The 288358-nt window shown below is 44.9% G+C and overlaps 8 protein-coding genes, 1 non-coding gene and 1 pseudogene across 20 annotated transcripts; 3 read left to right on the top strand and 7 right to left on the bottom strand.

The window, feature by feature from the left end:
- Window positions 1-18863: 18863 nt before the first annotated feature.
- On the bottom strand, window positions 18864-21140 carry KCNA6 (potassium voltage-gated channel subfamily A member 6). Its single transcript, XM_061124063.1, has one exon. The coding sequence runs from the start codon at window positions 21051-21053 to the stop codon at window positions 19467-19469; it is 1587 nt and encodes a 528-aa protein (XP_060980046.1). The 5' UTR covers window positions 21054-21140; the 3' UTR covers window positions 18864-19466.
- Window positions 21141-52709: 31569 nt separating this feature from the next.
- Window positions 52710-90757, bottom strand: GALNT8 (polypeptide N-acetylgalactosaminyltransferase 8). Its single transcript, XM_061123934.1, has 12 exons — window positions 90710-90757; window positions 89604-90045; window positions 81772-82069; window positions 70474-70640; window positions 67027-67210; window positions 65495-65692; window positions 64691-64805; window positions 61251-61436; window positions 59506-59643; window positions 58299-58394; window positions 57178-57345; window positions 52710-52853 (listed from the first exon to the last, which is right to left on the bottom strand). Exons 1-12 carry the CDS (start codon window positions 90755-90757, stop codon window positions 52710-52712), a joined length of 2184 nt encoding a protein of 727 aa, XP_060979917.1.
- Window positions 90758-117174: 26417 nt separating this feature from the next.
- On the bottom strand, window positions 117175-138249 carry NDUFA9 (NADH:ubiquinone oxidoreductase subunit A9). Of its 2 annotated transcripts, none has more exons than XM_061124738.1 (11): window positions 138096-138249; window positions 132177-132347; window positions 131202-131299; window positions 129505-129596; window positions 128154-128295; window positions 125683-125785; window positions 125119-125186; window positions 123889-123965; window positions 122181-122276; window positions 120177-120243; window positions 117175-117586 (listed from the first exon to the last, which is right to left on the bottom strand). In XM_061124738.1, exons 1-11 carry the CDS (start codon window positions 138142-138144, stop codon window positions 117407-117409), a joined length of 1143 nt encoding a protein of 380 aa, XP_060980721.1. In that variant the 5' UTR covers window positions 138145-138249; the 3' UTR covers window positions 117175-117406. The 2 variants fall into 2 exon arrangements, with proteins under 2 accessions (XP_060980721.1, XP_060980722.1); XM_061124739.1 differs by lacking the exon at window positions 117175-117586 and adding an exon at window positions 117630-118457.
- Window positions 138250-138272: 23 nt separating this feature from the next.
- On the top strand, window positions 138273-162887 carry AKAP3 (A-kinase anchoring protein 3). 4 transcript variants are annotated; one of them, XM_061124736.1, is made up of 5 exons: window positions 138273-139189; window positions 144659-144766; window positions 148172-148267; window positions 152855-155188; window positions 162547-162887. In XM_061124736.1, the coding sequence occupies exons 3-5, from the start codon at window positions 148172-148174 to the stop codon at window positions 162700-162702; spliced, it is 2586 nt and encodes an 861-aa protein (XP_060980719.1). In that variant the 5' UTR covers window positions 138273-139189; window positions 144659-144766; the 3' UTR covers window positions 162703-162887. The 4 variants fall into 4 exon arrangements, with proteins under 4 accessions (XP_060980719.1, XP_060980718.1, XP_060980717.1 ...); XM_061124735.1 differs by having other exon boundaries at window positions 138273-139497; XM_061124734.1 differs by having other exon boundaries at window positions 138273-139928.
- On the bottom strand, window positions 160946-161431 carry LOC133043236 (cytochrome b-c1 complex subunit 7-like). Its single transcript, XM_061124062.1, has one exon. The coding sequence runs from the start codon at window positions 161398-161400 to the stop codon at window positions 161065-161067; it is 336 nt and encodes a 111-aa protein (XP_060980045.1). The 5' UTR covers window positions 161401-161431; the 3' UTR covers window positions 160946-161064.
- A 4341-nt stretch (window positions 162888-167228) lies between the features above and the next one.
- Window positions 167229-216721, bottom strand: DYRK4 (dual specificity tyrosine phosphorylation regulated kinase 4). The gene is made up of 15 exons (XM_061124061.1): window positions 216427-216721; window positions 206533-206626; window positions 195570-195650; window positions 194411-194527; window positions 192975-193116; window positions 191297-191460; window positions 189325-189461; window positions 188466-188606; window positions 185988-186126; window positions 183051-183132; window positions 178556-178728; window positions 176386-176446; window positions 171063-171192; window positions 168653-168828; window positions 167229-167496 (listed from the first exon to the last, which is right to left on the bottom strand). The coding sequence occupies exons 1-15, from the start codon at window positions 216462-216464 to the stop codon at window positions 167252-167254; spliced, it is 1920 nt and encodes a 639-aa protein (XP_060980044.1). The 5' UTR covers window positions 216465-216721; the 3' UTR covers window positions 167229-167251.
- Window positions 216722-218136: 1415 nt separating this feature from the next.
- TRNAC-GCA (transfer RNA cysteine (anticodon GCA)) lies at window positions 218137-218208 on the bottom strand. Its single transcript has one exon. It is a non-coding gene; the product is annotated as a tRNA-Cys (tRNA).
- A 509-nt stretch (window positions 218209-218717) lies between these two features.
- Window positions 218718-236026, bottom strand: RAD51AP1 (RAD51 associated protein 1). Of its 5 annotated transcripts, none has more exons than XM_061124730.1 (9): window positions 235869-236025; window positions 233895-233944; window positions 232053-232194; window positions 229372-229475; window positions 227961-228047; window positions 227091-227240; window positions 224657-224815; window positions 222511-222660; window positions 218718-219918 (listed from the first exon to the last, which is right to left on the bottom strand). In XM_061124730.1, the coding sequence occupies exons 1-9, from the start codon at window positions 235883-235885 to the stop codon at window positions 219782-219784; spliced, it is 996 nt and encodes a 331-aa protein (XP_060980713.1). In that variant the 5' UTR covers window positions 235886-236025; the 3' UTR covers window positions 218718-219781. The 5 variants fall into 5 exon arrangements, with proteins under 5 accessions (XP_060980713.1, XP_060980714.1, XP_060980715.1 ...); XM_061124731.1 differs by having other exon boundaries at window positions 218718-219579; XM_061124732.1 differs by having other exon boundaries at window positions 218718-219558.
- Window positions 236027-236128: 102 nt separating this feature from the next.
- Window positions 236129-273236, top strand: C22H12orf4 (chromosome 22 C12orf4 homolog). Of its 4 annotated transcripts, none has more exons than XM_061124727.1 (14): window positions 236129-236417; window positions 238845-239035; window positions 240969-241114; window positions 245326-245507; window positions 249533-249632; window positions 249729-249850; window positions 257037-257143; window positions 257960-258157; window positions 258986-259114; window positions 263139-263213; window positions 267673-267875; window positions 270667-270724; window positions 271414-271481; window positions 272924-273236. In XM_061124727.1, exons 2-14 carry the CDS (start codon window positions 238858-238860, stop codon window positions 273014-273016), a joined length of 1659 nt encoding a protein of 552 aa, XP_060980710.1. In that variant the 5' UTR covers window positions 236129-236417; window positions 238845-238857; the 3' UTR covers window positions 273017-273236. The 4 variants fall into 4 exon arrangements, with proteins under 4 accessions (XP_060980710.1, XP_060980707.1, XP_060980708.1 ...); XM_061124724.1 differs by having other exon boundaries at window positions 238837-239035; XM_061124725.1 differs by lacking the exon at window positions 236129-236417 and adding an exon at window positions 236424-236570 and having other exon boundaries at window positions 238837-239035.
- A 10535-nt stretch (window positions 273237-283771) lies between these two features.
- Window positions 283772-283997, top strand: LOC133044068 (KANTR integral membrane protein-like; annotated as a pseudogene).
- The last annotated feature ends 4361 nt before the right edge of the window (window positions 283998-288358 follow it).

Here is a 288358-nt window from a genome sequence, read left to right as displayed (position 1 = left end):
GACATGCCCTCTTCAGGGAATACATACAGACATGTGCTTTGGGGACAGGGTCGCATTAGACAGCACTTCCCACCCCATTCCTGCTCCACTGGACTGACAGTCCAATTCTCACATGACCAATTTCCCAGCCATAGAAGCTGAGATGAGTTATCCTCAATAAATAACACAAAATAACCACGTTTCATTGTTTTGTCAACAGATATCCAGGCTTTTCTGCCCCATACTCTCTCTGTTGGCTCTGCTCCATTCCTAAGATTACATAAGTGTGTGTACGTGCACACACACACACACACACACACACACACCAATCCCACTAAATACACAAATGCCAGGGTGAAGAGGATTCAAGGATTTAGGGAGCCAGAACTCACATCACGCAACCAAGTCACTTGGGAACATGGCTAGTATAGAAACAAATTATGTAGATGACCTTGGACCGGATAGAGACCTGGGGACTGTTCCCCATCTCACGGGGAAGTTAAGAGCAAGGATGCTACAGCTAGAATGCCTGGACCATGAGACTTGGACCAGCAGCTCCTCTGGGGTGGAGATTCTCACAGTGCTGCTGGGAAAGCAAACAAATCACTGCAGGCGAAGCTCTTAGAAACGTGGCCACACCCGCCATGCTGGCGAAGGGTCTCCTGCTCTTAATCACTGTTGTTTCTGTTGTTGCTTTATGATCGGTGAGGAAGCTGAGGTATAGAAAATAATTTGCTCAATTTATCTATGCTACTTGACTCTTGGAGGGACACAACCTAAGGAGAGAGTCATAAATGTGAACACTTCTGTGGAGGAAAATGTCCACTGTAGCATCATTTAGAACAAAAAGCTAGAAAACAACCAGAATGACCCTCAGTAAGCGGTAGGTTACCAAAACGATGGTGCATCTATGTGATAATTGCATGAGAAAATTAGAGACAAAATATGGAGCTTTTTTTTTTTTTAATGAAATACAAAATGGGTCTCAACAGAGAGAGATGCAGAGACACAGCTAGTCTGGAAGAAAAACCAGCAAAATACCAACACTGAAAGTCTCCGGTTATGGGACTGTGGGAACTTTTATTTTCTTCCTTGTGCTTTTCTGAATTGCACTAGTTTTCCATAATGAGCAGATATGACTTTTAAAGGCAGTAAATAAAACTGTTTACTTCAAGCCGTTTGCTCAAACCGTGCACTCAGAGTCCACATGGGCTCTCTCTGTCTCTGGCCAGACCTCTGCTGCTTGTCAGGCTGCACCAGCAGTAGGAAGTGAGGCAAAATGGGATAAGGATGATGCACAAACACCAAAAAGCACCAGGACCTGGGAGCCAGCTCAACAGGGACCCTGGTCCCAAAGTGCAGCCCCAGCTCCCGGGACTGAGCTGAAAGGGCAGAGCTGGACAGACCTTCCGATCAGAGAAACTACACAGCTCGGTGGGAACATCCCGGCAAACAGTCCGACACCCGCCCTCGGGGTCACCCAGAAAGAGTCAGCTCCTAATTTGAAGGCACCAAAGAGCTATACCTACTAGGCTTTGTCTTTTCTGCAGGTTCCCTCTGCAAGTGGGGAGCCAGAGACCCTAGAGGATACTAGATCAGCATCTCTGCTGGTCTGCATTCCCTGCTTCTCCCTAACATAGAAGCGTCCGTCCACACCCCATGTCTTTCCAGGCAGAAAGCCAAGGTTCTGACAGAGACAACACCGAGGAACGCTTATTTTGCTACTCTGAGATTTAAAAGATCTGGAAATCACTCAGTGACTGAGAAAGACTTAATCTGAGAAAACAGGAAGGAAGGAAAGGAGGGAGGGAGGAAAAGAAGAAAGGAGGGGAGGAGGGATGGAGAGTAACTGAGAAGCAAGGGGAAGAGATTTATCATACTTGGTATCACATAAAAAACTATGTCCTCTTTCAAAACTTTGCTATAACCTGCTCAGTATATTTTTTAAGTGTTAAGTTCTGATCTTTGTAAAATAAGAGACTGGAGTAGATAACCTCTGAAACAGAATGATTCTATGTAAAGTTGAAATTGTAAGTTAACGCCCACTCTCTCTTTAAACGATCACTCTAGTGGCAAAAGTCAAGCAATAAAGTTGGCCAAGAGATCAAGGGAACCAGCTGTACATTTAATGAATAGGCTTGAGTACCCACAGAATTTTCCAGCAAAAGCTCAAAAATTGTCTAATGCAACCACCTCACTGTACAGATGAAGACACTGGGACAGAATCATACTGCTAGTTAATATCCACCCAGTGCCAAGCAGGAGATTTGCTCAGGATCACAGCAAGCCAGTGACAGACCCAGAATTAAATGTGATTCCCCCTTTCCCCACAGTCCACTTGTTCTGACTTTTGGTGGATTTAAAAATGAAAGCATCAGTCATCAGAAGCTCCTCCTCACGGTCCAGGATGTCCAGAAGAGGAGCCGAGACAAAGGCAACAGCAGGTTAAGAGCAACCACATCCTCTCCTTTTGTCTCTAAGCATAGAAGGGACTTCCCCAGTGGCTCAGCGGTAAAGAATCTGCCTGCAATTCAGGAGACCCAGGAGGTCTGGGTTCGATCCCTGGTTCGGGAAGATTCCCTGGAGAAGGAAATGACAACCCACTCCAGTATTCTTGCCTGGAGAATCCCATGGACAGAGAAGCCTTGCGGGCTACAGTTCATGGGGTCGAACAGAGTCGGGCATGAATGAAGTGACTTAGCACACATGCATGCAATCTCTGATTTGGTTAACAATGTGCATGGAAATCAAACTGCTAGCATCGTAAGGCAACCCTGAAATCAGCCATCCATTGGCGAAGTGTATCTGAAGTGTGGCCACTTGTAAGCAAAGCAGAACATAAACTTCACCTCTAATGAAGAACAACACTTGCAGTTCTTTTCTCAAGGACTTCTGCTTAAGAGAAAGGTCACCAGGGGAGGGAATGTCTCCTTTCACATTATTCAGAGCCTTTATCAACTCACTGATTCTGTAAGCCTCTGCACAGACTTAAGAGGAATGTGGAAAACTTGAAGAGGGTTGCTAAGGAGGTCCACAATGATCCATTTGAGAAGACCTTTACATAAGGGCTGAGGTTTCAAGGACTCAAATCCATCACCGGGAGTTTCAGATCTCTTTGAGCTTCTCAAAATGTATTAATATTCCTTGGATTACAGGGTTTTTTTTTTTTGTGGGACATGAATAGAAGTTCCCTCCAAAAAGAGGTGGAGCTTCTGCGGTTAAAAAAAAATACTTTGAACAGCACTGACTTGAGAAGTGAAATAGCTTGACTTGTTGCAGGACTTCTCAGAGGCTTTAAGTCTTCTGCGCATATGCCTTCTGTATCTCTCAGAGGCAGTGCTTGTTTTCTTTTTGATTTTTTTATTTGGCTGGGTCGGGTCTTAGTTGCAGCATTGGGATCTCCCTTGCTTTGTGCAGGATCTTGCGTTGTGGCGTACAAACTCTCCAGTTGCTGCTCGGGGGTGCTGGAGCACATGGGCTCAGCAGTCTCGGTAGCAGGCTTAGCTGCCCCTCGGTGTGAGGAATCTTAGTTCTCTGACCAGGGATCGAACTTGCATTCCCCGCATCACAAGGCAGATTCTTAACCACTAGGACCATCATTTCTGAAACGGGCATCATGCCCAGAGATTCTGTTCCCATGGGAACGTTGGACTGGTGCTCTGCAGATCACCTTGAGGAACTGACAGAAGGAGCTATTCTAGGTAATATGGTCAGCTGAATATACACTGCAGCAGAAGCAAAAATACGAGGAAGTTAAAGTACCGCAGGTGATATATAACTGACACAGGAGGAAAAAGTCCCGATAACAAAGGCTGTGAAGCCCAAACACAGGTCCTTGAAGGGGTGTAGGATACGGATTCTCATTGGGGAAGTCCCAGAAGAGGCCTGGGGGACTTTCCTGGTGGTCCAGTGGCTAAGACTCTGGGCTCCCAATACAGGGGGCCCGGGTTCGATCCCTGGTCAAGGAACCAGATCCCACGTGCCGCAGCTAAGACCAAGTGCAACCAAATAAATAAATAAATATTAAAAAGAAGAAGAGTAGGCCTGGGATAATTAGGAACTTACTCAAGTGCAAGGCAGAGTACTGGACTCCCTGACTTCTGGAAGTCTCTTCTTGTTCAATTATTCCATTTCATTTTGTCTTATTGTCTATGTATTTACCATTAAGTGAGTTCAACCAACTTCCATGCACATGAAACATGTTCCTGAAATGCTGTGTATAAAGAAATACGTTCTCTGTAAATTGAATCATATTTTTCACCGGTTTGTTGTAATTTCGAAGGAACATTGACCCCAAACACATAACGAAAGGGATGTCAATGAGCTGCTGGGTACCCCAGGTAGCACCTCACCTGGGCCCAGAAGCCAGGCAGGTAACCAGCTGAGCCCCAGGTCTGTCTCCACGCACTTAACTCACATGCTCAGTTAATTCCTAAGTGAGCTGGAAGCTCTCACTGCTCCCAGGGATATGTTGCCTCATTGCTTACGTCCTTTTTAAACGGATTTACTAGACTCCTTGGATACTCTCTTCTGCTGGCATTTTTATCCTGGAAGTAGTTTTCAAGTCAAAAAGGGCCTTAAACCCCTTTCCATGAGTCTCCTCTATGACAGCCAAGAATCTGATGATTGAATAGCTGGATCGTGGTCAGCAAATCTAAATCTGCAAATCGAGAGAAACTATTATGTATACTTATATCTCCCAAAAGACTAATTTATGAGAGCTCCGAGTGGTTTCCACCATTCTGAAAGGTTGGACAGTTTTCAGACACTTGCCAATTGAAGCCTCAACAGCCCACTGAACCAGGGAAAGAAAAGAGAAACCATGGCAATAATACTGGTGTATTCGATGTACTAGATGCTTGCCAGGCTGTGTGACATACCTGGGTCAGCTCTGCCTCATTACATCCCACTGGCCGCCATGAGGGATGTTTTTACAGGGAAGAAAAGGCTCAGAGAGGTTCCCAACACCCCCAAGGCCACACAGCGGCAGAGCCAGAGGGTGGCAGCACTGTGCGCCAACTCCTAGGTTGGCTGGGATCACCTCTCCCAACTCGGCTTACAGAGAAACTAGGGGCTCAGAACTGTGTCCTCAAATCTCCCACCCTGCCTTCTCTGACATGGCCACAGGGACGGAAAATGCAATACTGCCAGGTGGCACAGTGGTAAAGAATCCGCCTGCCAATGCAGGATACCCAAGAGATGTAGGTCGATGCCTGAATCAGGAAGGTTCCCTGGAGGAGGAAACAGCAACCCACCAGGGGCCTGGCGGGCTTCAGTCCATGGGGTCACAAAGAGTCGGACAAGACTGAGTGACCGAACTCACACACGTCGGAATGCTGGCAGATTCGGCACCTAGAGTCAAAATGCAGTAAGAAAGACATGAAAATGCTAAGAGTCACTTCAAGTTCCCATTTTTGAAGATGCATTTTGAAAAATATCCCCTTCTTCTGCCAACAGATAGAGAGGCTCTTTCTTTCTCAAATCTAATATGAGGGTATTCCTTTACCCACCATTGGAGAAAGGAAATTAGGATGGTATTCATAGGAAGTGTGCCACGAACAAGGCAAGGTTCCTTTTTCTATAGACCAGGTATCCTCATGTAAGTTTAGCTATATTGTGATTTTTTAAATGTGAAAAGGTTCCCTACTATTGAAAACACCTCTGACAGAAAGTGAATCTATTATTTTTATACACACGCACGCACACACACCCACACTACAAAAACAGCAACTTTTTAGAAGTGCACCTATTGGAAAAAGTGAGGCAGAGAAGCATTAAGATGGAAGGCCCATGATGGATTTCCTTTAAGTCCAACCTGATTTCATTTTTTCCACACTCCTGGAAAGAGCAGATATTTTAGGGGGAATGGAAGGAAGGGTTATAGAAATCTGTTCAACTTAGGTTTTCTGCAGTGAAAGCTGTCCCTGGTAAGGGATGACCTCACCTCTCTTGGAATCCGGGAGGATTTTGAGCTGATTGCAGCTCAAATTGCTTTTGAGACTTTCCATTTGAATTCTAGCCCTGAAATATCACAATGAAATTACCCGTAAAGCACTGGAAAAAGGGAGACTTTCTTATCTGCCTCCCAAGGCGATATGTTGGACATGGATCCAATTCTACAATGATTTAACTTTCGGCCAGTAAATCTCACAAGCACAAGAGTTCCCCTGGGAGCCGAAAGTCACTGAGAATAATCTCAGAAGGACAAGAAGGGGTCTGGGGCTGACAGCGGGGTCATGATGTCCCAGACAGCCGACAAATACAGAGCCCAGGCTGAGAGTCAGTGATGACCCAGGAAAGCCATACGGTCCCACTTTAGGAATGCCCTCTCTCAATTCTCTCCCACTCCCAGCCAGCAGGCATGGGGGACACCTAGTTATCTGACATCAGAGATGCAAGAGGTCATCCTCAAATGGGAAATATCCCAACACGACAGTTTGCCTTTTTCTCCTTCTAGTCATTTTAGATGGAAATCCTTTATTGCCTCACACCCGCCTGTCTCCCTGCCCACGTAACTGAACAGAGCATGTAACTTAGGGTGTTCATTTTTCCCCAAATTGAATGGTCTAACATTCAGTTTGGGACCAATTTCCCCAAATTGAAATAATTCTAGGCTTCCCTGATGGCTCAGATGGTAAAGAATCTGCCTGCAACACAGGAGACCTGGGTTTGATCCCTAAGTAGGGAAGATTCCCTGGGGAAGGAAATAGCTACCCACTCCAGTATTCTGGCCTAGAGAATTCCATGGACAGAGGAGCCTGGTGGGCTTCAGTCCCTGGAGTCACAAAGCATCAGACATGACTGAGCAACTCACAATGCAATAATTCTAACACTGGGTGCCGAGAACCTCCACAAGGGTGATGGCAGAGAGCCCCGGGTGTTACATTTGTACAGTGCGTGCCGGGAGGTCCCTGCTCCTCTGCAACCACACCACTCGTCTGGAGTTGTGACTGTCTCCTCCCCAGCTGCCAGCCCTCACCTCCGCTCCCTCCCACTGCCTGTGTCTGATAACCACCCTCCTCCCACCCCCATCCAACAGTCCCTGTGACTCAGTCCAACACGATCCCACAGGAAGGCTTCCAAGAGCGCCCACACAAGCTAGCGTCCACAGGTCACCAGATGGAGGAGGCCGGGGCACCCTGGTTCAGTCTCTGATGTCCGAGCGCGGGATGCGTTAAACACGTAGGGAGGGGCCTCCTCCCATGAGAAGCCCACACTACAGGCACAGGGCCTCCATGGACAGCAGGGGCCTCCATGGTGGTCCAGGGACTGAGACTCCACACTCCCAACGCAGGGGGCCTGGGTTCAACCCCTGGTCAGGGAACCAGATCTCACGTGCCTCAACTCAAGACCCTGCATGCTGCAACTGAGGATCCCATTCACCATAACTAAGACTCAGTGCCACCAAGTAAATAATAAATAATTTTTTTTAAAGGATCACTCTGCCCTTCTGAAGCATCAGCTGTGTTCAGTGCTTCTGACCAATGTTAGAAAACTGAAACACAAGTCCAAGAGACCAGACCTATTGTTTTTCAGAAGAAAACAAAAATCCAAGTCTGCATGCGAACGCTTCCAACATTTCTTCTGTTTTATTTTTTCTATTCTTTCCACCTTTACTGAGACGTAACTGTCATGTCCAGTATTTCTTAGTGTCCCATCATCTCTGATTTAGGACATGTGGTCAGAAGTAGCTGTGAAATCTCAGGTGAGGCACTTTGTGATAGATGTTTGGAATTCTGCACATATGTAAAACCATGTACCAGGGCAGTGCAGACGCAGAAAGAAAAAATAAAGAGTAAAGTAAAATACAAAAAAGATCTTCATGACCCAGATAACCACGATGGTGTGATCACTCACCTAGAGCCAGACATCCTGGAATGCAAAGTCAAGTGGGCCTTAGGAAGCATCAGTAAGAACAAAGCTAGTGGAGGTAATGGAATTCCAGTTGAGCTATTTCAAATCCTGAAAGATGATGCTGTGACAGTGCTGCACTCAATATGCCAGAAATTTTGGAAAACTCAGCAGTGGCCACAGGACTGGAAAAGGTCAGTTTTCCTTCCAATCCCTAAGAAAGGCAGTGCCAAAGAATACTCAAACTACTGCACAATTGCACTCATCTCACATGCTAATAAAGTAATGCTTAAAATTCTCCAAGTCAGGCTTCAACAGTACATAAACCATGAACTTCCAGATGTTCAAGCTGGATTTAGAAAAGGCAGAACCAGAGATCAAATTACCAACATTCACTGGATCATCAAAAAAGCAAGAGAGTTCCAAAAAAACATGTACTTCTGCTTTATTGACTACGCCAAAGCCTTTGACTGTGTGGATCACAACTGTGGAAAATTCTTAGAGATGGGAACATCAGACCATCTTACCTGCCTCCTGAGAAATCCGTATGCAGGTTAAGAAGCAACAGAACTGGACATGGAACAATAGACTGGTTCCAAATTGGGAAAGGAGTACATCAAGGCTGTATATTGTCACCCTGCTTATTTAACTTCTATGCAGAGTACATCATGTGAAATCCCAGGCTGGAAGAGGCACAAGCTGGAATCAAGATTGCTGGGAGAAATATCAACAACCTCAGATATGCAGATGACACCATCCTTATGGCAGAAGGCAAAGAACTAAAGAGCTTCATGATGAAAGTGAAAGAGGAGAGTAAAATAGCTGGCTTAAAACTCAACATTCAAAAAACAAAGATCGTGGCATCTGGTCCCATCACTTCATGGCACAACAGATGGGGAAACAATGGAAACAGTGAGAGACTTTATTTTGAGGGGCTCCAAAATCACTGCAGATGGTGACTGAAGCCATGAAATTAAAAGACACTTGCTCTTTGGACGAAAAGCTATGACCAACCTAGACAGCATAGCAGAGACATTACTTTGCCGACAAAGGTCCGTCTAGTTAAAGCTATGGTTTTTCCAGTAGTCACGTATGGATGTGAGTGTTGGACTATAAACAAAGGTGAGTGCCAAAGAATTGATGCTTTTGAACTGTGGTGTTGGAGAAGACTCTTGAGAGTCCCTTGGACTGCAAGGAGATCAAACCAGTCCATCCTAAAGGAAATCAGTCCTGAATATTCATTGCAAGGATTGATGCTGAAGCTGAAACTCCAATCCTTTGGCCACCTGATGCAAAGGATTGACTCATTGGAAAAGACCTTGATGCTGGGAAAGACTGAGGGCAGGAGGAGAATGGAGTGACAGAGGATGAGATAGTTGGATGGCACCACCAACTCGATGGACATGAATTAGAGCAAGCTCCAGGAATTGGTGATGGACAGGGAAGCCTGGCGTACTGCAGTCCATGAGGTTGCAAAGAGTCAGACACACAGCGACTGAACTGAACTGGAAGTAAAATAAAAAGTGTGTACGTGGGGAGCCCAGGTTCTCATTCACTCCCAGACTTCAGACCGGGACTTCCTGGTAGTTCAGTGGTTAAGATTTCACCTTCCAGTGCAGCAGGGTGTGTGTTCAATCCCTGGTCGGGGAACTAAGATCTCATATGCCATGAAGGCAAAATACCAAAACATAGAACAGAAGCAATATTATAACAAATTCAGCAAAGACTTTAAAAATGGTCTACATCCAAAAAAAAAATCTTTTAAAAAGCAAAATAAAACAGAAAACAAACACCCTTCCAGATGAGTAGAGGGCAACTGCCTGAGGTCTGGGGGTGAACGAGAACCTGGGCTCACCACACAAAAATGTATGTAGCTCCTGAAAAGCCTGACACATCCCCTACAGCAGACAGCAAACCTCACAGGCAACACGATTTTTCCCAAGCACACCAGACTTTTCTCTCTTCCCAGGGATGCCAAATTGCCTTAAAGCAGCCGATGAGTGTCTGTCTGATTTATGACTCAGCTACCACGGCCTCTGGAAACTTCACTCTGTCTGACTCTGGTCCTGTGATTCTTGTTGTTTGCTCAGTCACTAAGCCATGTCTGACCCTTTGTGACCCCATGGACTGCAGCACACCAGGCTTCTCTGTCCTTCACTATCTGAGTTTGCTCAAACTCATGTCTGTTGAATGGGTGACGCCATTCAATCATCTCATCCTCTGTCACTCCCTTCTCCTCCTGCCCTCAGTCTTTCCCAGCATCAGGGTCTTTTCCACCGAGTTGGCTCTTCCCATCAGGTGGCCAAAGTATTGGAGCTTCAGCTTCAGCATCAGTCCTTCCATTGAATATTCAGGGTTGATCTCCATTAGGATTGGCTGCTTTGATCACCTTCCTGTCCAAAGGACTCTCAAGAGTCTTCTCCAGCACTACAGTTCAAAAGCAACAATTCTTTGGTGCTCAGCCTTCTTTATGGTCCGATTCTCACATCCGTACATGACTACTGGAAAAACCATGGCTTTGACTATGAGGACCTTTGTTGGCAAGGTGATATCTCTGCTCTTTAATACACTGTCTAGGTTTGTCACAGGTTTTCTTCCAAGGAGCAAGCATCTTTTAATTTCTATACATTAAATCATGTCTTACACACAATTTATTTAAAGAGATTCTGCAATGAATCCTTTAGGAAAAGAGCCTTCTAGCTTAAAAGTTGCTATCCTGAGTCTATTTTTTATGCCGTATTTCGTTTCAATGTTGGTTTCAGAGAACGAAACTGCAGTCAACTGGGACGCCCTTTCTTTGAGGTGCAGGTGGCTGGTCACTGAGGGTGGCTGATCAGTGTCACTGAAGCCCCCTCGGCTGCCTGGCAGAGCGGGGAGCCAGGCTCTCCTGAGAGTGTGTGGCCTGGGAAATGCTTTCGCTTGCAACCTTGCAACCACCAGGTGGGGTGAGTGGAATTCGCTTATTTTGCAGATGGTAAATGGAAGCATGGAGAGATTTAAACAAGGTGCAGCCGACAGATGATTCAGACCTACGTTCTCTGACTGAAAGCAAGCAAGCCAGGAAGTTCTGAATGCAGGATGGGGAGGGCAGTCCCATTTCCTGCCTGCGGCCAAGTCCCCCACGGGACACTGCGGGGGCCTCAGGAATGAGCTACGGATGTGTACAGCTGTCGGCCCCGAACGGAGACCCCCGAGCCAGCAGCTGTCCTCAGTCACAGTGGAAGCAGCCCAAAAACCAAAGCAGTTGAGGGAGCAGCTTCTTTTGACGCCAGGGTCTCCTGTACCCGCTGAAAGGAGGAGGTTGCTCAGACACTCCATAGTGTCCGACTCTTTGTGACCCGCATGGACTGTGACCCGCCAGGCTCCTCTGTCCATGGGATTCTCCAGACAAGAATACTGGCGTGGGAAGCCCTGCCCTTCTCCAGGGGATCTCCCCAACCCAGGGATCAAACCCATGTCTCCTGCATCTCCAGCACTGGCAGGCAGATTCTTTACCACTAGCACCACCTGGGAAGCCTCTGAAAGGAGGAAAAAAGAGTGGGGAAACAACCAGGGAATGTCAGCAGGTACCCCGCTGCAAAGGGGAAAGGACACGGTGGGACAAAAAAGGACGCTGAGGGTGAGGACCAGGGAAGTGGGATTTTGAAAGCCAGTAGAACCGTAGACGAAAACTCTGAGCCAGGGTCCAGCTTATGGGTTCTGTCCCGAGGGTCACCTGTGAGACCCTGCATTTGTCCCAAAGAAGAGGATTCAAAGGAAGTGTGCAAGGAAGGCTCTAGAAGAGAGCCACCCAGGCTGCTAATGCACGAGGGGAGGAGAACAGTGATGGGGTGAGGAAAGACCCTCTAGAAGGATGCATGAGCAGTTCTGTTCCTTCGGAGCCCCAGAAGGAAAAGAGCAGAGGAAGCCTGTGGATTTTCAGGCAAAAAGACAAACTGGCAAGTAACTAAAAGCCTATCGGGGACTTCCCTGGTGGTCCAGTGGTTAAGAATCTGCCTTGCAATGCAGGGGACTCAGTTTCAATCCCTGGTCAGAGAACTGGGATCCTGCAAACTGCACAGTGAGGCCAAAAATTTTTTTAAAAAAAACAAAACTTAGGACTTCCCTGGTGATCCAGTGGTTAAGACTTCGTGCTTGCAATGCAGGAGGAGCAGGTTTGATCCCTGGTTGGGGAACTAGGGATGCTTGGAGACATGGCCAAACAAAAAGCTATGTGCACATTCAGGAACCACAATTCATTCTCTCTTCTTGCTGAATATCCATTGGACTTTTCCTGGGTTCTGCTCATCACGTCTCCCCTGAGGGCAGTGGACCACTCGGTAGCCAGGTGCCCTTGAACTTGCCCACTGAACCTCAACTGTCTTCTCTGCCAAAGAGAAAAACAATGCCTAGCATTCCCATTGCATTTGGTTGTTGAGGGATAACAGCATTGATGATATCAACCTCTGTGTTGTGCTTGCTTACACCACACTGTGTACATGGTATTACTTGGTGTTATATAAACAAGGTGCTCACATTAACTCATCTAATCCTTGAAACAGCCCTGTGAGATTGGCCCCATTATGCCCCCATTTCATAGAGAAGGAAACTGAGGCACAGAAGGTTCCAGAACTTGGTTTACATCACCCAGCCGGTGAGCAGCAGAGGTGGGATCTGAACCCAGACAACTGGCTCCAGAGTCCAGGCTCCTAACCTCTGTTATAAGACATGATGTCTGAAGGCACTGAACTGAGATGCTTTCTTAAATGAAAGATTCCATTCTCACTCCTGTTAGGACCACTCCCATGGGGCAGGATGGATTCCCAGATGGGGGTGCCACCCCAGCTTCAGACCCACCACCCCACTGGCCGGGTGCCAGCCTCCTGGAGGAGCAGGAAGGCACGGCCCTGGTCCCTCCCAGCTGCAGGACTGTCTTCCTATATTTTTTTTCCAAAGCAAAATGTCTGCTGCCAAGAGCGGGGTTTGTCTGTCTCCTGGAGACAGCGGTTGTCAAGTCCTGGGAGCAAGCAAGCATGTCAAAAATAGCAGTGCCGTAGACAGCTCGGCTGCAGGCTCCTTGGAGATGTTGGTTTCGCTCTCGCCAAAGAGACAGAGTCTGTCTGCATTCCCTGCACCTGTGATGAAGGCCACTTAAGGCTCCAAGACGTTTTCTAGGGCTGGGCAAAGAGTGTTTGCCGGGCGCGTGACAGAGGAAAGGAAAACCCTCTCCATAGCAACAAGGATGAGGTCAGAGCTATGCTCAAAAAAAAAAAAAAAAAAAAGGTCATAGATAAACCATGATGAAAAAGAATATGAAAAAGGATGTCTATATATGTATAACCGAATCACTTTGCTGTACAGTAGAAATTAACACATTGTAAATCAACTATACTTCAATAAAATATTTTTTTTTTAATTGTCATAAATTCCACCAGGGCTAGGCCCCCGACGGCTAATGCTGATGGCCAAGGTGAGATCAGTATGGATAGCCAAGGTGAGGTACCAGTGTTGAAGTGTCTGCCTCTTTTTCTTTCTTGTTCTGAAAGCAGTCACTCATTCTGGAAAACCTTTCCAAGGTGCTCACTGATAGGTTTTCATCTCCTTCTTAGGGACGAGCACCAGAATAACTCACAAGGACCTACTTATAGCACAGGGAACTCTGCTCAATACTCCATAATGACCTATATGGGAAAAGAATCTTAAAAAATGAATAGATATGCATAGAGGCATAGCTGAATCACTTTGCTATACACCTGAAATTAACGCAACATTGTAAATCAAGTAGTCTCCAATAAAAAGGTTTTTTTTTTTAATATATGGAACAAAGAGGTGGCGAGAACTCTCTAGGAGTTGAGAGCAAAGGGAGGGTAAAGAAATGACCGTCTCCAGCCCCACAGGGACCTCAGGCCCAGATCAGGAAAGCAGTTCATCACGAGACATGATAACACAGGAACTAGGGGCCCATCTGTCTTCATTCCCAATAGCTTGCATCTAGAGGCTCTCTCTCGGGAGAAGCCCCAAGCTCCAGCCCGATTCTGCCCCAAGAGAGCCTCGCACCCCAGGGCAGCCCGGCGTCAAGTGGGAGTGAGAGAGGAAATCCTTCAGTTTAAAGAATGGGTTTCTTTTCCTTCCCTAAGTGACCCTGACAAGCTAGAATTAAACCAAACTTTGCTTCCCCGGGCAATAACTCACAGTCAGAACCAATCAGAGCTGGCCCGGCAGGTTCCAGCCAGATTGTCCCGGGAGGACTGCGTTCCTTGGAAATCTATCTTGGCATTTATGGAAAGACGCCGGGGGACAAAACATTGCCAAAAGCATGGGCTCAGCCAGCCTAGAGAAGGCATGACAAATAGCAGGACTGGAAGGTCTCACGTAAGGAAAAGCCCCGAGGGCGGGGAGGGGAAGGAAGGGATCAGTGAGGGGAAGGCAAGTGAGAGCAGAGAGCAAGGCCATCTGGTGAGCACTCCCAGAGGAGGACCAGCTAAGGGGAGACCCTCACCCCTGCTTCTCCTGTTTTCTGAATGCGCCATAACCTGCGACACCCAATCAGCGGCTGGAGGGTGGGGAGCGGACCAGGAGAATAACACCTTGGCTCCATTGTAATTTCTCAAGGAACTCTGAGTTTCCAGGGAAACAGAGATGAGGTGGGATTTTCTGCATTTGTTTGTGAGGTTTCGCCAGCAAAGTATAAACCCCTTAGCTTTGGGCGGGCGGGGGGCGGGGGGCGGGGGTGGTGGGCAAGCTCATTGTCTTTGTGGTGTCACGAGTCATCTCCAACATGCTTATCCTAGTTCAGGACAAGCTGACCAGGCTCCGCCTGGACCAGAAATGGCCTAGCCTGTCTTCAGAGCCAAAAGATAGGGGCATGTCAATCCCACAATGGTCTCATTGTCAAAATTCAAAACAAAACAAATGGTTCCTAGCACTGGACGGGAGCAGCATGAAAGCTCTAAAGTGTCCCCATGTGGCAGAGAAAAAAACTGTCATTCCTTCTTGAATATGCAATCTGGTCCATCTTTAGAGAGGCTTAACTTCTAGATTTATAAAACCAAACCATCTCCCAGACAAGACATGAAACTCTGAGGTTATTAGCCTCATGTCACTTAAAAAAAAAAAAAAAAAAACAATTCAGTGACTTTTGTGAGTTAACTTATCAAGTACAACTGTCACTGTAATCCTCTTTTAGAAAATGTCCACTACCCTCATTGGAAAAGACCCTGATGCTGGGAAAGACTGAAGGCAGAAGGAGAAGGGGGCAGCAGAGGATGAGATGGTTGGATGGCATCACTGACTCCATGGGCATGAGTTTGAGCAAATTCCGGGAGACAGTGAAGGACAGGGAGGCCTGGCGTGCTGCAGTTCATGGGGCTGCAAAGGGTCAGACACAACTGAGCAACTGAACAACAACCCTCCAAAAACCTAATATCCTGATACATGTGGGACTCAGTCTACATTACCTCCAGCAAAGAGGTGCACAAAGAAAAAGCCTCCCTACAGAACGGTTGGTGAATCTTAAGCCATCTTTCTAAAGAGAGTCGTCCCCTGCACTTCACACCACTGGGATTTATGAACTCTGCTTTTGTTCTGCTTTCAGGATATGAGAGAGACAGCTCTGAGAACCTTCAAGTGAATTCAGGGCATTCAGAAGGCCAGCCTCTTGAATTAAGGCTTTTTCTAGGTTAATACCACTCTATGGCTTCCTTCTACATCCTCTTTTCTGTGTTTATTTCACTCTATCTATAGTGCATTGTCTGGAACTCTTCTGCAAGCTTCTCAAGGTTGGGGACCCGAAGTGAGCAGAGTCCAGTGCTACACAAGCAAAATATTTATCTGAAATATATGAGGTTCTCTTTCTTCTCTCCAACCCGCCTTCTCTATTTTCTCCTTGCAGATTCAGGAAATAACATCAGAGATGTTTTCTAAACCCACAGCAATCTCATGTTGCTCCAGAAACTCAGGACTCCGCCCCCAGAGGTGAGCACGCTAGGACAGGATGCTGTACTGGCAGGAAAAAGGAGAGTCCTCCAGCTGGAGGACAACCTTCTGAGCACACACCCTAGGTCACAGCCATCTTCAAATCCAAAGAGTGAGCCCAACTGAAATGCCCCAAGGTGCTCCCAGCCCCCGAGAAAGAGAGAGAAAGATGCACAAAGAAGGAAGAAGAGGTTCAAATGGCAGATGAGGGAAAACCAGGAAGGTGAGAAGAAAGAAAGGCAGAGCAAGTGAGACTGCAGGGAAGAAAGAAGGAGGCAAATGCAGAGGGGAAAGGGGGGTGATTTAGAAGGGGGAGTGAAGGGAGATAGTGTGCAAGCAGAAACAGGAGAGTAATATAGATGGAGACAGAAACACACGGAAAGAGAGCGAGGGAGGAAGCTGCTGAGCAGACAGTCAAAGGCTTCATTCTCCCCAAATGCATGCTCTCCCGCCCCCTCTCTGCCCCTCCCCACTCCTGTTCTCATTTGACCTGAAAGACTGAGCCAGAACGAAATTCCCCAGCAGCAGAACCTACCTCGGGTGCAAAGACGGCCAGCTGTCCCCTTCTCTCCTGGGGCTTCTCAGGCAGGAGGAATCCCCCCACATCTCAGTCGAGCCTGACAGATCCAGGAAGACCTCTGGGAGCTCCTGCCGGCCCAAGTCAGGTGTAACAACAACCTGAACTCCTCTGCTGACAGCTGTGAAATCGCCACCCCAGCTGTCATGGCGACACGGGGCACAGATTCCCTCGGTGCTCAGGGAACGAAATCCACATCAAGAGGCTCAGGGTCAAAGGGGGTCACTTGGCGAAATCCATCAGAGGAAGTAGGTCAGGTCACAGCCTCCCAGTTTGTCTTGGATGTCTTTAAGAAGAACCATGTATGAGGTCCCTCCCAGGAGCTAGACATTTCCTTGGGAAGAAGTAGCATCATCTCTCTGTCTTAGAGCTGGGAGGGGCCGACGTGAATGCTCCGTGGTGCTATTATGGACTAAAACTAGTAGCAGCTGCCTCTTGAGAAGCTAGTCCCCTCCAAGGCCATTTCAAAAGAGAGAATATGGTCTAACTGGCAGTTGCCTAGCATTCAAGTTTCTGAAGACTCGGGAGTGAGATGAGATGGCTCCAGTAATGGGGTGGGGAAACCAGGAAGAAAGGCCCAGATAGGAAGCTTTGGGAACCTGCTTCCCCCTCGTTTTCCAAAGGCCACACATCCCTGTCCCAGCCCTGCCAGCCCCTAAACAACATTATGTGAGAGGCGTCCGCATTTCAGAAGCTGGGAATACGTCGTCTCTCATTCTCCCTGGCTGCCCAAATCAGAAGATAGAACAGTCTGGAAGGTTGCTAAGGCAACCAGAATCCCCAGAGAGCCCAGCTCTTCATAAACCCTTTCCACTCGGGCATGCTCTGACTTGAAATGGTGAGGATGATGAAAACACACACACACCCATTCTGAGAAGGATACATCCGTGTTTCAACATTCACTCTCGACGTGAGCATCCCTTTTGCCTCTGGGTGGGCCTTCTCTTCCCCCCCCTCTCCCCCTGGACTGTCAGGAGTAATATTCCAGAACAGATGTAGAAACCTGGCACTTCATAGCCTCAGAGCAGGTATCTGAATCATGAGCACTTTATATTGCATTTCAGATTTGGAGAAGTCAAGCTCCCAATCAAGATGGTGGTGCCTGGCCCTAAAAGGACGCCACTGAATCGCTCCAAAGAGCATCTTCCCTGCTAAAGGGGAAGAAGTAAAGAATGAGGCCCAGTTCAAGAGGCGAGGGAGGGATTTAAAAAGCTAAGGACCCAGAATGGCCTGGACGTGGGCTTTGGACCCAAAGCGGGAACCCTGGGAGGAGGCTTTGCCTATGGGAGAGGGGGAAGCAGGGTAATGAACTAGAAATCATTATGGAAGTTCACGCATTTGCATAGCATCACCCACAGGATCCCAGCTGAGTTCCTGGGCCATTCCCCACAAAGTGGGGGGTGGGGGGACAGACCTCAATGTTCCCATCAAACAGGTGGGGACACTGAGGCACAAAGAGGAACTGCGGCCTCCAAGTTACCCTGTAAAGTGCGGCAACATCCAGACACAGTGTCTCTCAAGAAAACCCTCAAGAGGCTGTACCTTGTAAGTTGGCTCTTAGAGAAAAGCTTTAAAAAAAAAAAAAAAATCTCATCAAGGAGTCTTAAAGCCTAGATTATAAAACTAAAAACATGTTAACAGTCCTTTCGGTTTCTGAACTGCACCCAGGAGAGCTCAGAACAGGTCATCACAGTTTATCAAGGCAGCAAATGAATGGCAGTGCAAAGAGGAGGAAGAGGGGACGTGGGCAGGTGGCACAGGAAAAGCAGCTCAGTTCACGATGGAAGAAGATGGCTCAGACCAGGTAGGGGCACCTCCGGGCATCTCCCTGGTGACAGCCAGCGGCTGTGGCTCCAGGGCTAGAGCAGGAGGATGTTTACCTGACTCAGCAAAAAAAAAAAAAAAAACCACCCTCTACCAGTGAGGCTGTCGGCAAAAGAACAATGCTTCTTCCTTACTCGAAACCGCCTATCTCATTGCCCGCAAAATGCAAACAGAAACCCACGCTAGCATCCAATGTGTGCTTTTACCTGGCGGCAGATTTAAGCTGGAGTCTGCGTTAGCAAGCCTTCAGCTGCAAACCTAAGTCAGATTCCCAGAAAGAAGGATGGAGGGCTAGAGAGGGCTGGGGGAAGTGAGGGAGAGGAATTTGCTGTCAGCAACAAGACTCCTCCACCGCTCCGAGATGGCACTAAGGGACACCGCTTCCCTAAGAAGCGGTCAGGCCAGGTGCTTGGTTCCGTTCGGCCACTTCTCGCAGCTCCGTGGTTCCCCTTTGTCAGTTCCTCCGCACAGGAAGGCACCTGAACAGACAGAGTATTTGGCTCTGAGAAGGAGGAGCCTTCCTGGAAACCAGAGAGAGTCAGGGGAATCAGAGTTGAGAGAGCTAAGTGGAGACCAGAGACTAGCATCTACCGTGCCAGGTCACGCTAGAAGAATCCATTGGCCCTTTAGGTCCAGGACTGACCTCTCACGTCCTCCAAATGGCCAAGTGGCATCGTAGTTTCTCTAATTGCATCCAAGGTTAGAGACAGATAACATATGTCCAGGCTGTGCAACTGAAGACTCTCCTAAGGCTTCTCTGCAGAATGACCAGCCGACCTTACAGGGCACTGGAGGAAAACATCAGGATGAGTACTGTTTCTGCCCACCAGCTTCGGCTAGTTAGCACGTGGCCAGAAGCTACGACGGGAGGGTGCATGCCCCAAAGCCAAGGATGCTAAGGAGAAACAAGACCCTGGTATGCCTGGTTTCCAGCCTGTTGACGTCACTCTTCCTAGAGACATCACAAGTCCCAAACGTGAAAAATCAGAGTCTCGAGGGAAGGTCAGATGGAAATCTCGTCCACGTGACATAAGATGGGCACGAATGGGTGGCACCATTAGAATTTCAAAAATGTCACTTAGATGGAGAAACCTGGGATGTTGCAGGGGTCAAGTAACAAGGCTGACAGTCCAGGTGTGTGGTCCTGGCGCCAACCACTGGGTGTGAGGAAGACAGTCAGGAGGTCACCTGGAGCTGGGATGCAAGTAGTGGAGGATGAGAAGGGTCCCTAAGGAAGGGTGTGTTCGGTGTCTTCCTTCCATGCAGGTGCTGCCTGCATCTGTCAAACCTCAGTGAGCATCCTTTTCTCTGCATACCCTCGATGTGGAGTGGGAAGGTAGCTGGGTCTCCGCTCCCGAGCGGCCTCCGAGAATTCAGGCTTGCCAAGTCCACTGTCGGCTGCCTTCAGGTCCGGGGCAGGCTGCCCACAAGTGACGTGGGTATACTGGCCTTGCTCCTCCTGCTCCGTCTCTCGGTGGTAGAAGTAGTTGAAGTTGGAGACGATGACGGGCACGGGCAGGGCGATGGTGAGAACCCCGGCGATGGCACACAGCGAGCCCACAATCTTGCCCCCCACCGTCATGGGGTACATGTCCCCATAACCTACGGTGGTCATGGTGACCACCGCCCACCAGAAGGCATCCGGGATACTGGGAAAGAGCGAATCATCATCATCGGCCTCCGCGAAGTAGACGGCGCTGGAGAAGAGGATGACCCCGATGAAGAGGAAGAAGATGAGCAGGCCCAGCTCCCGCATGGAGGCCTGCAGCGTCTTGCCCAGGATCTGCAGCCCCTTGGAGTGGCGGGACAGCTTGAAGATGCGGAACACGCGGACCAGGCGGATCACTCTGAGGATGGCCAGGGACATGGCCTGCTGCCCGTTCTGGCCGCCCCCGCCACTGGCCGGCTGCTGCTCCTGCTGCTGCACCAACTCGGTGCCCAGGGTGATGAAGTAGGGGAAGATGGCCACCAGGTCGATGATGTTCATGATGTTCCGGAAGAAGGCTGCCTTGCTGGGGCAGGCAGAGAAACGTACCAGTAGCTCGAAGGTGAACCAGACGATGCACAGCGTCTCCACCAGAAAGAAGGGGTCCGTGAAGAAGGAGCCCCCGAGAGTACTTAATGAGGATGAGCCCCCTGCCACCATTCCCCCGGGGGCGATGCCAGGATGGAAGGTATAGGAGTCACCTTCATCCTCCTCTTCCTCCTGACTGCCCCTGGACACTGGGGAGACACCGCCACCGTTGCTTCCGCCTCGACCGTCTGCACGGAACTGGGGCAGCGTTTCCAGGCAGAAGATGACGATGGAGATGAGGATGACCAGGACTGAGACGATGGCGATGCCCCGGGCGGGCCCCGAGCTCTCCGGGTACTCGAAGAGCAGCCACACCTGGCGCTGGAAGGGCTGGGAGGGCAGCGGCTTCTCGTCCACGCCACCCTCGGGCAGGCAGCCCTCGTCCTCGCGGAAGGCAGCCAGGGCCTCGTCCCCCAGCTGGTAGAAGCGGATCTCCTCCAGGAAGATGTCCAGCGGCACGTTGACCGGCCGGCGCAGCCGGCCCCCCGACTGGTAGTAGTAGAGGATGGCGTCGAAGCTGGGCCGGTTGCGGTCAAAGAAGTACTCGTTCCTCAGCGGGTCGAAGAAGCGGACGCGGCGGCCGGGGTCCCCCAGGAGCGTGTCCGGGAACAGCGACAGGGTGCGCAGCTGCGTCTCGAAGCGCAGCCCCGAGATGTTGATGACCAGCCGCTCGCTACTACAGCAGCCGCCGCCACCGCCGCCGGCCTCCGGGAAGTCTCCCGCATCCTGTTGCTCGCCCTCCGGCCCGCGGACCTCCCCCGGCGCCGCCAGCGTCAGGGATTTCTCCGATCGCATGTCCCCTCAGCGCTGCGCTCCCCGCCGCTAGGACGGCGCCCACGACACGACCACCACCCGGGCGCCGCGGCGCCTCCCAGCTCTCGGCGGCGCCCTCTTTGCAGGGTGGGGCTCGCGGTCCGAGCCGGCGGCGGGTCCCTGAGTCCCGAAGCCCTGGTCTCTGCCGGGCTAGGTCTGAGGAGGTGACCGGGGCGCGAAGGGTTCGGCCCCGCGCCTCCAGCTATCCGCGCCGGATGCCAGATGGAGCTTGGAATACCTGGAACCGCAGCCTGGCGCGTGTGCAGCTGGACGCCCGAAAAAGACGCGTGGCTTGGCCCCTCTCGCCCCGCCCCAGACTGGGCTCCGAGACGCGGGGGTCCGCCCTGGGTGTCAGCACGTCCCAGCTCCCGCGGCTCCAGACCCCCGGCCGCCGTCGGCACCCGTGCCCCAGATGCGCCTCCCTCCGACTCGGCCAAGACGCCCGGCGGGGCTCGGCCTCCGCCCAACGGCCACCGCGCGTTCCTCTGGCCAAGGTCGCCGTTCCCGCCGCCACGGCCGCCACCGCCTCCCTCCGAGCCGCGCCGCCGGCCTGCGAGAGGGGCCCTGGGGCCGCCCCGGGGGCCGGGGCGCGCGGACCCACCTCCCCAGCGCTCAAGCCTTCGCTGCAGCCGCCGCAGCTGCAGCGGCTCGGCTCTCCGCTCTGCCCTTCCTTCCCAACACACTCTCTCCAAGTGACGTGGCAGGCCCCGCCTGCTGCCCCCTCCCACCCCACTCCCGCATGACACCCCTCGCCCGGCCAGGGGCTGCGCGAGCCCGGGCGCGGCGCGCAGAAGCACCCTAGCCTCTGCGGCAGTCTTTCCCGCGCTCTCCTGGCACGCCTCTCCCTTAAGCGCGTCCGCATCCGCCGCCCTCTGAACAGGCGCTTACCCCCCTGCCACACCCCCCCCGCAACCGCTTCTCCCCTTTCGGTTTGCGGAGTTGACCTGCGCAGTGCATTTCATCAATAAGAAAACACCCCGCCCCGCCACCCGGCACAGAGGTCCGTGCCTCCACTCACCCCGAAACTGAATGACAAAAAAAAAAAAAAAAATCAAATCATCTTTTCTCCTTCTGAATTTACAAAGATCCATTTGCCAGTTTCTCCAATCTCCACTTACAAAATAAAGGAAGCACGTTTTGATGTCCAGAGAGCTCCTATTTAAACTGTACTTGAGTGTCACTCCCCAGAGAATCCCATGGGTCTTTTTGCAGACCTAGGAGGGCGGGTGAGGCTGCCCTTCTTCTAGGATTGCAAAGTGAGAGCCCAGAGAAGGGTGGGAGGTCGCCTGTTGCCTTTCCCAGCAGAGGTTTTCCAAGGGAGCTTGGGCAGCAGTCCCAGGGAAAAAAGAACCAGAAGATGGTGGCATCTCACAGGTAGCATAATCTAAGGAAGTATTATACACCTTGGAATTCATAAGCTCCCAGCCTCCCTGGGAACAAATCTGGAGTGTCTGAGAAGGGCATGATTAAACTAATGGCTGTGCTTCCTCGCCACCTAATATGTGCCAACCACCTTCTGGGTGCCGCACATGCACCATCTCATTCACTCCCCCACGATCTTCTGAGAAAGATGGCCTCTGCTCCTAGGCAATATTACAAGGAAGACCCACCTGGCAGTATTTGGGGAGGGACCAGATTTGGTTGTAGGGAGTCTCCAGGAGGGAGGAGGTAAGAATGGTTTTCCACCCATTTCGGCCAGAGACCATCACTAGATCAGATAGGTTAGGGTCCGATCGTTTCACACTGCCTACCTACCCAGTACAGTTGATGCTGGCTTCTCATTGCCTCAGTTTCCCCTTTTGGGGGTGGCTATGGACAAACATAAGTTGGCTGACAACCAGAACAAGAAGGTGTTCTTAGAGCACTGGTACGAGTTCATGGACGATCATGATGGGAAGGATACAGAGAGCTACTCCCAAACCACAAGACCTCGTGTGAGAGTTCTTTGCATAAAGCGCGGTGTTGTAAAACCACAGTGGTCCGTTCCCAGCAGGGTTCTGGGAAGGAAGGTGAGTTGGGAACCAAGTGGGCTGGATGTGTAGGGCAGAGGTCAAGTGCTGAGACAGTAGGAGACAGATGGCCGCACCACCGCGTTTTCATTCTCTAGTCTGGTCCCTCACCATGTCTTCTAGGTGGTCGTTTCCATTTCATTCCTGGTCGTTGCTGCTCCCTTCTCCCAACTTGCCTGTTTCAGTGAACGTCAAAAGTGCAAGTGTATCATCCAGTCAGTATCTTTCTTTTTCACAAGCTATTGTCATCAATCAATTTAAACTTTGCACTAGTAGGTTGCTCCATTCAATTTTTTTTTTCTTTCAAGAAAGAAGAGGAAGCCTACAAGTATAACCCAGAAAGTATTGGAGTTTCTTGGTTTGTCTTTACCCCTGTCCAATTATCTGTAATTCTTTACTGAGTGGTAAACTGACTTACTCATGATTCCTTTTATTTTTGGTGAGCGGTTTTTTACCATGAAATAGTCATGGGCATGCTTGTTTTCATCACTGCTGTTTTTATGTACGAGGTTGTCCACTAGGTCAGTCACTCTTCCAAGCAAACCTTGGAGAAACGTGGGGAGGAGCCTGAATTCTGTCTAAGATGGTGATGGGAACAGCCCTTTGAGTGTCGCCTGGGTTAAGGCTGCCAAGCTACAGTCAGAGAGAAGCTCCATAGTTGCCTTGACATGGGGCATAAGGCTCTGCCCCAAGAGAGGTCTCATTGGGCACAGAAGGGTTCCCCCCAAGGGAAAACCCATTAGCAAGTTCGTGAATCAGAGTTCTGTTTTTAGTTCTTGTGTGAAAGAGACTCATTTCTTAGCCACAGAAAAGCCCTTTTCTCTAGATCATTCCTCTCAAGCAGATATTAAGGGGTGAGTAAAATCACACCTTTAGACGTGCCAGTTCCCACGTGAAGGAAGACAAGAGGAATAACCCCATCCTCAGACTGCAATGCCACCTCCAGTGACAAGTGAACATTTCTCCAGAATTCACGGAGCCCCAGTTTCATGACAGCATAGGCTTTCCTAATTCTATCTAAAGCCAGACGCTTTCACTGATGGTCACTATCATTCATTTATTTAATAAGCTTGCACTGAGAAGTTATTGGATGCCCATCATGTGCCAGGTGCTGGGGTTTTAGGAGTAACCTGGACAGACCATCTGCTTTTATTTCTTGCAATAAATATATGACATTCTAGATAGAAAATTTTCACAGTAAACAATAAAGAAGATATTTACTTATTGTACTGAAGGCTCTGAAGAAAATAAACTGGATGCTGAGTTAGGCACGAACCTGGGAATTCTGCTTTGAAGCATCAGGTGGTTGGGAAAGTTCCTTCTGAAGAGGTACTAATTTAACTGAGAATTCAAAGAGAATGAGCCAGACTTGCTACAAGCAGGGAAGATCATTCTGGGCAGACAAGTTCCAAAGCCGTGAGCTAGACAGGTCATGGGTATGGGTGTGTGTGTGTGTGTGTGTGTGTGTGTGTGTGCGCACGCGCGTGCACTTGTGTGTGCGTGTGTGTACAAGCATGTGCACTTGTCATTACCCCAGCAGTGGGATCTTCATGGTTTTCCTCTGGGGAGACTTAGCCTTGCTTCTCTGAGTAATCTCTGTGAATGGTCCTTTCCACTGCCCTTTCAGCCACAGACCTCCATGGAAAGAAAGAGTTGTAAGGGGTCAGCTTCCTCAGTTCCTACCTGTCTACAGGTGTGTATACACATACCCTCCCTAAGAAGAATCACCTCTCTCTCTAGCTTTTCACCGTAGATTGTTGAGGGCAGGAATAATAAGTCTAACACCGTGTCCCATGACCATTTCCCTCCCTCTGGGCTTTCCCTGGGACCAAAGTGACAAGTAGAAGGACAAACGCAAATACATCTTTTAGATAAGGATCGTTTATAATTAGCTGCTTAGCTGGAGTTTTTGACGATGATGGTGATGATATCAGCTACAGACTGGTGAAGTAGATAATGATGCTCCAGAATCCACCAGAGAAAAATCTAACAGTTTTCAGTTGAGTGAAGCTATATATTGGAAAAGGAATGCATTAGACATCTGAGTCGTGCAAATCAACAGCCCTAGGAGATGACTAACCCTGCCAAGAAATAAATCTATAAAGAGCATTTTATCATTCAGGGAGGATCCCAAGAGCACTTGTTAGTTCTGCAAGTTTGCAGCCTGCTTCTTCATCCCATTTTCCTACTGTGGCATCATCAGTGATATTTTCCAAATGTCTCCAACTTTCTCCATTTCAGGAAGGTGGGGAATTGTACACTCTACCTCACTTATGGTTCGACCAGGCCAGTAGTTCTAACCAATGAGCTGTAAGCAGAAGTGATGTGTGTCATTTCTGAACCAAAATATTTAATTAAAGCCTCCAGAACTTTCTCTATCATAGCCACAATGGTCAGCATCATCCATGATGGTGACTGCTCTGGCAGAGTGAGATGAGTCCCAGAGTGAAGTGACCTGGGACAGGGCCCCCAGACAAAGCAACAAGGGATGAGGCATAAGTAAGAAAAAATCTTTTGTTCTAATTTTCTGATATCTGGGGATGGACTTGTTTCCATGGCCTAATTTAGTCTACCCACACTGACTCACTGTAATACCCAGAATTGAGAAGCTACTATAACCAAAACCTAAAATTTATTACCTGGTACATTACCTGGAAAATCCCATGGACAGAGGAGCCTGGTAGGTTGCAGTCCATGGGGTCTTGAAGGGTCAGACACAACTGAGCAACTTCACTTTCACTTTTCACTTTCATGCATTGGAGAAGGAAATGGCAACCCACTCCAGTGTTCTTGCCTGGAGAATCCCAGGTACAGGGGAGCCTGGTGGGCGGCCATCTATGGGGTCGCACAGAGTTGGACACGACTGAAGTGACTTAGCAGCAGCAGCAGCATGTGGTTCAGACAGTAAAGAAATTGTCTGCAATCCAGGAGACCCAGGTTTGATCCCTGGGTCAGGAAGATCCCCTGGAGAACAGAATGACTATCCACTCCAGTATTCTTGCATGGAGGATCCCATGGACATAGGAGTCCAGTGGGCTATAATCCATGGTATCACAAAGAACTGGACACAACTGAACAACTACGACAATAACAATCAGGGGCCAAGTTATGGGTAATAAAGACATTTTATTGGAGGCTGTTATGGGCCATTCATGTTATGAGTGGCAAAATATTTGAAAAATTGTTTCTGGTGATAACTTAGAAGGCAGATAATGTACCTAAAAACTCGTACATCTGTGAAGAAGTTGGAAACCAGATGGTTAGTATCACATGGTGGCAACTATTGGCAGCAGAGAGGAGATGGACAAGAGAGAATCCAGAAACATGGGGATTTTCAGGGTTGGCAGAGGCAACTGCTTGTCAATCAGAAATAAATAAAAGTTAAAAGACTTCTGTGCCAGAAGGGCTGACTAGGATTCAGGCTTGCTTCATGGAACAAGTCAAGCATAGGACAATTATGCCCCTTGCTAATACCTCTGAAGAAAATAAGGTATTTTACAGAAGCCTAATTAAAGTTGTAGCTTTCAAAAAATAAGTATTTGCATTAGACAAATTGACTTGTGGGGGTAGAGGGGAGAAGTTAGAGGGTATAAGCTCCCACTGAAAATGAATAGTCTTGGGACTTCCCTGCTGGTCCAATGGTTAACACTTTGCCTTCCAATGCAGAGGATGCAGGTTCGATCCCTGATCGGGGAGCAAAGATCTCATATGCCCCATGGCCAAGAAACCAGGACATAAACAACATAAGCAATATTGTAACAAACTCAATAAAGACTTAAGTTTTTTTAATTGTTAAAAAAAAAAAAGAAAACTAATAGGCTCAAATTATCCACTGTTAGGTTGATCTCAAGAAGAACTGTGGATATGGTTATTGGCTGCAGGATGTATGGCTATATTTCCAGAGAGCTGCCTGGACAGATAGGAGAAAATCTAAGATGATTTACACCAGTCGCGCCACCAAGGGAAGTGACATCTGGACTAACCCATGCAGGACTATTCAAGACTTGCAACAACCTTTTTTTTAAATTATATGCATTTATTTTTATTGCTTGATGTGCAACAATCTTTAGGGTCCTAAATCTTTATGGTCAAGAAGCAGGCAGAGAAAGCTGCTCTGTCTCCAAGGAGCATATCACTTGCAACACCCATCTCAGGTAGGACCAAGGAAGATGACAGAGAAGAGGCGGGGAGAAGCCGGGGGACAAAGAACAGTAACCTGGGAATCCCTCCCAAGCAGCCACACGAGGACCTCATTCTGCGAAGAGGTGTTCAGAACCGTCACGACCACAGTCCAGGGAAGGCTGCGTTGATTCCATCTCTCCCCTTTCTGAATGGGAATATTTATTAAGGTTGTGTGTGTGTGTGTGTGTGTGTGTTAGTCACTCAGTCATGTCCGACTCCTTGTAACCCCCTTGACTATAGCTCGCCAGGCTCCTCTGACCGTAGGATTCCCCTGATAAAATACTGGAGTGGGTTGCCATTTCCTTCTCCAGGGGATCTTCCCGACCCAGGGAATCGAACCCAAGTCTCCTGCACTACAGGCAGATTCTTTACCATCTGAGCCACCAGGGAAGCCCCAAATCAACCTTTGTCTGTTGTGCCATAGACAAGGGAAAGATAATCTATCTTTTTGTTTCCCTGAGGTTTTGAACTAGGAGGAGCCACATCTATAACTGATTTCAAGACCAGAACATGTCCCTTTTCTAAATGCACTTATTTTTAATTGGAGGATAATTGCTTTACAATATTGTGTTGGTCTCTGCCACACATCAACATGAATCAGACATAGGTAAACATATGTCCCCTCCCTATTGAGCCTCCCTCCCACCTCCCACCCCATCTACCACCCCTCTAGGTTGTCACAGGGCACCCACTTCCAGCACCCTGCATCAGGCAGCAAATTCCCACTGGCTATCTATTTTACATATGGTAATGTATATAGTTTATGCTTCTCTCTCAATTTGTCCCTCTTTCTCCTTCCCCCGCTGTGTTCACACATCTGTTCTCTATGTCTGCATCTCCATTGCTGCCCTGAAAATAGGTTCAGCAGTATCATCTTTCTAGATTTCATATATATGTGCTAATATCAAACATGTCCCTTTGAACACAAAGACTACTGCCCATCACTGGAGGTCCTATACTTTGAGCTTGATATCTGGACTGGATAGGACTTTTGGGTTGTCTCTCTTAGAGAGTACGTGTATTTTGCCTGTGATGGTCAAACATTTTCGATCAGAAGTGCAGACAGTGGTAGCCATTGCTGCTGTTTACCAAATATTTCCATCTTCCTACCTTCTGGGTACGTGGTAGGATTGTGTCCTTCCTGGTCCATGTTCGGCGGAGTGGGGTCACGTGGCTAGTCCCAACCGATTTGCTGTGACTTGTGTCCCATCTATGGCATCACTGACTCAATGATCTCCGGGAGTAAACTCCGGGAGTTGGTGATGGACAGGGAGGCCTGGCATGCTGCAGTCCATGGGGTCGCAGAGTCGGACACGACTGAGCAACTGAACTGAGTGTGTCCTATCTGGCCTGCAGCACTGTAATACCCTGAGTCTTCTCCTCTGCCATAACAATCCTGAGTGCTTGAGAAGGTGGCCGTTTCATCAACCTGGGCCCCAAGAATGCCAATGAAGTATGCATAGTCTGAGAAATAAATAATCCTTCAATGGAACCCACTGAGAGGTATGGGATGTTTATTACTACAGCTTAACCTAGCCTCTCCTGACTAATTCAGCTACTTGTTTTCCTGCTTGGAAATACATACAACAGACATCATTTTTATTTTTTGACTGTGCTGGGTCTTCATTGCTATGCAGGCTTTTCTCTAGCCATGGTTCACCGGCTTCTCACCATGGTGGTGTCTCTTGTTGCAAAGCAGGGGATCTAGGGCAAGCAGACTTCAGTAGTTGTGGCTCATGGGCTTAGTAGTTCTGTTTCCTGAGCTCCAGAGCACAGGCTTAATAGTTGGAGCATCTGGGCTCAGTTGTTCCATGGAATGTGAAATTTTCTTGGACCAGGGACCAAACCTATGTCCCCTGCACTGGCAGGTGGATTCTTCACCACTGAGCCACCAGGGAAGCTCAACAGAGATCATTAATGTTCTATTTTCTATGGCCACAGGGAAAAAAAATTGAACATCAATCATGAAATTCATTTCAAAAGCTTAATTTTGGCCAACTCTTTTGTTCTTGGTGTTCTTGTTGTTAGTTATTTCTTCCTCCACCATATCGTCCTGCAGAGGGGATGCTCAGAAAAGACGGAGAAAACGTTTCCCTGTTTCTTCCTCTACTGGAGTGAAGTGCAAGTTCATGAAAAGATGGATCTGGAAGCTTTGACACAGTTAAAGGAGTTGTTTCTCTAGTTGATTTTGCTAACTGGTGTAAAAAGTTCTTTTCATTCTGATGACAAATGAAAGGATTTTTATAATTCAGGGTGGTGAAACAGCAGGTTTGTGATGGGAGCTTAAGGCAAAGGAAGTTCTACTGCTTTGCATCAAAACAGAAGTAAAATGCGTTTTGATTGTCTTCCCAGGGTCAGGAACTTGCAGGAAACTAAAAAAGAACAATTGGGACTTCTCTGTCAGTCTAGTGGTTAGAATTTGGCACTTTCATTGCCCAGGGCGTGGGTTTGTTCCTTGGTTGAGGAACTAAGATCCCACAAGCTATGCAACACCACCACCAAAAAAAAAAATTAAAGGAAGAAGGAAAGAAAGAGAATAAAATAAAGAAAATAAAAAGAAAGAAATTAGAGAAGGCTGCCTATCAAGGAGGACAGGTCCCCAGAACAGAGTGGGGAGGCAAGATCACAAAGACCTTGAGAGGTAGCCTGTCAGATGCAGAAACTGAAACAGAGATGTCTGGTGTGCACTTTTAGCTTCTGGACTTGGTTTCCCCTTGGATAATGACAGAGCTGCTTTGGAGAAAGAGATGGAGGAAGTTAGGGAGGACTCCACAGAAAGAGGAGACCCCACCTGAATCCACCACTCCCCTCTCTCTCTTTCAGATACAAATAGACACATGGGAGCTGTAAGGGCAGGCCAGACAGCTGGTGCCCGGTTCCTTCCAAAGCATATATGCTTCCTACCCCCAAGTGTAAGGAGGTATGGGTGTGAGAGCTGGACCATAAAGAAGGCTGAGCACCAAAGAGCGCCAAAGCACTGATGCTTTCAGATTGTGCTGGAAAAGACTCTTGAGCATCCCTTGGACTGCAAGGAGATCAAACCAGTCAATCCTAAAGGAAATCAACTCTAAATATTCACTGGAAGGACTGATGCTGAAGCTGCAGCTCCAGTACTTTGGCCACCTGATGCAAAGAGCTGACTCATTGGAAAAGACCTTGATGCCGGGAAAGATTGAGGGCAGGAGGAGAAGGGAGTGGCAGAGGATGAGATGGTTGGATGGCACCTCCGATGCAATGGACATGAATTTGAGCAAACTCTGGGAGATGGTAAAGGACAGGGAAGCCTGGCGTGCTGCAGTCCATGGGGTCACAAAAAGTTGGATGAGGCTTAGTGACTGAACAACAACAAAGCCCCCAAGCACCCTGCAGGCAGAGAGCCACGGTCCCTTGCCCAGTGAGTCTAAGTTGGATGTGGTTGGGCCTCCAAGGTGCTGCTTCCTTTCCTGAGGAGCTAAGAGTTTGATTTTCATGTTCTGGCTAGTCCGCTTTCCCAAGGGAATGAAATAGCTGGGGCTGAATAATGCAACACTCCCGGTCCACCGATGGTAGCCTCTCTCTTTTTTTAACTACAGCCTCTAATTCACTCCCAGGAACAAATTATATTTGATGGCCTTTTACTAAATTATTCATCCCTCCTCCCACTGCTCTCGGTGGTTCAGGAAGCCTGGAGATGGCCTGGGATAGGGAGGACCTCATTTCCACCCAGATACAGTTCCCAGAGGCAGCCAGGCTCTGACCACAGTGGGGGCAGGATGCTGGCTGCCAGGCTGGGAGCAGGGAATCCAGAATCCCGCTCCATAGAGCTGGTCTTCCAGGAATACCTGAAGGTTGGGGGCCTTGGGGGCCTCGGAGGCCGTACAGGAGAAGAGTGAAGGGGAGTCATGCTGCTCTCCTGGTTTCCCCACATTTCGTGAATTTCTTCTGAAGACCTGGAAGCCTCGCCAAGCAGCCTTCACACACGTCCCTCTTCCTCCACACCCTCTTTTCTAAAATGTACGTGTTGTTCCCACCCAGGCCCGAGGCCAGGACACCAGCAAGGGGGTCAGAGTCCAGAGAAGGGGCGGCGGTGGAGGGGTGTCGGAGGGAATTTAGGGGAGAAAAGTGTGATGGCTGCTTTCTCTCCATGTACGTTTCCCATCCAATGATCAGGGGACACTTGTTCATAATATCATGAATAAGGCCCTCACTTGCTCACAGTTCTTTACAGTTGGCAAAGAACAGTCATGTTCAGAGGCTTGAGCCCTGAAGTCGAAGTTGGGGAGCTTGACTTCCAGATCTGGGGTGTCCATGTTCAGCCCACATCATTGCACTTTCCCGGGCCTGTTTCCTCGCTTGCACAGTGAGGGGTTTATACGACAGGTCTTTGGGGTCTAAGGTAAATTCTAATCCTGGTTCTACAACCCTCACTCTCTGTCTTGTGAGCTCCTAATCATAGGCTGTTACCATTTCAGAGGGTCTCTGGACATGTGTTCACTGTAGGTAGAAAGAACTCCATTTTCTTCTAAAACAACAGCATCGGTAGAGAGCAGTTTCCCAATGCAGGTCACATCGTGATCCCTGGCAACACCCAACAGGTCCTTCCCTTAGTTTGGGGAGAGGTGGACTCTAGGCACCCCTCCCGGCTGGTCCAGGACCTGTTTCTTGGAGGTGGTGCCCAGGAGGATGTGTATCACCAGCTGCAGTGCACAGAGGCAGCGAGAGAGAAGGCAGACACCCCCAACACCCGGAGGCCACTTCCCCCCATCTTCCCAAGCAAGCCTGGACCCCTCCACATGGGGACATGCTCATGGGGACAAGATGAAGGATCTGACACTAGCGGCAAATTACAGTAGAGGACATTTCCTAACTGACTTGTCATCTCGAGATCTCAAAGTACCCTGTGTCTCTCAGTTATTTCCAGAACCTGTTCATGTGAAAAGACTAGATTAGTTAGTGTGCACATTTTCAATTATATGAGACAGAGTATGGTAAGAATGTGTGAGTCCTGGACTCCTCAAGCTGGATTAGCTGTCAAACAGAACTCTCCACCTAGTCCAGGGTGACCTGAGCAGTGTTTCTGTGTGTGGAGGGGACAAGTGGCTCCTTGAGAAGGCTGTCACCATGCTCACTTGTCTTGTCATCACTCGGAGTCTTGGTCACACACACCGGTAACCCAAGAGGCAGTCATCCATCTATTCAACAAATAATCATTGAGCGTCTCCTGTATACCAGTACTGTGTTAGATGCTGGGTTGAGAGTGTTGTATGAAATAGCCATAAGCGTGACCCTAACCCTCAGGACAATCTACCCACCTGGGGAGGGGGAAGTATATACATACAGGTGTACAGAGGGGCTTCCCAGGTGGCTCAGTGGGTAAATGAGGAGCAATGCAGCAGGCGCAGGAGTCATCAGTTTGATTCCTGGATCAGGAAGATCCCCTGGAGGAGGGCATGGCAACGCACTCCAGTATTCTTGCCTGGAGAATCCCATGGACAAAGGAGCCTGGCATGCTATAGTCCTGGAATGCAAAGAGTTGGGCATGACTTAGCAACTGAGCACGCATGCATGTACCGACATAGGCATACAGACACAGGTGCACACACACACATTTACAGGGACCGAGAGGCTCCTCAAGCAGCCCTAGCTGTTTCGGGACTCGGTAAGTCACATCATCCCAGCTGAGACCCCAGACACCACAGGAGATACAGAACATCCCCACTCTGACTTGTCTGTATTCCTGAGCCCCAGAATCATGAGCTCTAATGACAGCAAATCAATATTTGAAGACACGAGGTGTCAGCTGCCTGGTCATGCAGACAGAGATAACTGAACCCCTCAGAGAAGCCACGTAACCTGCAGAGAGTTGTTCAGCTATTAGGTTTTACAGCGGAGGTTCCAACCCAGCTGAGTTGTGACAATTGACTGTCTCCTGGGGAGTGAGGGTGGGGGTAGAGTCCAGGGGAGCCCAGAACTTTCCTCAAAGTGGGACTAGCCCTCTGCACTTTCTCTTCACACACACACTCACACACACGCATGCACACAAACACATACACATGCACACAAAAACATGTGCGCGCACACACTTGCGCACACATGCACGTGCGTGCATATGCATGCACACACACATTCACACACACATGGACTCACTCACCCCTAGGCATCACATTTCACCATCTCATCATCAGAAGGGAGTCCATGCAGGAAAAGCACCGGCAGAAAGCCCCTCCTTTAGAGAGAAAGCTGCAGCTCAGCTAAGCCTAGTCAGCAGACCTGTGAAATCCGAGTCTGGCTGGTGCAGGCCACACTCTAGCCCTGCTCTGCAACACATAAGGTTCCAATTTGAATTCCATTTCCATGAAAAACACGTCCAGCCGAATCCTCTGGTCCTTCCCGAAGCCAGGAAGGGGCCCCGTGCTAGGAAAGAGCCCTGCATCCTTACACAACAGGTTCCTACTCTCTTGTCAAAAACAAGGAGGTTGAGAATGGGGGATGCAGGGGGGCAGGGGAGGTGGAGGGTGGGCCCCCGCTGGCTGGAAATTCTGCTCTCTGTGCCATCAGCTCAGGAATTGGCGGAGGAAAGGGCAAACCGACCTTATGGAAACAGGAAAGGGAAGTTGCAACTTTTGATACCTATCACATGTTTTGTTGTTAGTTGCTAAGTCCTTTCTGACTCTACGACCCCATGGACTGAAGCCTGCGGGCTCCTCTGCCCTTGGGGTTTCCCAGGTAAGAATACTGGGGTGGATTTCCATTTCCTTCTCCAGGGGATCTTCCCAACCCAGGGATCAAACCTGCATCTCCTGCTTGGTAGGTGGATTCTTTACCACTGAGCCGCCAGGGAAGCCCACCTTTCCTATGTCCAGATTCTATTTCCACTTGGGGAAATATCAAACCACACAGGCATCCCTGAGTTCCCTTAGAGCCCTGGGTGGGTGGGGACTGAGCATATGGCGCCCGCGCCCTGAATTGTAAACGGGAACCAGGCAGGGTGTGGACTAACTTACAAGGCCAGAGAGAAGCCCTCTGATCTGACTGCAGCCCCCATACATCACTGTCTAAATAACAGACATTCATACCTTATTGAGTGAGTGGAAAAAAGAAATGATCTCCACACAACTGCCCTGATGTCAAGTCCCTAAAATATTAGGAAGTGTGTGGCCCACTCCCCATTCAGATGCCCTCTGATCATCTGAGAAACGGGGGAAGTTCCTTTGCCCACTGGTAGGACCCAAGCTCAAGGGAGATGACGAGGAAGGAGCACAGGCCAGATGCCACTCTCCAACTGTGTGAGCCTGGATGCATTTCCCAACCTCTCTGAGCCTCCGTGTTCCCATCTATATGTGGTACTTATACACAGTGGAATATTACTCGGCCATAAAAAGGAACAAGTGTGAGTCAGTTGAACTGAGATGGACGAACCTAGAGCCTGTTTTACAGAGTGAAGTCAGTCAGAAAGAGAAAAATATCATGCTAACGCATATATATGGAAGGGAGATTAGCATTGACATATAAACTCTACCATGTTGAAAGTAGATAACTAGTGGAAAGCTGCTGCATAGCTCGGGGAGCTCAGCTCGGTACTGAGCTAGAGGGGAGAGATGGGTAGGGTGGGAGGGAGGGAATGTATGTGTACATCCAGCTGATTCACTTTGCTGTACACCAGAAAGTAGCAAGACATTGTAAAGCAATTGTCCTCCAACTAAAGATAAAAAATATTTTTAAAAAAAACATTGACCAAAGGAAAAAAAATGAAGCCAAAATCTCTTTTCCCCCCAAATTAATGTGAAGACATGGGATAGTTTTCATCAAGTAGAAGCTTAATAACCGTAGTTCCTTTCACCTTAGCTGCTGTTGGCACAAGGAATGAACTTTTGCCATAGAAGTCTGTAGCCCTAGTTTCTTCCTCTTCCTTCCACCTCCTTGCCCTTGCAGTCTGGGTTCCTTACAGTCCAAGTATGAAGATTCTGTCTGGGGTGTGAGGTTGTACATTGGGTTTAAATCTCGTCTCCCCCACTCCAGGGAAGTTACTCAACTAATACGGACTGAATATTTCTCATCTATGAACTGGGAGTCCTGACGGTACCTCTGTCAGTGGAGCTAAAAGGACAGCATCATGAACTGGCAGGCTGCACCCTATGGGGCACCCCGCACCCCTGTCTACTCCATTCACCCTGGCCTGGCTGCTCACTTCCAGAGAAAGGGGCATCTTTCTCTAATTTGCATGATGTTCTCTATGGGCTAAAGCTGACTCTGAGCTGGTGTGAGGATGAAATGAGATAGAGCAAGAATGTCACTCACCCTAGTTCATCACAGGAAGAAGCTTTAAAAATATGCCCCAAATCTGATGACTTCTTCTCACCCTTTTAGAGCTCTAGGAGTTTCTCCATTGGCCTCCTGCCAGCAATGTGCTGGTACCCATACTGATTCACAAATGTCAACTGCTAGCAACTCAAGAGTCCATCCACAGATGAATGGAGAAAGATGAGGGACATATATACAACGGAATACTACTCAGCCATAAAAAATATGAAACAATGCCATTTCCAGCAACATGGATGGACCTAGAGATTATCACACTAAGTGAAATAAGTCAAACAGAGGAAGACAAATATATGATATCGCTTATATGTGGAGTCTCAAAAATAGGAAAAAATAAACTTATTTAGAAAATAGAAACACAGACATAGAAAACAATCCTTTTTTTTATTTGCCTTTTTAAAAAAAATTTACAATGTTGTGTTGGTTTCTGCCATACAAAAAAAGGGTGTTAGTCACTCAGTCGTGTCCGACTCTTTGCAACTCTATGGACTGTAGCCCACCAGGTTCCTCTGTCCATGGGATTCTCCAGTCAAGAATCCCGGAGTGGGTTGCCACTTCCTTCTCCAATACAAAAAAGGGAATCAGCCATAATTATACATACATGCCTTCCCTCTGGAATCCCTCTCCCCTCCCTGCATCCTATCCCCCAGGTCATCGCAGAATGCCAGACTGGGCTCCCTGTGCTCACAGCAACTTCTCACCAGCTATCCATCTTAAACCTGATAGTGTATTTTTGTTGATGCTGTTTTCTCCATTCATCCCACTCTCTCCCTCCCCTACTGTGTCCAGAAGTCTCTTCTCCACATCTGTGCCTCCATTCCTTCCCTGTAAATAAGTTTGTCAATACCATTTTTCTAGATTCTGTATATATGTGTGTGTTAATATACCATATTTGATTTTCTCTTTCTGACTTACTTCACTCTGTATAACAGGCTCCAGGTTCCTCCCCCTCACTAGGACTGACTCAAAACAATCTTATGGTTACCAGAGCTTCTAGGACATTCTCTCTCTCCTCCTCCATCTCTCACTCCCTAGTCATCTTGTCTCTGCTCCCAGCTCACCCACCTGGGACCCCTCATGTTTGCCTAGACTCTTGCCTTTCATGAGCTGTCTCCAGTTTTTCTGATGACCCCCCAGGGAACCCCACGCAGCCAAGCAAGCGCTCAGTGTCTTCCTGATTTCTAACAAAGGGGCCTGCTCTTGAAAGGTTCCAGGTCGCAGAGCTTGTCCATGGTGGCACCATAACTAGAACCCAGGTCTCTGAACTCCAAATGGGGGCAAACCTCATGAAAAAGACTTTCAGATTTCTATTTGCATGAGGACAGCTCTATCACACTGTCTGGGATGTCTTCCCCATATTCCTATTAATCTCCTTGATCAAACTAAGAATTTTTCACAGCATTGGTTAACTTTGACAGGTGATTGCTATGAACCATACACTGTCGGGGTTTTACATATATTATTCTTTTAATCCTTACTGTTCTTTGAAGCTCAGAGAGTTTAACACACTTCTGCAAGTTCACCAAGTTGACAAATGGTTGAGCTGGAATTCAAACTTAGGTTTTTTTTTTTTAAGAAAAATGTTTTAATATTTATTTTATTTATTTGGCTGCACTGGGCCTTTGTTGCAGGATTTTTTTTAAGTCAGAGCATGAGGGATCCTTTAGCTGCAGCATGTAGGATCTAGTTCCCTGACTAGGCATCAAACCCTGACCCCCTGCATTGGGTGTGTGGAGTCTTGGCCATTGGACCACCAGTGTGTCATACATGTGTGCATGCTCAGTCATGCCTGACTCTTTGCAACCCCATGAACTGTAGCCCATCAGGCCCCTCTGGTCCATGGGATTCTCCGACCAAGAATTCTGAAATGGGTTGCCATTTCCTCCTCCAGGGGATCTTCCCCACCCAGGGATCGAACCCCGTGTCTCCTGTGTCTCCTGCCTTGCAGGTGGATTCTTTATCACTGAGCTGCCATCAAAACCCTAGTGGACCACCAAAGAAGTCCCCGAATCCAGGTTTTTAACAACACACATGGGGACCCCCTTTTCAGAGGAGATCCACCACCAGGAAAAGAGTCAAAGGGAAGGGCAGACAGAGATCTTTCACCCAGTGTCTTCATCCACCAACTCTCTTTGGTCCTCACCCCTAGAACAGGGACCCTGGGGGCTCTAGGACAGGGATCCTGAGTCCTGGGTTCTCTACTCACCACCAGGCTCCTTCTTCAGCTCCTCCTTCTCCTCTGCTCTCCTCTGGCTCCCAGGCGGAGCGAGCCTTAACCTCCAGTCTGCCCCCTGAGCCCCAGCCCAGCACCCTCTCTTCTCTTTCACATCCTCCCTCTAAAGCAGAAGCAGCCTCCAGCCCTCCCCCCACCCTCAGCAGAGCAAGAATAGCTCGTGGCTGGATAAAAGCTCTGAGTCCTGGGCCACAAGCATCATTTCACTGCAACTCATTTTGTCCTTCTTTCAAACGACCTGCGTTCATCACTCTCTACAGCCTGCCCCGCAGCCCTCACACATACAGCTCAGCAGTGCTCTTTGGATGGCATCTTCTTGGGCATCTTCAGAGATGGACTTGCCTCCCAAGCCATCCTTAGAAGGCCCCTCCCAGCCAGCCCCCAGGCTTCGGATCACAGAGTTCATTACCCAGCTCGCTGCAGCTCTCAACAACCAGACACTTGGTGGAGACACATCTGTCCCCTGGGATGGCTGCAAAAGCAGCACGCTCATTTGGTAGTTGCTTCCTGCTGCTTTTTCCAAGGTAGGGCTTGAACTGGCAAAAGGGAGAAGAAATAATCTCCGCATTATGTCTTAAGAAAATAAATCCTTGCCCTAATAAAATCAGCAGTTCTGAAATATGCAGGAAGGGAGATGGAAGGTCCTCCATTCCTAATTAAGTTTGCATCCTAACATGGGAGCTGAGCGGGATGGGGGATTGGAAAGGCATTAGGGCCCTAACACTTGGAAGAAACAGTCTTACTTCGTTATAAGACGTTAGCATGAGCGGTCCCTCTGCTTTCTGTTCAAGTGATGTGCATATTCCCTTGCACAAGCGTCTGAATTAGTCTGGATCTTTCTCTTAGGCCAAATGCCACTTCATTCTCCTTTTGATGACTGTGTGCTTAGTCGCTCAGTCATATCCAGCTCTTTGTGACCCCATGGACTGTAGCCCGCCAGGCTCCTCTGTCCATGAGGTTTTTCAGGCAAGAATACTGGAGTGCGTTGCCCTTTCCTTCTCCAGGATATCTTCCGGACCCAGGGACTGAACCCATGTCTCCTGTGTTTCCTGCATTGCAGGCAGATTCCTTACCTTCTAAGCCTGACTCTGAGGTTGCCTTATTTATTTCTCTAAATTATTTGGTCCAGTGTAACCCACCCATCTCCTGTGTATCACTCCTGAGTCAGCCCCTATTAATCCTCCATGAGGGAAAGTAGTGTGGGTGTTGGGGGAGGGGCAGTCTGAGGATGGGGAAGGGGGCAAGTCATTGAAGAAGAAGCAGCAAAGGAAGCTGAAGAAGCCTAGAGACCCTGACCCCATCAGAGCAGACAGGAAGAAGCATCTCCTGGCAGACAGCATCTCTGTCCTAAGGGTGCCAAGGCTAATGTAGTTTTCCTTTGAAGGATGTTTTACTGCTGCTAATGGACTGTTTCTTACTGAATCTTGTTTCCTGGTACATTTAAAGAAACCATGAAGGAGGAGAGCTCTCACAACCCACAATTTACATTTCCTTCCTGGGGTGTTTGTTTTCTTCAGAGACACACTTTCCCGGGCACAAAAACCACATTCAGAGAAACAAATAGCATACATTAATGCATATGTGTGGAATCTAGAAAAATGGTACAGATGATCTTATTTGCAAAGCAGAAATAGAGACACAAATGTAGAGAGCAAATGTATGGACAGCCAGGAGGTAACAGTGTGGAGGAGTAGGATGACTTGGGAGGTTGGGATTGACGTATATACGCTACTTATGCATGCATGCATGCTAAGCCGCTTCAGTTGTGTCCGACTCTGTGCAACCCTGTGGATTGTAGCCCACCAGGCTCCTCTGTCCATGGGTTTCCCAGGCAAGAATACTGGAGTGGGTTGCCGTTTCCTTCTCCAGGGGAACTTCCCCACCCAGGAATTGAACCTGGGTCTTCTGCATTGGCAGGTGGATTCTTTACTACTGAGCCACCAAGGAAGCCCCAGTGTCTGTGTATATAGAGCTAATTCACTATACAGTAGTGTATACTATAGCACAAACTAACACAACATTGTAAAGCAACTATACTCCAATAAAAGTTCATTAAAAAAAAAAAAAAACCCACATTCAACCCTTACCTGTCCAAGGCACTGCTAGAGGCACTGATCTATCAGCAATTTAACTCTGGAAAACATTTGCCCATACATTCAAATAGTGGGAAAGACCGACCCAGTGTGCAGTGAACCATTTCCTTCTCATCCTGGACACACAACTGGACTACATTTCCCAGCTTCCCTTGCAATTATGTGGATACAGTCATGTGACTGGGTTCTGCCCAGTGGAATGTAGACAAAAAGGATGTGGGTCACTTCCCAGACTGGCCCTGAAACCACACAAACCTGAACACTCTCTCTCCTTCCCCCATCTGTTGACCAGATGAGGAGGCACCGAGGACTGTGGGGTGGAGGGGCTGAGGGAGCCATAAGGTGGAGGCTGGCTGAGTCCCTGAGTCACAGGGTGGAGGAGAGCTAAGCAGAACACCTGCGCGGCTGTTGTATGAGTAATTCATAAACTTTTATCAAGTTAAACTACTAGGTAAACGTTGGTTACAGCAGTTAGCCTACCCTGGCTAATACAGGGCTTCCCTGGTGGCTCAGACAATAAAGAGTCTGCCTGCAACGCAGGAGATGTGGGTTCGATCCCTGGGTCGGGAAGATCCCCTGGAGAAGGAAATGGCTACCCACTCCAGTATTCTTGCCTGGAGAATTCCATTGACAGAGGGGCCTGACGGGTTAATACCTTCCCCCATTCTAAGGATTATGGAACTGAATTGCAGCTGAATTTCTGTGACTTGCTCACTGTCAGATGCTGTTCAGTGGCAGGGCTGGGATTCACAGGCAGATTTTCTGCCTAACACCGGTGCTTTCACCCCCATCCCACAGCTGCTCCATCATCGCTTCTGCTCCTGCTCTCAGAGAAACAACAAATCTGCTGAGACAAGCGATCATCTCCTACAGCTGCATTTACAGCTCATTGCTGCTGTCCTAATTAGGACCTTAATGAAGATGGCCCCTGGGGGGGTGGTGGGAGGTGGGAGAAGACACTGGAAGCAGGGAGGTAATCAGAGCCTCGTCCTGGACATAACATGGGAAGAGATTCTGCAGAGTCGCCTTTGAGGACCTTGCGGCAGCCTTAGCAACAGCAGGCACCAGGGTTAACCCAGAGGATGGGCTGCGCTCAGTCCCCATTCGTGTCCAACTCTTTGTGACCCCATGGACCGTAGCTTGCCAGGCTCTTCTGTCCATGTGATGTTCCAGGCAAGGTTACTGGAGTGGGTTGCCATTTCCTTCTCCAGGCAATCTTCCCACTTTAGGGATCGAACCCACATCTCTTATGTCTCCTGCACTGGCAGGCAAGCTCTTTACCACTAGCACCACCTGGGATGCCCCAGAAGGTGGGTTAAGATGGTCTGAAAGGGCTGCACTGTGTTCATTTTAGAAACAGGTAGAGTGTGTGTGGTCCCCAGGAGGAACCCAAGGAAGCCCCAAGCACGCACGGAAGAATCCCCGGAATGTAATGATACCTGGCCAGCACATCAGCACCTCTGCTCCTCTGTTCAGAAATCTTTCAGTGGCTTACTCGTGGCTACAGCATGAAGTCCAGCACCTTAACTGCACCCAAGTTCCCCCGAGACCTGCCCGTTCTTACCTGTCCATCTCAGGCCCCCTCCTCAAGGACAACACAGGCAGAGCGTGGAGAAGTACCTTATGCTCCAGCAACGTAGACGATCTTAACTGCCATCCCACCCAGGTCTTTGCAAACTCTGTTTGCTCTGCATGGACCCCCAGCCCCGTCCCACCACCTTAAATCTCAGGCCAGCTGCCTTCTCTTTCTCCAGTCTGGGGGGATCCTTCTGTTTGGTGCTTCACAACAGCCTTTGCACACCCACACGTCAGATTGCAGTAGATGGCAGAATAAGCAGAATCCTGACAAAAATCCACTTGGCACAGTAGTAGGTAGAATAATGGCCCCTCCAATGGTCTCCAATCCTGATGCCTGTAACAGTCACTAAGATATGTTACTCAGCACAGTAGAATTAAGGTGATCAACTGACCTTAAGACAGATAATCCTGGGGACTTTCCTGGTGTTTCAGTGGTTAAAAATCCACCCTCCAATGCAGGGGACACAAGTTTGACCCCTGGCCAGGGCACTAAGATCCAACATACTTCATGGCCAGAAAAACAAAATCTTAATCAGAAGCAATATTGTAACAAATTCAATAGAGACTTTAAAAATGGTACACATTAAAAAAAAAAAAAATCTTCAAAAAAAAAAAAAAATCCCGGAAAGGAAAATCAGATAAGCAGAGACTTTCCAAACTGAGGGACCAAAGAAAAGTAAGAGATTGGTAGCAATATTTCTTCAATAAATACGTATCATTTATAGAGTCTGGAGGAAAGGTGTGTTTTAACAAAAGTGATTCGAAGTCATGTTTTTTGTTTATTTCGAAGGCTATATTTTTTGATCCTGCTACACACTGGAAATCCAGTTATAGTCCTCATCTGACCATTCACCAGTTGTGTGACCGTGAACTGGTATATAATCTCTGAGAGACTTACTTTCTGCCTTTGTAGAATGTGGACATAATGCTTACGTGGTCAGGTTGTTTGGAGGATGACGAGCGGCATTTGCACAGCCCCCAGAGCCCCGAACCTAGTAGATGCTCAATAAACATCATCTCGGTTGAGGAACATTTTCCAAGGTGGGAGGCTCCTTTTGCTCTCAGCTGGGAGGTGCTGACTCCATCATTACAGACCAGACTGAGTCCTATGGGTCTATAGTCACTGGAGAACAGAACTAGGGGAACACACACCTAGGAGAACAGAACTCTTTCTTTCTAACACACCTGCCTCTGCCTTCTTCCTCTTGGAGCAGCAGCCCCGGTGCTGGCCTGGTTGACAGAGCAAGTGCTCTGTTGCACCTAAAATTTGTGCCTGAAAGATTCACCCACACCTTCATTCCACAGAGTCATCTTCTAAAGCCTGTACTAGAAATTTCTGTCTTTCAGCAGATGACTCCTCTATATTCAGAAATAATGAGCTAGTGAAAAAGGCTGGATTTCTTTAAAGTATTAAATTTAAAAATTCAAGCTACACCTGTGTATAAAGTATGGTCCTAATTTTATAAAATGTTTATATTCAGACACATAGACTCAAAGAAAAAAAGACAAGAAGGAAATAAGGAGAAATTTATCATTATTGCCTGAAAGTGGTCAGATGATGTAGGCTTTTTTATTTGTTTGTTTTTGCCTTTATATGTTTTGGAAATATTTACAATGAAAAATAAGATCTGAGTATTATTTATCCTTTTGTTTCTCTGTGCGTTCCTGAAGAAGGCAGGGTGGAGGATGTTTCTTTTCTTTTTCTTTTTTATATACATTCTTTTTTTTTTTTTAAATATTCTTTTCCACTATGGCTTACCCCAGGAGGTTGGAATATATTTCCCTGTGCTATACAGGAGGACCCTGTTGTTCATTCATCCTAAATGTGATAGTTTGCATCTGCTAATTACAAACTCCCAGTCCATCCCTCTTCCTGCTCCCCTCCCCCATGGCAACACAAGTCTGTTCTCTATGTCTGTGAGTCTGTTTCTGTTTCATAGATAGGTTTATTTTTGTCATAATTTAGATTTCACATATAAGTGTTATCATATGGTATTTGTCTCTCCCTTTCTGACTTACTGGAGTGGGTTGCCATTTCCTCCTCCAGGGGATCTTCCCGATCCAGGGATCAAACCTGCATCTCCTGCATTGGCAGGCAGGTTGTTTACTACTGAGCCACTGGGGAAGCCTCATAAAAGGACTTTTAGTACGCTGTTTTCTTTTATTCCAGCTGTGGCTTAAGACCTGATTTGCATTCCTAATCTAGAAGTCATTCTTGATCACAAATATCAGGAGTGATGACAGAGTTGAAAGTCTTACTTATCAGAATAAGAGTCCAAGAGAACCTCTGATTGACTCCAAAGTTTCCCCTTTTTAAACTTGGGATGTTTGTCTCTCTTCATGCTGCTATGTCAGGGGAAAGCACTGCCAAATGGAGTTTTTCCATATTTGACTCAAAGCGGGTGGAGGGTTGAAGTTGATCCTTGTTATAACGTTGGTGCCAACAGTTGGCCAGGAATAAGCATTCACAGCCAGATTTTTGAATTCCAGTAACCAGGAGCCCATAATAAAAAGACTCCTACAAACCCCCACCTCTCTCTCTCTCTCTCTCTCTCTCTCTCTCTAAGGCCTTCGGCCAAGAAAAGCAGGAACCTCTGGAGCCAAAAGGATCCAAGGATGGAGTGGAGAGAGACAAGAGTCCTGGCAAAGAACTCGACTGGGTGCACTCATTCCAAGCATGTCTGAGATGAAGTCTCTCCATTGCTGGACCAGCCAGGCCACTCCCACCTCAGGCCAGGGCAAGCTGGACTTCAGAACAGTTGCTGTTTCGACCACATCGCACTCAGTTGGTGACCAGCCAGCTGGTCTATTTGCCCAAAGAGGCCCAACCCAACCACAGCCACCACCCCACGGAGAACTTGGCTGCTTCTTAAGAACCTCCCTTCCTTGCCTTCTGGATAGAACAGATCCTGGACTGTTTTTATTTTTTCAGCACCCCTGCCCTCCCTCCAGACATAAGCAGGATGTTTAGAAAAGCTCAAGATGGCCAGGGGTCTGCTGTGTTGGCCATTGGTCCTCACTTGGAAAGTAGTTCTGATCAATATCAGTGGATCTACTTCTGTGAAGACTTTGGATAGAGCCCAGGACTCCTGAACCTCTCTCTCTCTGTCTCTCTGTCTGTCTGTCTGTCTGTCTCTCTCTCTCTCTCCCTGAGAGAACTTGGCTACAGGGAGTCCTACATGGTAAGGTAGAAAACATGCCTTCCCTTTTTAAGGATTTTTCTTATTAGACTTTTAAGAAATCTTCCCCAATCCCAAAAAGTTCAAGAGAGAAAGTAAATCTCATTTTGTTGTTGTTTACCCACTAAGTCCTGTCCAACTCATTGCATCTTCATGGACTGCAGCACACAGGTCCTCTGTCCTCCATTATCTCCCAGAGTTTGCTCAGATTCATGTCCATTGAGTTGATGATGCCATCCAACCATCCCATCCTCTGTTGCCACTTTCTCAATCTTTCCCAGCATCAGGGTCTTTTCTAATGAGTCAGTTCCTCACATCAGATGGCCAAAGTATTAGAGCTTCAACTTCAGCATCAGTCCTTCCACTGAATATTCCGGCTTGATTTCCTTTAGGATTTCCTTTAGGACTTTGCTCTCCTTGCAGTTCAGGGGACTTTCAAAAGTCTTCTCTAGCACCATAATTTGAAAGCATCAATTTTTCAGTGCTCAGCCTTCTCTATGGACCAGCTCTCACATCCACATGTGACTACTGGAAAAACCATAGTTTTGACTCTAGGGACTTTTGTCAGCAAAGTGATACCTCTGCTTTTTACCATGCTATCTAGGTATGTCATAGCTTTCCTTCCAAGAAACAGGCATCTTTTAATTTCATGGCTACAGTCACCGTCTGCAGTGATTTTGGAGCCCAAGAAAATAAAATCTGTCACTGCTTCCATTTTTTCCCCATCTATTTGCCATAAAGTCATGAGTCTCATAGCTGGGGGTCTCGCCCCTTTGCAGCAAGCTCTTCTCAGTCTCCTAAGGACTGGGGTAGGATCCGAAAAACAAACAAACAAAAAAAAACTCCTCTATGGAAAACAACCTGTCTGATTAAAGGTCTGTTGGGCAAAGTGTCTATGAGTAGAGACCCCCTCTTGCTCCCTCCAGACTGAACAGAAACCTGCACAAGAGCAAGTTCACCACTGATGAATTGAGCCAGTGCCTGCTCCTCCAGAACTGAGTTCATTCAAGAAGCAAAAGTCCTAAAGTTTGAGGATGGAGGTTGGGAAGCCTCAGGCACAGTGAGAAAGCCAGAGCTGTCCTGCAGGGAATGGATCAGGAATCGCGGCAGCCACACAGAGGCCCCTTCTCCTGGCTGTTTCACACGTGCCTGCCTGGTCAATCCCCAGGCTCAGCTATCAGCATTTCACTACCCGCCACTGCCAGAGCTCCCTGGGGGCTGTTCAGTACCACGGGGGCTCCTGTAGCAGCTACTAGAGGCAAAACTAGCCTTTGCCCACCCTGCTCCTTCCATCACCCTGCAGGATCCGCTGCCCTAGGATATGCAGGTGCTGTTGGTACCCACATAGCCACACCCATCCCACAGGTTCTCCATCACCCAAACTGACTTTGCAGTGGCCACACCTTTTGCCCCCAAGTCAATTCTTTTCTGCTCCCTCAGTCCATTCCCCCTGTTCCCTAAGCCAAGCTGGACAATTCCCAGTGATGCAGCGTTCCAGTCCAGCAGAGCAAGGCAGGCTCAGCAGGTAGCCAGTCGCCAGAGCAGCAGCCCTCCCAGGACCCAGCAGCTGGTTACAGTTGTGGAAGATAAGCCATCATCAGGATGGCAGGACCCATGCTTACAGTGGGCTTCCTTGGTGGCTAAGATGGTAAAGAATCCACCTGCAATACAGGAAACTTGGGTTCGATCTCTGGGTTGGGAAGATCCCCTGGAGAAGGGGATGGCTACCTCTTGAATGGAGAATGCCATGGACAGAGGAGCCTGGCGGGCTACAGTCCATGGGATCTCAAAGAATTGGACGTGACTGAGTGACTAACACTTATGGCTTAGAGTGCAGAGCATCCATCCTGAGGCATCTTCACAGAATCCGTAACACCTTCCCTGCACCTTCTACCAGTCAGTAACAAAAGACTCCAGCAGGCATTGAAGGCATCCCTCCATAAGCCTGGGGCTGGCACTTTTGGAGGAAAGGGGTTCCCCAAATTATGATACTAGAGCTTTATGCAGAGTCCCCTTTTTTGCCACTGTCCTTGTAACCCATATTTCTAGATTTTCCCCTTTCCCGCATGGATCAGAGGAAACTGGGGAAGTATAAATACATTTGACTTTATTCAGTCTCCAGCAAAACTCTCCTGCCCTGGAGAGAAGTCTTGGAAGATTAAAAAGTCACAGGGAACCAATAGCTGAAGATGGTTACAATCGTGAGAACCACTGTGAACCCGTGGGAAGCCACCAAACACCATATCCAGGCTGCTCCCCATGGGGCCACAGCCCCCCTGGCCACCCACAGCAAGGGACACATGGACATGAGAATAAAAGGCTTCTGGGAAAGTAGCTTTGTCAAAGGCATTTTGAAAAGTTTGGCAAATGTGTGGCAACATGGCTAGACCTAGAGGACATGATGCTAACTGAGATAGGCCAGACACAGAAAGACAAATACTGTATCATCTCATTTATATGTAGAATCTGCTGCTGCTGTTAGGTCATCAGTTGTGTCCGACTCTCTGTGACCCCATGGATGGCAGCATGCCAGGCTTCCCTGTCCATCACCAACTCCCGGAGCTTGTTCAAACTCGTGTCCATCAAGTCAGTGATGCCATCCAACCACTTCATCCTCTGTCATAGAAGGTTAGTTAGTTTTAGATGTCATAGGTTAGTTTTCTAAAACTAACTAAATTTATAGAGGTAGAGAGTAGAATGGTGGATGCCATGGATCAGGGAAGGGGGACATAGGGAGAGGATGGTCAATGGGTATAAAGATGCAAGATGAGTGAGCTCTTGGATCTCCTCTATAGTCTAGTGTTTATGGCTAATCATTCTGCATTTTTAAAAATTTTGGGGGGCATGTGGGATCTTAGTTCCTCCACGAGGGATTAAACTGAGTCCTAACTGCTGAACCACCAGTGAAGTACCAATAATTCTATACTTTAAACTTAAAATTTTCCTAAGAGGATAACACTTATGGTGCATGTGCTAATAATGATAATAATGGCCAAAAGAAACTTTAGGAGGTGATGGGTATCTGTGTTCTTGATAAGAGGGATGGGTTCCCAGGTGACACTTGTCCCCAGACTCATTAAACTGTGTGCATTAAATGTGTACATATCAGTCACTCCTCAATGAAGTGGATTTTAAAAAATATGGCCAAAAAAATTTGGTGAAAAAGAACAGTTTTTTAAGAGGAAATCCTGAGAAACCCAGTTTGACTGACTATTTAATGGAAACCCTGAGCGGTAAATTAGGGGAAACCACCTGGCAGGTTCCAGCACTGTTAAGGTATTATCCCCAACAGTTTATCAACAGGTACTATCTTTAGGGCTCAGGAACAAAAATTAGAATTTGGGGGAATTTTCAGTAACACCCCAAATCATAAGTTATTGTGTGTTAGTGTCTCGGTCACGTTAGTTGCTCTTTGCGACCCCATGGACTGCAGCCCACCAGGCTCCTCTGTCCATGGAATTCTCCAGGCAAGAATACTGGAGTGGGTTGCCATGCCTTTCTCTGGGGGGTCTTCCTGACCCAGGGATAGAACCTGGGTCTCCTGTACTACAGGCAGATTCTTTACCATCTGAGCCACCAGGGAAGCCCAAGTTATTCTTTATTTCTAAAATTAATGATTTTCTTTACTCATGGATATCTAAAAAATTATATACAAAGAAATATTAATTGTAGTTGCATTAATGAACACTAGAGTCTATAGCAAATATTCAAACACTAGAAAACACCAGCAGGATGCCCTGGTGGGTGGAACTTCTCCTTCCAATGCAGGGGATTCAGGTTTGATCCCTGATTGGGGAGCTAAGAGCCCACATGCCTCTGGCCAAAATGCATAAAACAGAGGCAATATTGTAACAAATTCAATGAAGACTTTAAAAATGGTCCAATAAAAAAAAATCTTTAAAATAAATACGAGCAAACATCATAGTGCATTATAATGTAACATTCAGATCTCCCAGTGAGACATTAATGGTTAACAGCACTAGTCAGAATCATACATTGAAATCGCTCTTTTTAAAACATGTTTTGCTTCCAAAATTTATTATTTCTTGGAATACCATTCATAAGATTCGTGGAAAGCATACAATGCACAAAATGTATTAATAAATTAATAAAATGTATTAGTTATTATTTTATTTGCAACAGTCACTCACCATTAGAGACAGGCAGGTCACAGACACACACTTATAACATGGCTGTAGCTACAGCTTGGAAGATCAACTGGTTAATCATCACTGCTTTTCTTCCGGGTGTTCCTGTCCTGGTTTCCAAAACTATCACCCTTAACCTTGGACTCTGTGTCAGCATCTCCTGCACTCATGTTCCATCACACTTCAGTGGATTCCTTCAGAGCAGTAACATCTCTGTGTTACTTGCAAAGTTGTCATTCTCAAAGGAGAATAATAATTTTTTCTTGTTTTCCTAACTTCTCCACTGGTTTTCCTCGAAATTTGAAATTTGGAAAAACACAGAAATTTCCCAAGCAATTCTTCCAAGTTTGAGCTGCAGATCTGGTGGGGATGGGCCATCAGCAGGGCCCCTGGAAGGGAAGTAGGTAGCTTGATGGGGTGGGGGAGGAACTGGGACTTGGGGCTGCAGTCCAGCCTCAGGACAAATCACCTGTGAAAACAGGAACCCATAAGCCTGTCTTCTTCAATTTAGCCTTGGCTAGAAAACATATTGGCTTTCCTGGTGGCTCAGTGGTAAAGACTCTGCCTGCCAGGGCAGGAAACCCAGGTTCAATCCCTGGGTCAGGAAGATCCCCTGAGAAGCAAATGGCAACCCACTCCAGTATTTTTGCCTGGAGAATCCCATGGACAGAGGGGCCTGGTGGGCTATAGTCCATGGGGTCACATAGAGTCGGACATGACTTAGCAACTAAACAACAATGGAAAACATAGAAACAGCAGCCCCCAGCTTCATTTAGTAGCTAGTGAAGAAAATTCAAAGAATGAAGAAGACTGACAAGGTACTTGGAAAAGATAAGTCCTGACTTAACTGTGATGACTTGTCAAAGAAAGAAGGAAAATATTAGGGAAATGCTGACACAACGGTTTATATCAAATAAAATTAAAACTACACCTATTTCTTCTTTGTCATAAAGCTGAGTTTCTGCCTAAAACTTCCTAACTTTGTCAGGAAGGCCAAACAACTTTCTGGTAATATTGAGAGATTTGATTTTTATAGTTTCAAGGACAGTAGACTTGAAATCCTGACACAGGTCTGCTCTTTGAACTATACTTGTCAAAATGTTTGTGGCAGGGGAACAAGCCATGTTTTTTAAAATTATAACAACTTAAAGTCATGAGAAGCTGATTTATTCACCAGTTCTAGTGATAATTTTTCACCAGGACATTACTCAGTTCAGTTTAGTCACTCAGTCGTGTCCGACTCTTTGCAACCCCATGGACAATGCAGCACGCCAGGCCTCCCTGTCCATCACCAACTCCCGGAGCTTACTCGAACTCATGTCCATTGAGTTGGTGATGCCATCCAGCCATCTCATCCTCTGTCGTCCCCTTCTCCTCCTGCCTTCAATCTTTGCCAGGACGTTACTGGCCTAACTCTATTCCACCTAATCTTTATAAAAGGACTTTATGGGGCTTCCCTGGTGGTCCAGTGGTTAAGAATCTGCCTTGCAATGCAGAGAACACTGGTTCAATCCCTGAGTCTGGGAAGATCCCACATGTCACAGGGCAACGAAGCCTGTATGCCACAACTACTGAGCCTGCCCTCTGGAGACCATGAACCGCAATGAGAGAAGCCACTGCAATGAGAAGCCTACACACAGCAATTAGAGAGTATCCCCTGCTTCCACAACGAGAGAAAGACCACAGGCCACAGGAGGACCCAGCACACCGAAGATAAATTTATTTTTTTTAAGAAAAGGACTTTACAAATTTCCTTAAAATTAGGAAATTAGCTAAAAGCACACTTCCTATTGTAAAAATGGATTGCAAGGAAAATAAAGCGACTGTTGAGAAGATTAACTTTGGAGCTGGTAGAATCTCAGTTTGTTATGACCCAGACCTTGGCCCTTTATCTCAGGTTTTGCACAGATGAGGAAGATGCTTGTCCTAAAGAGCACTGGGATGCTCAAGGCTGCTGTGGATGACAGCTGGGGCCTGGAGAAAAGGCCCGGACACCTGACCACAGTCTCAGGCCCATCTTTCTTTGGAAAAGTGCCAGACTCCAGGAGCAGCAGGAGGTGCAAACAAGAGAGGCCTGTCCTGTCGCTTTAATCTCCTTTACTCTGGGGCAGTTCCTCAGTTGGTCTTTGTTCTTTATGACTGACGTCACGAAATATAAAGACCATTTATTTTGAAGAATGTCCCTCGGCTTGGGTTTAAGTGATATTCCCTGAAGATTATAGAATCAGGCTCTGTATTTTGGGAAAAAGACCAAGCCCCTGATGCTGCAAAAGACTAGGGCAGAAGGAGAAGGGGGCAACAGAGAATGAGATGTTTGGATGGCACCATTGACTCGATGGGCATGAGTTGTGCAAACTCCAGGAGTTAGTGAAGGAAAGGGAAGCCTGGCCTAAAAGGCACATAACTTTAGAGGCTGCTTTTCCTCTTTCACACTGGAAATCACTCCATATCCATTCAAAAAATGGCCCTCATTCTTTCTTATAGCTGCACCCCACTAGGTGGACCACTCTCTGATGTTTGAGTATATGGTTTGTTTCCAACATTTTACGACTGCAATCAACACTGCAAGGAATTATTTTGTACATAACTATTTTCTTGTTTTTGGAGTCATGAATTTCTAGAGGTGCAATTAATGGCACAAATAGAAAATACACATATAATATTTTTAGATAATGCCAAACATCCCCCCAAAAGCATTGTACCAGTTTTCATCCCTCCCATCGAAACATGAGATTGCCTACTTCCCCAGTCCTGCTGACCAGAATGTGCCATTATGCTTTAAAATTTTCACCATTAAGTGAAAAATGATTTCAGTACAACTTTAACTTGCATTGCTCTATGAGTGAGGTTAAACATTTTTTCTTTTAAGAATATTGTGACTTTTGCCCATTTTTCTATTAGGCACATGCTTTAAAAAAAAAAAACAAACAAACTTGGCTATGAATTGAATTTTCCTTTCAAAGTACTGGGCAGAAGCTAGAAGTTATATATTTGCTTCACATTTATCCTCTTCATTTTTTTCATCATAAAGTCTCTGATGGCGGTAACATTTTAGTCCTTGATATTGATATGGTCACTGCAAACATTTTATCAGGCTGTACATGTATGACTTGTACATTTATAAAAAGTTACTTGAAAAAATCTGGGCTGATTTAATTCTGTGCTAAATTATCAGTGTCTTGTCTGCCTAATGCTTAAAGGAAGCCCGATGATTCCCAGAAGCACACCCAGGTAACCCTGACATGAAAAGATAAAAGGATGCCCTTGAAAGGCAAACCCAGCAACATAGCACTCACAGCGCATTCTACTTCTCCCACCCCGACGCCCACTCCCACCAGCCTCTAAGACCTCATGGAAGCTGATACCCCTTACGGATCCGCCTAACTCACCACCTATCGGAAAGGATTTATCCAATGGGCAGCAGTAAGGATCCCCTGGTCTTAGTTATTTGCCTACAATCCCTTCTTTGTGTCCCAATAAGTGATGCCCCTCTGTTTCAAGCCTCATTTTCTCCATAATTTTCAAGTATAGTAGCAGGAAACAAGTAGTCAAGACTATTAAATGTGATAAGCTCCTTAGAGAAAGACCCTTAAGGGCTTGGATTTTTTTCTACCGTCTTCATGCACTGGGCAGAGTGGGCCTGGCTAGTTAGGTGTGTCCCCCCTACCGTGTGGGAGAGATGGGGATGTCCAAAGAAACCTGCTGTGGGGTGCGGGGCTGGCTGGATGGAGGGCCTTTTTTTTTTTTTAAAGATTACTGGTTGATTTGCACCTTTCAGGATAGTACTAGCTGAAGTTACAGTAAACATACACACACACACACACACACATGCACACGCACTTTCTCTCCCCCTTTCTCTGTTTTGAGCAGCATTGGGAGCTGTGGCAAGAACCCAGGCTCTCCGAGCATCCCTGGACCTTAGTCTGACCCCCAGTTTCGGACAGTGTACTGGATTGTCCACACTTGCGCGGTGCAGGCCTGGAGAACAAGCGTGTAGCCACCCCAAACGTTCTTCTGCATCTCCAGACATCGTTTGGTGGCTCTGTTGATAACGGCTCTGCCCTGGATGGAAGGAGAAAGAGCGAAATTACTAACACGCCCGGGGAGAACATCCCTTCGCCTGCTCCCACTCTGCCTGCCATGCTCTGATACAAGTCCGAGGGCTCCCTCAGTCCCCAGCAAGTCATCCAGAGGAGACAGGAAGCCAAGCGCAGAGTTAGATCACCCAGAACCTTCTCTCCTCCCCCCACGGCAAGCTAACCCCAGACCCGGGAGTGAGCAGTGCTGGGCCGGCTCCTCTGTTCTCCTCCGCCCCTCCTGAGCTGGAAGCATCAGGTCAGCCCGGCTGGCAAGTCAGCCTGCATCCTGGAGAACCGTGGTCTTCTACTTGGTCTCCTTTCTACATCTCCACCACTGAGCTCGTGAAACCCATCCAGACCCTCCCTCCTACTAGTAAGGCTCCCTGGTGAGACAGGAGCAAAAGCTCCATTCAAGAATCTCAGCCTGTTTTCTCCACCTGCTTTCTCTGAGGGGCAGTTCCTGCCCCCCTGTTGTGGGGGCGTCACCAAGGTTTACTGCAGGAAACACTGAGGGCTTTAAAGCCAAAGAGTCTGAGCTGAATGCTTGCGCGGTTAATGGAGAGTGTGGGCAGATGACCATATCAGGGTTAATATTGACCAAGCTCTGTGCCTGACATGCAAGACATGCCACAGATCTTAGCTCATTTCTGCCTTTCCGCATCCTCACGGGGCTGAGGGAGGGAGGGCGTCCTACTCTGTGCCCCCTTGTACCACCTCCATCACCCCCGACATCACCGCTTTGCTCCTTACCTGCTCACCTTGACACCGAGGGCCATGCCATCTGTCCTGGCCCTGTCCCCTTCTCCTAGTTTTTCCACTCCCCATCCCGCTCTCCACCACTTTGCAAGAATCTGCCTCAGTGCTCGGGTGAAGCAGTTCCCTATATCCTCAGAGTTCACAGCCTCCAGGCAGATGTCTGGTGAGAAGCCTAGAGGTCACTGCTCCCCGTCCATGACCTACCCCTCCCCACGTGTTTCCTTGACACCAAGCAGAGCTGCTTCTGTTTAGTGGCTCAGTCATGTCTGACTCTTTGCAACCCTATGGACGATAGCCCGCTAGGCTCCTCTGTCCGTAGGATCCTCCAGGCAAGAATACTAGAGTGGGTTGCTGCTCTCTATGATGCGAAGACCTGACTCATTGGAAAAGACCCTGATGCTGGGAAAGATTGATGGCAGGAGCAGAAGGGGACAACAGAGGATAAGATGGTTGGATGGCATCACTGACTCAATGGACACGGGTTTGGGTGGACTCCAGGAGTTGGTGATGGACAGGGAGGCCTGGCGTGCTGTGGTTCATGGGGTCGCAAAGAGTCGGACACGACTGAGTGACTGAACTGAACTGAACTGAACATCCAAATCTCTGCTCCCTCTCTGACCCCCGCATCCCTGCCTCTCATCTCTTCCAACCACAGACTGCCTGCAATGACCCTGCTCCTCAGTCTCACCTGATTCCTCCCTTGCCACCTGGGTCTCCCTCTGCCAGCCACCTCCACACCTCCCTGGGTGCATCCCTCCAGCATCAGTCATTCAGGGCTGCCCTCCCGTTCTTCAACTGCCGCCATCAGTCCCACTGCCCCATTCTCTGGGCCCCATTCCTGGACTGCAGAGTGCTCCTGGAGAGGGTCCGTTAACCGAGCAGCCTGGCCCCAGAAGTGCCTAGAGCAGTCTGGCCTCAGAACTTGGCTGACTCCTGCGGGCTCCTCGTCCAGGCCCCCGGAGCACGCTTTTACCCCTCGACCACCTTCACTAAATGCCTTCATTTGTTCCTTTGTCAAAAGACCTTGCTTCCAGCCAATCTAGCCCCCTCCCAAGTGTCATGAGCAATCTCAGGGATGGTCTCAGGGGAGCTGCCCTGTCTCTGCCTCTGCAGTCAGCGATCCCATGCTCCGAGCCCAGCCATCCCTGACGCTGAAGAAACACCCTTCCTGTCTAACATCCTTCTCTTATTTCTCCCTCTTGGCAGATTCCTTTCCTACTGACTTTAAAAATATCCAAATGTTCTATTATTCGAGAAGGGGAAAAAAAGCTCCTAACTCAACCATCTTTTTCAACCAACATTCAGTATTTTGTTCCCTTTAATAATCAAACTTACAAAAAAAAAAGAATCAAACTTACCAAGCAGTGAGGCAAAAACAATGGATATGATTCTGTCTTTGAATCCTGGATATGCTGTGTGACCTGGGGGATGTTGTTTGACTTCTTTGTGCTTTAGTAACTTCACAGAAAAGTTGAGCTAATGGTAGTACATCTCTTATAAGATTTGGGTAAGGATTAAATTAGGTAGTGTTTATTCCAATGCTTGGTACTTAAACATATACACATTAAATCTTGGTTATTACAATTTACAGGCTTCCCTGGAGGCTCAGTGTGTAAGAAACCATCTGCCAATGCAAGAGGTGTGGATCTGAACCCTGGATTGGGAAGATCCCTTAGAGAAGGAAATGGCAACCCACTCCGGTGTTATTACCTGGGAAATCCCAAGGACAGAGGAGCCTGGCGGGCTACAGTCCATGGGGTCTCAAAAGAGTTAGACATGACTTGGTGACCAAACAACAACAAAAATCACCCTGATACAGACCATTATCCCTAATGAGTTCAGACAAAAAAAGTCTTCAACAAAATACTCAAAAAACTGTGCACCTTCAGTTCAGTTCAGTTGCTCAGCCGTGTTTGACTCTTTGTGACCTCATGGACTGCAGCATGCATGCTTCCCTGTCCATCACCAACTTCCAGAGCTTGCTCAAACTCGTGTCCATCAAATCGATGATGCCATCCATCCATCTCATCCTCTGTCATCCCCTTCTCCTCCCGCCTTCAATCTTGCCCAGCATTAGGATCTTTTCCAGTGAGTCAGCTCTTCACATCAGTTGGCCAAAGTATTGGAGCTTCAGCTTCAGCATCAGTCCTTCCAATAAATATCCAGAATTGATTTCCTTTAGGATTGACTGGTTTGATCTCCTTGCAGTCCAAGGGACTCTCAAGAGTCTTCCCCAACACCACAATCCAAAAGCATCAATTCTTTGGTGCACATCCATACATGACTACTGGAAAAACTGTAGCTTTGACTAGATGGACCTTTGTCAGGAAAGTAATGTCTGCTTTAGGTACATAAGTATGTTTTCCTGGAGACAGTCCATAGCATTCCTCAAGGGGTTATTAACTTTAAGATTTATTGTTAGATAAGTCCATGTCTCTTAAAATATGAACCCAACCTAACACAGCACCAAGATGCTCAAAGATATTCTCACAGACAAAGCATCACCTACCCTTCTCCCTCAGGACATCTCATTCCTGCCAATGTGGCTTAAGAACATAGCCTTATCACATAGTAAATTCACATGTGGACTGTGGTCAGCCACATTCCTCATGCCAGTGTCACGGGACTTCTGCTAGATTCCCTCTACCCTGTTCTTAGTCAACTGACGATGTTAAATCAATGCTTTTACATCAGCTCCTGTGATTTGCAGCTCAATGTGCCAGACTCTCTGATAATCACAAAAGCTAATATTGTTGAACACTTTCTATGAGCCATGCACCATGATAATTGCTTTACACACGTTAACTCATTAAGTCATCTCCACAGGTTTCATCAAGATGAAAAAACTGAGTCTCAAAAAAAGGATAAGAGAATAGCTAAAGAAGACCGAACTGGGATTAGAAGGCAAACTCTGAATTAAGTTACAGCAGATTCCAATATTTTTTACCTTGGCCACCCAACTTGGGTCAACACACTCACTATTCTATGCCTTGGGTTTCATGCTCAGACTAGAAAAATTTCTAGGCTTTTCCCTACACACTGCCACAAAATTAATTTTTCAAAAACACTATCAAATCAAATCTGAACTCCTCAGACTATTTTGTTGTTCGTCCTTGTTTTTGTTGCGACTCTACGGACTGAAACACATCAGGTTCCTCTGTCCTCCACTATCTCCCAGAGTTTGCTCAGATTTATGTCCATTGAGTCAGTGATGCCACCTAAGCATCTCATCCTCTGCTGCCCTCTTCTCCTCTTAACCTCAATCTTTCCCAGCATCAGGGTCTTTTCAAATGAGTCAGCTCTTTGCATCAGATGGCCAAAGTATTGGAGTTTCAGCTTCAGCATCAGTCCTTCCAATGAGTATTCAGGGTTGATTTCCTTTAGGGTTGACTGGTTTGATCTCCTTGCAGTCCAAGGGACTCTCAGGAGTCTTCTCCAGCACCACAATTCGAAAGTATATATTCTTCAGCACTCAATCTTCTTTATGGTCCAACTCTCAGGCTATACGTTAATATATCTATCTTAAAAAGAAACAGAAGCATGTGACTCACCGGTTTAAAATCCCAGTGTATGTTCAGTCTATCTTTGACCGCCTTGGAACATGGCTCTAGAGTGGGCTTCTCCCCTTTGCCGGGGTCTCTCAGGCAGCGATCATCAGCGTCTCTCTGTGCAATCAGTGGTCCCACATAGAGTTCCCCAGTTAGGTGATAGTAGACGTTCTGGAAGAGAACAAAGGGATCGGCCATGGACCCTCAGTCAGGGATGCCCTTGACCTCACAGAGGACATAAAGACTGCTCTTGGGTCCCTTAGACACCCAGTCACCATGGAGGAATCCTTGAGCATTCCTGGGTAACAAAGAGTCTCCTCTGTTCCCTTCCCCATCCCCAGCTGATTTGAGAAAGAAGAACAGGCATGACAAAAAGACACTAGCCTGCTTCCTTCCACATGAGGGCTCCAATAGAATCATTTCCTACTGGGCAAGGGAGCTTATCTTGGAAAAGAGAAACAATACAACTCAACTTCAGAAGCTGTCATTATAAACCCCAGTTAAGGACTTGTCAGAAAACCTTTCAAACGCTCAATCACTCCCTGCCTTGCTCTGTGAACTTGGACAAATTGGTTGTTTTCGTGTCTCCATTTTTTTCCCCAATGCTGTCTACCCTGCAGACCTCAAAAGGTTCCTGTGAGGGCAACATGCAAAGTCACATAACAGCTGGAAAAGTCCCCTGGGGGCACCCTCCACATGGTCCCCGATTGCTCCTACCCCGTGGAGGGGCTTCCATTCAGCTTCTCTCTTCCCTAGCCCCCTGTTTCCTTCTCTGTGGAAGAAGCCACAGGGAGCATCACCTGTCCACCTTCCAAAGCATACAAGGTGGCAGTGCGAGGATGGAAGGGGCGTGGGGGGAGGAGGAAAGGAAGGGATTGGGGGTCGTTTTCAATGAAGGTATTACCATAGAGAGTGCAGCCTTTCTACCCACCCTTCCTGTACCTGAGATGGAATGACCTCTCAGGTGAGCTCAGAAGGGCTGAGTTACAAGCACAAGTTTGGGCTTCTCCTTGACCCATTACCCAGGCTGCTCAACTCCTGTCTCCGCATCACCTAACACCAAGTCCAAACCCGCCAGGGGCTGAGCCACAACAGACTGACCGGGGGCCGGAGCAGGACGATACCTGGGAACTGTATTGATGGCAGTGATGCATGATGGGAGTGTTGCCTGGAACAGCTCCCTGGTCCAGGCAGACGCGTTCATCCAACGTGTTTTTCATCTGAGGGAGCAAAACACATGGCAACACAGTTGGAAAGAGGCAGAGAAGGAGGTTCCCCGACCCTCCCAGGCCCTTGCACCTTTGCCAGTACTCCAAGGGTACCCAAAGGGGCAAGGGTGTGAGATCCTGGCAGCCACTTTCTAAGCACTAGACAAATGCCGAAGCGAAACTCTGCTATGATGCGCTTCCTGGAAATGAAGGAGGAAAGAGACAGAACAGGCTCCGTCTTGAAAGCAGGACTCCATCTTGGGCCGGACTGTGGACTTTGAGCTATATGCCCAGTATATACATGAGCTATGTGCCCAGTATTTCCAGTATCTATGGAAACAACATACCAACTGGAAAACCAGACCCCCCCGCAGATGGAGGAGCCCCAGGGCTTGTACCTAGACTCCCCATTGCCTAAAAGAATACCCTAATTATCTGTTAACCGAATAGAATCATAAATTCTATTATGCTTATTGGGATATGACCACAGCCTATTGATAATTGTCCACTGTTAACTACCTAGGCTTAAGGCATACGAATCATGGGTTAACTTTGATTGTATCTTTCTTTTCCTTTGTTCAGACTAGTTTCAGGGAATTTGGGGAGGGGGGTTTGAGCACGTACTTAGGGTATATAAGGTTTTCACAAAAACTGGTCGGGGTCCTTGGCTAAGAGGAGACTCTGCCTTGGGCCTGCCAGTGTAATAAACTGCACTCCACTATCTGCACTGTCCTTCTGGGTGAGTTTGTTTCCCAGAACGCATGGCTACAACGGGAACACCCGCTCCTCAGACCATTATAGCACAGGTAAAGGAAGGACTCCTACACCCGCATTCAGCGGGGTGAGGCCAGACACCCCGGTGGGCCGAGGAACCGTGAGGGTCTGAGCAAGGGCTGATGTTTGCAAAGTAAGGAACCAGAGGCAGAGAGAAGGAAAAGATGGAGACTGGGGACAGAGAGGAAAGAAAATCAAGAGGCTGGAGGAGAGAGTTGGGGGAAGGAAGAGAATGGGGGCGGGAGGAGTGGGTTTTGAAAACCCTTGTCTGGAAAGTCATGAGACTGAGATCTCTTCATCTTTTACAGGCAAATGTTTAAAACCTGCAATGAAGTTTCTTAAAACATACTCTTCCATAGGCCACAACGCTGCGGACTGGTTTCAGAAGAGGATAAACATTTTTCAGATACCAGTCGAAAGTTTTGCATTTCAGTTTCTTCCGGAGTGCCATTCTGGAAGAAATGTCTCCAAAATCGATTCCAGAGTTCTGCAAAGAAAACACGGAACATGGCTGTACCCTGTAACACCCTGGACTCCACCACAGGAGTGTGCTCCGATGTGTCTGACTCTGTGTAACCCCATGGACTGTGGCCCGCCAGGCTCCTCTGTCCATGGGATTCTCCAGGCAAGAATACTGGAGTGGGTTGCCATTTCCTCCTCCAGGGAATCTTCCTGACCCAGGAATCGAACCTGTGTCTCCTGCATTGGCCGGCAAGTTCTTTACAACTGAGGCATCAGGGAAACAGACAGTGCAGAATGGAAGCAAGTATTTTCCTGATTCCCTGTAAGATAACCTTTATCACGTATAGTTTTCCAGGGAAATTGGAAGAAGCTTGACCCCTAGGAATTTCTGCTGGTCTCAGAGGCACTTTTGAGGCCTGCATATCCAGGTTTATGTCTCATCAGTAGCAAGCTGATGCAGACTGCTCCTGTTTGAGACGATATTCACATCAACCAGGCACAAAATGGTTCTCATGATGGCCACGAAAGGCTTCCAAAAGGAGCATTCTGGCAGCAAGCCTGGGAGGTTAAAGGAGACGTCCTAGAAGTGGTATCTGTGGGGAATCAAAGTGGAAGGATGCTTGAACCCAGAGCCGCAGCTCAGGGACAGAGACAGCATGTCCTATCAGCCTCAGGAACTAAGGTCATCGATGTGACCTTAACCAAGGAGGTTATCCTTGCTCACATGCGTCCAGTAGAAATACAGTGCCTGCTACCACCATCCCTCACCCCACTGCCATATTCAAGTCCTCTTAAGACAGTGAATCCTTGCCCACTCCTGCCCCACAAGGAATCCCCCGGTATAGATGACGGATGAAGGGCACAGAATCTAGAAGTTTCCTTGGTTTGAGTCCTATCTCTGTTCTTAGGACATTATTACCTTAAACAGCTTTTCCCCTTCCATTCTGTGTTTCCGTTTCTTCTAAATTGGTAAACTTAGAATAATAAAAATAAACCTTACACCAGAGCTACATGGTGATGAGCCGTGGGTGCCGGAAACTTAGTCCTGGGACGCAAATGCTAATGCCATTGTCCTCACGCTGTGAGGACGTGAATTCAGGTCTTTAGGTCTGGAGTGGCCCTGTTGCAGAGAGAAGCCAGTTCTGACTCCAGGCCGAAACTGCTTCTTTGACTTGCTTTCTGTTGCTTTCGTTATAATCATACCTACTGCCTCAGAGAATCCTGCCCCTCTGCCTGACTCTTAAAGTGCCTTTGTTCAAAACCCTGTCCACCTGTGGATGGCAGGAAGGAAGAAATTAACACACCCCCTTGCCTAAGGCTTGCCTCCTAGGAGATGTTTGCAAGATTGATGGCCTTTTTACTTTGTTTCTTCACCGTCCTCCCCTCCATCTCTGATCTATAAAAGAACAGGACATCCAGACCCCATAAGATGGCTATTTTGAGACATTCCTTTGCCATCTTCTGGCGAACAAAGTCATATTCTTTGCCTCAACACCTCATCTCTTGGATTCATTGGCTCGTGGTGCAGCAAGCAGACCAAGCTTGGACTCTTGTCCCTTCCCATTCCCGCCAGGACCACCACCCCTTCCTCCTCCTCCATCCTTCTCAGCTTCTGTCCCATCCAGGACGAACCTGCAGAGGTATGTTCCAGGCCATGTAGACCATGTCTTTGTACTCGTCCATCCAGATTTCAGCCACTCTCAGGGCATTCCGCTTCAAAGGAATTCTCAGATCTAAGGAGTAGGGCTTGTGGTGTCTCTCCAGGTGGGCAACTCGGGAGCAGGGCAAGACCTCAATGCTACCTCCACATTGCCACACCTGCCAGGGAAGAAAAAACAAAATCACCCGGGCAAGCTGGACACCACCGTGAGGAGCACAGCCTGTTGACGGGGACACCACTCTTCGGAATCACTTTTTAAAGAATGTAGGGACCTCCCCGGCAGTCCAGTGGTTAAGCCTCTGCGCTTCCACTGCAGGGGGTGAGGGTTTGATCCCTGGTCAGGGAACTAAGATCCCACATGCCTGGTGACCAAAAAAACAGACCATAAACCAGAAGCAATATTGTAAAAAGTTCAATAAAGACTTTAAAAATAGTCCACGTTAAAAAAAATTTTTTTAATAGAGTGTGATTCAGTTTTTCTACCTGTCTCTATGAGCCTCCCAACCTATTCATTGAAAACAAACTGCTTCTCCTGTCGCACAGGAACTCCAGAAATCCCACCAGGCATAGGCTCCGACCCACAGGAACTGTGAGATAATCACTGGATTTTGCTTTGAGCCACTAAGTTTGTGATAATTTTGTTACACTGCAATTGATAGCTACTACTTGGCTCAGAGGTTAAAGCGTCTACCTGCAATGCGGGAGACCTGGGTTCAATCCCTGGGTCGGGAAGATCCCCTGGAGAAGGCAATGGCAACCCACTCCAGTATTCTTGCCTGGAGAATCCCATGGACAGAGGAGCCTGGTGGGCTACAGTCCATGGGGTCGCAAAGAGTCGGACACGACTGAGCAACTTCACTTACTTACTTACTTACAGGTAATTTTTGACCAAGAGACACCCCGACTTGATCATGGTCTAGTCGTAAACATTCTTCCTTGCTATCCTGATGGATACACGCATACTTGTCATTCTAACATGTGGCTTAAAATATTTAAAAATTTGGTCTTTGTCCCAGTAGATGATAGAAGTAGTAGCAAGTAGATCTACCACTTCGTCCCTGTAGATGCAACATCTAGTGATGTTAAGTTGATAGAATGGCTCCAGTGTGTTCTCTTCCAAGCAAGTTGCATTTTCTGGGAAATACTAGCCTGTCCAGCTGTTATGCTCAGTCATGTCCAACTCTTTGCAATGCCATGGACTGCAGACTGCCAGGCACCTCTGTCCATGGGGATTCAGGCAAGAATACTGGAGTGGGTTGCCATGCCCTCCTCTAGGGGATCTTCCCGAGCCAAGGATTGTACACAGGTCTCCCGCATTGCAGGAGGATTCTTTACTGTCTGAGCCAGCAGGGAAGCCCTTCCAACAGTGGTTAGCAACTTACCACACTCATGTCTGCAAATCCCTGAACATCTCAGGTCCAGTGGCTCAGTTAAATACCTTGGGATGGGTTATCTTAGACCAACAGCTTTCAGATTTTTCTCTCTCAATTTATTCCCACTTGCCAGATGTCCCCCCACCCACCCATCCTCCATTCCCTCCCTCTTTCTCTGAAACACACGAAAAGAAACAGGAAGTTTCTGATTATAGTAGCAATGGCTTACTTTGCATCACAAACCATCCTGACATTTTTCAGGAAGTTAGCCTTCACCATGTAGGTATCATGATTATTCCCATTAAGGTAACGGGCCCACCCTTACCAGCTAAGAAATGACAAAGCCAGAAGGATTCTGTGATGCTCTGGCACAGCCCCAGGGATACACACGGTGCTGAACCAGGGTGGGAGTACTTTCTCTCCCATCAGACCAGAACTCCATCTGTATTTATACACACCCAGGGGCACCATCAGTGCCGTGGCCTCTAGGTGTCAGAATAAAACATCACATGCACCTCTGATGTTCTCCAAGGCCTGTTCCTAGAGAAATGTACATCCTAGCAAATGCTTAGAGGTTTGAAAGGACAAATGGCCACATGTGCAAACCACGGAAGCTGGATACAGGTAAACTGTTATCAAGAAAAGGGAAGAATGACTCTTCAGAGGGTACGGCAACTCACTCTAGTATTTTTTGCCTGGAGAATTCCATGGACAAAGGAGCCTGGAATGAGTGGAGTGGGTTACCATGCCCTCCTCCAGGGAATCTTCCTGACCCAGGGATTAAATCCGCATCTCTTACATCTCCTGCTTCGGCAGGCGGGTTCTTTATCACTGAGCCGCCTGAAAAGCTGTTCTCTTCATACCGATGAGAATACAGATGTGGTGTTGAGTGTATCAGAACAATGAGATGGAAGAGGCTTGGTTCCCAACACCCTGCTGGTGGTAATTTAGTCACTAAGTCATGTCCAACTCATGTGACCCCATGGACTGTAGCCAGCCAGGCTCCTCTGTCCATAGGATTTTCCAGGCAAGAATACTGGAGCGGGTTGCCACTTCCTACTCCAGGGGATCTTCCCAACCCAGGGATCAAACCCACGTCTCCTGCGTTGCAGGCGGTCTCCTGGGTTGTAGGTAGATTCTTTACCGCTGAGCCACCAGGGAAGACTGGAACTGTCGTCTGAATCCTGAACTGCTCATGTTCAAACTATTACAGGAATTAATTTCTATCTCATTTAAACCTCTGTTATTTTGGCCTCTGTCACAGAAATCAAACAAGGGTTCTAATTCTCAAACGTTTATAAATCATTTCAAGTTATTTATCACGTTTGAACTGCACTGTCATTCTTAGGAGGGAAATAAACTGGGGCTTCTCTGGTGACTCACGGGTAAAGAATTGCCTGCAGTGGAGGAGATGAGGGTTCGATCCCTGGGTCAGGAAGATCTCCTGAAGAAGAAAATGGCAACACATCCCAGGATTCTTGCCTGGGAAAATTCCATGGACAGAAGATCCAGAAGGGCTACAGTCCACTCGAGTGTTCAGTTGCTACAGTCCATGGAATCGCAAAAGAGTTGGACACGACTTAGGAACTAAACAACAACAAAACTGGGCAACAGATCATGGAAGAAAATGGACATGAACTCATGTCATCCTGTCAGCTGCTTTGGCTGTCCACAGGGGGACAGATTGGCTGCCCACACATCTTAATCAGCTGGTCCCTCTGCCCATTCCAGTTTCTGTCTGACTGGTCTTGCAGAGAACCACCCGCCCCAAAGTTGGTGTATCTCAGGAGATGCTTCGAAAATGCCTGAATTCCTCAGGGAAATAGGGACACCATCTTCCCAGCAATATCTCCCAGACTATACAGACCTATACCAAGAAGCTCCACTCTAGAAGTTCCACAGCCTCTCCCTATCGACCTGGAAACATGAGAATTTGTTCACCTCTTGAGCCAATGGCATCCATCCTTCTTCCAAGGTTCCAGAGATCCTCTACCTTACCCTTCTGCTCTGTCCCATAATAAGAATGGAAACATACCTACCCTCAGGCTAAGTTCCACATTCTCTCCTCCATAGGTCAGCATCCCACCATCCAGAGAGCCAATTTCTTCCAAGAAGAGCCTATTGGCAGCCAGGATGCCCATGATGGAAGGACTTCTGTGGAGCACATGGCAAGAGAGTCACTAACCCTGGATGCGGAATGTCAGGATGAAGGTGATGGGTAGGAAGCTCAGTGATGATGTAGCCTTTGAAACTCTCTCTACCCAAGCTTCTTCTTATCCTGAAGGCTTGCCCTAAACCCTCAGGCTGAACTAAGAGCATGGAGCCTTCCCGTCTCAGGTTATATTGAAATCCATCTTAGTATCCCTACTTCATAGCCTGATAAATGCTTTAAGGGGCTGAAGTGTTTTCTAAGACGTTACACACTTTGCTTTATTTTGCTTAAAATTCCTTAAATAGCCAAAGTATCTGTGATTTCCTCTCTGGGATCAGTTCTTTTTTTAACTTTTAATTTTGTATTGGGGTGTAGTCAAGTAACAACGTTGTGTTAGCTTCCCTTGAACAGTGAAGGGACTCAGCCATACATAGACATGTATCCATTGTCCCCCAGACTCCCCTCCCATCCAGGCTGCCACATAACATCAAGCAGAGTTCCATGTGCTCTACACGAGGTCCTTGTCGGTTATGAGATCTGCTTTTTTCTCTCTATCCCCTGTCCTTCACTGCAACTCCTCTAGTCCTCTCACCCCACTCCTAAGACTACCACCAAAGACAAACAAAGCCCAGACTGTCCATCCCTGACTTCCCCCGGACTAATCAAGTTTCCCGAGCTCATGCAGACTGACCTCACAGGAGCAGTGACATCACGGAGATCAACCCAGGCTTTCGGCAGTGCATCATAGCGGCACCAGAGTTCCCAATCAAACCCGTCAACCGCCAGTGCATACCGAATCAGTTCAAAGGTGTCAAAAAGAATGTTGTCAAACACGGGAGACACGATCACAGTGCGGTCTTCCTGAATCCGAGCCAAGATAGGCTCTGCCCTGCAAGAAGGGTGTGCAACAGACCCAGGTGGGATTTGAGGATAACAGCCAAAGCGAGCAGACAAACCTGCTCCATCCCATCCCCTTGTCCTGACCCTGAGCACCTTCTTCACTCAGGCCACGCTGGCTAGTGGGCAGAACTCTCCAGAGTCCCGAGAATCTGCAGGTTTGAGGAATAGCTGGGGCTGCTGGCAGCTGACTCCAGACAAGAGCACATTTGAAACTGGGGTACCCAAGTATCAACCCCAAGCCACTGTAAGCAGTGCTATTAGTATCTGCCTGAATTTGCTTTATTTCTTGGGTCTCCCTGCTTCCAAAATAACATCTCTTTACTATCTGATTCCCCACATTCTTTGAGTAACACAGCTCTTCATATCATGTAACTTCATGGGAAAACCTTAAGAATTACCAAAAGGTAGTCTCTTCATGTACGGTTGTGAGAGTTGGACCATAAAGAAAGCTGAGTGCTGAAGAATTGGTGCTTTTGAACTGTGGTGCTGGAGAAGACTCTTGAGAGTCCCTTGGACTGCAAGGAGATCAAACCAGTCAATCCTAAAGGAAATCAATTCTGAATGCTCATTGGAAAGACTGATGCTGAAGCTCCAATACTTTGGCCACCTGATGTGAAGAACTGACTCATTGGAAAAGACCCTGTTGCTGGGAAAGATTGAAGGCAGGAGGAGAAGGGGACAACAGAGGATGAGATGGTTGGATGGCTTCACCGACTCAATGGACATGAGTTTGAGCAAGCTCTGGGAGTTGGTGATGGACAGGAAAGCCTGGCATGCTGCAGTCCATGGGGTCACAAAGAGTTGGACATGACTGAATGACTGAACTGAACTGAGTCTCTTCGTTTCACAGATAAAGTAATCTGTTTGTTTAGTTGCTAAGTCATGTCTGACTTTTTTTCAACCCCATGGACTGTAACCCTCCAGGCTCCTCCGTCCTTGGGGACTCAGGGAAGAATACTAGAGCATGTTGCCATTTCCTACTCCAACCCAGGGATTGAACCTGCATCTCCAACATTAGCAGGTGGATTCTTTACTGCTGAGCCACCAGGGAAGCCCTAAGTTGTGACTCATTCAAAGTCATAAAAGAACTGTCATAGTCAGGGTTGGTATCCAGTTGTCAACACTCCAAGCCTATCGTTTTTTCTCTAGACTACTTCCTGTAGCCAACCAAAGTCCTTGAATAAAAATGTACAGTTTTTGGAGCTTCCCTTTTCTTAAGTTCTGGTATTGATTTTCCCTACTTCCACAATATCCCGTCTCTACTCATTGTACATACAATTTCTCCTCTCTCCCCTTCCCTACAGCGAGCCTCTGGAGCCTTACCACCCAACATTCACTTCAATGTGAGCATCCAAGATGGCAACCACATCGGCCGTGGCCACCTCCCTGCCGGTGTTGCGAGCTGCAGCCAGACCTCTTCTCTCGGTATGCCGTGTTATCTTCAGGAGTCCTGGAGACTTCTGGTTGTAAAGCTTAATCTTCTCATCCAAGTCTGCCTTTAATTCTCCTGCCAACCAAAGGCACACCTATAGAAATTCTGAGTGCAATAATCAACACAGTGCAGAAATTTTATACTGGGATATCGTAATGGTTGGACTATCTCTTGCATAGGGTGGGCAATTCTACAGCCTTGACTGAGAAAATAGTCTTTCCCCTATACTGGCTCCTCCTCTGCCTTCCATCCTCAGAATTTATGTTCCCATTCCCAATCTTTCTCTTGAGGTTAAACTATCTTAGCATAATAAAACTGCTGTGTCAGACACTGTTACAGGTACTTTAAGTGTATTGAGAAATTATTATAAGGATGAATGGGACCAGAGAAAACCATAATTTCAAAAGACACATGCACTGCAATGTTCATTGCAGCACTATTTACAATAGCCAGGACTTGGAAGAGACCTAAACGTCCATCAACAAGAATGGATAAAGAAATGTGGTACATATATACAATGGAATATTACTCAGTCATAAAAAAAGAATGAAGTTGTGTCATTTGCAGAGACATGGATGGATCTAAAGAATGTTACACAGAGTGAAGTAAGTCAGAAATAGAAAAATAAATATCATATTAACACATAATGCAGAATCTAGAAAAATTATATAGATGATCTTATTTACAAAATAGAAATAGAGACACAGATGTAGAGAAGAAACATGGACACCAAGGAAAGAAAGTGCGGGTGAGATGAACTGGGAGATTGGGATTGACATATATACACTATGACACTATGTATAAAATAGATAATTAATGAGAACCTTGGGTTTCCCTGGTGGCTCAGACAGTAAAGAATTTGCCTACAATGCAGGAGATATGAGTTCAACCCCTGGGTTAGGGAATTCAGTGCTCTGCGGTGATCTAAATGGGAAAAAAATCCAAAAAGGAGGGGATATAGCTCATTCACTTTCCTGTACAGTAGGAACCAATAAAACATTGTATACACCAATAAAAGTTTTTAAAAAATGAATGGGACATGCCTGACCTAACTAAGGTAGGGTTGCTGATGGACAGACATTGCAGATACAGCCTGGAACATCATCTCCACAGCTAACCTCTCAAGATTTTCTGGAGAGCACATAAACAACTGAAATTGTTTCATTTTCTTTTAGATATTCCTACTTGACTTTCTCAGGCTCAACTGGGATGGAGTGCCCAGATGAATCTGTTTTTTCAGCTTCTATCTAATAAGTTTATCCCCAAAATAAAGAAGGCTGGGTGCCAAAGAATTAATGCTTTTGAACTGTGATGATGGAGAAGACTCTTGAGAGTCCCTTGGACTGCAAGGATGTCAAACCAGTCAACCCTAAAGGAAATCAGTCCCAAATATTCACTGGAGGGACTGTTGCTGAGGCTGAAGCTCCAATATTTTGGCCACCTGATGCGAAGAACTAACTCATTGGAAAAGACTCTGATGCTGAGAAAGATTGCACACAGGAAGAGAAGGGGATGACAAATGATGAGATGGTTGGATGGCATCACCAACCCAATGGACTTGAATTTGAGCAAGCTCCAGGAGATGGTGATGGACAGGGAAGCCTGGTGTGCTGCAATCCATGGTGTCACAAAGAGTCAAACACAACTGAATGATTGAACAACAATCTCCAAAATAATGCAAACAAGATTTGCTATTCCACATTGTTCACAGTTTCTTCTTCTCTCTCTCCTCTGTTTTAAAAAATATGTCTATGCATTCCTATCATTTTTGAAAAACTTGGATTAAATCTGTTGACCCTTGAAATATTTGACTTGATGCAAATGAAGCTTCATATCTAGGTGCGGGGACAAAGGAAGTGGGTACACCTATCATGTCAATGTGTAGTATTTCAATCTTACTACTATTGATGGTGAAGACAAGGAGAGTTACTCTAGCTAACATTTACTATGGACAAGCCCTTGCCTGAGGACTCTAAATGTGTTAATTCCCAAACAGCCCTGTGAGGAAGCACTATTATTTTACAGATGGCGACACTGGAGACATGAAGTAACTGAGGGACTCACCACCACCTAAAGTCACATGAGTAGTAAGCTTCTCCTGTGGCTGACATGGTAGAGACTTCTGATTATTTTCCTGAATTTAACACACACAAAAAAGGTTTTAATACAATACACAATTCAGTGCAGGCTCAAACTGGCTGCTGTTTCCATGGTTACTAAGAGAGAAGGTGATTGCTGCCCCAATGACAAGAGTCAAAGAATGACCAACAGTTCCCTCTGCCATTCCCTCCCAAGCAAATTATCTCCGTGGAAGACACAAACGGGTTCCTGACCCAAGTGAGCAGGATGTGTTATACATAGGGTCTGGAACAGCCTAGAACTTTCTTTGCCTTCAAATAGTTAACGAACATAAGGTATTTAGAATAAATGGTGTTTACTGCTATCACTACCTCTTTAATTCTCACTCTACTCCAGGAGATCATGATTATTCTCAACATCCGTGCTTTGCAGATGAAGAAACTAGTGGAGAAGTAAGTCACTCAAGGGTTAGAGCTTGTAAGGGTGGAACTGAGATTCCGTAAAGTGAAGACTCAAGTGCACTGCCTTCTACTTCTCCCTGTATCATCTCAGTGGGGACTGAACCAGGTTGGGGGAGAGGGCAGGGCCTGAGCAAGAGACCCAGCCACTATGGAGAGTCTCAGCACCCAGAGCTCCCTTCTCTCCAGGCTTAAATACCCAGGAAGATTGGGGTTTCCTCTTAGGGGATGATTCTGAATCTCTCCCTGGTATCTGGGGTTTTCCTTTGGACCCGCCTCTCTCCCTGCCGTCTCCCTCATGGTGCATGGGCCCGACTGACTGCATATTGACCACGTGATTGGAGCACACTGTGTGACCTCTCTGTCTTTGTTTCTTCTTCTGTGTGACCAAGAGGATCATCCCCTATCTCAACTATGGGAAGATTAATGTGCCCCACACAGTCAATAAACAGTCCTTCTCTTTTCCCTCCATGAGAAACCCAACTTCCTGTCTTCATGCGTGTGTGTGTGTGTGTGTGTGCATGCTCAGTAGTGTCTGACTCTTTGCAACCCTCTGGACTGTTGTCCCCCAGGCTCCTCTGTCCATGGGATTCTCCAGGCAAGAATACTGGAGTGGGTTGCCATGCCCTCCTCCAGGGGAACTTCCTGACTCAGGGATCGAACCTGCATCTCCTGTGTCTCCTGCATTGGCAGGCAGATTCTTTAGCACAGTGCCACCTGGGAAGCTAAGCTAAAACCCCTTTATCCTAGCACAATCCATACACAGTCATTTTTATACTATTCCTTGATCAAGTTGCTCACCATATGAGCTAAAATCATCCACTAAGATGATCTCTTTCAACAATTGAGGGGGGGTCCGCTGGATGATGCTGGTGATGGCTCGCTGGATGACAGACAGAGCTTCATCCATGAATATGAGGATGACGCTGAGAGATGGGAGCTGTGAAGGATACTGCTTCCAATGACACCTGTAAGAGACCTTTTATAATAACCATATCACTCTTTTAATTACTTAAACATTGTTCTCTAAGTCCCCCTTCACTACACAGGATGTTATAATAATTCAATCAGTTCACCAACTCTCAAACTCATTAGGAAGGGAAACTGTCTGTTGCTTATCACAGTAGAAAGATTTTCATTTGTTTGTCCAAAGTTCTCCTGTTGTGAGAACTTCACACAACTTCATTTCTTTTTGATTAATCATCAGTAGACATTTCCCCTTGAACAGTCAACCTGCCCCACAAAGAATTCCCATTCCTTCCCCTGCCCCAAAGTAGCTTCTTTGCCAGAAGTCCTCTTTCTGCCTCCCTTTCCCCATGTTCTCAGACCTTCCATCATTTGGACACATCCCTCAACTTCATGACTATAGAGAGGTGGCAAACTGTCCAAAGAAGTGTGCTTGACACATGTTTTAAATGTCACAGCTTACATTTAGTAAATGCTTACCATATGCGAGGCACTTGCTTACTCTTTTTTTTTTTTTTAACATCCTCATCAAGATATATTTTACACATAAGAAAAGTCACCCATTTAAAACTGCACATTTCATTGTTTTTAATAATATTCACAGAGTTAGGCAACCATCACCACCATCTAATTTTAGGACAGTTTCATCACACTAGAAAGAAACCCCATACCCATTAGCAGTATTTCTTCATTTCTCCCCAATCCCATTCCCCCTCAGCCATAGGCAATTATTAACCTACTTTTTATCTCTATAGAATTGCCCATTCTGGACTTTCTTTATAAATGGAAACATACAATATGTGGTCTTATGTGTTCGCACAGCATAATGTTTTCAAAGTTCATCAATGTTGTGCCATATGTCAGCACTTCATTTCTTTCTATTGCCAAATAATATTGCATTGCATGGATATGTCACATATTTATCTGTTCATCCAATATTGGACATTTAGGATGCTTCTACTTTTTGGCTGTTATAAACACCACTATGAAAATTCTTGAATGAGTATGTTGGCATGTTTTCATTTTACTTATACACACATCTCATCCTAGGTGAAGATTCTTGGAGAAGGATCCTCTTGAGAGTCCCTTGGACTGCAAAGGGATCAAATAAGTCAATTCTAAAGGAAGTCAACCCTTAATATTCATTGGAAGGACTGATGCTGAAGCTGAAGCTCCCAATACTTTGGCCACCTGATATGAAGAGCTGACTCATTAGAGAAGACCCTGATGATGTTGGGAAAGACTGAAGGCAGGAGGAGAAGGGGACAACAGAGGATGAGATGGTTTGATGGCATCACTGACTCAATGGACAAGTTTGAGCAAGCTCCAGGAGTCGGTGAAGGACAGGGAAGCCTGGCAAGCTGCAGTCTATGCGGTCGCAAAGAGTCGGACAAGACTGAGTGACTGAACTGAACTGAACTGAAGACTGAAATTGTTAAGTCATGTGGTAACTCTATATTTAACAATGTGATGAACTGCTATACTGTTTTCTAAAGTGGCTGCATCATTTTACATTCCCACCAATAATAAATGATGGCTTTAATTTTTCTCCATGTTCTGGACAATATTTGCATTATCTGTCACTGGGATGATAGCCTTCCAGGAGTATGAAGTATTGTCTTACCCTTGCTTTGATTTCCATTTCCCTAATAACCAACGGTGTGAACATAACTAATGGGGTGAACTCAGACGTGACTCATTGACTAGCACTTTCAGTTTTCACTTCATGGCTGATTCACTTTGCCTAGAGCAGAAGCTAACACAACATCGTAAAGCAACTATTCCAATAAAATAAGTTTTTTTTAAAAGAATCAGAACACATTTCCTCTGATTACAGAACTGTCAAAAAAAAAAATTCTCAGAAGGCAAAAAGGAACATTATAAGGCTTTGAGAAATCAGAAAACAGAACATAAAAGTAAAACATAAATAAACACAAGTTGGAAAAAAATTAAAATGGGGAATTGCACAGCTAAGCTTTTCTCCCCAAATCAGTTCCTCCTTTTTCTTGCCACTCCAACATTGATGAAATGCAGAGTAATCGAGATTGACTCTGGAGACACATCAAGGGACTCCAAAAGGCCATGCAGGGAATTTCAAGTAACACTGAAAAGCCATACAGAAGTCTGCAAGAAGGATCTCTCCTTTCTCCTTGTTTCCCAGCACCTGACTGGCATGCATGGACCAGTTCTGTCCAGTAGAATTTCCTACAGTGATACAGATGTTCTGTACATGCTGTCCATTGTGATCTACACTAGCCACGTATGGCTAGTAAGCATTATAACAAGGCTATGTAAACTAAAAAAAAAAAAAAAAACTGCTTTTTAATTTAATCCAATTTTAATTAATTTAAATAGCCATATGTGACTGATGCTACCATATTGGATAGTGCAGTAAAATATACTAAAAAATATTTATTGGTTGGTTAATAGCTGGAGGAATTAATCTTTAGCAAATACTTCCAGTATAGAATTACAATTGCTCCCTCACCATTAGTGGGCTTCCCAGGGGGCTCAGTGGTAAAGAATCCACCAGCCAAGCAGGAGAGGCAGCAGATGTGGGTTTAATCCCTCGGTCAGAAAGATCCCCTGGAGGAGGAAATGATAACCCACTCCAGTATTCTTGCCTGGAGAATCCCATGGACAGAGGGGCCTGGCAGGCTGCAGTCCACGGGGTCACAGAGAGGCAGACACAACTGCACACCCACATGCACTCACTCACCCTTAGCAACAGGAGGGTACAAAGGGAGAAATATATAAGGTGAGTAATTTCTAGATGTTAGAGCTATAAGTGTGTGTGAAGTCGCTTAAGTCATGTCTGACTCTTTGCAACCCTATGGACTGTAGCCTGCCAGGCTCCTCTGTCTATGAGATTCTCCAGGAAAGAATACCAGAGTGGGTTGCCATGCCCTTTTCCAGGGGATCTTCCTGACCGAGGTATCGAACCCATGTCTCTTATGTCTCCTGCACTGGCAGGCAGGTTCTTTACCGCTAGCACCACAGCCAGATCCCAGATGTTAGAGCTAGAAAGATAAGTTGTATGCAAATGACAACTTTGCCAGAGTTGTGAAAAGCAAAAAAACTGATATGCACACATGCAACAACTGCCAAACATCTTCTTATTGATACATTGGGGTTTCCTGAGGCAAGTTAGGAGGGCAGCAAGACCAGCTTCCTGGGTGTCTGGCTTGTGCAATCACATAGGTTCCGACACTTGTGAATTAACTCGATTTAATAATTTGCTATCACCATCTTGAAATATTTTTTAGTAATTTTTAAATAACAAGCCCCACGTTTTCATTTTTCACTGGGCCCTGCAAGTTTTGTAACTAACCTGGCCATGGCATTTTTCTGAACTCCCTATTAAAGATTAACTATTGAAGCCCTGCCTTTCCATGTGTTTAACTGTTTGTTGGAACATAATATCTCCTTAGGGCTTCCCAGGTGGCTCAGGGGTATAGAATCTGCCTGCCAATGCATGAGACACAGGAGATATGGGTTTGATCGTAGGTCAGGAAGATCCCCTGGAAGAGGAAATGGCAACCCACTCCAGTATTCTTTCCTGGAGAATGCTATGGACAGAGGAGCTTGGTGGGCTACAGTCCATGGACTTGAAAAGAGTTGGACACAAAAGAAGCACCTGAGCAGGCAGGATCTACTTAAAACTCAATAAAGTTTATTGATTCCCCCAAATGGCCTTTCTCTGGTCTCTGAAAATTAAAGGGAGGATGTGACCACTTGGAGACTGCCAGGGCTGGCATGTTTCTGGTATCAGACAACCATCCAGAAAACTGGGGAAACCAGTAGTGACGGCCACCACTTTGTGCCTTGCTGGTAGGCTGCCTTCTATGGGGTCACACAGAGTCAGACACGACTGAAGTGACTTAGCAGCAACAGCAGTAGCAGACATAGAAGGTCTATCCTCATATTATCTTATAATTTATGTGACGGCTCTGAATCACTAAATTATTTCTTTCTCAGAGAAAGTCCAAGGAGGACTTTCCTGGTGGTCCAGTGGATAGAAATCCATCTGCCAATGCAGGGGACACAGGTTTGATCCCTGATGTGGGAATATTCTATATGCCGCAGAGCAACTAAGCCCATGTGCCACAGCTACTGAGCCGGTGCTCTAGAGCCTGTGCTCCGCAACAAGAGAAGCCATCCAACAAGAAGCCCATGCATTGCAACAAAGAGTAGTCCCAGCTTGTCACAACTAGAGAAAGCCCTCACGCAGCAGTGAGCACCCAGCACAGTCAAAAATAAATAATAAATAAAATAAAATTTAAAAAGTCCAGGGAGTGGTCTTCCTATAGTTCTCAAAGCATGGTGGTTTCCAGGATGCCTTAGTTCTGGAATCCATCCACCAGAGCCACATGGATTTTTTTTTTTTTATGGTCAGCAGGATGGAAGATCACTCATTTGATTTGTAAGCAGCAGACATGACTCATGTTATTCAAGTATAGAAGGGTACGTGAATCAGACATAGTTTGCATCCACACTAATACTTTCTAATAAGCCGTTTCATGACTTAGTCTCTATAGAATTCAACCTTAATGATCCAAAATGCGTCAGTTACCCACTGATCTCAGCATATTATCCACACACCTAAAGACTTAAATGATGAAATTGAGGCAGGTTCCAAGGAAAGTAGGAGAAATGCAGAGATGCACACCCAGACACACCTTAGTCCAAATACCAAAAGCCAAAGATAAAATATTGAAAGCAGTCAGAGAAAAATGACTCACGACATACAAGGAGGTCCTCAACAATATTAAGAGTTGACATCTCAACAAATACAATAAAAATAGAAGGTAGTGGGACAACATACTGAAATTGTCCAAAGAAAAAAGACTATCAACAAAGCATCTTATATCTTTCAAATGTGAAGAGGAAATAAAGGCAAGTAAACATTGAGAGAATTTGCTGGTAGCAGACTACCTTAAAAGAAATACGAATTTCTTTTTTTATACTTGCTTTTTATTATTTAACATTTTTTAACTTTTTATTTTATATTGGAGTATAGTTGATTGACAATGTTGTGATAACTTCAGGTATACAGTAAAGTGATTCAGTTATCTCTTATTTTTCAAATTACTTTCCCATTTAGATTGTTACATAATATTGAGCAGAATTCCCTGTGCTATACAGTAGGTCCTTGCTGGTTACCTATGTTAAATATAGTAGCGTATACATGTTTAGCCCAAACTTCCTAACTACCTCTTCCTCTTTCCTTCCCATCTGGTAACCCTAAGTTCATTCTGTAAGTCTGTGAGTCTTTTTAGGCTAAAAGCAAGTGATCTTGGGCCATAATGCAAATACACACACACACAATCGGGCAAAAACAAAGAGCACCAGTAAAGGTAACTGTGTAATTATAAAAGACAGTGTATTCCTTCTCATAACTAATTTTAAAAGCAATTATATTTTTTAAAGTGTATGTAATTGTATTATTGGGACTATAATATATAGCATTTTGATATACTTGACAAGACAGCACAAAAGAGATGGATGGGAGCAAAACTGTATTGAAGTAAGGAAATCACACCAGATGGTAAATTGAATCTACAGGAATAAGTGCAAAGAATCAGACATGGTAAATAAGATAAATATAACACACTGTAAATTTATACTTCCTCTCCTTTTTTCTCATCTTCTTTAATAGATATAAAATTATGTAATGTAATTATAATAGTATATTTTGGAGTTTGTACCATACAATTTGAAATATGTATAAAAATAATAGAAAAAAGGAGGAAGAGGGAATAGAGCTAAAAATATAATCTTCCTATATCTCACTGAAATAAGTCTAAACAGACTGATAAGTTAAGATGCATGTGACAAGCCCTAGAACAACCATTAAGAAAACAACTATAAAAATATACTGAAAAATTAAATTATTATACTGTTACATTTGAAAATAGCCACTTAATGTAAAAGACAAGCAGTAATGGAGGAACAGAGGGAAAAGATGAGAGGCATTAGAAAACAAAAACAGAATGGCAGAGGTAAACCCAACTATATCAATAAAAACAATGACTGTGGGTGAATTAAGCAATCCAATCAAAAGGTAAATATTGTCCAATTACATTTTTTTTAAAAAGGTCCAACTATATGTTGTCTTTAGGAAACATTTTAGATCAAAAGATACAAGTAGGTTGAAAGTAAAGGATATATCGGCAGACAGCAACCATAAAAAGTTAGAGAGGTTATTCTAAAATCAGACAAAATAGATGGTAAAATTAAAATGTTGCTAGTTATAAAGGGAGAGACTTTGTAACCATAAAAGGATCTAACCATCAGGAAGATATACCAGTTTTAAACATTTATTCCTAGCATCAGAGTACCAAAATACATGAAGCAAACCCTGACAGACTGAAGAGAATAACAGACAATTCGACAATAATCACCGGCTATTTCAATACCCCACTTTCAAAGAAAGTGGAAAGTGTTAGTCGCTCAGTCCTGCCCAACTCTTTTCAAGTCCATAAACTGTAGTCTGCCAGGCTCCTCTGTCCGTGAGATTCTCCAGGCAAGAATACTGTAGTGGGTTGCCACTTGCTTCTCCAGGGGATCTTCCCGACCCAGTGATCGAACCCAGGTCTCCCCCATTGCAGGCAGAATCTTTACTGTCTGAGCCACAAGAGAAGCCCTGAACAAACAACTAAACACAAGATAAACAAGGAAGGCTTTCCTGGTAGTCCAGTGGTTACGAATATGCCTTGCAGTGCAAGGGACACCAGTTCAATCCCTGTTCCGGATTGAACAAGCTCACATGCCTCGGGGCAACCAAGTATGCACCACAACTAGGCAAGACTTAAACAACACTGCAGGCTTCCCTTGTGGCTCAGCTGGTAAAGAACTGGCCTGCAATGCCGGAGACCTGTGTTCGATCCCCGGGTTGGGAAAATCCCCTGGAGAAGGGAAAGGCTACCCACTCCAGTATTCTGGCCTGGAGAAGGAGAAAAGGAAAGATATTCCCATTTGAATGCAGTTCCAAAGAATAGCCAGGAGAGATAAGAAAGCCTTCCTCGGCGATCAATGCAAAGAAATAGAGGAAAACAACAGAATGGGAAAAACTAGAAATCTCTTCAAGAATATTAGAGATACCAAGGGAACATTTCAGGCAAAGATGGGCTCAATAAAGGACAGAAATGGTATGGACCTAACAGAAGCAGAAGATATTAAGAAGAGGTGTTAAGAATACACAAAAGAACTGTACAAAAAAAGATCTTCACGACCCAGATAATCACAATGGTGTGATCACTCACCCAGAGCCAGACATCCTAGAATGTGAAGTCAAGTGGGCCTTAGAAAGCATCACTACAAACAAAGCTAGTGGAGGTGCTGGAATCCCAGTTGAGCTATTTCAAATCCTGAAAGACGATGCTGTGAAAGTGCTGCACTCAATATACCAGCAAATTTGGAAAAGTCAACAGTGGCCACAGGACTGGAAAAGGTCAGTTTTCCTTCCAATCCCTAAGAAAGGCAATCCAAAAGAATGCTCAAACTACTGCACAATTGCACTCATCTCACACACTAGTAAAGTAATGCTCAAAATTCTCCAAGCCTGGCTTCAGCAACACATAAACCATGAACTTTCAGATGTTCAAGCTGGTTTTAGAAAAGGCAGAGGAACCAGAGATCAAATTGTCAATATCTGCTGGATCATCAAAAAAGCAAGAGAGTTCCAGAAAAACATCTACTTCTGCTTTATTGACTATGCCAAAGCCTTTGACTGTGTGGATCACAATAAACTGTGGAAAATTCTGAAAGAATTTTCAGGCCAGACCACCTGACCACCCTCTTGAGAAACCTGTATGCAGGTCAGGGAGCAACAGTTAGAACTGGACATGAAACAACAGACTGGTTCCAGATAGGAAAAGGAGTACGTCAAGGCTGTATATTGTCACCCTGCTTATTTAACTTATATGCAGAATACATCATGAGAAACGCTGGGCTGGAAGAAGCACAAGCTGAAATCAAGCTTGCCGGGAGAAATATCAATAGCCTCAGATATGCAGATGACATCACCCTTATGGCAGAGAGTGAAGAGGAAATAAAAAGCTTCTTGATGAAAGTGAAAGAGGAGAATGAAAAAGTTGGCTTAAAGCTTAACATTCAGAAAACTAAGATCATGGCATCTGGTCCCATCACCTCATGGGAAATAGATGGAGAGACAGTGGAAACAGTGTCCGACTTTATTTTTTTGGGCTCCAAAATCACTGCAGATGGTGACTGCAGCCATGAAATTAAAAGACGCTTACTTCTTGGAAGGAAAGTTATGACCAACCTAGACAGCATGTTAAAAAATAGAGACATTACTTTGCCAACAAAGGTCCATCTGGTCAAGGCTATAGTTTTTCCAGTGGTCATGTATGGATGTGAGAGTTGGACTGTGAAGAAAGCTAAGCGCTGAAAAATTGATGCTTTTGAAGTGTGGAGCTGGAGAAGACTCTTGAGAGTCCCTTGGACTGCAAGGAGATCCAACCAATCCATCCTAAAGGAGATCAGTCCTGGGTGTTCATTGGAAGGACTGATGCTGAAGCTGAAACTCCAGTACTTTGGCCACCTCATGAGAAGAATTGCTTATTGGAAAAGACCCTGATGCTGGGAGGGATTGGGGGCAGGAGAAGAAGGGGATGACAGAGGATGAGATGGCTGGATGGCATCACCAACTCGATGGGCATGAGTTTGAGTAAACTCCGGGGGCTGGTGATGGACAGGGAGGCCTGGCGTGCTGAGATTCATGGGGTCGCAAAGAGTTGGACACGACTGGGCGACTGAACTGAACTGAAACAATGCTTCAAATTAATGAGACCTAGTGGCGTCCATAAGAACAGGCTACACAACAAAAGCAGATTGCTTTTAACTGTACATGCAATATTCTTCACGAGAGGCTGTGTGCTAGAGCATATAATAAGCCTCAATAAATTTTAAAAGACTAAATTCATATGAAGTATGATTCTCTAATCACAGTGAAGTGGCATGAGAGATGAAAACAGAAAGATATTAGAAATTCACAAATAGGTGGAAATCAAAAAACACATTCTTAAATTACCATTGGGCCAAAGAAAAAGATTACATGGAAAATTAGAAAATAGGGAATACTGTAAACAACTATCCACCAACAAATTTAAAACAGGTTAAATTCCTATTAAAAAACACTTGCAACTCAATAATGAAAAGACAAATACCTTCTTAAAAGTAGAAAGTGTCTAAATGGACATTTCTCCATAGAAAATAAACAAATGGCCCACAAACACATGAAAAATGTTCAGCATTATTAGACAACAGGGAAATTTAAATCAAAACTACAGTTGTATACCACTTGGCCTTCCCCAGTGGTTCAGCTGGTAAAGAATCTGCCTGTAATGCAGGATACCTGGGTTTGATCCCTGGATTGGGAAAATCCCCTGGAAAAGGGCAAGGCTACCCACTCCAGTATTCTGGCCTGGAGAATTCCATGGACTATAAAGTCCATGGGGTCGCAAAGAGTCGGACATGACTGAGCGACTTGCACTTTGCACTTTCACACTCACTAGGATGGCTATGATCAAAAAACAAACACAAATCTTGATAAGTATGTTAAAAAAAAATCAAAACTCTCATATGCTGCTAGAGGGAATATAAAATGATGCAGCCACTTTGGAAAACAGTCTGGCAGTTCCTTGGAAGTTTAAATATAGAGTCATCATATGGTCCAACAATTCTACTCCTAGGGTATAACCAAGAAAAATGAAGACATATGTCCACACAAGAACTTGTACATAAATGTTCAAACCATTATTCATAGTAGTCAAAAAGCAGAAATAATCCAAATGTCTGTCAACTGGTAAACAGATAACAAAGAGGTGGTATACAACTGGACAACGAAATCTTATTTTACCATAAAAGGAATGATAGTGACAAATGAAGTAGTGATGAATGTTATAAGCTATAACATGAATGACACTTGAAAACATTATGCTACATACAGAAGACTCCATGTTATATGATTCCATTTATACAAAATGTCCAGAAGAGGCAAGTCCATGGGGACAAAAAGCGGATCAGTGGTTGCCTAAGGATGGGGAAGTTGTAGGCAGACAGGGAGAGCCCATGAGGAGGGGTAGGTTTTCTTTTGAAAGAGGTGAAAATGTTTTAAAATTGATAATGGTGATGAATAAACTAAAAAATCATTAAATCATACACTTTAGTAAATTGTATGGTATGTGAATTTATCTCCAAAAACTGTTATTTTTAAAATTTATTAAGGAGACAGAAAAAACTTACTAAGGAGAGGCAGAATGAGAAAAAAAATAGGAAGGGAAAACAGAAGGAGAGAGGAAAGTTTCTTTAAGTTAAAATTAATAAAACCCTGGTGGTCCAGTGGCTAAGACTGTGCATCTAATGCAGGGGCCCTGGGTTCGATCCCTGGTCAGGGAACTAGTTCCCACATGTTGCAACTAAAGATCCTGAATGCCACAAAGAAAACTCACCTGAGCCAAATAAACAAATATTTTTTAAAATAAAGAAGGGTCCAAGCAGAGAATTTGAGAGAAACATCAGGGAGAACAGTAGCACTGTTAACTTCCTTCAACTTGCCCAAGTTGTTTCTCTCTCTCAGCCTCGGTTTCCTCATCTGTAAAATTATGAGTTTGACCCATCCTATCAGAATTCTCAAGGATCTCTGTTTCTCTGATACCTCTGCTCAGCTCTGAGGGGCTGTAAACACTTAAATCTGTCAGTTATCTTTTCAGAGCTGCCATTATAAAATGAACTAAAGTTGAGAATTCTGCTCTGTTAGTCTTCCGGAACTTTCTACCCCCTGACCCACTTCCTCACGAATTTCTCACTTTCCCACACTTCTTTTCAACCCTTGACTTCTGCTACTCTCAAAATGTTAGTCATTCAGTTGTATTCAACTCTTTGCAACCCCATGGACAGTAACCCGCCAGTCTTCTCTGTCCATGGAATTCTCCAGACAAGAATACTGGAGTGGATAGCCATCCCCTTTACCAGGGGATCTTCCCAAGCCATGGATCGAACCTGGGTCTCCTGCATTGCAGGCAGATTCTTTACCATCTAAGCCACCTCCCAAAGCTTGTCTTCAGACGACACTGAGGTCCCTAGAAAGCCTGCCTTGGTCCGTCTTACCTGGAATCTCGAGTGTCTGGGAGGGTACGATCCAGGGGCAACCGGTCACTGAGGTACACGTTATAGCCAAATTTCTGGAAGAGGTCCTCAGCCTCTTTCTGCTGAGCCTCAGAAAGGTCCCTACCCCACTTCCTGAAAAGTTCTGAGTCTGGGAAGAGAACCTTGTGGGGATTTTCCTTGAAGAAGCCACCCTCCTTGGCATGAGCTGTATCTGGAAAAGGATGCTTTTCATCTTTCACCATTGCCAGCCTGCCAACCCCATCTTCTGATTGTTTCGTAGCCAGCTTCATAGTTTGTTCTGCAAACGAAGGGCAGGGGAGAAAACATCTCAGCCAGTTGTTAGCTACCGGGGCGTTACTTTCTCATCCACATTTCCTTGAAATGTTTTTCTCCCCAGACTTTTAGCAGGGTGCAAAAGAACAAGTGTGCAAGGAGTTGCAGATATTGGCAAGAGAAGACCTGGAGAGATGGTATTGTTATGGAGAGGCTGAATGAGCTTGCTCCAGGGTCCTGAGGTTGTGGTCAGGGCTAGATAGTATGTGTTTGTCATTTTCGAGGGGAGCAGTTCGGGAGGATGACAAAGCCCAGAGCACACTGTGAAAGAGTGAGGCAGGAGCCTTTACAGAGGGCTAGCCGAGCGATTGGATCAGTTAATCACAGGACGCTGCAGGGACCCGGGTGACAGCAGGACTCGGGGCAGAGATGAAGACTGTGAATGGATGGCCGTGGTATGGCCTGTGAGGAGGGAGAGAGTGTGTCGAGATTGGCAGGAAAGTGTCGGCTGAGGAAAGAGGACAGTCAGGCTTTCGTGATAAGCAACGGGCTGTTACAATAGTCTTCTGACTCCTTCCTTCAGTGGAACCAAAAGGACGTTTGGGATCACCCGAGATGGTGGAATACAAAGAGCCCGAGATCACCCTCTCTCTCTCAAGCACACCAATATCAATACCATCCACAGAGCAACCATGGGTGACAAAGGCCAGAAAAGATCTTCCACAACGAAAGGCATCAAGAAACTGGAGGGATCTCCCTGGTGGTCCAGGGGGCCTGGACCTGTGGTCAGGAAACTAGATCCCACGTGCTGCAACTAAGACCCAGTGCAGCCAAAGAAAAATTGGAGACTCCCAAACTGGAGAATGATTATAATGCAGAGGTTCTCCTCCAGGAGTGAGAGTTCTGAGCTGCATGTAGGAGTCCCCAGCCTGGGGGTCCCGCACCAGGAAAATGAGCCCTCACAGCATTTGGCTTTGAAGACCAGAAAGGCTTAATTTAGAAGTCCCAAGGAGCTGGGAGAAATAGATTTCACTTTTAAAGGGCACACACACAAAACCTCAGGCACACCAGGACCCAAAGCAAAAGCAGTCATTTCATAGAAGCCTGGGCAGACCTACCTACCTGTTGGTCTTAGAGAGTTTCCTGGGGGTGGGGGTTGGGGTGCTGTCACTCTGGGGACAGAGACACTGGCAGGAGCCATACTTGGGGACTTTCAATTGAATGAAAGCTAGAGTTGACTGATTAGTATTTTCCAAGTCCAACATTGACTATGACACTCCTCAGCATTCAACCCCAAAATGGTAATCATGGTGATAGCAACAGAGTAAAGGGACCAAGTAGGTGATTAAATAGTTATCCCACTAGTGAGGTGTAAGTAGAAAAAAATATGGGAGACCTCTGTAAGTTAACCGTCACTTTAAGAAAGCAGGTTTGCTTAACCACAGAAGCAAGCAGGCTTCCTTAGCCACAAAACCATGCAATAGAAACACGAGACATGCCCCCAAACAATAAAACAATGGTGGCATGAGCCCCACATCCTGCCCAGTGAGTTCAACAAGTTAATGATCCTTAGGGTGCGCTCTCTCTACACATCAAAACAATAGTTATGGAAAGATGACATTTCAAAGTGAAAGGCACTCATTGTACTGAGACCTGGATAATTTTCCCATAGTGCTATGATAGTCCTGGCTTGACCATGTAGGGACGAGAAAACCACCCCCCGACCCAACCTGGAGAAGGGGCTGATGATGGAAGCATGACATCTACCCAAGAATGAGGAAGAAGGTTTTCTCCCCCTCCCCACTTTTCCTTTGATTATAAAACTGTAGCCTGCTAAGTTCTTGTGGAAGCACCCTCTAGCCTACCCACTTTAAGCCTGTCAAGCATCCTATTCTAATCAGTTCAGCTCAGTTCATTTCATTCGCTCTGTCGTGTCCAACTCATTGCGACCCCATGGACTGTAGCATGCCAGGCTTCCCAGAGCTTCCTCAAAGTCGTGTAGATTGAGTCAATGATGCTATCCAACCATCTCATCCTCTGTCACCCTCTTTTCCTCCTGCCCTCAATCTTTCCCAGCATCAGAGTCTTTTCCAATGAGTCAGTTCTTCACATCAGGTGGTCAAAGTATTGGAGCTTCTTCAGCATCAGTCCTTCCAATGAATATTCAGGGTTGATTTCCTTAGGAATGACTGGCTTGATCTCCTTGCAGTGACTTTCAATTCTATTCTATTAAGGGACTCTCAATTCCTATTCTAATAAATTCCATACCTATCACTTTGCCTCTCTCACATGGAATTTTTTCTGCTTTAAGACATAAAGCACCAGAGCTCTTCAAAGGCCCCCAAAATACCCACCTAGTGGTTTCGATTCAAAGGCACTCCACCAGAAGGACTCGCTTAAGGTCCCACCAATGCCCGCTCTGTTGTTTTTCAGTCACTTCAGTTGTGTCTGACTCTTTTCGGCCCCTTGGGCGGTAGCCCACCAGTCTCCTCTGTCCATGAGATTTCCCAGGCAAAAGTACTGGAGTGCGTTGCCATTTCCTCCTCCAGGGGATCTTCTTGGGCCAGGGATTGAACCTGCATCTCATGCACTGGCTGGCAATTCTTTATCACCGAGTTACCAGGGGAGTCCCAGTCCTCCCTTAGAAACACACTAAACTCCAACCAAATTGATGGGATCACCTCTAGCTCATGTAGTACGATCCTGCAAGTTAGAAGAGAGAATCCCTTTTTTGGATGATTGCAGCCCTGGGGTACCAGCTTCAGGAGAGGACGGTCCCACTGTGTAAACCCCTCTGGACAGAGGCAGCTCCACACCACAGCACGCGGTTTGGTGTGCAAAACGTGGGCAGAATTTCAGCTACATGCCTAGCCCCTAAGAGGGATGCAGGGAAACCTGACCAGTGGGAGGAGGGTATTTTTGGAATGTGACCTAAACCTGGCCCGTGAACGAGAAGAGTCAACCACAGAAGGGCCTATGAGACGGAAAGAGGATGGTCAAAGCAAACCTGGAAAGAAAAATAAATGGAGGATCTTTCAGAGAAGGCTCCTGGGAACTAGCTCTCATATTTGCTCAAGCAGAAAATAAAAATGGGAGCGGGATTTTCACACTATTCCAAATCAAATCATATTTTGATTCAAACTCTTCTGTGCTAAGCACGGGGATCACAGAAGGGCCTTGGATTTTCGGGCCTTTAAACTCTCTTATACTCCTCTTTGGAGATTCCCTGGTGGCTCAGATGGTACAGAGTCTGCCTGCAATGCAGGACACCTGGGTTCGGTCCCTGGATCTAGAAGATCTCCTGGAGAGGGAAATGGCAACCCACTCCAGTATTCTTGCCTGGAGGATCTGGTGGACAGAGGAGCTTGGCAAGCTATAGCCCACTGGGTGGCAAAGAGTCACACACGTCTGAGCAACCAACATTTTCACTTTTCACACTCCACTCTGGGGGTTATCTGATCTTCCGCCCTCATTCACTGCTGTCAGTGGGAAATTGTTGACGATGGAAGCGCAGAACCCAGCGGGATGAAGACTGTGTTACTAGACCACCTCCAAGGCCCAAAGGGGACACACCCAAGTGTGTCACTCTGATGGGGCCTTTTAAGAACCCCCAGGGAAGTTCCAGAAAACTGGTTTAGAGTTATCAAGCCCTCCCACAATAGGGATATGATTATCATTATGTGTTTGCTTTGGCTCTTCACAGACTTCATAATTTGCTCAGGTGTCCTTACTGTCATGATTTTCTTCAGTCTTCTCAGGGATAAGGAGCAACCAGAAGGAGGGGTCATTGAACCAGCTTTCCATTTCAGCAAGCCCTTCTGGAAAGAAAAGCATTTGTGATCTGGAAATGGGGTCCAGAAAACACTTTGAAATTCATCTCAGCGGGTAGGGAGTCCCTGACACCACGTCATTTCCGAGTGAATAGAACGTGTAGAGCATAGAGAACAACAAGCAAAGGAGGAACCGGTTGTGCAAAGAAAGAGATGGAAATAAACAGCTCTGGATGGCTTCTCAGGGCACATCGTGTCCCAGCCGGAGGAAAGACTAGCCAGGCTCTTGGCAGAACTCCTGCTATTTTAAGACCTGAGGAGGCTGACACAGGGTGGGTGAGCCAGAGAGCTGGTGTGGTCTGCATGCTCAGCCAAGGAGTGACAGTGATGGCCAAGGTACACAGACATCCTCTGGTGAAATTGCACGGGGAATGTTTGCATAGTCAACGTGCAAACCAGCCAAGGGCTCTCAAAGCCAGGGCCTCGGGAACTGACAATCTTCTCTGTTTTCCCTAACTCTTTCCCCTGGATCACCCTTCTCTTCATCCCTGGCTGCCTGTCCTCTGTTCTCTCCTTCCTACACTCAGTCACTCACTCATCTATTTAATTTCTCTGTGCCAGGCCCAGGGCATAGAGTGGTAAAGCACATCACAAGACACTCATCTACTGAACCGTCCCCTAAGAAACCTTCCCTGGTGGCTCAGACGGTAAAGAATCTGCCTGCAATGCAGGAGACTCAGGTTCGATCCCTGAGTTGGAAAGATCCCTTGAAGAAGGAAATAGCAATCCACTCCAGTATTCTTGCCTGGAGAATCCCATGGACAGAGGAGCCTGGTGGGCTACAGTCTATGGGGTCTGACATGACTGAGTGACTAACACTTTCACTTTGTGAAAACTGCCTTCCAGAAATCTGAACCACAATAACATAAGAGTCTTGTGTTGGGGGATGGAAACCATGCTTCATGCCTCCTTCTCTCTCCCCTCATCTATTTTCCCTTTTTCCCTCCCTATCAATTCTTCCACCCTCCGCCCTGGACATTTTCACTCTGGGCTCCGTTTCTCTGCTCCTCTCTTTTCTCCTCTCTTGTCCCCTCTCCATATCTCCCCTTCTCTGATTTCTTCCCTTCCTTTCCTCTTCCTGTCTGACCTTCCATCTATCCCTCTGCCTCACCCTGAACCCTGACAAGGCTCAGTTCTTGTTTTTTTTGAAAGACACTCCCTAGGCTTCCCTGGTGGTCCAGTGGCTAAGAATCTGCCTGCCAATGCAGGGGGACATAGGTTCGATCCCTGGTCCAGGAAGATTCCACATGCAGTGGAGCAACTAAGCCGATGCATGCATACAACTATTGAGCCTGTGTGCTAGAGCCCAGGAACTGCAGCTACAGAGCCCATGGGCTGAAACTACTGAAACCTGGGTGTCCTAGACCCCGCGCTCTGCAACAAGAGAAGCCACTGCAATGAAAAGCCTGTTCACTGCAACTAGAGAGTAGCCCCTACTCTCCAAAACTAGAGAAAGACTGACTGCAACAACAAAGACCCACCACAGCCAAAATAACTAAAATAAATAAATAAACATAATTATTTTTTTAAAGACACTCCCCAAGGCTATTATGCTAAGTGAAATAAGTCAGGCAGAAAAAGACAAGAACTATATGATATCACTTATATGTGGAATCTAAAAAAAAAATACAATAGACTAGTGAATATAACAAAAGAGAAAAGAGAAATAGACTCAGATATAGAGAACACACTAGTGGTTATCAACGTTTGCGGGCAACACAGGAGTAGGGCAAGGGGAGGCACAGATTGTTACTGGATATAACGTAGGCTCATGCATGTACTGTACAACATGGGGAATATAGCCGATATTTTATAATAAATGTAAGTGAAAAATAACCTTTGAAATTCTATAAAAATTTTAAAAATTAAAAAAAATTAAACAAAAAGAGGAAATTTCCTGGTGGTCCAGTGGCTAAGACTCTGCACTCCCAATACAGGAGGCCTGGGTTTGATCCCTGGTCTGGAAACTAGATTCCACATGCCATGACTAAAAGGTATCACGTGGCATAACTAAAGGTCCTGCATGCTGCGATGTAGATCAGAGATTCTACACACCGCAACTGGGACATAGTGCAGCCAAATAATTAAATAATCATTTTTAAAAAATTAAACAGAAGAAAAAGACACTCCCCACCACCCAGGCTCCACGGGCACACAGCCACACATCTGCGCAGTCGATTCTCTGCTCTCACATTCCAGACCCCTCTCCTCCAGGGCACGAGCATGAGATTCTTATCATGCGGGAAGCCCATGACTCCTGCCTTCACTGGAAGCAGATGCCAAGATACATGAAATTCACAGGAGGTAGAGTTTCATGGTGAGTTTTTAAAAACAAACCCCAGAATTCCTGGGAAGAGGTTAAAATGTTCTGTACCCTGAGGGCATCATCTTAAGTGAAAAAAGCCAAAGACAAATATTATTGGGTCTCATTGATGTGTGGAATCTAAAAAGAATGGGGGGAAATGAGTTCACAGATGCAAAGAACAGGGACTGCCCTGGCAGCGCAGTGGCTAAGACTCCGCACTCACAGCGCACGGGGCCCTGGTTTGATCCTTAGTCAAGGAACTAGATTTCACATGCTGCAACTAAGAGGTCTGCATGCTGCAACTAAAAAAAGATTCTCAAAGATCTTATATGAGGTGCAGTCAAATATATATATATGTATATATATATAGTTTAAAGATACAGGGAACAGATTAGTGGTAGCTAGAGGCAGGGTGGGGGTGAGCAAAGCATGTAAAGAAGGTCAAAAGCTACACACTCCCAGTTATAAAATAAATAAGTCCTGGAGATATAATGTACAGTGCGGTAACTATAGTCAATAATGCTGTATTGTTTGTTTAAAAGCTGGGGACAGAGTCAATCTCAAAAGTCCTCATCCCAAGGAAAAAATGTAGAACCATGTGAGACAGCAAATGTTAATCAGATTTATTTTGACCATTTCATGAAATATACAAATATTGAATCCTTATGTCCTACACATGAAATTAATGTAATCCTATGACTTATTTGAAAAGACCCTGATGTTGGGAAAGATTGAAGGTGGGAGGAGAAGGGGACGACCGAGGATGAGATGGTTGAATGGCATCACTGACTCAATGGACATGAGTTTGAGTAAACTCTGGGAGTTGGTGATGGACAGGGAGGCCTGGTGTGCTGCAGTCCATGGGGTCGCAAAGAGTCGGACACGACTGAGTGACAGGACTGAACTGAACTATATGTCAGTTGGGCTTCCCAGGTGGCACTAGAGGTAAAGAATCTGCCTGCCAATGCAGGAGACTCAGAAGAAACGGGTGCTATCCCTGGGTCAGGAAGATCCCCTGGAGGAGGGCATGGCACCCCACTCCTGGAGAATTCCATGGACAGAGGAGCCTGGAGGGACACAGTCCATGGGGGTGGCAAAGAGTCGGACACAACTGAGCAACTAAGCAGCTGCAGCATATGCCAACTTTAACTCAATTTTAAAAAGAGGTTGACATGTAGGACACATCAGCCAGGGGGCTCTTTCTGCACAGACTTCACCAGGGTGTGTGTGCCCCCCCCTGAGGTGCACACACACACACACACATACACACAGCCTGTTCCCCTCCATCAGCTGCTGGCTCTGAGTCCCACTAATTCTCCCTCCTTTTTCCCTCCACACCCCTTTATTCTGTGCCCCTAAACACACCCTCACAGGCACAGACAGGCACACACACCGTCCCTTTCGAGTCAGTTCTGCTGACTTACTCAGATGCAGCAAATCCGCCTCCAGTCGAGAGAGTCTGTCCATCACTGTCCCATTCTGTTCAGACGGAGCAAAATGCAGCTTCTTCTGATGATCCCCCAGGATCAACTCCTGTACAATCCTCTTGGTGTAAAATATCAGGAGGAGGTTGAGAGCGAAGACCAGCGGCAGCCCAATGCTGAGGACTCTGAGGACATTTCTCCTGAGCATGTTATTCTGTCCCTGGCTCTGCTGCTCCCCGGGGGCCGAGGGGAGTGTCACTGCCCAGGCAGGCTGAGGATCACAATGAGCTGAGCCCGGACTGTGCTGGCTGCATAGAGGATACCCTGCCCGCTGAGCCAGATGCTCTGAGTAGGAAAGCCGCGCTGGGCTGCCTGGTTCTCCCCGGGCAGCGTCAGGCGTGCGGAATGTGTCATGGCAGCCGCCCAAGGATGGGCAAGTCACCTGGGCACACCTTATGCAGAAGTCAGGTTACTGCTTGCTCCCGGAGCCAGCGGAGGCTCTTCTCTCTCGGTTCTGTTTGATTTCCTTTTGGTTCTGAACGTTTCTTCTCTCTGGTAGGAGCCCTTAGGAGTCTCACCGAAAGGGCGTGTGAGGTCTGGACCTGTGAGTGTAGCAGAGAAGAAACAGTAGGAAGGAAGAATCCACTGAGTGAGAAGTTTCTGGACCACGTGCTTTTGGAGAGCAAGGATGGCGTCTGAGATGTCTTTTTCGCCGGTGGCTCAGTGGTAAAGAACCCTCCTGCCAATGCCAGAGACACAGGACATGCAGGTTCGATCCCTGGGTCAGGAAGATCCCCTGGAGGAGGAAATGGCAACCCACTCCAGTATTCTTGCCTGGAGAGTCACATGGACAGAGGAGCCTAGAGGGATACAGTCCGTGGGGTCACAAAGAGTTGGACACGACTGAGCGACTGAGCATGCTTGCATATAGGGTCTTGAAAATTATAGGTCTGCAACAGTTGTCAGTTCAGGAAAACTTCCTGTGGGTTCTACCTAGAAGCAGGTGAGTGAGCTGGAGGGGGCCCACTGGGGTAAGCCCCAGGGTTCAGCCTTGCTTCTCTAGTCACTGCCCAGCTCTGCACACTGGGGTGCTAGCATCCCCTCACCTTCAGCTTCCAGTAACTCTTCTGCCCCACACCTTGCACCCACTGCATGCTTTGGACAAATCACCTGATTATCATCATCACAGATTAACATTTAAAATAGTTCCCCAGGGCTTCCCTGGTGGTCCAGTGGTTAAGAATCCACCTGTCAACGCAGGGGACAAAGGTTCAATCCCCAGTCAGGGGAGATCCCACATGCTTCAGAGCAGCTAAGCGCGTGTGCCACAACTACTATTGAGCCTGCTCTCTGGAGCCCATGAGCCTCAGCTACTGGACTCTGAGTGCCCTAGAGTCTGTGCTCCTCAACAAGAGAAGCCACTGGAATGGGAAGCCCCCGCTCGCCATAACTAGAGAAAGCCCGCATGCAGCAGTGAAGACCCAGCAGAGAAAAAAATAAAATAAATAAATATTTTAAAAATAATAATAGTAAAATAGTTACCCAGAGCCCCAAAGTTTAAAGTTCTTAATTAAGGGTTGAATCGCTTCATAATATCATCCACTCTGTCCCAGGTCCCCAAACACAACACATGCAGATGAGTGTGGATTAAAGCAAAGACACAGGGTTTTAGGAAAAGCAGGTGGAAAGAAAAAGAACCAAATGAAAAGTAATCAGTTCTTTTGTTTTCATCTTGTTTTTCCCTTGCGTTCACATGCAAATTAGAGTCAAAAGAAATTTTAAATGGCTGATTGCTTCCGTTTCTGATGCAAAGTGGAATGGACCCACTTGTCTCTATTCCTCTCCACAAAGAATAACCAAAAGCTCTGGCCACTGTACATCAGACTTTAAAAGGTGGAGAGAATAGAGCAGATCAGCTAGAGATCTTGAGACCTGAGGAAAAATTCAGTAGTGAGTTCCCCGGTTTCACTTTTCAGCTGAGGGGTCCTAGAGTGAACACTGAGAAGTTGCCAACCTGTCCAAGTCAACAGGCAAAGACTATAAAAGCACCGAGAAATGCCTGCTGTTTATACACAAAGGAGCAGTCTAGCAAGACAGAAAGCCTTCAAATAATAACTGCCCTACTCCAGGGATTTCTCTGATGGTCCAGTGGCTAAGACTCTGCACTCCCAGGGCAGGGTGCCCGGGTTCAATTCCTGGTCAGGGAATTAGACCCCACATGATGTGCAACTAAAGATCCCACATGCTGCAACTAAGACCCAGTGCAGCCAAGTAAGCAAAGATTTTTTTAAAAACAAAAACAACAACCAAAAAACTGCCCTTCTCCAGCCAAACAGCCCCGAAAACCCATCACATCAGGACCAGTCATCAACAAAGACCACACGGGAAGCCTTCACTCCTACCCCCCTTCTCCAGCTGTGACAAGGGGCGCCTTCCACCATCTCCCTTTCAGGATGGCGTCAGAGAGCCGTAACTTTTGTCCCTGTTCCCTGTGATGTCAGTATGAACAGCAATGAAGTGTCCCTCTCTCTCTCAGCCAATGTGGTGTCAGCAGAGAGCTCAAGGGGAAACTGAACTTCCTCCCCCTCCACAACAATAATGAGGCCTCCCTCCCCCAGGTGTCAATGGAGGCCAAGTGGGAAGCCTAGACTTTCGCCCCTCCCTGTCATAACGAAGTGGCATCTCCCTTTCCCCACCAGAGCAGTGTCAGAAAGTCCTGCTAAAACAGAAAATTTAAACAAGACACAGAATCTCATGATATAATACCAAAATGTCCAGGATGCAATAAAAAAAAAAAAAAATATGTGCTGTACCAAGAACCAGGAAAATCTCAACTTGAATGAGAAAAGGCAATCAACAGACACTAAAAGCAGTAGGACACAGATGTTGAAACTGTTTTATAAGGGTTTTAAAGCAGCCATTAGAAAAGTACTTTGACAAGCAGTTAACAAACATGCTTGAAAGAAATGAAAAAAATAGTAAGTCTCAGCAAAGAAGTAGAAAATCTCAGGAAAGAAATAGAAGACATAAAGGAGAACCAGATGGAAAATTTTTAACTGGAAAGTAAAATAAATAAAAATTTTAAATGGTTTCTGTCTGTCTGTCTGTTAGTCGCTCAGTCGTGTCCAACTCTTTGCAACCCCATAAACTGTAGCCTGCCAGGCTTCTCTGTCCATAGAATTCTCCAGCCAAGAATACTGGAGTGGATTGTCATTCCCTTTAATTACAATGTCTTAAATCCTCCTGGGGAAAAAAAGTGGTGATTCAATCATTAATAATGTCTGTCTTTTCTTTCCCTTGCATACAACCTCCAGCCAGACAGTAAACATTTCAGAGCGGGTTGCTTTTGTCGATCATAAATGCTGACTTCTTAGAAGGAAATTTCAGCCCCCTTCCATACTTCACCACTAAAATTTCTGCTCGTTCTATGATCACTAAAGGATAGTATGTCCTCAATAGCTTAAACTGTACCCTATCTTAACCAGTTACAAACATCTGCGTAATTTCAGAGGATTCATTCATTTGACAAGGAATAGGGTTGATGACAGTGGCTAAGAAAAAGCTTATTTGTGGATTGTGAGCAAGTGTTGGAAGGAAAGAGAAAATAAATCTCTTGTAAGTGGTAGGACCAGCCCGCGGTAGGCACTGGGTGCTTGTGATCTCATCTGGCCTTCATAACTACCCTGTGATGGGAGGACTATTACTCCACATCACAGATAAGGAAGCAGAATCAGAAGGTAAGCACTCTGGATTAGGTTGTACTTGGTTTCAGCTTTTTAATCATACTTTTTTATGCTATGGGGCTTCCCTGGTGGCTCAGCTGGTATAGAATCCACCTGCAATGTGGGAGACCTGGGTTCGATCCCTGGGTTGGGAAGATCCCCTGGAGAAGGGAAAGGCTACCCACTCCAGGATTCTGGCCTGGAGAATTCCATGGACTGTTACAGCCCATGGGGTTGCAAAGAGTCAGACATGACTGAGCATCTTTCACTTTTTTATGCTGTAGTTTGGGGGATTAGTACAGATAAACTGCAGAGTTTTTCTTTTGCACAGATATCCATGTTCTAATGTCCTTCCTGACCTCCTGGACTGGTTGCCTATATATTTGTCATTATGGTAAAGTGTATGTATGATGCAGAAACAAGAGTTCCAAGGCAACAGTTGTTCACTTCAACTGCTTAGCCAGGAGTGGGACTATAAGATTGTAAGATGCCTTCCCTCACCACCCCCAAAATCATAAGGTGAGCCAAATTGTTGAGTAAGAAATTCACTTTAAAGATGGCCTTTCCCATTGATAATCAAGAGGCTTAGACAAGTTTTTCCACCAGAACAACAGAGGAAAGAGAATCACACTGCAAAATTAGCACTGTAAAATCTAACGCATATGTACATAATTAGGAAGAGCCAATGGTGTAATCAATGCAATTGATAAACATTTAACTTTGAGAAATAGTAGAGCAACAGGATTCCTTGCAATTAGTTCATCAGTTCTGAGTGCTTATCAAAGAATAGAGTTGGGCCAAGGAAAAAAAATAGCCTTAAAAATGGACCAATATAGATGGCAGAACAAAGCAACATAAGAAGAGAGGATCTGGACTCACAACCAAAACATGTCTGGCTTTTCTCTTTGTTTTTTTATCACATCTGGTTCTGAGTTTCATCAGAGACCTAGCCAGAAAGTCTTGGCCATTATTATCAGAACTAGAGTAAATGTAAGTTTTATGTAATTGTCCATGCCCAGACTTGTCCATGTAATTCACTTTCATAAACCTTTAAACTCAGTTCTTCAAATGTTATCTGATGGATGATATTTGAAGCACGATCTTAGTTACCAGCTGCCACCTGCCAGCAACAGCTCAGCTTCTGTTTCATTTAGGCATTCCAGTGAGACTTTAAATAATTCAAGGTGAAACTATCCTTTTGAAAAAAAAATATATGGAAGAAGCACTAAGGAAAAGATATTCAACCAGACAAGTGCTGGTTAGTTTGTTGGGTTTGAGAAAGTGGTATCTCTACCTTACGTTGAATCTACTGAAGATTCAGCTGAAAACAAGGACTTCCCAGGTGGTTCAGTAGTAATGCATCCACCTGCCAATGCAGGAGACAAAGACATGTGGGTTTGACCCCTGGGTCAGGAAGATCCCCTGGAATAGGAAATGACAACCCACTCCAGTATTCTTGCCTGGAAAATTCCATGGATAGAGGTGTTTGACGGGCTGCAGTCCATAAGGTCACAAAGAGTCAGACCCAACTGAGCACACACATGCAGTTGAAAACATATAAGAAAAGACCACAATGCTTTAAAAAAAAAATTCTGGAATCAATGTCTGCTTCCAGCTGTGACAGAGTATTTGGAATCAGATTGTCCCTCTTGACAAGACTATAAAACTGAACAAAATATATGAGACACTGGTTTTCAGGCAGTAGGCAACAATTAGCTGTGATCCCTAAGAGAACGGAAACATGAGATGAACCCTACATTTACCCCCATCTCTCAATCTGGAGACCATTTTGCAACCATGGAGTAAGATAGTAAGCCCCAAGCAGAATCAGAGAGCAGAGTTTGGCAGTTGCTAAAGCATCTGTAAATTTCAGGGCAGGGAACCAAAAAGTTAAAGGAGCTACATAGAAAGAGGAAGATTTCTGAGGAGTCCCTCCAGATTCCCAGACAAGGGAATGAGCCAGGGAGAAACTCCACAAGGTCTAGTTAGCAAACTGCTACAGGCCTGAGGCATAACAAAGATGCTAGAGATCATACAGTCTTGGTAGATAGAGGAATTCTGGCTGAGTCACAAAGAAGACATCTTAGTAAAAACACCCTGAGTATTCTGCTAAGACAGTAGGAAAATCACTGCTTACATGTAAGAACCATGCCCAAGGATAAAGAACACTCTAATCTCATCACTTCATCGCAAATAGAGGGGAAAACAGTGAAAACAGTGGCTGACTTTCTTTTTCTGGGCTCCAAAAGCATTGCAGATGGTGATTGCAGCCATGAAATTAAAAGATGCTTACTCCTTGGAAGGAAAGTTATGACCAACCTAGACAGCATATTAAAAAGCAGAGACATTACTTTGTCAACAAAGGTTTGTCTAGTCAAGGCTATGGCTTTTCCAGTGGTCATGTATGGATGTGAGAGTTGGACTATAAAGAAAGCTGAGTGCCAAAGAATTGATGCTTTTAAACTGTGGCGTTGGAGAAGACTCTTGAGAGTCCCTAGGACTGTAAGGAGATCCAACCAGTCCATCCTAAAGGAGATCAGTCCTGGGTGTTCATTGGAAGGACTGATGTTGAAGCTGAAACTCCAGTACTTTGGCCACCTGATGTGAAGAGCTGACACATTTGAGAAGACCCTGATGCTGGGAAAGATTGAGGGCAGGAGGAGAAGGAGACAACAGAGGATGAAATGGTTGGATGGCATCACCGACTCAATGGACAAAAGTTTGGGTAAACTCCGGGCGTTGGTGATGGACAGGGAGGCCTGACATGCTGCAATTCATGGCGTCGCAAAGAGTCAGACATGACTGAGCGACTGAACTGAACTGAACTGAAAACCCACTCTAACAGAGACCAAAACAAGTCTCAACAGTATCAAGGTAAGTTTCCAGTATATTGACAGTCAGAACAAAACTCAACATTCTTTAAAGGAAAACAACATGAACAAGATGCTTTACAAGGATTCATTCAGTGCTCCCTTCGGCAGCACGTATACAAGGATTCATTCACAAGGTCAAGGATACAATTGCAAATTCCTGAACATATGGAGAAGAAGAAAAATGTGACCCATTAAAACACAAGTCAACAGAAACTGACAGAAGGTGACTCACATGTGGTCATTCAAACACTAGGACTTAAAAATGGCTATTATAAAAATGTCCAAGAACTTAAAGAAAGAGATGGGCATATGAATGAAGAGGTGGTGAACTCTCAATGAAAAAAGTAGAAACTCTAAAAAAGAACCAAATGAGAATTCTAGAATTGAAATTTATAAGTATCTGAAATTAAAAATTTACCAGGTGGACTTAATAGCAGACTGGCAACTTGAGACAAAAAGGTCATAAATTTCCAGATCTATCAATAGAAATTATCCAATGTGAAGGGAAAAAAAAGATAAAAAATGATTTTTAAAATCATTTTCTTGAGCTGCAGTCTCTTCTTCTTTGTTTCATTTCCTTTCATGCATCTCTTTGGCTGTCTCTCTTTCCTTTGAATGTCCAGCTCAGCAGAGAGCTTTCTGGTCTACTGTAGACCACTTATTAGAACATCTTGGCATCTTCCTCCTCCATATTTGTAGGTTTTTCTTTTCTTTAATTGCCCTTTTCAATCTTTCACTGTGTGTTCCAGGTATTATTTTCCTGCCTGAATTATATGCGGGGCCCTTGCCTTATTCTCCTGATCCAGTTGTTGTTGCTTGTTGTCTAGTTGCAAAGTCATGTCCAAACTCTTTGCGACCCCATGGACTGTAACCCACCAGGCTCCTCTGTACATGGGATTCTCCAGGTAAGAATACTGGAATGGGTTGCCAGTTCCTTCTCCAGGGGATCTTCCCCACTCAGGGATCAAACTAGGGCCTCTCACACTGAAGGCTTTTCTCACTTGGATTTGTTCTTCACTTAAGGCTTGGATGGCTTTATCACTATCTAGGAGGACTTGTTTTGTGAAATTAGTCAATTAGTTTTGTGAAATTTACTCTACTTTAATCATAATATCTGTTGTCCCTATCAGTTCAGTTCAGTTCAGTTGCTCAGTCATGTCCAACTTTTTGCGACCCCATGAATCACAGCATGCCAGGCCTCCCTGTCCATCACCAACTCCCAGAGTTTACTCAAACTCATGCCCATTGAGTCCGTGATGCCATCCAGCCATCTCATCCTCCTGCCCCCAATCCCTCCCAGCATCAGGGTCTTCTCAAATGAGTCAGCTCTTCGCATCAGGTGGCCAAAGTACTGGAGTTTCAGCTTCAGCATCAGTCCTTCCAATGAACACCCAGGACTGATCTCCTTTAGGATGGACTGGTTGGATCTCCTTGCAGTCCAAGGGACTCTCAAGAGTCTTCTCCAACTATAAAAGGTACGAATAAGGCAGCAGTATACTCATACCATTGAAACACAGACCTTATCCACCTAGCATGTAAATAAGGTAGATTTACCAGGGCTTGTTGTGGGTTAGGTTTTATGGTGCCATGGGCAAAAGTGAATCCCAGTGTGCCATGGCCTACCCCGCCGATTGGCAACCAAGGCCAAAGGTTAGGCCCACAAAGCCACTAGGTTCCATTGGGCGCTACCCAGCGGATTCCAGGGTTATATTTCCAATCAGAGCCTGGCCAATGGATGGACTGGTTGGGGTGGTATGTGACCTCAAATGTTCATTTACGTTGTTTGGGAGATAGGTACCCCATATATTTTAGTTCTTTTGGGTCTAATGGACAGTCACCAAACCCTACCCTTTGTTCTTTTTGTGCCCAGCATATAGCGGTGGGAGTAATTAATTGACTCTTTTCTGGGGTCATCCAGAACTATTCATCCCAGACTTGGTATAATTGTTCAGCATACCTAGAAACCTATCCTCCCTTGCCAGTCAGGGTGTTCTTTTCCTTTTTGTTCTTTAAATATGAGGTAGGTGCCCAATACGCTACTCATTGGAAAAGACCCTGATGCTGGGAGGAATTGCGAGCAGGCAGTGCAGTTCTGAGATTCTGTCCTGCATAGGGAAGAGAGGCGGGGAACCAAGAAATATTTTCCAATTAGCTCCTCCAGTTTATTGTGGCCTAGGTGGGTCGCTTGGTGTTTTGGCTTACCAGAGTGGGTGCCAACTCCTCCGGTACCAACAATTTGCCACTTGGCAATTCTCACCATCCCTTTTTAGTCTTGACTTTGGCTAGTTGGTTTTGGGCTTCAGTGTATTTTTGAGAGTCTAGTGTTAGCTCAGGCAGCTCCACCAATACGAGAGCTTTAATAGGGGCTTCACTTGTCACCGCCAAACCCTGGGCTGCTTGTTTAGTGGTCTTATCTGCCAGTCTGTTTCCCCGAGCCCGGGGGATATCCTCTTTTTGATGTCCTCGGCAGTGTATGACTGCAACCCTTTCTGGTTCCCAGGCAGCATCTAATAGGGTCTTAATTTCTTCCTTATTTTTCACTAGCTGTCAAAAGCCCTCTCTCCTTACACAGAGCCCCGTGTACATGGAGTGTGGCAAAAGCCTACCTGGAGTCTGTGTAAATGTTTGTCTTCTTACCTTCTGGCAGTTGGAGGGCCTGGATTAGAGCATATAGTTCAGCCTGTTGAACGGATCATTGTGATGACTAAGAGCTAGCCCCAACGATGGTTTCTCCCATGACTACTGCATATCCCCACAGTCCTTGTCCTCGTTTCACCAGGCTGGTGCCATTAGGGTACAGGACCAAATCTGGGTCTGGGATTGGCTGGTCTCTCAAGTCAGGTCTGCTGGCATATTTCCTTGCAATCATGTAAGGGCCCACCTTCTCCCACAGGAAGGAGAGTGCCCGGATTCAGGGCCTGACAAGGCTCAATGGTAACATAGGGGTTTTCACATAATAGTCCCTGGTATTGAGTAATCCGGGATGTTGACAGCCATGTATGGGGGTGCCCTCGCAGGAGACTGTTGACCTCATGTGGGACTTTTACGATCAAATCTTGGCCCAAAGTCAGCTTGGTTGCCTCCCGGACCAGTAAGGCAACTGCAGCAACTACCTGTAAGCATCCCGGACACCCAGTGGCAACATTTGTCCAGCCGTTTCGGGAGATAAGCCATGGATCTGTCCCATGTCCCCACGGTCTGGGACAACACTCCCATAGCCACCTTGTCCTCTTCAGTCACTTTTTAAACAGTCCTTTTCTGTTTAAAGAATAAACAGCTTAGCAAGGTCTGGCAGGCCCAAGGCGAGTGCTGACGTCATTGTACTGGGTTTGAGTTCTATTAGCATTGAGACTTGTTTTGCGTGCCTGGGGACGTTGTCTTTCACCCAGACCTCAGGGAATTGTTGAGTTAACTCTCTCTCTCGACTGTTTGGCCTGTCCAGTTTCCCTTCTGGGAGATCGGGCAACCTCCATTCATCTTGAGGGGTTACCAAGAGGAAGAATAAACAGGTGGTTGAGCCCATTCTAAGAGGTGGTTGAGCCCATTCGAAAAGAGGGTCTTTCGTTGGGGGAAAGGTCACTTGTGCCCCCAATTTAGACAGCAAGTCTCTTCCCAACAAAGGTACTGGGCATTCAGGGATGTATAAAAATTCATGAGTCACTTGGTGTCCCCTCATCTGACATTTTTGGGGTAGGCTTGAGCCACAAAGGCTGCATTTATAACCCAGCAGCCTCTGGCTCTATTGGTGTATAAAGCCTACAGGCCTCACACAGTCTTTCGTGGAACTCAGAGGGTGATTCGCTTTCCCTTTGAATCACTTTGGAGGGTTTTGCCCCACTTACAGGTTTTTCAGGCCCCGCTCTTGAGACCTTGTAAAATAGCCTCCTGATATCTCTTCAGGGGGCCCATCCCTTCCTCTGTGTCACAGTCCCAGTTGGGCCTCTCATCCGGGGTGGCTGGTTCTGCCCATCGCTGCAGGTTTGTGGTACCCTCCGGTGCCATTTCTCTTAACCATTTTCTGGCCTCAGTTAGGATCCTCTGTCTTTCCTCAGGGTTGAAAAGGGAGACTAGTAGTTGGATTATGTCATCCCACGTAGGGCAGTGGGTTCGAAAAACAGTCTCCCTTAGGCTAATCATGGCTTGTGGCTCCCCCGAGTATGGTGGAGTGTGTCTCTGCCTATTTAATACATCTGTAGAGGAAAATGGCTGGTAATAATAGGCTACAGGGGGGCTGATGGTAGTGCCCACATGCGTCCTGAACAGGAGGCTGTTGTAGCTCTCTGAGGGGCATCTGTAGTGGGGTTCTTTGCCCCTGTTCCTTGGCAGAGCATAGCCTCTGTCTAATTCACGTGTTTTCTTCCCTCTTCCCATCAGTACTCACCAGGAGAGGTGGATACAATCTAGGAGGTCCGGCTGAGGTGGAATCCTGGGGGCATTGATCAGAAGTCTCCATCGCTGGGAATCGGAGCCTGCAGAAACGGTGGCTCTACGATCTCCAGGAGAGCTGGTGGAAGAGCAGTGGCTGCTGCAGGAACTTCACCTGGCCCTGGATCGGGCATTAGGGCAGCCTCTGGTCCTAGTGGAGCACTGGGAGGCAGGCGCGTCATTACCCCGTATGGGGGAGGGGTCAGGTCATCCCCATCCAAATCCTGTAGAATTTCCTTTTTTATCATCAGTCAATTTTTGTGCCATTAATATTTTTCCCTTTCCCTTCTGGATATAGAACCTTATCCAAGTAGGAGGGTCTTGAGCTAACCCTAGCCATAAGTCAATACATGGATATTGATCCGGGTGTCCCGGCTCTCCTGTGACTACTGTATAGACTGCTTTCACTATTTTTAAGTTCATGGTGTTCTCTGGTGGCCATCCTACTCCCATAGGGGGCCATTCGACCTCACAGTGTAGGTGGAAGCAGTTAGGCGTCACCTTCACCCCATAGTCTCCTCCAAATTCCATCTTTAAATTTTTAATCATGCACTCCAATACAGTTGCCTTAGATTCACTTCCCCCTATCTTGTTTACCTTCTCAGACCTTCTTCTACTTTTCCTTTTCGTTCTGTCTACAAAGTTCTCAGTACCCTGTGTACTTCTGATATTCCCACTCAATGAGACACTTAAATTGCCATTCCGCCTCCTTCCTAGCCGGGGTGAGAAGAGCCTTACCTGCCAGATCCCAAAGGGAGAAGAGGGATCGGCATGTCTTCACCTGCCGGTCAGCACGGCCAAACCAGAACACCACGTGGTCCAAGACTGTTTGTCCCTTAACTTATAAAGTCCCTTCTGCTTTGGTAGGGTTGATCAGGTACAGATGAAAACACAGATGGGTTAACTATCCCACGCCCCAGGCCGTCTCTGGAAAAGCCAATTTGTACTCACTTACGTATCCCCCCTCCTTCCAGCCTGACAACTCCGAGGGGGTCAAGAATTTCACAGCAGATGGGACACCTCCTTGATGAGGGAAGACTGTGAGCACATAAGGACCAAGTTTTTTCTCCTAAAAACCCCTGGCGATTACTTGGTAATAATTTTCTCCAAGACGGCGTGGACACCATCTCCTGAATGACATTCACAAATTTCCTTCCTAAGCCCTACCAAGCTCGTCGACCTGTGTACCAAGCAGTCGCCGCCACCTGCCTATTCCAGGCTCCTGTGGGCCCGAGCCCCTTCTGGTCCCTCCCAGGGGGGTGATCAGGGCCCCTCTTCCACCCTGCCGGGTGGGTGGGTCCCTCCTCGCCTGAGCGCTCAGTTCCCCTGCTGCCGTCCACTACCTGCTAACGTGAAAGGTCTGGCCGTTGAGAAGCAGAGTCCTTCCAGAAGGGCGGGCAGCCTCCCCACCTCTAGAAGATTCAAGCCGCAAGGCCTCAGAGTCCCAAATGGGACTTGTCTCCTCAAAGTGAGGAGTTTCCTGGCCCAAGCACCAAATGTTGTAGCCAAGCATTCCGGGAAACAAACTCACTCAGAAGGACAATGTAGATAGTGGAGTGCAGTTTATTACACCAGCGGGCCCAAGGCAGAGTCTCCTCTTAGCCAAGGACCCCGACCAGTTTTTGTTAAAACCTTATATACCCTAAGTGTACGTGCTCAAACCCCCCTCCCCAAATTCCCTGAAACTAGTCTGGACAAAGGAAAAGAAAGATACAAAGTTAACCTGTGATTTGTATGCCTTAAGCCTAGATAGTTAATAGTGGACAATTATCAATAGGCCTATGGCCATACCCCAATAAGCATAACAGAATTTATGATTCTATGCAGTTACACAGATAATTAGGGTATTTTTTTAGGTGACGGACAGTCTAGGTACGAGCCCTGGGACTCTTCCATAGTCGGCGGCGGGGGGTCTGGTTTTCCAGTTGGAATGTTGTTTTCATAAATACTGAGCATATAGCTCAAAGTCCACAGTCCGGCCAAAGATGGAGTCCTGCTTTCAAGATTGAACCTGTTCTGTCTGTTTCCTCCTTCAGAAGGACTCCATAGGTTTGTGGTGGTGGTGGTGTGCGTGACCTCCTGTGTGATGGAATGAGTGGACATTGTTATTGAAACCAGGCAGGACCCGCCGGTGCCTTCCGCAGGACCATAGCCCCTCTGGGTCCCGTTTCTTGTTTGTGGGAAGAAGCTTTAGTCTCCTAAGCCTTCTCTGAGTTCCAGAGAGCAGTCTCAAGCAGTTACAGATTAGGGAAGTGAGGCGACACAGAAACAAAGAGAAAGCGACACAGAAACAAAGAGAAAGCAGTTAAGCAAGAAAAGTAATGAGATCCTAAACAATAGTTCAAGGATAAAAGAGAGCCCTATGCCTTCCCAAGGGATGTGCATAGCCACTGGACACCTATCTTTGAGTTGTCTTACTGAACCTGAGACTGCTGCCCCCCACCCAGGTGGAAGATGCTGACGACATGCGGACCACCAGCACGGTGACCCCAGATGGGTTGGGACCAGACGTCTGATGATTAAGATTCTCCAAACATCACTTTGTCAAACTCTCCAGCAACCAATCAGAAGAAAGACCGCAAGCTGCAACGCTCACCCAAAATATTGCCCTTAAAAACCCTTCACTGAGGACTTCCCAGGTGGTCCAGTGGTTAAGACTCTGCGCTCCCAAGGCAGGGGGCACAAGTTTGATCCCTGGTCGGGGAACTAAGATCCCACATGCCTCTTGGTGTGACCAACAAATTAATTGATTAAAAGAAACCCACCTCTGAAAGCCATCAGGGACTTTGGGTCTTTGGAGCATGAGTTGCCCATTCTGCTTGCTTGGTGCCCTACAGTAAACACTGTTTTTTCTTTCACCCCAACCTGGTGTCAGTAGATCGCATTACTGCTTTGCAGGGGAGGAGGCCCCAATCCAGGTTTGGTAACACTGTTTCCAAGACTCGTGGGAGGCAGCCTGGCTGTAGAGTGCTTCTGGGACAGCTATTGCTAATGATTATTAACTATTGCTGTGATTTCTCTAAGCCATCTTTAATGTTGCCACAGTGGGATTATTCTTGGTGGGAGGGGGCGGGAGGGGGGGAAGAAAGGCAATGTTTGAAAAAACTTTATTAGGCATTTTGTCCTATTTCTAGTTCTTTAGGAATAGACTCTCCCTCCATCTCTCAGGAGTTACGAAATAGAAATTTTCTCATACCTGGATTTCTCTGGTGGTCCAGTGGTTAAGAATCAGTCTGCCAATGCAGGGGACACAGGTTCTAGCCCTGGTCTGGGGAGATTCCACATGGTTCGGGGCAACTAAGCCCATGCAGCACATGCAGCCCTGCACTTTTGAGCCCACGAGCCAGGACTACAGCACCCCACAAGCCCTAGAGCCCATACTCTGCAGCAAGCAAAGCCACCGCATTGAGAAGCCGGAGCACCGCAACTAGAGAGTAGCTCCCCACTAGCGACAACTGCAGCAAGGCCGTGGCACTGAAGATCCAACACAGCCAAAAATAAATAAGTAAATAATTTTTTAAAAGGAGCGCCTCTCCTTTAAAAACGTTTTTTTGTTTTTTTCTCACGCCTTTTGAGGAAGGCAGCGTGACCCAAAATAGGAGACAGGGTGCATGCATCTCAGTTGTCTGTGTGCCAATGATTGTCATCTCGGCTGATTTAGTGCAGATTCTAAATCTGGCTGATATCTTCTGCAAGTAATGGCATGAATTTCAAACTGGTCGAGTGGCTCTTTGAGAGGCTCCGAGCTTCAGGGCAGAGGTGGGTCCTGGGAAACCACTTGATTCCCCTCCCCTGTGTGTCTCTTCCCTCTCCCCTCTGCTGTGATGTCCTCCTGGCCTGCTCCGTCTGGTCTGGGCAGTTTGCCATCAGCCCACTCTCCTCCCAGCTACTCAGGCTAGTTCTACCTTTCCGGGAGCATGGATTTTTTAACCCTATAGCTATAAAGGGTTTTTCCCACTATCCTCTGAGAAGACCAAGGACCCCATACAGATGCATTCAGGGCTGATTGTAAGACCAGAAGGGGGACAGCAGGTCAGCAGGGGCCCTGTCCCCTTCAACGCTTCCTGCCTTCAGAAAGTATGTTCTGCTTTTAGTTTGTTCTTTAGTCACTAAGTCGTGTCCCACTCTTTTGTGACCCCAGGTGCTGTAGCCCGCCAGGCTCCTCTGTCCATGGGATTTTTCCCAACAAGAATACTGGAGAGGGTTGCCATTTCTTTCTCCAGGGGATCTTCCTGACCCAGGGATTGAATCCACATCTCCTGCATTGGCAGGCAGTTTCTTTACCGCTGAGCCACCAAGGAAGCATCTTGCTTTTACCTGTTTCATATATTCGCAGCCAAAGAAGGAAGATTTCTATTGAAAAAAGTGTTACAGTTCTCCAAAACGAGATATTGAAACCAATAACATTCTAATGTTGGAAGATGGTCTTCCTAGGATGCTGCTGCTAAGTCACTTCAGTAGTGTCCGACTCTGTGTGACCCCATCCCTAGGATTCTCCAGGCAAGAACACTGGAGTGGGTTGCCATTTCCTTCTCCAATGCATAAAAGTGAAAAGTGAAAGTGAAGTCGCTCAGTCATGTCCGACTCTTCGCGACCCCATGGACTGCAGCCTACCAGGCTCCTCCGTTCATGGGATTTTCCAGGCAAGAGTACTGGAGTGGGGTGCCATTGCCCTCTCTGCTTCCTAGAATAATCGTGATGAAAACCATATTTCCAGAAACTTCTGCTTATTTCTCCAACCATATTGTTTCCCTACTTGTTTAAAGAATATTTACTTATTTATTCTTACTTAGGAAGATCCTCTGGAGGAGAAACTGGCAACCCACTCCAATATTTTTACTTGGGAAATCCCACGGACAGAGGAGCCTGATGAGCTACAGTCCAAGAGTTGCAGAGTCAGACATGACCGAATTGACTTAGCATGCACTTACTCTTGGGCATAAATATTTCATCCTTATCTGAGGAAGAACTTTTGATTAAAACTTTCTTGTAGAAAATACACAAACGTATATATATATATAAAACCAAAAAACTGTTTATCATTTCAATCAAGGGATTTGCCTGGTGGTCCAGTGGTTAGGACTCCTAACCCCAGTTTTCACTCCTGGGTCTTTGACTCAATCCCTGGTAGGGGAACTAAAATCCTGAAAGTCCCACAAAGTGGTCAAAACCAGAGCAAACCAGTCTCAGTCAAATGACAAACCTTGTCCTCGTGCTTCAGGCTGGTCCTTCCATTTCCAGTTTACCCAACCCACACTGGCAACAGTGTTTAAATATCATCATGCCCTGGCAATGCTCTTTAAAAATAACTAAGACTGCTTTTTGTAATTAATTTATTTGCTATTATTTATTAGTTTTGTTATTATAAAAATCAGATATGCTCATTGAAGAAACCTTATAAAATAGAGAGAAGCTAAATCAAAAAGAAAGAATTCAAGACACCTATAATCCCAACACCCGGTGAGAACCAGTGAGGACATTTTGATTATACCCTTGCAGTCATTTAACAATAAAAATGGGATCGTGTGAAGTTTTAACTTACTTTTCTTTTTCAATTTAATGATATATTTGCATATCTTTCAATTTAGCACTCTTCAGAAACCTTATTTTGAATAGCAGAATGCGATTTTACCGTAGCCATTCATTCAAGCCTTGATAGTTGGCAGTTATTTCCAATTTTCTACAACTATGAACAATGCAACAATAAATGTCTTTGAAGCACAATTTAATTTTTTGCCTACATCCAAGATTATTTCCCCAAGGTAAATTCTTTGCAGTGTGATTTTTGTACATATTCCCAAACCGCTCTTCATTTCATTTTGTGTACCATCACCCCACTCTTCCAGCAGTATAGAGAAGTACCCATATCACTGCTCTGTGAAAATTTGTATAATCATAATAATGCTTATTATTATTTACTGATATGATACACAGGAAATATATTATTGTCATTTACACTTGTATTTCTTTGTTTACTAATTATATTGCCCTTTTTCATAGAATAACAAGTCGAATGTGTGTGTGTGCACATGTGTGTGTTAACACCTTCTGCGTGTTGGAGCTGGGGAGGTTTGGTATTAACTACCTGATGACCATCAGCACACAGTCCCAGGCCTCCTAGAGCCTCAGGACCAATAATGCTTACCCCTGTGACACCTGCTGACTTACCCCTGTGACACCTGCTGACTTACCCCTGTGACACCTGCTGACTCACCATTGCCCATTACTTTGCCCACAAAGGTCCGTCTAGTCAAAGCTATGGTTTTTCTAGTAGTCTTATATGGATGTGAGGGTTGAACCATAAAGAAAGCTGAGCGCTGAAGAATGGATGCTTTTGAACTGTGGTGTTGGAGAAGACCCTTGAAAGTCCCTTGGACTGCAAGGAGATCCAACCAGTCCATCCTAAAGGAGATCAGTCCTGAATACTCATTGGAAGCACTGATGCTGAAGCTGAAACTCCAATACTTTGGCCAGCTGATGAGAAGAACTGACTCATTTGAAAAGACCCTGATGCTGGGAAGGATTGAAGGCCGGAGAGAAGGGGACAACAGAGGATGAGATGGTTGGATGGTATCACCAACTCACTGGACGTGAGTTTGAACAGACTTCAGGAGTTGGTGATGGACAAGGAAGCCTGGTGCGCTGCAGTCCATGGGGTTGCAAAGAGTTGGATATGACTGAGCGACTGAACTGAACTCTCAACTTTAGGTTGTGAATATATGTTTTTATGGAGGAGGAAATGGCAACCCACTCCAGTATCCTTGCCTGGAAAATTCCATGGACCGGGAGCCTGGCGGGCTACAGGCCATTGAGTCGCAAAGGGTCGGACGTGACTGAGCACGCATGTGTGTGTTTTTCATCGACAGCATTGCTGTTGGTTATCTACAGCTTACAGAGTTGCAAAGCAGCTGCCTGGAGTTAGAATCAGCTAAACTGGACCTGTGTGTGCTCATCCAGTCTAAAGTCCAGAAAACGCAGCTTTCCACAGAAGCACAGAATTCCCCACACCCTTCTGCTTCCCCTGTCCTGTTTGGCCTGCCTGGTCCCAGAAGTGTTTGTCCACCCAGATCCTCTAGAGCTGTCATTTCTCTTGTTTTTACTCAATTTCTTCAGTGATAGAATGCAAAGATTGGACTAGATAATCTCTAAATTATTTTACAACTCTTTAATTCAAATTTCTTAGTGCAGCTTCCACCCAACACCCTCCAACACACATTACCTGCATAAATTATTCATCCTTATTCACTTCCTTATCAGTGAGCAGGAGCTCTTTCATTAGTGCTAAGGCATTAATGGGTGACGTTTCATTAATATGATACTTATCTTCTGACTTCCCTGGTGGCTCAGATGGTAAAGAATCTGCCTGCCATGCAGGAGACCTGGGTTTGATCCCTGGGTCTGGAAGATCCCCTGGAGAAGGAAATGGCAACCCACTCCAGTATCCTTGCCTGAAGAATCCCATGGACAGAGGAGCCTGGTGTGCTACAGTCCATGCAGTCGCAAAGAGTCAGACACAACTGAGCAACTGAGAACATATGAGCATGCTCAAGTAGGTGCCTTGACCTGTCTTCAACTTTCCCTTCTGTCCCCTCCACCTCCCACTCACCCCACAGCCTTCTAAAATGTAAATCTGGGCCTGTGTTTCTCCCGAGAATCCATAAGATTTTCCTGGAAGGTCAGAACCAGCTCAACTACTTGCTAATTGTATAAGGTACTGTCATTAAGCGGCTCTTTCCATCATTTCAAAAATAGGGACACTCCCTCCCACAAGAAAGGTGGCTGTTTGTTCAGGAAATGAATGTGTGAATTCAGTCACGGCATTGCTACTGAAAGGATTAGAGCTCGCACTCACTTACAGTTTACTGTGGGCCAGGCTCAGCATTTTAGACCTATTATCTCACTTAATTCCTCACCACAATCCTCTGATGTAGTGTCTGTAGCTATTATTATCATTATTTTCACTTTACAGACAAGGATATTGAGGTTGAGAAAGGTTGGGAATTTATCCAAATCTCACAGCTAGGGAGTGGAGTTTTGCACAGAGCTTACTAAATCACTGGGCATCACTCCCAAGGTAAGGGTTAAATTCCTCCCTCCTCCCCTCCCCCCGTCCCTAACCCTGCCCACCACTGTAACCACCTATGCTCCCACACCCCAGGGCATCTCTGAGACCCAGAGCATTGCTCACACAGTTCTCTTCACTCCCAGTGGCTGCTCCCTCCTCACACAAGCTCGTACCTGCCCCCTAGTTATCCTGGAGACAGCTTTACAGATCCACTTCTGGTAGTGTTCCCGAACTCTGTCTGCAAGTCTCTTCTCCACACTCTTTACACCTTTGCCACAGTCCCTTCCACTCTAGGACTTGGTAACTGTCCTTAGGCTAAGTTCGAAGAGCCAAGCAAAGCCAAGGGAGATATGCAGGAGGCCCGGGAAGACAGGACTTTAGAGTGTGGTATAGGAACTTAGAATAAGGTCACAGGGTAAGTAGATTTGTTGCATTAAAGGTACAATGATTCATGCAGGTAAAGTGTAAATGACACAGATAATGATTCATGCAGGTAAATGGTAAATGGGGTGGTTGAAATCAGCTTTGATGATTAAATCACATGCAGCTTGAAACCAGAGAATGTGGGCTACAAGAGCACCCCTCAGAGAGCAGGATTCCAAGTCCCTTTAGGAAGAGCCCCTACGGACGTACACTTAACTCATTCTTCTTTGCCATGGAAAGAATCACCCTGGACTTGAGGGTCGAGATCTTGTACCCAGGGCACATCCCTGGTTGCATGTAATCCCCATGCACTAAGAAGGGAATTCCTGGGTTTCCCTGGTGGCTCAGTGGTAAAGAATCTGTCTGCCAATACCAGAGACTCGTGTTGGATCCCTGATCTGGAAAGATCTCACATGCCGCGGAGCAACTAAGCCCTCTGTAGCTAAGCCCATATGCCACAACTATTCAGCCTGTGCTCTAGAGTCTGGAAACCGCAATTACTGAGGCTGTGCTACGAAATAAGAGAAGCCACTGCAATGAGAAGCCTTCACACCGAAGCTAGTGAATAGCCCCCACTTGCCACAACCAGAGAAAGCCTGAGCGCAACAATGAAGACCCAGCACAGACAAAAAGAAATTTTTTTTTTTTTTAAAAAGAAAGAAACTTCTAAAAAAAGCTTGGGATGGAACAATTGTTTCCTAAGTTGGTAAAAGTCTTCAACCTCCAGACAACTTAAAATTAAACACATGGAATGAATTCAAAGCTCGATTCATATTTATGTTAAATTTGGGGATAAACTGTGTATATTTGGGATTGAAACTGTCTGTAACTTTTAAAAATTTAGCATTTTGGAGTCTAACAAATCCATCTTAAGATTCCAATTTCATTCCTTGTTTTCTAAGTAGTGTCACTTTTGGTCTTTTCAGGTGATTTTGACATCTAGATTACTCAAGTTTAATTTTATCTGGAATATTTACTGTTTTACTATTAATTCTAGTTTAAAAGTTTAGGATTGGGGCTATATTTTTTAATTAAACACTTTCTTTGGGTTTTTATGGAATGCACTTTGTCATTTACAAAGCATCTGTTAATCTGGCAACATAAATTGTAGTGAAGAAAAACAATTTTCTTTATGTCTTAATGTGTGTTCTCACAATAAACTGTGGAAAAGTCTGAAAGAGGTGGGAATACCAGACCACCTGACCTGCATCTTGAGAAACCTGTATGCCGTTCAGGAAGCAACAGTTAGAACTGGACATGGAACAACAGACTGGTTCCAAATAGGAAAAGGAGTATGTCAAGGCTGTATATTGTCACCCTGCTTATTTAACTTATATGCAGAGTACATCATGAGAAACGCTGGACTGGAGGAAGCACAAGCTGTAATCAAGATTGCTGGGAGAAATATCAATAACCTCGGATATGCAGATGACACCACCCTTATGGCAGAAAGTGAAGAGAAACCAAAGAGCCTCTTGATGAAAGTGAAAGAGGAGAGTGAAAAAGTTGGCTTAAAACTCAACTGATTTGTTGAAAAACTAAGATGATGGCATTCAGTCCCATCACTTCATGGCAAATAGATGGGGAAACAGTGGAAACAGTGACAGACTTTATTTTCTTGGGCTCCAAAATCACTGCAGATGGTGACTGCAGCCAGGGAATTACAAGATGCTTGCTCCTTGGAAGAAAAGCTATGACCAACCTAGACAGCATATTAAAAAGCAGAGACATTACTTTGCCAACAAAGGTCCATCTAGTGAAGACTATGGTTTTTCCAGTGGTCACGTATGGATGTGAGAGTTGGACTATAAAGAAAGCTGAGTGCCGAAGAATTGATGCTTTTGAACTGTGGTGTTGGAGAAGACTCTTGACAGTCCCTTGGACTGCAAGGAGATCCAACCAGTCCATCCTAAAGGAGATCAGTCCTGGGTGTTCATTGGAAGGACTTATGTTGAAGCTAAAACTCCAATACTTTGGCCACCTGATGCGAAGAGCTGACTCATTTGAAAAGACCCTGATGCTGGGAAAGATTGAGGGCAAGAGGAGGAGAGGATGACAGAGGATGAGATAGTTGGATGGCATCACTGACTCAATGGACATGGGTTTGGGTGGACTCTGGGAGTTGATGATGGTCAGGGAGGCCTGGCGTGCTGCGGTTCATAGAGTTGCAAAGAGTTGGACACAACTGAATGACTGAACTGAACTGAACTTCATAATTTATCTCTCAAAGACATGACTTTGATTGAAAAAATAAATAAAAGCCATCATTTATGAAAGAAAAAAGATTCCAGTTTCAGATGTGTACTTGATTAATTTAAACTTAGATTTTTTAGTTGAAAGGGATAGAATTTTGCTAAGTTTGTAAGTAGTGTTATGATTACCAGACTTGAAAATTAATATTTATATGATTATTAACTTTACTAGAATTGTTTAAATATATGGGAAGTCTTTGTATTAATATATTATTCAGACAGTTGCAAGACTTAGAAGAAACATTTATTATTTATTATTATTTTATTATTATCTATTATTATTAATTTATTATTTATAAATTTAATAATAACTTTAAAATAGCTAAGAAAGTTCAGAAGTGACATTATATGGATAACAAGGAATATGTGTGTGCTCAGTCACTAAGGCATGTCCAACTCTTTGCAGCTGCATGGATAATACCCCACCAGTCTCCTCTGTCCATGGGATTCTCCAGACAAGAATACTGGAGTGAGTTGCCATTTCCTTCTCCACAACTTGTGATCACCCAAGAGGGTTAAATCAAGGTCAAGCTCACACAGCTGAGGCGTGCTGAAGCCAGGGCTGAATTCAGGCTTGCTGACTCAAGGCTGTATCTTCCCTTAACTTTTAAGTTACTAATTGAGTGGATGAAATTCTTTAGTGGTAGGACTTTTTTTTTAACACCAAAAACATTGTGAATTGGGGTACAGTCGATTAACAATGTTGTGATGGTTTCAGATGAACAGTGAAGGGACGGAGCCATACATACACGGGGATCCATTCTCCCCCAAACGCCTCGCCCATGAAAGCTGCCACGCAGCACTGAGCAGAGTTCCCCGTGCCTTACAATAGGTCTTTGTCGGTTCTCCATTTTAAATACAGCAGTGTGTATACAAAGTCCCCAGCTATGCCTTCTAACGGTGAGACTTCTGACGAACTGTTTTAGCTGAGGAGATAATATGTGTGTGCTGGAGACATGGGTGTGATTGTTCTGGGCAGACAAGTAGCCAAATCAGAGAGAGAGAGGATCTTAGTGGAACTTACTGGGACCAAGTTGAGAAAAATGGAAAAGCTGAGTTTCCTTTCTTTCTTTCTTTCTTTTTTTTTTTTTGAGTTTTCTTTCAAGGACAGAAATAGAGGGGCTACTGGAAGGAAAGAGATAAGCGATGGAGGAAGAAGAAAGAAGCCTCATTGACCTGAAATGAAACCCAAAACAACTAAGTGCTGAAAGTCTGGTTATTGTGCTACTACTATCGTGTGTCTGTGATGAAACGTGAACACTAAGTCCGGGCTTTAACTGACTAGCTAATTTAACACTCAGAGATGGATAGCTACTACAGTGGTCTTTTGCATTTTGAACCTTGATAGTGTCCTCTACAGAAGAGTATACTGTTGGGGAGAGGATCAGAGGTCAAGTGGGAAGGTTGAACCCTGGGGAGCCCTGGGCCTGAGTTAGGAGATAGGTGGGCTTCAGGTTAGACATTTACAACTGGCCTCCTGTTTGCATTTCATGGGGCATGAGAAAGTGGGCTTAAGGCTGGATAGTTCCAACAGTTAGCATTTTTGAGACAAGAAAGACTGTAAATGCCTCCAATTAAGGCATTTACAGTCAGCCTCCTCTTTGCCCTCTGAAATGAAAGTAATAAGGTAAACAGCCAGTGTTTGTCTCTTGTAAACACCTTAAGGTAATAGTCATGGCAGCAGTCGAGGTAATAGTCAGGCAAGGACAAAGAGGGGAAAAAACCCTGTTTGCGTAAAGGATTAAGGGATCCCTACTTCCCTCTTTTGGGGACAAGGGAGATAACCACACATACACAGAAAGGCTCCTTCAGGTCAAAAGTCGGGGGATAACACCAGGCCATAATGAATCTTGCTCCTCCCAGAAGCCTTCACTTCAAGATCCATCTTGGCTGAGGGGTATGTGTGCACCCAGGGGAGCGTCCCAAGGTTTGGAAAAAGAAACCAGATAATGGGCTAAAGGTAAACCAAGACCCGGAAGAACTGACCTATGTAAATGACCTAACTGCCTCTTTACTGCGCTCCTCCTCACTCTGGGGATGCCCACACCCTTTCTCTCTGGGTGTGCATCTCTGCCTTGCTTCTGTCTCAACTAAACAAACTGTTTCTCTATGTGCTCTCCCACTTGTTGTGCTGTCTCTAATAATAAACTTTGTACCTACATTTACAGTTTCTGCCTCTGGGATAAATGTATTTTTCACTGGAGGCAAAGATCCAGGGAAAAATAGCTTCTAGCTTCTAACCCTTGTTGGTCTGGTGGCTAGGATTCCTGGTTTTCATCCAGGCTGCTGCTGCTGCTGCTAAGTCGCTTCAGTCATGTCTGACTCTGTGTGACCCCAAAGACGGCAGCCCACCAGGCTCCCCCATCCCTGGGATTCTCCAGGCAAGAACACTGGAGTGGGTTGCCATTTCCTTCTCCAATGCATGGAGGTGAAAAGTGAAAGCGAAGCTGCTCAGTCGTGTCCGACTCGCAGCGACCCCATGGACTGCAGCCTACCAGGCTCCTCCGTCCATGAGATTTTCCAGGCAGGAGTACCGTAGTGGGTTGCCATTGCCTTCTCCGTTCATCCAGGCTACCTAGGTTCAATTCCTGAGCAGGAAAAGAAGATCTCGCTTCATGCCACTGCTCACTGCTGCCTCACAGAGATGAGGCCCACCTGACAGAAAAGCCAAGGAAACTATGTTGCGTTGCATGATAGATGGGGACGTCAGTGGAATTCTATACTTCTGCTCAAAGGGTGTTTCATACACTTACAGTAAGCCATGGTCACCTAGCCTAAACTCAGCCCCCAAGACAGGATGGCAACACACCTTCAAAGGTGTTCCTGGCAGGGGTCAGAGCGGTCATTCTCAGGAGTGGCACAGCCCCTGGAGGCACCCAGGAAGTCTGTGGGTGCATGTTTGGTTATTGCAGTGATTGAGGGGGACTGTGGGCATTTGGGGCAGGTGGCAGGGGACCGGGAGTGGTCAACATGATGCAGTAAGTCAGAACACACAAATGAAGACATGAAACACATCTTTCGTGACTTAAAAGCCCACTTCACGTCAACTGAAGTGGAAATTTAACTGTTTAAGAGTTAAAAAGGATTTCTGGCATATATAGTTAATATATGCTGAGATTTCTAAGAATGCAATTACTCTGTAAATCTAAAACAAATTCTATTTTGTCTTGTTCTGAACTTTATAAGAAGGGCTTCCCTGATAGCTCAGTTGGTAAAGAACCCGCCTGCAATGCAGGAGACCCCAGTTCAATTCCTAGGTTGGGAAGATCCGCTGGAGAAGGGATAGGCTACCCACTCCAGTATTCTTCCCTTGTGGCTCAGCTGGTAATGTGGGAGACCTGGGCTAGATCCCTGGGTTAGGAAGATGCCCGGGAGAAGCCTAAGGCTGTCCACTCCAGTATTCTGGCCTGGACAGTTCCATGGACCGGACAATTCCATGGACCATGGGGTCCCAAAGAGTTGGACACGACTGAGCGACTTTCACTTTACAAGAAGCTGCTCACTGATTCAGATGCTGACGTCAGGAAGAACAATGAGGCTTCAGTTATTTAAGGGGCCGAGTCAGCCCTACATCTGGCCAGCGTACCAGGGTGCCTATGGTGGCTGCCCACTGGACGAAAGCTGTTGACCACTTCAGTTTGTCCCCAGAGCAACTGTGCTCATTACCGGTGAGTGTGTGTTAGTCACTCAGTTGTTTCCCACTCTATGCTACCCCATGTACTGTAGCTCGCCAGGCTCCTCTGTCCATGAGATTCTCCAGGCAAGAATACTGGACGGGGCTGCTATTCCCTTCTCCAGGGGATCTTCCCTACCTACCGAGGGATCGAACTTGGGTCTCCTGCATTGCAGGCAGACTCTTTACCATTTGAGCTACCAGGGAAGCCTTTTTATTACTGGCAGTGTTATTATATATGTGGTACTTTCCTTTAACTCATATAAGATAAGGCATTGTGTTTTGATTGCATGTTATTAGGTAGGTTATAATAATACAACTTTCACATAAGGCTAATAAAAGATGTATTATAAAATATAAAAGGGGGGCACTGGGTGTGACAGGAAAGCACCCTCCTGGGTAAATTACACTTCTAGAGAAAGCATGTGTGCGGCATCATGAGTTGCAACACAAACTGATGAGCCATAGCGTCACTGGAACATGCAGATACCGTACTTACAGTTACTGTTTTCAAATCAAAACCACCTTTGTGCCTGCTGGCTGGCTTGTGGCCAGCAGAAATACCATCCAAACCAAAAGCTCTCGCAACTGAAGAAAAAAGCAAGGTTGGGCTCCTTTTCCTAGAACACCGGCTCTCATATATGCATGTGCATGAGGATAAATCCACATGTTTAATACCTAGGCCCTTTCTCCAGATTATTTTTCAGATTCATCATATGTATGTTTAGTCTCAGTCGTGTCCAACTCTCTGTGACCCCACAGACTGTAGCCCACAGGCTCCTCGGTCCATTTTATTTTCCGGATTCATCATATATTATTGTTTTCTGTTTATCCTCCAGTTTTATTGAGATTTAGTTGGCATGCAGCACTGTCTCCAGAGATTCTTGACTCAGCAGGTCTGGGGAGGGGCTCAGTCACTTGAATGAGTAACAGGAATCACACTCGAGACCCAGGGTTTCTGCATATCAGTGCTTTTCACACCACTGTGCACACACATCTCCCAGGGACAGTTTTTAAATGCAGATCCTGGGACTTCCCTGCTGGTTCCATTCATAAGACTCCATGCTGCCAGTGCAGAGGGCATGGGTTTGATCCCTGGTCGAGGAACTAAGATCCAACATGCTGTGTGATGTGGTCAAAAAAAATTTTTTTTAAGATTTTTAAAAAGCAGATCCTGATCCAACAGGCCAGGAGAGGGCCTCGGATTCTGCATTTCCAACAAGCTTCCAGGGGATGCTGGTCCAGAAACCACCTTTTGAATAGCACTTTTCTGTCCACTTGGGGATGAAAGATTGTGGAGCCTGCAGAGGGGGCAGGGAAGAGAGCTCACTTCAGCCCTCGTGATCCTCACTCCACGAAGATGCAGGTGTTGCTGTAACTGAACAGGGCTTTGCCCAACCCTCCCGCTCTGCAGATGGAGGGCCGCACTGCAAGGGGCTGGGCTGTGTAGGAAGGTGGTGACCGAGTGACCGAGCCTGGGCCGCCGTGAAGGGCAGTGCATTCGCTTCACCACAAATCCTAGGGGCTTCTGCTCACACTGTCCTGAGGGATCTATGGGCAAGAGACCAACTCTGGGTCTGGGTCTTGGCCGTGATGGTAAAGCTTATGCAGTGATCCTAATTCTGAAGCACTAGCCTCCTTTACATGACAGGTGGGTGGGGGTGGGTCCGGTCCAACCACATGTCTGAAATCGCCTGGGTGCTGTCCTGACCGTGGCGGGGTGGAGGCCCTGACATGTTCAGATCTGAGCAGGGGACTGGGGGATTATTGCAGGCAGTCTGAGGATCCATGGCTACGGACAAAGTTTTTCTGTGTATGTAGGATATTTTAAGTGTGTGCAGAGATCATTAAGATAATTTTTTTTAAATACCCGAAGTGTGGATGAATTCGGATTACTTATGGGACACTGCCTATTTTCTCAACTAATGTGTGTCAACAGGCAGTCACATATCACATGGGGCCTTCACAGTATTCTGACCTTAAAAAGGGGTTCTCATCTTCTAGAACATTCACAAGTGGCCTGACAGAAGGAAATTCAAATCCTCCAGCATTTCAGAGAACAGAAGATGTATGTGTCACTATTATAAATAATAAGGAAATTAAAACCATCCAGCATTTCAGAGAATAAAAGATGTACGTGTATTAAATATATATATTTAAAGAAAATCGTGCTCAAATTCTAAATGGCTGAGTTTCTCCCTTTGTAAATCAAGAAAGAAAACAAGCCCACAGAATTTCGTCTCAGGTTTTTTTTTTTTTTTTTTTTCATCTCAGGTTTTAATAGAGGCTCTCATTCACTATATACAGGATTCTCCACCGAAGGTGGCCTGGTGGGTAGCGACCCGAACGATGCCGAAAGCCACGGCCAGCTCAGGGGCCACTAGCGGGGACCGTCTTGGCCGGCTGCACGTCCTCAATCTCAGAAGACAGCCAGCGGTAGGTGCGGTGACGCCGCAGCACCTCGATGGCCTTGAGCTCCAGGGGCGTGGCCTGAACACCCAGGTCTTCCAAGCCTGGCAGGTGAGGCAGGGTCCTGTCTGTGGTGTGAATCTGCGGATAGACAAGAGGCACTGAGAGCACTCAGGGCCGGCCTCGCAGACACTCCAACCCGCGAGCTGGCCTGCGTCCCGCTGCCGAGACTTCCACTGGCTTCGGTGGATTCGGGGCAGAGACCACCGGAAGCAGAGCACAGAGAAGGGCCTGCGTGCGGAAGGAAAGGCCAGGCCCCACGGGTCAGCTCCAGGTCTGTCCCTAAGCGCAGAGCAGGGCTCGGGTGAGGGGTAAAGAGCAGTCAGTCTGGGATGGAGCGGAGAGACTGTCAGAGCCACAAGCTCAACAGAGAAATGAGACTGGCCGGTTCTCCAGGCATGGCTTTCTGCCTTGGTTTTGCTGAATCAAGATCACTCAACAATAACCTGCTCCAGCTCTCCTTAACCTGGCTGACTAATGCTGACTATGGATCTCAAAACCCGAACCCACATTGTTTGGAGGGAAAGAGGTTAAGCCTGGAGATTCCAAAAACCCCAGCTCATCCGCGAGCAAACCAGAAGGCTGGGTGTACACCCGCAGCAACAACAACCCTCTCTCCAGCCTGGGCACGTCTACTATCCTTCCCCCGAGAGCTGCCCAGTGACCTCCAGACCAAACCCAAAACCCACCGGCCTGCTGCCCCAACACTCTCAGTGACAAATGGACGAGGTGCAGCCGTCACACGCTGGAGCGTCCTGCCCACCAGCTTTCCCACCTGATCCTTCTTGAACATAGAAAGGACACCTGGAAACTGGTTTGGGATTCTAGACCCAGCCCATCATAGCAGGGAGAACAGCTCCTGTTCACATCGTTCTCCAAGGACTGTTTCATCTTCTCTTTCAGGTAACATTCAGAGGAGGCTTCCCAGGTGGCTCAGTGATAAAGAATCCACCTGCCAATGCAGGAGATACAGGAGAAGAGGGTTCGATCCCTGGGTCGGGAAGATTCCCTGGAGAAGGGCACGGCAACCCACTCCAGTATTCTTGCCTGGAGAATCCCACAGATGGAGGAGCCTGGCGGGCTACAGTCCATGGGGTCACACAGAGTCAGACATGACTGAGCGACTAAACAACATTCAGAGGACAACACGGCTGCTGCTTGTCAGTAAGAGCGAACAGGTTTTCAAAGGTAGAGGCAGCAGAGTGTATCTATTTTGTTTCCTCTCTAGAAACACTTCTATGTGCAGTGGGCAAATGACCAGTGAGGGAGACCAGCATGGAGACAGTGAGTCAGGCAGTGACCAGCGCACTGCAGGGGATGAGAGGCACCCAGAGTCAGGCCAGAGGACGGAATGACCTACTGCCTGAACCGGAGTGGGGAGAGGGGAGACAGCCCTCCACCTTTCTGCAAGTGGAAAATTATCAATACTGTGATAAACAGTTCCATAATAAAATGTTGAACAAAAAGGTAGGAAGAGGGAGGTGAGAGCTGGCACACTTGAGTGTCGCCCAGCAGGCTGGTCTGTGCCATCCAGAACAACAGCCACCAGCCAAAGCAGTGACTTTAATTTACAATTTTACAAAATTCAAATTTTATTTCTGCCATCACACAAGCCACGTCTCAAGTGCTCCACAGTCACTGTTGTGGGGGCTGCTTTTCAAGCACAGTCGAGGACAGAACAGTGCCAGCCCAGCAGGAAGGACGCGGCAGTCCTGTTTACATGGAGAGGGGTTAGGACAGGAAGGAATCAAGGGAGAATCCTCGATTTTGGGTTTGAGCATCAGAGAACAGTGATACCATCAACTGAGCTGAGAGGGGCTGGGAGAAAAGCGGGTCTGCGGCTCTCCTTTTGGACGAGCCAGGTTTCAGGTGATGAATACATAGCTAAACAGATGGGAGGCTTGCTGCTGGGTGGGCAGGGGGCAGTTCCGGCGGGGAGCTGAAGCTGCCGCCTTGAGTGTACAGACGGAACGAGGTAAGAGTCTTCCAGAGAAAGAGCCAGGACAGACAAGGGCGGAAGACAGAGCCCTTGGTCCCCAACACCAGAGACCAGGGACAGAGGGTGAGCCAAGGAGATCGAGGGAGCAGGAGAAGCAAGAGAACCGGGGAGAACAGAGGGGAGTCAGGGCTTCAAGAAGAAGGAAGGCCGCCTCTGATCAGCGTGGCTCCCTACAGGTGAGAGGAGGTCAGGGTGCTGACTGCCGGGCCTAGCAGCAGAGACCACAGGTGACCTGGAACAAGCAGCGTTTAGGGAGACAGTGGAGACAAAAGCTGAAAGGAATGGGTTAAAGCAGGGAGGAGGTGAGAAGCTGGCAGCCCCAGGTACAGCCCACTCTTCCAGAAAGTCTGATGTACACAGACACAGCTGATCAGGGCAGCAGCAGATGGTATGGGCCGAGGGCAGGACTCTGGCCTTTAACACAGAGAGCTAGAAGGCATGTCTATATGCAGGTGGAGATGATCCAGGGGAGAGAAAAACTGAAAACCCAGGGCCCTGAGAGGCTGGGTGTGGATGAGGTTCATGCACATGGCCGGGGCTGACCTGAGACACAGGGACTGCAGACAAGCCCGTGGAGTTGACCCAGGAGGTCCCCGAGGAGGTCCCCGGAGCAAACTCAACACTCGCTCATCCATCACCCACCCAGCAGGGGCTGGTCACCCTCATACTCACCCGCTCCACTTTATCCCTCGTGGTCCAGGGTTCAAACGGACTAATTTCAAAGAGCCGACCGACCCACCTGGAATAGGAACAAAGAGGGCACACGTGATGAGCATCTCTGCTCCCTGTTCACGCCAGGCACAGCATGCTGCCAGGGAGCCGGGAAGTCACTGAGTGTGTTTAAAGAAACTAACGAGCACCCGAACTTCCTGGCTCCCAGCCTGGGAGGTCACCTCTCCTTTCAAGCCGACCGCCCGCCTGCCTGCCTCGCAGCCTGCTCTCCTAGGCCCCACCAAAGGGACAGTGAATCAGGAAAACCAAGAAAGAGTGCAGCCGCCCCACCCACAAGACAAACAAAACAGATCCACCATTGAGTGAAACCTGTCAAATTCAATCAGAGTTAAGCCCCAGATATTCATATATGCTTCTGTTAAGGACGCGGGGTGAGGCAGGTGCTGTGCAAGATAGAAATCGTGAGCCTAAAGACAGGGGCTCTGAGGATCCAAGAGATCCAAAAGTGAGGAGATGCCTAAGATCTAGGGTTTGAATCAGGAAGCCAAGAGAAAACCCAGACGAGAGGGCCACCTGCCTCCTCGGTGTCATCTCTTCATCCTACTGAAACTGGGGGATTCCTCATCTGTCACCTGAGCTCCTGTCTTCTGTGTCCTTGGGACAGGAGGCACCCGAGGAATTCCTGGGAGTCCCCACATCCCACAGAGCACTGGAGGCGGAGCGAGGAGCCTGTGCTCCAAGTAGCAACCATGGGGCCAGCTCTCCTTCAATCTGCCTGTCCTAAGGGGCCTTTACGCAAAAAGTCTTTGAGCCCAGGCTTCTGCCACTTTAAAAGCCTGAAAAACATTCCAATGGGAGGTAAGAAAAAAATGAAAAGGAAGTTGAAGACAGGTCAAAATTTCTCTAAGAACTCAGCAAGCCTCAGATTCTGTCCAACCAACTTCACTAGCAAAAAGGACAGTTTTGGCTTAAAACAAAACAAAAAAAACCACAAAAACACAGCTTACAATCCTCCAACTCTGTGCCCTGGTTCTATGTTAACACATCAATGAATCTTACCATCACACAGCCTTCTAATTCTCTATTTTTCTGATACCTGTCAGTGTACGGGCTTTTTGAGGGTTTCCTGTAACATCCTGAGTGCCTAGAATATTGCCTAGGACACAGCTGGCATTCAAGAAATGTCTGCAGAGTGACTGAATGACCAAGCGAATGAAGAAGTCAGCTGCCATGTTGGTTCATCAATCTCTGGCAAACGACATGAAAGTGTCCCTGAGCAGGACCTTAGTGTGTGACGTGATCGTTCCATACAGAGCGCTTCCCTGGTAGCTCAGGGGTAAAGGACCCGCCTGCCAATGCAGGAGATGTGGGTTTGATCCCTGGGTCAGGAAGATGCCCTGGAGAAGGGAAAGGCTACCCACTCCTGTATCTTGCCTGGGAAATCCCATGGACAGAGGAGCCTCGTGGGCTACAGTCCGTGGGGTCACAAAGAGTCAGACCCGACTTAACAACTAAACAACTACAACAAACCTACAGGGGAAAGAGTGAGGCAAGAAGCAGGGAAAACAGACAAGGCAACTGTAGGAAACGGCTACATCAACCAGGTTTCTTTCCCCAGCCATGTAATCAGGCTGCCTTGATGAAGGGGGGTCCCTTTCCCACTCCTGGGCAAGTGGATAAAACAGGGAAACCTAACTGCTCCTTTATACAATCTGCCAAGCATGACTGCCAATTACACCCAGGACTTCTAGTGGGAGAACGTGAAGATCTACAGATTCCATCTTCTATCATGGTGCTTATTCACCCACGAAGCCACACTCCCTTTCTTAAGCTCTTCTGGTTCTTTCCCAGATGGACATCAAGGTGTCAGGAGCCCCTCCTCATTAGAGATTCTAAGGTTTCACCACAAGGGACACACTCTCTATAACCCCTGGGGAGAGCATCACAAAGGGAAGCATCTGGTTAGCTCTTTTCTAGAAGCACAAAAAGCAGCGCTTTACTTACCGATAGGCAAAGTGTGGCAAAGGGTACGGCAGGAAGGGCCTGTGAGCCACGGCAAAGATGTACTGCACAAGGTCGAAGAGCAGGTACTGATTGGGCCTACGAACAAGTTTAACAAGATAACATCGTTCTTGTGAAAATGGAAAACATGTATGTCCTATAGGAAATACAGATTAGCACAAGGAAAAACCACCCACCAAAGATGAAGCTGATAAACTTAATATATCCTTCTTATTCCCTTATTCATTTTTTGCTTTTATAAATGTAAGATTACACAGGTCATCCTATTCCATAATGTCTTCTTCATTTAACATCAAATCCCCATCACTTTGAGTTCCGTTAACTGTGACTCAGAATGGCCCAAGTGTCTCTGCTCACAGAGAAAGGCACACAGGAGGCTGTGTCCTTCCCGGCTTAGACTGCACGGCTCAGCACTGCAGTCACTCCTCTGTACACATCCTGAGCCAAAACCTCGTCCCCCAGCTCCTCTCCCATCCTCGCGCTGCAAAACCGCTCTCTGGTTAATCCAAGTATCTGCCTTCTTTGCACCTGAGCCCTGAGCAAGACAGAGTTGCAGAGAACATACTCCTGGGCCTCCCTTTACATTTCTGATCATGAGCTTCAAGGAGAAGCTCAGCTCTGCTCTGCGGTCCTACTGGGTGCTCCTGGGGTTGGGGGGGAGGGGTGCTCTTTCCCTCTTTTCTCAGGGGGTGCCTATCTTCCTCTCCATCCTCAAATTTTTCACATACCTCTCTCTGCCACCCCATTCTGCCTTTTAGCTGATGATCTTGTTATTTCATCATTTACTTAACGATGTCTTATGAAGCACAAAAGTTTTTAATTTCAATGAAGTCTAATTTATCCACTTGTTTCTATGCTTCTGATGTCATATCTACAACATTTCTGCCTAACCCCAGGTCTAAAAGATTTTTAAATGTTCCTTCCAAAAGCTTTACAGCTTAACCCTTACAGTTAGGTCTCTGGTCTATTTTGAGTTAATTTTTTTATGTATGGTGTGAAATCAGAATCTGTAGCATCTTTCTACATGTGGATAGTACCGTTTGTTGAAAACATGATTGCTTACCCATTGCAGTGCCATGGTGCCTCTTCAAAAATTCATTGTCCATAAACATGAAGTCTGGTTCTAGACTACCAATTCTGTTTAACTGATCTACACATCTATTCTTATGCCAGTGCCACACTGTTCTAATAATTAGAGCTTTTGAGTAAGTTTTGAAATTGGAGAGCTTAAGTGCTCCAAGTTTATCCTTCTTGGTCAAAATGGTTTTTTGGCTATGGTGGGTCTTTTGTATTTCCAAATATATTTAGAATAAATTTGTCAATCTGCTTGAAATTTGGTTGAATAGACAGATCAATTTGGGGAAAATTGCCATTTTAACAATATTGACTCTTCCAACCCAAGAATACGCAATGTCTTTCCATTTATTTTGGTTTTCCTTCATTTTCCTCCTTAATGCTATGTGATTTTCAGTATACAAGACTTGTGTTTCTTTTGTTAAATTTATACATTTTGTTCTTTTTGATGGCATTGTAAATAAACTTATTTTATGTATTTTCAAGTCGTTCATTTCTGAAAAATGCATCAAATAAACCTGTGAGTGGCATGTCTAGAAATTATTGCTAATTGTAAGTCACAATCCTTTTATTTTAATAGGCTGTACAATTTTAAAGTCAAACTCCAGTCACTTACCCAACAAAGGCAAATGTTTTCCCTCTGGCATCTGGGTCTTTAATTGCATTAATAATTCCTTTGGTGACATCCACAATCTATGAGAAATTATAACATATGTTTCAGTAACTGCTGAAAGAGAGAGCAACAGAGAGAGATGCGGGAGAGAATTTAAAAAAGAGAGGGAGGAAGGAGAGCAGGCCACATCAATCACCACAAAATAACGCAATTAAAATGACATCACTGTCTGCTTTCGGAAAACTCCTAAACAAATCCACTTCTCAAGGACTCAAATCAGCTCCGTGTAGAAGGGTCACCGAAATCAATACTTTCACCAGTGGGGGCATGTTTATCTCCAGGCCGTGCCCAGGCCTGTCCCACCGGCTCCAACCTCACCCCGTCCTCCTCCTCCTCCTCACGTCACCATGCTGTCACAAAGCATTAGGCTGAACTACATGGACACCCAATATTCCACCGTTTTGACTTTTAGAATAATCTCATATCACATAATAATAATCCATATGATATCAGACCCCACGGTCTTCACTGGGGGTGATTCTGGCCCCCAGGAGTCTCGGGCAAATGCCTGGAGAGTTTTAACCGGCACAGTTTTGGGGGAGCCACTGCCATCTGACGGCTGGAGGCCGTCCCACACCAGCCCCACAACAAAGCGTAATCCCACCCAGAAAGTGCAGTGTTCCAGCTGAGAAACCCTGGTTCATCACTACACGGAACCCACACGGTTCTCACCTCTGCTCCCTGACATCTGGTCCCCTCTGCCTGGGCCACTCCACCCCACCCAATGCCTCCGTCCAGTTGCGAGTCATCTTCAGGGTCTCCCCTAAGATGTCACTTCCTTGGGGGCCTTCCCTGACCTCCAAATTTGTCCTCTGCCGTATCTACGTGAAACCCCTCCCTGTCAGCACTTATCACACTGCCCGACGAGTGCCATGCTGACCTGCCCCTGACCGGGGCCAGCGTGAGGACAGCACGCACCTGTGTCGTGAGCACTGTGACATTCCCAGTGACACTGTGAATATCCCAGTGATATTCCTCAAAACACTTCTCTTGAACGAATGAACAAGTGAAAACGTACAGGGTACCTGCACCTCTCAGGTACACTGAGAGACAGTCAGTCAGAGCAATCTGACAGAGACAAAAACGTCAGAACTTACAGAATTAGGATAAAACCTGAAAACTGATCACCTGAATCTTGAATTCAGCAAAACCTCCTTTATCCAGGGTACTTACATATACTGGCTGTTTCACAGTCTTCTTGCCCAAGGAAATAAGAGGGACGCCACCAAACCAGCGGATATCTGGCAGAATAAAGGCAACATCTTAGAAGGCCTCACCTGCCTGAAGACCCTCCTGTCTCTGGGTGTCCCGAGCTGGTGTAACTATTTTGCGTAGTAAAAATAAATAAATGTAGCTTAAATAAATACAAATAAATAAATGTAGCATAAGTTACTGATCTTATAAGAGGCGCCACCTTTGTTTGTTCTTCACACAACAAACATAGGAAGTGAAAGGGTCAAATACTTGGGGACAGGAAGAACAAGGAAAGAGGACCAAGGGCTTGGCTACCTGTCTTCTGCTTTGCACTGCTAAGCGCACGGTCACTCCCAAGATGGAGCTCTACCTGCACCCCATTCTAATCAACAGACCAGCAACACAAGAAGCCCAGGAAAAGACGCAGGTGGCAACAGAAAGGTAGTGTATGATGAATGTAGCTCCACAGATACGCAGAAAACCGAAGTATTTAATAGATGACGCCAAGACGGTCACTCTCCTATTGGAAGTAAGAAAACCTACTTGCAAAATAATTGAGGAATCTGTCCTCTCTGCCAAAGATGTCAGACGGCTTTATGATGGTGGCTTCTGGAAACGTCTCTCTCACTTCCTTCTCTCCAACAGCCTAGACAGCCAAACACAACAGAGCTCTGAGGTCAGTGAGCGAAACTTCCATCCTTCCACCATCAGAACACGAGGGTCCTTCCAGGTCACACTTTCCTCCAGGTTAAGGGCATCGTATGATAACACTCAGTTATAGGCACACCCCGCCCCCCCAGCCCTGCCTTATATGCAGTTTTGCTTCCCACTTTCAGTTACCCTCGGTCAACTGTAGCCTAAAAATATTAAATGGAAAATTCCAGAAATACTTGCTAAGTTTTTAAAGTGCACGCTGCTCTGAGTGGTGTGGGGAAATCTCAGGTCCTCCTCTTCGGGCCTGCTGCCACATCAATCTATCTCAACATTAACATGAGAAGAAGGGTGAGTACAGTTAGCAGGCGGAGCGAGAAACAGGGTGGGGGGGTTGCATTCGCACCACTTTTATTACAATCTATTACAACTGCTCTTTTTTATTAGTAGTTACTGTCATCAGTCTCTTTCTATGCCTAATTTATACATGAAACTTGATCACAGGTATGTATGCACAGGATAAGCAAAGCGTATACTATAGAGTTCTATACCATCCTCGGTTTCAGGCATCCACCGGGGGTCTGGGAAAGTAATCCCGGCAGTAAGTGCAGGGATTCATGTACACAGAATTTTAAAAGAAAATAACACACAAAAGAGCCCTGTGTCGTTTAGCTCTTGCTGGGCTTCTTTCCATATTTATCTCCAGGGAATCTTATGCAGAAGAAGGAAGGAGAAAAATCAGAACAGATTTTGTTCTGGCCTCCATGTTTCCTTCCAATCACAGACTCTCTGGTTTGTGTCAATTATGAGCAACAAGCCAGAGAAAGGAGGGTGGGGTGCAGGAGGCTACAGCAATGGAAGTGGCAGCAGCGCACGCCGGCCCAGGGGAGCGGGCACGGTGCCCTCCTGCCTCACCTCCTCTGCTGCGACAGACACCCTCTCGGGATCGTCTGTCCCTTCTGAGACCAGGCCCCTCGGTCGTGTAGCTGTCAGCACCGTGCTTGGCCTTCCCTCCCGCCCGTGCCCGCCAGGGGTGGCATCCGAGCCACCTCGGTTTCTTGAGCTTCTCAACTCCAGAAACCTCGTCTCCACCCCACTCCCCCACTCTCAACTTGGATGACGCAGATCAGAGCATCCCCAAGCGCCCCTCCTCTGAGCTGCTCTTCACTGACAAGCTCCTGGGCTGCCAGCCTGCCTGTTCCGTGCTCTTCTGCTCCTGAGATGCTACCCTTCACCTGCCCAGGACCCCAGTCCACTGTTTCTGCCTTCCTCCATACCAACCCTCGTGACATCTGCCCCAGACTAGAGTCCATGGCCCACCTCTGTCATCACTCTCCTGACTTTGGGTTAAACCATTGCTATTTAAACATTTAATTATTATATTATGAATTCGAGCAACAGTATGAAAACCAGCTTCTCACAGACAGCTTTGAAATCCTGAGTCAGGTATTCTTAACCAATCCCTATTTTTCCTTTCCAGGAATCTTGATACTGAGGATGTTTTTATAAGATTCCCCAAGCTACTCTGCAACACCTGGTGCATGTGGAATTATTCTCGTCAATGGATTAGAAACTAGATGTGAGCTAAAACCATGTCTCCCCAGCACCCACTATACAATGGAGCACACGGAAGGTGCTTAATAAACGATTTGCTCAGTTAAAGATTACAGTGGATCCAACAGCTGGAGCCAGTGTCAAGGAACTCTGATGTCCTTATCAGCCTGACCCCAAGCAGACTCCTAATGGCAGGAAACAAATGCCGAAGGCAGCTCCAGGCACCGCAGCCCCTCCTGAGTCCCTGATGATAAAACATCTCTGGTTACAGCCCGACTCCAAACCAGGCTGGTCCATTTCCAGGCACAACTGGGACCACAGTGGGGTTTCTGGGAGTCCAGGAAGGCTAACTACAATGTCAACAGCCATCGTCCCTGACAAATATTCATCCTGTCACCCCAGCTTTCACATCACTCCTCCAAAGGCATAAGACGTGACTATGCAAGGGTCAGAGAAAGAAAGACGGTCCTTGAGCTTTTCTGGGTGACACGGTATGATTCTGGTATAGGAATCAGACTCTACGTTTTGTGTTTGCCTGTAATTCTGTTACGCGCTAAGAAACTTCACACACTTGAGGGCAGGTAACAGGATGAGCCACCCATCTCTGCAGCCGCTTAGCACAGTTCCCTGTAAACAGAAGACACTCAACCATGCCTCACCCACACAACAATCACACCCTGGACATGAGAACTAGAAATCCCCTAATTCTGGACACGTCGGTGAGGAAACTTTCTCACTTAACTCATGCCCCTAAGGGGCCAAGAAACCCAAGCTCTGTGAACCACTTTCCAAATTGACTTGTTCTGTACCTTGTTTCTCAGATACTTAGAAGGGCTCTTAATATCAGCATTCAGATGGGAAATGTGAATAAATTTCTCAACTCCGGCTTCTTTAGACACTTGAGCGATGGCTTGGGGAATCTTGACAAAAACATCCTCAAAGTCAAAGTTTCTGGAAAGAAAAAACAGGGGGTGGTTAAGAACACTTGACTTGGGACTGCAAAGCTTTCTATGATAAGCTGGTTTCTATATGATTGCTGGGATTCATAATAGTTAAGCTTTTAAATAGCAACGATTTAACCCAAAGTCAAAGGTAATAAATTTTTCTAAAATTTTACAGGCCTGCTCATTGTCACTCCCATACCTAATGTCAGGCTGACTATAAGTGATCAAACAGCACAGGTATTGCCTTTTAACAATGTCTGGCTGCACTGTTTGAGTGGGGAGGGGGGATGTGCTGGGTGCTGGAGGGGAAATCACTTCTTACTCCTGGGCCTTTGTTTCCCTCAGAGAGGAAAAAAGGAAACTATAAAAAAAAAAAAAATCACTCACCAATTTGATGCAATAACATAAACTAAGTGCCTGCTCTGTACAAAGGGCTGTGATAGTCATCTCGGGGGCTAATGAGGCTGAATAAGACCCGCAAGTCATCAGAGAACTTAAAAATATGTGACAAGGCAGACATATCTTAAATACATCAAAGCTAAACTTTCACAAGTGCGGAGAAAGGGGCATGAACAAAGCGCTGTGGAACCACAGGATTAAAATCCCTTTGGCTGTGCACTTGAAACTGTCACAGCATTGTTAATGGGCTATACCTCAATACAAAATAAAAAGTTAAAAAAAACACAACCTTACCTGTTGATAAACAACACACACAAGGGCTAAAAATAACTCAAACAGGCACTCATGCTATCCTTGATTAACAACATGGAGAACAGACTGAGAACACTGCTCACACGAGAAAAACCAGTATGCAGCTTGTCAGTCTGGGGAACAGGAAAACCCTCCTTCCTATCCCCCCAGCTGGAAAGATCCAAACACAGGACCCCCAGTGGTGATGCCGGCAAGGTGGTAACACCCACTGCACTCGCACGATTTATACTGGTTTTTCATGAGCAGCATGTCACAATGTCTGCACACTGGACTTACCACCAACTAAATCCCCAGCTGGGGAGTTGGGGGGTTGGGGGTGTGTGGGAAGAAGGGAGGGGTCAAGTGGGGAGGGTGGCCCCTGGGTGTGAAAAGGTTGTTCAATCAACACTGATGAACTAACTAAAAATGTCACAACTACAATCCCTGGCATGCTACGTGCCACCAAGAAACGTCCACTGAGCCCTCAGCCCGCTTTGCAAAGAGGCAACGGGAGTCTGAGACTCACTTGGTTTCCCACTCGCGCCCGACCAGATTGATGACCACGCTGCTGTGCTCCACGGCTCTTCGGATTGAGTCCTTGTCTCTCCCGTTCCAGTCCTGTAACACAAACATTTTTTAAAAGAGGAAAGTGTGTCAGTGGAAGAGTGCAGGCCCAGGCAGGAAGATGAAAGAGAAGCCAGCTGTGTGAACAGCTGAGCCAGGCACCCAGGCCCCGAGTGTTTCTCCACAGAAACTGCGGGCACTGGGACAGCAGTTCTTCGTGGGAAGGACCGGCCTGTGCACCTGAGGATGCTCAGCATCCCTGGTCCCCACCTAATAAACCATGTGGACGCCAGTCACGTGACAACCAAAAAGGGCCACACACTCCCTGTTTCACCACTCCCTTGAAGGCTCTCTCCACCCCCGCCTTGCCCTACTGGCAACTATTGGCCTAGAGGAAGAACCTGAAGGTTGAAGAGTAACAACATTGAATGCTCAGGAAGAAGTGTTTCAAGTGAAGTCTATGCAAAGCTAGCCAGGTTATAAATCACCTTATTTGTAATCTTCTCTGTCTAGAGAAACACTGCCAGGAGAAATATAACACGAGGAACACAAGTAATGCTGATTTTTCTATTAGCCTCATTTAAAAGAATGAAAAGAAACAGGTGAAATTCATTTTAGTAATTTACCTTATTGGACCCAATATACTCAAAATACTATTTCAATATGTGATAAATGTGAAAAATTACTAACAATATATTGAATAGTATTGCCTTCGAACCAAGTCTTTCATTTATGGCATACCTCAATCCAGACCAAGTGACATTTCAAGGGCTCAAGAGCCAATGTGGCCAAAGGTTACTGTCCGGCATGGGTTAAGAGCAGGGGCTGGCAAACTATGACCCCAGGCAAATCCAGCCTGCAATCTAACTTTGTAAATAGTTTTCTCGGAACACTGCCACTCCCATTTGTTCACATACTGTCTATGGCTGTTTTGGGGGCTTCCTAGGTGGCTCAGTGGTAAAGAACTCTCCTGCCAGTGCAGGAGATGCAGGTCAATCCCTGCGTCAGGAAGATCCTCTGAAGAAGGAAATGACCATGCACTGCAGTATTCTTGCCTGGGAAATTCCATGGACAGAGCAGCCTGGTGGGACACAGTCCAGGGGGTCGCAAAGGGTCGGACATGACTTAGCGACTAAGCACATACATGGCTGCTTTCAAACTACAAGGGCAGAGCTGAGCAATCATGACCTGCAAAGCTTAAAATATTTCCTGTCTGGTTCATTAGGGAAAAAGTCTGCTAAGCGCTGGACTAGGGTTTACAAGAATGGCCTGTGAATGGAGGACGCCCTTGGTCTACTTTGGCAGGAAACTGCTGCTTGGTTATACTGCCTCTCTCTCCCAGAAATGACCTTAGCAGTTTACATTAGTCGGCTCCAATGCCCAACAATAATTATGTTTAATACTTGAGAGATATATATATGTAAATAAAAGCTGCAGGGTAGACACTGGATTTAAATAAAGGTATTAATAGCATTCTTTTCTATTAAAGAAAAAACAAAGTTCAAATGCCCAACAATAATTATGTTTAATACTTGAGAGATATATATATGTAAATAAAAGCTGCAGGGTAGACACTGGATTTAAATAAAGGTATTAATAGCATTCTTTTCTATTAAAGAAAAATAGTCGGCTCCAATGATCAGTAACCCAGGCTCTCACCATAAAGATGATCTGGCCCAGGTCACCCATGGGACGAAGGTGCATGGTGTCATATGGCTCACACCGGTAGGGGACAATCACCTGTGAACCCATGCGACCTAGAAAAGAACGGGTTGAAGCAAGGATCAACGTTAACATAATACATTATACAGCAGTGACTTTGTAAACATTTCAGTTCTAGTATGACTGTTTTTGTTCTTCAGTCGCTCAGTTGTGTCCGACTCTTTGCAACCCCATGGACTGCAGCATGCCAGGCTTCCCTGTCCTTCACCATCTCCCGGAGCTTGCTCAAATTCAGGTCTATTGAGTCGGTGATGCCATCCAACCATCTCATCCTCTGTCATCCCCTTCTCCTGCCTTCAACCTTTCCCAGCATCAGGGTCTTTTCTAATGAGTCGGCTGTTCGCATCAGTCGGCCGAAGTACTGGAGCTTCAGCTTTATCATCCGTCCTTCCAATGAATATTCTAGTATGATACGTGAATCAATTCTATGCTTAATTTTAAAAACATATTTTGCCATTACGCTCGAGATGTCATAGGGCTTCCCAACTGGTGTAGCAGTAAAGAACCCACCTGCCAAAGCAGGAGACACAAGAGACAAGGGTTTGATCCCTGGGTGGGGAAGATCCCCTGGAGAAGGGCATGGCAACCCACTCCAGTATTCTTGCCTGGGAAACCTCATGAACAGAAGGGCCTGAGGGCTACAATCCATGGGGTTGCAGAGTCAGACACAACGGAGCACATAACAGCAACAGAGATGTTGTAATTTTTCAGGGTTCCCTATTTCTGTATTAATGTCCTGTATAAGAAGTCTGCGCCTGCTCTGAATGTACAGGAGTCCAAAACTAACATAAATCCAAGATAGGAGGAATTCAAAACACTGTGACAATGAAAAGAAACAGAGCTCACAGTTTCTCAGTAGGTAAACATAATAAAGAGCTTTGGAGTTTGTTGAACTTGAGGAGCTTGACTTACCAAGGTGGTTGACGACATAGCGGCCCAGGAATCCTGTTGCTCCAAACACAGTGGCCACGATCCCACTGACAGAGGAACGCCCACCTTTGCCATGCGGTATGACTGCATGATGAAGCTGGCGCTGAGGTGGGCCGTGAAACACAGAGGCGGCTAGGGCAGGAACAGAAGAACCTTGAAGAAAACCCAGAACACACATAAAAGTGACCATGAATACAGAGAGCTTCTTTTCCTGGAAATGCAACATTATTTTGCTCTCAGTATTTTCACTTACTTAGGTAACAGTGCAAAGTTAACTTTTGAATTACAAGTTATAACTGATGTGCCAACCGCAATAATAAATACAAATGACTGCAATAAAGAATCCACAGGACATAAGGAAAACTGTATAAAGATCAGAAAGCAAACTCCCTGTCCTATAGGCTATAATTTACCTAGAAAGATAAATCACCTTACGAAAAATAATAAGCAGTTACAAATTAAGAGGGTATAAACCTCCCCATGAAAGGAGCAGAAAGAATGCCAACTAAAGGCACCATAAGGTAGATGACCTTGAGGAAGGATTCCTGGATAAAGCATTCTAAGAAAGGTTTGAGTGAGTAATGACAGAAATGATAGATTTCCACGTGAAACACCTAACACTTCTAACAATGTAGGAGTAGAAATGAATAAGCCCAGTGCAGGGAACAGCAAAAGATGCACCTGGAACAGACTGTGAAACAGTCTGTGATGATGAATGAAAGTAGAGTTGATGATATGGGCTGGAGGCAGAGATAAAAGAAGATTTTTTCTTTTTTAAGAGTGCAATTCAGACTGTATTCTTTAGTACAACACTACTGAAAATCATCCAAAGTTGATGAGTAAGCTACTAAGTAAGTAAGTCTGTGTCTGCTTACTAGCGATGACTGCCCAGAAACCACTGCTTTTCCCTATCTAAAAGTGTGGAATTGGAGAAAGAGCCTAGCTTACCAGACAGTTACTGAAACCACAGAGATTAAAAACAAACACTGCAGATCAGACACATAATGGTAACAAAATAATAACATCTAAATAACACCTAACCTTACAGAGGCATCCGGCATCACTCTTAGGTATTGTTTTATTTCACATTATCTTTACTGCCACTTTGCAGACCAGAAAACCATAGCTCGGAGAGGTTCTGTGACTAAACCAAAGAGCCAGCAAAGGGGATTGAAAAAGAGAGAAAACAAAAGAAAATGGTGATCCAGAAGTCAAATGAAGAGAGTGATGGATGGATAGAAGAGTTAACTCTGTCAAATGCTGCTGAAAAGGGAAATAAGCAGGGAGCAGAGGATGCTAGGATCTAGAAGATGTTGCCTCTAAGTGGCCTGAACAAGAACAATTTTTCTGGAGGAGGAGTGCAGTGGGGAGGTCCTAAGAGGAATATTGAAAATTCTTCTTGGGGGATGCAGTGCAAAGGGACTAAGAAAAACAGAACTAGAGGAACAAGAAGACAAGGAAGGGTTTGTTTAACATGAGCTATTATAACATATTTATATGCTAACGGAAAACACCCAGCAGAGGGGAACTGTTAATGACCCAGGAGAGGGAAGAAGAGGGAAGGGAGGAAGGGACCAAAGGCCAAGGGAGGGAACTGATTGGGCTTCCATCAGACCAGAAGCTCATCCACTGTAAGAGGAGGGAAAGCAGAGAATCACCCCAACTCAGCCCTCAGATTTTTACAGTGCGGAAAAGATGGTTCCCATCTGACTCCTTCGCATTCTCTGTAAAGCTGAGAATAGGACAGGAGCACGTGCTAGAAGTCTTAGGAGACTGGCAACATTAACTAGTCATATGGGGAAAGGGAAAGCAAATTTCCCAGAAAAATATGCTGAAAATTGACTTGAGATTTTTATTCATGAATTTAAAATAGGAAGAGTCAATTCATGTGGAGTGTTCCTTAGCTCAGCTCTCGGGAGCAGGCAGGAAATATGTAGAAACCTTGATTTAATCAGCGTTGACTTTTTTTTTTTTTTTCCCTTTCTTTTATGACAAAGGGATGTAGACTGGGGAGTTGAGAATGTATGAAAGGGAATGATCAGAATAATGAGTAAGGAAGTTAGGGCACAGGATAAAGACCAGAACAAACAGAATCGGGAAAATTACCAGAGTCAAGGTATGAACATCTCCAAGGGTCCTAGAGGATTAGAGTAAATGTGTACAAAGTATGTAGTATGTTACCCCAGCATACATGAAGCATTCCGTGAGGAACAGTTACTTTCATTCATTGATAGTATTACTGTGAAAATTCCCAGAAGGTAATGTTACACTCACCTCACACAGTTGTTTTTTCAACAATTACAGACCAAGCACTATTCAAGAAACTGTGACTAGCACAGTAAAAAAGACAAAGTCCCTGGCCGCATGGAGCTTACATTTTAGAGGGCTGACATGAATATTAATAATAAATGGGTAAGGACCTTGCACATGTATGTACCTTGCACACTGTATGCACGCTCATGGGTGCTCGGTCTGCCTGACTCCTCACGACCCCTGACTTTTCACCACTGTAGCCCGCCAGGCTCCTCTGTTCATGTGACTCTCCAGGCAAGAATACTGGAGTGGATTGCCATTTTCTTCTCCAGGGAATCTTCCTGACTCAGGGATCGAATCGGGGTCGCCTCTGTCTCCTGCATTGGCAGGCAGGTTCTTTACCACTAGCACCACCGGAGGTCCTCCATTTTCTTCCATTTACTGGGAACACCATCAGGGAAATAATATTCTTTATTCATCAAACCTACTTTGGTTTCCTACTTAATATCTAAACCAACAGTCTCCAAACACATTTGCTGGCACACTGCATCAGTGGGTTTTTTTTAAAGTATCATTTGTAAATTACACGCACCTTCTATGTAGTTCCAATATGTTATACACGTTATACAATATATACGAAAGCACTTTGAAAAGTGTCTGGTATGTAGTTTGAACTATGTGTTAGGTATTACTATTACAGAAAACATTTTTTTTTAAGTCCTAATACTGTATTTTTATATATCACTGGTTCTTCTTACAAAACCCATTTGGAAGACAACTGGTCTACGTTCTGCTTGGCTTTCAAAGGTCTCCATTATTTGATTCCATCTAATGGGGATTCCTAGGTAGCACTAGTGGTAAAGAACCTGCTTACAAATGCAGGAGACGTAAGAGACACGGATTCGATCCCTGGGTTGGCAAGTTCCCCTGGAGGAGGGCATGGCAACCCACTCCATTATCTTGCCTGGGAAATCCCATGGACAGAGGAACCCGGCAGGCTACAGTCCATGGGGTCATAAAGAGTCAGACACAACAGAGGCGACTTGGCATATATGCCAAGGAGGTATTCAACCTCCTTTCCTACTGTTTCAGATCTTCAAGAAGTCATTTCATTGCCTCCAAAGAATTCTACTTCCTGCTGCCCTTCTCACCCCCTTGTCCTCGCCAGTACCAGGAAAAAGCCCAACCCCTCTGACTCTCCAGATCATAACAGCTCTAAACAAACAAAAATCAGTGGAAGTACTGCAGTTCTCCATGAGCCTTCCAATTTTCCCTCCCAATTTCAAATGATCTAATCTTTCCCTTTTCTGATTTCCTCTGGTACTTAATAGTCTCTCTGCATTTCACAGTGTTTTACACAGTTCTGTAGTGTTTTGATTACATTACACACTAGACTGAACTCTCCAGAGTTTACTCAAAAGCTTACTTTACCAGAGACAACAAAGCAGAGTGGTAAAGAGTACAAGCTGGCATCAGTTAGAAAAAAAAAAAATGAGTTAAAGGGAAAAAGAAATGTATGTAAATGTCTACAACTGTGGTTAGCCGATAGCAGGTACTCAATAAATTGCAGTTATCTGATTCACAACCTACATTACGTGACACCAATGTAACAGTTTAACAAGAGCCAGCAAATGTCTTTGCAAAGAAGTCAGGCTAAGAAATCATCCACTGTAAATGGTGTGCACCAAGCACCTGCCCAATGGTGTGGAATTGTTCTACCCAAGATGGAAAATAAAAAGGAATCCCCCAAATACTAATGCTCTCACCTCGGCTGAGCATTAGAACTACCTGTGGAGCTTTTTAAAATATAAGGTGGAAGAAGCCAGTCTCAAAAATTCTTATTCAATAGCTCTTCAGTGAGTCCCTATTTCTGTTTAATATTATAAAGCTCTAAGAATGATTCTGACATGCACCTAATTTTGAGAGCAAATGATATTCTGTAATAACTGAAATACACAATGGGAAAATGCAATTTTTGGAGACTGACATAGGGCATGTTTATGAAGGATAGGAGAGTGAAATAATGATGAAGTGTAACTGTACTCCTAATTTCCTTGCTTTTCTAGTCTCAGTGAGTGGAAGAGCAAATGTGTGCTTTCAATTTGAGGACCATAGAGGATCCAATCAGAACAGAAGGGACAATAAACTCTACTTATACAAATCTTAAGGTGTTCCTTTATTCTTCTTCCTTTATTTTCCACCAATCTCCTAATTCTTCTCTCCTGAGCATCCCTCACTCCTCCAGGCCTCAATGCCTCCTCAGAACACACTCCACCTTTGAGAAATGCTTTTGATTTGGAAAAGTACTACTATCAACACTACTTCATCGAATCTTCTCAGAAACTCCCTGATGTGGTGGTATGATCATTTCCACTGTCATATACAGAATCTGAAGTTAAGACGGATTAAGAGTTTTCACAAATTCATAAAGTCAATCTTTTCTCCACTATCCCTTTTTTTCCCATCCATTTCAGATTCCTATCCTGCCCCTCAATATTTCTTTCTTTAAAAAACAAAAGAAATCACTGTATATTGGAGTATAGTTGACTAACAATGCTGTGTTCGTTCCAGGCATACAGCAAAGTGATTCAGTTATACATAGACTTACATCTATTCTTTTCAAACTCTCTTCCCATTTAGGTTGTTATATAATGTGGAGCAGAGTTCTCTGCACTATACAGTAGGTCCTTGTTGGTTGCGCTGTGCTTAGTCGCTCAGTTCTGACTCTTTGCGACCCCAGGGACTGTAGTCCGCCAGGCTCCTCTGTCCATGGGGATTCTCCAGGCAAGAATACTGGAGTGGGTTGCCATGCCCTTCTCCAGGAGATCTTCCCAAACCAGGATCGAACCCAGGTCTCCCACATCGCAGGCGGATTCTCTTGTCATCTGAGTCAATCGGTGTTAAACATAGCAGTGTGTTATGTGTCAGTCCCAAACTCGCTAACTATCCCCCGCACCCACCCTTTCCCCTGGTAAACATAAGCTCCTTGTCTATGTCTGTGAGTCTGTTTCTGTTTTGTAAATAAGTTCATCATTTACATCATTATTTTTTAGATTCTACATATAAACGATATCATACAGGCATGTCTCTTTCTCTGCCCAGTATTTCTTATAACACCAAAGTCAAGGCTTCCCCGGTGGCTCAGTGGTAACGAATACGCCTGCCAATGCAGAAGACACCGGAAAGGCGAGTTCGATCCCTGGGTCGGAAAGATCCCCTGGAGAAGGGAATGGCGACCCACTCCGGTATTCTAGCTGGAGAATCCCATGGACAATGAAGTCTGGTGGACTACAGTTCTTGGGGTCTCAAAAGAGTCGGACACGACTAAGCAACTAAACAACAACCTTACAGCCGTATCAGTACTCTGAGTCTTTGGATCCTTTACATGCCCCCCACTTTCTCCTCTTCTTTCTCCTTTTCCCTTCGCGTTGCCCACATTCTCTCCGCGAAGACCCCTTCCCAAGGGCACAACTTAATGTATGAGCCGGAGGAGAGAGAAAGGAGAAACCGGACAGAGGCAGCTGCGGACCTAGAAAAACCAGGGGGCCCACGACTCAGCTCGACCGCTGCAGCACGGCGCCACTTCCAAAACTTTAGATCCGCATCTCGGACTCCCCATCCGGGGCCGCCGTTCCCGGTGACACTTACGTGACATTGGCAGGACCCGGACAACTCGGGGGTGAACGGCGGCCGCCATCTTCTCCCAGGATCCACCGCGGCCGGCGCTCCAGCCGACTACGGCTACCAGGCTGGGTCAAAAGGCATCCTCCCGGCCATCTGCGCAGGCGCCAACCTGGAATGGACTGGGCGGGTCCGAGGGTGGGGTCGACGGTGGCTCAGAAGAGCGCGTAGGAAACCGCGGGAAGGGGTTGAGAGATTTGAGGGAGACCCGGAGGAAAGGGGAGAAAAGAGAGGAGTCTTGAGATCGGAGTTCCATGTCAGGAGCTGACCGTAAAGATGGCGTCGGAGTTTCTAGGAACCTGAAGTTCAGAATAAACCACAGACCGAATCAAGGGCAGCAGTCCAGCTTCCCCAACTCTCAGTTCATCGCTCCCTGAAAGTGTCCGCTGGGGCGGCCCTTGAGCCCTGGAAGCTTTTCCAGGAGAGAGCCGGGGACTCGGGGACTGGAGGGGGCGGGGACGCGGAGAGAAAAGGTGAGGGAGAGAAATACACCTGAGGAAAGATGCGTTCGTGGAATCCGAAGAGCACGTTCCGTCCCCCGGGGCCTTGGCTCTTGCTGTTCCCTTTTCCTGCGGCCTGAGACGAGCTCAAGTCTCTGCTCGTGGGTGACCTCGGAGACGACTTCTCTGACGTGCTGTATCATTCCACCTGTGTTTTAAGTACTATGATTTACCAAAGCTCTTATCTCACCACCCGACATGAATCCAGGGATTTTTAACTTGGACTCTGACCCAGGAGCGGGCTTCCGGAAGTCTGTGAACCTCCCGAAATGTCCTGTAAAATTTAGTAGGGCTTCCCCGGCGGCTCAGCGGTAGAGAATCCGCCTGCAATGCAGGAGACCTGTAGGAGACACAGGTTTGATCCCTGGGTTGGAGAAGCTCCCCTGAAGGAGGAAATGGCAACCCACTCCAGTATTCTTGCCTGGAGAATCCCCATGGATAGAGGATCCTGGTGGGCTACAGTCCATGGGGTCGCAAAGTCGGACGTGACACATGGTTCGCACACGCCATCTGCACATTTTTCTAGGAAGAAACTCAAGGTGGCTCTCTCTAGAGCAACGGGTGTGTAATAGTCTTTTAATTGTGGATCCTTGGGAGTTTGCATTGTTCTAAAAAGTAGTATCTAGAGCTTGCCGAAATTCCAGAAAGAGAAGATGAAGACTTGGGTTTTTAAATCCTTTTTTCGTGGCAGCCTCTCAAAATTCCGGAATAAGAACAGCGATCAGCAACATGTCCTGAGACATCTACCTAGGGCATATCAGAAAACAAGCTCCTTTGGGGGAATCTTTTCAGACTTGGTCATTTCTTCAGTGCTTTGTGTTTTCAGGAAGAAAGGAGTGTGCCTTGCTAGGATGAACAAAAGACATGAAGTGAGTGGGAGTGGCTTGTTACTAGGTTTGCAAGGTTGGTTGGTCCCATTCTGCCTCACCCCCACCACTTACTGACCTGTCATCTTACCAAGTGAATTGGAAGAGGAAAGTAACTTGATTATATCAAAGATGTTTCCTAATGCTGCACTCAGATTTTGTGACCTCATCCTGTGTTCACTTAGCACTTACATTTTGCTAATATTTGATTTTGGAGTCCATATGAATAGAAACAGTTTCCTGGTTCTGGTAAATTGACAGATCCCACTGTCATCAGTCACAATCCTAACACCTGTGTACTATTGTCAACTATGTTTCATCTCCAAGTCAAACAGTGCCATGTATGCTCAATACTAGTTTCCAAGTGGCATGATACTGTTGAAAGATCATCGACTTAAAAATCAGAATATTAGAGCCCAGTTCTAGCCTACCAGGTATGTGTGGTGACCTGGGTGAGGTTCTACACCCACCTCCCTGAACGGGAGGGCTGTTTGGGGAAGAATGGGTACATGTATGTGTATGGCTGAGTCCCTTCACTATTCACCTGAAACTATCATAGTGTTAATCGGCTATAACCCAATACAAAATGTTCTTGGTGTTAAGAAAATAAAAATTTTAAAAAAAGATTCTGCACCTGGCAAACAGGCGAAAGAACACCTGTCCTGTTTCCTCAAAACGTTACTGTGAGGATCAGATGACATGGATGTGAAGGTGCCTTGTCAGCTACAAAGTGTCATACCCGTGTACATGCTCTCTGTTTACATACCACTCAAGTGTCAAGATCATAGACTGTTAGAGCTGGAAGGGATCTTAGTGCCGTGATAAAGAATCTACCTGCCAATGCAGGAGATACAAGAGACTCAGGTTCGATCCCTGGGTTGGGAAGATCCCCTGGAGGAGGAAAGGGCAACCCACTCCAGTATCCTTGCCTGGAAAATCCTATGGACAGAGGAGCCTGGCGGACTACAGTCCAAGGGGTCCCAAAGAATTGGGACGTGACTGAGCGTCTGAACAAACACATAAGATCACAGAACGTCAGAGCTGGAAGGGTTCTTAAGAGAACAAACCCAATTTCTTTTAAAGGTAAAGAAACTGAAACATAAAAGGTCATCGATACATCACTTTGTTGAAGGAAGCTTGTAATAAACCAGTACGTCATTTTTAAATTCATTAACAATTTTAATCTTTATCATATAGCCTTGCTCAGAGAGTCATTAAGCATACCTAAGTTATTATAACATTCCAAAGAGAATGTACGATTAACAAAGTCTCCTCAAGCCTAGAAATTTGCCAACTACATACTCTTGACCCAATTAATCTCAGTACTGTTTCTCGGGTCAAGAGTTGTAGTGCTACTATATCTCTGACCTCAGATTTATTCTAACCCAGATGTGGTCAGTTTAGCAAACTATCTCAGAATGTTTTTTTAATGAAGGAGGCTCATAATTGAGTCCAAGCTGGATCCCACAGAATGAAGTGATTCCATGGGCTTTGCATAAAAATTTAGTAGACCCTCAATTCTTTTTTCTCTGCACCCATCTGGATGTGATAATACCTAATACTTATTGTTCTTTTTAGTGGAATCCCTTGGCATAAACTATGCATACCCCTCTCCTATGTGTGTGTGCTCAGTCATGTCCAACTCTTTGTGACTCCATGGATTGTAACCTGCCAGAATCCTTTATCCATGGGATTTCCCAGTCAAGACTACTGGAGTGGGTTGCCATTCTCTTCTCTAGGGTATTTTCCCGACACAGGGATGGAGCCTGGGTCTTCTGCATTGGTAGGTGGATTCTTTACCACTGAGCCAAACTGGGAAGCCCCTTCCCCCTCCCATATTCCCTACCAAAAATTAGACACTTAAACAAGAAAATCAGTCTGGAGAAAGCAAGCCCAGTTCTTCCAAACTAAGCATCAGGGACTTGCAGTGTATCTTCACCCCTCCCCTTGTCTGATGATCGCTCAGTTTCTGATAGTGTCACCACTGTTGCTATAGAAGCAGTGATATCACCAGCTGTGATTCTGATGTCACTTTCCAGTCCCAGCAAGGGGGAGGTACATGGAAGTCTGGGGGAGGAAACAAGATCTTGAGCTGAGCACGAACATCCCAGCATCTTTGTTGACTTTAAAAGTATCTTCTGGAGTCTTCTGTGGTTCACTCTTCCAGTGCTGCAGAGGTAGGAGATCCCACTGGACTGATGAGACAGCCTGTTTTCTGATCTTCTGTGGTTAAAACGGAGAATTCAGTGACAAGGAATGGGTAACTTAATATTCAACCTCACCTCCCTCTTGTCCCAGTTAATGTCATGTCAGAATCTTCTGGAAATAAATGAGCCTCTCCTTCAGCACAATGATAGTAGATGGTAGCTACTTACCATCTTTGCTGTTAAAAGTTTTAATTTTGTTTCAGATGGACTAGATCTCCTTGGCCATACTTTTGCAGACATGAGGGCATCTGCTTTTCAATTTCATGATGTGACTGGAAGCTTGACTACCTGCTGACTTTTCCTGTTCATGTGTGGGCTATTCCAAATGTTGGGGGTGGGGTAGATTTTTTTGTCTGTTTTTTTTTGTTTGATTTTTTCCAGTGCTCTGATAGCAAAATCAGATTAGTATTGCTCTGAGTCCCAATTCTCATCCACTTTCATCCTGTCTTATTTCCGACTCCTTGGCTAGACAACAGAGAACTAGAGCGAGGCAGAATTCATATAGCTATGTGGAGAAAACGTCTGTACTAACAGGGCAATGGAGAGAGAAGTTATTAACAAGGGGAAGTGAAAATATAGGAAATCACAGGAAAGCTTTACACTGAATGGTACCACTGAGAAAAAGATATACACACACACACACAGGCTCACAGTCTTCTAATCCTTAATTTAAACAAAATCACATGAGACTGATTTCATCAACAGCCAAATTTATGGAGTGTCTACTGTATGCTTCGCATTTAGAGAAAGAGAATGAGAGAAAAATAAAACAGAATATATTCTTCCTTTTTAAAATCAGTAATAAAAAGTGGTCTAGTAAATTTTAAAACTTGATCAGATACATCTCAACTCTGCAAAGGCTTCACATACACTGCCTGTAATTTGAGTATTTCTGCGAGCTTAGGAATCTTGAGTAAACAGGAGCTCTTGCTTATGATGAACACAGGAAACATGTCCTGAGATGGAACTCCGGGGTCTGGGATACAGCTCCATATCCAAGCCCCTCTATTATTTATGCCTCCCTGGCTGGCATTCATGGTTTGCGCTCCTCAGTTATCACTGAGGTGATAATCACATTGACATTTTAAAGGAACATTTTAGGTCAGTCCTATTGTTCAATTGGGTCCCCCTATTGGCCATAAGAAAAATTCTTAGCTTCCAGAAGGTTAACCTGCAGAGCTGTAACTATTTCAATGAATATATTGATTGCTTTTAATAGTCCCTTTATGGGTGTCAGTTTCCTTATCTTTAAAATGAGAATGTTACAACAAATGATTCCCAAGGTCCATTTATCTTCACATTGTGTATAGTTAGCCTTCTTTCCTCATCAAAGTTAATAGATAACAGCATCGTTTGTCTCATTTATTTTCCATTTAATTCCAGGATATCACTCACCCACTTTGAAGTTAGGAAATGGATGAATCCATTCATTAACTCAAATCTCTAGATTTTCCTTCTCTCTTTTCCATTTCATTATGAGACATGTATACATATTTAGAAGTCTGAATGCCACTACCATCAAATGGCATTTAAGTACCTTGTTATATACACTGTTATCCAGGACAATTTAGGGAATTTAAAGTCTAAAACAAACTTCATGGATGCAAACAAACATGCAGAGGATATAGAAAATAGAATAAAAACCTCTGGACGTATGTAGGTGGAAGTGTTTGCTGAATCTATGTAACGAGTAAGTGTGAAATAAGTATAAGAGCACTTTTGAGATAATTGATTCATTTTTATTATTGGGATAGGAGATCCGTTAATAAATCATTGGACAAATATTTATACCTTCAGTAAGTCTCTGGGGTGAGCATATTCTCAAAAGGATTCAAGCTTTGTGAAAGCCTTACCACCCTATCAGACTTGAGCAAGTCATTTATTTTTTCTCAGATTCTCCAGTTTAAGAAAGAAAAATTGAGCTATCCAGAATTAGCAATAGGCAGTATTCATATATTTATTCACTCAGCAGACAATTATAAGGAAGATAATTGATCTGGAAGCTGGTTTTGACATTAATTGTGAATTCCCTTTGCCACAAAAGGACTCATTTCCCCTGAATCCTCAGAGGAGAACTTAGAAAGTGTTTTGAGATCCATGCGCTCAGGGCACTTACTCTCCATTCTAGCTACTGAACTTCTGACTTCCTATTCAAACGAAGTTTCAGATTAGGCTAAAAATTTCCAGTGTCCTTGTTGTTAAATAAGTCTGTCTGCCAATGACTGGAAAGTGGAGAATAATAATAGTCATTTCAGAAATAATTGGTCAGATAATAAAACCCTTGTTGTTGAAAGGCTGTTGCTGAACCACAAAAAGACGCTGGGATTCTTGGCCTCCGGAGGAGAAGAATTCAATCCAGGGCCAGAGACAAGGCTTGATCGCTCAGAGCTTTTGTGAAATAGAGTTTTATTAAAGTATAAAAGGGATAGAGAAAGCTTCTGACATAGACATCAGAAGGGGCAGAAAGAGTACCGCCTTGCTAGTGTTAGCAATGGAGTTATATACTCTCCAATTAGTTATTACAATGAATCAAAAGAATGTCTGGAGGTTGTAAAGACCTCACTAGACCTACTCCCATAATTTACATTTTAAGATAACAGGATTAGCCAGAAGGTTTTTTCCAGAGACTGTCCTCAAGCAGGATACATTATTGTTATATACTCCTAAGGAATGTAGAGGGAAAAAAAGTTTGTCCTTTCTTCCTCCTTGAGAATTCCAGACCCCTCACTCCTTGGGGACCCCTGGACTTCTTATCAACCTGCCTAGGAAATGACTCTCTTATTGTCATGTAGGAACCACGAGACTGCAAGAATGATATCTGTACTTGGAATGTGAATATCATTTTGTGCTCATCATTTGCATATCATATGTGAAAATAGGTCAAAATCATTTGGTAATGAGAGCAATAAAGTTCATAGGTAATATTAGTCATTTTTATTTTTGTCTTTCCATTGCAGATTCCTTATATTTCATGGAAGGAGAGGTGGGTAAACTTAAGAATAGTGAAGACAACAAGAAATTAATCCAGAGCTTTCCTCATATCTCAGAACCTGTCCTCAGTAAGAGTAAGTGACCACACAACTTCCCTACTTTCTGTTCTTCGTTTTCATCCCTGCTTTTTAATTGTTCAGTGTAGCCTAAATAGGGCTCTCCAAGTGGCACTAGTGGTAAAGAATCTGCCTGCCAATGCAGGAGACAAAAGAGATGCGGGTTCGATCCCTGGGTCAGGAAGATCCCCTGGAGGAGGGCATGGCAACCCACTCCAGTGTTCTTGCCTGGGAAATCCCATGGACAGAGAAGCCTGGTGGGCTGAGGTCCATGGGGTTGCAAAGAGTCAGACACGACTGAGCAACTGAGCCTGTAGCCTAAATAAATCAGTAGATCCTATTGACATCATCATGTTCCATTAGAAGTCATTCATTAAGATGAAATGTAAATCGGAGATTAAGAGATTTGCACTGTCAACAATCTAGGCAACCTGTTTCTAAGTCTTTTGTTTCTTTGGCCAAGGAACAGTGCCTTCCATTTCTTTATTCATGGTGATGATTCAAGCATATGAATATTTACATAAAACAATGAGCTGCTGAGAGGCAAAACAAGGTTTAACTTCATAGACAGTAAAAACTTCATTGTTAGGGGTTTAAAAAAACATTAAAATAAGGTACCAAGAAGCTTGCAAAATCTCAGAAAAAAATGTTTTAAAGAATAAACAATTGTATTTCTGGAGCTGTCAAGTCTGTTGCAGAGAGGATCTCTCCATATAAGCCCAGGGATTTTCAATTCTAGGTGTCTGTTAGAATCACCCAAGGAGCTTTTAAGAAATTCAATGCTGGGACTTCCCTGGTGGTCCAGTGGCCAAGATTCTGGGCTCCTGATGCAGGGGGCCTGGGTTTGATCCCTGGCCAGGGAATTAGATTCCACATGTGGCAACAAGGACCTGGTGTGTGCATGCATACTCAGTCGCTGCAGTTGTGTCTGACTCTTTGTGACCCCATGGACTGTATCCCTCCAGGCTCCTCTGTCCATGGGATTTTCCAGGCAAGAATACTGTAGTGGGTTGCCATTCCCTCCTCCAGATCTTCCCGACCCAAGGATCAAACCCATGTCTCCTGTTGCTTCTGTTTGGCAGGAAGATTCTTTACCACTGAGTTACCTGGGAAGCCCAAGACCTGGTGCAGTCAAATAAATATTAAAAAGGAAAAAAGAAAGTTTTATCCACTTGTTTCCAAACTCTAAAACCAGTGAAATAAGGTTCTCTGAGGATTAGTCTCTCAGATTCGGTATTTTAAAATAGTTGATTCAGTGCTTTTAAGCAAGATCCTTCTAAGGTCTAATCACCATGTAAAACCCATGGCTTGTTCAAGGAATCTATTGTATCATAGTGTTAGGAAGAGTGAAAGAAGCTCTTTCCCCAGATCAGTGACCTAAGTTAGTGATTGGGGTATAAAAACAAGTCCACATCCTTTTGGGAGCGTGAACAGATAGCTCTTGAAAGATCTTATGCTACTGCTGCTAAGTCACTTCAGTTGTATCCGACTCTGTGTGACCCCATAGATGGCAGCCTACCAGGCTCCCCTGTCCCTGGGATTCTCCAGGCAAGAACACTGGAGTGGGTTGCCATTTCCTTCTCCAATGCATGAAAGTGAAAAGTGAAAGTGAAGTCACTCAGTCGTGTCTGACTTATCCTGACCCCATGAACTGCAGCCTACCAGGCTCCTCCATCCATGGGATTTTCCAGGCAAGAGTACTGGAGTGGGGTGCCATTGCCTTCTCCGGAAAGATCTTATATTTTCTTTTTAATAATTACCTATGTTTTGTGCAACAAAAATAATAAACCTACTTAATGTTGTTGTTCAGTCACTCAGCCGTGTTCAACTCTTTGCCACCCCATGGACTGTAGCCCACCAGGTTCCTCCATCCATGGGATTTCTCAGGCAAAAATACCACAGTGGGTTGCTATTTCCTTCCCCAAGGGATCTTCCCAATCCAGGGATTGAACTGGATTTTTTTTTTTTTTTTACTACTGAGCCACCTGGAAACCCACATATAAATAAGTTTAAATTTTGTATAATCTGTGTTTGAGTTGTGTTGGTTTTGCTTGTGGGGAGAGATGTCTACCCTCCACAAATAAAACCTAAATTCCTTTAAAGCAAATATTTCCAATTAACCACACATTGAATCATGTATAATGCTCCATTTATTTCAAGCAATTATTTACATAATTTCACTGTTTAAAATTTAGGATAAGCTTTTAAACTTTATTTTCACAGAATTTTAAGCCAGTGTATCTGTTAAAAACAAGATATAAATATGTGTGTCTATTCACAAAGATGTATAGGGGCACTGAGGAGAAAAAAATGGCCATCTCATTCCACCTTGTTTATTGAGAAATATAGGCCTAAGCAACACTTACAACAAAAGAAAGGAAACTTCAATGAGGAAGCCTGATAATGGAATTCTGACTTGACAAAAGAGGGCAAAGAGAAGCTTCTCATACTTGTAGGTTATCGGTGGACAAGTATGATAATTAGTCACATTTTCAAGAACTATCAGATAAGATGCAGTGTTGCAGAAAGTCGATAAGACTAAGCCCACAGTCTAATCCCCCATGGATTAGGGGTTGGTGCTCACTGGTGAGGTGAAGTAGTGAAAGCAGTAAGCATAAGCAATTATTTCAAGAAAAATGACTACAAATAAGAAAAGAGAGAAACAGTAGCTAGAGGAAGGCTTGGGATGGAAGAATACATGTAAAATAAAGATCAGCTTTCCGGAAGACCAGGTAGATGGTGGTGCCATGACAGAAATTAGGAAATAGAGCAAGGAGTTGGGAGGGTTATGAAAAACATCAGCCAGGACATCACTACCTCCAAGGCCCTTTGGCTGGTGCATAAGACATCTCCCTTCTCTTGCCATTCAGAAGTTTGGTGGAACCATGGAGGCTGAGAATTCCCCCAGGACTTTTGACTAACTGGAAGAGGGATTATTCTTAAGCAAGCCATCCTAGACTTATTGCTAATATAAGTAAGTTAGTCCTCTAGAAATCAATTACAAAGAAGCCTGCATTACTTAGAAAAGTTGGTGGGGCAAGAGCAGAGAGGGAAAAGTCAGTTAATTCTTTTTTGATCAAGTTGAGTTTCGAGCATATACTGAAAATCCAAGATGTGAAAGGGTGGTCAAGCCAGGACACAGAATATGCTCAGGTTCGTTCATGAGCAAATCTGTATTAAGCACCTCTAGAAGACACCAGCCTCTGGCCTTGCACTAGAGATACATGTTCTAAGGAAATCTTTCTGTGGTTTGGAGCTGAGAATGCAGAGGTCCAGAGTTAAGTGGATCTGAAGTAACTCTCAGGACAGTTGTCTATGGAGAGCATCACTCTTGTTTTCCTCATCTCAGTCATTTGTCTTATTACTCCTCACTTCCATGAAACTAGCCCTTTTGATGATCCTTCTCCTTTTTTCTACTTCCAGATGTCGGATAGGGTTGACTGGTTACAAAGCCAAAATGGAGTATGCAAAGTTGACATCTATTCCCCCGGAGACAGCCAACCCCAAGACTGGAAAATGGTAAGGGTCAGCCTCCTTATACATACGGAGTTAGGAATATGTGGAGTGCCATTAAGAGTAGGCTTATTCTCTCCACCGCCACCTCTGTTTTTTCCTTCGTATTTTTGGCCATCCTGCATGCAGCATGGGGTCACAAAGAGTTGGGCACGACTGAGCAACTAAGCAACAACAACAACAAGCAGGTTTATTATTTTTGTTATGTGAAACATTATGGGTAATTACCAAAAAGAATTAGTTCCCTGACCGGGTATCAGACCCATGCCCCCTACAGTGGAAGCGCAGTATCTTAACCACTGGACCGCCAGGGAAGTCCCACCACCTCTTATTTTTGAAGATGAAATTCTTGGGGGGAAGATTAACTCCTTTAGAATAAAAAAAAATCCATCTATAATTTTGGGGGGGTTAAAAATCCTATAATGTGATATTTAGTAGGATAAATATGCCACAGTTAATGAAAAAAAAATGTATAACAGTTGGAAAACTTTGGTCTTCTAATAGAAAGAGACTCAAACAGAAATATTCTAAGTTTATAGATGTGTAGGATGCCTCAAAATTCTTAGAATTATAAACTCATCTAAGTGATATTGTTGTTCTGCCCTCATCATTCAACAAACATTTATTCCACACTTACCAGTATCAGGTACTGTTAAGTCAGAGTCCCATCAGAAAAGGGAAACCAAATCAGGAATTTAATACTAAAAAACTACTCAGTAAGACATATTTAACTAAGTTAACTACTAAAAGCTGTGAAAGAGGACTCCAATAAGAGATCCAGAAGCAGTGAATGCAGAAACAGCTAATACCCTAGGATGAAACAGTGAACAGGGAAGAAAGTTAAGGCTCACAAAGTCCCTTTGTCCTCAACCAAGGCTGCTTCAGATCTCCTTGGAGAGCATGCCCTATAGCAGGACAGCAACCTGCATCCCAGTGGTGCTCAAGACACTTGCCAGACGGCACAGGTGGCCAGAAGGGAAGCCCCTCCCGTGATGACCAGGTGGCACCCCTGCAGCACCCTCTGCCAACAAAGCCAGCCACCCAAGAGGAAATGTTTAAAGGGCCCAGCCCCAGAGTCACAAAGCAAGACTAAAAAGGGTAGACTTGGACTTGAGAGACAGTAATGAATGACTGGCACAGACTCTGTGCTGAGTCTTAGGATCAGAGATAGAAAACTAAACTCACTTGTCCAGAGGTTAAAGAACCCTTCTCCTTCCGACTGGGACATCTGTTGGACATCTTGACAAAGATTTGCAAAACTGTTAAAAGATCATTTTCAGAGAAAGGTGAAATAATGACTCTCCTGCTCAACATTCGGAGAACTAAGATCATGGCATCCAGTTCCATCACTTCATGGCAACTAGATGGGGAAACAGTGGAAACCGTGGCTGACTTTATTTTTCTGGGCTCCAAAATCACTGTAGATGGTGACTGCATCCATGAAATTAAAAGACGCTTGCTCCTTGGAAGGAAAGTTATGACCAACCTAGACAGCATATTAAGAAGCAGAGACATTACTTTGCCAACAAAGGTCCATCTAGTCAAGGCTATGGTTTTTCCAGTGGTCATGTATGGATGTGAGAGTTGGACTATAATGAAAGTTGAGCACCAAAGAATTGATGTTTTGAACTGTGGTGTTACAGAAGACTCTTGAGAGTCCCTTGGACTGCAAGGAGATCCAACCAGTCCATCCTAAAGGAGATTAGTCCTGGGTGTTCATTGGAAGGACTGATGTTGAAGCTGAAACTCTAATACTTTGGTCTCCTGATTCGGAGAGCTGACTCATTTGAAAAGACCCTGATGCTGGGAAAGATTGAGGGCAAGAGGAGAAGGGGACGAAAGAGGATGAGATGGTTGGATGGCATCACCGACACAATGGACATGAGTTTGGGTAAACTCCGGGAGTTGGTGATGGACAGGGAGGCCTGGCGTGCTGCGGTTCATGGGGTTGCAAAGAGTCAGATACGACTGAGTACATGAACTGAACTGAACTGGTGAACATAAAATAGACTCATGTGAAAGATTTTAACTCATTAATGAGATTTTATTTAATTCATTAATGGTGCAGTTCTAAGGAGAGTCCAAAAGAAAAAAAGACATGTATGTAGATCAGGAATATTGGAATGAACTGTGCAAATGGAAACAAAACTGACCTCTTCCAAAGTGGGAGAGAAAGTCAATCATTCCTTCCTGGTCAGAATTAACATGTGTGTAGACAAGAATTATACTGCATTGCTAACAGTTATCTATAGTTTCAAGAGTTATCGGGTATTTCCAAGAGAATCAGAATCAAGAAAACATGGAGGAGTATGCTATAAACTGTGCATAGTTTTCTACTCGAGTACCAATTTCCTTATAGTAGCTATTATTCAAATTAGGAGAACAATCTAGAGGACTTTGAACCAAGTTCTGTGGCCCACAAGCAGCTTAAACCAGGCTGTAGCGATCCAGCTGCTTTTGTCTTCTTCCCAAGTCATCCAGACATTACAGTAGACTGTTGACGGTAGGGGTGGAGAGTGCCAATTTCAGAGTCTGAACTGGATTTGAATCCTGTCCTCCACCACATGTTAGCTGTGAGATGCTGTATATATGTATATGGGGCTTCCCAGGTGGCGCTAGTGGTAAAGAACCTGCCTCCCGATGCAGGAGACATAAGAGACGTGAGTTCAATCCCTGGGTGGGGAAGATCCCCTGGAGGAGGAAATGGCCACCCACTCCAGTATTCTTGCCTGGTGACTCACATGGACAGAGGAGCCTGGAGGGCTACAGTCCTTAGGGTCGCAAAGAGTCAGATGAGACCGAAGTGACTTAGCACTTAGTGCATATATATGTGTGTGTGTATACACACACCCTCTCTCCCTTTTGGATTTTCTCCCCATTCAGGTCACCACAGAGCAGTAAGTAGAGTTCCCTGTGCTGTATAGTATGTTCCTGTCAGTTGTCTATTTTACACATATTATCAACAGTGTATATGCATCAATTTCAATCTCCCAATTCTTCCCACCTCCCCCTTTCCTCTTTTAAAATGCCAAATTATTCTTTAAAGATGAGCAGTACTTGTGGTTATCCTCAGAGAGACGTAACTCCAATCATTACAGTGATCCCTTACATTTGATGGTAAATAGGACACTTTCACATACATTCTTATTTTAGCCTATGTTCAAGTGAAGATTATAAATTAGGTCAACACATAAATGTGTGCCTATGCTTAGCAGAACTAGCATCCACCAAAGACTCTGCATTCACTCAAAACTAATAAATTGTCCCACAGATATTAATTCTTCAGGTACAAATCAGATTCTTGACTTAAGCATCCCCAGTGGTCCACTGGAAGCCACTGAGCATATCAGGATTGTGCTTGTGTAGCCCGGCAAAGTGATTAATTATGCACCAGTGTCCTTGAAGTTTCTGATATTTTGAAAACTATATTTGTAATGAAAGTGAAAGTGTTATTTGCTCAGTCATGTCCAACTGTTTGTGACCCCATGGACTGTACCCTGCCAGGCTCTTCTGTCCATGGGATTCTCCAAGCAAGAATACTGGAGTGGGTTGCCATTCAATTCTCCAGGGGAATCTCCCTGACTCAGGGATTGAACCCGGGTCTCCATCATTGCAGGCAGATTCTTTACTGTCTGAGCCACCAGGGAAGCCCTATACTTGTCATAAGAGACCTAAATAAAACAGCTCAACCATAAAAATAGTAATTAATAGCAATACATGCAAAATCTGATTTAGTGCAAATTCGAACTCTATAGCCGACGAGGGTCAGATCTTAAGGATCTATGTTGTTAGAGGTGACTGAGAGCAGGGGCCCAGGAGTCACTGGTCCAGTTGGAACTCCTCCTCCATCAGTGATTAGCTGTGTAACCTCTGGTAAGTAACTAACTTAATCCGCCAGTTCTTCAATTTCCTCTTCTGTTAAAATGTGGATAATAAGAAAGCTAGCATTTAAGTTTATTGCCAGAATAATAGTGGCTTTCTAGGTGGCTCCCTGGTAGTCTGCCTGCCAATGCAGGAGATGTGAGTTCAATCCCTGGGTTAGGAAGATCCGCTGGAGGAAGAGATGGCAACCCACTCCAATAATCTTGCCTGGGAAATCCAGGCAGAGGAGCCTGGTGGGCTACAGTCCATGGGCTTGTAGAGTCAAGACATGAACTGAGCACACATGTGCACACACAGAATAATATTAAATGAGGTCCTAATTTTAAAGTACTCAGAACAGTGCCTGATATATAGTAGGTGGTGGTGGTGGTTTAGTCAGTCAGTCGTGTCCAACCCTTGTGACCCCATGGACTGTAACCCTCCAAAGCTCCTCTGTCCATGGGATTTCCCAGGCAAGATTACTGCAGTGGGGTGCCATTTTCTTCTCCAGGGGATCTTCCCGACCCCCCAGGGGTTGAACTCCGGTCTCCTGCATTGCAGGCGGATTCTTTACTGACAGCCACTAGGGAAGGCTGATATATAGTAAGCACTCAGTAAATGTTGCTTCCATCTGTTGGATTGATGGAGGAGTTGAGACGTGAGAGGCGCGATCATTTTTGTGACTGCTCTTTGAGGTTGTCCTGAATATCCTGTGTCTTTACTTTGTTATAGTCGGATGAGTCCTTGTCTGCTTTTAAGGAAGCCTCACACGATCCCATCAGAGTGCTCAGCTGGCTCCGCAGAGACCTGGAAAAAAGCACAGCAGGATTCCAAGATGTTAGGTTCAAGCCGGGAGAATCATCGCTCGGCAGGGAAATGGTCAGCCAAGGAGACCCGCGCAAAGGATTCTGCGTGGACTATTACAACACTACCTCCAGGGGCAGTCCAGGGAGGCTGCATTTTGAGATGAGTCACAGAGAGAACCCCTACCAGGGCCCCAGCATGCACACCGGCAATGGGAACTCCATAGATGAAGTCTCCTTCTACGCCAACCGCCTCACAAATCTTGTCATCGCCATGGCCCGCAAGGAGATCAACGAGAGGATTGACGGCTCTGAGAACAGGTGTGTCCACCAGTCAGTGTACATGGGGGATGAGCCCCCACCCACCAAGAGCCTGAGCAAAGTGGCGTCGGAGCTGGTAAATGAGACCGTCACCGCGTGCTCCAAAAACACCCCATCAGATAAGGCTCCGGGCTCTGGTGACAGAGCCTTGGGGACATTACAGAGCCCCCCAAATTTAAAATACAAAAGCACTTTGAAGATCAAGGAGAGCACCAAGGGAGGCAGGGGTCCAGACGACAGGCCTGACTGTAAGAAGTCTTTCTTCTACAAGGAAGTGTTTGAATCTCATAACTCGGGCGATGCCAAAGAGGGAGGAAGGACCTTACCGGCGGAGAGAAAGATGTTCAGAGGGCATGAAAGGCCCAATGACTTCACAGCTTCCGTCAGTCAAGGGATCATGACCTACGCCAACAGCGTGGTGTCCGACATGATGGTATCCATCATGAAGACCCTGAAGATCCAGGTGAAGGACACGACCATTGCCACCATCGTGCTAAAGAGGGTCCTGATCAAGCACGCCAAAGAGGTGGTCTCCGACCTCATCGACTCCTTCATGAAGAACCTCCACAATGTCACGGGGACCCTCATGACGGACACGGACTTTGTCTCGGCCGTGAAAAGAAGCTTCTTCTCTCATGGAAGCCAGAAGGCCACAGACATCATGGACGCCATGTTGGGGAAACTCTACTCGGTGATATTTGCCAAGAAATCCCCTGAGACAGTCAGGAAAACCAAGGATAAGTCTGAAAGTTACTCCCTCATCTCTATGAAAGGGATGGGTGAGCCTAAACACCGAAACGTCAACTTCACCTCCATGAAATCAGAAGGTAAAGTGAGGGAGAAAGTATGCACCCCCACACCTAAACCTGAGAAGTCCTGTATGGAAACTCTGGGGGAACACATTATCAAAGAGGGGCTGACCCTGTGGCACAACAGCCAGCAGAAGGAAGGCCTGTCTGCATGCTTCCAGGGTTTACCCTTCGTAACTCCCAACAGACAGCATAAACCTGTGCCGGACTTTCCCCTGCACTGCCCTTTTGACCCCTGCAACTTCAGCCTCCCTGTGCAGTGCCCAGAAAAACCTGAGAATTTTATGTGCGACTCAGACTCCTGGGCCAAGGACCTGATTGTGTCTGCCTTACTTCTGATCCAGTACCACCTGGCCCAGGGAGGTAACATGGATGCACAGAGCTTCCTCGAAGCTGCTGGCACCTCCAACCTGTATCCCACTAAGTCCTCAGCCGTTTCCCATGAGTCCAGCGTCCGGTCTCCCCAAGTGGGAGCTGACCCAGAAGAAGTGGAAAAGAAGGACCTAATGAGCAGTTGCTTCAACTTTATCCGGAACTTGCTCAGTGAGACCATTTTCAAGAGCGACCATAGCTGTGATCCCAAGGCAACCAAGGAAGACAACAGCCCCCAGTGTGAAAGACCCGTAACCCCTTCTCCCACCAAATCAAATGAATGTGATGAGCCTGGGGGTGCCTTTGCGGGGCTCACCAAGATGGTGGCTAACCAGCTTGATGGCCACATGAATGGGCAGATGGTAGACCATCTGATGGACTCAGTGATGAAGTTGTGTCTCATCATTGCCAAGTCCTGCGACTCTCCGTTGGCAGAACTGGGAGACGACAAGTCCGGGGACGCCAGCAGGCCAACGTCAGCCTTCCCGGAGAGTTTATACGAGTGTTTATCCACCAAGGGCACAGGGACGGCAGAGACGCTCCTGCAGAATGCCTACCAGGCTATCCACAGTGAACTGAGGGGTCTATCCGCACAGCCCCCCGAAGGGTGTGCAGCACCCAAGGTGATCGTCAACAACCACAACCTTACCGACACAGTGCAGAACAAGCAGCTCCAAGCCGTTCTTCAGTGGGTAGCCGCCTCTGAGCTCAACATCCCGATTCTGTACTTGGCCAGTGACGATGAAGAAATCCAGGAGAAGGTAAGGCAGTAGAGTCAGGGGCTTGGGGAAGACTGATTACGGTTAATTAGGGTTTTAAGTGCCTTTTCTTTCCAAATGGGAAGGTAGCCCCAAGAAGGGTAGGATGGGAACAGTAAACATTCGAAGCTCAAAACTCACAGCCAAGCCAATGGGTAAATCAAAACTAGATTTTGCCCAATAAGAGGTGTGTCAAAGGGAAAAGAAGATATACAATTTTTTTTCTCTTTTTCTCTGTGTATCTTGATGGGAATGCACAAATAAGGAGCCTCCAAGTGAGTTGGTGAAAGAATCAGAGTAAGGTCTGGGCTCAGACTGAACTCTGGGTAGGACGGCTTTGCCCAAAGAATGAGAAGGAGATGCTGGAAGGCGTCCCAGGGATGTGTTGGCTGGGGGCGAAGGGTCTAGATTCATGGTATTTTCAAGCCTATTGTACCTCTCCTTGCTGGTGATCTAGGAGCCATTGGGGATTTGAAGGGATTCAGTAAATAGCATCCCTCTTCCCATCACCCTAAGTTCTGAATCAATTGATAAGTAAGACTAAAGAATAAGGTAGACAGAAAGTCAGCTTATTACTGTTCTTACTGATAAAGGTAAGTATGCTTTCTACCTCCTTTCTTCTCCCAGTTTAGCCCTCAGAACTGCTCATGGAAGGGAAATTTTGAGTCTGGGAAGCTTTGGTTTACATAGTTGGTGCTCCGTGCTAATGTGGGGAAATTAAGAGACCATCCCCACAACACACACACACACTCTCTCTTAGGGTTTGTTGTGTTTTGTTTTTTTTTTTTCAATATCACTTCATCTCAATTAAGAGAAGTGGAACAATGGCATTTACCAATTAAGTAATAAGAGGTGGCACCAGAGGCTGGGGTTATTATAAAAAGCATCCATCTTCTTAGAAACCAGAGGATATGGAGGAAGAGGCTTTCTCTGTTTGATGCATGGGGTTAGTAGTGCTTGTAACTGGGTTACTTGGTGTATCTGATGACCAGGAAGACACAGGACTGTACTGCACACAGAATAGGCTACACTCAGCCTAAACGAGAAACTGTCTTCTCTCCTGTAGACTTGCTCCTTTTGCAGTAACAGTACCCTGTAGACTCGTTCCTTGCGTCTCTGTGCACCAACACGTTGGCAAGTGCAGAACCTCAGGATCCACTCCTGACCTACTGAATCAGAACCCTTAGCAAAACCCCCAGTTGATCTGTGTGCCTGTTCCACGTTGGGCCAGAGGACAGAACATGGAGATCCAATCTTAGATTTATATCTAAGAGTACTTGCTTGGCAAGTTCTGTCTGTTCACTGTTTTTCCAGCCTGTAAAACAAATTATTTTGTGTGTGTGCTTAGTCACTCAGTTGTTTCTGACTCTTTGTGACCCCATGGACTCTAGCCTGCCAGGCTCTTCTGTCCATTAGATTCTCCAGGCAAGAATACTGGAGTGAGTTGCCATTCCCTTCTCCAAGGGATCTCCCTAACCCTGGGATCCAACACAGGTCTCCTGCATTGCAGGCAGATTATTTACTGTCTAAGCCATCAAATTATTTTCATAAGTTGCAATTAGCAGAGGAGCCAATATTCAGGAAAGCTTTAGACTGATGAAAAATCTAAAAAGAAGCATAGCTTTCACATGTACAGTGTGTGAAATAGAATTTGTTCTGACACAATCTTTTAAGTCAACTTCATCCTATGTAACAATCACAATACATTCTGGTTTTAGATTATTTTTAATTAGAATGTCTATGATACAATTCTCTAGAATGAGACAATAGACTTGCAGGCTTCCTTTTAAACACACACACACACATTTTCTTAAAGGAAAGGAGTGAGAAACATGGGCAACAGCACATGCAAATGTCACCTGGTGAGTAGATTTGTCCTGAGCGGCAGCATATTTTTAAGAAAAGTTGGATGGCTTATACATCAAAGAAACTATGTAAATATGAGTTGTGGTTTTTTTTTGTTTGTTTTTTTTTTTGGAAAGAGATTTAATTAATATAGGCAACTATTTTCATGCTAATGCTGGTGATTAAATCTGCTAATACCGGCATATCCATGAGCTCAATTCCTTTAAACAAATTTGTATCTATTTTAAAAAACTGTTGGTCACGCCCTGCAGCATGTGGGATCATGGTTCCCTGGCCAGGGATGGAACCCAGGCCGTCTGTATTGACAGTGAGGAGTCTTAACCATTGGACCTCCATGGAAGTCCCTATATCCATTTTTGAATAGGTAATGTGTGCATACTTCAAAATCCAAAGGCACAAAAAAAAAAAAAAAAAAAGATGCATAATTAAAATTAAGGACTTTTTCTCATTTTTATCTCCCCATTCCATTGCCCTCCCTGGAGAAAACCATTCTGATCAATTTCTTGTTTATCTTTCCAAAAATGCTTATGCAGCATACAAGTTAATACATATTTGTTGTTCAGTCGCTAAGTCGTGTCTGAATCTTTGCAACCCCATGGACTGTAGCCCACCAGGCTTCTCTGTCCCTGGGATTTCCCAGGCAGGAATACTGGAACGGATTGCCATTTCCTTCTCCAGGGTGCACCAATTCGCACACCTGTTAAAATAAAATGAGATCACCTCTTTCCCGCATAGTAACTAACCTACGGTCCATGCCAAACTTTTGGTCTTTGCCAAATGTTGCCTTACTTTGCACTTATCTTTTTAGGAATGAGGTGAATATCTTTTAATGTGTTTAAGAGCCATTTTTGTTTGTTAAAAATCTTTATTTGGCTGCACTGAGCCCTTTCTGTGAACTTTTAGTTGTGGCATGTGGAATCTAGTTCCCAGACAAGGAATCGAACCCAGCTTCACTGCCTTGGGAGCTCAGTGTCTTAGCCACTGGGCCACCAGGGAAGTTCCTAAGAGCCGTTTTTGAATTTCCTTTTTCATGAATGAATCATTTGTTTATAAACTCTGCCCATTTTTTTCTGCTAGGTTGTTTGGTCTTTTTCTTATGGATCTGTGAGAGTTTTACATAATACTAGGAAAATAGTCTTTGTGATATTACATATGATTTTTTAATCATCTGACTTTTGATTGGTGTTTCGTTTTGTTGTTTTTGCCATGAAGAAGTATTTTAAATGTTTATATGGTCAAATATGATAGTTTATCTTTTATTTTTCCTAGATTTTGTGTCATATTTTGGAAAACATTCTCCACTACAAGATAGAAACAAAACTTCCTCATGTGTTCTTTCTTCTAGTACAATTATGATTTTTTTAAAAATGTTTAAGGCTTTGATCCATTTCGAATTCATTTTTACACAAGGTGTGACATATGGATTCAGTCTTATTTTTTTCCAGATACCTATATGTCTTTGTTTTTTCCCTAGGCTTTCTGCTTCTATTCCATTGAGTCATTCATCTGTTCTTACTAGTTTAATACTATTTTAGTAGCATATTGCTTTAATTATTGTAATTCTGTCATATGTCTTAATATCTGATAGGACTAGAGACTCCTTATTTCTCTGTCTCAGAATTTTCTAAGCTATGTTTCTCAGTTTCACCCCCAGCCACTGGTAACCATCAACCTGCTTTCTATCATTACAGATGTACCTTTCATTTTAGAAAATGATGGAGTCATAAAGCATGTAGCCATTTACATCTGGCTCTCCACAATTAGCATAAGGTTTTTGAGGTTTATCCATGTTGCAGTATATGTCAGCAGTTCATTCCTTTTATTGCTATATAGAGTTTCTTTGTATATGTTTTCTCTATCGACTCACCAATTAATAGACATTGGGGTTGTTTCCATTATTTTGCTATTATGATTAATGCCTCTATGAACAGTCACATACAAGTCTTTGTATACATTTTCACTTCTCTTGGGTGACAAGGAGTGTAACCGCTGCACTTTATGGTAAGTATAATTTCTTAAGAAACTGTTGGACTGTTTTCCAAAGAGGCTGTACCATTTTATATTCCTACCAGCAATTTTGTTGATTTCAATTTCTCCATATCCTCATCAACATTATTCTGTTCTGTTTTTAATTATAACTGTTACAGTGGGTTTTGACTGTGGATTTAATTTGACATACTGACATTAAAATGACTAAAGATGTTGAGCATCTTTTTATGTGCTGATTAGCCATTCATATATAATCTTTGGTGAGTTGTCTATTTAAATAGTAAATCTTTTGCCCATACTTTGGGTTGTTAGAAAGTTAAAAGAATTCTTGATGTATTCTGGATACAAGTCCTTCACCAGATATATATATATATATATATATATTTTGCAAATACTTTCTCTCAGTCTGGAGCTTATTTTTTTACTTACTGGAGTGTTTCAAAGAGCAGAAGTTCTTAACGATGACATCTAGTTTAGTTTTTACCTTCACTGCTTGTACTTGGGATGTCATATCAAATAAATCTTTGCCTAACTCCACTGTCCTCTATTGGAGGCAGTCTCGCCCCTATGGGACATGTGGCCATGCCTGGAGACGTATTTTGTTGTCACAACTGGGAAAGGAGGGCAGCCCAGCAGGGAGAGGCCGAGTGAAAGAGTTAGTCACTCAGTCGTCGTCCAACTGTTTGCCGCCCCACAGGCAAGAATGCTGGAGTGGGTCGCCGTTTCCTTCTCCAGGGGATCTTCCCCACCCAGTGATTAAACAGTTAGTTCTGTTTAGTCTGCTTTTCCTTTTTGTTTTTCCATTGATTGTATTCTTTTGCATTATTTTTAAACATTTCTCAGTGTTCCATTTTAATCTATCTGTTGTGTTTTGCTATATCTCTTTGCATAGTTTTTTAGTGGTTTCTCTGGGTACCACAATCCACATACTTAACTTGTCAGAGTCTACTTAGAATCAACAGTGACCACTTAGCCTAGAATGTAGAAATCTTCCTGCTCTATGGGGCCCTTCACCCTTCTGCCTGAGGCTGCTGTTATTTTATGTAATTAGCTGCCTAAAATCTATTTAATTTTATTGCCTAAAATCCTTAGGCAATATTATTTTTGCTTTCAACCCTAAAACATATTTTAAAGAATGGAGGCAAATCGTTCATCATTTATCCTGAGATTTTTACCATTTCTGTCGTTGCTGGTTTGCTCCTCATGTTCCCAGTTTCCTTCTGATACCATTTTCCTTTTGTGCAAGGAAACAGAATGCATTTTTCTGGTGATGAATTCTCTGAATTTAATCTGAAGTTTTGTTTGACCTTCATTCCTGAGGCATATGTTTGCTGGACATAGAATTCTGGTTTGACAGTTCTTTTCTTTTAGTGCTTAAAAAGTGCTGCTGCACTCCTCTGTCCTCTGTGGTTTTTGATGAGAAATTCGCTGTCATTGGCATTGTTGTTCCCTTACGTATAATGTGCCATTTGTCACTGGCTGCTTTTCGATCTTTTCCCCTTTTTCTTTCAGTTCAGTTCAGTCGCTCAGTCATGTCTGACTCTTTGCTACCCCATGGACCTCAGCACGCCAGGCCTCCCTGTCCATCACCAACTCCCGGAGTTTACCCAAACTCATGTCCATCAAGTCGGTGATGCCATCCAACCATCTCATCCTCTGTTGTCCCCTTCTCCTCCTGCCCTCAATCTTTCCCAGCATCAGGGTCTTTTCAAATGATTCAGCTCTTCACAGTAGGTGGCCAAAGTATTAGTTTTCAGCAATTTGATGATGATAGGTCTTGAGGTGAATTAGGGGGGTTCATCATATTTCAAGTTCACTATGCTTCTTGAATTTGTCTATATTTCTGTTAGCAAATTGGGGAAGCGTTCATGCATTATTTCTTTTTTTTTTTCCAACAATAATTATGATATTTATTTAAAGTAACACATTTACAGCCCAAATAGTTCTACATTGTACACTTCAGGTTTAACCAACTTCATAAAAATACTTGAGAACAGCTGTACCCACAGATTTAGACTACTAAATTATTTCCTTGCCCATTCTTCTCTCTCTTTTCTTTCCCGAATAACCTCTTTCAGATGTGGTTCAAGGTAGAATTTATCCTCCTCATATTTTGTCCACTGCTCTTTAGGCAGGATCGGCTGCCTCATGCTGAGGTCCAGTGCTCTCTTAATGCGAAACACTCTGTCGTTATACAGGTTCTCAGGAAGCCTTCTTATGGCTTCTTTTACATCGTCATTCTCATGTATTGTGTCATCTCGCATTAAGCCCAGTTTATTGAACCTGGCAGCGTTGTAATACCATTTTCGAATACCCTCCAGCCACCTGCTTGATGCTGAAACAGCTGGCCGGCCCGCCATGTTGACCTCGCATTATTTCTTTAAATATATTTCTGCACTACCCTTTTTCTTCTTTAAGGTCTAAATGTAAAACCCTCTGGAACTGTCCCATAGGCCCCTGAACTCTGATTATTCTCTCAATCTTTTTGAACGAGGCTTATTCTATCTCTTATGCTGTTCAATATGGTTAATTTCTATTGCTCTGTCTTCGGTTTTCCTGGGTTTCTTTACTCATCTCCATCTATTTAGTTTTCACTTTGGATTTGGTATTATTGTTTAACTGTACAATGACCATGTTTAGCTGTACAATGAGTCTTCGTTCTGTCTCCTCTTTGCGGAGACTTGTCTTTCCATCTGTTTCAAGAGTATCCTTATGCACTTCAGTCTCTGCCTGGAATTTCCCCTGAAAAAGCACCTGATATTTGGCCTGTTAATCTGCCCTTTGAATTTTTCATAGAGTCAGTTGCAGAACGCACAAAATGGAAAGCTGGTTCATTTGTTGCCACACGGATTCCAGATGAATGGCAATATACTGGGCTCATGAGAATACTTGCTTGGGCCTTTCTCATTTTATGCTTGAGAAGAGGATTAAACATAGAGTTCAGAGACTTGGGTATGAGCAGTGCCTCCGCTAATTTCTGGCACTGTATAACTGACAACTGTCACCTCTCCGGGCAACATTTTCATGGGGGTTGAATGCATCTTTGAGTCACCTTCCTGCTCTATCATCCCAGGGTTCTCTGGCCTATGGGGCTGAGAAAGCAGCACCTACACTGTCCTACGGCTCTTTCTCTCCTGTCCGTGTTGGTCTAGGGATGGTGATGGGAGCCCATTTTATGATGTTACACTGAGCTTAAGAACTTCAGAATCCTTAGAAGGCAAGAACACCATTGACCAAACACCCACTGGAAGCAGGAAGTCTTAGTCTTTGTGGGACATCTTCCATATCACGGACAGGGGGTTGTCGTTTAAATGAAGGGTGATGGAACCCACTTTCTTTTGTCAGACAAGCCAGCGAGTGTCCCAGTTTTGGAAGTAGTCTCGGCATCTCCCTGGAGGCCCTCCCGCGGCTAGGGACCGCCCCCTGTTCTCTGGCCTTGAAGGCCCCGCCCGACCTTAGGTGGGATGCTCCGCCTCCTCGACTACCGCTTTCTTTCCCTCCCTCAGCTACCTCAGCTCTCGGCAGCCGCCCTGGAAAAGGGGTGCAGCGTAGGTAAGGTTCTACAGTCGGTGCTGCGGTACGAGAAGGAGCGACAGCTGGACGAGGCGGTGGGCAACGTCACACGGCTGCAGCTGCTGGACTGGCTGATGGTGAACCTGTGATAGGGGCCCGCCGCCGCCCCTCCTTCCCGCAGTGGGCCCCGCCCTCGCCCCGCCCTTCGTCCTCACTGCCGCGGCCCCCACTCCCGCCTCCTCACAGAGCCCCAACATTATCTTCATACCACTCACGTCTAAGACACGTCATCGTGCGCTAGTCCCTGGATTTTGCAGATATTCTTGTCCATGCGAGCAAGGACGTAAAATAAAAATTACAAATAAATGGCTCCGAGTGTTTGGTTTCCTTAGGATCCAATGGGACCAATGCCTGTGTGCTAAGTCGCTCAGTCCTGTCCAACTCTTTGTCAATAGTTCAGTTCAGTTCAGTCGCTCAGTCCTGTCCGAGTCTGCGACCCCATGAATAGCAGCACACCAGGCCTCCCTGTCCATCACCAACTCCTGGAGTCTACTCAGACTCATGTCCATCAAGTTGGTGATGCCATCCAGCCATCTCATCCTCTGTCGTCCCCTTCTCCTCCTGCCCCCAATCCTTCCCAGCATCAGAGTCTTTTCCAATGAGTCAACTCTTCGCATCAGGTGGCCAAAGTATTGGAGTTTCAGCTTCAGAGTCAGTCCTTCCAGTGAACAACCAGGACTGATCTCCCTTAGGATGGACTGGTTGGATCTCCTTGCAGTCCAAGGGACTCTTAAGCGTCTTCTCCAACACCACAGTTCAAAAGCATCAATTTTTTGGCACTCAGCTTTCTTTATAGTCCAACTCACATTCATACATGACCACTGGAAAAACCATAGCCTTGACTAGACGGACCTTTGTTGGCAAAGTAATGTCTCTGCTTTTTAATATGCTATCTAGGTTGGTCATAACTTTCCTTCCAAGGAGTAAGCGTCTTTTAATTTCATGGCTGCAGTCACCATCTGCAGTGATTTTTGGAGCCCCCAAAATAAAGTCTGACACTCTTTCCACTGTTTCCCCATCTGTTTCCCACGAAGTGATGGGACCAGATGCCATGATCTTAGTTTTCTGAATGTTGAGCTTTAAGCCAACTTTTTCACTCTCCTCTTTCACTTTCATCAAGAGGCTTTTTAGTTCCTCTTCACTTTCTGCCATAAGGGTGATGTCATCTGCATATCTGAGGTTATTGATATTTCTCCTGGCAATCTTGATTCCAGCTTGTGCTTCATCCAGCCCAGTGTTTCTCATGATGTACTCTGCATAGAAGTTAAATAAGCAGGGTGACACTATACAGCCTTAACATATTCCTTTTCCTATTTGGAACCAGTCTGTTGTTCAGTGTCCAGTTCTAACTGTTGCTTCCTGACCTGCACACAGGTTTCTCAAGAGGCAGGTCAGATGGTCTGGTATTCCCATCTCTTTCAGAATTTTCCACAGTTTATTGTGATCCACACAGTCAAAGACTTTGACGTAGTCAATAAAGCAGAAATAGATGTTTTTCTGGAACTCTCTTTTTCGATGATCCAGCGGATATTGGCAATTTGATCTCTGGTTCCTCTGCCTTTTCTAAAACCAGCTTGAACATCTGGAAGTTCACGGTTTACGTATTGCTGAATCCTGGCTTGGAGAATTTTGAGCATTACTTTACTAGTGTGTGAGATGAGTGCAATTGTGCAGTAGTTTGAGCACAGAGTCAATAGTAGCTATGGTCAATTAAGGAAAATTGACTCTTCAAGGAGAGTCAATTCAAGGAGAATGTCCTTTATTATTTAACCTATTGCATGCATGCTAAGTCACTACAGTCATATCTGACTCTTGCAATTACATGTAGCCCACCAGGCTTCTCTGTCCATGGGATTTCCCCAGGCAAGAATCCTGGAGTGGGTTGCCATTTCCTACTCCACGGGACCTTCCTAACCCAGGGATCGAACCCACATCTCATCATGTCTCCTGCGTTTGCAGGCCAGTTCCTTACTACTAGTGAGACCTCAGTCAGTTCAGTTGCTCAGTCATGTCCGACTCTTTGCAACCCCATGGACTGCGGTACGTCAGGCCTCCCCGTCCATCACCAACTCCAGGAGTTTACCTAAACTCACGTCCATTGAGTCGGTGATGCCATCCAACCACCTTATCCTGTTTGTCCCCTTCTCCTCCCACCTTCAATCTTTCCCAGCATCAGGGTCTTTTCCAATTAGTCGGTTAGAGACCTGGGAAGCCCCTATGGGACAAGGTGAAGCAGTCTCAAGAAGACTCTCTCAAAAGAGCCCAGTGGCTGGCAGAGTAAAAGTACTGCCTGCCTGAGCGCCCAGCCAAACGCTGGTGGGCCTGTCGTCTATGGATATGCACTTCCCATAGACCCATCAGTGACTTGTGACTGGCCTGCTTTAAAGGGGTCCCTAAATAAGCCACAGTTTGTCAAGAGTTATTTCAGCCCTTTGTAACCATGTATGTATTTTTCAACATCCAATCTAAATCCTTTAAATTAGGCTACCAGGACCTGACTTCTTGTCCTATCTCCCCAGAACTGTCCATCTCACCTTTATCCTTGGTTGTAGACTCTTGGGGTCCAAAAAGGTCCAGAGGACCTGAGTTCAGTGGCCAGTCCTGTACCTCTCCAGCTAGAGGACGTGGGGCAAGTCACCTGTTAGGACACTGCTCTGACTTAACGTCCATATCACCCCACCTTAGAAGCACTTTCTGAATTATATGTTCTCCAGCAATTTTACATTCTCCATCCTTCCTTCTAGAAACTTCCTCCTCCTCTGATTTCTAGGTTCCCTATTTTTCTGCATCTCTCTGGGGCTCTCCTTGACCCCTTACATGTTTTTCTATCCCAGGATTTGACCCTCTTGACCCTCTAATGTTCTCAATCATCTTCCCCAGGTGATCTCACCCAAACCCAATGGCTTCAATCACCCAGTGTCTCCCTTCATGGACTATTGCACAGTGATTAAAATGAAAACTATGAAGCCAGGTATATACCCCAGGTTGTTTATGATGTTATGATCTTGTGTTTCTTTTGCACACATTTATCTGTACTGTAATTACAACCGTATACAGACTATGAGTTCACGCTGGCAGACTAGAAGGGCAGGTGGTGGATGAGTGGACACGTCCTGTAGTTTGCTCATCTTCCAGCCTTCAGGAATCCTGTCATCCCCTACCCACGTGGCCTTAGAGAAGCCTCAGCCATGGCATTGCCACCACCACCCTGCGGGCTTGTAATCCCGGCTGGCCGACTGGAGGACCCCAATAGCTCAGACGCAGTGATGGATTCAAACCCAATTACTTCTGAGGCTTTCCTACTAGCAGGAAGACTGCTACTTTTGATGGGATGATAGTGGTCATCTTAACTCCTGGGCAGAGCTTCTCTTCAGAATGAAGTCAACCGTCAACGAAGCAAGACTAAGAGGGGGCGAGAGTGTCTGAGCTCCATGATCTTGTCTGAATTCCTAGATCCTGCTGTGTCTCCATCTACCCATCCGGATTCCCCAGTCATGAAAACCAATAAATGCCCTGTTGTTTAAACGAGTTGGAACTTGGCTTCTGTCATTCCCAGACCAGAATTCTAACTGGCATAGGTTAACTCGGGCAAGAGGGGAAAAGTTTATTATTATTTAGAGTTCTCTTAATGATGCTGTTCTTTTAGTACTCTTAGTGATGCTCCCCTGGTGACTCAGACAGTAAAGAATCTCCCTGCAATGCAGGAGACCCAGGTTCAAGCCCTGGGTCGGGAAGATCCCCTGGAGAAGAAAATGGCAACCCACTCCAGTATTGGACTGAGGAGCCTGGTGGGTATCGTCCATGGGGTCACAGAGAGTCAGACATGACTGAGCAACTAACACTTTCACTTTTACTAGTGATGCTGTAACACTGAGTACTTAGCTGTCTCTCTAAGGGACCTGGGACCCTTAGCTGCAGTGCTTGCACATAGATACACCTCTCTTCCAGCAACAAAATACAAAGAAACTGTATGGGATGAAAAATAACCATGTGTATGTGAAGTTGGGGGCAAATTCTGGACCCAAAAGATACAAAGAGACCAACAAATCCACTGAAGAGCCTGAAGCCAAACCAGGGGGTCAGGAGCAAAAGCAGGGTACTGAGCATGTCCCCTGCACACACCACCACCTAAGAGATGGGCAAGCCACTCCTCCAGCCCAAACCCTGGACACACCCATGCCCTGTACACTTACCCCACACTTAAGGAACCAGCTCCCTTCACCCAGGGAGTGAGCAAGGGAACCTGCTGTTTGCTCTCGCTCCCCACTCCAGCAGCAGGGACCCCAATAAAACTTTGCCTGAATTTCCTCTCTGGCCTCTAGTCAATTTCTAGTTATTGGGGAGGGCCAAGAACTCTGGTCAGTAACATCCCCACCGCCCCCGAATCCCCACCCTACCCCATGCACCTGTTGTTTATTTGGTTAAGGGCATAAGGAAGAAGCTTAGGTGCAAGGACATGCTTTCCAATCTCTCATCACAGAAATCATGCCAATCGGCCAGGTGAATAGAGGTCCTTTTTTTTTTTCTTAAACAAACCTTTATGGGTTAAAAAAAAAAAAACCATCTTAAGTATTGTACAATATAAGCTCTGTCTCTAATACAAATCAGGGAAAAGAGCAGACACGCCCTCCGCTCAGGTCACACAATAGGTGGTAAAGCATTTGTGTTCTTGGGGGAGGACTTTTTGTTCTGTTGTCCCGCGGAGGTCTTGGGCTCCGCTGGCCCAACAGCCACCTCTGGCTTTCCGGAAGCTTCTGCCAGATGAGGCAGCTGGATCACCTCGGCTGTGTGCTGGCCAGAGCCTCGCTGAATGCCTGGATTCTCATCCTGTTTGGTGGCACCATCTTTGATTTTGTCTTTAGCCTCTACTTGGAGGACAACATCTGCCAAGGAGAAGACAGCAGGAACAAGTAAGTGTTCAAACGTGAGTTATGTTCTAACTGTCCAACAGGTTCTAAATCACTTCTGGGGAATCTTGGTGGTAATGATACAAAAATGGTTCATTTGTAAAGCACATTCTACGTGCCAGACATCCTTCTAAGCATGCGTGCTTAGTTGCTCAGTCCTGTCTGACTCTATGCAACCTCATGGACTGTAGCCTGCCAGGCTCCTCTGTCCATGGGATTCTCCAGGTAAGAATACTGGAGTGGGGTGCCATGCCCTTCTCCAGGGGAGCTTCCCGACCCAGGGATCAAACCCGGGTCTCCTGCATCTCCCGCAGGTGGATTCTTTACCACTGAGCCATAGGAGGCGCCCATCATTCTAAGCACTTGACAGTTACTGATTCCTTCACTCTGTGCTGCAGCTAGACAGAATCAGCCTTACTCTCATTCTCATGAATGGACAAACCGAGGAACAGAGAGGTTAAGTAAATTGCCTAAGGGCTCACTCCTGGTGAGTGGTGGGGCCAGAATTTATCCCAGATATCCTGACTCCAGTGATCAAGTACATAACCCCGAGGTTATATTGCATGTAAAAGATATTTGCATAATTTTGTAATCTGTCTGGTAAAAAATCAATAGGGCAGGGCACGCACAGGAGGACAGACTGAAAGAAAAGGAGAGGAAAGAGAATTGAAGATAGGAGAAAAATGGAAATTCCTAATGATGAGAGGGGAAAAAAAGGAGAACCCAGCCACAAGCAAGTTTCTTGAAAGAGGAAAATCCCCAAATGAAGAAATGGCAGGCCAGGACTGCCACTGGAGGTCCAGTGGTTAGGACTTTGCCTTCCAGTGCAGGGGCTGCGGGTTAGATTCCCGGTTAGGGAGCTAGGATCCCACATGCCTTGCAGCCAAAATTCAAAACATGAAAAAAAAAAAAAAAAGAAGAAGCAAGCAATGTTGTAACAAATTCAATGACGAAAATAAATGGTCCACACCAAAAAATCTTTAAAAAAAAAAAAAAAGAAATGTCTGGCTGGTTGTGATGAAACCAGAGTAATTAATCAAGGCTGAGCTCAGAGAAATTGGCATGGGGTTCTCCAGAGCCACCTGACTCCCTGGGATTATGAAGACAGAATGAGCTACTCGAGGGGCTGTACCTTTTTTGTCCAAGTGACGCTGTGCTTGAACTTTGTCCTTCCTGGACTCAGAGGGGAAACAGAGACTCGTTTTCCTCAAGGTCTGAAGCCTGGGCTGAGCTTTGAGGTTCCGAGGCTCATGAATCCAAGCATGCTTGAGCGCCTGGTCAGGGGTCATACGACGAGAGGGCTCCCAGCTACACACCAACAAGGCCCAGGACCAGTTAGGGTTCTACTTCCCTTTTTAATAATGAAATACTCCCAAAGACCCCAGTAAAGAACATAAAATATAAAGATGGTTCATTTTTACAGAACCCATTTAAACTATGTTGTAACTCAGAGATATCACAGAACAGAGATTATGACATACAGTGTTAAAGTGTGCGTCTGTGTGTGTGTGTGACTCTTTGCGACCCCATGGACTATAGCCCATCAGGCTCCTCTGTCCATGGAGTTCTCCAGACAAGAATACTGGAGTGGGTTGCCATGCCCTTCTCCAGAGGAGGAGGGACTGAAGGACTGAACCCAGGACCCAAGGACTGAACCCAGGACCCAAGGACTGAACCCAGGTCTCCTGCATTGCAGGCGGATTCTTTACTGCTGAGCCACGAGGGAAGCCCTCATTTTGAAGTACCTGGAAGCAACAAGTAGACGTGATCTTTTTAGAAAATGTGTATGACAAGCCAAGGAAAATCTCAGAGCCCAAGGCTTCCAGAGTTCCTAGCAATTCCCTTACAAGAAATAGTATAGAACATCTAAACCAATGGACTTCAGGATTTAATATACTAAGAACACCAAAATGAAAAGATACTTAATTGCTATTCCCAAACTATGGAATTTGGACCTCCAAATACATCACAAGGAAATTAAAGAATGCCAGAATATTAAGATTGTAAGGGGGACTTGGTGATAATCCAAACTTCTAATGTAGTAACAAAATATATGTGACAGAACACCCACCACAGAGTCATCTTGACTTTCTTGAGTAATTTTAGCAACAAGGCACTAACTCACAGAACTAGCTATTCTAACTTTTGAAAACTCCAGTTTTTTAAAAGTCCTTCATTTTGATTGAGCCGAGACTCACTTCTCAGGAACCTTTTCTTATAATCTTTAAAGTTCTTTTTTAATTTTTATTTTTTGGCCACACCACACAGCATGTGAGATCTTAGTTCCCTAAACAGGGATTGAACCTGCACCCCATGCATGGGAAGCGAAGAGTCCTGACCACTGGACCACCAGGGAAGTCTCAACCTCCTTAAAAATAGTGACAATAGGGATCTTTCCTGGGGGTCCTGTAGTTAGGATTCCACACTCCCAAGGCAGGGGGCCTGGGTTTGATCCCTGGTCCATCCCTAGAGCCCACATGCCACAACTGAAAGATGCTGCATGGTCTATGAAGATCAAAGATCCCACGTGCTACAACTAAGACCTGGAGCAGCCAAGTAAGTAAAAACTTTTTAAGAAAACAGTGACAATAACTAGTACTTTCTAAATATCTTCTAAACTAGGTCCTGTTCTAAAATGATTTGTGTGTTCTTTTTTTTCCCTATGACTTGACTGAAGTACAGAAGTAACTACTTTCTAAGGTTCAAAATATGCCTATAGATACTAAAAAACTGTACATATTAAATGTTTTATAGATCACCCTTTCCCTAATTCCCTCATGAGAGGATTTAAATTCTAAATCCTAGGGGAATGGGTGGGGAGGGCGCTGCTGCTGCTGCTGCTAAGTCGCTTCAGTCGTGTCCAACTCTGTGCGACCCCATAGACGGCAGCCCACCAGGCTCCCCCGTCCCTGAGATTCTCCAGGCAAGAACACTGGAGTGGGTTGCCATTTCCTTCTCCAATGCATGAAAGTGAAAAGTGAAAGTGAAGTCGCTCAGTCATGTCCGACTCTTAGCGACCCCATGGACTGCAGCCCACCAGGCTCCTCCGTCCATGGGATTTTCCAGGCAAGAGTACTGGAGTGGGGTGCCATTGCCTTCTCCAGGGAGGGTGCTAAAACCAGCTTATATTGGGTGTGGATTCAGTTACAACAGGCTCCGTGAAGACCTTGGCTTCAGTTCATGAAACAGGAGACACTGAGGACGTGCCTACAACCTCGCTGCCAGACAGTCAGGCCAAGGAAGCAAGAAAGCTCAACCTTCACGCTGTGTACTCCAGGGCAATCACTTAATCTCTCTGAGCCTCAGCCTCTGTGTCTCAAAACAGAACAAGTCCTCTGCCCCACCGATCACACAGGACGATGGGTGGGTGGATGCAGTCTGATCAGGCAATGGATGGGGAAGCACCTTGTAGACCCTGAAGCTCTAAGGTCCGTGTTCATTGTGCTGTCATCACTGCCTCCCAGACTTTCACCCGCAAATGTGTGGGAAAGGACAGAATTGAAGAGGAAGCCCCAGAATCAAAGACACCCTGACAAACTCACACCAAACACCTTCTGAGAAAGTCCAGGAAGCTGGCGTCATAGGTTTTCAGCAACATGGTGAGATCCTTGGAATCCGGGTATCTCTTTCTCCCCCTGTTGTTGGTTATATTTTTAGGAAAACCTTTGGAATCTTTAGAGATACAACATTCTGTGTTTAGTTCCAGGTGTAAATACCCACTGATCACATCACAGCTCCTCACTCAACCGAGCTGCTTCTTCGCGTGGTCTCTGCAGCCTTCCCCTGCTCCGTCCCACACCGCCCCCTCCCCCACCAACCCCCACACAAACACATCCCAAAGCCCCAGTCAGTCTGAAATAACCACGTGTAAACCAATCCAATGAACACAATTTACAAACGTTTCCTCCTACTCCATGTGTTCTAAGCCTCCTTCCCACCACCTCCTCCCAGAATCAATTAAATGATTTCAATGATTTAACCTCAACCAATGTAAAATAATGATTATGATGATAATAATGATGATGGTGATGATAACAATAACAATAAAATAATTTTAAAAATTTAAAAGTAAATATGAAATGACAGAAACATTCAGCTCTGAGCAAAAAGGATACTGTCCATTCTTGGCTTATCTCTGCCCCTGCTCCTTCCTTCACTTACCCCAAAATGTGAGAATTTGGGACATTCATGGGGAATAACAAGAAAGTCATTTTAGGAGAAGGAATTTGCTCTTAGAACTCATGTACAAACCACACAAGCAAATTAATTTCATTTCTTTTTTTTTTTTTACAGTCATGTCAACATTTGGTCCATAATTGCAATGGTCAAACTTGACTGGTGACTTAATACACAGCTTAGAATGCCTTTCTTGAGCCATTTCCACTGTTTCTAAAGCCCTCACCAAATGCATGATCTGTCGTTGCTGAAAAGAGGCCCTGGAGACAGCTCCAAAGGTGGCCTGCGAACACCTAGTGCAGTGCTTTGCAGGTGAGACCACTCGTTTGGACATCCGCCAGTGAGCGTGTTCAGAAAGATGACCATGTATGCTCACACCTTACAAACATGCATGTAAAAGGGTGGATATATAAACACACACACACAACTGACACACTCCATGGAATTCTCACAACAACTCAATGGGGTTCATACAATGAAAGGTACACAGTGAAGTGTTTCCAATTATGCAATCCATGCAATTTGCAGTGTGTCCAACAGAACACCTGCTCTTTTTACTGAATTCCTGGAAGAGCCCACAAATGTGTGTTTGTGTGTATACACACATGGGTATCTCTATGTGTTTATACAGATACAAATGGGCTGGGGGTACTGCTTAGGGCAGGAGCCCTGTTTTTGTTGTTGTTTAGTTGCTCAGTGGTGTCTGACTTTGTGACCCTACGGACTGCAGCACACCAGGCTTCCCTGTCCTTCACCATCTTTTGCAGTTCCCTCAAACTCACATCCATTGAGTTGGTGATGCCATCCAACCATCTCATCAGATCTCCACTTTCCTTTTGACTGTAGCACCAGGTTCCCACCTTATCCTATGCTGTCTTTTCACAGATGATCAAAGAAGAATCAGACTCACAGGCTTACAATAACACAAACCCTACAGTCATCCTTATGTAACTGCTTTTCTTGTACAAGTTCTTCCCACCTCTCTCTTCTCCATTACCTCATTATCCTCCCCATCTCCTTCTTGCTGCCGGGACCACCCACATCTCTTGCTATCCTTGAAGCAACATCACTTTGCTGCTAATTAGAGATATTAACCTGGAGTGGCTGGGGCGGTTGAGGACCTGCTGACAGCCCGAGAGATAAGATCTGAAGTCGGTCAGACTCTACTACAAAGCCACAGTCATCAAGACAGTATGGTACTGGCACAAAGACAGAAATATAGATCAATGGAACAGAATAGAAAGCCCAGAGATAAATCCACGAACTTATGGACACCTTATCTTTGACAAAGGAGGCAAGGATATACAATGGAAAAAAGACAACCTCTTTAACAAGTGGTGCTGGGAAAGCTTGTCAACCACTTGTAAAAGAATGAAACTAGAACACTTTCTAACACCATACACAAAAATAAACTCAAAATGGATTAAAGATCTAAATGTAAGACCAGAAACTATAAAACTCCTAGAGGAGAACATAGGCAAAACACTCTCTGACATAAACCACAGCAAGATCCTCTATGACCCACCTCCCAGAATATTGGAAATAAAAGCAAAACTAAACAAATGGGACCTAATGAAACTTAGAAGCTTTTGCACAACAAAGGAAACTATAAGTAAGGTGAAAAGACAGCCCTCAGATTGGGAGAAAATAATAGCAAATGAAGAAACAGACAAAGGATTAATCTCAAAAATATACAAGCAACTCCTGCAGCTCAATTCCAGAAAAATAAATGACCCAATCAAAAAATGGGCCAAAGAACTAAACAGACATTTCTCCAAAGAAGACATACAGATGGCTAACAAACACATGAAAAGATGCTCAACATCACTCGTTATCAGAGAAATGCAAATCAAAACCACAATGAGGTACCATTACACGCCAGTCAGGATGGCTGCTATCCAAAAGTCTACAAGCAATAAATGCTGGAGAGGGTGTGGAGAAAAGGGAACCCTCTTACACTGTTGGTGGGAATGCAAACTAGTACAGCCGCTATGGAGAACAGTGTGGAGATTTCTTAAAAAACTGGAAATAGAACTGCCATATGACCCAGCAATCCCACTTCTGGGCATACACACTGAGGAAACCAGATCTGAAAGAGACACGTGCACCCCAATGTTCATCGCAGCACTGTTTATAATAGCCAGGACATGGAAGCAACCTAGATGCCCATCAGCAGATGAATGGATAAGGAAGCTGTGGTACATATACACCATGGAATATTACTCAGCCATTAAAAAGAATTCATTTGAACCAGTTCTAATGAGATGGATGAAGCTGGAGCCCCTTATACAGAGTGAAGTAAGCCGGAAAGATAAAGATCATTACAGCATACTAACACATATATATGGAATTTAGAAAGATGGTAACGACAACCCTATATGCAAAACAGAAAAAGAGACACAGAAGTACAGAACGGACTTTTGAACTCTGTGGGAGAAGGTGAGGGTGGGATGTTGCGAAAGAACAGCATGTATATTATCCATGGTGAAACAGATCACCAGCCCAGGTGGGATGCATGAGACAAGTGCTCAAGCCTGGTGCACTGGGAAGACCCAGAGGAATCGGGTGGAGAGGAAGGTGGGAGGGGGGATCGGGATGGGGAATACGTGTAAATCTATTGCCGATTCATGTCAATGTATGACAAAACCCACTGAAAAAATTAAAAAAAATAAAAAAAAAAAGATCTGAAGTCGGCATAGTGTTTCCCAAACTCGCCTCATCTTAAGCTGCTGTAAAAACATACAGATTCCTGACTCCCAACTCAAAGCCACCATATCATAGGAGGATGATGGGAATAAGCACTATTTCCAAGAACCCAGATGATTCTTATAATCAGATAAAGTTTGGGAAGCACAGAAGAAGATGTGGCTCCCAATAAAGTCCTTTCTTGTGCGGGAAGGCAAGATGCATGATGCTGCTACCAAAACCACATCACTCATTCTGAAGCCTGGTGCTGATGGTAAAAGTCAGGTTCTTGATGAACCGGACATGTGTGAGCCTTTGCTATCCTCTTACCAAAATGCCCTCTATTCCTTTCCCTCTGATTCCCCCAAATACAATCTCCTGAGTTCAGGGTTATAGGCTTGAGAGGTGACTCTCCCCACAGTGTCTTTGTCAAGCAGGAGGGAACAGCATGTGCCTACTCATCTTTCCCTAAAATCCTTCGACATCCAAAAGGCTGTTAAAAGTGGTGAATGGGAAAAGTATATTTGGGGTCAAACAACCAGTTCTGTCGCCTTGTACATAAGTTACACCAGTGAGTCAGCCAGACCTTCTTTCAAAGAAGGAAGGTCTGCTTTCATCAGACTACTTTCAAAGAAGACCTGGCCTGTGGGCACTTCCCTAAGCAGCCGGGACACCAACACTGACCCTACTCAGAGAGGCAGTCTACGCCTCTGGCCATGATTACAGGCTGACGTTTAAAAGATGTAACCATTGGGATGGCGCAGGACCAACCAATCAGAGTGGACGACAGCTTTGGCATTGGAGGGGGATCCTGGAGGGCTCTTCCTTGCCAGACCTTAAACTTTTAGTTTCTGGCTCATGGGCTCCAAGGAGTGCTGGGAGAGATGCCAGAGAACCTGTGGCTGTGGCAGGGGCTCGGGGCCATGGCCTTTTCACCAAATGATATAGAAACAGACTACATTTTAACCCCCACGTGGCTGAACCAATATACATGGACTGATCATTGACACAACTGCAACCTTTTTGTCCAGGAGGATCCCCCAGGGCAGTGTTCTTTTGACTGTGCTATTGATGGGACAAGATGTGTCATTCAGATGGTGGGGAGTCCCTTCAAGGAGCCCCCTTCCCTCACACCTGGCTTTACTCCTCTCGGCTGTCACTAGGGCCGCTGTGGCTTTTGCTCCATGGGAATCCCTTAGGAAAGGGATCGTAGCCCTGGGACTGGGTCACCTTCTGGTTCAGAGTGGCCCAGAGCCCTGCCTCAGTTGCACCTCATTCATTCACCTGTCTGTCCTGCTCAGCACGACTTGGCTGAAAGGGCAGAGAAGCCTAAACTCCAGAGCCTGAGAACTGTGACGGGGGGCAGCATAGGGGCTGTGGATGAGGCTGAATTCCAGCAATTAGGCAGATATCCTGCACATAACTGACAAGTCATCACATATCCACAGCAAAACTGTTCTGGCAGCCCTTGCTTATCCGTTTTATAGCAAAGTCGCAGTGAACCTGGAACAGTAAGGGACTGGGCAATTAAGAGAATTTCAGCAGGAAAGAATAGGGCTCCATTAATGATGGGATGGAATGATGGAATTTTCCACTGCTCTTGTGAGGTTTCTTCTGCTCTTTGATTTCCCTTCATAGTGCATCATGTGAGCGGGCAGGCAAGCTGCGAGGGGAGGTGGGGAGAGTTTGTAAAAGAGCATAGAGTTCTAAGCTTTGAGGGTTTGAGACCTGCTGATGGATCTTCTAAGCAGGAATGTGGTCACTCTCAGGCACCTGCCAAGACCTCATTCCTGGTATGACTTCCCCACCCACCTCCATCACGCACCTGGTACCATTCTCAGCATCTTTTCACTTTTCTGAACGAAACCTCTAAGCACAGCCTGCCCTTTGGGGTGGGGCCAGAGGAAGAGCATCGCATGGGGTGTAGGGCATGGAAGGTGTCTTCAAGGGCTAGGTAATCTTATCAGCCACCGTGGTAAAAAGAGAGTCAGACCCGGGACTCACCAAAGAACACCTGTCTCCTGGAGGCCGTCTGGATGAAGCGGGTTGGTGGCAGGCCCAGCACCTGCAATAAGGGCAAAGCGGTAGATTCACCCTCCTGGGGTCACACTTGCCAAGACTGTTGGAACCGGGGGGGACTTGGGCCAAACTGGCTTCTCCAGACAAGGACCTGAGATGTGAAGTTAATAAGGCTTCCCTGGTGGCTCAGCGGTAAAGAATCAGCCTGCCAATGCAGAAGACGCAGGTTCGATCTCTGGGTCAAGTAGATTTCCTGGAGGAGGAAATGACAACCCACTCCAATATGCTTGCCTGGGAAATCCCGTGGGCAGAGAAGCCTGGTGGGCTAGAGCTCATGGGGACGCAAAGGGTCAGACAGGACTGAGTGAGTAAACAACAAACAGCAGCATGAAAGGATGACCTCAAGCCAGTGGTGGAGCAGGACCACAGCCGGAGGCTCGACTCCTAATCCAGGGCCATTCCAGTGTCCTGAGACTCGATCGGCATTGCCCACATTACCCTAAACAGGCCTCAGCACGAGCCAGGTGGGCACTCGATGTGGCCGCCAGCGCTCACTGCCAGAGCGAGTAAACCAGGGCAGCTCGCACCACCCATGGATGGGGTGACAGCTGCCAGCTCAGAGCATCAAAGGGAAGGGGAGGAAGAGTGGATGGAGACCACCAGATGGACATCAGGCCGCAGGATGACTTCTGAAAAGCAAAGAGCAGCGCCTGCCTGGTCACCTTATCTGCACAGCAGCCTATGGGGCTGCACGGAGAGAGACCAAGGGTGTCCCCATCAGCCCAGGTTCCTGGCTCTGCAGCCTGGTTCCCAGCCATGTTCCTTCCCTCGTGTTCCTCGGCTTGAGATCAAGAGGAAGCTGAATCAGTTCTGGGGCAGTGGGAACCTCCACTTGGATCTGTTGCCCCCTCCCCAATTCTCCTGGAAACTGGAAGATGATTGGCTCAGGGATGCTTCATTAAATCATCCATCATCAGCCTCAGAAGCCATGGACTCTGGTCACCTCACTTTACAGAGACCCAAAGCATGGAAATGAATTGTCAAAGAGAAAGAGTAGCAGCTTGCAGGTTTACTGATTTCCAGGGTGGTGTTCATCCCACTGTGGCTATCATCATAGCACTAATACCTAAAGCATTTGAATACTCTATTATTAGTTTCAAGCACGAGATGAATCTCTTTCTTAATTCTCAAAGCTATATGTGTCTCTCCAACCATCTTTAATAAAATCTAGAAAATACAAATTTGGGATGGACGGATAGATAAACAAGTAGACGTAATAAATTAGCTATACCTTTGTTCACAGTCAAAATATCATTGGGAAAATCCTAAAATGTGAAATTTCTACTTTGGGGGATTACTTTTTCCTGTGCTAACTTGGCTTCATAGTGAAAAGAAAAATAAAGTGTTAGTCACTCAGTAGCATCTGAATCTTTGCAGCCCCATAGACTGTAGCCCACCAGGTTCCTCTATTGTCTAATTTGGCTTCATAACAAGATGCCTTTAAGTAAGAGGATAGCAGGCATAATACATGCTTATATGAGAGTCTTGGTAAAACCTTTTCACTGGGAGATATTCTTTCCAGAAAGTTAAGATTATAACTAATGACTGAACAGTATATAGATTTTGTTGGGTGTTGTGTCAGTCTGGTTTTTAGATTCTTTTGAATATATAGGAAAGTTGTTTAGTTGCTAAGTTGTGTCCAACTCTTTTGCGACCCCATGGACTGTAGTCCACCAGGCTCCTCTGTCCATGGGATCCTCCAGGCAAAGAATACTGGAGTGGGTTGCTATTTCTTCCTCCAGGGGATCTTCCTGATCCAGGGATCAAACCTGCATTTCCTGTATCTCCTGTATTGGCAGGAGGAATTTTTTTTTTTTTCACTACTTAGCCACCTGGAAAGCCTGGAAAGCCTGCTATAACAGTCTTATTTTAAACATCATGATATGCTGAAACTTACATCCTTTGCAACTAGTTAAATTTCTGATAAAAATGTTAGATGTCAACTCAAACGTGTACATAATTTCAAAACATCCAGCCCTCCCCTGTTAACAGATGCCGGCCATGGCTCTACAGCAAGCCAGATGCCACCTGGCGTCTGAGAACAGAAGTTACCAGCCCCGAGGGTGTCGGCTGGAAGGCAGCCGGGCCGCCTCACCTCCATGATGCAGGCCAGCTGCTCCACCTCGTTCTCCCCGGGGAACAGCGGGTAGCCCGTGTGTAGCTCGGCCATGATGCAGCCCAGGCTCCACATGTCAATGGCCATGTTGTATGGATGGCCCAGGATCACTTCTGGGGATCGGTAGAACCGGCTCTGGACGTAGGTGTAGACTGCAGGGGAGAGAAGAAAGACCTCACATGGAAACCTCCTCCCAGAGCACACTGCCCCCTGTGTCTGTAGCACTTACAACTCATCTACTCTTGTTCAGTCACTCAGTCCTGCAACACATGGATTGCAGCAACCAGGCTCCCTGTCCTTCACCATCTCCTGGAGTCTGCCCAAACTCATGGCCACTGAGTCGGTGATGCCATCCAACCATCTCATCCTCTGTCATCCCCTTCTCTTGTGTCTTCAACCTTTCCCAGCATCAGTATCTTTTTCAGTGAGTTGGCTCTTCAAATCAGGTGGTCAAAGTATTGGAGCATCAGTTTCAGCATCAGTCTTTCCATTGAATATTCAGGGTTGATTTACTTTAGGATTGACTGGTTTGATCTCACTGTGATCCACGGGACTCTCAAGAGTCTTCTCCAGCACCACAGTGCGAAAGCATGACTTATGAGTCTATCCCACATCTGTCTCATCACATCATCACAGCAGCCTGATTATCATGAGGGGTTGTTATCCTCAAGTTGTTGACAAAGAGCTCTAAAGAAGGCATTATTCTAAGGAAGCAAATTTGTCAGGCAAGCTTTTTAAATGATCTCTTGTTGGAGTACAGTTGCTTTACAGTGTTGGGATAGTTTCTGCTGCATGGCAAAGTGGAGCAGCTATGATGTTGTTGTTCAGCCGCCCAATCATGTCCAGCTCTTTGAGACCCCATGGACTGCAGCATGCCAGGCCTCTCTGTCCCTCACCATCTCCTGAAGTTTGCCCAACTTTATGTCCGTATGAATCAGCTATACATATACACATACCCCCTCTTGTTTGGATTTCCATCCCATGTAGGGCACCACAGAGCGCTGAGAAGAGTTCCCTGTGCCATACAGTAGGTTCTCGCCAGTTATCTGTTTTACACCTAGTATCAATAGTTTATATGTGTCAATCCCAAACTCCCAATTCATCCCACCGCCTTCCCCCTTACAGCAAAGTAACTCAGAAAGAGACAAAGAAGTAATGTGTATTAACGTGTATATGTGGAATCTAGAAAAATAGTATGGGTGACCTTATTCACAAAGTAGAAACAGAGACACAGATGTAGAGGACAAACATGGATACCAAGACGAGCTTTTAAAAAACAAAACGTGAGGCAGATGTAAAGCTAAGTTTTCAAACTGTTTGATTAGTCTGGTGAAGACATGCTCTGAAAATATTGCAATTTGGCAAGGGAAGAGGTGTATGAGAACTGAAAAAGTAGCATGCAAAATGCATAATTTTAACATGCATATTCAATGTAGTATGTGCACTGTGTTGTATAATGTAAAGTATAGAAAGAAAAGCTTAACAAAAATCTCAGCAGAGGAGGACGTATGAAAGGTAGTACTGTAGGGAGCCTAGATTTTATAGTTGACAAGACTGAGACAAAGGGACGGGACACTACAGTTATTTTGCAAATGCTGTTAATTGGTTACCTAGGTGGGGGCAGGGCAGGGCTTTTGTAGTCACTTCACTCTGTGTGTGTGTGTGTGTGTGTGTGTGTGTGTGTGCATGTGTGTGCGCGTGTGTGTGTTCTGGCATGTGAGATCTTAGTTCCCTGACCAGGGAACAAACCCAGGCCCCTACAGGCAGGTTCTTAACCTCTGGACCACGGAGGAAGTCCAGTCACTTCTCTATTGTTTGAATTGGTTACAGTAAGTATGTAATAATTTTTGTAATTTAAAACAAAATGAAGATCTAACAAAAATGACTTTTAGACCCTGTCTGCTTCCAAAATGGACTTGAAGCACTTTGCAATCAAAGTACAAATAGACGGGAAAGTAGAGGGGAGGGGTGAGGGTGGGGATGAATGAACTAGCTGAAGGGGATCAAGAAGTACAAATTTAAGTCTGAAAAGTTCTGAAATAAATAAGCCACAGGATGTAATATACAGCATATAGAATATAAACAATAATATTGCAATAACTTTTATGGGGACAGATGGTTACTAGACTTATCACGGTGATCATTTCGTCTACATAGGCAAAAGTCAAATCAGTATGTTGTACACCTGAATCTAACTTATACAGAAGGTCAACTATACCTCAATGAAAAGTTAATAAGAGAAAAAAGTTAAATCTAATGGATACTCACATGATGCTTACATGTGTCTGGCACTGTTCCAAGTGATTTATATGGATTAACTCTTTGAATCCTTATAACTACCCTACAACAGTTATAATTTTATTTTAGTTGTTTTCAATTGGAGTATAATTCTTTTGTAACACTGTGTTAGTTTCTGCTGTACAATGTGAATCAGCTATATGTATACATATATCCCCTCCCTCTTGAACCTCTCTCACTCACCTCCCCCGCCCCACTCCTCCAGGTCATCACAAAGCACTGGGCTGGGCTCCCTGTGCTATGCAGAAGCTTCCCACTAGCTGTCTATTTTACACATAATAGCGTATATATGTCAGCGATACTCTCCCAATTTGTCCCACCCTCTCCTTCCCCCTGCTGTGTCCACAAGTTTGCCCTCTGCATCTACATCTATATTCCTGCCCTGCAAACAGGTTCACCACATCTGTTTTTCTAGATTCCATGTTTCTGGGTTACTATATGATATTTGTTTTTCTCTTTCTGACTTACTTCTCTCTGTATGACAGGCTCTGGGTCCATCCACATCACTACAAATGACTCGATTTCGTTCTCTTTATATGGCTGAGTAATATTCCATTGTATACAGGTACCACATCTTCTTTATCCATTCCTCTGTCGATGGACTATTAGGTTGAAGCAGGTATTATTATCATACCCATTTTAAAATGAGGAAACTGAGGCATACAGAGATTCAATAAATTCCCAAGGTCACTCAACAGCAGGTGGCAGAGCTGGGATTTGGACTCAAACAGTTCTAATTGAGCATCCATTCTCTCTACTGTTTTGTGGTTAAAGTAAATATCAAGGGAAGTCAGAAAACATAAAAGTGGGGGAAAAACACCTGGAAACCAAGGGTAAGATCATTACAAACTCAGTTCTGAGCATCTTGGCAGCCAAGACAAATCTTAAGTAATGGGTTACAGAGAGTTCATCTCCAAGGAGGGTGAGCATATTCTTTCTTTCTGGGAAGAATAATGTTTTCTAGCTGGAATTTATTATGGCTTCCATACGTAAACAATAAAGGACTTGCATCCCCAAAAATGGCTTTAGAGAATATTCGGAAACATCCATTTAATAGTCTTTCCTTCAGCTTCAGGGGACTTCCTCTGACTCGCCCTGCCCCCATGAAGGCTAGTTCCAAAGCCCCTCTTTCATGTGCCTTAGCTCAGTCCATATATATTCTTCTCATCCTTGCACGCATCACATTATCTTTTTATCTTCCTGTCTCCTCCACTGGGCAGTAAGCCTGCAGAGGACAGGAAATGCTCATTTTTGGTTCCTGAAACCCTATACAGGAGGAGGGCGTGGCAACCTGCTCCAGTATTCTTGGATGAGAAATCCCTTGGACAGAGAAGCCTGGTGGGCTACAGTCCATGGGGTCACAAAGAGTTGGACACGACTGAGGAGACTTAGCACACATACTACATGCCCTAGACAGTGACTGATACACAAGAGATACCCAGCAGACGTTTGTGGAATGGATGTGTTCTTGACATCAACAAACCTGGCAAAAGCCAAAGGAAAAGACTCTTGAATCAAGTTCAGTGATAGCTGTAGAAATGAATTGGCCAAAAAGTTCGTTCAGGTTTTCAGTAAGATGTTATGGAAAAACAAGAAAGAACTTTTTGGCCAATTCAATACTCTAGGGCAGCTTTCTAGAGTCTAGCTTGAAATATATATATACATATATATGTATATATATTTGTTTTTATGACTATATACATATATATAACAACATATATATTATTTTATATATATATATAACCTGGAGAATCTAGGGCCATGAACCCCAAACTTTAGAATGGCTGTTTTCTAAAGTACAGCCTCCCAGGTACTGTCCCAGAAATTTCGATTTGGGACAGCTGGGGTCAGCCTTCAGAAGCTGTCAGTTTTCAGAGGCCCAGTGCTCTCTGGACCCCAAAGATAATTTAGATAAAGGTCTTTGGATAATTCCAGAGTCACAGAGTACGAAAGCAGCAAAGCAGCTTTACCATATTTGAACCACCCTTCGCATTTTACAGATGAAGAAACTTAAGATCAGAGACGTGAACCAGCTTGGTTCAAAGTCAAACCAGCAACTGTGATGGCTGAGCCCAGAGGAGAACCCAGGTGGTGACCTTGTGTGGGAACTGTTTGTTTCAGGAAAGGAAAGAATCGCAATGGGGAAATTGGGACAAAGGGACTGGCCCGGCCCTACCTTTCTGGTGTTCATAACAGCTTGATCCAAAGTCAATGACTTTAACAGAGACTTGGCCTTTCTGGCACAACACTATATTTTCCTAGAGGGAAGACAGACACAGGTCAAGCTTTAACAATGTTGGCCGAGGCACGCTATTTACCTAACTGTCCACCAATCTTCTGGAACCTCCTTCAGGGGGGCTCCCCCCACATCTCCAAAACCGTGCCCCACCCCCGGTCTCCCTCCTCTGACTTCTGCTTCCAGGGCCGCATCTCTTGTCTGGCCCCATTATTTGATGCTCTGCAGTATTTATTTTGCATCGATACTGACTCTTGACTGACATAAACGCTGTGACTCCTGAAGATGGTGAGTTTATTTTTATCTCCTTGGTACCTGGTTCTATGCCTTGCTTGCATAAGGCCTTAGAAATATCACTGACCGGGACTTCCGTGGTGGTCCAGTGGTTAAGAATCTGCCTGCCAGTGCAGGGGACACAGGTTCAATCCCTGGAACCGGAAGATTCTGCATGCCGCACAGCCACTAAACCCACACACCACAACTACTGAGCCCGTGCTCCATGCTCCACAACAAGAGCAGTCACTGCAATGAGAAGCCTGCGCTCACCACAACTAGAGAAAGCCTGTGCAGCAATGAAGACCAGTGCAGCCAAAAATAATCAATTAATTAAAAGCAAAAGCAAAAGAAAGATCATTGCCTGAATTGGATGCTTCCTTTAAGTGCCCCAGCAACATACTGGTATGACAATCGAGGACCGAAACAGAAACAAAAAATCCCCCATGGTGATTTGATCGGAGTTGGGACCGTTGCGCTGACTTTGCAGAAATTGTGAAGCCAGGTGTTCCAGCAGAATCCTGGATGAGAAGGCAGAGCTCTGGGCTCTCCTCTCAGAGCATGAGTGGCCCACCTGGGGCTGGAAGGTCAGAGTCCTAATCGTATTTCCAGGGATCTCAATATCAAATGAATCAAGGGATCGGATGCATGAGGCCGTCACAGCTCACTGATACTAACCACTAAGTCCACAGGAATAACTGCCTGATTCTTGAGTCCACACTCACCAAACTCTCCTGCTTGTATGTCAACTTTTCTATTGAGCATGTATATTCCTGTCCACTTGATCTACTTCTCAAGCAAATCAATTCGCTCATATTTCAGCTACCACCTATCCTGGGGGTTCCTTGCTGAGAGTCAGTCCCCTAAGCCCAAAGACCATGGTCCCTTTGGAGGTGCAAAGCTGAGGATTAGGAACTTGGATGTGGAGAATAAATTAGTGTACTACTCTCCTTGTGTGGCTCTACCAGTCAGCCCCAAGAGAACATCTCTATCTTGACAATCCTTAATTAATAGAAGTATCCCAGATCTGGCTCAGTAATAAAGAATCCACCTACCAAGCCAGAGACTCGGATTCAATCCCTGGGTCAGGAAGATCCCCCGGAGCAGGAAATGGCAACCCACTCTAGTATTTTTGCCTGGAGAATCCCGTGAACAGAGAAGCCAGGTGGCCTATAGTCCATGGGGTCACAATAGAGTCGGACATGACTGAGCAACTGAGCATGCATCCCAGATCTAGCCAATGAGTTATAGTATTTTTAAATAATGTGAACCTTTAATTTGGGGGTGAGGAGAAAGGGATGAGGAAAAATTAAGGCACATACCCATGAACTGTTTTGAAACCAGCTCCTGACCCCAGATCTTCATATCCTTGTACCTTTTCCCTAGTGACCTCTCTGTATTCCTTACAATGGCAATCATTAACTCTCTTTTTTAAAAGAATTGTTTGATGTAGACCATTTTTGAAGTCTTCATTAAATTTGTTACAATGTTGCTTGTTTTATGTTTTGGTTTTTTGCCCCCTCGGCATGTGGGATCCTACCTCCACAACCGAACCCACAGCCTCTGCATTAGAAGGTGAAGTCTTAACCACTGGAGCACCATGGAAGTCCTTTATTAACTCTTTCCAACAAGCAATTGTTAACTGCCCACCATTACTTCCCTGGTGGCTCAGATGGTAAGGAGTCCGCCCGCAAAGCAGGAGACCCGGGTTTGATCCCTGGGTTGGGAAGATCCCCTGGAGGAGGAAACAGCAACCCACTCTAGCATTCTTGCCTGAAAAGTCCCATGGATAGAGGAGCCTAGCAGTCTACAGTCCATGGGGTTGCAAAGAGTCGGACACAACTGAGAAACTTCACTTTCACTTTCATCATTACTATTGCCAGGGACATGTTAGGTCCCGAGAATATATTGAAGAGAAGACATGGTTTCTGACCTTGACCATGGAGAAACTTGCAGTCCAGCAGGGGATATGGATAAAGAAACAATTCCAACACAAAGTGATCAGTGCAGTGACAGAGCTAATATAGAACAGGAGCCAGACATGTGGGGGGCGGGGGGCATCAATATGGAGTAAAAGAAGTCTTTGGAGATTTCCTGTATCCTAGGACCAACTCAGAGTGGGCTTCCCAGGTGGCGCTAGTGGTACAGAATCCACCTGCCAATGCAGGAGACCCAGGAGATGTGGGTTTGATCCCTGGGTGGAGAAGATCCCCTGCAGAAGGAAATAGCAACCCACTGCAGTATTCTTGCCTGGAGAATCCAATGGACAGAGGGGCCTGGCGGGCTACAGTCCATGGGATCACAGAGAGTCGGACACGACTGAGCACACACAGCACCAACTCAGAGGACAGGGTGGATTTAGGACATCCACCTCCCTGCTTGACACACGTCTCCGAGTACCCACCCAGGGCTCAGTCATCCGGGTCCCATCTGCCTTGATGACACCACATCGCTCTTCTATGTCCCAGTACCCCTGTTTTGTCCTTGCGTCATCTCACGTGGTTTACACAACCTGCAAGCCCAGTTACCACTGGGGAAGGGTACCAGGCAAACCCTTTCTGAGGGTGGAAACCAGCTGCCTGACAGGACACAGGCTGGACTCACGGGCTTGAGGTCACAGTGAATGATCTTCTCCATGTAGAGCATCTGCAAACACTTCAGGACAGAGAGGGTGAAGCGCCGAACGATGGTGAGACTGAAGCCTTGGAAACTGTTGTTCTTCATCAACTCATACAAGTTGATTCTGGGACAGAGAGAGAGAAAGTGACGTGAAGCAGCGTAGAAGGTATATGATGGCGAGTCTGAACCTGCAACATCAATCCCTTATCACCTGGTTGCCCTCTGGCAGTGGCAAGACCTAGACTAGGAGGTGGGGCTTTCATGTCCTATAAACTTGACTTTTCCATTGACTAACGGTAGATTCAGGGTGACATTCAAATGTGCTGGCCTCTCGGATGTTTGTTTTTTTACATGCAGGATCCTTTAATCACTTTGCTACACACATGTGTGTGTTAAGAGGTTAGTATATCAAACTTCTGATATATTCACAGTTCTTCAGCCCCTTGAGAGGGATCCAGGGAGCCCTCCAGTTACTCAACCAAGTGACCAACCCTGCCCACACAGAATAAATCTGTCTAAAGTTGGCAGCTTCCTGATAGATGAGGGCACAAGGGAGTGGGCAGACAGGGCCTGAGGGAGGAGCCCTGCCCACCTCAGTGAGCCCGCCTGCCTGGTCCCACTCTCGCCCTCGGGAAGGGCTGAGGGCGGGCTCCTGCCAGATGAAACGAATATAGAATCCCTATATATAAGGAATCATAGACATATACACACATATATAAGAATCCTGAGTGTGTGAATGTATATACGCATACATACAGGAATCTTATAACTCTCTCTCTATATAGAGAATATACATAGAATCCTATATATATATAGAATATATACAGAATCCTATATATAGAATATACATAGAATCCTATATATATATAGAATATATACAGAATCCTATATATAGAATATATATAGAATCCTATATATATATAGAATATATACAGAAATCCTATATATATATAGAATATATACAGAATCCTATGTATATATAGAATATATACAGAATCCTATATATATATAGAATATATAGAATCCTATATATATATAGAATATATACAGAATCCTATATATAGAATATATATAGAATCCTATATATATATAGAATATATACAGAAATCCTATATATATATAGAATATATACAGAATCATATATATATATATAGAATATATACAGAATCCTATGTATATATAGAATATATACAGAATCCTATATATATATATATATATATATATATATATAGAATATATACAGAATCCTATATATAGAATATATATAGAATCCTATATATATATAGAATATATACAGAAATCCTATATATATATAGAATATATACAGAATCATATATATATATATAGAATATATACAGAATCCTATGTATATATAGAATATATACAGAATCCTATATATATATATATATATATATATAGAATATATACAGAATCCTATATATATATATGTAGAATATATATAGAATCCTATATATATATAGAATATATATAGAATCCTATATATATATAGAATATATATAGAATCCTATATACATAGAATATATATAGAATTCTATATATATAGAATATATATAGAATCCTATATATATGGAATATATATAGAATCCTATATATATATACAGAATATATATAGAATCCTATATATATATAGAAAATATATAGAATCCTATGTATATACAGAATATATATAGAATCCTATATATATATATAGAATATATACAGAATCCTATATATATGTAGAATATATATAGAATCCTATGTATATATAGAATATATATAGAATCCTATGTATATATAGAATATATACAGAATCCTATGTACATATAGAATATATACATAATCCTATGTATATATAGAATATATATAGAATCCTATGTATATATAGAATATATATAGAATCCTATATATAGAGAGAATATATATAGAATCCTATATATATAGAATATACATAGAATCCTATATATATATAGATACATATAGAATCCTATATATATATATATATATATACAGAATATATATTGAATCCTATAGAATCCTGCTATATTAAGTGAAATACACTGACTTATAAATGTTGAAAGCTAATATAAAGCATTTTAACCAGAAAAGCTTAAGTGTGAGTTGCCAGTTCATGGGTGCTTAGTTGCTAAGTCGTGTCTGACTCTTTGCGACCCCATGGACTGTAAGTAGACCACCAGGCTCCTCTGTCCATGGGATTATCCAGGCAAGAATACTGGAGTGGGTTGCCATGCCCTTCTGCAGGGGATTTTCCCCACCCAGGGATTGAACTTGCATCTCCTGCATCTTCTGCACTGCAGAATGATTCTTTACCCCTAAACCACCAGGGAAGCCCCCCCATTAAATAGTCACATACAGACAAATCTAGTGCTCTGACCTCTAAGGCTCCCTTTTATCACTTATGCAACTTATCAACACAAAGTGAATTAAAGAGAGGAAGCAGCTGACCCCAGGAGTTCAAAGGTGATGCAGAGGTGATTGCGGAAGTAGAAGAAGTCCTTCATGTGCACCACGTTGTAGGTGTTGTCTTTGTCCTTCCGTCTGAGAGCTTCCAGGATCTTCAGCTCCACCAGGGCCTGGTGGTGAAATCTGGAGAGGTTGGGGAGCAGCGGGGAGGGTGGGGGTGGGGACAGAAGACGTGGTGTCACATCAGCTACAGCAGGTGGCCCCCTTCTCAGTCCTCCCATCACCCCCACAGAACAGGAGGTGCTAAACACTCTAGACTCTCACCTCCTCTCTGCACCATCATGGAATCGAACAGGTGGAGAGGGAAAGAGGGAAAGAAAAGGAAAAACAGAGAAAGCAGAGACAGGAAGGGTTGGCATCAAGGAGCGGCTGATGTCACACAGAGTGAAGTAAGCCAGAAAGAGAAAAACAAGTATCGTATATTAACACATATATATGCAATCTAGAAAAATTATACTGATGAACCCATCTGCAGGGCAGCGATAGAGACGCAGACTTACAGTACAGACTTGTGGATACAGCGGGGGAAGGAGAGGGTGAGACGAATTGAGACAGTAGCATTGAAACATACGCTACCATATGTAAAACAGAGAGCTAGTGGGAAGTTTCTGTATAACAGAAGGAGCTCAACCTGGTGCTCTGTGACAACCTAGAGGGGTGGGATGGGGGGGCAGTGGGAGGGAGGTGCAAGAGGGAGGGGACATGTGTATACATATGGGCGATTCACGTTGCTGTATCACAGAAACCTACACACCATTAATTAAAAATAAATTTAAAAAAAAGAAGGGGCCAGAGTCACGTGGCCCTTCCTGCACAGCTGATGCCTTCCACCAAGCCACACCTCTTCTTGTTCCTGATGATTTTCAAGGCCACCAATTCATTGTTTTTATGATCCAAGCACTTGGCCACCTGTCCAAAGGACCCTTTTCCAATCATCTCCAGAACCTCATAGCGGTAGGCGATGTGGTCGTGCAGGACCTGCAGAAGTCAAGTAGGGGTGAGGGAGGAAACCATGGTTTCCAGGTCACTTGGCGTTTGTGCATTTTTTGTACATATCATCAGTGTGGTGGTGTCATGACTATTCACTTGCATGTCATCATTCACATTGATTGTGTTGGCTTGAGGCCAAGGGCCAGGTCCTATTCATTTCTGATAGCTCCCTCTGTATTTCAGGAGTCCAGCAGGTGCCCAAGCATACAATAGGCTCCCAGTAAATAGGTGTTCCATGAACACTTGCTGACAAAATAAATGTGGAAGTACAGCTGTGTTGGGGATGTAGCTATGTGCACTGCATACAGTGCATTTGCTGAAACACAAAGAGGATGGAGATTCTGAGCATACAGAAAGCACACATCCTTCCTCTGCCCCATGGTGCTCTAAGATTTGAGATGGAGGAACTGGGTTGCAGTGCATTAACATCCCTGGGGAACTTCCCAGAGACTCTAGACCCTGGTGGGAGGGAGATGAGAGGAAGGAGAAGTTGACAGCCTCTGGCTGAACTGGAGGTAAGGTTTAGAGCAGAGGTTCTTAACCAATGGCCCATAAATAATCCCCCACCCTTGAAATTTTGTATATGTGCAGTCTCTTCTGGGATAATGATTTTATAACTTTTATCAGATTTCCAAAGGGATCCTTGACCTAAAAATGTTGAGAACCAGGGCTCTAGACCAGTAGTCCCCAACCTTTCTGGCACCAGGAATCGGTTTCATGGACGACAGTTTTACACAGACCGAGGCAGAGGGGGGAGATGGTTTGGGGATGATTCAAGTGAGTTACACTTATTGTGCACTTTACTTCTATTATTATTACATCAGCTCCACCTCAGATCATCAGGCATTAATTAGATCCTGGATGTTGGGGACCCCTGCTCTAGACAGAAGATGTGTGCCAGAAACTAAATCCTTGCTTCTCAAGGTCTGGTCCAAGGACCAGCACGTGGGCATCCTCCGGGAGGTTTTTAGAAAGGTCTCAGGCCCCACCCCAGACCTGCTGGCTAAGAATCTTCATTGGTAACGAGACTCCCAGGTGATCTGTGCACACCAGAAAGCTTGGGAAACACAGCCCTGAATTCAATTAAGAAAATCCACTTCTTTTATAAAGTCATCAGAGATCAATTGTGTCTCCTAATCTAAGAGGAAGTGTCCAGAGGAGGAATTTTCCAACAGCCTGCAGGGCTAGCGGACTAAGCATTACCCATCTGGACATCCTCAAGGTAGAGAGGAACACCTTGTAGCCTCCAGACACCCCCTGCAGACTGGGGAAGAGGCCGCAACCCTGGACACAGAAGACAGGGAGGAGGAGTCTCTGGGACTCACCTTTAGGAAACTGAAGGGAGCACTGTGCACGAGGGGACAGTGGGAAAACGTTTTTTGTCTGTTTGCAGGAAATGACCTCTCTTATAAAATAGAAAAAGGTGCTGCATGGAGTTGTATGGAGGAAACAAAAAAAGGGAATCTTAGAAAGATTGCATCTTAGTCCAAAGTCTGGTCTTCCCAATGGGTCCAGGCAGCACTGTAGAGGAACGTGGGAGAGGGAGGGTTCATCCAGGATGCAAACCTGTCACCTCTAATACTCTTGAAAATCAATATTCTGTGAACAGAGTGCTTTGTGTACTAATTGCATGTGTTTCCCCATTTTAATACCAAGTATTTCTTTGATTTAGCACCAAATAGAATCCTTCAGGACGCCCAGAGTTCCAGATACATTGGCACCAAATGCTATAATATACACCACGCTCTCTGCCTTTCCAGACTATCTCTTGTCCCGAAGCCCCAAACCCCAAAGCCAGTTTCCACAATCCCCTGCCCCATCACCTTCATGTAGGAGCCATGTTCATCATCGAAACTTGTCTTGCTGAATTTTTCCGGAGCCATGTGGAGCTTCTCGGCTTCCAGACCCAGGAACCACAGCTCTGTGTAGCCCAGGATCTCACTTTGCTCGTAAGAAGACAGCTGCTTCTTAAAAAACTTTAGGGCCTCTGTGTGGAAAATACTGCAGATGTTAGTTAAGGTGTGGTGATGTGAGGATATACCCAGGTACAGACCAGAGCATCCTTTCCTATTCATGAGCCAGGTGGCTCTTTCCTCAACAAGGTGGCTAAGAACCTCACAAAGGACCGTACATCCTGGATCTCACAGGATCCAAGTGGAACAAGGATGGATGTGTCAAAGTGTGGTAATGATTTCAACCAACCGGGAGGAAAACACACCAGAAGAGTGGGGAGGGGGATTTCCTTGGTGGTCCAGCCGTTAAGACCTTGCCTTCCAGTGCTGGGGGTGCAGGTTCTATCCCTGATCAGGCAGCTAAGATCCCACATGCCTCATGGCCAAAAAACCCCAGAACATAAAACAGAAGCAATATTGTCACACATTCAATAAAGACTTACACAAATAAGGAAGCCAAGGGGAGATTTAGTCCCCAAAGAGCTATGGGTGCAGCAGCTTGGGTAGAACATTTCAGGAGTCAGCATAGTGTCAGTTAAGGCAGAACAGTTAAGGCAGAAATCACCCAAGTTCATCTGGCATTGGGCTACACCAAGTCTATCCTGAGAGAGTTCGCAAACTACGATGCCCTCTAAGGAGCAGGCAGGTGGCATAAATCCGACTTTCAAGTCCAGGAAGTCTTCCCGCTCAAATCTGCAGAAAGCCAGGAGGTCTCAGCCTGGCAAGGGATGTGTGTTGTTTATTGTCTGCTACACTGGCCACATTGCCATCGCATCAGGGGCTGGTATCTGGTCTGGGGTAGGCGGGGTGGGATTCAAGCTTTAAGAGAGATGGTGAGGGACTTCCCTGGCATGTTTCCACTGCAGGGGGGATGGGGTTCAATCCCTGGTCACAGAATTCAGATTCCATATGCCAACTGATCCCAAAGCAGATATTAGGTAAAACCAACAACAGCTGAAGTATCAACTACAATGATACAAAACAATACAAAATTACAGCCGCTTGGAAACAAACTCTCTCTCCTAAATCTTGGATCAAGAAAAATCAAATGTGTAATTATAGAATGTTTGGAAGAAAAAAAATATATGAATATTTCATATTAAAGCAATTTGGTGGCATTAAATTGTGTCATATTAAAAGAGAGAGAGAAACAGTGTTAAGAGCAGGTGAACCAGGACGAGGGATGAGGTGGGGGGACATCACATTCTTTGACAAACTGCTGAAGAGTCAGAGAAGGAACTTGAGGAGGAAATGAAGACATATGGGAGACCAGGCCTATAGGTGAAGCGCCCACATTACCTCTGCTCTTTGTTCTTAATAAACTCACCCCCTTCTGAAATGTTCTGTGTCTGGAAATTCTTTTCCAACCCTCGCTCGGACTGCCCTGACGTATTCAGTTGGCAAAAAAATTGCTGTTTTTCCACAACCTCGTAGAGGAAAACCCGAACAAACTCTTTGGCCAAACCAGTACCATCACAGTAAGTGACGAGGCGCTGATGGACCTCGAAACCGCCCCCACACCCACTCCGCCGCTGCCCCAAAGCCACACCTGCCGCTGTCAGAGGCACCTTGTGTTTGGGCTTCTTTGGCGGCTTCTCCTCTGCTTTGGTGTCTTGGGTTTTCACGTTCGAAGGGAAGACCGTCTCAGAAGGCTTGAGCTCAGAAGACTTCTGACGGTGAGCTTGATTCTCCTGTTCAGGCAAAGACACTTGCAATCAAGGCCTCTTGGGGCCACTTCTGGGTGTCCTAAACCATGGGTCTGACCAAGAAGAGCCCTAACCAGCCAGACTCTGCTTTTTCTCTCCAGGGAGAAAAATGGTCATTGCAAGACAGTAGGGGAACTTGCCTGGTGGTCCGGTGGTTAAGAATCTGCCTGCCAACGCAGGGGATGAGGGTTCGATCTCTAGTCTGGGAAGATCCCACATGCCGCAGAGCCTGTGCCCTATAGACCTGGAGCCACAACTGCTGAAGCCAGTGCAGTCAGAGCCTGTGCCCCACCACAAAAGAAGCCACCACGAGAAGATGGAGCATCACTAGGAAGAGTAGCCCCTGCTGGCCACAGCTGAAAAAACCCTGCACAGCATCGAAAATCCAGTGCGACTAAAGAATTAATGAATTATAAAGAAGACAGTAGGTTTTCACACTCTTTCTCTCAAAGGAAGGATCCATCTGACTCTCCATATTCTCCATGAAACTCCTGTTACATTACAGTTTGCAGCGGACCACCCCAGGGACATCTTCCTGCAGGAAGGATGGGAATGGTTCTTTCCTACTGACCTGGAAAAGGCCAGTTCCTAACTAGATAGAGTGACCTGCCCAAGGGCACAAACAGTTGAACATCGGTGCATATAACAGCTCTTTAACTTGGCACTTTCTCACATGATTTCATTTGGTCCTTACACAAAACAATTAGGGTACACGTAAGGAAAACCAACATTTTGTACTGTTTATACATGCTTCTACCATTAATACACTTGACACTTCACTTTTCAGTGAATCCTCATAATAGTTCTACCATGAGTCTGTTTAATACAGAAAGTCAGTGACTTACTGTTCAAGTTTACATTCATCATAAGCATCACATTCATCGCTTCTCAGCCTTTTGGCTAAGATCAAGCGTAGTATGGGAGTTTCCTAGGTGGCACAGTGGTAAAGAATCTGACTGCAATGCAGGAAACTCAGGAGAGGGGGGTTCGATCCCTGGGTCAGGAAGATCACCTGGAGGAGGGCATGGCAACCCACTCAAGTATTCCTGCCTGAAGAATCCCATGAACAGAGGAGCCTGGCGGAGTACAGTCCACGGGGTCACAAAGGGTCAGACACGACTGAGCACATTCATTGTAAAGAAGGTGGACAGGACCGGAACCCGACTCTTCAGCTCAAGATGGTCTTTTCCCTCCATCCTAGACCTCTCTGAACTTGGACTGAAAGCAGAAAGGTCTTTCACCTGCCTGCCCCAGGTCACACCCACTGCTCCCGACTCACCTGATACAGCGAGGGCTGCTTTAGTGGGAGTTTACTGCTGATGTGTGGGAAGTTCACCATGGTCTTCTTCCCCTTGGTGTCCACGAAAGGCAGCAAAGTGAAGCTGGTGTTAGTGCTCTACAGGAGAAGCTGGTAAGTTACAGACACCTTGGGGGACCCAGTGTGCCAAGCACCCTCCCCAGAGCAAGGACGAGCCAAATCCAGGGCAAAATCTGCCTCTGAAGTTCTTGGAGAGAAAAGTGGAGTGGTCCCGCAGATGGGTTCTGGGTTCAAATCCCTGCTCCTACACCTTCTAGCTGCAGACCTTGGATAGTCACACCGACCCCTTCTGTAAGCTTCAATTATTTCAGCACTGCCATGGGGATAAAACTGGGACTTACCTCACAAGGCTTTTGTGAGGTAAACCAAACAATCTATGTAGAATATTACAGACGCGTTAGCCATTATTATTATCATGCCAACATCTCACCACCCTGACCAGGGGAAGATCTTCCTGCTGTACAATGCAAACCTTCCTTGGGGCAGTACAAGTGCCCAACTCCTCTAACAAATATATATACTTCTTATGGCCATGCCAGGCAGCATGTGGGATCTTAGTTCCCTGACCAGAGATCAAACCTGGGTCTCCTATATTGAAAGCTCAGAGTCTTAGCCACTGGGCCACCAAGGAAATCCTCCAGCTCCTTTACACTACTGACTTGACCTGGATCCCTGCTCTCCCCCACATTGACGGATTGACTGGAGAGAGGTAGTCTGATGTTGGAGCTTCCCAGGTGGTGCTAGTGGTAAAGAAACTGCCTGCCAACAGAGGAGACATGAGACGCAGGTTCAGTCCCTAGGTTGGGAAGATCCCCTGGAGGAGAGCATGGTAACCCACTCCAGTCTTCCTGTATGGAGAATCCCACGGACAGAGGACCTGGTGGGCTACAGTCCATGGGGTCGCAAAGAGTCGGATACAACTGAGGTGACTGAGCATGCACGCACAGTCTATCAGTGAAGCAACATTTAAAATTGAGCAGAGATGGGGTGTGGTGATGCGGGTAGAGTGTGTTCATCATGTTATGCTGAGTTGATCCAAAAATGCCTGTTAAAGACCATCCCCCGCCACCCACCTCCCCTTATCCTCTGCTGGGAAAAGACCTGAAGCATCACTTCCTACCTTATTCAAGAATTGGGTCATCCTGAAGTTCTTGACCTTGGTAGGTGGTTTCTGGATTTGAAGCACAGGCTTACTCTCAACCTGGACCCAGTGAGAGAGAATTGGAATAACATGTGACTTGGTGTCATCATCGGTGCCCAATGCTTATTTTGCTTCATTGCAATAAGTGGGATACACACAAAGCCAGCTCTCCTGACCCCCAAGCTAGGAAGAGCTGAGAGAGGCTCAAAGAACAGAATGAATGAATGAATGAACAAATACCCAAACAAATGATCTTTCTACCAGTGCTTATCCTAGATTGACTTGCCCAAGAGTTTTCACACTTAAAAAAAAATTCACAGAATCCTTTCTTAAAATAAAACCTTAACCAGTGCCTTGGACTTGGGAGGACATGAAAGCAGAGCTGCTCTTTCTAAAGGAAGAAAATGTCTATAATCTTGCCCAGAGCCTCTTTCCCCCTCAGAATGGCTCTGAAGGTACCTTAGCAGAACCTAGCAGAATATAGGAGCCCAGTCTAGACACCAATGACCTGATAAGAGTGTACTTCACCTCTAGAAAGAGGTGGGGTGGGAAAGACGAAATAAGCAGAGCTGTGACCCACGAAAGGGCAGTAAGCTCACAGTGCACGTGTGTGACATAACAATTTTTTGTTTTTTTAGTTATTAAGTCGTGTCCGACCCTGTGACCCCATGAACTGTAGCCACTAGGCTCCACTGTGGACTCTGTGGGAGAGGGCGAGGGCGGGATGATATGGGAGAAAGGCATTGAAACATGTAATTATCATATGTGAAACGAATCGCCAGTCCAGGTTCGATGCATGATACAGGATGCTCAGGGCTGGTGCACTGGGATGACCCAGAGGGATGGGATGGGGAGGGAGTTTGGAGGGGGGTTCAGGATGGGGAACACATGTACACCCGTGGCGGATCCAAGTCAATGTATGGCAAAACCAATACAATGTTGTAAAGTTAAATAAATAAATAATTTAAATAAGATTAAAAATAGATAAATAAATAAAATAGGAAATATAATTGCTTTATAATTGAAAAAAAAAAGAATACTGGAGTGGATTGCTATTTCCTTCTCCAGGGGATCTTCCTGACTCAGGGATTCAACCCATGTCTTCTGCATTGGCGAGGAGATTCTTTTACCACTGAGCCACCAGGGAAGCCCAACATAACAGATCACAGTTACCTAAAGGTTATGCATTTACTTTAATATTCATTTAAAAAATGATAACTAGCACATTAAACCTATAATTTGGTGGTTGTTATTATATAGGATGGAACTAAAATTTAAGTGAAAGAGAGTGTGAGGACTATGTAGATATGGCAAAAAGCATGATGGTGGCACCAAAATGACTCAAGTTTAGCAAAGACACAATCTAGGTTCTGCTCTTTGAGCCCACGGGTTCTGTTTCCGGCTCTTTCTTAGGGAATAACAATTGTTCAAAACAGAGACACAGCCTGTGCCAGACCCACATCCATAAAACTTGGTATCTGGGCCACAATGAAATAGAAACTGAAATATGAATAGAAAATGAAGTATGCTACTTCAACTTAATATCACCCAGCACAGCTAAGCCCTCCACAGACTTGTCATGATGGGGACTACTTTAAAAAAAAAATTTTGCCACGATGCACGGCATGTGGGATCTTAGTTCCTCATCCGGACATTGAACCTCTGCCTGCATTAGAAGTGCAGAGTCTTAACCACTGGACCATCAGAGAAGTCCCCAACTTAATTTATTATTATTATCTTTTTGCCACAATGTGCAGCATTCAGGATCTTGGTTTCCTGACCAAGGATGGAATCCATGCATCTTGCATTGGGAGTTCAGAGTTCAACTCCTGGACCACCAGGGAAGTCCCTAATGGGACTATTTAGAACAGTCCATCTTGATTTCCCAGAAGAGGGATGTGGTCTAAAGGAGAGTGGCTACATAAAGCATGGACCATGGCCTCAGACAAAGCTAATTTAATGCTAACGTGTACCAGATTCAGGATTTGGTTGTCTACTGGATGGACAATGATGCTATCTGAGCAAAAACTGCAGTTGCAAATCTGAGTCCCAACTTCTTACCAAATAACTTTGTGGGGATTAGTCATCAACAATGGTGACAAGTTGGCTTTGAGGATGAGCTGGGGAGAAGACTGGACAAATTAAAAGAACACTACAAGGGCTTTCCTGGTGGCTCAGTGGTAAAGAATCTGCTTGCCCTCCCAGGAGACACACGTTTGATCCCTGATCCAAGAAGATCCCACATGCCTCGGAGCAACTAAGCCCGAGCACCACAACTATTGACCTGTGCTCAGAGCCTGGGGACTGCAGCTGCTGAAGCCTGAGTGCCCTAGAGCCCGTGCTCTGCCACAAGAGAAGCCACTGCAATGAGAAGCCCACCCACCGCAGCTAGAGACAAGCCCGTGCAGCAATGAAGACCCAGCGCAGACAGAAACAAATGAATGAAATTATTTTTTAAAGTACATTTCAAAACATAACCAAAACTAAATATCAAACAAAAAGCATGGGCAGTAAGTGACAACAAAGCAGAAAGTGACCACTGTGAATGCAGTCCATCCAGGAAGATGTCCATCCAGGGGGTGGCTCTCGGAAGGGGTGTGGCTTGACCTGAGCCTTCATTGGGAGGGAGGGTATGGAACAAGCTCATTGGGTGAAAAAAACAGTATCTGGGCATAAACACTTCACGGCTCACGCTGGTTAAGTTGGAGCAGAGGGTGGACTGTGGACTGTGGAAGGCACTGAATAGCCAAGTTAAGACACTTGATCATTATCTTAAGGAGACAGAACTAAAGTAATGTGATATCCTGGGTGGGATCCTGCAACAGACCAAGGACATTAGGTAAAAGAAACAAGGAATTCTGCCCCAAGTATGGAGTTTTGTTAATAATGTATTAATATTGGCTCCCCGTTGTGACTATGTACTATAGGAATATAAGATAATATGAGGGGAAACCAGACATGGGCTATGGAGTGGCATAGGGGAACTCTGTACTGTCTGCTTAATTTTTCAGAAAACGTAAAACTGCTCTTTAAAAAGACTATTAATAAAACACCCAAAATCTCTGAGGGGAGGGATAATATCAGGAGGACTGTTACTTTAGGACACAATAAAAGCTTGTTACATGTGATCCACAGGACAGAGTCAGGTCAATGTGTGGAATATAGAGGGAAGTAGTTTCTGGGACAAAAGAGGAAGGATTTTGTAAAGTCTAGAGCTTAGGAGCCAGTGAACACCCCATCACTGGAAGGACAGAGTTCACCTGCTGAGCATTTGTGAGAAATCTGCACTGACTCGGAGGTGGGTGGGGAGGCGTAACCTCCAAAGTTCCAATCTGTAAGATTCATTCAAGTGACCGCTGGGAGTGTGTCCTAAAGGAATCCTTCATCTTTTGGTGGAACCAAGACTCAGAACCACTGCATGGAACAGGACTTCTCAATCTTTGTCACAGTACACCACACATAAAAAATGATATCTGCAAGACAAGCCAGGTAAACAGAGGAGGCAGGTCACAGATGCCATCCATCCCGGGTTCCAGCTGCTCCAGGCCTGACCATCCTGAGGACCGCTGGCATCTTTGTACACCTGCACCCGCTCAGGTTGCACAAGTATATGAACTTCCTGCTTGTTTGTCTCTGGCAGTTTCCTCAAGAGGCACCCATCGCCCATGACAACCCTCATTGTACCACAGCATCCCCAGAAGGTGGAAAGAAGAGCGTGTGATCGCCTGCAAATACCAGGGCAAATAGAAACTTTCCTTTAAGACTATGAGCTTAATGCATTATTCTGTGGCCCCTCACTGATCTCTGAGCCAATATAACAGGAGTCTCTTTAATAGTCCTGAGCTCTGAGTTCAGATTAGGAATCTGCAGTGTAAAAAAGATTTTATTCAAAGGGTACATGGTATTGGAGAGGATTCCTGTGTTGTCTGAGACCTGGGCTCTGGCAGGTGGCTGGAGAAAGCCTCTGGGGGGGTAGGGGGTGGAAGATTAAAAAGATGGGGCCTTGGAGAAGGCCATCAGGCAGTTTTCAGGACCTCCTTTTATGTCATCAAAGCTCTAGGAGACCTGCTCAACAGCCAAAACTCAACTTTGAGACTCCCTTATTTCCCAAATGTTTTATATGAACACGGGCTGCTTTTATAATTTAAAAATACCACTATTGGTAAATTGGTGCAGCCAATGTGGAAAACAGTTGAGAGACTTCTCAAAAAGCTAAAAACAGAACTAACATATGACCCAGCAATTCCACTCCTGGGTATATATCCAAAATAACAAAAACACTAATTCAAAAAGATACATGCACCCCAGTGTTCATAGCAATGTTACTCACAATAGCCAAGACATGGAAACAACCAAAGTGCCTATCAAGAGATAAATGGATTAAGAAGAGGGGGCAAATACAAGCAGTGGAATACTACCCAGCCATTTAAAAAGAATAACATTTTGCCACTTGAGCAACATGAATGGATTTGGAGGGCATTATGCTAGGTGACAGAGCAGGCAATGGCACCCCACTCCAGTACTCTTGCCTGGAAAATCCCATGGACCGGGGGAGCCTGGTGGGCTGCAGTCCATGGGGTTGCGAAGAGTCGGACACGACTGAGGCGACTTAGTAGCAGCAGCAGCAGCAGCATGCTAGGTGAAGGCGAACAATGTTTTCTGAGTACCCACGTGCTGTGCTGAGTTGCTCAGTCATGTCTGACTCCTTATGACCCCAGGGACTGTAGCCCACCAGGCTCCTCTGGCCATGGAGTTCTCCAGGCAAGAATACTGGAGTCGGTTGCCATTTCCTACTCCAGGTATTGGCTGCACATAAAACTGTTCAAACTACTGCACAATTGCACTCATCTCACACACTAGCAAAGTAATGCTCAAAATTCTCCAAGCCAGACTTCAACAGTGCATGAACTGTGAACTTCCATATGTTCAAGCTGGATTTAGAAGAGCCAGAGGTACCAGAGATCAAATTGCCAACCTCTGTTGGATCATCAAAAAAGCAAGAGAGTGCCAGAAAAACATCTACTTCTGCTTTATTGACTATGCCAAAGCCTTTGACTGTGTGGATCACAATAAACTGTGGAAAACTCTGAAAGAGATGGGAATACCAGACCACCTTACCTGACTCTTGAGAAATCTGTATGCAGGTCAAGAAGCAACAGTTAGAACTGGACATGGAACAACAGACTGGTTCCAAATCGGGAAAGGAGTACATCAAGGCTGTGTATTGTCACCCTGCTTATTTAACCTATATGCAGAGTACATCATGTGAAATGCCAGGCTGGATGAAGCACAAGCTGGAATCAATTGCTGGGAGAAATATCAATAACCTCAGATATGCAGATGACACCACCCTTATGGCAGAAAGTGAAGAAGAACTGAAGAGCCTCTTGATGAAAGTGAAAGAGGAGAGTGAAAAGTGGTTTAAAACTCAACATTCAGAAAACTAAGATCATGGCATCTGGTCCCATCACTTCATGGCAAATATATGGGGAAACAATGGAAACAGTAACAGACTTTATTTTGGGGGGCTCCAAAATCACTGCAGATGGTGACTGCAGCCATGAACTTAAAAGACGCTTGATCCTTGGAAGAAAAATTATGATGAACCTAGACAGCATATTTAAAGGCAGAGATATTACTTTGCCAACAAAGGTCCATCTAGTCACAGCTATGGTTTTTTCAGTAGTCATGTATGGATGTGAGGGTTGGGCTACAAAGAAAGCTGAGTGCCGAAGAACTGATGCTTTTGAACTGTGGTGTTGGAGAAGACTCTTGAGAGTCCCTTGGACTTCAAGGAGTTCAAACCAGTCCATCCTAAAGGAGACCAGTCCCAAATATTCACTGAAAGTACTAATGCTGAAGCTGACGCTCCAATACTTTGGCCACCTGATGTGAATAACTGACTCATTGGAAAAGCCCCTGATGCTGGGAAAGATTGAAGGCAGGAGGAGAAGGGGATGGCAGAGGATGAGATGGGTGGATGGCATCACTGACTCAATGGAGATGAATGTGAGCAAGCTCCGGGAGCTGGTGATGGACAGGGAAGCCTGGCGTGCTGCAGCTCATGGGATCACAGAGTCGGAAACGACTGAGTGACTGAACTGATGATAACTGGCAAAGGATTAGTAAATACTTTAAATAGTTTTTATGTATTAAATAAATATATGTATATTTTATTTCTATTTTATTCACGTTTTATATATTATATATAAATATTCTACAAATCAGTAAGAGAAAAAGACAACACAAAAGAAAAATTTAAGTGAAAGCAGGCACAGCCAGGCACTCTACAGAAGAAGAAACACCAATGGCCAGTAAGCACGTGAAGAGAGAGAGGTTCAATCTCATGATAATCACCAAAATGCAAATTAAAATAGAAGAAAATATTGTCACGTGTTCTAAGCTGGCAAACTAAGAAGCCACATTGTATCAAGGAATAAAAGGGTGTGTACCAGCAGGAACGTATCCATCCTGTAGGAGGCCAGGTACACTCATGCTGATGCTTTAGAAAACGCTGGTGTCATCTGGCAACGCAAGGCTTTCACATACCCTGGTACCCAGCAAACCCCTCCTAAATGCACGCTCTAGAAACCCCTGGTTCCCAGCAAACCCCTCCTAAATGCACGCTCTAGAAACCCCTGGTTCCCAGCAAACCCCTCCTAAATGCACGCTCTAGAAACCCCTGGTTCCCAGCAAACCCCTCCTAAATGCACGCTCTAGAAACCCCTGGTTCCCAGCAAACCCCTCCTAAATGCACGCTCTAGAAACCCCTGGTTCCCAGCAAACCCCTCCTAAATGCACGCTCTAGAAACCCCTGCATGTATGCACCAGGAGACATGCAGTGTTCTTAATGGCAAAAACATAAGGAAAAAAACACTCACCCATCAAAACTGATAGGAAGTGCAATACACCCATACCACTGAATATGGCAGTGAAACTGATTCATAAACAGGTTCCCAAGAACAATATTCACGTATCTAAAGGGCAGGCACAGGCACTGGCCAATCAGTGTGAAGAGCTGATCAATCCAAGTGAAACCAGTCAAGTGCTGTCCAGTGTTTGCTAATACGGAGCTACAAAGCGTGCTTTCAGAGAAAACTGAGCAGTATGATTCAAGACATACAGAAGCATGCAAAATTAAACAGTACATGGTTCAGAGTTTTAGAAAAGTAATGGAGTGATAAATATAAACCTCAAAAGAGTGGTTATCATGGAGGGTCCATGAACAAGGTGAAATAAGATAGGGAGGTACACACAGGGGCCATCTTTCTTAAATTGTGCATTGGAAACATGCAAGAGTGCCTACTATACACTATCCTTTATACCTAACACATATACTTAGAAATTCTTTTTTTTTTAATTTTTAAAAAATTTTTTGATGTGGGCCATTTTTAAGGTCTTTATTGAATCTGTTACCATGTTGTTTTTGTTTTATGTTTTGTTTTGTGTTGTTTTGCTTTTTGAGCCACAAGGCATGCTGGGATCTTGGCTCTCTGACAAGGGATCATAACTGCACCCCCTGTATTGGAAGGTGAAGTTTCAACCGCTGGACCGCCAGGGAAATCCCTAAATATTCTTTTATATATACTCAACATTTAATAATAAAAAACCATTTTTAAAAAAGCATGAATGAATTACAGAATAAAATCTGAATTCTGATTTCAGCCTTTATTAACAGAATTACTTTATTAGGTAACTTGCTTAATCTCTTTAGTTCTCAGTTTCCTCCTCTGTAAAATGGGGGTGCCGACTCTCTCAATGTTGTTGAGAAGAGCAAATATGGAAACACATATGGGGTTGGGGCTGTACTTCTAACATCAACTCATCCCACCTCCAATGTCAAGCAGATGGAGGCTAATTTTCATGGCCTGAAGAAGTATTCAACAGGAGTTATCTACTTGCTCTGACTAATTCTGGTACTCAGAGACAGGCCCCCATGCCTGCTTGCCCCACGTCCTTGTCACAGCAGTGGAAAGTAAACTCCAATCTGTCCTCCTTTCTCCCCAGATTGAGAACATCCTGGGAATGCAGAACTAGAGAACTGGTACTTACTAAGTAGATCTCAGGAGGAAGAGGGGGGTTCTAGGAGAAAACGGGAAACAGCAGGTAAGCATTGTACTTCAGAACCCCAAGTCCACCCAAACGCAGATATTATACTGTGTGATGCGCTGATGTTTCATGGAACCATCAACTCTAGATTGGCTCCTTATGGTTATATTTAAAGTTCACCCCATAAAAAAATCAGTTCACTCCATAAATCTGAGTTCACTCCATAAGTAATGGTGAAAGTGTAAGTGTTCGTCACTTAGTCATGTCCAACTCTGTGACCCCATGGGGTGTAGCCCACCAGATTCCTATGTCCATGGGGTTTTCTAGGCAAGAGTGGGTTTCCATGCCCTCCTCCAAGGGATCTTCCTGACCCAGGGATGCAACTCGCATCTCCTGCGGCCCCTGCATTGCAGGTGGGTACTTTACCACTGAGCTAGAGGGGCAGCCCAAGGGTAGAAGAGAAGTAACAGAATGGGTACCTGCTCTCCCAAGGCTCCGCACGTGCTGAGATACTCCGTGGCACCCAGTCAATTGTCTGGGAAATTGAAGTTGGCAGAGCTCCCTTGCCCATGCCTCTCCCAGGTAAGTCCCCTGGGACGGCCCCACCTGATAGCCCAGAGTTCTGAATCTGCCCCGGTCCCAGCAGTGGCTGCGAGGCTGCTTTCTTTGAAAGGAATGGACATGAGTTTGAGTAAACTCCAAGAGTCGGTGATGGACAGGGAGGCCTGGCGTGCTACAGTCCATGGGGTTGCAAAGAGTCGGACACAACTGAGTGACTGAACTGAACTGATTACTACCTAGAGCATCACCCATTTCTCAAAGACAGTTGAAATCAATTTTCTAAAAAAAATTATTGGATTATAGTTGATTTATAGTGTGTTAGTTTCAGATGTACAGCCAAGTGATTCAGTTATACATATATTACATATTATATGTAAACTTACATTTATACATATACATATATGCATTCTTTTTCAGGTTCTTTTTACATACATTCTTTTCTCATATACGTTATCACAGAATATTGAGTAGAGTTCCCTGTGCTATACAGTAGGTCCTTTTTGGTTATCTATCTTATATACAGCAGTGTCTGTAATTAATCCCAAGCTCCTGATTTATCCCCCCCCCCCCCCACTGTCTGAAATCAATTTTAAAAGCCACATTTTAAAAAACTTTCTTGACTGAAATATTATCAAGATCCACACTTAAAAATACTTACATATTAAATTATTATAATGCTACCTTTATAACATAATATTAAATATCATGAAATAAATATAAATTATTATTTATGTAAATATGTAAGTCTTTTCAATGCTTGTTTGCATCCGTTGTTAGGCTACCCTTATAAGTTATCAATTTAAACAGTATTTTTAAATGATGCTGTCAATTTGTGACTTAACAAGTGACAACATACATGAGTTTATCTTGAATGTGATTTTTTATTTTATTTTTTGACTGTAACTGCAGCAGAATTTTCTTTCCTTAAAATTAATTTAAATAAATATGTGAAGAAACATCTAACAGAATTGCCATTACTCATCAAAGAGGCATGGGATAGACTTGTTAAGAATATGGGTTTGAATTCTATCCTCCACTTGTTTATGGCCATGACCTAGTTAACTTCACCTGAATCTTAAATAGTTTCCCTATCTGTAAAATGGAGACAATAACAGCACTGGCCACTAAGATTTCTGTGGGAGCTATCTGAACACTCAACAAGCTAAATAGTCAAGCAGCTAAAACAAAAAATGTAAACTGCAAAACTCACGATGATTTTGCCAAAGGAAAATCACGACCAAGATCATTCTGTTTGCACATTTTAAAAATGCGAACAGAATGTTACCTTTCTTATCTTGTCATATTTGCTGTAGATTTACTATTTCAAATATGTTATATTAATTTGTGTTTTATCAAAGGAGATGTTTTCAGTATTCATCAATCTTTTGCAAATGTATAAACTGCAAGATGTTTTTTGTTGTACATGATAATAGCAGGGGTAGGGATGGGGAACAATGGATTTTCCATTAGGGTATAATTTTATGAAGTATAATCCCAAGGGGGGAAGGCCAGGGTTAAATCTGGAAAACTGCTTGGAGGAGGCGGCCTAAAAGTAAGAAGGAGGCAGTGAGTGACCTATGGAGGAGAGTTCTCACTGGGCCTTGGGCAGCTGCTGGACTCACTTCTCCCCCACAGTGATGCAGGCAGGACTCAGGAAGTCACACCAGAACTCTCTGGGATAAAGTCTGCTGCAAATTTTTCAGAACAAAGATCCCAGACAATATGACCTTGTGAGTAAGTGATACAATCCATACTGAAGGCGTTAGATTAGAAAATACACCTGATTTAGAAGTTGACCTTACAGAGGGTAGTCACAGTGTCACCGCATCACAGTATTAGTGCCGTGGCATTTTGCTAGTTTTCGAGGCAGGGTAAAACAAAAACAGCATGACCATGCTAGGAAAAACAGAAACAGACCTTTTCTGAAAATGTGCTTGGCTATTTGATCGAAACCAGGACACTTCCAGTATTGAGCCCAGATAAACAGGGCAGGGCTGCAGTCCATGGGGTTGCAAAGAATTGGACATGACTTAGTGACTAAACTACGGCAACATATAGAGCAGAATAAAAGGTGCTGCAGAAGCGACATTAACCCAGGCCTCCTCACAGGCAGGTCACCTGTTAGATTATGATCTTGACATCTTCAAGTTCAAGAAACCACACCCTGGCCATCCAGCTTGTTTTCCCTCTGGCCCACCCAGACCTGGCTCTGCCCCTTCCCCTCCCCCTGTCACCAGAGATGCGTGGGGCACAACAGTCCCATTGGGTCCTGAGTCCCCAAAACTTCACAACAAAACCTTTCTTCTCCCAAATGAAATGCAAAGGTCCTTACCTTCACAGAGGTGAGATTTTCTTTCTTTGTTGCTTTCAAAATCGGGAAGGATGTCAAATTGCCTTTCCTTGGCTTTTTAGCATCCATTTCAGTCCTGCAGAAGGAGAGAAAAAGATAAACTGGTATTAGAAGTAAAACACAGCAAGTCCCCTACAGGCGAACCTTCAAGTTTCGAATTCTCAATGATGCAAACGTGCGTTCGCAAGTCCAATCACGGAAGCTAGTTCACGTGTCTGGTGTCCACTGTCACACGCATGCGTCCTCTCAAGTTGGGTGTGCTTTTGCGTACTTTACCTTACATGACTATTGCTATGCGACATGAGAGCCTTTCTAATGAAGACTTGATGGAATTGGAGGCCCAGAGAAGGACATAGACAAGAGGAAGATGAACAAACTGAAGAACAGAAGCGATCCATATCACAGAAGATGACAAGGGGACTTTCTTTATTTCAGGAGGCACTGTTAGTTTTTTGGGGCTTAGGACCAGAATGTAGATAGAACAGGGCACGAAGATCGCAGCAGCCGTTCAGAACAAAGTTCAGTGCTACCGCATCATCTATGATGAGAAAAAAAGAGCCAGATGTCACTGGATCATTTTTCCAAAAGAGGCAATAGAATTGAATCCGGCAAGGAACCAGAAGCTGTGCCGTCAACATCAGGCATGAGTGAGCTGGCAGCTTGCCCTCCATCTCCTGTTGTTGGCCATCCTTCAGCTCCACCACCTCCCACCTCCTCCCCCTCCTCCAGTCATTAACTCTCCTTGCCTGGCCGCTCGATGCCAGCCTCTGTGTGCCAGCTGTTGTGCTGTCCTATTGTACTTTTCAAGGCACTGTACTGTAAGCTTAGAAGTGTTTTATTTACTTTTTGTTTTTTATGTGTTAGTTGTACGAAAATATCATAAAGCTATTGCAGTGCAGTACTATACAACCGATTGTGTTAGTTGGGTGCCTAGGCTCACTTTGCTGGACTTACAAATAGGTTGGACTTGGCGAACGCGCTCTTGGAAGGCAACTCGTTTGTGCATAGGAGACTGACGGTACAAGTAATGGTCCCCACCCCCAGGATGGGAAGAATGCCGGGCAGCCTTGGAGAAGAGAAGGTGGCAGGTCTAACTATGGCTGAGGTACCACTGTTCCTCCTGTCTCCCTTCTGGTGGCCTACGTGGACGCTGGGTATCAGTCCTTACATGCTCATGGCAGAAGGAGACCAGAGCCAAGGCAGGACCAGGAGCTAGGAAGGAGGTTAGCAGCTCAGGACATCAAGCAAAAAGCCCCACCTTTGTCTGCTGACTGCAGAGTAAACCATTCTCCTGCCACCAGCATCTTTCCCCCTGAAATATGGACCTATTCATGGTCACTTAGTAGCTTAAGTGGTCCACACTTTTTCTGGATTTCACTGGGTCACATTTGCACCTTCTTCCTTCTGAGCACAATTCCCTGAATAATTAACTCACAGCAAGATGAAAACCTAACTGCCATAAGTTTATGGACTCCAGCTGAAATGGTGACTTGAGGAAATGGATGATCGAGTATTAGAGGGGCCTCATGACACTGTCAATCTCCCGTCATGTCAGCAGACCTCCGCTGAGACTCCACTCCGTCTCTTGGAAGCCCTCTTTTCAGTCCCTCACTCTAGCAAGAGCCAAGGGAGTTAAGAATCCACAAAATAGGGGCAGACCAGGCACCAAAGCAAATGTTATCACAACTTCTGCAAATCACTCCAGCCATAAGTTCTTGAAGTGAAATGTTAGTCACTCAGTCATGTCCAACTTCTTGCGACCCCATGGACTGCAGCCCACCAGGCTCCCCCACCCACAGAATTCTCCAGGCAAGAATCCTGGAGTGGGTTGCCATTTCCTTCTCCAGGGGATCTTCCCAACCCAGAGATCGAATCTGGGTCTCCCACATTGCAGGCACTTTCATTACATCTGAGCCACCAGGGAATGAGCTCCTGGGGACACGTTAATAAGTGGTGCGAGCATCACGACTGTGAAATTATTCAGAGGAATACTGCTTTGAGAATCGAGATTTTAAGTTCCTATTATTTTTCTTTCTTTATTTATTTATTTTTCATTTATTCTTTTTAGTTGGAGGCTCTATTATTTTTCATGGATCAGAGTTTTCTGCTTCTACAATCCATTACTATCTCCTTCCTCCAGATTTAAAAACTTTTGTCTATAGAGATGATTTTGTCACTTGGTTAACTGCGTTAGTGTTAATTATCCTGTGTTAGTGCTAGTGCTAAGTCGATTCAGTTGTGTCTGACTCTTTGCATTCTCATGGACCACAGCCCGCCAGGCTCCTCTGTCCATGGGATTCTCCAGGCAAGAACACTGGAGTGGGTCTCCATTTATATGTGTCTGTTTGTATCTTGTCAGTCTCCTGGAGACAGGAATGGTGAATTTGTATTTTGTTTTAGGTTTTATATTTATCATGGGGACAAGGACAGCAGCTTGCATTTGAAATCTCTTGGTACAAATTTGCTGAAAGGAAAGACATCTAAAACAGCTTAGGTTAATTCATCTGAAATGTTCAGATCGCCATGTGCCAGGTACTGTGCCAGGCATAGGAGAATCACATATAATAAACCAGAATCCTTGCTTTTAAGAGTTCAAAAACTGGTGGGCAAGACAGTCTGTAAACGGTGGCCCCGCATTATTGCAAGCATAACAATCTTATACATAATGTTTCCTCTATGTATGAAAGTGGAAGTGTTAATCACTCAGTCCTGTCCAACTCTTTCCGACCCCACCAGGCTCCTCTGTCCATGGAATTTCCCAGGCAAGAATACTAGAGTGGGTTGCCATTCCCTTCTCCAGGGGATATTCCTGACCCAGGGATTAAACCCGTGTCTCCTGTATTAGCAGGCAGGTTGTTTACCACTGAGCCACCAGGGAAGCCATTATCTATCTAGACCGAACTTCAAAGCCCAGAAAGGAAATGTGTCTTTTGAAATTCACCTGTTGTAATTTCAGGATTTCTACTGCCGTAGATCTTTATGCCCGGGGACCACATTCAGGGCAGAGATTGTGGCAAGATACAACTTGTAGGGACCCCCCTTACAGTTCTATGAACAGGAGATGGTGTATTTAACACACTTCTTCTGCCAAAGAGAACTCCTCAGACTCTATGCAGTTCTCCCTGATACTTTCCATGGCTCACAGATTTACAGATGCTTAAGAGCTGGAAGAATTTTTAGAAGCTATCTCCCTACCTCATCCCACCGCTGGTGTGAATAACCTTCTCAAGAGGATTCCAAGCAACTGCTCATCTCTGCTTGAATATTTCTGAGACAGAACTCACTGTTTTCCCAGGCAACCCATTTCACATCCAGCTGTTAACCTTCATATGGTTGGACCTACATCAATGTCGATTGGAGAAAATGATCTTGAACAGCATCCTCTGCTGACACCTTTTCTCCTCTGCAGATACCTGTTCTCTGCTGACACCTGTTCTCCACTGACACCTGTTCTCTACTGACACCTTTTCTCCTCTGCTGACACCTGTTCTCTGCTGACACCAGTTGTCCTCCACTGACACCTGTTGTCCTCCGCTAACACCTGTTCTCTGCTGACACCTGTTCTCCTCCACTGACACCTGTTCTCCTCTGCTGACACCTGTTCCCCTCGGCTGACACCTGTTCTCCTCCACTGACATCTGTTCTCAGTTGACATGGTTCTCCTCCACTGACACCTGTTCTCCTCCACTGATACCTATTCTCCTCTGCTGACACCTGTTCTCCTCGGCAGATACCTGTTCTCTTCCACTGATACCTGTTCTCCTCTGCTGACACCAGTTCTCTGCTGACACCTGTTCTTCTCCACTGACATCTGTTTTCCTCCACTGATATGTGTTCTCCTCCTCTGACAGCTGTTCTCCTCCACTGACATCTGTTCTCCTCCACTGACCCCTGTTCTCCTCCACTGATACCTGTTCTCCTCCTCTGACACCAGTTCTCTGCTGACACCTGTTCTCCTCCACTGATACCTGTTCTCCTCCACTGATACCTGTTCTCCTCCACTGATACCTGTTCCCCTCTGCTGACACCAGTTCTCTGCTGACACCTGTTCTCCTGCACTGACATCTGTTCTCCTCCGCTGATACCTGTTCTCCTCCTCTGACACCTGTTCTCCTCCTCTGATATCTGTTCTCCTCCACTGACATCTGTTCTCCTCCACTGATACCTGTTCTCCTCCTCTGACAGCTGTTCTCCTCCACTGACATCTGTTCTCCTCCGCTGACACCTGTTCTGCTCCTCTGACAGCTGTTCTCCTCCACTGACATCTGTTCTCCTCCACTGATACCTGTTCCCCTCCTCTGACAGCTGTTCTCCTCCTCTGACAGCTGTTCTCCTCCACTGACATCTGTTCTCCTCCGCTGACACCTGTTCTCCTCCTCTGACACCTGTTCTCTGTTGACACCTGTTCTCCTCCACTGACACCTGTTCTCCTCCTCTGACAGCTGTTCTCCTCCACTGATACCTGTTCTCCTCCTCTGACACCTGTTCTCTGCTGACACCTGTTCTCCTCCTCTCACAGCTGTTCTCCTCCACTGATACCTGTTCTCCTCCTCTGACACCTGTTCTCCTCCTCTGACACCTGTTCTGCTCCTCTGACAGCTGTTCTCCTCCAGTGACATCTGTTCTCCTCCACTGATACCTGTTCTCCTTCGCTGATACCTGTTCTCCTCCACTGATACCTGTTCCCCTCTGCTGACACCAGTTCTCTGGTGACACCTGTTCTCCTCCGCTGATACCTGTTCTCCTCCTCTGACAGCTGTTCTCCTCCATTGACATCTGTTCTCCTCCGCTGACACCTGTTCTGCTCCTCTGACAGCTGTTCTCCTCCACTGACATCTGTTCTCCTCCGCTGACACCTGTTCTGCTCCTCTGACAGCTGTTCTCCTCCACTGACTTCTGTTCTCCTCTACTGATACCTGTTCTCCTCCTCTGACAGCTGTTCTCCTCCGCTGACACCTGTTCTCCTCTGACAGCTGTTCTCCTCCACTGACAACTGTTCTCCTCCACTGATACCTGTTCTCCTCCACTGACACCTGTTCTCCTCCTCTGACAGCTGTTCTCCTCCACTGACACCTGTTCTCCTCCACTGACACCTGTTCTCCTCCACTGATACCTGTTCTCCTCCTCTGACAGCTATTCTCCTCCACTGACATCTGTTCTCCTCCTCTGACAGCTGTCCTCCTCCTCTGACACCTGTTCTCCTCCTCTGACACCTGTTCTCCTCCACTGACAGCTGTTCTCCTCCACTGATACCTGTTCTCCTCCACTGACACCTGTTCTCCTCCACTGATACCTGTTCTCCTCCTCTGACAGCTGTTCTCCTCCTCTGACAGCTGTTCTCCTCCACTGACATTTGTTCTCCTCTGCTGACACCTGTTCTCCTCCTCTGACACCTGTTCTCTGCTGACACCTGTTCTCCTCCACTGACACCTGTTCTCCTCCACTGATACCTGTTCTCCTCCTCTGACAGCTGTTCTCCTCCACTGATACCTGTTCTCCTCCTCTGACACCTGTTCTCCTCCTCTGACAGCTGTTCTCCTCCACTGACATCTGTTCTCCTCCACTGATACCTGTTCTCCTCCTCTGACACCTGTTCTCTGCTGACACCTGTTTTCCTCCTCTGACACCTGTTCTCCTCCACTGATACCTGTTCTCCTCCTCTGACAGCTGTTTTCCTCCACTGACATCTGTTCTCCTCCACTGATACCTGTTCTCCTCCTCTGACACCTGTTCTCTGCTGACACCTGTTCTCCTCCACTGACACCTGTTCTCCTCCACTGATACCTGTTCTCCTCCTCTGACAGCTGTTCTCCACTGACATCTGTTCTCCTCCACTAATACCTGTTCTCCTCCTCTGACACCTGTTCTCTGCTAACACCTGTTCTCCTCCACTGACACCTGTTCTCCTCCACTGACATCTGTTCTCCTCCACTGACACCTGTTCTCCTCCTCTGACAGCTGTTCTCCTCCACTGACACCTGTTCTCCTCCACTGATACCTGTTCTCCTCCTCTGACAGCTGTTCTCCTCCACTGACACCTGTTCTCCTCCACTGATACCTGTTCTCCTCCTCTGACACCTGTTCTCTGCTGACACCTGTTCTCCTCCACTGACACCTGTTCTCCTCCACTGACACCTGTTCTCCTCCACTGACATCTGTTCTCCTCCACTGATCTCTGTTCTCCTCCTCTGACACCTGTTCTCTGCTGACACCTGTTCTCCTCCACTGATACCTGTTCTCCTCCACTGACACCTGTTCTCCTCCACTGACACCTGTTTTCTGCTGACACCTGTTCTTCTCTGCTGACACCTGTTCTCCTCTGCAGAGCTACAAAGAGCACACTCACCCCCTCTTCTACTCAAGAGCTCTTAAATATTCAAAAGAGTGGCTTTTTGCTTCCCCAGCACCTGCTCATCTTCAGGCATCTGTGCTTTTATATCAAATCCCTCCTCATTTGGTAGAGCATCCAGGCAGGATGGAGAAAGCCTGGACTAAAAATGACCTCCCTTAAAAAGGAGGTTTGCTGGAATTACTACACTTTGCTGGAATTAAGATTCTCTTCTAATCAACACTCTGTTAGGCATCAAGAATTTTGCATCCCTCACCTGGTCACTGATTTTTTCATTTTTCTTTTTAATTGGGGGATAATCATTTTACAACATTGTGCTGGTTTATGCCATGTATCAACATGGTTACTGATCTTCAATTAAAGCAGACAAAACCAGTATTGGTTCTTTTCAGCTGTTACAACACATTCATGTTGGGTCTGTGGTCAGCACTGGTTCTCCACACGCTGAGAAGTGTGCATTACAGTTCAGGTGCTGACAACAATAGCAGTTGGAAAGTGGCTGGCATACCAGAATCCCTTCACATTTATCATCATTCTCTTTGATAAAGTCCAAAACAGAGAAGGGAACTAACAGACTTAAGTCTCAGAACCAATTTGGCAGAGTCCATGTTTGGAGAATTCCTTAGAATGCCTAGATTTTATGTACCTACATGTAGACAATTAAATCCCTCAAGCAAGACCAGTGACTGAGGACACTTCCACTGTTCTTTTGTAGTCTGAACTTCCTGTTTAAACAGCCTCACACTTTGGCCAAGTCTCCATTTAAGCCTGAACAGTGAAACCTGAGTTAATAACATTGTTGATCATCAGTCATCCAAAACAGGTCAGAGGTGCCACAGGTTACTTAAGCCCTGAATTGACTGATAGAACATTTCCAATATCACAAGTTAACTACAGACTTTAAAAAATTCCAAATTTTGCACTGTTCATCTCCTTCTGAGAAAAAACTTCGCTAAGCCTGGGAATCACCCCTGAGTGGCAGGTGTCCACTAATAGGACAGTGTGGCTTGGAATGAACAGCAAGCACGTGGGCTGCTCAGAAGAGGTGGGTATCAGCCAGAGATCCCTGGATATGAGCCGTGGGGTCGTGGACCCACTTTTTATGACCAAGTCAGATGAGATGTGCAGTGAAGACAAGAAAGGGAGCAGTTCACACAGCTCAGTATCAAATAAACAAAGTACCCAATCAAAAATGAGTGGAAGACCTAAATAGACATTTCTCCAAAATAAGACATACAGATGGCCAAGAGACACACGAAAAAATGCTCAGTACTGCTAATTATTAGAGAAATGCAAATCAAAACTAAAATGAGATATCACCTCACCCTGATCAGAATGGACATCATCAAAAATCGATGCATGATACAGGGTGCTCAGGGCTGGTGCACTGGGATGACCCAGAGGGATGGGATGGGGAGGGAGCTGGGAGGGGGGATCAGGATGGGGAGCACATGTACATCCATGGCAGATTCATATCAATGTATGGCAAACCAATACAATATTGTAAAGTAAATAAATAAATAAAACTGGGGGGGGGGAATCTACAAACAATAAAGGCTGGAAAGGGTGTGAAGAAGAAGCAACCCTCCTACATTTTGGGGGGGAATGTAAATTGATGCAGCCACTATGGAGAACACTGTGAAGGTTCCTTAAAAAACTAAAAACAGAGCTACCATATGATCCAGCAATCCCAGCACTGGGCATTTGCCTATTGAAAACCATAATTCCAAAAGATAGATGCCCCCAATGATCACTCACTGCAGTGCTATTTACAGTAGCCAAGACATGGAACTAACCTAAATGTCCACCAACAGATGAACAGATAAAGAAGACGTGGCACATATAGAGAGCAGAATATTACTCAGCCACGAAAAGGAATGAAACGGTGCCATTTGCAGAAACATGAGCAGACCTGGAGACTGTCACACAGTGAAGTAAGTCAGAAAGAGAAAAACAAATATTGTATAGTAACATATATGTGGAATTGAGGAAAATGGTACAAATGAACCTAACTGCAAAGCAGAAATAGAGATGCAGATGTAGAGAACAAACATGGATACCAGGGGAGAAGAGAAGGGTGGGATGAGTTGGGAGATTGGGATGGACACGTGCACACCATTGGTTTTAACAGGTAACTAACGAGAACCTTCTGTGTAGCACAGGGAACTCTACTCAGGGCTCTGTGGCGACCTAAAGTAGAAGGAAACCCAAGGGAGAGGGAATATATGTGTACATGTGGCTGACTCACTTTGCAGCACGGCAGAAAGTCATGCGACTCTGTAAAGCAACTATACGCCAATGAAGTTTTTTTTAAAAAAAGAAAAGAATGGGAGAAGAAAGCTCTGGGCCCCAAGTTGTTGGGGTCAGGGCTGGAAGCATGTCCAGTAGGTCTTATGAGTTCTCTAAAACCCACCTCTCCCCATCCTGCACTCAGTCCAAGCCAGTGATGCAACATTATCTTAATGGAAAAGTATAACACATTGCCTAGGGCTGTGGGGGTGCAGATTTATAAAGCTACACACCAGGGCCAAGGGGAGAAGCTCCAATTGGAAGAAAGCAGTTGATCATCAAGAAGCCTTGGGCAAGTCACTTAGCTTTTCTCAACAAGAAAATAGAAATAAAAATTCTACTCTCCTCACACCCAAATCTTTTAGGTTAGTGAGACTTTCAAAGAGCATTATACAAAAGTTAGTAATTCTATAAGGAAGCAATTAAAATAGTGCACATTTAAGGTTTTTAGCTTAAGAAATACATGTCAGAGGTACACACAGCTAAATTTAAAATGGATAACCAACAAGGATCTACTGTATAGCACAGAGAACTCTGCTCAGTGGTATGTGGCAGCCTGGATGGGATGGGAGTTTGGGGGGAGAATGGATACATGTGTATGTATGGCTGGGTCCCTCCCCTGTTCACCTGGAACTATCACAGCACTGTTTGTTAGCTGGCTATACCCAGGTCTCCCACACTGCAGGCGGATTCTTTACCAACTGAGCCACCAGGGAAACCCAGGAATACTGGAGTGGGTAGCCTACCCCTTTTCCAGGGGATCTTCCCAACCCCAGGAATCAAACTTGGGTCTCCGGCATTGCAGGCGGATTCTTTACCGGCTGAGCTACCAGGGAAGCCCCCAATACAAAATAAAAAGTGAAAAAAAAAAAAAGGAAATACATGTCAGAGAAGGGTTATGTATAGGTACTACACTCAGCACTGATGATCCATTCTTCTTAGAGACATGCCTATCGTTTGAGTACTTTGTCATCAAGGAGATAATGGGGCCATACTTTGATATTATGATCTGAAAATAAAACTAATCCTAAATACACGGATGTTGGGTTCTGAGGATGCAGCTGGACTTGGAGCAAAATCGGAAATAGTACCTGCCTCCTCCCCGCATTCACACCTGCCTTTTTCTCCTCCGACCCGCAGCCCTTCTCTTTTCCTGCATCCTGTCTCTCGCGCGCCCCACCTTCCGCCCCCATGGCCCCCACGTGTCCCCCCCCCCCCCACCCCGTCCCGCCCCTTACCTGGTGCCGGTGTGGGTGGGAGGCGGGAGGAGCTGCATCGGGCTTGCGCAGACTGCGGGAGCTGCCGGTTCGGACCCATAACTGTGAGCGCCGGTGGAGGGCCACACCCTGCTCCCGTCGCTATAGAAACTGTTTCCGCCCTTTTTGTGACTCCTGAGCTGAAAGGCTGGGGCTCTGGGCTGGTCCCAAATCACCTTTCACCTCAGCCGAGAGAGACAGCTCTTTTCCTCCTGCTCCTGTTCTCTTGCCTCCGGTCTTTAAAGTTTGGGACAAGAATTGAAGGACATTCTGAGGTTAGAGAGATTCCAGTTGATGCAACAGGCTCATGAAGCGACCCCTCACTCTCTCCCCCTTCACAAAAGTGTGGGGTTATCAGAAAGTGAAAGTGAAGTCGCTCAGTCGTGTCCGGCTCTGCGACCCCATGCATTGTAGCCCACAGAATTTTCCAGGCAAGAGTACTGGAGTGGGTTGCCATTCCCTTCTCCAGGGGATCTTCCTGACCCACGAATCAAACCTAGGTCTCCCGCATTGGAGGCAGAGGCTTTACCTCTGAGCCACCAGGGAAGCAAAAAGCTCTTAAACTGATACAAATGTAATCTAGTCAAGTTATCTGTATAAGACTCTTCCTTAAAGGCAAAACCCGGGGTTATCAGAAGCACACAGTAAAGGTTCTGGATAGGATTTATTCATCAGAGGAACATTTTTTTGTGCACTTACTCTGCACCAGCTTTTAAAAGCAGGAAAACGAAATAGTTGAATGACAGCAGAGTTACCTAGAGACATACAATGTGGCCCATGGAGAAAACAGACATTCAAATAAAGCTTTTTGAAACAGCCGAGTTCGATATGGGTCTTCTAGCACAAGAAGGAATTAGCAACGGGAAAAAGGCAAATAGAATCATCTGAAAACCCAGAGCCACAGGTGCAAGCACCCAGCGTGGTGTGGCAAGGGCCAAAGGTGCACATGGGTAGCAGGGGACAAGGCTGAAGAAGGGGACAAGGAGCCAGCCTGATTCTAAATAGCTTGTGAACTAAACAGGCTGAGGAGTGCGTGCGGGTTTTAGCAGACGGGTGTTCTGCTCAGATTTTGTTTTAGGAAACTCCCTCTGGCTCTAATGGGTTGAAAGGAGGACAGAGTAGCTTGCTCATCAAGGCAAGGATGCCCCTTAGCAGCAGTAAGTGATGGGAGTGTCAGAGAAAGAGCGGCACCTGGAAAGAGAGAGCAGGAAATGGACTAGAGCTTGCTGACCGTATGGGATGTGCAGGGAGCAAGTGCCCCAGGTCCCTCAGCTGACTGATAGTGATGCTGTGTACTAATAGGAACTACAGAGGGAAGACGCCTGGGTTGGGGGGATGTCACCGATTTAGTGATGACGTATGATCAAGGGGCCAGGCAACACAGCTGCGTCAAGAGCAAGTTCTGGGCTGAAGAGCCTGATTAGCAGCACTGTCACCTAGGTGACCACGGCAACTTGAAGTTACTCACGTTTTGAAGGAAAAAAGGAGCAGGGGGAAAAGAATGGACTCACACGGAATATGATAGGGTGGTGAGAGCAGTGGGTGTGGGTGACACCACATTTTTAGTGAAGTCGCTCAGTCACGTCCGACTCTTTCCGACCCCATGGACTGTGGCTAACCAGGCTCCTATGTCCATGGGATTTTCCAGGCAAGAGTACTGGAGTGGGCTGCCATTTCCTTCTGCAGGGCATCTTCCCAACCCAGGGATCGAACCCGGGTCTCCTGCATTGCAGGCAGACGCTTTACCGTCTGAGCCACCAGGGAAAGACTGGACTCACACGGAATATGATAGGGTGGTGAGAGCAGTGGGTGTGGGAGACACCGAACATTAGCAAGCCGTAAAGCAATGAGTAGGCGGGGAGAAAAGTACCCGAGTGGCATGCTATGGCCCAGGAAATAAAGCGTGTTAAGCAGGGTCTGATGAGCAGGGTCTGTAAGACAGTGAGAACATTTACCCTGGGTTTGACACCAGAATGGTCATGAGTGTTTTCTGCAAAGCCAGTCTAGACACACTTTAAGGTAATTTTCAATAGGTAGGTTAATACCACACACAGAGATAACAGGGTCATCAAGCTGGCCCAGGTGATTAATCAATGACATCAGTACTAGCACAGTATAGCTCTTAGTGTTTATTGTTAAACTGCAGCAAACAGAGTCCCTCAAACCCGTGTTCCTGGAAAGCATGCTTCGGGCCAGGGGCCCGAAGGGAGGGTGGGTTGGGGATGCACCACAGTATAAAATTTATACCAGACAAGAAAAAATATACACAGCAGCAGTAGGCAAATGTTCACTTTAATCATAAGTCTGAATTACTTATTTTCACATTATCATATTTCATAAACCAAGAACTAGGTATTATATACATTTTTAATGGTTAAAATTCAGAGAATTTTTATTAAAAAGTGATCAGGAGCTGGTTGAAATTTTCACTGTAAATAAAAAACATCTATTACTATTTTATTCACAGTGAACTTGTATCCAAGCTTCCTGAAGAGCTATGCTAATACAACAGGGGTGACAACCTTGACAGCCACCTGCTAAAACATGGGCTTCATGTACAGTGATGACTTTAAGAAACAGCTCTTCCTCTATTTACAACAAAAAGAATAACTTTCTTTTTCTTTTGCAGAGCACTTATTTTATCATGAAATGTAGACAGAGACAGACGGATGCAATGGTATCAAGGGAAAGTGCATATCAAAACTTTTCCACTTTCATCAAAGGTTTTGACAATGAAGGTTTCATGAAATGTCACGAAATTTTATTTGCTATAAGATAACCATCTATTAATACTTCTAGGTAGGAGACATACACTATAGTACAGCAACTGTTTTAATGTGGAAAATAATTCTGAATTCTCATTATAAAAACATTTGGCTAAAGTATGAAACATCATGGTAATAAAACTGACAGTGTAGTTGTCAGTGTAGAAACATCCCTGGGAGAAGTGGGGATCTTCCTCTTTCGAGATAAACTCTGCACATGACATTCAGGTACCATCAACTCGACAAAGGCAGGAAGCAGCATCCTGTTACTGGCAATGAGAGGCAAGTAACGTGGACCTCCTCCGTGTCACACTGACAGCAAGGTGATGACAGTGACCGCTTATATCCACTGAGGGAGGAGAATATGCTCCTTCAGAAGGAAAGGACATTCCAAGAGAATTCACATAAACACAACTCTTGCTGAAGTCTCAGGCAGCTTTGCAGAGAACAGCCACAAAACAGGTAGAGGTAATTTATATGACATTGAAGGATTCCTTTATATTACAATTCCCTCCTCAAATATAAACCCACTTATACGAATGAGAGCTTCTTAATCAAATATCTTCCTGTGGCTACACGCAGCTACTGGTGGAGTTTGGATGCAGAGGTTTAACCCGTGCTAAGCGGGACAGGCCAAGGCGGAGGCTCTGACTCGGAGATTTCACAGCCACTCCTGCCAGGGGGCTACGGCTGCTGCTTCCGGACATGGCTACAAGAAAACACGTCACCTGATGCTGAGCATGTCAGACACCCTTCACAAAGATCAGTCTATGAAACAGGAGAGGCCAGCAGAAGTAAGTAAAGTTGCTCAGTTGCGTCCGACTCTTTACGACCCCATGGACTGTAGCCTACCAGGCACCTCCCATGGGACTTTCCAGGAAAGAGTACTGGAGTGCTTTGCCATTTCCTTCTCCTGCTATGTAGGTTCTATCAAGTTCGAGCAAAAGAGTGGGAAGTACTAGAGAGCAGAAAGTTTGTCGGATAGCAAACATCCCCAGAGGCCAATGTAATGACACCACAACTTTAAACGTGAAAACTAAATAGGAAAGTTGGGAGCAAAGAACATTGATTGTAAAGGCATTAAAAAAATGTAATTATAATTTCTAAAGTAGCAAATCTAATACATTTTTAAAAATTCTGTAACTTTTACAAATACTCCTTAAAGAGTCTATTCTTCAAACAGTAAATAACTTTGATAAGTACCATTTTTCTTTATTTACACATTTCATTTATGCTACCACACTAATGGAGCGATTATTTCCATAGAGTATTAAATTTCAGAATTTATCCACATATACCTTTGTAGTTGATATGGAGTATAACCATAAAAAGTACAACTGTGTATAATTTTTTCATACAAAGATTTTATAAACATTTCCAAACTTTTGGGTTGTTTCTAATTTTTCACCACTTTTCTATAAATGGTTATAAAAAAAAAACTGACAACTTATTACTTTTTCTTCTTTTGAATTCTTTGTAAGAATAAATTCCCAAAAGTAGCTCTGAAATCAAAAGACAAGTTTATTTTTATGGTTCCTGTTAAGCTGTCCTATAAAAGGATTACAAATTTATAATAATTACACCTGCTACCCCACAACCCAGATGCACTGGTTGACAGTTTTATTATTTTCTAGCTTGAGAGGTATAAAATTGTATTTTATCATTTTATGTTTCCTTAATTACCACTGAGATTGCCACTCTTTTCATATTTGTTTCTAATGGTATTTCTTGGGGGCAGCGGTACGTTTATGTCCTTGGCTCATTTTCCCACTGGAGCCTCGCTGGTCTTCTCAAGTTTGTGTAAGACAGGAGACCAGCTGGCCATCTGAGAGTCAAATCCTACTCCCAGATATATTGATTGGTCGACTTTTAAGTTCATTTTTACGAACTAGTAGATTTCCCACTGAAATGTGGATTCCTGGCTTCTCTTGAAAAGAGAAATACACGGCCCATCGTCCCAAGTGTGAACAGGCAAGGGGAGCAGGGCAGCGCGGCCTCCTTACAGAGGGCACGACGCCCGCTCACTCAAGCCTCTCCTGGCCCCGGTCCCTCGCGGCCAGCACCTGACCCGCCCCGCCTTCCACACAATGAGTCTGCAAGCACTCTGTGTTTTATGACGATGACTCTTCAGCCATCACTCCGTTATCCCTTATCTTTTGGCTTATGCTGCCTTCAAACTTCTGTAACTCATTATATCAATTCTTTAAAATTTCTTTTGTTGAGGAATCACTATTCTCAGAAGAAACAGACTTAAGAAATACCCTTGAACTGAAACAGCATCATTATTTCAGTAAATAATCTTTCTCCTTTCCTTCTCCAGAAACTTTTTAAATCCTCCCTAAAATCTTAGAATTTTGAAACCAGTATACTTTAAAGATTATACAGTGCCTGCCACTGTGATGATGATGATGATGTGATAACCCATTTCAGATGATGAAATGAGGCCACAGAGAAATGAAGCAACCACAGAGTCTCAGGCCCACATCCATCTGTGAATAATCAGTCATCCTTAGGAGAGTGACCACTGTGGACCAGCCAAAGGACATCATGGAGAAGGAGGATTGGAAACCCCAGGAGACTTGGAATGACTCAGCAAAGGAGAGCAGACATGTGAAGAAAGCCATCCCAGAGGGAGGAAGCTGGACAGAAGTGCACACATAGGGTGCTGAAGGAACAAAGAACGTGTCTTCCCCTCCTGGGCCGGATGAGGGGAAGTGGAGAGGGACTGGCAGGAAGTCACCACCAGTCTGGGTGTGAAATGAGCAGGGCCTGGACTAGGGTTTTAGGAATGTCAAGAAGCACAAAGGATCATGAGACTGGGCTGTGGAGCAAGAGAAAACAAAGGGAAGCCGAGGTGTAACCACTGAAGGTTTGCTAAATGCTGGAATTCCCGAGGTTTCTGCCACACTGCAGGGGTCAGCAGGTCTTGAGCAAAGAGATTTGTCGACAAACATTCATATGTATCAGGAATCTGAAATGCTGGTACTCTCTCACTGTAATTCTACTACTTGGAATTTATCCTAGGAAATAGCCAGGGATGTGCTCAGATTTCTAAAATAAGGGTGTCTGTGCTAATTGCAACCTTATTTATCACCATGAAGAAATAATAAACAACTTGGAGGCTCAAATATAAGGGAATAACAAGTGATGAATAAATGCAGCAATTAAAAACCTTAGTTTTGAAGACTGTGTAATAATATGAGGAAGTGCTCATTCGTAACATTTACAAGAAAAAAATAACTACCTGTGGCAATTTTCCAAGTCCCTGCCCTTGAGCAGTAAATAAACACACTATACATACCTGGTGGGACCCACTTAGGTCTCTTGCTTTCTGCTGCAGGACTGCATATCTGTGAAGGCATCCTACTGGTCTCTGAAGAGACAGAACCCTTTCTTGGTGAGGACCGAGATTGTGACTTGATGGCAGCTGGAGTGCAGTCTACTGAAGTCACTTGTTTGAAAATACACATAAAACAGGGGTCACAGAGCAAGAATGACGTCTAGCATGCATGTGTGAAAATTATACAGTTCCATCAGCTTATAAAAATTAAAGAAGCAGAATCGTAAATCCAGAAAACTCTCATTAATCAACATTTACAGAGGGCCTAGGAACAGCCATCCTTTCTGAGCACTTCTATGCTAGGAAGTATGGTAAGTATATCCTTTAACACTACCTTTAACCCTGAGGGCAGCTCCAATACAGAAATGACTCTCCCCACTGTCAGTTAAGGAAACAGAGAGATTAGACAGTCGGCCTGTGGTCTGAGAGCTAGTAGGCGTCTGAGCCGGAAGTGGAAACCACATCTGAGTCCAGAGTCCACACTTGTTACTCACACAACAGTGTCCAGTCACGATGTGTCATGAGATACTGAATGTATCAGGCTCCCGGGTCTCAGAGTATCCTATTCCCAGGGAATGTATGGTCCCCTCACTAGACTCTGGTAGAAACGGCAGAAAAGTAAAGAGATATGTACACTGCAGTGTGGTAAGAGAGAGGTGGGCCTGGGGGAACTTACAAGCCACGTGATCTATATGTTTAGAAGCATCCCACCAAGAGGGGTGTAAAGACAGAGCACCTAGGTGGCTCTGTGGTGGCCCAGGTGAGAGGGGATCGGGAACGAATCGGGAATGAATGAAGCGGGAGAAAGTGGGGAAAACAGCAGAGTGGAGAGCTTTCAGTCATTAGAAAGGAGGAGGGTGCTGGAGAAACGGGAATAATCAGGACTCGCAAATTCCCGTCATGGACACACTGTCTGAGAAGGAACACAGAATGGGAGTGGGTTTGGGTTTGTTTTTGATGGAGGGAGAAGAAGTAGGATACAAAGTCTCAGATAACACTTGCTTCGAGACACCTCAGCAGCATCTGAGTGCCCGTGGACGTGAACACCTTCACCACACACTCCTCCTCCTGTTACCGTCTGCACTCCCGCGGTCAGCACGCCCCTCAGGCTTCGCTGCCAGGACGGGGATGTCCGGTATTTTGTGCTGTCCAACACGCTGGTAGCCATGAGCCACAGTCAGGTGGGCACTTGGAATGTGGCAGCAAAGCCAAGAAACTGACTTTCAAACTGTACCTAATTTTAATTATGTTAAATGTGATGGAACTACTTTGGCTAGTGGCTACTGTATTGGATACCTCAGCTCTTACAATTTTCTCTACCAAGGGAAAAATTACGGGACTCTATCAGTACTTAGTTCTCATTTCTCAGTAGTACTCGGCACCAGTACTCAGCACTGATCTGTTCAAGGGGAGGTGAGACAAAGGCCATCCTTAGCAATGGGGTCTGAACAATAGTTTCAAATACTATACATATATTAAACAACTAAGACGTAAAAACTCTATCAGTAAGAAACAAATCAGGTTTAAGGAAGTTATACTTTATAGTAATCTATTAATGTATTATGAACTCACAAACATCTCAACTTCTTTCACACAAGAAACAACTATTCCACGTTCAGGTTGTCACTAGTTTCAGAAGCTGTCTTATAAAACTGGTTTCTTCTAACTAAATCCATTCTAAAGAAACCAAAACGCCCTAAACACAGACAGGAGGGTTCTCCCCTCCAAGACCTGTCATGTGCAACAGCGGCAAATGAGATGCACCACCTCCCTGTTCAATCGCTTGGAGAAAATGTGTCTAATGGACGGATCCAGGCTCTGCATGGAGAAAGCTGGGGGCTAGTTCCAGCCATCGCTTAGCCGTGAGAATTCAACCCGTGGTCTGACCTCTGAGAGCCTCAGTTTTGTGGCTGTGAGATGCAGGGGACAGGAGCTGCTCAGGGCCCCCTCAGCCTTCCACCCACCCCACCGTGGCCTGCCATCCTCCCCGGGCTGTGACGAGAAAGGAACACCCCACAGGTTAGGGAGACTAAGGGCAGAGTGGGGAAGCACTCTAAGGAAAGCAGGCCCATGTCCGGCGTGAAGGACGTGTGAGGGACTGGCTTACCCCCAGCACCACGCTTGGGTTTAGGCTTCTCCTTCTTTTCGGCTGGAGGTTTCACCTTTACTTCTTTCCGTTTGGTTTCTTTAACTTTACTTTTGCTCACAGTGAAGCTTTCATTGTCTTCACTCCCACTAAAATCAGAGTCATCCTCAGAGTCTTCACCTGAAACAGATCACACCTCTGCTCACCTCTGCTGGAAGACACGGGGCTTCCGGGGCCCCAGCGTCACCGTCCGCACACACATCCCCGTCCCCCCAGTGTCATGCCATCTCCAGGGGCCGAACAAGGCACGGTGCCTGGGTGTGCATCTGGGCCCCTCACTTACGTGTCCTTGACCTCAGACACGCCCCTGACATCACTGTGCCTCAGTTTCCCATGGATAAGATGGGGAGGACCCTACTGCCTCCACCACGGGGCTCTTGTGCAGACTGAGTTAATACAGGTAATAAACACACTTCCTAGGTGATGCTCTGCTCTGCCTATGGTGTCACTCATGTCTGAGAGCACAGAACGTGTGGCTGCCCGGCTCCCGGTGGGGTCAGCGGATGCCTGGCTTGAATCCCCGTCGTAAAGATGCTCATCAACCTCTCGCTGATGGCCTCTGCCTAAATCAACTATGTCATTATGATCTCAAACTGTGATGTCCTTATCTGTCATTCTTCCCACACTAACACAATTTTAAAAACAGACGATCAACCCACGTATTCACATAACAGTTACCAGGTTATACAGAATTTACTATATAAGGCCAGCAGATTGCATGAAGGCTGCTATCAATATAAATAGGACCTGGCAAAATCAAGTAATTATTTCTGGAATCCCAAGAGGATCTGGATTTGGGAAGGCAGGTGGTGGAGAAGCTTCTCTAGAATTTCAGAACAGAGTCCAGGAGGCACGGCTTCCTGTAAGCTCAACAGCCATGGCATTTTACTTATTCTGTTTTGGCTTGAGGGGACAGACTATAGGACAGGCTAGGACTCTATGTACATAAACTGGAGGGGCAGCGACAGGACACCCAGAATCCCAAGCATCAGCATCTCCTCCTGGGCAATCTAAAAACCCAGACACTGGGTTATGGATTTGGGAGAGCTTTATATGTCCTTAGGAGAAGCCTTGATTCTCTCCTTTTCACTTTTCTTTCCCTACTGAAGGTCACAAAAGGCGCTTTCTCTCATCTAGGGTGAGCCGATGCAGGGGGAAATTCTGAAATGTCACTTAAAGGGACCCTGCTCCAGATAATGCGGGTTGTTTGAGATGATTCCACCAGCACATTCAAGTATAATAAACCATCAGCTGAGGGGATAGGAGGGAGCCATTCTCAGCTTACGGCAGAAGAAAATAAACTGGCTGTACCGCCCCTTGAAGTACACCGAGCAAGACAGGGAACACGGGTGTCCTTGCATGGTAGGATCCAAAGGGGATTCCGGACCCACAGGACAGCATGGACTTGCGCTCTCTTGGGGTGGGCGACTCAGAAGGAGTCAGGAGGCTGGGAGGAGGGAGACTGTGCGTGAAGCATCCACAGCACAGGCTGGATGGTGGTCACCACCTCCCCCCGACAAGCTGCCCCACAGGAGGCCAAAAGGATTGTTCTTGGGGCTGGACCACACGGCGTTTGATGGAAAGCACAGCCACACAGGGAGTTTGGGGGGGACTGTAACAATGCAGCGAGAAAAACCAAACCAGCTCTCAAGAACTGGAAAAGAGACAGTCTTTTTGGTCCACAAGTGAGGCAAGAAGACAAAGGATACTTCTGGGAATCTGTGAATTCTTAAGTATCTACTAGTACATAAACTATCAACACTTGACACCTCAGATCTTAGTTTTCTGTCTCAAAGGTAAGCTCTAGTGTCAAGAACACAGCATCCAAAATAGAAACCCAAATATGTGCTGAATAAATGTGGACAAACAACCCCAATATACATACATACAAACATACATATGTACCACATCTCCTTTATCCCTTCATCTACTGACGGGCCCTTAGGTTGCTTCCGTGTCATGGCTATTGTAAATAACGCTGCAGTGAACGCAGCGGGCGTATATCTTTTCTCATCACTGTTCCTGTTTTCTTCAGATAAATACCTAGGAGTGGAACTGCTGGATTGTAAGGCAGTTCCATTTTTACTTCTTTGAGAAATCTCTAATGTCACTGAGCTCTTGTGTATGTACTTGCCTGTTCTGTGGTCTGTGGTCTAAGCCTTTCCATCAGTCAGAAGTGCTATTTCATCCCTAAATGCTACTCATTTTTCAAGGCACAGCTTAAAGTTCACCTCCGGATAAAGTTTTTCCGCCAAAAGCATAGCTGAATTTAACTGTCCTGTGTTCCTCAAATTTGCACAGCCAACGCTCAGCAGTGTTCTGCATATAGCAGCAGTCTCCGGGAACTTCTGACTGACCCTCCATAGGGTGGAGCTTGAGTGAGGACATAACCTACCAGTTGCAAAGTCTGGCTCAGAGTCGTCAGCTCCATCGTCATCACTGTTTTCCAAGAGAATCTTCCTCTGCTGGACCACGGCTTGGGAGGCTGCCTTCCTTCTCTGTGGAGTGTCCTGAGAATCATCCTCCTCAGTGATTTTATCTAGATCTTCAGGACATTTAAAAAAAAAAAAAAATGAAAGTTTTTGTGCCAGGTAACGTCTAAAGAGGGGCTTCCCAGGTGGTTCAGTGGTAAAGAATCCACCTGCCAATGCAGGAGACCTGGGTTCGATCCCTGGGTCAGGAATATCCCCTGGAGGAGGGAATAGCTAACCACTCCAGTATTCTTGCCTGGAGAATCCCAGAGACGGAGGAGTCTGGTGGGGTGTAGTCCACAGGGTTGCAGAGTCAGACACATCTGAGCGACTAAACAACATCATCATCTAATGAACTGCAAAGTAGACTTCCGTTACACCTGCTTTTCTAAAAAATCTGCCCAGCTGCGTCCTTCCTGTGCTTCCAGTAACAGACCACAGAGCCCAGTCTGGTCAATACAGTACATCAGTCTCCTGGCAGCAGTCTGAGTTAAGCATAAGTCCAAGACCCAAATTGAGAGTCTTTCCCCAACAGTTTTCAAGCTGAACTGGGAAGATGCAGCCCCTTTCTTCAGGGTTCAACTGCTGTCAACTAGCAGTCAGGGGCAGTCATGACCCTACACCAGGGAAGGAACCAGGTCTGCAGTGAAAGACTGAATACAGAAAGAGACGAAGAGGTAAAGAGAACCTTCACAAATGTGAAGACCTTGGTTCTAGTTTTAGTTCAAGGATTTAAGTAAGAGTTAGAAAAATGATGATGGAAAAGATAAATATTATTAGTATAAAAAACTTACCTAAATAATCACTGGCTACACTGCAGTTGGAGACATGAGGAGACTTCCTCGGTGCTTCTGTTTCCCTCTTGCCGTGTTTGTCAAAGCCTGGATATCAGGAAGAAGGAACGTGCAGATGCACCCTAATCAACCAGGGACTAGAAGCAGGAAGAGAAGCGCTAAAATCTGACAGCATTTAGATACAGACACATGAACCAAACTCAAACTAGCACACTGATCTGACATGGCAAAACTACTCTAAGATTAGGACTTTTGGCTCTGAAATCACGCAAACTTTAATGGGACCTAAGTTCAAATTCAGGCTCTTAAATTAGCTACATACCAGGGGGAGGCTTCTTATCCTTTACAAAACTTAATTTCCTCATCCATAGTGAGACAAAGAAACAGGGTGGGGATTAAATGAGGCTCCTGTGGGGAATTAGATGTTGGCTGAATGTGGAAACTACTTATTGTGGTGCCCAGCACATAGGAAACAGTTCATAAATGTTAACTATCATCCCTGTGTAGGCAGATCTGTGCTTTTACTAACGTAAATACTCTTCAATCATTATTATAACTTTAAAATGATCTAGAGTATTGATCCTAATGCTATGGAATACATGACTCTCAGAGAAGGAAATCCTGTTACACATGTCACAATCCTTTATAGGAAAGAGATTTTCATTTTCTCAATTTTAGGTGTAAGACATTTCTCTTAAGTTTCTTTGATAAAGGCCCCTCTAATCAAAACTATCTCACTGATTGTCAAACAGCAGGCACTATTGACTTAAACATCTTTACCCTTTAAATAAGGGAATGTGTTTAAAATCACCTCCAACAAAAAAGAAGTTAGGCCAAAGTAGTTTAATCCAGAAAGCATTTTAGCAACATGAATGTTTTTTCCAAGAATAATGATTTCTGCCTCTCCAGGATATCAATATTGCCATCTGCTTCCTAGTTGCCAGAAAAATCAAAGAAGAAAAATCCACAGAAAAAGTCAGCAGTCATAAACCTATTAAGTCTACTGAGCTTGCTCACCAAATTAGTACTTTTACCTTTCTGAATAAATAAAGATTACCACCATTAGATGATGCTTAACTAATTGCAATTTGGAGAGAAAAAAGTGGGCCGTTAGGATGTCGAGGTCAGAAATTACATTTTCACTGTGTACGAAGACGAACTGTGGATCCAGGGTCACAGTCCATGTCCTCAAGTGGACCCTGAGTGTTGGGCAGAGAGATATTTGTGTGTGGAGGAGAGTTATGTGATGGAATAAGCAACTAATCCAGCAGGACCCTCTGCAAACTGCTCATTTTATAGTCCAAAGTATTAAAAGTACATCCTTCCCCCTGTACAAGTTCATCCAAAGAAATGATTACAAAAGGGATAAGAAGGTTTCAAAGATAATTACAGAAGATAAAGTTACGCTTGCCTTGAGACTGCTTCACATCAATGGTGACGGCTGGAACCTCCTTCACCGACAAAGCCAGTGCGACCTCTAGATCTCTCTGGTAGAGTTTGTCGTCCAAAGCCATCCTAAAACACACATAAATACGAATGAGCTTTTAAACTATCAGTCTCAACTAAACAGTAAACCTTGAGAGAGGTTAGCTAAGAGTTTCCAACCTCAGGAAGATGCTTTTACACAATGATCATTATCATAACGGACTTTAACATTCCACCTCCTGAAATTTAAGTGTTATGTTGGACCCAGCAGAACAGAATAGACAGGGGCAGTGGGTGACGGTGTCCACGTCATTGTGGCGTCTCTTCCTCACCACCAGCCCTGTCCAGGTGCGAAGCACCAGCCCAAGTGAGAGCAGACGTGAGTCAAACATCACTTCTGCTTAGGAATCTTCCTTGACCTCAGCCACACCTCCTTAGGCAGCTATTACAGCTCCTATATTCAACTGAAATTACTCTCTCTCTCTCTCTATATATATATATATATTTAACTATATATATATATATATATATATATATATATATATATGTTGTTGTTTTTTTTTTTAACATCTTCTCTGCCTAGTCTGGATTCTGACAAGTATTTCAGTAAGCACTTACTCTGCGTGAGGAACTGCACTAGACAGGACACTAGAAGTGCCCTCAGAGTCTGCAGTTAATGAGGAGGTAGGAAAGGAAGTCCTGAAATAATTATCCCATGTAAACAGATTATCATGCCTCCTGTTCAAGGTGGTCAAGAGTGCTCCAGTATTTAAGAAGGGAATGCAAAAAGACAGACAGAAAAGGTTACATAAAGGAGATGTTGAGATGCACCTTGAAGGATTTAGTATCTTTTAAAATAATAAGTTTTATTGAGATATAAGTCACGCAGTGTAAAATGCAGCCTTTGAAGCCTACAATTCAGCAGTTTTTAGTATATTCAGAGAGCTGTGAAGCTACCACCACTATTAATTTCAGAATATTTTCATCATCCCAGAAAGAAACTCCATACCCACTAGCTGTCAGCCCCCATTCTCCCTCCCCAGCATCTGGCAAGCACTAATCTATGTGCTGTTTCCATGGACTTGTCTGTCCCAGGTTTTCCATGTTAATATTAATGGAATCACATAAAATGTGGCCTTTCGTGCTTGGCTTCTTTGGCTCACCATGATGTCCTCAAGGTCCGTCCATGTTGTGGCATGTATCAGGACTTCATTTATTTTCATTGCTGAATAAGGTTCCACTGTGTGGGTATACTGCATTTTATTTATCCAGTCATTAATCGACAGGCATTTGGATTACTTACATTTTATTTTTGGCTATTTTGATTAGTGCTCCTATGAATATCTGGGTACAGGTTTTTGTGTGGGCAGAGTTTTATTTCTCTTGGGCATATACCTAGCTGGGTCGTATAATAACTCTACACTTTGGGATACTGCTACTCTGTTTTCCAATGAGGGTGCACCATTTTATATTCCCAGCAGCAATGCAAGAGGGTTTCCATTTCTCCACATCCTCCTCAACACTTGCTACTATCTGTCTTTCTGCTTCCAGCCATTCCTATGGGTGTGGCATATGATCTCACTGGGGTTTTGATTTGTATTTCCCTGATGGCTGCGGATGGTGAGCATCTTTTCATGTGTTTATTGGCCATTTGTATATATTCCTTAAAGAAATGTCTATTCAAGTCCTTGGCCCATTTCTAAATTGGATCATGATCCTTTGTAGTGTTGGGTTGTAAGAGTTCCCTATATATTCTAGATGCAAGTCCCTAATGGATCATATGATTTGCAAATCTTTTTTCCCATCCATTGGTTGCTTTTAAACTATATTTTAAAGATAGTACAAGAAGCTCAAAAACAAAGAATCAAAAGTGAAGAGAATGGCGTGGGGTAAGTTTCTCTATGTTAAGCAAGTTTCCTCATACTACTGGAGCAGTGAAGCATCACACGTGCCATGTTCCACTTGTCAGAATCCCTCCTCAGCTGCCTCCTCTCCACACTGCAAGTCTGGGGCTTCTCAGGGATTCCTCCCCTCCATCTCCCCCACTGCCTCCAAGTACTACCTAATGGAACTCCAAGATTAGTTTGAAACTACAGGTCCTTCTCACTGCTGGACAAAACTCAGTAAGATAAAGTGAAAATATTTTTTATCTGTAGAGAAATACACGGTTTCACTTTTTTTTTTTTTTTTCTGGTTTTTCCTGAGCTACCTACAATTAACATCCAGCACCGTGTAAGTTTCAGGTGTGCGGCACAATGATGTAGCTCATATACATCATCAAATGATGACAAGTTTAGGGACCATCCATCCTCTCATTGAGAAATGTGGCTCTGAATTTTATAAACTGTCCTGACAGACGTAACTTTAAACAAGGTAGCCTTGTAAGACCTGAGGAGTTCAGAGCCAGGTGCAAGGTCTCCTTGTAAGGGCAAGATATACCTTGTAAACTTGGTGATTATGACTTAAATGGTTACTTCCTTATGCATTCATGAACCTAAAGCAGTTCAGAAAGCCAGAGGGGATTCGTGGTACATTCCTGTTCTCCTACGTGAATTAAATAAGACCTGTGATTCTGCTCAAGTTCTAATTTAGACCAAGAGTTTGAATTTATCTCTTTTAGATTAACATATCTAATGTCATATATTCACTGTATGTCTTACCTCTCACCTTTTTTTAGGGGTTTTCTCTTGTAGTGGGATGTCTTTTTCCTGGAGATTCTTCACCTTAGGTTCTGGTTTTTCTAGTTTCAACTCCTTTTGTGTTGTTCTGGATTTCTTATTTAACGGTGCGGTTGCAGGAACAAAATCATCTATTTATGCAAGAATTAAACATAAAAGAACACATGAAATTGCTTTTCCTAAGGAAGAAATAAGGTAAACTTACTTTCTTGGTAGTTGAGAGTCATTACTATGTGTGTTCAAGTTTTAAAGATAAGCAAACTGTTTGTTTTCCATAATCTAAAAAATACAGTTGGTATGCTGTCTTTATTCTCACTCGAGCTTTTCACTTTGTTTTAGTGACTTTTTTTAAAAAAGAAAAAATCCATCTGTCAAAAACTAACTCCCTGAAAAACTACAAGGGCCACTAAGCTAGCATATGTAAGTGGCAAAGAAAAAAACGATTAATTAAAAACCTCTAAAACCATTAGAAAAATCAATAAAATTCCCTGTATAATTTTATCATATCGACAAGTGGAAGAAAATTATTTTTATGGAAATTTCATAATGCAGCCAAATACTTTCTTTCAACGACCCGTTCAGTACAGTTCAGTCACTCAGTCGTGTCTGACTCCTTGCAACCCCATGGACTGCAGCACACCAGGCTTCCCCGACCATCACCAACTCCCAGAGCGTGCTCAAACTCATGTCTATCAAGTTGGTGATGCCATCCAACCAACTCATCCTCATTACCTTTCCTAAAACAACAATCAAGCTAAATAAAGTAAGAAGCATCAGAACCTGGAGGAAGAGAAAGTAGCTCCTACTTAGGACTTTACAGTAGCAGCCTTTACAGTGGTATCATCACCTTAAAAGCCCTCCTACGATCCCACCACAGTAACTTTTTGGCAAAGGGATGTTGTTTTCCAGTCCATTCTGTTTTCATGGGTTTTTCTGTTCTACCATCCTCAGAACTGAGGTGGTTCTTCTGTTGACACTCAACATAAAACCACTGCTCTAACTTTCAAACGCATACATGACATGTATGCATACCTTCGAGGTACCCACAGTCTGATTCATGGACCTTCCCATTTATCAACAAGTGTTTTATGCTTCTCCACATAGAAATACAATAATCTGTGACTTTTCCCCCACCTCCACACCAGTTTCCAGAATACAACCAGCAGTTTATACCTATTTTGCAACAGACCGATGACAAGAGTAAAAAGCTAGAAAGTCATGTTCTATACTCTTCTCTCCCAAGTCTTAGACACATCTAAGACTGGGCTCCAGGCAAAAACAGATTCCTTCAAACCAAGGGATTACTTAACATTTGACTCCCAGAAAACTCCAGAAGTCTAAGAAAGAAACACAAAACTTACTTTGAAGTATAATGTAACCTAATACCATGTTTTTCAAAGTTTTTGACCAAAGTTCTCTTAATAGCAAAGACAAGTACATATGTAACACAATAGGGTAAAGCTTAAGCCTGAACTTCCTTCAGGGGCTTGCTTTACTCTATCATTAATGGGGATTTTACATTATATTCTGCAACACATCTGCATCTCTGAAAGACAGGGGGAACCTGGATCTACAGTAGTTTAGACCTGAAAAATCATTTCTCCTGGCCCTGTGTGGTTATGATTTATGCCAATAATAATTCTTGTCAGTGTAGTGATCAGCATAATTATCCTAAATGCTAAGAAAATTATTTCCCCAGACCTTCCTCATATACAATTGGTACAACCATGTCTTAGCCATACACATACACACCCCACATACACATTATATCCTATAAACTAAGGAAATAAATTATCAAATATTTAATGAAGAAATAAGATGCTCTACTTACCATCACTATCAGAATCCTCAAACTGGGAGTAATTGACTGGCTTCTTATGCCTGTGACCAAGACAGAAATTTTATTTATACAAATGTCAATTTCTCACCTCCATTTTTTAAGGCCATTAATACTCTTGAGTAAATAAAAATGTTTGGATTCCCTTAAGCACATATAAATTAAAAACATGATTTGCATTTTATGCAAAGATATAACATTGTTATACTTGATAAGGAAAAAAATTCAGATAATAAAGTAGGAATAATCAATATAATTAACACAAAGTTTACACACTGTTTACTTGCATTGGGCATTTAGAAGTTCTTGTTGTATGTATTCTTTTGTTTTATATGTGAATTCTGATGTATTAAATTACCAACTTCCTGATACTGTATTAAATTACCAACTTTTATCTCTTCCAATGTTAATTCATGCTCACTATGCTGCTGCTGCTGCTAAGTCGCTTCAGTCATATCCGACTCTGTGTGACCCCATAGATGGCAGCCCACCAGGCTCCTCTGTCCCTGGGATTCTCCAGGCAAGAATGCTGGAGTGGGTTGCCATTGCCTTCTCCAATGCATGCATGTATGCTAAGTCACTTCAGTCGTGTCCAGCTCTGTGTGACCCTATGGACAGCAGCCCACCAGGCTCCGCCATCCACAGGATTCTCCAGACAAGAATACTGGAGTGGGTTGCCATTTCCTTCTCCATGGCTCACCATGCAATAGACATTTAAAACATGGTGAGTCTGAGAAACAGCCTCAGAGACATGGAAAACAAACTTCGGATTACCAAACGGGAAAGGTGGTGGGAGGGATAAATTAGGAGTTCGGGATTAGCACATACAAACTATTATATACAAAACAGATAGACAAAAAGTTTATACAACACAGGGAACTATATTCAATATCTTGTAATAAACCATAATGGAAAAGAATACATATGTGTATGTGTGTGTATACACAGATATGTTTTATATACATAAAACATATATATAAACTGAATCACTTTGCTGTACACCAGAGACACAAGATTATAGATAACTACACTTCAAAAAAGTTTTTAATGAAAATTAAAATAAGGTTTTCCTTCCTGTCACTCTCTCACACTGCCATGTTTATTTTCAGCCCCTTAGAATGCAATCTCCAGCACCTAAATATATGGATATATACCTAGTAAATACATACTTCCAGCGCAGAAGTAAGTATATTCGAAACCCTACTAAATGAATGGCTGACCCTAGGTCTCCATGGTGCTCGACTGAGGTAAAGTAGAGGAAGAATTTCCAACAGCACTTGGTGGAAAACACAGAGGATCTGGCGCCAGCTGGCTTAGATTTGCTTGTTACCCAGCAACTTACTAGCTGTATGATTCAGGCAAACTGACTTTCAGGTCCAGAGGTTTAAACTGATAAAATGAGAAGACCTAAACTTTCTATCTGAAAGAAGTATAGTGACCAACAAATGAATTAGCAGGCCATCTGATGCAAAGAACTGACTCATCTGAAAAGACCCTGATGCTGGGAAAGATTGAGGGCAGGAGGGGAAGGGGACGACAGAGGCTGATATGGTTGGATGGCATCACCGACTCAATGGACCTGAGTATGAGTAAACTCGAGTTGGTGATGGGCAGGGAGGCCTGGCGTGATGCCGTCCATGGGGTCGCAAAGAGTCGGACACGACTGAGCCACTGAACTGAACTGAGGAGCTCAGTAAAATGCAAAGCGTAATCAGGTCTTAGTTGAACGGGGTGGGTAAAAGAAACGGCAGGAACGGTCAAGGACGCCCAAGAGAAGGAAACGGCTAGGTTGACAGGACCCTTCCTAGGAGCGGGAGCTCTCACTGGAGGCCGGGGTGTTTCCCTGTTCGTCCCACTATCGCCACCCTGGGTCCTCGAGCCCTTCTCTCCATCCCGCGCAGGTAACGCGGCCTACAGCGTCTTCCTGACCTTCCTCCCCACCCTCGCCGGATTCCATGAGCTACTCACCTCGCAGGCCGCACCATGGTCCCCTCCGAGGCTGGAAACCTGCAGCTCTCAGGCTTTAGCAGGCAGCCGCCACGACAGTTCCAATTCCCGCCCAAAATCAAACCCTGAGCGTTCCGCCTATCCTGCGGCTCGCCAATCCTCGCCAGCCATTCCGGCTGCCGCGCATGCGTTCTGAGAAGAGCGCGTTAGTTCACGCCCTCCCCAAGCACCACCCTTCCGCTTCCGGTCTGCCAGAGCTGAGATTGTGTTTCGCCGCTTCAGTTTCGTAACGAGAGTTGTCTCTGCGCGGTCTCCAAAATGCACAATATTAGTATAAATACACCTTCCGACACGTTTTAAATGATTAAAAGTAGGTAGGATGGAACAAGGGAACATTTATACCGAGGAATTTTCCACGAGGTGCCAGGAAAGAGGAAAATGCTTGGAAGAATCTGCCGTAGCGGATCTTCCGACTGTAAAAACAAGGCAGCAGTCAGCTGATGGGCCGAGGGCCAAGGCCGGTGGTCAGGACCCGTACTGCGGACAGCTGGGAACTCGGAACTAGAAGAGGTGAGCTCGTGACCGGAGCAAGGAAGCTCCCTCGGGCCGGAACCCTCGAGTCGGGGGCCTAGTCCCCTCACTCGGCTGGGACTTCTCGGCGCGACAGTCTGCCCTCCCTTCCCTGACTCACTCAAGCCTCCGAACCTCCGTTCTATTGGCTGAGTGAGTTCAGTCCAGCTCTCCTTTTCCCATCCCATTGTTGTATGGAAATCTTCCTTGATTTCAGCGCTCGGGAGGGTCCAAGTGGCTCTGTGGTAATCCGGGTGGCTTTTAATCCCTGGATGGGAAGGATCCCCTGGAGGAGGAAATGGCAACCCACTCCAGTATTCTTGCCTGGAGAATCCCATGGACAGAGGAGCTGGCCGGTTACCTTCCCTGGGCTTGCAAAGAGTGGAGCACGGCTGAGCACACCCAGGCACGCAGGCAGTAATAACAAACCGGGGAGAAATAACTAAAGTATCAATTTTTTGAGACACAATTCTAAAGAGCTAATCAACTGAAACCAGAGCTATTGGTTTTGGTTTTCCTAGAATATTGACTGTAAACAAAATGAGACCATGAGCCCATATTCAATTAATTTTCAGTTCCCTGCAAAATGTTCCTTTACTGCCTCTGTCTACCTTATGTGTACTTAGCAGCCTTTGATTTTTAAAAACTGATATGTTCTTATATAAAAGCTTCTTTCATTATTATTTTTACCAGCTTCCATTTACTGGTCATGTTTTGTTTACCAAATGCTTCGTATTTATTATTTGATTAAGCATGAAGACAGTCCTACAAGTTAAAAGGTTTCCTGGGGCATGTCTAGCCTGAGACATGGCGAAGGAAAGAAGACCAGTAAGCATGCTCTGGGCAAAGGAAAAACATTCAGGAAGGTTGGAAGTCGAAAGAGAGGTTTGGTATTGAAAGAGGTTCAGTGTGGCTAAAAATAAAGTTTGTCAGTTTGTGTGTTGGAGAGGAGGGGGGTTCAGCTCCCCAAAGAAGAGTCTGGAGGTATAAGCAGGGGCGAAAAATTGTTAAGGAATTTGTACTGTATCCTAAAAGCAATGGAATATCAGAAGGATTTTAAGCAGATAATCAGCATGACCAGATATGCACTTGAAAAAGATTACTCTGACTTCAGTGTAGAGAATAGTGTGAAAACTGATTTGATTGGGGAATGCTTAAGAATAGGACTCCTGTTTGGGGGCTAATAAGGAAATCTTCAATTGATGTATTCTTTCTGACTAGATTTCTTCTTTCCCAGCAGTTGTCCGCTTTGCTTTGTGGTCTATCCTGTATATTTTCTCCCCATATAGAAATCTTTCCAGCACCATCTCCCTTCCCTCCACCCCTCAATCAGATCTTAGGTCCACAGTCTCTAAGGTCTTCAAGATGCCCCGATCCCTGATCTGTTTCTTTGACTTTGTATTCACCGACTATTTCATGAACTATATCTGGCTACCGTGCATCTCTTCCAAAGAGTCCTCTCTGTTCTCTGCATGATCCTTACCGATTTGTTAGAACTCTACCTAGGAATCTTGGCTTCCCAAGTGGTTCATTGCTAAAGAATCCACCTGCAATTCGATCAAGTTTGATCCCTGGGTCAGGAAGATCCCTTGCAGAAGGGATTGGCAACCCACTTCAATATTCTTGCTGGGAAAACCCCATGGACAGAGGAGCGTGGTGGGCTGTAGTCCATGGGGTTTCAGTCAGACATGACTAAGCGACTGAGCACAGTGCCTAGGAATGCTAAATGGGCAGTTTTTTTAATATATGATGTTGAAGAGAGACTTTTCATTAAAAAAGAAGCGCTTTGTTTTCATCATGAAAACATCCCTACTTTTATGAAGGGATAAAAGTAGGGAAAAGTAATTAGCTGAGTGTCACACAAGTAAAATCTCTGAGTGGGGAGCCATCTTAGGAGTGGCTTTTTGTGAATCCATGGACTGTGTTACGGAGAAGGCAATGGCACCCCACTCCAGTACTCTTGCCTGGAAAATCCCATGGACGGAGGAGCCTGGTAGGCTGTAGTCCATGGGGTCGCTAGGAGTCAGACACAACTGAGCGACTTCACTTTCATGCACTGGAGAAGGAAATGGCAACCCACTCCAGTGTTCCTCCCTGGAGAATCCCAGGGATGGGAGCCTGATGGGCTGCCGTCTATGGGGTCGCACAGAGTCGGACATGACTGAAGCAACTTAGCAGCAGCAGGTCTGTAGCCCACCAGGCTCCTCTGTCCATGGGATTCTCCAGGTAAGAATATTGGTGTGGACTGCCATTTCTTACTCCAGGGGATCTTCCTGACCCAGGGATTGAACCCAGGTCTCCTGCATTGCAGGTAGATTCTTTACCATCTGAGCTATAGGGAAGTCCAGAAGTGGCTTAGCAATAATGAAACATTGTAAGTTTTTTTGAACTTATAACTGGCTGAATTTTTTGTTGTTAGTTTTCTAGAATCCTGCTAAAGATGAAGAAAAACAGAGAAAGATTCTGCAACCGAGAGAGGGAATTTGTGTATAAATTCAAAGTTGGAAGTCAGTGCTTTGAACTGAGGGTACCCCTCAAATTTCCTGTTCAAGAGAATGCCAGTCATTTACATGGACGTCTGATGCTACTGCACAACTTACCATGCTTTATAGAAAAAGGTGAGGACTGATTTTTGGAAAATATCACTTTGTTATTTTCCTTTGGTCTCTGTCATTAGAAGTTTCGGGGTAGCATAAACCTGAGAAGCACTGGAAACAACCACAAAATGTGAAGCTTTCAAGAATAAAAAGGTTCCCCAGATCTTTCTTCTATGGGATTTTTTTTTTCTGTATCTCTTGTAGTTGTTTATTAGGCATTTTAGTATAAAAATTAAACTTAATTACATATGATGAAAAATGACCGAGTCTGAATTAGAACTCCTAACCTCTTCATGTAGCTAGATGGATTCATAAGGCATGCTGGCTATCATTGGTTATGTGCTCACTGTTTTGCCCTTTTAACAATCTGGTCCTCAGTTTCTGAGATGTCATGGAAGAGAAGGGGATACCTATCTTTCAATAATCTTTGCTCATCTAAATTAGTTCCATAGAGTCATCTTTATTATGCCATTTTAAAAGGTCTACATTCTGTCTACAGAGAAGGGAAAATGTTTTAATTGAGAATATGTTGGATCATAGAAGGTCAGAGATTCAAGGGAATGTGGAAACTTTTTAGCATAATCTCATCGTACAAATAAGGAAACTGGTACCTAGAAAGGTTAAATAGTTTGCCCAAGGCAGTAGTTCTCGAAAATTGTTACCCAAGCAGCATCACTTGGGAACCTGTTTGAAGTGTGTATTCTTGGGCTCCACTGCATTCCGTTTGAATCAGAAACTCTAGGACTGGGATGCAGCGTCCATTCCAGTGAGGCCCCCAGGGAACTCTGATGCGTCCTAACAACTGAGACCCTCTGGTCCAGAGTTACATACGTTGTGTCAGAACCGAGACCAGAGCACGGGTATCCTGGTTTCTGTCCCAGTGCTCTTTAATCTTTTTTTTTTTTTTTTAAGCAGCAAGTATGTATTATCTTGCTACCATTACTGTGATTCAGGGATCCAAGTGCTGCAACTTAGATGGGTGCCTCTGGCTCAGGATTTCTCATGGGATTCCAGCCAAACTGTCAGTCTGGACTTCAGAGTCTCATCTGAGGGCTCTACTAGCACAAGATCATCTCCAAGGTCACTTGTGAGGCTGTTGTCAGGCCTTATCATGTGGGCCTCTTCATAGGACCACCTCCACATCTACAGCTGGTCTCCCCCAGGGCCAGCAACCTGAGAGAGGGAGGGAGCAAGGAAGTGCCCAAGATGAAAGCTATGGTCTTCTTATATCCTCAAAGCAGTCTTTAAGTAGTGTCTCTGAAGTTGGAATTGTAGATCATCTGAAATAAATCAGTTTTAATATGCTGATCACTCAAGTTCTATTTTAGGTTCGAAGAATGTAACAATATATGGCCTTCCCATGTAGCTTAGTGGGTAAAGAATCTGCCTGCAATGCAGGAAACACAGGAAATGCAGGTTCAATCCCTGGGTCAAGAAGATCCCCTGGAGAAGGGCATGGCAACCCACCCCAGTGGAGAATTCTTGCCTGGAGAATCCCATGGACAGAGGAGCTTAGCGGGCTATAGTCCATGGGGGTCGCAAAGAGTCAGACACAACTGAAGCGACTAAGCACACACACACAACAATGTATATCCTTGAAAATTATATAGGAAACTCATTTAAATACAGGAAGCTTCATACCCTCTATCTGTAGAAGGTCTTTATGTGCTCTTCTCTACTCAGTTTCAGATGAAGACTTAAGAGATTAATGTTTTTAATTGGTATCAGGGTTATGTTACATAAGAGTTAAGAATTTTGACCATTCAGTAACCTGTGGTTATAAAGAAAAATTAAGTGTGAAATTAGTTGAATGATCCTCTAAGCTGAATTTATCTTAGTTAGACATGCTCTTAAGGGTATAAGCTTGACAGGAGTTTCACACTGAAATGCTTAGCCAGGTAAAATGTTCCCAATTTATGTCTGCCGATGATGGTATTTGTTACCATTGTTACAGACTTAAAAGAAGCTCTGAGCCAGTTTATCGAAGAAGAATCCCTCAAAGATTATGACAGGGAGGCTGAAGCCGCCCTGGAAGCTGTGAAGTCAGGTGAAGTCGATCTGCATCATCTGGCAAGCACATGGGCCAAAGCTTATGCTGAGGTATGAAAATAGATGAGATTGTAAATTTCAAGGATATTCTGAACTCTGATGTGGTTTTTTTTTTTTTTCCTTTACAGTTTTATTGAGATGTTGGGAATGTAGTTGGCATATGACACTGCATGGGTTTAAGGTACAGCATGATGATTTGACATACATACATCACAGAATGTTTATCACAACAAGTTTACTGAACACCCATCATCTCATACAGACGCAGAGTTAAAGAAACAGAAAGTAAAATGTTTTCTCCTGTGCTGAGGACGCTCAGGATTTGTTCTCTTAACTTTCATGTGGAGCATACAGCAGTGTTCATTATATTTATCACATCGCACATTACACGCCTAGTACTTCTTATAACTGGAAGCTTGTGTCTTTTGACTGCCTTCATCCCATTTCCGCTTCCTCCATCCCCAGCCTGAAGTAACCACACATCTGATCGCTTTTTCTGTGTGTTTGTTTGTTTCTGAAGCAGAATGATGAGGGTATTTAAATTGCCAAGGTAATACTGGAACAGCTGTAGACTCCTTTGTTCTCTGTGTACAGAGATTTATTCCATAATTTGCAACCTGTATTGGTGCTCATGTGCTTCCTTCTTGTTATCAAGGTGAGCACAGAGGACACAGTGCTTCATGTAATATTCCTGTAAAACAAGATGCTCCTTTTGTATTTCTACCCAGCATAGGGTTGCCAGATTTAGTCGTTAAAAATACAGGCCACCCATTTAACTTAGAATTTCAGGGACTTCCCTGGTGGTCCAGTGATTAAGAATCTGTGCTTCCAATGCAGGGGATTGCGGGTTCAATCCCTGGTTGGAGAACTAAGATCCCACATGCTATGTGGTGTGGCCCTACATAAATAGATAAACTAGAATTTCAGATAAACAATGAATTTTTTCGTATGAGTATATCCCATATATACATGGAGCATGCTTATGTTAAAAAATTATTCATTGCTGAATGGAATGGCCCAGGGTTACTGTAGACTGAGAAGAGAAGACACCTGGACAGAATCTTAACAAGATCCTTTATTGTAATTGTCTGTTGACCTGCCTGTATCTCTGGTTTGTCTGAATATCCACCTGAAAACATCTGCCTTCTTCTCTTTTATTAACTAGTAACCAGCACAGAAGGCTTCCCCAGTGGCTCAGTGGTAAAGCATCCCCCTGCCAATGCAGGGGACTTGGGTTCAATCCCTGGGCCAGGAAGATCCTTTGGAGAAGGAAATGGCAATCCACTCCAGTATTCTTGCCTGGAGAATCCCATGAACAGAGGAGATTGGCGGGCCACAGTCCATGGGGTCACAAAAGAGTTAGACACAATTTAGCAAGTAAACAACAATATATCCAGCAACAAGCTTGCAAATAACAGGGTTTGGTCTGTGATAGATGGGTGTATGGATGAATATATACAAATAAGTAAACAAATCCAAACACTTAAGAGATGAATTGAGGAAGAAAACCCTGCAACAGAAAGAGAGGAACTGGTCAAGGAAGCAGAAAGAAGATAAAAGACTATAGTTTCAAAGAAGAAAAAGTTTATAGGTTCATGAAAGCTGACCAAAAAAGAGGTAACCAAGAAGGAGGGACTGGTCTGTAGTTCAAATGCTGCAGAGCCAATCAAGCAAGGAGAAGACTCAGAAATACCCACTGGGTTTATCAAGTCTTATCTGTGGCAAGATAAATTCCAGCAGATTGGTGGGAGCAGAAACTAGATTTCAGTGAGTTTAAGAATGAGTGGGAGTGTGGAAGTGGCATGAGTCTAGACAACTCAAGAAGTTGGGCTGCAGAGAGGAGGGTGAAACTTGCAAAATGGGACCCCCAGGATCAGAGGCTTGTTGTTTAAGACGGTAGAGAGAAAGGCCGAAAGGATTCAGACCCAGAGCCCAAGTGAGGATCAATCTTTCCAGGGAGGAGGGAGGTGGCTTCCATCATAGTGGAGAAGAAGAAGGAAAATGTAAACATCAATTCAGAAAACTTTACATTGGTAGCAGGAAGTTGAAGATAATTCTCTCCTGACTGCTTCTGCTTTATCTGAGAAATAGGAAAGGAGATTGTTTGTCTAGGTGGGGTGGTGGGGGTGCTGATGAGATGGTTGGATGTCTGAGGACTGAACTGACCAGAGGAAGCCAGAGTTGCCAGGCACCATCACGGGGAAGGGTTGGACTGGCACCGGTCTGCTTCCATAGACTCTGGACTTCTGTGATTTTTCTGCTGCGGCTCCCCAGAGCCTGACTGCAGGTGGAGCTAGAGGAATAAGATGGGGTTTTGTTAGGTGGGCAAGGAGGATGTGGACAAGACAGTGATTGACTGTAAGCTTTGTCCGGAAGAAAGGGCAGTGAGAGGGAGCCAGCAGCTCAGATAGTGGAGATTGTGAAGCGGAGGTCCTGGTGAGGCTCCCAGTTGCCTGGGAGCTGCTGAATGAGAAGTTTCGGTTGGAGTTTGTAGTCAGTGACTGAGTGTTTGAATTTTAGTGGCTAAGCTATTCCCAGTGAGTGTATAGAACGGGTGCCAGGCGAAGGGGAAAACTTATTAAAAATACGGCATTGAGGGACACCGGAAGGCAGGGCCTTAGTGAATCATCCACCGGGACATCCAGGTGGCCCACGCTGGTCTCAGGATGTGGGACAGAGAGGAAGTGTGCCAGAGTTCTAGTTGACTGAGGATGAGTAAGAATTCTGTTGGGTATGTCTCGTGTGTTAGGATGCTTCTCCCTATTCACAAGTCTCACTCCAAGATGAGTTGTAAACTGAGGCTTGCAAGGTACCTAACGAGCTGATCTGACCTTCTGGGGTTACTGAATGTCTGGTGTTACGTATGGCCAAACAGGTCCCTAGGATTTGACCTTGACTCCTTCCTATAAAACTTTAGCCCAAGCCCGGAGTGAATTTGGAACAGAGCCTAAGTCACATGGACTGGTTATAATTCCTAGAGGGATGCTGGGTCCAGGGATGCAGAGAAGTTATAAGAGTGCTGTCCGGGTTTGCAGAGGCATGGGGCAGGTGAAATCCACCCTCTACATTTGGCTGATCACTTAATAAGTCTCCCCTCCTGACCTGGAGTGGATCCAAGTGTAACTACAAGGGCAAGACTTTACCTGATTGTCCCAGTTCAAAATACCTGTTTCCATGATTTATTCATTTGTTTTATGTAAGGGAAATTATTATTCTGAGTCCTATCATAGATTCCCGTTTGGGGTATTTTCTTTGGTAAGAAAAGGGAAGAATTTAGATTGTTCTCTTTTACAGGTGTCTAGCTGCAAAGATCAAAAATAGAAAAATTTTTGAAATCTTTGTGTAATTTCCACTTTTGCCATTATATTGCACGACCTTTGGCAGGGGACTTCTGAGCATGTCTGTTTCCTCCGCTGCAGAGCACTGTGTGTGTCTGATGTGTTGTCATGGCGTGAGTCTGGGCCAGGCGTCTACCTCCTCAGATGTGTCTGTATGTGCACTCAGGGTGTCTCTTTTCTGCTTCTCCGTGTTTCTGGGTTTGTGTTTGTTGGCTTATCAGTGTCTATGCAGTCCCTTTATCGTTTTGATAACTGCTGTTTTCATACATTTAATTGAGGGGACTTACATTTTATGAAGAAAACAATACCTGACTTCAAAGTAAGAAAATTTCACAGGTATATCTTGATATAAAATCCTACGCATGAATTGGGTTATCAAGGGCAGTGTTATTGCATAGGTAAGCTCATTGTCTAAATATATAGCCTACAAAGCCTTTTTTAGCAATATATTTTTAATAATGAAAAGCTTTTTTTCTGATAATGTAATTATTATATGCAACTTATTCTCTTACGTGGCACATTAGAATACAAAAGTAAGGGACTTAGAAATCCCACTCTGCTGCAAGCAGCCCCTTCAAGTGTGTGTGTGTGTGTGTGTTTTACAGAAATTAGATCTTAGCTTACTTATTACCCTTTCTTTGTTATTTTTTTTCAAATTATGGACACTCCTATCCCTTGCTCCACATTAACACCTTCCCCTTACCCTGCCTCCAGGTAACCCACATTGACGACTAAGTTCACATCTTTCCGTACTTTTTTGTGTATGCTCAGATAATCCTATGTAACCTATAAACACATATATAGCAGGCCTTTCTGTCCTTCGATGTACAGAAATGGAATCATAGTATACTCACTTTTCTAGCAGTGTGTTAACGAAGAACACTGCATCAGGATTTAATAATAATGTCTGGTCCCATCTCGCAGACCACGCTAGAGCACGCGAGGCCCGAGGAGCCCAGCTGGGATGAAGACTTTGCGGATGTGTACCATGACCTCATCCATTCTCCCGCCTCTGAAACTCTCCTAAACTTGGAACACAACTACTTCGTCAGTATTTCCGAACTCATTGGTGAAAGAGACGTGGAGCTGAAAAAGTTACGGGAGAGGTACTTCCTAGTTCTTGCATTACCGTAATTAAATGTTACATCGTCAAATAATGACAGGCTACAGAACAGCGTGTTCTCTCTCTCTCTCTTTTTTTTTTTTTAATAAAACTGAAAAATAGAGTAGAAAACATCTTCAACAGTTGAAATTGATTTTCTTGTGTGTTTTGATCTCTCATTTTACCTGGGCAGGTAAGGTTCTCCTAGTCTATAGGACTCCTCAAGGGATTTACCTAAACGAATTATGACAGCTCTATCTACTCTTAGTTCTGATGGAGGAAGAACTTACCTCTTCTGAAGGTCAGCCTTGTTCCAGGCCTTGTGCAAAGTGCTTTGGATGCTGTCTTCATTCAGGCTGCTATATTTAAAAAAAAACACCACAGACTGGATGGCTTAAACAGCAGAAATTGATCGCCTACTGTCTGGAAGCTGGGTTGTCCAAGGTCAAGGTGTCAGCAGACTCAGTGTCTGGTGAGGACCCACCACCTGGCTTGTAGCCAGTGCCTTCCTGCCATTGCTTCTTCAGCCTTTCCTCCATGCATTATCCTGGTGCGTTGCTTGTAGATGGAGAACAGTGGCACCCCTTCTTCCAGGCTAATTCCATCATGAGGATGCCAACCTCTGGAGCTCACCTCAACCTAATTGCCTCCCAAAGGCCCCACCTCCACATAACATCACAGTGAAGGTTAGGGTTTCAACATCTGTACTCTCGGGGGCCACAAACATGCAGTCCTTAACAGATGCCCTGTCTCATTTGATCCACAAGCCTACTGTTACTGCCCCAGCTTACTGAAGCAGAAATTGGATTTCCTCTAGTTCTTTTTTTCATATTGAATAATATTGTCAACAGACTTCCCAAGTGGCTCCATGAGTAAAGAATCTGCCTGCAACGCAGGAGACTCAGGAGATGTCAATTTCATCCCTGGGTTGGGAAGATCCCCTGGAGGAGGACATGGCAACCCACTCCAGTATTCTTACCTGGAGAATCCCATGGGCAGAGGAGCCTGGTGGGCTATAGTCCATGGGGTCTCAAAGAGTCAGACACGATGGAAGCAACTAAGCACGCACGCATGGAATATTGTGAACAGACTTTAAAATGAGTGTGAAATACAGATTAGATTTTTTAAAATACGATGGTAGTTACCCAGCACTAACTACTTCTGTTGAACTTCATCTGTTTGATGTTTTCCCCACCGGGGCTTCAGGTAATACAGTCTTCCTCTCCTTCTGAATCTGGTCTCGGGTCTCAGGTTTTCTGGGTCTGCACTCGTCCTACCTGTTTAGCGATATTAGAAAATGCCCAGCTCAGCATCTGTAGTTCTCGTCAGTGGCTGTCGCTCCTGCTTTCAGTCAGCGGCTGAGCTGCTCTGAGCTGTGGTCCTCTTTGCTGCCTGCTCACTCCACCTCCCAGAAAATTTCATCTCTAGCCATCACTGTTCTATCATTGTTCTTTTTTTCTAAGTTGGAAGAAGGTTTTTACTCCACTTAACCCTTCAGTTTTTTAAAAGCTGCATTAAGTTACTAATTATCTGCATTTACTGATTCAGTTCAGTTCAGTCGCTCAGTCGTGTCCAACTCTTTGCAACCCCATGAACTGCAGCACACCAGGCCTCCGTGTCCATCACCAACTCCTGGAGTTTACCCAAACTCATGTCCGTTGAGTCGGTGATGCCATCCAACCATCTCATCCTCGTCATCCCTTTCTCCTCCTGCCCTCAATCTTTCCCAGCATCGGGGTCTTTTCCAAGGAGTCAGCTCTTCGCATCAGGTGGCCAAAGTATTGGAGTTTCAGCTTCAACATCAGTCCTTCCAATGAACACCCAGGATTGATCACATTTACTGGTACTTTATATATATATTGTTCTGTTACAGGATAGTTTTTCAATAGGGATTTGTTTTGGTTGATGTTATTTTTTGAAATGTCCTTTGGCCAGACTTCTTGATGGGACTTTGTTCCCCCACCCCCAAACATACAGACAATAATGGAGTACATTTGGGGCTTCCCTCGTTGTCCAGTGGTTGAGACTTCACCTTCTAATGCGGGGGGTGCAGGTTTTGTCCCTGGTTGGGGAACTAAGATCTCACATGCCTCATGGCCAAAAAACCAAAACATAAAACAGAGCACTATTGTAACAAGTTCAATAAAGACTTTAAAAATGTTTGAATAATTTAAGAACAGTTTTATAGTTTTTCACGTGTCCAAGCTGTCAGCTTAATAAATAAAAATAAACCATGTTCTCTTTAAGGTAGGTGATATTTTTTGCAAAGTTGAACCGTATAACTAATAGTAAATTAGAATTCATTAGTGGAAGTTCACCCAAAATTTTGGTGTTTAATTCATTTATCTCATTCATGAGTAGAAGTGACACCTTTTCTCATCTCTCCTTTCATTTTAATCCCATTTTACATCTTTAAAAGAATTTGTCTCAATACAGCACCAGCACAGTTATAATGATCTTTTTTCCTAAATGTCTTCAAGATAACGTACAGGTTGTCAGAATCATCATGACAGACATACTGAGCCACTACATAGTATTTCATGTAATAAATTTTTCTTTCATCTTAATCGTAGAAATAAATGTTGTATCGTTAACTGTACTTGCACTTCTAACACATTAAGGGTAAAATAAATGTTCATCAAGTTTTATTTGTTGAATTGTTACTTATTAGTTTGCTTTTTGCTGATTGAATATTTCCTTGTTTTAGCAAACCAGATTCAAGATAGTTCTTTGAAACTTTATAAAGTAGCAATGATACTTTTTATCCACTAGAGGGAACATGTGTAATATATTAATATATTGTATCAAAGTTTGTAATTATAAATGCTTAGCAGTTACTTCTCTTTTAAATAAAAATCTTACTTGCAAGCATTATCTTCACCTGACCTCTAGTAATTATTAAAAAATTAGTGGGGTCACCTGCATTATCATTAAGTGGGAATTAAGTGGTACTGAATATTTGATACTGGAAGATATACATTGAGATGTATAAAAGTGTAACATATGAATGAGTTTCATTTATGATATACACGTAAGTATCTTAATCAGTTCTTAGAAATAAGTACAGTTTCTCTTTTAAGAGCAATTTACATAAGCTGACTAAAATGATAGTGAAATCCTTTAGTTCATGTCTGTGTTTCACTGCTTCCAAGTTTGTTTGAAATGTATTTTAGAACAAACTTGATTAATACACTTTTATTAGAGATAAGATTTAATCAACTTATTTATTAAAATATAACCTACATACAAAAAGGCAATAGACTGTAGGTATACAGTTCAGTAAGCTTCCACAAAGTAAGCACACCCATGTGCTCCTCTCCCAGATCAAGAAGTAGGTGATCTCCAGCCTGCAGAAGGCTCCCTCCCACCCATCCAGCAGTTCCCACCCATTTCCTCCGTAAATATCCACTATCTGAACTTCTAGCACCATCAATTAGTTTTTCTTATGGGGAAATACCATTTTTAATTTCCACACATTGTTTATTTGGATAAATTAAGACTAAAACGTATCTTCAGAATGTATTTCACATTCCTCTAGAAAGGGAACGCTGTGACAATACAGTTTGATTCTTAGAACCTAACTAGCAGCTTCTGATTATAATGTGTGATTCGAAGGTTGAAGTCACTTTAACTCACGTTCAGAGGAATAAAAAATGTACTTTGAGCTGAATTGTGGAGTATCTTCTTTGTGAAAATCTGCAAATGAAAAAGCCTCTGGACTTTTCAATAGTAGTTACAGAAGCTGAAATGTCTCCTGGATTCTGAGTGTTCTCCTTTATGCACTAAATTTAGATTCCGATTTAACTGCACACGTGACATTGTGTATACCATCCGACGCTGCATCACTGTTTCCACCTCCATTGCGAGGCTTCAGAGTGCTTTCCAGACAGTACTGTTGCCGTTCCTGGGCCCCTTCCTATAAGAAGAAAGTGTTCTTTTCACTTCGTAGCTGTTGTTTCCATGAATCTGAAGTGGTTCTGCACCTTTAAAATGTGATGACTGTATCTGATCTGCTTATTTATGTTTCAGACAAGGTATTGAAATGGAAAAAGTGATGCAGGAGTTGGGAAAGTCACTGACAGACCAAGATGTGAACACCCTGGCTGCTCAACATTTCGAATCCCAGCAGGTAAGTGAGGTATATATAATGACTTTCAGAGTGCATTTTTTTGTTTATTTTTGTGGGAAAAAAAATTTAACTAATTGGTATACTGTCTCTTTTTAGGACTTAGAAAATAAGTGGTCCAATGAATTAAAACAATCAACTGCCATTCAAAAACAAGAGTATCAGGAATGGGTAATTAAACTTCATCAAGACCTGAAAAACCCCAACAACAGCTCCCTCAGGTATTAATCAGGTATCGTTTTTATGAGATGAAAAGTTGTTATCAGTAACAGTTTGTATTTACTGTAAAATTGGACCTCTTTAGTTGTAGATATTTTTAAGTTATGAAAATTCAAGATAACTATATGCTTCTTTTAACACCTTTCATCTTATAGACTTTATGTGGAGCAGGATGTTTTACAAAGGTGATTCCCCACCTAGAACTTAGCCTTGTAAATCTTGTGGGTATGTATGCCTAAATACCTTGACTACTGTCTCCTGTGTTTTTTAAAATTGGTTTCCTTTCAATGCACTACACAGTGGTTGAATGCATCTTAAATGCCAAGCACTCTTTAAGCAGAAAAACAAGATAACTGCCTGTGGGGAGCTTATATTCCATAGAGACTGACCTGTAAATAAAACAGTACTGTACAGAATGATATGTGCAGTAATACAAGCATGTACAGGGTACAAAATGAAGAAAGACTTTCTATAATTCATAATTTGTGTGGTCCCTTATGGCCTAAATGCACTGTTTCTTATATTGCCTGTTTTTTCCTGGCTGTGTACTCACCTTTGAGAATTTCTTTCTTTTTTCAAATCCTAAAGTATATTCTATTGGAGATATACTTAGTACAGTATAATAATCCTGTTTTCAGGGTTTTCTAGTGTGTGCTGTAAACATTTAGATATAGCATTTTATTTATATAATGTCCTTCTCCCCTACTTGTCTTGCCTTGAAGGTAAAAAACCATGTCTATTTTTTCTGCTGTTGTAATCCCCAGATCTCTGTCAAGTGTCTAGCTCTTGATCAGTTCAGTTCAGTTCCGTTCAGTTGCTCAGTCATGTCTGATTCTTTGCGACCCCATGGACTGCAGCACGCCAGGCCTCCCTGTCCATCACCAACTCCCAGAGTTTACCCAAACTCATGTCCATTGAGTCAGTTTTGCCATCCAGCCATCTCATCCTCTGTCGTCCCCTTCTCATCCTGCCCTCAATCTTTCCCAGCATCAGCATGTTTTCAGATGAGTCAGCTCTTTGCATCAGGTGGCCGAAGTATTGGAGTTTTAGCTTCAACATCAGTCCTTCCAATGAACACCCAGGACTGATCTCCTTTAGGATGGACTGGTTGGATCTCCTTGCAGTCCAAGGGACTCTCAAGAGTCTTCTCCAACACCACAGTTCAAAAGCATCAATTCTTTGGCGCTCAGCTTTCTTTACAGTCCAACTCTCACATACACACATGACTACTGGAAAAACCATAGCCTTGACTAGACGGACCTTTGTTGGCAAAGTAATGTCTCTGCTTTTTAATATGCTGTCTAGGTTGGTCATAACTTTCCTTCGAAGGAGCAAGCGTCTTTTAATTTCATGGCTGCTGTCACCATCTGCAGTGATTTTGGAGCCCCAAAAAATATAAAGTCTCTCACTTGTTTCCACTGTTTCCCCATCTATTTCCCATGAAGTGATGGGACCGGATGCCATGATCTTAGTTTTCTGAATGTTGAGCTTTAAGCCAACTTTTTCACTCTCCTCTTTCACTTTCATCAAGAGACTCTTTAGTTCTTCTTCACTTTCTGCCATAGGGGTGGTGTCATCTGCATATCTGAAGTTACGGATATTTCTCCTGGCAATCTTGATTCCAGCTTGTGCTTCATCCAGCCCAGCGTTTCTCATGATGTACTCTGCATATAAGTTAAATAAGCAGGGTGACAATATACAGCCTTGACGTACTCCTTTTCCTATTTGGAACCAGTCTGTTGTTCATGTCCAGTTCTAACTGTTGCTTCCTGACCTGCATACAGGTTTCTCAAGAGGCAGGTCAGGTGGTCTGGTATTCCCATCTCTTTCAGAATTTTCCACAGTTTATTGTGATCTACACAGTCAAAGGCTTTGGCATAATCAATAAAGCAGGAATAGATGTTTTTTCTGGAACTCTCTTGCTTTTTCGATGATCCAGCGGATGTTGGCAATTTGATCTCTGGTTCCTTTGCCTTTTCTAAAACCAGCTTGAACATCTGGAAGTTCACTGTTCATGTATTGCTGAAGCCTGGCTTGGAGAATTTTGAGCATTACTTTACTAGCGTGTGAGATGAGTGAGATTGTGCGGTAGTTTGAGTATTCTTTGGCATTGCCTTTCTTTGGGATTGAAATGAAAACTGACCTTTACCAGTCTCATGGCCACTGCTGAGTTTTCCAAATTTGCTGGCATATTGAGTGCAGCATTTTCACAGCATCATCTTTCAGGATTTGGAATAGCTCAGCTAGAATTCCATCACCTCCACTAGCTTTGTTCTTAGTGATGCTTCCTAAGGCCCACTTGACTTCACATTCTAGCATGTCAGGCTCTAGGTGAGTGATCACACCATCGTGATTATCTGGGTCATGAAGATCTTTTCTATACAGCTCTTCTGTGTATTCTTGCCACCTCTTCTTAATATCTTCTGCTTCTGTTAGGTCCATACCATTTCTGTCCTTTATTGAGCCCATCTTTGCATGAAATGTTCCCTTGGTTTTTCTTGAAGAGATCTCTAGTCTCTCTCATTCTATTATTTTCCTCTATTTCTTTGCACTGATTACTGAGGAAGGCTTTCTTATCTCTCCTTGCTATTTTTTGAACTCTGTATTCAAATGAGTATATCTTTCCTTTTCTCTTCTCTTCTTTTCACAGCTATTTGTAAGGCCTCCTCAGACAGCCATTTTGCTTTTTTGCATTTCTTTTTCTTGGGGATGATCTTGCTCCCATTGATATAGGCATGTAAATAAATACTTATGGGATGGGTGTATAGACAGGCTAATGAGTAGATTATCATTAAACTGTTTACATGATGCTGTCTATTATCACCTCTTATTATCTTTTATTTGTGGTGTTGTTTTCCCCAAGACAATACCTTAGAAACATTTAAACAATTATTTATAATTAGAAATGGGATAATCCCCTGGACACTAACATGTATATACTCTTCATTTCAAATGAAAAAAGTGCTAAACTCAGTACAAAAGGAGAGGTCAGGGACAGGCTGGGAACATCCATATGCCATAAGGTCCAGTGGTATTTCTCAGACTGCTGCTTGTAGTCTGCTCGGAACCATGCTAGATCCTCTACTTTCCAACTGAACTTTAAAAATGATCATAGAATGGAATGGAATGGAACAGATCTGAGTAGAGTAGACTAGGGGAAAAAACATCAGTGCATTACACATGTGTGTATTGAACAAAATGTAAAATATTAAATATGTACTCTATACTGTAGTGAAAAAGGCAGAAAATCACTGACCTAATGGAAGCTCCGAAAGCCCCTTGCTACAAAAAATATCTCTTGATGCAGGAGACCCCGGTTCGATTCCTGGGTCAGGAAAATCCACTGGAGATGGGATAGACTACCCACTCCAGTATTCTTGGACTTCCCTTGTGGCTCAGCTGGTAAAGAATCTGCCTGCAATTTGGGAGACCTGGGTTCAATCCCTGGGTTGGGAAGATCCCCTAGAGAAGGGAAAGGCTACCCACTCCAGTATTCTGGCCTGGAGAATCCCATGGACTATACAGTCCATGGGGTCGCAGAGTCAAACATGACTGAGCAACTCTCACTTTCACTTTCACTTGCTACTATGGTTTCAGAAATTCATTCTATATGATCAGTTCCATTGTGTAAATAGTGACCCCTAGCTGCTGCTGCTTTAAAAAATCAAATATTCCAAGGAAAGAGTATTTTTACTGTGACTTTGTTAGCTTATTTTCCTTTTTGATAGGTTTCCTGGGGGAGCAGAAGCCTGTTTTCAGCTTAACTATGTATGGAATTGTATGAAATTGACCAGTTTTAAAAATTCATTTATTTTTGCATTTTTGTTTAAAGTCAGATCTATTGAAGGGTAAATTGCATAAAAGTCACTTGTTTTAGGTTTACATACTGATGGGTTTTGACAATCTTAGTCATGAAGCCATCACTGCAGTCAAGACATAGCATTGCCTTTTCATCCATTTATATTAACCCCCCTTCTGCTTGCTGAGCTCGTGGTAACCTGATCTGATTTCTGTCCCTGTAATTTTGATTTTCTCATATAAATGAAATCAAACTGTATGCAGCAATTTATGGCTTGCTTTCTTCACTTAACCCTTTTGAGACTCATTCATGTTGTTGCCATTATAAGTGGTTCTTCCCTTTTTGTTGCTCTGTTATTTTTTTGTTTATCCAATGGTGGACATTTGAAGTATTTCCAGATTTTGGCAATTATAAATAAAGTGACTGTAAGCATTCACATACAGGTCTTTGTCTAGTCATGAAAGTGAAAATGAAAGTCAGTCGCTCAGTTGTGTCCGACTCTTTGCGAGCCCATGGACTGTAGTCCACCAGGCTCCCCTGTCCATAGGATTCTCCAGGCAAGAATGAATACTGGAGTGGGTTGCCATGGCCTCCTCCAGGGGATCATCCCGATCTGGGGATCGAACCCAGGTATCCCACATTGCAGGCAGACTGTTTACCATCTGAGCCAATAGGGAAGCAGGAACATATGGATGGATGTATGTTTATAATATAATATAGTATGTGTGGACATATGTTTAAAATTCTCTAATGTAAATACCTAGGAGTGGGATTGCTGGGTGACACAGTAAGTAAAATCCATGGTGTGTTTAATCTTATAAGAAACTGCCCAGCTGTTCTCCGAAGTGGTTGTGACGTTTTTGCATCCCCACCACCCACGTATGAGGGTCGCAGATGCTCCACACCCTCGTCAGCACTCAGTGGTGATATTTAGCCGTTCTGGTAGGTTTTGTAATGGGGTCTCTTTTTGTGTGTCTTTGCATTTCCCCGGTGGCTGCTAATGCTGAACATTTTTTCATGTGCTGATCTTCTAGCCATAGCTCGCCTTTATTTTTTTTCTTATTATTGAGTTGTGAAAGTTCTCTATGTATTCTGGTACAAGTGTATAACCAGATATATGTTTTACAAATATGTTCTAGCACCTTGTGGCTTGTCTTTTCATTTTCTTATCAGTTTCTTTCAAAGAGTAACTTTTCATTTTACTTAGGTACAGTTTGTCAGTTTTTAAAAGATCTGTGTCTTATCTAAGATACTGTTGAAATTCAAGATCACAAAGATTTTCTGCTATATTTTCTTCTAGAAATTTTATAGTTCAAACTTACACATATAACTCAAGATATAGTACTTCGTATATATTATAATGAATATAAGGAAATATATCCGCTATGAAATGCTGACTGTTATGTGTATTAGAAGAGAAGTAGTGTGTGGCTCAGATGCGTCCGGTTCTCCAGGCAAGAACGCTGAAGTGGGTGGCTGTTTCCTCCTCCAGGGGATCTTCCTGACCGAAGGATTGAACCCGGGTCTCTCTTATCTCCTGCGTTGGCAGGCGGATTCTTTACCACTAGCGCCACCTGCGTAAACAGTACCTATGCCCAGAAATGAGCAGGCTGTCAACGTGAGGGCCATGGAAATCTAGTTGGCAGTCGGGCTGTTTGGTTTCTGTTCTCCAGTCCCGTCCACCTCAGGCTTCATTGTCCACAGCGGTATGCTGCAGCCACTTTGTGCTGGTTTCTAGACGGTTCTCCTCTGCCATCCTGCCCCGCCCTCAGCTGTCAGTATCCTTTGAGGGCCTGTTCCGCAGCAGGCGGTCGCCGTGTGTGCACTGCTCTGCCCCCGGCAACAGACGACCTTGTTTGTTGTTTGGTGACAGGCTCCTCATCGAGGGTGGGAGGCAGGTCGCCTGGTCTCGGGCAAGCCCTGCAGATCTGGGCTGAGGGCTTGGGGCCTCCTTAGCACATCTATCCGTGCCGCCCGGTGGGCTGCCTCTTCTCCTGCCCCACCCCCAGGCCTTTCCTGGAAGCACTCGGTGGAGGCTGGTGGGAAAGAGTTTGCAAGAGCATGTAACAGCCTAATTGCTGTCCTAAATGTACATGCCACCCCATACTTGACCTTGAAGAATGTGTTAACATTTTAGCTGATTTCTTCTTACCTTCTTACATACATTTACAGCATTTCATTTTACGATGTTCTGCCAAAACCGAAAACTGTGTGTCCTGTCTCCCCTGAGATGGGCATGTCACACTTCAGAATTTAATTTCTTGGTCACCTTGTTACCTCAGATCTCTGATGAGCTTCAGAACAGTTATGGCCATATAGATTATCCTGGCTTTTCTTGTTATTAGAACGGGAACAACTTTCTTTGGTGGCTTCCTGAATCCTAAAATGATATTTATTAGTGTAAATCTGTATGAATTTGTTTGGGGGTTGAAATTGGCTATATTTGCTAATGAAGTCCATCAGTGACGTAAATAAGATTGTTTGGGTTTATTGCAAAAATCTAGTCAGGGGAGTAGATAACTATTACAGATTTGCATCATCTTCAGCCCACTGTAATATGTGAATTGAATAGTTGTACAATTCTGATGCCTCCACGGAAATATTTTCAGGAAGTGCAAGGGCAGATCAGAGCTAAGAGAAGTTTTTTAATGCAAGACTATTGGCAGTGAAAAAATAGGAAATGGTTTTTTAAAAAAGGATATGAATATGTCAAAATGAACTTCCTTCTTTTTTCTTTCTTTTATTTGACTTTTTTGTTTTTAATTTTCATTTTTTCTCACTTCATTTATTCTCTAGTTTCACTGATGCCACCTGATATAAGGATATATTAATGTTTTTTAATGTCATTTTAAACATTTTAAGGTAATGTTAGTCACTATTTAATCATTCCCTAGGCTACTAAGAAATATTACATAGTGACATAGGAATTGATATTGTAATAACTAAAAAAATATGCCTCACTGGCTGAAAGAAATAACCAAAGAAATGGAAGAATAAGTGGGAATTTTATAAGTTGTAAGTGCTTGTCTTTCTTGCCACATGGATAAAGGATAAATTTAGGAATAAATTAAGTGCTACTTTCAACAATTAGTTTCATTCCCTGGTGGCTCAAATGGTAAAGACTCCGCCTGCAATGCAAGAGACCCGGGTTTGATCCCTGGGTTAGGAAGATCCCCTGGAGTAGGAAGTGACAACCCACTTTAGTATTCTTGCCTGGAGAATCCCATGAACAGAGAGGAGCCTCGTGGGCTACAGTCCATGGGGTCGCAAAGAGTCAGACAGGACTGAGTGACTTTCATTTTCATTTCGCTGTAAAGCTTTCTTTCCTATAGGAAAATCTCTTGACAAGCCTACCAAAAAAAGCATATCAATAATTTTTTCATTTGCAGTGAGGAAATTAAAGTTCAGCCAAGTCAGTTCAGAGAATCCACTGAAGCAAATGGAAGGGTTTATGAGGAGCAGAGGAAGTTAGAAGAAAGTTTTACCATCCACTTAGGTAAGTGTGTTAATTTTTTATAGTCACCACTTTGTAACCGGTGAAACTTTTTTAATGTTTTTAAGAGAAAAATCCTTAGTGTATATGTAGAATATATCCAGGTTCTTTTTAAAATGAAAGGCTTCCCTGATGGCTAAGACAGTAAAGAATCCACTTGCAATGCGGAAGACCTGGGTTTGATCTCTGGGTTGGGAGGATCCCCTGGAGAAGGAAATGGCAACCCATTCCAGTGTTCTTGCCTGGGAAATCCCATGGACAGAGAAGGCTGGTAGGCCACAGTCCATGGGGTCACCAAGAGTCAAGACACAACTGAGTGACTTCCACTTCACTTTTAAAATGAAAAATTAGGTTCTTCTCCAAGAAGGCCTATGTTTTCTTGGCTATAAGCTCATCTATTATTTTTTTTCAAGTGCAAAGATGAGATATTAATAGTTATTAAAATAGAACATGATTAAAATAGAACACAAGCATCCTCGGTGTCTCAGTGGTAAAGGACCTACCTGCCAGAGCAGGAGATACAAGTTCAATCCCTAGGTCAGGAAGATCCCCTGGAGGAGGAAATGGCAACTCCCTCCAGTACTCTTGCCTGGAGAATCACCATGGACAGAGGAGCCTGGTGGGCTACCGTCCATAGGTTCGCAAAGTGTTGGGCACGACTCAGCAAGTAAACAACAGCAAAATAGAAGATTGAAAAGCCCATCTTAAAGTACACATAGTGCAGATTTACTGGGATTCCTGCCACAGAGATTTGCCTCGTGTTCTGCTGGCTTTCCGCAGCTGTCTAAGTATCTTTTTGGGCCTGCTGCCTTCCCCCAGGGGCCCAGTTGAAGACCATGCATAACCTGAGGTTGCTGAGAGCAGACATGCTGGACTTCTGTAAGCACAAGAGGAACCAGCGAAGCGGCGTGAAGCTCCACCGACTGCAGACAGCGTTGTCGCTCTACTCCACGTCCCTTTGTGGCCTGGTGTTGCTGGTCGATAATCGAATCAATTCCTACAGTGGCATTAAAAGAGGTAAGTTAACATTATGCACAGTTAACGCCCTCAGAGTTCTCCATTTAATGCCATTTGAAAGAGAAAGCAGGTAGAGGAAAAGAACTGAAAAAAGCTTGAGTCACCCCAGTCTTCAGGTAGTCCTGACAGCACACAGACCCAGAAGTGGTCGTGTGAAATTTGTTTCATACTTTGCCATCCATGGGGTGCTTCAGGGTATTGCATTTTTCTTAAAATCCTATCATAGATAATACTTTTAAGGATCCTTTTCCAAGGTATCACAAAAAGAATAATCAAGGCATGAATACATTTTTCAGTTTAGAAGCAGATCCTGAATGAATTTTAGTTCATCCATTTGTCATGTTTTTTCTTTATATTTTTAAATAATCTATTTCTTAAAAATGCCAGGTTGAGTTCTGCCTTCCCTCTTAGTACAGGTCATTTTTTCTGATGATGTTTTAAGAGTTTGACATAGAAAGTGCATTGAAATGTGGAACTGCTTTTAAGACGCTTGAATATTTTATTTTCTATCATAAGTGTAAGAACTTGATTTTTTAGCACTTTTGGGGACTGGATTATGCTCAAAGTATCTACTGTTTAAAGAAGGTTTGGACTTATATTAAAATTTCCTTGCCTATTAATTATGTATTCTTTTGAGCCATTGAGAGAGTGAGTTTCTGATCAAAACCAAATTGTTGTCTCTTAACTTACTAAGACATAATTATAGAGAGGACAAGTATGAGATGGCGTCCTTGGGAATACTGTGTTCCATTTCTGCTGGATCTCTCTAAAGTAAACACTAAAGATCTAATACCTTTGCAAGTTCGTTAACTGTGTTGGGTCCCTTAGATTTCGCCACGGTTTGCCAAGAGTGCACTGACTTTCATTTCCCCCGGATTGAAGAGCAGCTGGAGGTTGTCCAGCAGGTGGTACTTTATGCAAGAACCCAGCGCAGGAGCAAGTTGAAAGAATCTCATGGTCAGTGAAACTCAGATTTTAAAAAATTTCACTTTGAGGATGTTCTGTCTCTAAGCACTCTCTTAGCATCCTGGCCGCCTGAAATAGAGAAAGTTGTACTGGTGAGAAGGTGGAAGAAAGAAATTCAGGACAAATTTCAAAGTCTTTAGAAGCTTGAATTCTGTTCTTAATTTTCTTTTCTGCCTGATTTTGTTCAAGATCCTTAGAAAAACTTTTTAAATTTTGATTCTGTAGTTGTACTTGAAGTAGGCACTCAGTGAAAAGTTGGAATCCTTTTCTTCAAGGTCTGTATCTCTACAATGGATATAATTAGTACTGTAAAGGACATTGAAATCATAGGGTAAACAGCCCGAAATATACACTTCTTATATGTTCCATCTTTGATCCACTTAGGTAGCATGAAGTCAGTTACAAGAACTGGTTTTGGTTGTTCTTTTTAAAAATTACTATGTTTAGAACTATATCCTGCTTTTTCTATATTTATCCACAATCTAAACATCCTTATAGGAAATTTACTGGAAGATGGTTTAAAAGCTATGGAAAAAGTTCATGGTGTCTCTGTTTAGTGATTTCTAATTATGTGTAAGAAGACCTTTGAAAAGACAGGGGAGACATAAAAGAAGATACTCTAGCTCAAGTTACAGGGTAATTCTGCTACCTTTAATTGAAAAATGAAAGTTTAAAAAGGAATCTCTTTAAAAAGTAAATTGGTGCCATAAGTTTGTTTAGTTAGGCGCTAAATATATAAGGGTAATATTCATTCAAGAGTATACATGAGGTGTATTTTTCTTATTTTTCTGATATTTCATAGTATGTCACAAGCTTAGAATTACAATATATGCTCTTATATGGCTTGAGAACATACTCAGTGTTTTATCATTTCTTATAAAAACTTGATGTCTTGCCCAAGAAATAAAATACGGCACATTTTTAAATAGTTGGTCAAACCTTTAAATCTGCTTCTGGTCCTTTGGTTGTCTGTCTTATTTGTTTGTTTTGCAGCTGCAGTGTTTCAGAGAAACCCTTAGAGTTTTCTGGTGCTTTGGGCTCACGGGTTTTGTTTTTTATAGTAATCAGAGACACTGCTATACCTTTGCTTGGTGACTTTATTCTCGCTCCCATGTATGTTGAAAAATTCCTCCTGTTCTGATGATAGAAGGCAGTTCTCTAGAATCAACTTGATTAGCATTCATAATAGTGTCCAAGTTTATTCAGTAGACTTAAAAAAAAAAAACTTTTTTTTTGTTGTAATCGTTGCTGAAATAGGTAAAGATAAGTCTTGTACTTGCTAAGTCGCTTCAGTCATGTCCGACTCTTTGTGACCCCATGGACTATAGCCTATGGGGACTATAGACATGCCCTCTTCCAGGGGATCTTCCCAATCCAGGGATCGAAACCGCATCTCCTATGTCTCCTCTTTGGTAGGGGTTCCTTACCACTAGTACCACCTCAAGATTGACAATTCAAACTGTACAAAAGAGCACACGGTGAGAGACTCTGTGACTCTGTCCACCAGCCATCCGGTTTCCTGCTCCTGGGGCAGCCAGTGCTGTGTCTCATGTACCTTCCAGGCACGCGTTTATGAATGTGTGTGTGAGCACATGTCTGTGTGTATTTACAGATTTTCCCGCTTCATGCAAATGCAGCTTCCTCTGCACTCTTTTGTCCTCTGCTTTTTTCCCACCAAATAGTTTATCTTGGGCATCCTTCCATGTCTCTACAGACAGCATCCTTAGAACCTGTTACTGCTGGATAGGGTCCACTACAGGATTTCCCTTAATGATCAGTTCCCTGTTAATGGGCATTTCATCTGTTCCAGAGTTTTGCTCTTCTAAGTAATAATGCATGAATAACCTTACACATATATCATCTTGCATGAGTGTGCATATCTGTGAAACAGAGTCCTAAAGAGACATTCCTGAGCTAAAGGGCATAGGCAGTTGTACTTCTGATAATGTGAGCAATTACTCTGCACCGTGACCCCACCAGTTTGTATTTCCAGTCTGGGTAACCGTGGCTTTGCTCTGGCAATGCTCGTCACTCACAGCAGACCCCGGCTGAGTCTAGGAAATCAGCGTGAAAGTGTACCCCAACAAGGACCTTCAGGCAAATTCCAATGCATCCTCTTATTCTTCTGCTGACTCCTGCCTCCATCTCATTCAGAGGGGCACGGATGGGATCAGAGATGTTCAGCTATTATTCTCAGTAGTGACTAAAAGAATGAAGACAGAGATCACGACAGTGTAGGAGAAGGCGGAGGGTGCTGAGTTTATTTACGAGAGGTTAGAAAGTGTGTGGGGACGGAAAGTTTCTAAACCACATGGTTAGGGCACCGTGTGTACATCATGGTAGTATTTTGTTCTTGTTCAGGCAGCTATTTTGTGGTTTAAGTGAGTCAGTGAAACAAGTAGGTTTATAAAAGACTCCTTTCTTAGAGCAGCCCGCGTGGTGTTATAGAAGAGTTGCCAAAATGCTTTCCCTGTCTCTTCCTTTTCTGAGACATGCCCATGTGTTTGTTCTGCACGTTTGCATCCTGGTACACAAGTCTGTCTATTCTAAGACACTCCATTATTTTTCTGTATTTTTTATATCAGCATCTTTGTGTTTCCATGGTTCATGATAAGCCAAAAGCAGTTTCATTTTTGTACATATTTTACACCCATTTTTAAAAATAACCATCTTCTTTAGTGTTACAGGGTATGACCTTTGAAACCTGGAAAGCGGGGTAGGCTATAAACTGTTCTTTTTTTGTTTCTTAGGAAGGATTTTGTCAGTTTCAGATTGCATGTGAACAAAATTAAAGAGTCCCCAGTTACTGTTTTTTTTGTTTTCTGTGCTGTCAGCAGCCATTTATTCAGAGCCTATCAATTTCATGGGTCTGTATGAGAATCAGATTATTGTATTAAATGTGGATTCTGGCAACACAGAGCCTTATGTCTATGCCTCTCCCTCCCTCAGTTTGTTTATAAAATATATGTGTTTACCAGGTACAGTGTTATAAATCAATTACTCAAAGTAGTCAGTGGGTAAAACACTGCGTTACTTTTATTCAGAACTTTTTTAAAAACTATAATACTCCCTTGGTAGTTTCAGTTTACTCATTTGAAGTTCTGACTGTTTTCAAGTGATTTTCTGATATTGAAGGCCATTGCAATATAGTTTTATATTTAATTTGTATAGATACATAGTTTCTTAAAGATAGCTATGCTAATAATACTCATGCTGCATTTTTCAGTTCTCTTAGGATTCTTATAAAATTCAGATGTATCTTCTATTAAAAATATATGTACACATGTAAAATCATGTGTTCAGCCATAATAATGAATAATCAAATGTGCTATATTTTATTTTACCAACATTTATCCTTCAAAGTAATGTCATGCCTTCTAAAAAGAAAGAAAAACTATTGAATATCTGGGGGGAAAAGAAGACTCCATTTGAAATGGAATCTCAAGTATCTATTTGGAAGAAATTGTATATAGTGTCAGATAAGAAGTGACAGATTTCAAGGATGGGCTGAATATCAAATGATTCCTGGTGCTACTAACCATTAGCCTGTCGTCCTGAACAAGTTATATCCTCAACAGTGACTCAGATTCTAAAAATAGAGATGGCCACCCCACAGCCGCCTAATGAAGTTACTTTATGTGTCGTTAACTTAGCGCCCGGAACCGCCCAGATGAAAACAGGGCCTTGGCAAGTCTCTTGTGGTCAAAACCACAGAATTTGGAATCTGAGTGTGTGAGTTCCAGACCTGATTCTGCCACTTACCTGTGCCTCCTTCCTTAAATGAATTAACCCATCTAAGACTGTTCTCACGTATAAGGTGAAAAGGGTACAGTGTTGTGGTTAGAGGAGTTTTGTAAGAATTAAGAGAGACCATCCATATAAAGCATGTATCAGACCACCTGATACCTGGAGATCCTTAGTAAATGTTTGCTATTGTTGTGGTTTTGGGGGGACAGTAGTAGTGTGTTCTCATACATTAACTATATTCTCTCACGTTGCATTATCTTATGAATAGATTCTGGAAGCCGAAATGGAGGAAGTGATGATAAGACTAAAACTGCAGATAGAAACTATTTAAATATTTTACCTGGTGAGTATTATTTCACTTGCAGTTTTCTTATAATCACATGCATTGAAATCATAGATTTGAAACACAGGTTCTTTTGGTGTACATTATACAGTTTGTCAAGTGTATCACCTTAGAACTTTGTATCTCTGTAAATACACTGTCACAGTGTCCAGCAACTAAATCCTTATTCTTATACCAGCCCTGAGTTTTCCCAGATGCATATAAGAAAAATTCCTCAAGCCGTTGCATAAGTTTTTATTATTATTTGCTACTTCACACATTGTTTCTTAGTTTCTTAAATGAGCCAATAAATCATCTTTCTTCTGATATATAAACAACAGTAAATAGAGATGTAAATAATTGAATACGTGGGAAGAACGCGGGTCATCTGATTTAGAATCTTTTTTATTGCCATTTCCCCATAAATTTTCCTGTTTTCCCTTTCTTTAAATCTCCTATATCTCTTGGGAATATTGCTTATCAACTGAAGTTCAGGCCCTTGATGCTCTTCCAGACTGAATGCCCTCTGATGACCCTCAGCAGTGTTTGTATGACAGGTCACAACAGGAAGGCCCCTTTGCAGACATTGTGTCAAGTTTCTTCAACCACATGTCACAGGTGCAGAAACAACCAAGGTTGTCTGGCCCCATTTCCTTCCCCAGATTTTCGATGCCGAGGCCACATTCCACGTAATCCTGGTGCTCACTACCCTCCTGGCCAGCTAGCTGTGGTCGTCGGCTTCCGGGTGCGCGCCCACCTCAGACAGCCCACCCCGGTGGGTGATGCTAAGTGGCGGGGATTGCGTCACCACGTGGCGGTTCTCCACTTTGTGGAGCAGGAAACCGTCCTCCTCTCCATCTAAAAATACCTTCATTGAGACAGGATTTATCTTATCTCTTTGTAGATCCATAATTTAAATCATCTATATTTAGTGGCTTTCTTAAAATGTGTCACCCTTATCTGTTCTGGAGGTACAGATGTCTGATTTTTTTAAACTTAACTCTTTTTTGCTGTGTGTGTTTTCCCTCTTGGTCCTTCTTGGGAAAAGCCTGTAGGTGAGAATCTGGCTATTACTAGTAAATCAGGAGACTGTGCCATAAGTCAGCATCAGAGAAGGAGTTGTAAGGGTTCAGTGAGCTATGCTGGTAGCTTCTGAGTTTCCGTTTGGGGAAAGCTTGCCAGCCTAGCCAGGAAGGATACAGGAGATTAGAAGGGTCCAGATCACAAAATGCTTCTAGATTTCAAAGTTACAGAGAAAGAGTTTGATTTATGTCTCTTTTAACCAGTGAGTTTGCTTTGTCATTATCTAATTACCTGTAGCTTGTATCATCTTAAGAATTAAACATCAGCTTCTTTAATTCTTAAAACAGCTTTGTAAGGAAAGCAGTCAGGCGTTATTTTTCCCATCTAATTCATGAAGTACAGAGGATCCATAAATTGAATTGATTTGCCCAAGATCACTCAGTCAGTCAGTACTAGACGCCAGATCTTAACACCCAGTCTGGTCCCTTTTCCTACCATCTTCTGTTATTTCAATCACCGCTGCCAGCTCCGAGACCCCCATTGTTCCTCACCGGTAAAACGAGGCCCAGGACAAGTCGTCTGAGGTCAGATGAAGCAGTGCCAGCTTGGGGATTAGGAACACCTGACTTGTGCCCTAAGTCATCAGCCCCCGTGCTGGCCGTGGCCCAGGTTCAACATGGTGACTCCCATCACCTAAGCCATCAGCCAGAGCTCGAAAGGTGAGGCTTCGTGGCACCTGCCCAGTTTCTGATAAGCAGTCTGTGTCTCATGTTGCCTGCCAGGGAAATGGCAGCCATACCACTTCTTGCCAGACAAGTTTTTTTCTTTTAATGTTTCTTTTGTCTAGTTTGGCCTGTCACTGGCCTTTCTTTAATTTCTTTTATGGCTTATCTAGTTCTTGTATCATAAGTCAAAGAAAAAAAAAAAACAGACTTTTGACTAGGGCCTATCAGTGACACAAATTATGTACACTTGTAACTGGAAATGGTTAAACATTGTGCCAGTGTGTGTTAAGTGCTTTAAACATACTCTGTGTTTATAAGTAAATATAAAGTAAAATCCTAAGATAAGGACCTTGAGGCCAGGATGAGCGGAATTTGTGGGGACGTGGGTTAGTGATGGAAGACTAGGTTTTATAACAGCAGGATTTTCCTCGAAGAACATCTCAGAATTTCCAGTGAGGCAGGTGTGTTTATAAAAACATATTTTTAAAAAAAACATATTTTTATATGCTTTCTATTTGTTTACATTGACAGAAACTGCCGAATATAAAAGCCAATGGCTGGCATGGCTACCTAGGAAATGGAGTGATGGTAGAAAGCCTGGATGTTAAGGCTTGATAAAACAAGCTTTTGGTTGAAAACATTTGATTCCCATTCAGCAAACCAAAGCTTACCAGGTACCTCCTGTGTACCAGCTCCTGTAGTTTCATGAGCTGCAGACAGCACGGTAAACGAGAGAGACAAAAGTCCTTACAGTCACGGCATGTAAACAGTGGTGCACTCTTTAAAACAACCTCATAAACAGATAACAAAAGAATTTCAGTGCTGAGGAGAAGATAAAACAGAACAATGTGAAAGAGAATGAGTGAGGGGTGAGGAAGTCCTACATCAATCAGATGGGTCAATCAAGGAAGACTTCTGGGAGGAGGTGACTTTCGTTCTGAGACATGATTGGTGAAAAGCAGTCATCTGGACAGGAGCCATGGGGGAAGGGCCCTTGGGAAGCAGCCCTGGATCAGGAACAAGGCTGGTGTATTTGAAGACCTTATGGAAGGCCGTGTGGCTGGGGCAGGAGGAGAGGGTGAGACAAGAGGATGGAGTTTGGGTTTTTTTCCTGAGTGTCATGTGAGCCTTTTGGACCATATTAAGTGGGAGAGTTAATGTAATCTGATCTACACTTAAAGTCATTTTAACTGTACGTGTGGATATGATCTGTTGGTGGGCAAGAATGGGAACAGAGGTTAATTCGGAGGCTGTTGCTGAAACCTAGGTGATAAGATGGTATTGTGAACTAGGGTGATAGCAATAAAAATGGAGTGTTCAGACTTAAGATAGTTGAGGTGGCCTTCATGGCAAATAGAAGGAGAAAAAAATGGAAGCAGTGACAGATTTTATTTTCTTGGCCTCCCAATTCTCTGTGGGCAGTGACTACAGCCATGAAATAAAACGCTTGCTCCTTGGAAGGAAAGCTGTGACAAACCTAGACAGTGTATTAAAAAGCAGAGACATCACCCTGCTGACAGAGGCCCATATAGATAAAGCTATGATTTTTCCAATAGTCATGTACAGATGTGAGAGTTGGACCATGAAGAAGGCTGAGCACCAAAGAATTGATGCTTTCAAATTGTGGTGTTGGAGAAGACTCTTGAGAGTCCCTTGGACAGCAAGGAGATCAAACCAGTCAATCTTAATGGAAATGAACCCTGAATATTCATTGGAAGGACTGATGCTGAAGCTCCAGTACTTTGGATACCTGATGGGAAGAGCCAACTCATTGGAAAAGACCCTGATGCTGGGAAAGATTGAAGGCAAAAGGAGAAGGGGGTGGCAGAGGATGAGATGATGAGATAGCACCATGGACTCAATGGACATGACTTTGAGCAAACTCCAGGGGATGGTGGAAGACAGGGAATCCTGTCGTGCTGCAGTCCATGGGGTCACAAAGAGTTGGACACAACTTAGCGACTAAACAACAACACTGAAAATAGTTGGTGGTGAATTGGATGGGGGCATATGTCCTGAGAAAAAGAAAGTAATGAAGGCCAACTGGTGTGTTTCTGTCCTTGCAGCTAATGGAAGGAAACTGGGCCCCTAAACTGAGATGGAGAGGAGCAGATGCAGGGTGTGGGGAAGACAGGTCTTCAAGTAGCCTGTCTTGACATGTTAATTTTGAGTGAATTAGAGCGCTTTGAGTATTTATATCAAAATTGTGATGATGAGCACTCATTTGATTTACTTTACTGCTTGGTGGTCTCTTCATACCAATTTATGAACCTAAGATGAATTCGGCCATCTCCTCTCTTTTCCATCACCTTTCCAAGAATTAAGTAGTGCTACTCCAATATTTTGGCCACCTCATGTGACGAGTTGACTCATTGGAAAAGACCCTGATGCTGGGAGGGATTGGGGGCAGGAGGAGAAGGGGACGACAGAGGATGAGATGGCTGGATGGCATCACTGACTCGATGGACATGAGTTTGAGTAAACTCCAGGAGTTGGTGATGGACAGGGAGGCCTGGCGTGCTGCAATTCATGGGGTCGCAAAGAGTCGGACATGACTGAGCGACGGAACTGAACTGAACTGAATACTATTTGCTTCCTGAGTTCCACACAGGTCCCTGATAAACTCCTCTGCTGGTTCAGCACATTGACTGCCCATCACAGTCGTCTCTGAAGCCCACTAGTGAACGTGCTTTGTGTTTCTGAAAGTCATGATTGTTATCTGCTGTTCACAGGAGAATTTTACATCACGCGGCACTCTAACCTCTCAGAAATACATGTTGCTTTCCACCTTTGTGTGGATGACAACGTGAAATCAGGAAACATCACTGCTCGGGACCCCGCCATCATGGGGCTCCGAAACATCCTCAAGGTTTGCTGTACCCATGACATCACGACCGTCAGTATTCCCCTCCTGCTGGTGCACGATATGTCAGAGGTAAGCAGATAGGAACAGTGCCAGCGTTTGAGAATGTGGCAACACCAGAATAAGCATCATCCACTTTACATTTGAAAAGCACTTTTCATTTTTAATGAACCTTTACATCTCCTATCTGGTTAATATAATTGAGTGACATGTCATACAAGGCAGTGAATAATCCCGAGCCACATATGTTCAGAGAGTTACAGCATTCTCTTAGGGTAGGCAAACTAGAATGTCAAACTTAACTTTAGCTTTGGGTGAGACACATGCCTCTAATCCTCCCCTTCCCTCCCCCCACCCCCGCCAACTTCTCCTCAGTTTTTGTCTTTAGGTAGCATTAGGTTTACCTCTGCATTTGTATTGGCTTGGATAACCATTAAAATTATTTAGCATCCTCTGAGTAGGCATTAATAGGCAATAGAAAGAGATGCTTGCTCATTGGCAGGAAGAAGCCAGCCTCCTTTAACCAGTTGGTCAAGGACACTGTTGCTATAATGCACACTGGCTTCTGTAGCTAAAATGTGGCACAATCGTCCACTCCTTTTGCTATAAATCCTCCCATGTCTGCTTTCTCTCATGGCTTTCTTCTCTCCCCTCCATGAAAGCTGGTTAGAGGGGATAAGTTGTGGAAATAATACAGAGGTTAAATCCAACTTTAGTTAGAGAGTCTGGAGGAGCAAAACAGCCTCAAAGCAAACAGGTGCCGGCTGGTCCTTCCTGGAGAGCCAGTGGCCAACGGGGTGAAGGACCCGTTCCAGCAGCATGGTGGTGCTGGTTTTGAGTGACATTCTTTAAAAAGCAAAATGACTAGCCGGCAAGGACAGATTGTGAAAGGAAGGGCATTCGCTCCTTGATTATTGAAAGTTATTTACCAGAGTAGCTATTTACCAGATGTGTGTAAACCCTCTTACCAAAAAACTCAGTGCAGAAGATTTTATGTTGTACTTTTCAGAGTGACTGAGTCCCGGCTTAGACTCATCATATTCAGGAGGCCTCACTTTAATTGCAGTTCTCTGTATAAACACACACACAGCTCAAGTCCATGTAAGACAAGGTGATTTAAATGATTTCCCACTGACCATCCGTCTGTGTTTTATACCAGACACACGCCCTTCTGATTAAGAGAACTCTGGCTCCGTTTAATGAGAGGAGGGTCAGCGTTCTTAGCCTGTCAGCCTCAGTCATACCTCATATGGCAGTAGAAGTGACTGACCAACAAGTTTTGTTGTTTTCTTTTCTTCCACTGTCACTTTATAAAGTTTCAGTCCCACCAGGAACTTTTAGCCATCCTTCTCATCACAAACCAACCCATCTATAGCAGAGTCTTTGGGAGAAACAAACAAAGTTTGTGACGAGGTCCGGCCCCACGGAAGTATCCGGACATGCCTGCAGCTGGACTCCTGGTTAACCAGTTTATAAAAATGGTTCTATGTAGGTGGGAAACAACCTCAAAAGCAGCATTTCCAAAAGTCACCAAGTTCGGCTTCACTCCCAGACATCTGACACTAGCAGCGTGCCCTCTCCCACAGTGTCACAGAAGTTACATGTTTTAAATCGGGACGGCCAGCTGCAGAACATTAAGTCTGCATCCAGAGTCCCATTTTAATTCACAAGAGTAAATCAAGCCACGCTCCTCCCATCAGTCGTATTTAAACATCCATTCAGGTCACAGAGTCTGTCCTGCAAACTCAGATGACACTGCCCAGGATAAAGAGGCGGTGTTTGTCTTAGCTTTCACACAAGGGTCTCACCGCATTTCGTCTCTTGTTTTCTTCCTGTAACAGACAGACTGCCACACACTCGGTGCCCACACTGCAGCGCGTGTGAGCTGACACCACTGTTGGCATGGTCCTGTCCTGGGGTTGATAAAATGAATTGCAATTTTTATTAATTTTTTTTAATAAATTTATTCACTTTAATTGGAGGCTAATTACTTTACAGTGTTGTAGTGGTTTTGCCATACATTGACATGAATCAGCCACGGGTATACATCTGCTCTCCATCCTGAACCCCCCTCCCGGAGACCTCCCTGAATTGCAATTTTTTTTTTAAATAATCCATTGGCCAGAAGGAAGATATCCTGCTCTTACCAGTTCTATCCCTGTAGATCTTCATGCTCTGAAGACAGTGTCATCCTGGAATCAGTCTAACCTGACAGATGGGGAGTGAACCTGCAGGTCACGAACCCCAAGTTCCTGACTTTTCCTCTTGTTTGTGCTGTGAACTTGTTGACTCGTTTGGGACTCAACGGGTTTTAGTTGTAATGGTTGTGGTCGACACAGATGTTGTTGTTTTTAACCTTTCTGTTTAGTCGCTCAGCCACGTCTGATTCTCTTGTGACCCCCTGTACTCTAGCCCACCAAGCTCCTCTGTCCATGGGGTTTTCCAGGCAAGAATACTGGAGTGGGTTGCCATTTCTTTCTCCAGGGGATCTTCCCAACCCAGGGATCGAAAACCCACGTATCATGCATTGGCAGGTGGATTCTTCACCACTGAGCCGCCCTGGGAGCCCTTTTAACCTTTGTTAGCATATAATACACCTCAGGAAAAGCACACCGACACACACAGCTCCCACGTTCCCCGGCTGACCACCGACATCACCAGCACCCAGGTGATGAAGCAGAACGTCACCAGCCAGCACCCCAGAAGCCACCCCAGGCTCTCGTCCAGCCACTTAACCCGCATTCTCTCCACTGTCCCTCCACAAGGGTGACTGTCATTTTCACTTTGAAAAGCACAGATTAGTTAGGTGTTTTTTCCTACCAAGTTCTGTCAAAAGCATGGTTTGTTTTGTTTCTGGTTTTAGGAAATGACTATACCGTGGTGCTTAAGGAGAGCGGAACTTGTGTTCAAGTGCGTCAAAGGTAAGATCCAACCTTGTATTTAACAACAAGGACCTGTATTTCTCCCTCGAAAATCTTGACAGTCAAGCAAGCCTGGTGAAAGAATGTGGCCATTCCTTTGGTCATCTGGTGCCCCAGTTAAATGGTTTAATGAGCAAATCCTTCATAATGGGCTTTTTAAACCTTTTCCAATCACAAAATAAAATCTCTAGCCCTCGTCTTTGTTTCAGGTCATGCTGTGCCGTTTGTAAGATCTCCATTCCCCGACCAAGCTTGAACCTGGGCTGCAGCAGTGAAAAGCACCCAGTCCTAACCATTAGGCCTCCAGGGACATTTCCAACCCTCTTGAAATGCAGCGATATTTGAACATTGATAGAACTTACTCTCAGCTATCTTTCATTTTCCCGAAAAGAAGATAGAACCACATGTTTAAGGAATCTTTAATGACCTGTTGTGTGGACAAAATAGAACTCAAGAAATGATCATTCCAAGTATTTTGACAGCACTATGTGAAACCGTGCTGGTGTGGAGAATTAAGGATTACAGAAGTGATTCTGGCCCTCAGGCTTAGCCTCTCCCATGGGGAAGTGGGTACCTAAAACGTGAAGACAGGTAGCCTGACCGTAAACATCCAGTTTACTTTCAGTAAAGGACAGGTAGGCTTGAAGCCCAGAACTCATCATTCAGCCACGTTTGTTGCTCTGTTCCAGGTTTCATGATGGAAATGGCCTCGTGGGACGGAGGGATTTCTAGGACAGTGCAGTTTCTGGTGCCACAGGTGTGTTACCGGGTAGATCTCACCCCAGTCCAGCTCTGCATAGTATTCCTCACAGACGTGGCTAGGCACACTGCCCTGCACACAGTACTGTCACTGTTGTTTAAACTCTCAATCATGTCTGACTATTCACGACACCATGGACTCCAGCCCGCCAGGCTCCTCTGTCCATGGGACACTCCAGGCAAGAATACTGGAGTGGGTATCCACTCCAGGGGATCTTCCCAACTCAGGGATCAAACCCGCATTGGGGCTAGGAAATAGTCTCAAAGATAGATGCAAAATTACAACTTTGACAAATGAGGTGGTGCTGTTGACGCTTAAGTAGAGAGATCTTGGTGAAAAGTCAGGAGACTTCAATTTTGTCTCAATTTCACCAGAGTGGCAGCTGTCTCATTTGTAAAACTGATTTTTCTAATTTCTAAAACTGATACAACATGCCTACCTACATGGTTGTTTTTTAGGAGGATCAGGTGTGAAATGTGACTAAAAATGAAGATATTGCTATATTGAGCAATGTATAGTTCAGAATCAGGTTCAAAATCAACTGGCAGGCCAGGCAAGGAGATCGTCCCAAGACCAGCAGCTGTTAAGTGGAGATCTGTAGGTTACTTGGTGGTTCTTTTGTGCTGCCCAATGTAGGAGCCACTATATGGGAGCAACTATAGTTAACATTTGAAATGGATCTAAAGTGAACTAAGGTACATAAGAGTAAAAGGCACACTAGACTGAAGACTTACTATGAGAGATAAGTTTTTTTAATGTGACTTCTAGAAAATTAAAAATTACATATGTGCCTTATATTTGTGGCTCTGTTGTATCTCTCTTGGATAGCCCTGCATTGGCAGGTGTGTTCTTTGCCACTGAGCCACTGGGAAGCCGCGCCCTCAACTCATTACTACATACCAAAATGCTCACGGCTTTCTGTGTTTTAGGGGGAGAAGTGTTTGGAGCCATCAAGGCACTCCGTTTACTGTCGAAGACGTTAGCGTCTACCACTCAAGGGTTCTTTGATTAACACAAAGCCAAACTTGACTCCTCTTTCCTTTCTTCCCCACATTTATGTTATATAGAATCTAAGGAGTTTGTAAAGGCAGACATGAGCAGGAAACGATTCTCTCTTCTGTGTAGAATTCCGCACAATGAGTGGTACTTTCATCTCTGACTACACTAGTATTATCGAGGGCTTTTTCTAGTTATCAGGCTTACTGCTTGACGGACACAGCATGGGTTCTCAGACACTGGGGCCAAGGAAACGCCCCTGCCCAGAGCCGTGCAGTTGAATCAGTTCCCAAAGATGAGGTTCTCACATTCCACTTTTATGTCCGGGAATACTTGTGTTACTTCCACCTTTTAAGACACTTAAAAACATTTTTTAAAAAATCACTGATAGTTTAACAATTGCAAACAATTGCAAACTCTTCTTTTTTTGTTACCTCTTACAGAGTATTTCTGAAGAGATGTTTTACCAACTTAGTAACATGCTTCCCCAGATCTTCCGGGTGTCATCGACACTGACCTTGACCTCCAAGCACTGAGCCCCCACAGACCAACACGCTGAAGATGATGCTGGGATCCTGTCAAGCAAAAGATGCCCAGAAAGAGAACTTGTCACCCAAGGCACAAATCCAGTCATGATAAATGTCTGCTAAACATTCCAAAAACCCAGATTTGTACAGACTGGTGATCAGCCCCTTACTTATACATTCATTCTTAAGCTCTGTTCATGGGAAAAAGAAGGTCTTGTTTTTTTTTTCCCTACTGTTTCCCTACTGTCCTATCTGTGAATACTAGGGGTTAAAACTTTCTCTGTTTCACACATGGGCATTTGATGTAGGAGATTATTCACTACAATTTCATGGAAATACTTGACTTTTCCAAAAGTTTGAATCATACCCGGGTACAAGGCTTATAAGTGAGTCACTGAGTCATGTCTTACTCTTTGTGATCTCATGGACAGCAGAGCCTGACAGGCTAGAACACTCCAGACAAGAACACTGGAGTGGGTTACCATGCCCTCCTCCAGGGAATCTTCCCCACCCAGGGACTGAACGTGCGTCTCTTACGTCTCCTGCATCGGCAGGCGGGTTCTTTACCACCAACGCCATCTGGGAAGCCGCAAGAAACAAAAAGCACTCTTATTGGTTTGCCTACACATAATCACTTACTTCGAAACACATTTGGCAGAGACAGTGCTTTCTCATAACACAAAAAGTGTCTTGACCTACTCAAGGCAGCAACTGTCCAATAACAGCCCCAAGGAGAACACCATTCCAGGCTGGGTCCACGACTCACTATCACTTTACAAGCCCTTTTCCAAAGAAGCCGGTGGTCCCACCAAGAGGTGTTCTGCCCTTGGAGCAAGAGATTGTCTTCTAAGCACAAATGCTACCATCACGACTGATGCTAACACAAAATAAGGTAGGTAGAAAATGGAATGTACAGGTACGAGGTCAGAGACTGCTGGGGTTCGTACTGTGTCAGGTCAAATTGGAGGTGGGTGTAGTGGGATCAATAAAAGGCATTAACATTCATGCCAGGACTTCTCTAGGGGTCCGATGGTTAAGACTTCACCTTCCAGTGCAAGGCGTACAGGTTCAATCCCTGGTCAGGAGCAAAGATCCCACGTGCCTTGTGACCAAAAAAACCAAGACATAAAACAGAAGCAATATTGTAGCAGATTCAATAAAGACTATAAAAATGGTCTGCATCCAAAAAAAAAAAAATGTTAAAATTTATGCCTATTCAATAAATTAAGTGTTTGGGATTAGCAGATGCAAGCTTCTATGGTGGGCTGCAGTCCATGCAGTCCACGAGGTCGCAAAGAGTCAGACACGACTTAGCAACTAGACACCAGCCAAGATTGGAAACATCCAGCAATGATGCTACATACCATTTTTTTTTTAACTTTATAGTTTGTATTGGGGTATAGCAGATTAGCAGTGTTGTGGTAATTTCAGGTGTATAGCAGAGTGGCTCAGCCATACATACACATGTATCCATTCTCCCCCAAACTCCCCCCCATCCAGGCTGCCACATAACATTGAGCAGAGTTCCATTCTTAGAAACACACACCGAGCACTAAGCTGGTAGCAAGTGTGTAGTTAAAAGTACTGAATGGTGGAGATTTTAGTGCAGCAGTAGATGAAGCCTGTGGTGTGGTGTTTGGACCGAGAAGGATGAGATTAAGATTGTACCCCGCGTGTTCCTGAAGGCTTCTTGGATGGGAGTGGTTTCAGACACTCCATCAATGATGAGAAGGCGGCTGCTTGGCAGGCTGAGAAGAGGAAGAGCGCCCACCGTATGATGGTCCAGACGGGAGCAGGGGTGGAGTGAAGAGAAGCGGTGCAACACCACCGGAAACTAGGAGAAACAAACTGACCGCAAGGGCCTTTAGGGGATATTGTGCAGACCCGGGAGCCTCAGTGCAGACCGTGGGGCAGTGGCAAAAACCATCTCAGTGAGCATTGGGGTCTCAACTGGTACAAACGGTTAAGGATCCCAAAGACAGATGATGAGGTCCTCAAGGCTTTAAAAGCACGCTCTGGAGACGAGGCGGGCGCTGAGCCTGAAGTCTCTGGTCCCTGCTGCCCTCTCCTCCCCTGCCCCCACTCACGTACTCAAAACCCAGCAAGGCTGTAACCTCGCTGCAGTGGGGAAGGGTGGTCCCAGCTGTTCCGCAGCATGGCAGTGTGACCCAAGTCGGAGAGAGGCATGAAGAGGAATTTGAAGGGAAACAGCTTAGGTTGCCTGGGTGCTGGCTGAGCTGATCTCCTCCTGGCAAAGCACACGCCATCTGTGCCACTGCAGTTGGATCCTGGCTGAGTCTCACAAGGAGGAAAAAAAATGTTCCACAAAGGAAAGATAGATTCACGGAAAGAGGCCTGTTTCAGAGGCCCTCGGAAGAATCAGCCGAGCTTTGCTGAGAGAACAAGCAGAGCGGAAAGGGTGGCTCCTCGGGCCTGTTGTTCAGTTTCTAGGTGAAGATATCTCTTCTGTTGCTGCTGTTCTTCATTTGCTCAGTCATGTCCAACTCTGCAACCCCATGGACTGCAGCCAGGCTTCCCTGTCCTTCAGTATCTCCCGGAGTTTGTTCAAACTCACATGCATTGAGTCAATGATGCCATCCAACCATCTCATCCTCTGTCATCCCCTTCCTCCTCCCGCCCTCAATCTTTCCCAGCTTAAGAGTCTTTTCCAGTGAGTCAGCTCTTCTCATCAGGTGGCCAAAGTATTGGAGCTTCAGCTTCAGCATCAGTCCTTCCAATGAATATTCAGGGTTGATTTCCTTCAGGATTGAGTTTTCCCATTTAGGGGAAATTGACTGGGTATCAGCAAGCGGTACACAGCATCATGGCATACCATGCTCACTGTCATTCCTGGCAGGTTCACAAAATCAGAAACAAATCCTTGCCATTTTCTGTTCACCTGTGAAGTCTCGTCCTGGTGAAATGTATCTTGGGAAAGATTTTTTTTCAGTAGCTCAGTGACATCATTAAGACACCTTTAAGGACTACCAATTCTAGGAACCTCAAACTTAGAAATATTTCCTCAAGGGTACTTTACAAAGGAAAGGGCGGAGTAAGGCAATGTGGGGGCAGATCCAGCCGAGCCTCATTCAGTTCACAGCCCGTGTTTGCTGAGTTTCTTCCACACACACAGGCACAGAGCTGAGCAAGATCCAGCCTCCACAAAACTATACAAGGACGATAGATTTGAGGAGCTACTTGATTCACGTGAGAAGACTTGGTAGGCTTTTCTAGGATCTGTGCTGCTGACCATCTCTAATGACCAGAACAGAATCCCAGCTAAAGCCTCAACATGGGTGGCTGGCCTCTGCGGGTCCCTGCCGGACAAGCATGTGATGTCCTCTTATATACAGCTGCAGTTACTACCATACACCCAAGGTCTCTGTTCCTTTCCTGTCTTCCCAGAGGAGGACCAAGTTCCTGGAATGTCCAAGTCTGAGAACTGGCCGAACTTAATACTACCTGCAGTGAATCTTCCTTCATTCATCGTGGCCTCTATATTTGCAAATTCTCCTACTTGCTAACATTTATTTGTAACCCCAAAAGTAAGTAAGCATCTGCCATAAAGAAGGCTGAGTGCCATAGAATTGATGCTTTCAAATTGTGGTTCTGGAAAGACTTGAGTCTCTTGAACAGCAAGGAAATCAAACTAGTCAATTCTAAAGGAAATCAGCCTTGAATATTCATTGGAAGGACCAACGCTGAAGCTGAAGCTCCGATACTTTGGCCATGTGATTCGAAAAGCCAACTCACTGGAAAAGACCCTGATGCTGGGAAAGATTGAGGCCCAGAGAAGAAGGGGCTGACAGAGGATGAGATGGTTGGATGGCATCACCAACTCAATGAACATGAGTTTGAGCAAACTCCAGGAGATGGTGAAGGACAAGGAAGCCTGGCGTGCTGCAGTTCATGACGTTGGAAAGAGTCAGACACGACTTAGCCACCAAGCAAAAGCAATAGCCTCATCAATTCCAAGTTGCTTGGATGTAACTGACCCTCAGGATGAAATGGGGGACCTTGGCACCACTTTGGGCATCATATGCGCACACACGCATGCAGAATGGTAGAAAACTGAGCCAGCAGATGAGCACACTCCCCGCTGAGAAGGGCAGGGTGACCCTCTGCCTTCTGATTTCAGCTCCACTGACATAACTAAGTGTCCTTTTCACAGTCTATTTCCTGCACATTTGTGACAGTTTTGTTGACAATTTTACGAATAAAATACACCCCCAAGTGTCATGCTGAAGGATCGTCTAGGATTCTTCAGTGCTAGGAGGCTGTGATGTGCCTTATGGGGAAATACAGGTCTTTGTACAAGCTCTGCCCAGGCATAGTTATGGTGCTGCTGGTCCTGAGTTCAATGTTAATGAGTCAGCAATCTATTAAAATCAGGTGTCTTTAAACAGAAATGAACATAAGAAAGGTTATGTATTGATTGGCTGATGAGAATGTCATGAGAGCCTTGTATTTCCCACCCCGCCTCCCCAAGCAGTCGTTCAGGACTTGCTAACTTGGGGTACAGACCCAGAGTCAGCTGTCTGCCTGTCTTCGCTCACAGGCAGGTGGGCAGAACAGGCTCTCTGTGGATGCGTTTGGCACTTGGAGAATGAAACCTGGAACACATCACCGGGAAGCACATACTTCCTTTCTGGAGATGTCGAGGAATGAAGCAGAAACCACACTCGCAGGTCCGGTGTGAGATCTGTGTTTGTAGATCTCCCCTTTCATCCGTGTTCTCTTCTGCCTTCTCTCCTACTCTCCTTTTTTCTTTCTTTAGAGTCACGTCCTGGTTCCCAGTTATCTGCTCCTCTGTGCTCAAAACTCTACTCAGCGCGACAGTCTAGCCGCAGAGATGGGAACACAGCTGGACAGTCTGGCGTCAGAGATGGGAACTCAGTTAAACAAATCTTGTTCACAGACCGCCTCCCCGATTCAGTGGCCGTGGCTTGTTCCACCGGGCGTGTTACCCAACCCTCGGAAGGATGTTTCCTCATCTGTAAGCTAGGAAAAATTAATAATAGTATCTACCTCACCGAGTAGTTGGAGGATTAAATAAGAAAGTGCACACGACCTGGTGTAGCGTCATTCTATAAATACACGCTGCTATTATCCTTCCTTCCTGCTGCCTCCCCTTTCTCCCTTTCTTCCTTCCTGTCTGACCTTTCTCTTTTCCTTCTTTCCTTTCACTCGATGGTAGGAACACGAAGTCACTTAGCACACCGTGTCCTCGGGCAGCGTGCAGCCCAGCTGAGTCGGAACGAGCACTCAGGGTAACGTGGAGGACCAGCTGCACGCAGGAAGGTGCTCACACAGTCAGCATAGAATGCTGTGCACACAGTGGCCTGTGGTCACGGTGCACCCAGCGGGCTTGGACATCAGAACAGACACAGGAGCGATGCATCGGGCCGAGAGGGGTGCTGAGCCCCTCGAGAGCAGCCAGCTCGGCCCTGCCTCTCTCTGGCATCAAGTGCATATCTGCTGGGAGCCCTCGTCTCTCTCGATGGGCCAGCGCGCGTCTCCTGGCAGACACACCCTGCCACCTTTGCCAGGAGTGGCAGCAACTTCAGACACAAAGGATAGGGCAGGTTAGAGTGTCAGGAGGAAGTCACAGGGGAGGTGACTAACCTCGTATTTGAGTGCAGCAGGAAGGACTCTCGGGTGAACCTGGATTTTGAACATAACAATAGTATGAAGTGGTTATGAGGTTTCAGGTCCACTGCCCCCGAAGCAGCCATTTAGAATTCACCCCTGTGATGCTCCCCTGGCTCATCTCTGAGGATCTCCTGTCTGAGAGCTGATCAAATGTGTGCTGTCTCATGGATGACTCACTAAGGCTGGAGGATTAAAAGCTGGCAAGGGATCCAGTGCCAGGAGGTTAGGGAAGACGTCCCGGGGATGAGAGAAGAGGGTAGGAGTTCTGCCATCCCTGGTCCACTGGCTCTGCTCTGTGCGGTGCCAGGGATGTAGGGAGGCGGCGAGAGGGCAGGTTCTTGTTTTTCTCTTTAAAATCATCTTGGCCAGGGCCTCCCTGGTGGTCCAGTGGTTAAGACTCCAAGCTTCCATACCAGGGTCGGAGGTTTGACCCCTGATGAAACTAGGATCCCATGTGCTGGGTGGTGCAGTCAAAATAATAACAATAAAATATTTTCTAAAAAATCATCTTGGCCAACTTGTCTGGCATAGCACACTGCATATTTACTCTTCCGTGTAAGTTTTCTTTTATTGTGAAATACTTTAGGCATACAGAGTTAGGAGAATTATATGGCCAGCCCTCATTTTTCTACTCCCTATGTTTATGCAATCTTAACATGAAATTAAAAGACGCTTATTCCTTGGAAGGAAAGTTATGACCAACCTAGACAGCATAGTAAAAAGCAGAGACATTACTATGCCAACAAAGGTCCGTCTGGTCAAGACTATGGTTTTTCCAGTGGTCATATATGGATGTGAGAGTTGGACTGTGAAGAAAGCTGAGTGCCGAAAAATTGATGCTTTTGAACTGTGGTGTTGGAGAAGACTCTTGAGAGTCCCTCGGACTGCAAGGAGATGCAACCAGTCCATCCTAAAGGAGATCAGTCCTGGGTGTTCATTGGAAGGACTGATGCTGAAGCTGAAACTCCAGTACTTTGGCCACCTCATGCGGAGAGTTGACTCATTGGAAAAGACCCTGATGCTGGGAGGGATTGGGGGCAGGGGCAGAAGGAGACAACAGAGGATGAGATGGCTGAATGGCATCACCGACTCAATGGACATGAGTTTGAGTAAACTCTGGGAGATGGTGATGGACAGGGAGGTCTGGCGTGCTGCGATTCATGGGGTTGCAAAGAGTTGGACATGACTGAGCGACTGAACTGAACTGAACTGAACATTTTGCTATGTTTGCTTCAGGTCTCTCTGTTTTTAAAAAATTCATTTGGCTGCATCGGTTCTTAGTTGCAGGACTGGACTGTTCATTGGGGACGCACAGACTAATTATGGTGTGCGGGCTTAGTTGTCCTGAGGCAAGTGGGATCTTAGTTCCTTGATCAGGAATGGAACCAGCATCCTCTGCATTGCAAGGTGGATTCTTCACCACTGGACCATCAGGGAAGTCCCAGGTCTCTCTTTTTTTAAAACGTGAAACATGAACAATACAATTGAACACTTGTCCCTTCTGCTCCTCCTCCATTCCATACTCCCCCTTTACATCAGCTACTTCTCAGTAACAAACCACCCGGACACTTAGTGGCTGAGACAATAAGCCTTCTGACTCCTTACAGCTCCTTAGTCACCTCAGCTGCTCTGGTCTTACTTGGGCTCTTTCATGAGTTTTCAGACAGGCCTCAGAGGTCAGGTGGGCAGCTCTGAGGATCATCTTTCTCAGGTGTTTGAAGGTCGGCTGACTGCAGGCTGAAATAGGCTGACCTCAGCTGGGACACCTGGATGGTCCTTCACTGGGTCTCCTCCTCCAGGAGGCTGGCCCAGACTTGCTTGCCTGCAGCAGCAGATTGGTTAGAATAGACAGTGGAATCGTGCAATGCTTCTGAGGCCTTAGATTCAGAAATGACACATGTCACATGTACTACATGCTGTTGGTTAAAGCAATTCGCAAACCCGTTGTAGCTTCTAGGAGTGAGGGAATAGGTTCACTGTCTCGATGAGAAGTGTTCCTAAAGTTACATGGCAAAAAGCACGGTGCAGGATGGGGAGAAACACTGGGTCTATTTCTGCTGCCAGCGGGTCCGTCTCTCCCAAGTAGTGATTGCTATCTTGGTTTCAATGTTCTTCATTCTCATGGGCTTATTTATAGGTGTTTTTTTTTTTTCACTTTCCTATTCTTTAATTATTTATAGTTTTAAGGCAAGTCTATAGGGTGTATATCCATCTCTATATAGTGTAGCCATAAAATGTGTCATATCAAGATGTGCAAAAGCTATCATAAGGAAAGCATTATCTTCTGAGTATCATTCAACAGCTTTTTAAAAGCAAAAAATTATTTGTTTTTTTATTTGGCTGTTGTGGGTCTTAGTTGCAACATGCAAGATCTTTAGTTATGGTATATGAACTCTTAGCTGTGGCATGTGGGATCTGGCTCCCCTAGCAGGTATGGAACCCAGGCTCCCTGCATTGGGAAAGTAAAAGTGAAGTCACTCAGTCATATCCAACTCTTTGCGACCCCATGGACTGTACCCTCCAGGTTCCTCCATTCATGGGATTTCCCAGGCAAGAATACTGGAGTGGGTTGCCATTTCCTCCTCCAGGGGATCTTCCTGAAGCAGGGATTGAATTCAGGTCTCCTGCATTGCAAGCAGACTCTTTACCCTCTGAGCCACCAGGGAATCCCCTGCATTGGGAGTGTAGAGTCTTTAACCACTGGACCACCAGGGAAATCCTAACAACTTGCTTTTTTAAAACTCAGTACGATGCTTTTGAGATTCAGTCATATTGATACAAATAGAGCTACTTCCTTCATTTCAGCTGCTGTATATTATTTTTTAATACTCTGAATTATATAGGCTTATAGTCCAGTTTGCTTATTCGTTTATTCTCCTTTTGATGGACAGTGAGTTGCTTTGCTGCAACAGCCACATCATATACATGTATTGTCCATCATATATATATACACATACACACATACATGTATACATATACATCACATATGTATGATGTATATACATATACATCATATACATATACACATCATATACATGTATTGTCCTCATATATATGTATTGTCCTTCATATACATATGTGTTGGCTTCTCCCTGGTATATCTCTGTGAGTGGAATTACTGAGTTATAGAGTATGAACAATGTCAAATTGGTGAGTTCCAAATTTAACTCCAAAGTGGTTTTACCAAATTCCCCTTCCACTGACAGTACATGAACCCTCCTTTTTCCTCCATCTCCTCAGGTAAACTAGGCAAGAACTTTCAGAAATTTTATTTTTTGCCATTCTGGTAAGAAATGGTGTCGCAGTGCCATCTGGTTTTGCGTTTCTGTTGTTACCATAATACTGTGTAGCACGGCGCATGACAGATGTTTGCTGGCCATTTTGATGTCCCTTGTCACGAACTGTTTGAATCATTTTGAGGAAACTCCATGCTGTTTTCCACAACGGCTGCACAAGTTTACATTCCCAACAACAGTGCACAAGGGTTCCCTTTTCACCAACACTTGTCTCTTTTTTTGACAATAGCCATTCTAACAGGTGTGAGATGGCATCTCATTGTGGTTTTGATTTGCATTTCCTTGGTGGTTAGTGATGTGGAGCATCTTTCCATGTACCTGTTGGCTGTTTGTGTGTTTCTTTAGAAAAATGTCCATTCAGTTCTTCTGCCAACTTTTCAATGGAGTGGTTTGTTTGCTTTTGTTATTGAGCTGTATGAATTCCTTATCGTTTTGGTTTTTAAACTTTTATTTATTAATGTTTATTTTTGGCTGCACTGGGTCTTCATTGCCATGCATGGGCTTTCTCTAGTTGCGGTGAGCTGGGGCTACTCTTCGCTGCAATAGGTGGGCTTCTCCTTGCAAAGCATGGGCTCTAGGGTGAGTGGGCTTCAGTAGTTGCAGCACACAGGCTTAGGAGTTGTGGCGCATGGACCCAATTACTCCATGGCATATGGGATCTTCCTGGACCAGGGGTCAAACCCATGTCCCTTGCATTGGCAGACGGATTCCAGACCACTGGACCACCAGGGGAGTCCCGCCTTATACATTTTGGATATTAACCCTTTATCAGATACATGATTTACAAATATTTTCTCCCATTCCGTAAGTTATTTATTCTTTTAAGTTATTTATTTATTTATGTTATTTATTCTACTAAGTTATTTATTCTTTTAATTGTGCTGTAGGCTTAGTTGCTTAGTCCTGTCCGACTCTTTGCGACCCCATGGACTATAGCCTGCCAGTCTCCTCTGTCCATCGGGATTCTCCAGGCAAGAATACTGGAGTGGGTTGCCATGCCCTCCTCCAGGGGATCTTCCAAACCCAGGGATCAAACCCAACACAGCAGGTGGATTCTTTACTGTCTGAACCACCAGAGAAGCCCAAGGTTGATGGTTTCCTTTTCTGAGCAGAAGCTTTTCGGTTTGGAGTAGTCCCGCTTGTTTATTTCTGCTTTTGTTGCCCTTCTTTTGGTGTCACGTCAAAAAAAAAAAAAATCATTGCCAGGACCAATGTCAAGGAGCTCATGTCCTGTTTTCTTCTAGGAGTTTTATGGTTTCAGATCTTAACATGCGTGTTTCTAATCCATTTCAAGTTGAATTTTGTGAGTGGTTTAAGATGAGGGTCCAGTTTTATTCTTTTGCTTGCAACTGTGCAGTTTCCCCAACACCATTTATTAAAGAGCCTGTCCTTTCCCCATTGTATATTCTTGGTTCCTTTGTCATAAATTAATTGACCATGTATGTGTGGATCTGGGCTCTATTCTGCTTCATTATTTTATGCCAGTACTATACTCTTCTGAGTATGATAGTATTGCAATATAGTTTGAAATTTAAAAAAACTATGTAGCAATACTTGTTGATTATCCATTTTAAATATAGCAGCGTGTACATGTCCATCCCAAACTCCCTGTTGGGAGATTTTTGATTATGGCTTCAGTCTCCTTACTAGTAATTGATCTGTTCAGGTTTTCTATTTCTTTATGATTTAGTCTTGGTAGACTAGTGTTTCCAGGATTTTACCATTTCTTATAAGTTGTCTGATTTTTTTTTTTTTTGCATATAGTTGTTCATAGTAGTTTCTTATGATTCTTTGTATTTGTGTGGCATTAGTTACAATGTCTCCTTTTTCATTTCTAATTTTATCTGAGTCTTCTCCCTTTTATTCTTGGTAAGTTTGACTGAAGGTTTATCTATTTTGCTTATCTTTTTTAAAAAACAACTTTTAGCTCCATTAATTTTTTCCACTGTCTTTTTAGTGTCTATTTCATTTATTTCTCCTCTGATCTTTGTTATTTTGTTACTTCTTCTAACTTTGGGCTTACATTGCTCTTCTTTTTCTAGTTCCTTGAGAGGTAAGGTTCAGTTGTTTATGTACCTTTCCCCCTCTCAACTTCATAAAATCAGGCAAGAAAATAAAGGAAATGTGGGAATGCTTTATAAATTATAAAGTTATAAAAAGATAAGATTTAATTTGATTGTTAAAAGCCAAGGCCATATTTGGATATGAGGATCTTAATATCTTTTGGGAGGTAAGGCAGGACATGCATGGGTGGGTGGGTAGATGGAAGGAAATTAAGTAAATAAATATGTATTGAGTGTATCTTTTGTGTCATATACTGTTTCAAATATAGAAATATTACATAAGGGTGAACAAGACACTTGATCTCATCCCTTGTCCAGTAGGAGAGATATATTAGATCAATAAACAAATACATATGTAACTATAAACTATGCTGGGTCCTAGGGAAAAGGGGTCAACATAACTCATATGACAATAAGGGAAGGCTTTTAGGATAAGATGATGTGAAGCTAAGACCTGAAAAATTATTATTAGCCAGACAGAGTAAAGGAAGGTGCTTTCCCAGGCTGAGGAAATAAAATGAAACAAGCAGAATTTTTAAAAAGAGCAGTTGAGGTAAGTACACTGAGTAGGGAAAGTAAATTCCCAGATTTCTGGTTAAAGGACCCGAAATGGGAAACGCGGGAAAGAGCTAGGGAGATCAGAGAGAGGGGAAAGCTGGAACCTACACCACAAAGTAGTTTGTGAGCTCCTGGACTTACTCCAGAGATGTGTCAGCATGGATCTGATCTTAAACATCTTACTGAAAACTTTGAGAACTGAATGATGAGATAGATCACTACCCAGATTCCAGGCTGTCTGCTGAGCAGCACCAATGCAAGAAAATTTCAAATAGCACTGCAAAGGCTTTGAAAATAGAACCAATATTCAAGCCATAACCCACAAAAAGTTTTGTCTGAACTTGTGGCCTGAAATAATAAAATGAGTTGGTTGTCTGCTAGGAGAAAAATATCAACATTCTCCATAGGATTTAAATAAAACCTAGAATCTGATAATATAACATTGTAAATGTTGTGAATACCATCTAAAAACACTTGCTATACAAAGAACAAGAAAAATCTCAACTCCCAAAGACAACCTAAAATCACTCAGATGTTGGGATTATACCACAAAGCTATTAGAAAAAATGCTTTATTAAATAAATACAAACTCTCTTGAAATGAATTTAAAAATTCTTAGCTGAGAAATAGACATAAAGAAGAACCACATGGAAACTTTAGAACTAAAAAATTCAATCTCCAAAATAAAGGAAGAAATCACTGGATAGGGTCAGAAGCAGAATGGAGATGATGAAGAGAGGAGTCTGTGAACTTGAAGACAGATCAAAAGAAATTCTTCATGCTAAACAACAGAGAGAAAAAAATCGGGAGGGAAATAAGCTAAACCTCAGGGGACGGTGGGTAAATAGTAAAGTGTCTGACATTCATGTTGTTAGAGTCCCAGGAGGAAAAAGACTGTGGTGCTGAAACAATATTAGAAGAAATATTGGCTGAAAACTTCCCAATTTAGTGAATGATATAAATTTAAAGATTCAAGAATTTCAGTAAATCCCAAACAAGATAAATTCAATGAAATCTACATCCAGACACATCAAACTGCTGAAAGCTAAAAATAAGCAAACAAACAAAATTCTTGAAAGTAGCCAGGAAAAACCAACGCTATAGCCACAAGGCAAAACCAACATAAGTGGCTGCAGGTTTCTCATTAGAAACCATGGAAGCAGGAGGAAGTGGAAAAAGACTGTCCAGAATTCTATACCCAGTGAAAATATCTTCAGGAATTAAGTGAAATAAAGACCTTCTCTGATGAAGAAAGACTAAGAAAATTTGTTGTCAGAAGACCTGCGTTAAATATATTGCTAAAAGAAGTTCTTCAGACATTAGAGATTCAGGAAGAAACGTAGAAGATCAGGAATGAAGGAAGAGAAACTGAAATGGTAGATGTTGAGTACATATGGTTGACTGTTCTCCTTTTCCTCCCTCCTAGCATTTAAAGAGTGAACCCTTTAGCTTGGTTACAAGGCCTTTGATAGTCTGCCTCCCCATCACTTCCCCAGCCTTGTTGCCACTCTCCAATCTACCCCCCCCAAACCATTTTCTTTTGACCAGTATAGTAAGTATTTTAGACTTTCAGGGTCACATGTTCTCTGTCACAAAGACTCAACTCCAGTTGTAACACAAATCAGCCATGGGCAATGTGTAAATACATGGGTGGAACTATGTGAAAATAAAACTTTAATTACAAAAACAAGCAGCTGGCTGAATTTGTCTCTTGAGCCACTATGTGGTGACCCCTGCTTTAAACAATTGAACTACCTGTGGACAAGGCATTTTCTTTCATCTCTCGAGCACGTCACAGTCTGCTGTCTGGAATGCCTCTTTCCTTTGCCCTTTGACCTTTATTCATCACCAGGTCTCAACCCCGGATGCCACTTCTTCAAAGACTCCAGGGACTCTCTTTTGCCTCTACCTCCATCGTTGCACTTACTGTGCTAATGTATTTACCTACTAATGTATTTACATGTGTACTTCTCCATCTTCTCCTGCTAATTTATGAGCCTCTGGAGGGCAGAAACTATATCAAGTCCACACTTCAATCCCTAGTGCCTGGAAGAGTGCTTGGCACATGTAAGAACTCAATAAAACTTTTTTTTTTTCCATTGAGTGAATGGAAGGCCAGTAAGTCTCTGGCTGGCCCAGCCCCAGTCTTCAAACTTCAGGACTGGGGAAACTGCCTGGCTAGATGGTTGTATCACCATGGAAGCTGTGATCTGTTTGGAGTAAGCCACTCCTTCGCTTTGGCCCAGCTTCCTCTTCCAGGGAAGTAGAGGTCCAAAATTAAGGACCAACCACTGCATCTCCTCTCAGACAGCACCCATTCCGTCCACCTGGCAGCTCAGAGCTGTCTGACCCCACTTCTGGCAGGCATTCTCAGCCACTGATTTTAAAAATAAGCCACGAGGGGGGAAATTGCTACATCTCTTTCCAAAGGCCCTTGTAGATGCCAAAGCGGTGGTCAATGAACCATTTGTGGTTAAGGGTGGAGCAACCGCCATTCAGCCAGCATCCTGGGGACTGTCCCTGCCTGTCCAGTATCCTCCCTTTCCCGCCCATCACCAGTGAAATGGGAAAGGGCGACTTTCTCAGCTGAGCCATCAGGTAAGTAAGGAGCTGAATGGTCAACCAGGTATCCCGTTCTGATCCAGTGCTAAATCTCAGGTGAAGACGTGGACACTTCCTGTAGGATCTTACAACCTAGTTGAAAAAAAAAAAAAAAAAAAGGCACATATGAATCAATTAGAGATTAGAAGAATGCATTTATTATCACTTTTTAAGGTGGCCTCTATGCCAGGTACTGTGGGGTGCAGAGTCGCAAAGATGAAAAAGAAGAAGAGTCCCTTCACTCAAGGAATGGTCCGTCTTAAGTTTATGCTGAAGTAGGAACAGGTTGATCGTGTAAGGGAGCTTAGGGTAGAAGATGTCAGTGAAGACTGACGTCAAAGGCCCATCAAGGAGGCCGAACTTGAACTGGTCTTGAAGAAACTATGAGACAGAGATTTATGAACCGAAGGGGGAGAGGATTTTAGGTCAAGGAAGTGACAGGACCAGAGGTAGGGAGAACAGAGAGTGGTGAAAAGAAAGGTGAGTGGGAAGAAGCAAGGCTGGAGAGATCAAGGGAGTTCAAAGACTGTGCACTTAACTCCAAGGCCGAGGGTGACAATAGCCTTCTTTTTAAAAGTTGAGCTGTATTTCACATGCCATAAAACTCACCTTTTTAAAGTGTAAGTTTTTACCATCCTCACAAAGTTACACAACCATCACCATGATCTAATTCCAGAACAGAGAATATCCTTCTGTACATTTCTGAAGAGAAAGTGCATGGAGTGAAACTGTGTTTCAAGAAGTTCACCCCAGCTACAAAATCAGGAATAACGTGAGGAGAGACAGGACACAGGAGCAAGCTAAGAGGCCCAGAGGCGTGGAGACCTGGACAGAATAGGACGTACTGCCACCTCCTGCCTACGATCATCTCACTCTATCCAGGACAGCAGGATGTGTGTCAGGATAATTTACTGAGATGATTGACTTTGTCTTCTTCCCTCTGTATTGCCCTCTTGCATTCCTAGATGGTGCAGACATTGTGTTCCCTCATCGATGCAGCATGGGGAGTGAGGCCAAAAGCAAGTTACCTGTAGACAACCCTCCTTCCTGACTTCCATCTAGAAATTCTGAGCTCAAGGTCGAGATTCTGTTGGGAAGGGGAGACCCCCTGGGGACAGTGGGAGCTGAAACTGAGCCATCAGAGAGAACGGAGCAGGGCAGGAGAGTCCCTCAGACTTTGA

Source organism: Dama dama, chromosome 22, assembly GCF_033118175.1.
Source record: "Dama dama isolate Ldn47 chromosome 22, ASM3311817v1, whole genome shotgun sequence".
NCBI lineage: Eukaryota > Metazoa > Chordata > Mammalia > Artiodactyla > Cervidae > Dama > Dama dama.
Note: the sequence above shows the minus strand (reverse complement) of the source record. Positions and strands in the feature narration are given on the sequence as shown.

Excerpts from the sequence above, each read along its gene's own strand:
- KCNA6 (XM_061124063.1), bottom strand. The coding sequence starts at position 21,053 with ATGCGATCGGAGAAATCCCTGACGCTGGCGGCGCCGGGGGAGGTCCGC.
- AKAP3 (XM_061124736.1), top strand. The coding sequence starts at position 148,172 with ATGTCGGATAGGGTTGACTGGTTACAAAGCCAAAATGGAGTATGCAAA. Across the intron at positions 148,268-152,854 it reads AACCCCAAGACTGGAAAATG|TCGGATGAGTCCTTGTCTGC; the intron begins GTAAGGGTCAGC and ends ACTTTGTTATAG. Across the intron at positions 155,189-162,546 it reads ATGAAGAAATCCAGGAGAAG|CTACCTCAGCTCTCGGCAGC; the intron begins GTAAGGCAGTAG and ends TCCCTCCCTCAG.
- NDUFA9 (XM_061124738.1), bottom strand. The coding sequence starts at position 138,144 with ATGGCGGCCGCCGTTCACCCCCGAGTTGTCCGGGTCCTGCCAATGTCA. Across the intron at positions 125,786-128,153 it reads CTAAGTATCTGAGAAACAAG|GCTGTTGGAGAGAAGGAAGT; the intron begins GTACAGAACAAG and ends TTGGCTGTCTAG. Across the intron at positions 122,277-123,888 it reads AAAACATTTGCCTTTGTTGG|GCCCAATCAGTACCTGCTCT; the intron begins GTAAGTGACTGG and ends ACTTGTTCGTAG.
- RAD51AP1 (XM_061124729.1), bottom strand. Across the intron at positions 232,195-233,894 it reads TGAGGATTCTGATAGTGATG|ATGATTTTGTTCCTGCAACC; the intron begins GTAAGTAGAGCA and ends TTGCATAAATAG. Across the intron at positions 229,476-232,052 it reads GAGAAAACCCCTAAAAAAAG|GATGGCTTTGGACGACAAAC; the intron begins GTGAGAGGTAAG and ends TGTGTGTTTTAG.
- GALNT8 (XM_061123934.1), bottom strand. The coding sequence starts at position 90,757 with ATGCAGTGGGTGCAAGGTGTGGGGCAGAAGAGTTACTGGAAGCTGAAG. Across the intron at positions 82,070-89,603 it reads GGCGGATTTGCTGCATCTGA|AACAAACTATGAAGCTGGCT; the intron begins GTAAGTCAGCAG and ends CTTCGTTTGCAG. Across the intron at positions 52,854-57,177 it reads TACACTGGGATTTTAAACCG|GGCAGAGCCGTTATCAACAG; the intron begins GTGAGTCACATG and ends CCTTCCATCCAG.
- DYRK4 (XM_061124061.1), bottom strand. The coding sequence starts at position 216,464 with ATGCAGCTCCTCCCGCCTCCCACCCACACCGGCACCAG. Across the intron at positions 193,117-194,410 it reads AGCAGCCCTCGCTGTATCAG|GAGAATCAAGCTCACCGTCA; the intron begins GTGAGTCGGGAG and ends TTGCCTGAACAG. Across the intron at positions 189,462-191,296 it reads AACATGGCTCCTACATGAAG|GTCCTGCACGACCACATCGC; the intron begins GTGATGGGGCAG and ends TGACTTCTGCAG.
- LOC133043236 (XM_061124062.1), bottom strand. The coding sequence starts at position 161,400 with ATGGCGGGCCGGCCAGCTGTTTCAGCATCAAGCAGGTGGCTGGAGGGT.
- C22H12orf4 (XM_061124727.1), top strand. The coding sequence starts at position 238,858 with ATGAAGAAAAACAGAGAAAGATTCTGCAACCGAGAGAGGGAATTTGTG. Across the intron at positions 249,851-257,036 it reads CCCAACAACAGCTCCCTCAG|TGAGGAAATTAAAGTTCAGC; the intron begins GTATTAATCAGG and ends TTTCATTTGCAG. Across the intron at positions 271,482-272,923 it reads TGCAGTTTCTGGTGCCACAG|AGTATTTCTGAAGAGATGTT; the intron begins GTGTGTTACCGG and ends TACCTCTTACAG.